At 39.6% G+C, this 227542-nt stretch overlaps 1 protein-coding gene and 1 pseudogene across 3 annotated transcripts; one reads left to right on the top strand and one right to left on the bottom strand.

Annotated features, from left to right (window-relative positions):
- Nucleotides 1-20405: 20405 nt before the first annotated feature.
- Nucleotides 20406-154265, top strand: IGSF11 (immunoglobulin superfamily member 11). 3 transcript variants are annotated; one of them, XM_045088411.1, is made up of 7 exons: nt 20411-20803; nt 129218-129381; nt 130796-131003; nt 133834-133989; nt 149030-149152; nt 150058-150124; nt 151899-154265. In XM_045088411.1, the coding sequence occupies exons 1-7, from the start codon at nt 20752-20754 to the stop codon at nt 152341-152343; spliced, it is 1215 nt and encodes a 404-aa protein (XP_044944346.1). In that variant the 5' UTR covers nt 20411-20751; the 3' UTR covers nt 152344-154265. The 3 variants fall into 3 exon arrangements, with proteins under 3 accessions (XP_044944347.1, XP_044944346.1, XP_004761447.1); XM_004761390.3 differs by having other exon boundaries at nt 149974-150124; XM_045088412.1 differs by lacking the exon at nt 150058-150124 and having other exon boundaries at nt 20406-20803; nt 149035-149152.
- On the bottom strand, nt 139754-141375 carry LOC123394531 (annotated as a pseudogene).
- Nucleotides 154266-227542: the final 73277 nt, after the last annotated feature.

Below are 227542 nucleotides of genomic sequence, written 5' to 3'. Positions count from 1 at the left end.
TAAATACCCAGTAGTGGAATTTCTGAATCGTGTGATCATTCTATTTTTAATTTTTTGAGGAATCTGTTTTCCATAGTGGCTCAACCAATTTACATTCCCGCCAACAGTATACAAAGTTTCACTTCTTTCCACATCCTTGCCAATATTTCCTGTCTTTTTGATTTTAGCCACTTTGACCATTATAAGATGATATTTCATTTTCGTTTTCATTTGTTTTTCCCTGATGATTAGTGGTATTGAGTATCATTTTATGGGATTGTTGGTCATCTGTATGTCTTTTTCGGAAAAATGTCTATTCAGAATTTCTTTTTTTTTTATATATATTTTATTTATTTATTTGATAGAGAGAGATCACAAGTAGGCAGAGAGGCAGGCAGAGAGAAAGGGAAGAAGCAGGCTCCCTGCCGAGCAGAGAGCCCTATGCGGGGCTCGATCCCAGGACCCTGAGATCATGACCTGAGCTGAAGGCAGAGGCTTTAACCCACTGAGCCACCCAGGCGCCCCTCTATTCAGAATTTCTGCTCATTTTTTAATTGGGTTGTTATTTGTTGTTAATGAGTTGTATGAGTTGTTTATATATTTTGGATATTAATGTCTTATCAGATATATGATTTTTTAAATATCTTCTCCCATTCAGTGTTGTCTTTTTGCTTTGGTGGTTTCCTTCACTGTGCAGAAGCTTTTTAGTTTAATATATTTCCATTTGTTTATTTTTACCTTTGTTCCTCTGCCTTCAGACTCAGATTCAAAAGAATGTCAAGGAGCTTACTGCTTATGTTTTCCTCTAGGAGTTTAATGGTTTCAGGTCTTATGTTCAAGACTTTAATCCATTTTTGTATATGGTGGGAGATAGTGGTATAATTTTATCTTTTGCATGTAGGTGTTGAGTTTTCCCAATACCATTTATCAAAGAGACTGTCCTTTCCCCATTGTACATTCTTGCCTCCTTTGTAGAAAATTAATTGGCTACATATGGGTTAATTTCTGGGCTCTCTTCTGTTCTTTATCTCTGTGTCTGTTTTTGTTCCAATACCATACTGTTTTTATTACTATTGCTTTGTAGTACATTTTGAAATTAAGGAGTGATACCTCTCGCTTTGGTCTTTCTCAAGATGGTTTTGGCTATTCGGGGTCTTTGGTTGTTTCATATACATGTTAGAATTATTTGCTCTAGTTCTGTGAAAAATGCCATTGGGATTTTATTAGGGATTTCATTGGATCTTTGGATTGATTTGGGTAATATGGACATTTAAAAATAATTCTTCTAATCCATGAACATGGAATATCTTTCCATTTATTTATATCATCTTTAATTTCTTTCATCAATTTCCTGGTTAAATTTATTTCTGGAATTTTAGTCTTTTTGATGTAATTGTGAATGGGATTGTTTTCTTCATTTGGAAATTAATTCTTAATTTGAAATTTTCTTATTTGAGAAAAGAACTGAATGACAAACATGTCAGTAAAATTATTCCTGTCTCATTGATAAAGGATTACAGCAGATATAGAAGTCATGCTTCTTCCATGCAAATTTCATGCAAATTTTCCATGCAAAATGGAAAAACTCTCTGGGCTCTTGATAAGGTATTTGGAGCAGAAAATAATTTTTCTCATGTGCAATTATAGAGAGGAATTAGATAAGAAAGAAGCTTAAAGTGCTTAGAATGGAAATGTAGCAGGAGAATTGTTAGCTGCTCACCTAATATCTATTCTCTTATTTTTCTTTAGTGAAGGAAGCCCGGTTTCCTTGGGGGTGGGGTGGGATACTGTATTCAGATTAACAAATACTACATTTTGTTGCCTTCTTATAAATAGAAGTGGGCAAGTGATACAGTTCAGTTCAATGATGTACAAATGGAAGTTTAAGGTTGGAACTCCTGGCAATACTTCTTTTTTTTTTTCACTTTTTTTTTAAATTTATTTTTTATTTTCAGCATAACAGTATTCATTATTTTTGCACCACACCCAGTGCTCCATGCAATCTGTGCCCCCCACCCCTTCAAAACCCTCAGGTTGTTTTTCAGAGTCCATAGTCTCTCATGGTTCACCTCCCCTTCCAATTTCCCCCAATTCCCTTCTCCTCTCTATCTCCCCATGTCCTCCATGCTATTTGTTATGGTCCACAAATAAGTGAAACCATATGATAATTGACTGACTCTGCTTGACTGATTTCACTCAGCATAATCTCTTCCAGTCCCGTCTATGTTGCTACAAAAGTTGGGTATTCGTCCTTTCTGATGGAGGCATAATACTCCATAGCGTATATGGACCACATCTTCCTTATCCATTCATCTGTTTTAAGAGTGAGTGACCCATGGTTTGTATGCCCTTGCTGCTCTATGGACTTTTTCCTTCTTTTCCCAATAAGACATGAAATGCATAATGGATGTGGGTTTATTCATCTCATAGAGGTAAGGGATTTCTCAATATACCTCAGAGATATCTCAACTCAGACCCTCAGTCTTGTAATACTTTTCTTGATGAAAAGTATTTCATTGTTGCTTTAGATTGGCTGCTTATTAGAATTGCCTGAGGATATTTTTTAAAAACTAGGTGTTGGGACTTCTACTAATAGGTATGATGTAGCAGACAGTGGCAGGCCAGTGTTTCTGTTGCAAAACCCATATAAATTAAAAATATATTTCTAAAAGTATCAGGGAGCTGTAAAAAGCAAGCTTATGATACTAAAATTCCAGAGAGGAAAGAACTGTTTTCAGGTGGGTGGATGAACAATAGCCACTTCTGCATATCTGTAGTGGCCTAGGCAGAAGACTCTGCTAATAGAAAATATATAAAGTTCTTAGTGGTCATGAAGGGCTGGAGTCAAAAAAGGAAATCTGAAACACATTAAACACATGTCTGCTTTCCCTCACAGGACATTAGCCAAGTTTTGGTTCTGTACAGGTAGCTGAAGAGCTAAGCTGAAAGCTTCTAAAAGGCAGAGTGAAATCCCTTGCAGTCTCATGATACTTAGGAAACAAAGACATACCATGGGAGGGGACATGCCTCAAATGCACAACTGGTCTCCACTTCAAGACCTGTGCTAGATTTTAAAATGTAGAGGCAGGAGACTGAAAAGCTTGGCTGAGAACTTTGGAAAGGTAGAGCTGGATCGTTCACAGTTTGTTAGAGCTGAAGAGATGGAAACTCACCAGGCTCTCAATAAACAGTTCAGGAAAACCTGAGGAAAAGAAGAGAACCAGAGGTAGGCCTGAATCTTACTAAAACTGAAACTTACTCCCAACCCAGTCAGTACTTGATTGGATTGCAGCAATCAGCTCCTTCTCCTGTATGCTAGTAGAGGACAAGAAGAAACCCTTTTCGGTGAAGGATAGCAGCACACAGAGCTTGGCATTACCATGAAAAACTAGTAGGCATACAATGAGGCAAGACAAATAAGGCCTATAAAAAGGGCAAAGGAGACAGTTGAGTAGAGCCACAGATAGTCTTGATATTGAAGTTTGCAAACAAAGAATTTATAATAGCTGTGATTAATATCTTTAGGAAAATAAAGAAAAACATGGCCAAAGAGATGAAATGATGGAAAATCTCACCAGATATTTGTAATCTATAAAAAATTGAAATGGACATACACAACTAAAAAATGCAGTATCTGAAGTTAAGAAGTCAATAAATAGGTTTTCTGAGATTAGACATAGCTGAACACAGAATTAATAAACTGAAAGGCAATTAAAGAGAAAATCTCCAAGTTGAAGCATAAAGAGACACAAGAACGGAAAGAACAAAACAGTGTAACACATGTGTATTGTAATCCAGCTCTCTGGAAAAGAGAAAGTCTTGATTTGTAATGAAACACCTTACTGCCATCATATAAATACTGTCACCATGGCTGATTTCAAGCAACCAATGATTTAAAGCCATGTGACAAAATAACCTGAATATTTAATAATTGACTTTGGCTAGCTGGTACAAGCTAGTTGTACTGCACTCCTGCAGAAACTCTGAAATGTGTTAGAAACTCAGAAAGAGAGAATAGAATGGCATGGAAACAACCTTTGAAGAAATCATAGCTGAGAATATTCAAAACTTTTAAAATAAATCAAGCCATGGATTAAGGAACTCAGTTCACTACAAGCATGTTAAATACAAAGAATGCTACAAAAAGAATCCTGCACCTCATTGTAACACTGTTATAGACCAAGGTGTAATGGGCTGGATGGTGATGCCCAAATTGACATATCCGTGTCATTATCCTTGAAACCTGTGAGTGTTACCTTGTTTGGAAAAAGGGTTTTCCCAGGTGTAATTGAATTAATTTGAAATGAGTATATCATCCTGGATTATTTAATCCTGGTGGATCCCACTACCCTATTATTTTCCACCATTGTAACAAAAAGGTAAATACAAATTACCTGTATCAGTTATTAAAATGGTGATATTATGATGGATTTTTCAGACATCACATATACACTGAAGACTATTATGAATTTGGAGCCAATCAATTTGGATAAAATGGATAGATTTTTGAAAAATGACAACCAACCAAAGCTGCTAGAGAATAAATAGAAAACCTCAATAGTGTAATATTTATTAAAAAGATTGTCCATGAAGAAACAACTTTACATAATGAAAACCCAGGTTTGATGGGTGCACAAGTAAATTCTCACAAACATTTGTGGAAGAAACAAAGCAAGTCTTTCACAGATTCTTTTTTAAAATGGAGACAGAAGAGGGATACCTGGGTGGCTCAGATGGTTAAGCATCTGCCTTCGGCTCAGGTCATGCGTCCCGCATTGGGCTCCTTACTCAGTGGGGAGCCTGCTTCTCACTCTGTCTGATGTTTCCCCTGCTTGTGTTCCCAATTTTTCTCTCTCTCTCCAACAAATAAATAAATAAAATCTTTAAAAAAAATAGAGACATAAGAATACCTTACTTTATATGAGGTCAATATAACCTTGATTCTTAAACTCGACAAGGAAATTACAAGAAAAGAAAATTATTGGTCAACCTTTTTCATCAACATAGATGCAGACATTCTTAATAAAACACTTTAAAAAAGGATAATACTACATGACCAGTGGGATTTATTTCACAGACACAATGGTAGCTTAATATTCACAACTTAATTAAGGTAACTTACACATTATCAAGAAAAAAAAAGTTTATGCTCTTGCAACAAATACAGAGAAAGCATTTCAGAAAATTTAAGAGCCATTAATGATCTTTAAAAATTTGGTAAACATGAAATAAAATGGAATTTTCTCAATTTGGTAAATATATTTGTTAAAAAAAATAACCTATAGAAGACATCATATTAAATGATGAAATGTTCACAACTCCTCTTCTGATATTGGATGTGAGATGAGGAGGTCTACTATCAACACTTCCATTCAACATTTTCTAGAGGTCTTAGTGCAGTAATTATGGTGAGAGAAAGAAGGATTGAAAAGGAAGATATAAGCTTATTATTTTCAGATGGCATGGTTGTGCATGTAAACCATTTAAAAGACTACAAACTATTAGAATCAATAAGTGAATTTAGTAAGATTGTTGGAAGTAAGATGTACAAGAGTTATTTTTTCTATATACCAGGAAAAAACAAATAGAAAATGAAATATGAAAGATGATACCATTGACAATAGCATCAAACGGTTAAAGTCAGCTGAATTTAGGGATAAATTTAACTAGGAATATAACTAAAAGTGGACAAGTAAGTACTAAATATTATTGTGAGGAATGAAAGAACCTTAACTGCCTTGCTTGATCTGACATGTTCTTGGATTGGAGGAATGAATATCATAAGGATATCATATTCCTAAATGAACCTACAGTTTCAACCCAATCCCAATAAAAATCCCAGGATATTTTATTTTATTATTTTATTTCATTTAATGTATTTTTATTGTGCTATGTTAGTCACCATATATCATTAGTTTTTGATGCAGTGTTCCAAGATTCATTGTTTATGTACAACACCCAGTGCTCTATGCAATAGTGTTCTTCTTAATACCTACTGCCGGGCTCACCCGTCCCCCCTGCCCCCTCCACTCTAAAACCCTCAGATTGTTTCTTAGAGTCCACAGTCTCTCATGGTTCATCTCCCACTTCGATTTCCCCCAATTCACTTTTCCTTTCCTCCTCCTAATGTCCTCCATGTTATTCCTTATGTTTCACAAGTAAGTGAAACCATATGATAATTGACTTTCTCTGCTTGACTTATTTCATTAAGCATAATCTCCTCCAGTCCCAGCCATGTTGATCCAAAAGTTGGGTATTCATCCTTTCTGATGGCTGAGTAATATTCCATTGTATATATGGACCAGAACTTCTTTCTCCATTCATTTGTTAAAGGGCATCTCAGCTCTTTCCATAGTTCGGCTATTGTGGACATCGCTGCTATGAACATTGGGGTACATATGGCCCTTCTTTTCACTACTTCTGTATCTTGACCATCAGGGAAATTCAAATCAAAACCACATTGAGATACAAACTTACACCAGTCAGAATAAGGTAGGAAACCAAAAGTGTTGGGAAGGATGTGGAGAAAGGGGAACCCTCTTACACTGTTGGTAGGAATGCAAATTGGTGCAGTCACTTTGGAAAACAGTGTGGAGATTCCTCAGAAAATTAAAAATAGAGGAGATTTTATTGTAGAAATGTAGGTGCTATTTCTAAAATCTACCGGAAATGCAAAGAAGCAAGAATAGAAAAGGCAGTCTTAAGAAAAACAAAACTTAATAAAAAAGAAAAAAACTGGAGGATTATACTCCCAAATATCATGACTATTATATACCTATAGTATATAATAGTATAGTATAGTATAGTATAGTATACTATACCTATAGTATAATATTATATACCTATAGTAATTAAGATAGTGTAACACTGATGCAAGAAGAGAGAAATTGACCAATGAAATCGAACCCCACATATATTCAATTGTCTCATTTATGACAAAGACTACAATGTGTAGTTCAGTAAGGAAAGGTTAGCCTTTTCAATAAATTGTGCTGGGTTAACTGGCTATCTCCACCTCCCACCATGTACAAAAATCAAATCTGTATGGATTTCAGATATGAAAGTGAAAGGTAAAACAATAATGTGTTTAGAAGAAGATGTAGGAGAACATATTTCTGACTTTGTAGTCCTTTGTCTGTGGGCATTTCATTCCAATGTGAGGGCTCACCAGTGTTCTCAGTGACTCAGAGTGCATTCCTTTCCTCACTCAACCAAGAACATGATAACTCTAATCTGTTCTTTCTTCATCACTGTCATGGAGTGGGTGCAGTTCTGTGCGACCATCTTCTGGCCTCTACCCATGAATACTTTTTCCCCAGCCATCCCTCTCCCACCACTCATTTTCTAAATTGCAGTAACTGAAACTATCAGGAAAAGTGAGGGCACTCCAATAGGACTTTCTTACCTTCTCTCTTTCTTCCTGGGTTCTTCTTTGAAGAGCTTCCCTAGCCTTCTTGATAGGGTTGGAACCTCATTTATGAAAACCTGACCTGTCTGGAAGGATGACTTAACAATAGAATCCTTTTGTTTGACTCCATCTGACTTGTCTCTTGATACTTAAAAAGGAGGCATTTGAATTAAAAACAAATAAAACTACAAACATTAATGATGACAACAACAAAAGTAGGTAGAACTTTTCCCTTTCTTGAAGACTGTCTACTAGAAAGTGAGACTTTGCCATGGGCTCAAAGAAGTAACCATCATTCTCAAAGCAGAACGACACTTTCCCTCCCCAGGTGCCTGTTCTGCCTTCTGCGGAACAAAACTCATGGCTTTATGTAAAAGGGGGAAGACTGAAGGAAAATATTATTTACAAAGGGAAGTTAAAAATGCATAATTTTAATTGTTTCAAAATATCTGTTACACATTCTTTTCTTGAGTCAGAAATTATCTACCTTTCCATTGCTAGTCAACCTTCTGTCTTTTTAGAAGAATCATTTTTTCAGAGAATTCTTTTGAGATCTCTTTAATTATTTTAAATTGTTACAGTCCTGCTTTAGCACGTAAACTCTCCTTCATACCACTGTTGCATTTGTTTGTAGGATCATGTGATACATTTCTGCATTTCCACTAAACTGGATGCTTCATAAGAGAAAAGATCTTTAGATTTTTTTGCTACTTAATATATCACCAGAACCTTGGACAGGGCCTGGGATATGTAAATACTGTAAAACCACATTATACTCTGCCTCATAAATAATGAGAATTAACATATAATGGAATTGGCTATTACTTCCTGTCCCATGTTCAGCCCTTTTGCATATTGGAGGTATGGGGATGGGCTGGAGGCTAAAGTGCTCACTTTCTAAGGAAGGATGTGGTGGAGTGAGGTTAGAGGGTTAAATGGCAGGCAGTTTTGTCTTAGGAAGACTAGGGCATGTCCCAGTATGTTATGGCCAAGTATTCTTTTTTTTTTTTTTTAAAGATTTTTATTTATTTATTTGACAGAGAGAGATCACAAGTAGACAGAGAGGCAGGCAGAGAGAGAGAAAGGAAGGGAAGCAGGCTCCCTGCCAAGCAGAGAGGCCGATGCGGGACTCGATCCCAGGACCCTGAGATCATGACCTGAGCTGAAGGCAGCGGCTTAACCCACTGAGCCACCCAGGCGCCCCTCTTTTTTTTTTTTTTTTAAATTTGTTTTTTATTTATTTTCAGCATAACAGTATTCATTATTTTTTCACCACATCCAGTGCTCCATGCAATCTGTGCCCTCTATAATACCCACCACCAGGTACCCCAACCTCCGATCCCCCCGCCCATTCAAACCCCTCAGAGTCCATACACTCTCATGGTTGACCTCCCCTTCCAATTTCCCCCAACTCCCTTCTCCTCTCTAACTCCCCTTGTCCTCCATGCTATTTGTTATGTTCCACACATAAGTGAAACCATATGATAATTGACTCTCTCTGCTTGACTTATTTCACTCAGCACAATCTCTTCCAGTCCCGTCCATGTTGCTACAAAAGTTGGGTATTCATCCTTTCTGATGGATGGCCAAGTATTCTTAAATCAAGGCAATCAGTAGCCAAGCTTTATTTTGGTCTGCCACCAGGTGGCGCTAAACCACAGCTAGCCCAAGAATATATCTGGATCCAGCAATAGGACCTCTGGAATTCCTGAGGAGCTAGACAATTTAGTAACCCAGCCATTTATTAACCTTATAATAATGCAAACATGCATTTTATATGATCTAATTGCTTCATTTCCACTTAACACGTCATATGGGGATTTCTCTGTACTTACTGAATTGATGAAGGACTACATGAAACCTATGTATATTCATTAAGGGTGGAAGGACAGGGTAGGGTTGATTGCGAGGCAAACGTATTTGTTAAAGCAATGATGCCTTAAAGTGTCTCATTTTAAAGATCTGTTCAGAGGTCTTTTCAGTTTATCCTGTGAAGTTATCTCTATTCTGAGAATTAAATAAATTCAAATATTTGCTTAATGGCTACAGAATACAATGCAATGAAAAATTTTTGGTGGAATATTAAGTCCATGAAATGGATGTTTTATGCCCATGAGGGTGGACTTTCAAACATAAAATCAATAGTAAAATCAATAATCTATGATTAATAAAATCAATAATCTAATAATGGTAATAACAGCAGCTAACATTACTTGCTAGGTTGATTATCTGTCAGAGGTTGTAATGGGCATTTTGACATATATTACTTTATTGGATTCTTATAACAACCTGTAAGGTAAGAATTATATTCCTTTTTTTTTTTAAAAAAGATTTTATTTATTTATTTGAGAGACAGAGAGAGCGCAGGCGCATGCCCTTGTGTGAGCAGGGAATGGGCACAGGGAGAGGGAGAAGCAACCACCCCATGGAGCAGGGAGCCCTAAGCAGATCTCAGGCTCCAACAGGGGCTCAATCTCAGGACCCTGGCATCATGGCCCAGGCTGAGGGCAGATGATTAACTGACTGATCCACCCTGGTGTCCCTATATTCCATTTTTATAAAGGTTATATAGTCAAGGACTAGATAGGTTAAATGACTTCCCAAAAGTTATTTAAAAACATATGTAACAGAGTTGACATTAAGCAAACCTTTTATCATTTAGAATTTCAAATGCCAAACCTGTGTTTTATATTTGCCTTATTTGATTCTAGATTTCAAGAAAGATACATTACAGAGAGCTGCCAAAATTTCCAGGACAAGAAAAAGTGTACTGGGCACCTGGGTGGCTCAGTGGGTTAAGCTGCTGCCTTCGGGTCAGGTCATGATCTCAGGGTCCTGGGATTGAGTCTCGCATCGGGCTCTCTGCTCAGTAGGGAGCCTGCTTCCTCCTCTCTCTCTCTACCTGCCTCTCTGCCACTTGTGATCTCTCTCTGTCAAATAAATAAATAAAATCTTAAAAAAAAAAAAAAAGAGGACGCCTGGGTGGCTCAGTTGGTTGGGCAGCTGCCTTCGGCTCAGGTCATGATCCCAGCGTCCTGGGATCGAGTCCCACATCGGGCTCCTTGCTCAGCAGGGAGCCTGCTTCTCCCTCTGCCTCTGCCTGCCATTCTGTCTGCCTGTGCTCGCTCTCTCCCCCTCTCTCTCTCTGATAAAGAAATAAAAAATCTTAAAAAAAAAAAGTGTACTATTCCATAGTTTTCACATGTACTTTGGAAAGAGCTGGCTATTTAAAAAACTATAATAGAATCATAGTAAGAACCATATATGTAGGCATATAAAATCTACCTAAGGGTAGGTCTCTTAGTCTAGGTTCCCCTGGAGGTTTATCCTGAGACAAAGGTTTATGTAGGGTTAGTTTAGTTAGGAAGTAATTTCAGGGAGCAGGGCTAACTGGTGAAGGAATGAAAAAAGAGAAGGAGGAAAAGCCATTCAAGGATGTAGTCATTGTCTTTTGGCCACTGCTGATCATGCCAGGGCCTTCTGAGGAACCTGAGGGACTAAGTACTGGCCCCCTTGGAGAATGCAAGGCAGTAGGCTTATCCATTGGCTCCCATCCTGCATGGGTCAAGAGTGGGCCCTAAGTGTGGACATCCCTGTGCTTCCAGGTTACACACATCAGTCCCACCAGATTTCTGCCCATGTCCCAGGCAGCAGTGTCCTGAGTAGGGAGAGGTACTTGGTGTAGGCCATAGTGAAGGAACTTTCTGTCAGGTTCTATCTGTGAGAAGCTGATCTGAGCCTGAGGCAGAGGCTGGAATAGAGGTGGGGATGAGAAGGTCTGAAATGTTGCACTAAGAAGGGTCTAATACTTTTCCATTAGGATTCCATGGTAGTAATATGTGGATTTGGGTAATAAAGATTAGATATATATGGATTTTCTAAAATGATATTAAAGCTATGAACCAACTTACTGGAATTAAATATCTTTCAGGCCATCTAATATTTTCTTCATTGTGTTACCATAGAAACACAGCATGGATCACTGTTTTTAATTTGAGTCCCAATTTTTATGGGTTATTACTAATTTTATTATTAATAGCACATAAAATCCAGGTATTATTTAATCTTTCAAGTGCACTAACTATAAAATTTAATATTAATTTTTAAGGGGTGGTGGTCTTCACTCAGTTGTGTAAGTATCTTTTAGGGAAGAGTGTTCATTAACAGATTCAGAAGACAGGCTAAAATCTGAACAAACAATTCTTTAGTACTAAAAAGTAGCAAAAATAGGACCAGTTCCAAACTGCCAATGGGGTTGCTCATTCAAATAGAGGTATTAGGGTATAGTGGAAAGAATACTGCCCTTATAGTCAGAAAGGTTGGGTTTTGTCATTTGGGTTTTATTACTTAAGAACTGTATGTTTTTGGCCAAGAAGTTTAAAGGTTCTCTAAATCTTAGTTTTATTCATCTGGATAAATGAGGGGAAAACTATCTATTTCACAGGGTTGTTGACAGGATTTAAATGAAACTCTGCATGTTAAAGCAGATAGCAAGGTCCCAGCACATAACAAATATGCATAAACATGGAATGAACTTAAATATGAAATGTACATGTGACACTGGCTCTGATCCACATGCTGATCAGGTATGTTACCATACTGGAGGCCATCTTTTTACAATTTCTGGTTCTTTTCATGGCTCGTTTCTTCATACTTTTTTGACTATTAGCCAAGATGTTACCTCTTTAGAAGGATAATCTCTGCTGGCTCTGCTCAAGAAAGACCTCACCTTTTTCGAAGTAGAAATTCATGAATTTCTCTAACCTCCTTCTAGAAAGGCAAGAACCTTAGAACACTTTAACTCTGAAGACAATGTTGGCAAGCAACAGAAATTGATGGTGGTTAATTAAAGCAAGAAATGTCCAGGATGTTGGGTAGCTTATGGAAAAGACAGGAAGTCTAAAGAGTCAGAAAACAAGCAGCAACTAAAGGAGGCCAAGTCACCAGAATGATATCGTATGAGCAGCCCAGAGACAACCACTGCTGGTACCAAGTACTGGATGCCACACCTGGCCTCTGTTCAGTGGACAGTAGAATGAATTCTTCTTTATCCTTTCCTTATTCTTATCCTTTTCTTATCCCTGAATTTTTGCAACATCTGCTCAAGATTTAAAATCCAGAGGTGAGCCTCTCCAGTTGGCTGAACTTTGTGTTATGTGAGTACACTGTAGTTGCTAGGAGTTCAGGAAGCATTTTTGGCTTCTATGCTGGAAGGTAGACTTTGGTTCCCAGTGAGAATAAAACTGGGGGATTCTCAAACACCGAGAGAGAGTCTTGAGGCTTAGCAGTAAAAAAATACTTAGCAATCCTCCCCAGAGTCTGCTCCTTCAAATGCCCAACATCTAATAATATCTTTCTCCCTTATATTTACAGTTTTAGAATATATAATGTGTGTATCTTCTCATGACTGTAAAATCACTCAATTCTACTTCAGGAGATAATCCAAAGTCTTATTACTATTATTTAATATTATTGTTTAAAGGTTTTATTTGAGAGAGAGAGAGAGAGAGCGCACATGAATTGGGGGAGGGACAGAAGGAGAGGAAAAAGCAGACTTTCCACTGAGCAGGGAGCCGGATGTGGGGCTCAATCTCAGGACTCTGGGATCATGACCTAAGCAAAGGGAGATGCCCAAACAACTGAGCCACCCAGGTGCCTCCAAAGTCTTATTATTATTATTATTTATGGTTCCCAGATTTAAGTCCAGTGGTGATGTCCATTCTTCTTTCTGGTTGTTCTTAAAAGAACAATCTTGTCTTGAGATTCTCGTCTTGAGATTCCTCAGTCTGTGGACTGACTATAAAATTACCTGCTACCATCACACCCTAAATAAAACAAGAAGAGGAAAAAAACAGGAAGTTAGTTGAAAGTGTAAATATGTAAATGACACAGCAAGAAAAGAGACAGAGATAGAGGATACAGACATTATTTCTGAAACTATTTATTAGGCCATAGTTATGTCAACTCTGCATCTTTAAGAGGTAACATTCTTTTAGCACATTCTTAGAAAGTACTTGAGTTTCAGTCCAGGCCTTGAGTCCAGAATTTTGGGATTTAGGTATCTTATCTTCTTTCTTTAAGGAATGTAGTACCCTTAAAATTATTTGACTACCCCAATCTTCTTCATACTGCTTTTACCGTTCTCTGAGAGTGGCATCCAGGTTTCTCAAAGCTTTGCCTTCAGTGCGCACTTAATGAAATGATCATCTGATTTTTTTTCTTAATCTTTCAATGTAGTGAATAACATTAATTTTCACATGTTAAACCAATCTTCCTGAAATAAATCCAATTGGTGTGATGAATTGATTACCCTTTTTATATATCACTGAACTTGATTTGCTAATATTCATTTGCATGATATTAATTTTCATCTCTACGTGATGAAAATTGGCCTAGCTTCCTTTCTTCCATTATCTTTGTCAGTATTTGGTAATAAATATAATTCTAGCACCACAAAATGAATTGAAGAGAGATTCCTTCTTTTCTGTATTGTCAAGTAATTTGCAAAAGATGGATTTTTTTTGTTTCCTGAACATTTGGTGAAACTTCCTTATAAAATTGTCTTGATCTGTAGTTTTATCTATAAGAAGATTTTAAATTATTGCTTTAATTACCTTAATTATATGGGAATATTCTGTTTATTTTTGAGCAAGTATTTATAAGTTATGTTTCTTTAGGCATTTGTCCTTTTATTCTAAGTTTTCAAATTTATCAGCTTAAAATTGTTCATTTTCCTCCCTATCTTTTTAATCTCTATAACATCTGTAGTGATGTATCCTTTTAAATTATGATTTTATTTGAGATCTCACTCTTTCCATCTCTCATTTTAAATTTTAGAAAAGATGGTCGGCAAAGGACTCACTTCAGGTGACATGTGAGAAAAAACCCACAGGAAGTGAATGGAGAGCTAAGCAAGACCTAGGGAAAGAATAATTTTGTTTTGTTTCCAAGGCAAACATGTTCCTGTTTGTTCAAGGAACATTGAGGTCATTGTAGTGAGACCTGATTAAATGAGGGGAAAGGAGAAGAAGCAATTAGACAACGAAGGGACTAGATCAAGTTGGGCCTTGTGGTAAGCAGAATAATGGCCCCCACCCTGCAAAGATGCCCACTTCTTAATTCCTAGAACCTGAAAATATGTTCCCTTACTTGGCAAAAGGGATTTAAGGTTGCAAATAAAATTAAGGTTGCCCTTCAACTGACCTAGAGATAAAGAGATTGTCCCAGATTATCCAGATGGGCGCTGTGATCACAAGGCTCCTTAAATGTGGAAGAAAAGGTAGGGGAGAGAGTCAGAGAAACAGCAATGCGAGAAGGATGTGGCCTGATATTGGTGACTTTGAAGATGGAGGAAGGGGGCCATAAGCCCAGGAGAGTAGGTGGATTCTAGAAGTTGGAGAGGGTAAGGAAAAGGATTCTCCAGAAAGAAACAGCACTGCAGCCATCTTAATCTTATCCCAGTGAGACCCATTTTGGACTTCTGACCTCAGAAAGATAAGATAAAAAGTTTTTGTTGTTTTACACCACTAGATTTGCAGTGATTTGTTATAGCAGCAATAGAAATCTAACACAAGTGCTGTAGTTTATAGTAAAGACTTCTACTTTCACTGTGAATGAGGCAGGAAGTCATTAGGCAGAAGAGTGATCTGATCTGATTCAATAGATGCTATGTTGAGAATAGACTGTGGAAGAATTCCTTCCTCCATGTATCTTTTGGATTGAATTTCTATTTTATTGAAGTCTCATCAATTTTTTTAGGATTAAACAAATATAATTTCACATTTCTCTTTTAAGTCAAGGTCTCCACTCTGTTTTCCTGCCAGAAATAAAAGTTTGAACTGTACTTCAACTTCTATGGAAAACTTCTATGGAAAACTCAGAGTTTGAACCAACCAAAATAAGTGATTACCAGTACCAATATTGAAACTCAAGTGAGAGGTGCAAAGAGATTAGATTAGATTACTGGTAAGGAGACTTTGAAGAATATTTGAAAATTATTTTCCTTGCATTATAAGAAAGAGAATACAAAGAATTGAGGTGACATAAAATGCTTCTTATGCTATTTCCCTTTTCAAGTCCTAAACATCATAGTGGCAATATTTTAGATTTGCCATTAGAATGAATTCCGAGCATTTTGTCCCGATGGGTCCTGCTCAGAAAGTAACTTTGTCTGAAAATAAATGTGTTCATAATAAAAGAATTTCAAGGAAAAGAACCAATTTTTCCTCGAATGGATGGAGATGTGAAATTTTGCTTCAGCAATATTCACAGTGGTGATAGGGATTAGACTATGGTGACCAGGATGGAAATGCTCCTTACCTTTGTGTAAATCCTATCTTGCCCGCTCTACCAGAGGAGGGGGCAGAAACCGCCCAAACAATCAGGTTTGGTCAGAAAGTCTAAACTGTCAGTATATCTAGGTTATAAACTGATCCAACATTTGAGAAGGTGGTTTTAAAATATTAAATGGTTTGGGGCGCCTGGGTGGCTCAGTGGGTTAAAGCCTCTGCCTTCAGCTCAGGTCATGATCTCAGGGTCCTGGGATCAAGCCCCACGTCGGGCTCTCTGCTCAGCAGGAGCCTGCTTCCTCCTCTCTCTCTGCTTGCTTCTCTGCCTACTTGTGACTCTCTGTCAAATAAATAAACAAAATCTTAAAAAAAAAATTAAATGGTTTCTTTATATCTTAACAGAATAAACAGTTATTGACTTGTTAATTATTCTAATAATTCCATTATCATCTTCCCCATTCCTTTATTGTTATTTATTTATTATTGGAGAGAGAAAATGACCATGTGCGAGTTGGGGGCGGTGGTGCAGAAGGAGAGAGTCTCAAGCAGACGCCATGCTGAGCATGAAACCCTAGGCAGGGCACGCTCTCAGGACTCTGAAATCATGACCTGAGCTGAAACTAAGAGTCTGATGCTAAACCCATGAGACAGAGCCACCCTGGATCCTCTATTGTTATTATAGAGTTTTAATTGCTTTTTTACAAAGGAAAAAGGGGAATTCCTTTCAAGTTTCACTTCTGTAAAGGCCAAGCTCTACTCTAGGTTATATATAATCCTAAGCAGCTTGGTTATAATGGTTACAGAATGAGTTACTGACTCAAACAAGGACCAAGAAGTATTTTCTTTTTCTTTCTTTCTTCCTTCCTTTCTTTCTTTTTTTAGGATTTTATTTATTCATTTGACAGAGTGAGCGAGCATAGGATGGGGGGAGTGGCAGGCAGAGGGAGAAGCGGGCTTCCGGCTGAGCAGGGATCCTAATGTGGGGCTCCATCCCAGTACTGAGCTGAAGGCAGACGCTTATCCTACTGAGCCACCCAGGCGCCCCCTCAAAAGTATTTTCTAACTCTAAGATTCTTATTCTTATATTCTAATAAAATATTGAATAGACAAACATCCTCAAAAACTTAAGTTCAATTAACTTTTAATTATGTATGTAAAGGAGAGAGATAGGTACTATTAATAATTTAAAAGTTGCTAATTAAAAATAATTTATAATTGGCTTTGGAAAGCCTTATAATTCCCTCTGTTTTTCTTTCTTAATTGTTTTTCTCCTAAGCTAATATTAAAATTAATTTTCCATTCTTGAATGCAGAATAGCTGACTGTAGAGAGATGATCCAGCATTTTGATGGGTGGAGAATAGAAGCTGGTCTAGGATTAACATTTGGATTGGGATAATCCATATTTAGAGATTTAGAAATTGACCATATTCTCATTTCACTAATGTTTTCAAGCCAAGATTATTATTACACCATATCAGAGCATTTCACCCTGTGGTTCCTGATCCCAGATATTTCCCCCTCCATTTCTTCCTTGGTCAGAGAGACCAACTATAACATGCTTAGAAGTGGGGGTGGCACCAACATGGCCAAAATTGTATGGGCTACTTATGTGGGGGTAGGGAGGATGTGGTGGTGGTGGGATGGAGGGGGGATACATTTTGGGGTGACAATGGTAGTATTTCCCCCAGACAGCTTTAAGACACTATGGTTTATATAAATTCCTTCAGATGTTGGTCTGTAAAGAGATAAAAGGGAAAGACTTCATGGTGTGGTAGGAAACAACTATAGGATGAATGTCAGAAGAACCTGGTTTTAGTTTTGCCTTGGTATTTGCAATCCCTTGATCTTTTAGAGACTCAGTGTCTTAATATGCGAAGAGGGGGTAATAATACCTGCCTGACCTACCCCCTGGATTGCTGTGAAGATCAGAAGAAATAATATATGTGAAAACATTTTGAAGTTTATAAAGTATTATGCAAATGTAAGATGTTGTCTGTTGCTTTAGAACTTAGAATACTTAAGAGATTTAAAGAAATCCTACTGTGGTCATAAAGCAGATTAGGATGAAAGAACTGGCGGAACTCATCATTACTAATAACGAATTTATTTGAAATAATGCTAGTGGTATTATCTGTGTAAATTAAAAAGCAATGTTTTTCTCTGTTTCCTGTGAGAGTGTCCTTTTGGAATGCTCTGTGAACTGCACTTTGAGTTTTCAGTACTCCCAACTGGCTTCCTGTGAGTCCACCGTCTACCATCTGCCCTGAGCTTCTGGGCCGCCAGATTGCTGCCTGAAATCGGATTATTCCCACTCTTCCTTCAGAAGCTACATTTCTTTTTCTATGAAAAGGGCTACTCCTCCTATAACTCACCAGCTCCTGCTGGTAGAATGTAGAAGTAACTTATGGTGACACAGAGGCAGGAGAGCGAGCTCACTTTCTCTCATTCATGACCTTGAGGATATATCCCATGTACAACTGTAAGTTTTTTAAAGTGTGGGCGTCATATTTTATACTTTATGTTTAACCTTCAAGTTAACCATGTCTTACACAGTTAGATACTTAGTAAATACTTGAATAGATGTGCTAAGAAATATATCAGGCAACTTGCTTTATCAGAGTTTTTCATCCTAGGTTATTAGGTTATTTATTTAATTAAAGAATGAATATTCTATCTCAATATTTAAACTTGGGGGGGGGCGCCTGGGTGGCTCAGTGGGTTAAGCTGCTGCCTTCGGCTCAGGTCATGATCTCAGGGTGCTGGGATCGAGTCCCGCATCAGGCTCTCTGCTCAGCAGGGAGTCTGCTTCCTCCTCTCTCTCTCTGCCTGCCTCTCTGCCTACTTGTGATCTCTCTCTGTCAAATAAATAAATAAAAATCTTAAAAAAAATATTTAAACCTGGGGTTATAGTGAAGTGAAGACCTGTTCTGAGTAGCACCTGCCATCTGACAGCTTCCTTACTTTTCTCTTTATATTACTCTTAAGCAAGTGCCTGGGTGGCTCAGTCAGTTAATGACTGCCTTTGGCTCAGGTCATGATCCCAGGGTCCTGTGATTGAGCCCTGTATTGGGCTCCCTGATCAGCAGGGGGTCTGCTTCTCCCTCTGCCCCTCCCCCCTACTTGTGACCTCTCTCTCTCAAATAAATAAAACCTTTAAAAAACATATTTTATCTTACTCCTGCCCTATTTGGGACCGGGCTTGAATGTGGTAAAATGTACAGGACAAAACAAGGAATTTAACTGGATGGAGAAAGAAAATCTAGTTCTTGCTGTGGAATTTAAAAGAATGAGAAGGAGCCCAGTGATGAAATCACAGCTGAAATGTAAAATTTCTGTTATTAATGTCAATCTCTCTCTCTCTCTCTATATATAAATGTCAATGTATATGTCATACACACACACACACACACACATATATATATTTTGGCCATTAGAGGTCTGGCAAGGGATTCTAACAAATTGGAAGTTGTGAACAAAGTTGAAGCATCTTCAATTCATAGTCAAACTATATCTTTTCAGGATATTGATATTAAAGGTGATTGGCATTTCTTAATGTGTTCTCTCTCTTACATAAAATTATAACATCACCAATTTCCATAAAAGGGTGCATCTATAATTCCACCATCTTGACACTGTTTATTTTTAAACTTATCTTCCAGTTTTTGTCCAACGTATGGATGTTTTACATATTTGCCTTTCTCCTGTGCATACTATTTTAATTCTTAATTTCCCTGGGAGTATTATATTTGCCAGATGGGGGTTCAAAATTTCCGAGTGGCCCCAAGAATCTTAATCTCTGCTGTGTAGAAATTGACCAGAATGGCTTGACATTCCCCATGGAAGGTACCTCCAAAAATTTTAGAAGGTTCCCATCGGAGGCTGAAGCAGAAAGTGACCATGGGCTGTTAAGACACCAGCGATCCAATGGAAAAGGAATGAAGTTTAGTTTTTATAAAAGAGAAGGTAGATATTTAAGTAAAATAGTTTCAAATGCCAAGAAGGTCTCCCTTTCCATCCAACCAGAACAAACAGGAAACCAAAAATAAAAACCCAAAGTAACAATGACCATAATAAAATCAACCCCTCACTAGTTAACGAAGCGTTTAAATTAGTTTAAGAAAGCCAAAACGTTTAAAGTGGAGTATTTTAAATATTAGAAGTTGAGATAAGTTTTACTAAAGGGGCAAGAGACGATGGTAGGGTCTTTGACAGAAACGGGAAATGAGAAGCACGGTACAGCCCTTAGGCTCTTTTAAGGAAAAAAGGGTAGTGGGTGTGGGGAGAAAAGAAAAGAAAACAAAACAAAACTAAACACTATGGAATAGAACAAACCTCATCAATTCTTAATTTTGCCAGAATCAGATTTTTGCCAGATTATGTAGGTGACAGAAGAGAGGAAATGGACACATAGAAATCATCTGAAAACAGAAAAAAGTCTTGCTCAACGAAGGTTGTGGCAAGTCCTTCCTAGCGGACTCTGGGGATCAAGACTGACACCCCTGTCTGCGGAGTAGTTCACCGCAGGGGTGGGACTTGCCTGCAAGCCAGGAGGGCGTCCTCTGGACGGTCCCCAGCGGCGCTCCCAGCGGCGTGCGGGGGAGTGGGCGGCACCGCGCACAGGTGGCCGCGGCAGCGCCAGCTGCGCGCCGCGCTCGCTCCGCGGGTGGGCCGCCAGGCGTCGCGCTGGAGCCGCGGTTGCCCGGGAGACCGAGCGGGGAGAGTGGGCGGCGCGGAGCCGAGTGGAGCCGGGCTGCTGCCGGACTAGCTGGGCGAGAGTTGGGGGGGGGGGAGTGGCTCCCCCGGCGGCGCGACGGGCCGTCGGGTCCTGGGGCAGCGCTAGGTGGCCGCGGCGCTGCGGGACGAGGCCCGCGAGCCCGGGACGCGCCTGGTCGCAGCTCCGCGTCTGCGGAGCGGGGCAAGGCGCGGGAGCTGCACTTGTCTCGGCTGCGCGTCCCACGGTGCCGGCCCGGCCGGTCGGACCCGGCTGCCCCAAGAGCGCCGAGAGCCCGGCCCGCGTCTCCGCCTTCGCGACGAGGACCCGGGCGGGCGCTGAGCGCGCTTCCCGCGGCCCCGGAATGACTTCTCCGGGCTCTCCGCTGGCGCCTCTGCTGCTCCTCTCTCTGCACGGTGAGTAGCCTGAGCCCTCTGCTCCCGCTGGGGCCGGGCTGGGCCGGCGGGCCCTGGGTGACCTGTGCCAGGTCCTGCGAACCCAACTTTGCCAGGGGCCATATTCGTTGCTGTCGGCCGGGGCTCACGCGCCCACCCTCACCGCTGCTGTCCCGCCTGCGCCCCCGTCCCCCCTCCCCCTCCGAGCTTCTCAGGTGTCCCAGATCCTAGAGGTAACTGCGCCCGCTTCTCGGTTTCCGCGGATCCCGGACCTGCTTCTGACCCCGCTGTGCTTTTCAGATTACCACTCCCGCACTTACTGGGTCCGGGAAGAAATACTCTTTGGAATCAGTTTCCGTTATCCGGCGTCTCCGGGAAAAACAGAGGTGCCTTTAAAATAAATGAGAAAACTTTAAATTGTAGCTTTATCCTAACCTTTAACAAGCATATGCAGGTTTGACTGAAAATGTGATCTTTACTTTAAAAATAACTGTACAGTGTGCTACACTGTGTTCGAAAACAATATAGTTTTTGTACTCTAGCTTCTTCCCCAAAGCATTTAAATTGGTTTACAGAAATACAGAGTGTAACAGTATTAGAACAAAAAGACTAAATGTGTGCTTAATTTTTCAATGTTTTTTTTTAAAACTATTTCATTTTCTATTCTCTATTTAATCTTTTTTACATTTTATTGTCTATGAATAGTCATCATATTGAACTCTGATTTTTCATCTTATACTGTGCTTTTTTCTTTTGTGAGTGCACTGTCCTTGCAATGTTTTCTGTCCCATTTAATTAATGAGATTTATTGAGATTTATTCTGAAGGTTTTATTTAAAGAGCAGGTTCAGTGATTTATGAAATATTGTGGTTAAACTTGTTTGTTTCTGGAGGTACCAACATTTTTCCCATAGTTTTGCGGCCTTATTTGAACTGATAATATACCCATGGATCTTGAAATAACTTCATTTTAGTCGACTTAAATTGTTCAAATTTATTTAGTAGGGGAGAAAGGAATACAAAATTTTGTATACTTTTTCCATAAATGCCAGTGAAGGAAATCATCAGAATTGCAGGTAACTTTATTGGAGTTCAGTAGGTATATTTTTGGTGATGATGTGTAGACAATAATTCAGTGACATGAATATGTGCTTCCAAATTAATTTTGTCTGGTTGCCCATTTGAAGTGGCTGGCATTTTTCTCTGTCCTACTTCTTTCAAGTGTGAAATAATTAGCGTAAATGAGCTTTTTGTACAATTTCTTGGATATAACTGAAAAATGGTATAAATATTATTATAAGAGATGCTGCAATTTTGGTAAAAATAATTTGTTCTTAACCTTCATCTATTATAATAAATGCTGCTCTTTTTGTAAATAGCATTTGTATATAGTCTGTTTTTGAATTATTAGGCAGTACTTTTCAAGAGTTGATGTAATTTGCAGAAGCAGCCTTACAAGGTCATCTGATTTGTTTCCTTTCCTTCAGCAGAACTATTCCTCAGCTTTCCTAGGGTGTTTTTAAAGACGTCCAAGGACAACTCAGCCTTCATGATAATCTGTTTTGTAGAAGTACTTTTCACCCTCAGAAATGAACAATAATGTTCATTTGTTCAACATACATTTACTGAGCTGCCTTCTGAATTTGGCTGTCTGGTGGGGAGGGATGGTGGGGGACAAAGATGCATAAGAGATTGCAGCCTGTAAGGAGTCTGCGGTTTTAAAACAGGCTGTAAGCATATAAAATGATTAATGATACAAGGAATGTATGATGAGTGCCATTTATTAATGGTGATATCAAGGAAGACTTGATAGAAAAGTTTACTTTTGATCCGAACTTTGAGTAGGATTTGAATTGGCTGACATGGGAGTGGTTGGGCCTTCTTTCCAAGTCAAAGGGACAGCCTGGATGAAGGCTATGAAGTGGAAAGTGCAGGGGCATATTCTTGAAAGGCCAAGTGTCTAGCTGCTAGAGCAGGAGATGTGTTGAAAGGAGAAAGGGCTAAAAAATCAGTAAAACAATAGTAGAGAGCCTTGAATGTTGAATTTGGGATTTATTCAGGAGGCCATGGGAAGGCCACTGTTACTCAGTTTCCTTAAGATGGGGAGGGGTGGTGGGTGAATAATTATTGTGTGCATCCTTGTGCCTAGTGTAACAGTCTCCAGGAGAATACCATGTCCTCACTGCCATTAAGTTGAAGTCAAAGGCAAAGTTGTTTTGAATGAATTAGGGCCCATCCCTAGGACTTAGAATGGTGGGAAGGGGTGGAAACCTGAACTAGTGGCTTCGTTATGAAGGAGGAAAAGAAATGGAATGCTGAGTAGGTAATCATTGTAGCCTTGGCTACTACCAAGTCTTGATGCATGAAAGGTAGACATAGAGAGTCTCTTACATTTTTGAAAGAAAGTGGTTGTCAAGAGATTTCTGTTTTTATTTTTGTTTGACTTTCTGTGGAGTAATTTCAAAGGGAACTTGAACTGAAAAGTTGACTTCTGTATAGTTCTATCAATAGGTTAGATATATCTGAAGTGTTTTTTGTGCTACTTGTGATTCCTTGAAATAGCAGATAACTTTCCAGCATCTGAGAAAATCTATAAAAAGAAAAGATCACATAAAAATGAAATGAAAACGAAAAGAATTATGAGCCTAAACGTTAGCATTCTGAAAAAAGTCTTGCGAACTTTGGTTTCTCAGCTCTAACTTGAATTATGTAACTGCTTTGGCAGGATTCACTTTTTAGTAAAAAACCTGTAGTTTGACCTACATGAAAGGTGGCAGCCACTGGATGAAAACTTTAGAGAAATTAAGCTTAATCCACTGTATTTTCAATGTGGACTATTCAGGAAGGAATTTAAACATTAAATCACCAAGCGCTTCTAAAATGTTATGCTTAGGACTGTTGTCAGACTCAAGGTAATGGTGCAATAGGTAAAGACTTTTCCCCCCAGTAACAGTATGTGGCACATTTTCAAATGTGTTTTCGCACTTTGATAGTGGAAGCATTTATAATGAAAAGTCTCATTTGGATCTTCATACTTAAACCATGTGATTTAGTGCCAAACAAGGTGATGTGCTGGGACACAAAATTATTTAATTGCAATGAGTTCTACAGAACAAGGGACTAGAAATACTAGCTGGTTTGGGGGAAATCGTGGTACTCCCACTGAAATTCTCATCTACATTAGTTCATTTAGAATAGGGATTCTGAATTTATGTTATCTACAGTAGTGATGTTTGAGGCAATTGGAGGTAGGATTGCTGCATTTCTGGTAGTCCCCTCACTTCAAGTCCCCCCCTCTTTTGTTTGGTAAGGACTGTCTGGCACACATAAATCTCACCCTTGCATTTTGAGAAGGTCCCTTAGACCATCTGGAGGCTCTGATATCCTTCTTCAATTATAATTGAGAGTTACTGGTTTCAGAGGGGTTGTCAGTTCTTGGGTGGTGTTCAAAACACCATCTGATTTGAGCTGAATTTGGTCTTAAATGTGGAAAGTTAATTAATTACTTATTAGTTAAGCCGATTTACCTAAACTGTGGGAGGATTTTTTTTTTCTTTCTATTAAAGTTTGGGTAATTGATTCCCTCTGTATCTGGTTTCCTACCACCTAAGAAAGGGTAGTTTACATTTGTGAGGATTTAAAAAAAAAAAAAAAGACATGAAGTCAGCAAAGAAAATCTGTTTCCTAATTTCACAAATGATAGACTCAGCTGTTGATCTGATACCAGTTCATTCTTTACCATCGCCGGATAGATACCACAGAGGTCCTCTATGGTGGGACTCTGCCTCACATATGGATTATAGGAAGAGCATATTTTAGCAAATATCATCACAATTTTTATGTTTATAAAAAGGGATTAAAAATACAAATTTGCTGATGTGAAAAAAAAAAGGTCTGTCCAATAAAAAAAAAAATTCTTAGAGGATGTCTACTTACTGGTTTCCTTTCATTTAGCATTTTGATCTTGAGAGAGTTAACAAACTGACAGTATTAGACACATACTTTTACTTTAGAACAGCCTTGCCAGTAAAGAAGTTGAGACCCCAGAAGCAGTGAATTCAGGAAATTCTTGTCCTCCGTAGAATTTTTCGGAAGAATCTTCAGAGAATTAGTTGAAAATCAGCAGCCATGAATGGTAGTGGTTGGAAATTCAATGCTGTTATTTCATCAAGTGTCACAACTGTGTAATAACACAGTGTGACATTGTGAGTATAGCTCAAGTAGAGTGGGACCACTCCTTAGACCAGTCTTAAGAGACTAATTAATCCAATATTTTTAAAAACTGGAAAGAGGTTTAAATTTTTTTCTGAAGTCTGTTGAAGGTCACATCCATGGAAATTTTAAAAAATGTCCTAGTTTAGAGAGCCCCTCACCCACTTTTGTCTAAAGTCTCTCCCTGTTGACAGCAGTTGCTCATGTGAAAACATCCCCGCCACCCCAGAGTTTCTTCCAGCTAGGATTCATTCCCTGTGGACCATCCTCTCAGTCTGCAGTGATGTTTGTATCTTCCAAAATGTCAGAAGTCTTCTACTAATCATAGCTCCATCCTTCATCATATACTCAGAGATGCCTTAAGTAACATCAGACATCTTTTATAATACTTCATCTTTGGTTCCTTGTACCAGGTTCATCACTACCTGTTATGCAACTTCTGTCAGCTCCACAGGTCAGGATCATTTGCCAGAATACAAAATACCTGGCAAAAAGTGAGGGTGAAGTATAGTAAACATCACTTGTTGCAGAACACATTTCAGTCAGGCTAACATTTTAGGCTTTCATTGGTTAAGAAAGCTTGTAGTACATTTCACTTACGCATATTGCCTCTGTGTAGGTGCAGACTGCCATAGACTTAAGACAGTCTGCTTGTTAGCCAAGACTCTAGACAGTATGCAGACTCTTAATCATAGAAAACAAATTGAGGTTGGCTGGAAGGGAGGGGGTTGGAGGGATGGGGTACTGGGTGATGGACATTTGGAAGCATACGTGTTTTAATGAGCACTGGGCATTATATAAGACTGATGAATCACAGCCCTGTACCCCTGAAACAAACAATACATTATATGTTAATGAATTAAATTAAAAAAAATCTATTCTCTTAAGTACATTTTAGAATGATCCAGGATTTCTTGCTTAAAGGATTTCAGTGTTTCCATGTTGCTTATTGAATTAAATAAAAACTCTTCATCATGGGGGGAAAAATGAAGATATAGTAGCTACATCATCTGGCTATCATGAGACTCATGTAAGGTAAAGTTTCAATAAATATTATTTCATTACTCCCATTTTATTAAAGAAGAAAAAAAGTATGCAGAACATGTAAAAATGTGTTAACAGTGTATGACAAAGATTCTCAAACTTTTGGCCTTAAGATTATTGAGGACCGTAAAGAGTTTTTCTTTATGTGGATTATATCTACCAATATTTACCATATTAAAAACTAAAAGTAAGAATGTTTAAAAATATTTATTAATCAATTTAAAAACAACAATAAGTCCATTGTATATTGACATAAGTAATATATTTTTGCAAAAAGTGAGAATTTTTGCCCAAACCAAAAAATATTAGCAAGAAGAGGGGCATGTTGTTCATGTTTGGAAATCTCTGTAATGTCTGACTTATTTAGATGACAGTGGGATTCCCCTATCTGCCTCTGTGTTCAATTTAGTATGATGTATTTCTCTGGTTAAAATATATGAAGAATATCAGGCTTGACACAGATATGTAGTTAGAGGAGGAAGGGGGTATTTTGATAGCATTTTCAAATAATTTTGGATATTCTTTGATATTTACCAAAACTAAATAGGTAGTAGTTTCTTAAAGATTGGCTACCATGCAAAATTAGAAACCATTATCAATAAACATTTCTTGCTCTGTTATTTTAAAATCCATTGGTGGGTGCCTGAGTGGCTCAGTGGGTTAAGCCTCTGCCTTCGGCTCAGGTCATGATCTCAGGGTCCTGGAATAGAACCCCACATCGGGATCTCTGCTCAGCAGGGAGTCTGCTTCCCCTCTTTCTCTGCCTGCCTCTCTGCCTACTTGTGATCTCCCTCTGTCAAAATAAATAAATAAAACTCTTAAAAAAATCCATTGATATATATTGCAACTTGAGTGTATGATTTTTTGGTACACTGCATGATTTTTTGGTACACTGTGCATTGATAATTTAGAAAATATTGGTCCCTCAATACAGATTTTTACAAATGTTGACATACATTAAACTGTATAATATAAACACATCACATTTGTTAATATCACCACTGATCTTATCAAAAGTGTGTTTAGTCTTGGAAAACTGCTAAGCTGCAGTGGCAGATACAGGTTTTGTAAAATTTTAATATTTCCCCAAATTTTATTATTGGGAACAGATAACTGTCAGTTATTTCCCTGGAAGAGATAGTCTTATTTTGTTCAATTTGGAGAAAATGCCTGCCACATACCCAAGTCTGAATAATTGTAGTCTGTGGGTTGTTTTTTCAAGTAAAAATGCTGATCCACAAAACCAGCAACTAGTTCATTCAGCTTTGTACTCACGGAGTCACACCAGTGCTCTTCCCGGTACAGCCATTGTGCTTCGGTCTGCAGCATACGTGACCGATGGTTCATGCTGCCCATTTTGTCACACAGGATATTATAAGAGGTCAAGATTTAATAAAATTACTGTTACTGCTTCATCAAAGGCATTCTTCAGTGAAACTGGATTGTCTGTTTTCATGGGAGCCTGTGATGTGGAGGCCTGTGAGGAGAGTTCAGTGCCTGCACCCAGAGGGCCGTAAGGCCCGTGGTTCACCCACTGCTGTGTCTGCACCGTCAGCACAAGTGTCAACACAGGCACAAGCACATTGCAGTTTACCATCATTAAAAAAATAGCTTTTGGGGGTGCCTGGGTGGCTCAGTGGTTTAAGCCTCTGCCTTCAACTCAGGTCGTGATCTCAGGGTCATGGGATCGAGCCCCGCATCGGGCTCTCTGCTTGGCATGAAGCTTGCTTCCTTCTCTCTCTCTGCCTGCCTCTCTGCCTACTTGTGATCTCTGTCTGTCAAATAAATAAATAAAATCTTTAAAAAAAAATAGCTTTTACCCCACCGATTTTCTGGAAGGATCTTGGAGCCCTGTTGGGTTCACATACTGTGTGAAATTCTGGTGTTACTATAGTGGAATGTTAGTTTCCTCCTTCCTTCCTTCCTTTCTTTCTTTGTTTTTGAGAATTATTTCTGAGACAGCCCATAATTATTGCATGCTATGTAAGATGGTATTAAGTAAAGTATGCATATATTATTTAAGCATATAAGCTCACTTAAAATTCTTTATTTGTATATTTTATATATGTTTTTAATTACAGAAGTAACATATCTTAGGCATAAAAAATCAAACAATGCAGAAGTGTTTAAGAATTGACTCACCCTGCCTCCACCCACCAAATCTTCTGGTTTTGCTGTGCATTGTTCCAGACATTTTTGTAATGACAAAGTCTGCATGTACATGTACTTTTTTTTCCTTTAGTGAGGATCTTTATGGATCACATAGAGGACCAGTCATTTACATTTTTTGGAGCTTTTGTTTACCCTCTATCTAGAATCTAGGTTCAAAATTCAATTATGTTTGAATATATTTAGAAGGAAAATTATCATAGCCACTAGGTAGAAAGTGTGTGTGTAGGTGTGTGTGTGTGTGTGTATTTTGTATGTGACTAACAACCACCATGCCACCAGAAAATTTTTCATGAATTACTCATTTTGTGTTTTAAGTCAATTTTGTTGAAATATAATTAACTATTTAATTAACTATATAACTAACTCTAAGATCCTCCTGTTTTCAGTATAATATTATATAATTTTGATAGATTTACACACTTGTGTAAGCAGAGTCAAATATAGAAATTTCCATCACTGAAAATTTCCCTCATCTGCCTTTGCAGTTAAGTCCTCTGCTCTTGGGTCTGTCAAATGTCAGTTTGTTTCTGTAAGTATACATTAATTTTGACTTTTTAAAATTGTGTTACATTAGTACCATACATCATTAGTTTTTGATGTAGTGTTCCAAGATTCATTTTTTACATATTCATTTTTACCTATAACACCCAGTGCTCCATGCAATACGTGCCCTCCTTAATACCACCACCAGGCTCACCCATCCCCCCTGTAAAGTCACTCACCCTCCCCTCTAAAATCCTCAGTTTGTTCCTTGGAATTCACAGTCTCTCATGGTTCATCTCCCCCTCTGATTTCCCCCCTTCACTTTTCCTTTCCTTCTCCTAATGTCCTCCGTGTTATTCCTTATGCTCCACAAGTAAGTGAAACCATATGATAATTGACTTTCTCTGCTTGATTTATTTCACTCAGCATAATTTCCTCCAGTCCCAGCCATGTTGATGCAAAAGTTGGGTATTTATCCTTTTTGATGGCTGAGTAATATTCCATTGTATATATGGACCTCATCTTTATCCATTCGTCTGTTGAAGGGCATCTTGGCTCTTTCTACAGTTTGACTATTGTGGACATTGCTGCTATGAATATTGGGGTACATATGGCCCTTCTTTTCATTCCCTTTGTATCTTTGGGGTAGATAACCCAGTAATGCAATTGCTGGGTCATAAGGTAGCTCTATCATTACTTTTTTGAGCAATCTCCACACTGTTTTCCAAATCAAAACCACAATGAGATGCCACCTTACACCATAGAATGCCAAAAATTAGCCAGGCAAGAAACAACAAATGTTGGCGAGGATGTGGGGAAAGGGGAACCCTCTTACACTATTGGTGGGAATGTAAGTTGGTGCAGCCACTTTGGAAAACAGTGGGAGATTCCTCAGAAAACTAATTTTGACTGTTTTAACTTACCTAAATGAAATCATATTATTTGTGCTTGAACAGTACAGACTTCAAGTATTTATGTTCATTTTAAGTTTAACAGAACAAAGCAGGAGAAAGGAATATTTCAACATATCATTCAAACCACGCCACCCAGAATGTCCATTTTAACATTTGATGATTATGATTTATTTCTTGATAAATCTAGATAATTACTATCATTTAGAATTGTTTAAGTGCTTACTTTGTTCTCTGAATTACTTCTTGTTTTCCCTGCCTATTTCTATCCAAATTAAAGGTTAATTTGTATATATACGTATGTTACTGATCAAAATGTCTTTCCTAGAATTTGTTAGGAATTACTCCATATTTTCTGGCATGACTGTTGCTGTGCTGAAGTCTGAAATCAGTCTAGATTTAATTTTTCTTTCTTGAGAGTGATTTGTATCTGGATGTCAAAAGCCTTCCTTTATCTTTATAGTTCTATAGGTTAGCCATAATATATAGTGGTGTGCTTGTTTTTATGAGGTTTTTTTTCTCTGTGAGATATTGTATCTTTTCAATCTGCCTACTCGCTTCTTCCTGAATTTCAGATCTATTGTCCTGTATTATATTTCTGGATATTTCCATATCTGATCTGATCTTATACTACCTATATATTATTTTTACCTCTTCTACATAATTTTATTTTTAAAATTTTTAATTCAGCTTTAACTAAACCCAGTTCACTCATTTTTCTCATATTTTAAAAAAAGGAAATAATGTCATAAGTATCATTCTATAACTTATTTGTATAACATACCAATTTAACAAGAGTATTTTTCCATCTGTTACATGGAGCTACCTCATTCTTTTTGATGATCATTCAGTATATCATAGCACATATATGCTGTATATTTAACTATTTCCCCATTGTTGGACATTTATGTTGTTCTGGATATTTTTTTTAAGTAAGCACATGCCCAGTGTGGAGCCCAATTTGGAGCGTGAACTCATGACCCCTGAGATCAAGACCCGAGCTGGTATCAAGAGTTGGACATATAGCTGCCTGAAAACCCCAGGCACCCCTATTTCTGATTTTTTTATATTAATGATGTTGTACTGAACATCTTTGTACATATAAATTTAATAAAATGACACATTTCTCAAGAGTCTGACATAAAGTCTGGCGTTAAAAAAAAAATGCTTGGTTAGTGGCAGTTACTGTTATAAGGATTGGTCATCTCCAACTTGAGTCAGAAGGTAAGAGTTCTGTATAGGGAGTACCATCGGGAGATGTGGCCTGGGACACATCCTACAATTCTCCAGGCTTGCTTTCATTTATAAAATGAAGAAGTTGGATGAGGTAATCTCTTGTTCTTTTCCAGCTCTGTAATCTCATGATTCTTTGACTTGGCATCCAAGTATTAAGAATATTGACATAAAATAAGTTGGAGACACTATATTGCTAGTTTTAACATATTTACAAGACATAAGATTTCCAAAGATTTTACAACACTTGCCCTAGTTTAAGACAAGTTACTTGATTTTCCTCTCATCAATACAATGAGACTTTCTTTAATTCTAGGAATTAAAACCATCCTTATCTATTGTGGAAAGATAAAAAGTGGTTTCAAATATAAAGACTCTTATTTTTAAATTGTTTTTTTACTATGTACATAATTATTCTCTTAAATCCTTTATATCATAGATCTTATATGTGTCAGGAGGGAGAGGGTCAGTGATAAGCAGACTATAAATATGACAAATCTTTTTACCACAATCACTATATTCTGGTCTTTTGTCTTGATTTCTGTGACTTTTTTCTTCCTCTTTCTCATAAATTCTTTTGTCTAAATTTTATCTGTATGAGGTTACATGACAAATACAGATATTTTCCTAGTGCTGCTGTTGATTGAAAGTGAAAAGCCTGCGAACTTTTTTACAAAGATTTGATTGATTGATTGATTTAGCGTGCTCCAGCGGTGGGAGGGGGTGGGGGGTGGGGGGTGGGGGGGAGGGGTTAGAGGGCAGGGGAAGAGGGAGAGAGAAGGGCTTGATCTCATGACCCTGACAACATGACCTGAACTGAAACTAAGAATTGAAAGCTCAACTGACTGAGCCACCCAGGCACCCCAAGTCTGTGAACTTTAAAAGACAAAAACAAAAACAAAAACCAGGGAGTTTTAGTCAGGAAGATAGTGGTATTAAATGGAAAGCTTTGGGAGGTGTGGTTAGGGGATGTCTGGATTCTGACTCAAGGTCTTATGTCATTGATGGTGTTTCCCAGCTCTTTTCTTTGCATTTTTATGAAAGAAGATGTTTTTATACAAAGCCAGGTGGACTCCAAAATTGACAAAAGTTAGTCACATTGGCAGAATTTTAAAAATAATCCAGAGATTCATAAACTCAATGCCTACTATGTTGTCTTAGTAAGTATACTTTGTTTTCAGATCGTTAAACTATTCCAAAATAGTTACAGCAACTTAAACATGATTCATTTTCGTGAATGTATTTTCTGAAATTGTGATTTTTAATGCTTCTTAATTCATGATTTCAGTGTCCTCAGAGCAAAGCACGTTTTTAATTGGCCTTTGATCAATCTGTATTTCTGGTTTGCATCTCAACATTTATACTTCTTTGGACAAATTAATTGCTCTCCCCCACCCCACCCCTTCTTCCCTGGTTCCTTCCAGTTTAAGGGGTTGAGTTTCCTTTCTCATTAATAAGAACGTGTAAGGTTGTGAGCCACGGGGACCTGGACCAGGACGGTCTCTTAGAAGCTTTAATTCCATAATGTCCTTGATCTGAGGAAGCAGCTCAGTAATCTCTTCACAATTTCCATGACCAAGCCATCTGCCTGCATTAAAATAAATCAAATCTGCTTACTCCTTCAGTGTCTAACAAATATTCTATAAACTGATGATGAAGACCATGAACACAAAAATAATTTGCAGTCTTGAGCACTTCCTCTGAATTCTCAGATTCTCTTGACATAGTGGAAGTTGGCACTTCTCTTAGACTTGAGTAAGGGTAGTGGAAACGTTTCCCCTCCTCCTTTGGTTACTGTTATCCCAAGCATGGCAGGGAAACTAATTCAGCTTTTCCACATCGAGATTAACCTTCACAAGCCTTTCCTTGCCCTTCTGCTTCATATGTAATCGCTAATTAGGTAAACATGTGTGTGTGGGCGTGGGGCACACGCTGCTGCTTTTGGGCAGACTCTGGAATCTGTGTGGACTGTGGCGGCACAGTGCTGTACACATGTATGATCCCATGACCCGTTCTTATGCAAAATAGTTTATTTTTTCATATCTGGAAACTCCCAAATCTTGAGAATATTTCTTCTTAGTTTTCTTAACTTCACTTGCCTTTCTCTTCTCTCCACCTTCGAGATTTTTTACCCTTATCATTTTAAGTTCACGTTGTTCTGCCAGTTCTCTGGCTGATGTTTCCTTCACCTCTCTTCGCTTTGATCCACCTTTGCTTTTCTGCAAGGTTGCTTTTCTGTCAAACACTGCTTTCATCATATTCCTCTCCTCCTCCAACAACCAAAACAACACAAAGTCAAAACACCTTAAAGGAGAAATTCTGAAGTTTTCCTAATATCCCCTGTGCCCTCTGGCTTTCTGCTCTTCCCCACCTAGCATGTCCCCAGTGCCCTTTGCCACTCTGGTCCTGTCTGCCTCTTCGGTTTTGTTGCCCACATTTCCCAACCTTTGCTGGTGCATCTTTATTTCATTTTTTTTTAATTAACACATAATGTATTATTTGCTTCAGGGGTACAGGTCTGTGAATCATCAGTCTTAGACAGTTCACAGCACTCACCATAGCACACACCCTCCCCAAAGTCCATCCCTCAGCCACCCTATCCCTTCCCCGCCCCCCTCCCCCAGCATTCCTCAGTTTGTTTCCTGAGATTAAGAGTTTCTTAGGGTTTGTCTCCCTCCCTGGCTCCATCTTGTTTCATTTTCCCTCCCTACCCCCCACTACTCCCTGCCCTGCCTCTCAGATTCCTCATATCAGAGCGATCATATATGATAATTGTCTCTCTCCGATTGACTTATTTCGTGTTTTGCTGGTGGATCTGAAACCCGTCACCTCCTTCTCTTGAAAGCCATATTCCTGCCCTTCCAGGCCCAGCTCCAGCCTGGTCCCTCACACTGTGGCCTGACCCCTCTGTAGGGGATCCTTTCCTCTCATGATCTGTGAAGGCAGAACAGTCTGCCCTGCTCCCCTGATAGGTAGCGCCTCCAGACAGCCGTGCCTCGTTCTCTCACACTTGTTGCAAGCTCCAAAGGATGAGCGCTCTGTGCCTGCACATGGCAGGTGATTGCTTTGTCGAGTGAATGGGTAAATGTGAAATCTCTGCTTTCAGTGCCCTTTATCTTGTATTACATAACGGACAATCCAGTTCTCTCATTTCACAGGCAAAGAATTGAAATTCCATATATGAAATTGAGATATGCCTGTAAATTTAAATTTTTTTCCCTAGAGTATAGGCATTTCTCATTTTCAAAGAATGAAAAAAAAAAGACAGATTCTTTAATGTTGTGGATTGAATTTGCATTTCATGTGTGCTCTCGTTTCGAAAAGGTTAATAGTTTCTCACCCCTTTCCTTTACAGGAGCTAAGTTTACAGTAGCTTCCCACTATCTTGTAACATGTTCCTGCAGTAACATGTTCCTGCTGCCTTTCTTTAATTCATACTTTGTTCATCCCACTGAAGAGCAGAGACTTATATTCAGTCAGTTTTTTCTTTGGTTATGATATATTTCAAAGTTGCTATATTTACGAGAAAAGGCAATAGTGACAGGGACTAAATTTTTTTAAAAGTGTAATATACACAAAAAATAGTGTAAAAATCTTAAGAGTACTACTTAATGAGTTATTGTGAGTGGATGTACTTGTGTAACCAATGACAGCATTGCCCTCTCCCTGTAGACTCCCAGTGCCCCCTCAATCACCCTAGCATCCCTTGCTCCCCAAAGGTAGTCAGTTTTTGACTTCTAACACTGAAAATTAGTTGGCTTGTTTAGGAAATTTATGTAAATGCAATCATCCATATTCATTATGCATTCTTTTGCATCTGGCTCTTAAAATGCAACATTGTTTATGAGGTTTTTGCATATCATGTGTAGCTGTGGTTTCTTCACCTTCATTATGGTATAGACCTTCTTCCTGTGAATGTACCATGGTATCCACCTAGCCATCCCACTGCTGATAGACATTTGGGTTTTTTTCACTTTGGGCCTATAATGAATAAGGCTGAAGTGAATGTGCTTGGACATGTGTGGCTTTGATGCAAATCAGAGTGCCTTTCTGTCAGGTGTATACCTAGGAAACAAACTGTGTATTCATCTTCAATAGATACTGCCATTTCCCCTAAAGTGTTGTGTTGATCTTTATGCCTGCTAGCAGTGTTTGAAAGTTGTTTCCTCCACATCCTTGTGAACACAAGCTATTAGATCTATTTAACTTGAGCCATTATGATGGATGAATAAGGGTATCTCATTGTGTGTGCGTATGTGTGTGTGTTTGTAATTGATTACTGATTACTGATGAGGTTGCCCACCATTTCCCCTTTTTGGCCATTTAGGTATCCTCCTATGTAAATTGTCTGCTCAAGTCTTGCTTCTTTTTTTTTTTTTTTCTTTATAGCTTTATTGAGATATTATTCACATGTTGTATAATTTACCCATTTAAAGTGTACAATTTGGTGGTTTTTGGTATATTACATTATTTATTTTATAAGTCAATGGTTTGGATATAATATGTCATTAATTTTTAATAATCATGGTAAAACATAATATAAAATTAGCTATTTTAACCATTTTTAAGTGTACAAATCAGTGGCATTAAGCATCACAATGTTGTACAAATATCATCACCATTTCCAGAACTTTTTCATCACTTCAAACAGAAACCTTATAAACATTAAGCAGTAACTCCCTGTTTTCCTCTTCCCCCAGCCGCTGGTAAGGTCTAGTCTACTTATATTTCTATGAATTTTTCTATTCTGGGTACCTCACATAGGTGGAATCATACAGTATTTATTCTTTTGTGACTGGCTAATTTCACTTAGCATAATGTTTTCAAGAATCATTCATGTGATAGCATGTATCAGAACTTCGTAAAATCTTATGACTGAATATTTCATTGTTATGTGTGTGTGTATATATATATATATATATATATATATATATATAACATTTTGTTTATCCATTTATCTGTTGATGAACCTTTGGTTTTTGTCAGTTTTTATTTATTTTAAAAGATTTATTTATTACAGAGAGAGACGTGGGTGGAGAGGCAGAGGGAGAGAATCTCAAGCAGACCCCTTGCTCAGCTCAGAGCCCCTCTCGGGGCTTGCTTCCAGAACCCTGAAATCAAGACCTGAGCGAAATCAAAAGTCTGATGCTTAACTGACTGAGCTACCCAGGTTCACTTGCCAGTTTTTAAAATTGGAGGGTCTGTGTGTCTTTTTTTCTCCCAGATTTGTACAGGTTTTAAAATGTTTGTCATATTAGTGGCACTCTGTTGGTTACATGTGTTGCAAAAATCTTTTACCCTGTGACTTGTCTTTTCAGTCTTCTTACTTTGGTGTCTTTTAAAGAACAGTTCTTGATTTTAATTAGTGCAGTGTTAACAATTTTTCCTTTTTGACTAGCACTTTCTGTGTCTTGGCTAAGAATTTGTTGCCTGTCCCAATGTTGTTAGGATATTCTCTGTTTTCTTCTAGAAGCTATGCTGTTTGCCTTTTATATTTTGAACTACAGTCCACCCAGAATGATCTTTTGGCTGTGTGTTGAGGTTTGGGAGCTAGGGGTTAAAACTTGTGGTGGTGGTTTACCCATTTATGTTTATGTCCAGTCTTTTTGTTTATATAAGCTCTTTGATATGGTCTTATGTTTCATATTACCTTCAGGGTCTAGTACAATGCCTTGCACATGGTAGGTGTTGAATAAATGCTTACTAATAACAGTCAATCCAGAAACACTCACTTCCCAAAATACTGAAGGGATCCAACCAGAAGGCTATGAGATCTGACTTTGTTTGTAAATAGTATTCATTTCTTTTTTTTTTTTTTAAGATTTTATTTATTTATTTGACAGGAGAGATATCACAAGTAGGCAGAAAGGTAGGCAGAGAGAGAGGGGGAAGCAGGCCTCCCTGCTGAGCAGAGAGCCAGATGCGGGGCTTGATCCCAGGACCCTGAGATCATGACCTGAGCCGAAGACAGAGGCTTAACCCAGGCGCCCTTCATTTCCTTTTTATAGCATTATTTTCTTCTCTCCTTTTGTTTTATTTTGTTTTTGGTCTCCTATCTCCCTCATCTTCCCCTGTTGCCTCTGCCCTGTTTATCATCATCATCTCCTGCTTCATTAATACAGTCTTCATCATCTGGAGCTGAGGTTGCATTCTGAATCTCATCATCTTCACTTTATCATTATATAGTAATTTCTTTTAAAAATAATAATTTTAGTGGTATAATAGCCTTTCCTGTTGTTGGGTACCTTGCATGATAATTGCACCACCTTACATTTGTTTTCTATAAGGAATTTGAGCTTAGGGTCCAAAATGGTTTCCACAGAAATTTTATGCAAAATTTAGTGTTGTATGCATTTGATTTTTTTCTTTTTCCTAGGGGAGAATATCTCAACTTCTTAAAAGTATGTCTTTTCATTTTCCAATGAACTATTGAGAAGCCCACTGTTTGTGTACCACTGTAGTAAACACTGGGGGTATGTGGAGTATTTAGTATGGTAACCGGTCTTGAGGAGCTTAAAACATACGTAACTATAATTAGAGTGGTAAGTTCACTTATAATTTGGAGATTTAAGTGAATCAGAAGGAGTGATTAGGGAGCACTTGTCAGATCGTGTGAGGAAATTGAGGTACAGCTATGTAGTAGTTAAAATGTCAGGTAGAAGAAGATATAGCCAGATAGTTAATGGTCCTGTACACTGTCTGTCTCATCTTTACCCCAACCAATTAGATCATCTTTGTTTCTTTGGTATTAAGCAGTTTTTAAGGAAAAACAAAACAGCAAAAAAACTGAAGTGTCCTTTATGCTCCAGAAATTGGGTAGAAAGATGAAAAAGGGTTAGGTCCTGTCCTCAGCAAGACTCCCATCATTTAGTCTAAAAGCCAAACATGACTCAGCTCATTATGATATAGTGTGTTTCTTTAGTGGTATGAGTGAAGTGTTGTCTCCTATTTGATTCTCATTCTTGTTTTGACCAATCCATGCCATTTGCCTGGGTGCTCTGGTTCTTGGGGTCTGCAGGTTCTGCAGTTAACCACTCTGAACATGTGCTAGAGTGATGACACAGAGGCAGTGGCAACAGCAGGTGGAGTGTGAGGCAGTGCTCCTGGTTCCTCAGGGCCTGGCATGAAGTGGTTAAGAGACTAGGAGTGTATGTGTACTCTGCTGAGGGGAGTTATAGAGGTCTGAGGAGAAGGAAGAAGTCTGTGTGTTGTACATGAATTTCAAGATCAGAGACAAATGGCCAGGATCATTGTATAAAGATGGGGACTGGAACATATTCAGCTCTGTTCCCCATTCAACATCACCACTACAACCACACCACTACAACTACCCCCTACTGGACCAGTTGTAACTTACCAGACAGGGAGTACTCCGTCAGGATACTCTAGAGCTGAATCCAGTAAAGACCCAAGCAACTTTGTGTAGATGTGATGGCTACCTCTCCTCTTCTCTGCCTTGGGATAGTTTGAGGATTCTCTCCTTCAGGCAGTCAGACACCATCTGGAAGAAAAGTAGGACATGGAGAAAGAAATCGAAAAGACTGCATTTATCTGAGCTATCTAAAAGAGACATGTATAAGATTACTTAAAAAGTCTGTTCAGATCATTGCATCAGTCTTAGCTGACCAGGTTGGACTAAATTCAGTTATGCCCTGACTTCTGCCACCCATCTAGATTTGGGGTGAGTTGCAGAGGTAGGAAGTAGTAAGAAGATCATATCAGTTTGAAAGATAATAGACCATGCTTTTATGCATATGCACCTTTATCAATGAAGAAATGTAAATTTACTTATTGGCCTCTTCTTGATAACATTATGTTTAGATGCATGGCCAATTCTACAGAATCTATGGGTCTCTTCTGGTCAGATGTCCTAGTTTTCAACTTAAGCTGATGTACCAACATGGCAGCAAATGTGTAAGAAGTTGCAAGAACTATACTACAGTGGTTTATTGAATCTCGATAAATGATCTTTTCTTTTAAGAAAAGCCTCTTTATTTGCTTGATCACTTGGAGTGCTTTTTTTAAATACTTGGATTTTGGCAGGCATTTTGGTCCTGAGGTGCCCACAGTGAACTGAATGTGGTTAAACAGCTTGGAACACTGGAGTTGAATAGGCTCTGGGCACATGTGCCAAGGGGTGGCAAGCCAAGTCATCCTTCCCCTAGTGCCAGCTCTGATGAGCTTCAGTCTTGCTGTTGCCACCGCTTCTGGATCCCTCCGTAAGTCACATGCATTTCTTCTGATTTTAGAGTGTCCTGAGTTTCTAGTCTGGCTGTCAAATTTCTATGAAAACTGTAGCTACAATTATTGGGTATTCCCCATGTGCCATGTATTACCTAGGCATTTTATGTATGTTTATTCATCAATTCCAAGACAAGTCTGTGAGACAGATGACTATTATCCCTGTTTCCAAGTGAGGAAATTGTGCAGTTATACAGTAGAATGAATTTCAGTACCTGGAGTTAAGTGCCTGGAAGGGTAAGACAATAGGTAAAGTACCCAATACTGTGCCAGGTTCAGGCAGTCAGTAAATGGGTTCTGTTTTTTCTTTTAAGCTCCATTTGACTTTGTGGTGGTTTTGTCTCCATTCTAGGCCCCGATTGAGAAGAACTTGGGGAACATTTATATGAGCTGTGAGCAGGGCTTGTAGAGATCTTTGGAATCCTTAGCATGAAAAGATCATGGTACCGCACCCCCCCGCTGTGAAACTCAGAATGGGACACTAAACTAAAGAGAAAGCTGGACTTCAAGAGGACTGCCTTGATCTTTTTTCTGAAATATCAGATATCAATTAGCCTTAAAAATGTTTCCCCCTCTGTCTTCCTCCCACCACCCTGTTCCTGTCTTACTGGTGCCTTAAGTGTTTGTCTCTTTGGGGTAATACAGCTCTGGATATAAGAGTTAAAATTTTATTTTTATTTATGTTGAATAAGTAGGCATGATAGGAGATTTGTAAGTCATAAAATTCAAATGGGAATGATTGAAAAGTTATGTCAACAAGAAATCATGCTTTAAAGTTCTGTTCATGCAGGTGACAGGAAAGAAGTATAAATCTCTATCCCTGCCTTCACTGAGTTTATGGTTTTTGAGGAGGAAAGAGAAGAAGCATTTTTTTACTTCTTCCTACCTAAAATGTTTCATAGGGAAGCATCTGGGTGGTGCAGTCAGTTAAGTGTCCAACATTTGGTTACTGCTCAGGTTGTGATCTTAGGGTCATGGGATCAAACCCTACAATGGGCTCCTAGCTCAGATTAGAGTCTACTTAAGATTCTTTCTCTGCCCCCTACTCCCTGTCTCTCTGAAATAAATAAATAAATAAATACTCCATTTATCTTTAAAAAATTAAAAAAAAATGTGTCCAAGTACTTGTCCTTCAGTATACATTATATGATTAATCTTTACCACCGCCTTGCGTTGTTTCCATTTTATAAACAAAGAAGAAAACAACTGATGTTTAGAAAAGTTAAATAAAGTCAGAACTCATGCCTTTTGGTTTCTCAAATGTACTTCTTCCTGCTTCAGGGAAAGGGGAACAAGAAAATACTATAGTTTCAACTTGATATCCCCCTTCCTCCTCTTTTTTTCTGGGCCTGGAAAATAATGCTTATGGTTCTGGGGGCAGATTGGACCATGTCCCACGTGGTCTCCCCCTGAGTTGGCTTCTTCCTCCCCCTTCTCTATAGAACATTGTTCAGAGTTTAGTCCATACCTGTTGGCTGTGACCTTCACACTCACCTGTGTGCTTAATCCCATTCTTCCTTCCTTCTCCTTGGCACTGCGCCTGGGATACAGCCAGTGCCCAATCCATGTTTGTTTCGTACGTAGTTGGTGATGATTGTACAGTTCGGGCTACAAGGTCATCTGGAGTTGAGAGAGACTTTACGGAGTAGGTGGAAAGTCACAGAGTCTCCTGGCATCTGAATAGGATCCGGACTGGCCTAGTGGAGGCCTGGCACATGGGAGTGGGGAGGGGGTGGGGAACCACAGCAGAAGTGGGCACGTGGAAAGTTGCATTGCTAGCTCCTATTGGGGAGTAATGTGAGTTAAATTTGGATGCCACATTTATTATTTCAGCTCTTTGAAACTGTCCCTAATGATATCTCTTTTCTTTTGTTTCCTCAAAATTAATTATCTTTTTGTAGCTATGGTAACTCATTTGAAGCTCTATTATGCATGTAATCTGTACACATTGAACTATGTGCTTCGGCATTCTAAACATTTTCCTGCATAGTCAATAATTCTATATTTGCAGTGTTCTCTTCCTTCTGCTAAGAACTGGCTTTTCCCTTTAGATTTCTGAAGAGATTTTAAAAAAGATTAGGAATGACAGCCCGACTAATAAATTACCATAAATGACCATCATCTTCGTTACTAATGTACATGCCATTATTTGCTTGTACTGACGTATTTCTAAGCAGTTTTTACTTTGAGAAGCTTTGAACACATGACCCATACCACCCTGGTTCCCCCAATTTCTCCAGCCCAAGGGCCCATACACCTTCACTCCGGAGAGTCCCTGCACCTCCCGCCTTCCCTGTGGGACTCCTGCAGCCCCACAAGATACCCTTTGTGCCTGCCATCTGGCTCTGGTCCAGGCACTGACTCCTCTGTGTCTGTGCCTGCTCTTGTCCCTGCTGCTGCTCAGCCTGTTGCTAACCTCCCCAGCCCAGCTTTCTTTCTGGTCTCAGACTGCTGTCTTTTATGCTTCTCTCTCTCTCTCTCTCTCTCTCTCTCTCAGAGCTCAGCACCTTCATCCCAGCTCACCTAGGTACTCTACACAGTTCCATGCTTTCCTCTCTTCTTTGGTCAGAGTGTTGTTTAACCTTTGACTCTTGCTCTTTATCTGGAAAGAGAGGCCTGCGAGCCTCTCCACAGAGTGGCTGCTCCGACAGGGAAAGTGCCCTAACGCCTGGTGTGAACAGCTAAAGCCCGTCTCTTTCTTCCCCTCAGCCCTGATGCAGCCGCACTACCTTGAACATTTGTTGTTTATTCATTCAGCATTTCTCAACGGCCTGCTTGGTGGTAGACACTGTTCTAGGTACTGGGCATGCAGCAGAGGCAAGAAGAGCCTACAACATGGGAGGCGGTACAAGATGACCTCACCGGTTTCTCTTTCAGGTCCCCACTGCTTCTTAAAATGTTTGTTCTCCTCTAAGGTACTGGTAGGCTGAGAATAATGGAACTGTCAGGGAGGAATTCTGTTAAGAACCTAGGTCTCCCGAAGTCCTTTTAAACAAGCTTTTTAAAGCTTTTGCAGCCTTATGATTTCTGGTGTGTTGTCCAGGTACGTGACAGTTTGCTAAGTGAAGTCACAGGGTCGCGGTGTTGCGGCCTGTGCTGGGTCTCTGGCTTGAAACGCTTGGTGATTTGTTGGTTCTGTCGGGCCTGGTAGGTCTCACCTACGAAATCGGAACTGGCCGCCCAACCTGTAGGGGTTTTGGTTCCTGCTGACCTGCTGTTGCTTAGACCACAGTACCTTGCATGTTGAAGGTATTCGGGAAAGGTTTATGGACACGGGACACCTTTATTTCTCTAGATGAGCTTTTTGGGGTTTTATTAACAGCTGCATTTAACATTTATCACCTGTAATAAATATCGTCCTAGATAATGTTTGCTTCTCTTTTAATGTATTTTTGTCCTTTAGAAATGTAGAATTGTTTGAATCTGTTTATTTTAAAAACATTTCTAAGTTGCTGTAGTATATACTAAATATTTACTTAGCTTCCAATATATATATGACTCATACACTTTAAAGATAAATAAAAAGGCATATAAATTGATGTTTATTGATTTGCTTCTGGATTTAATGTTGATAATTTCAAACCAGAACGGGGAAGCTGCTTCTACTTAACAGAGGCTTCTCTTTGAAAATTCATGCAGCTGTCATAAAGTCCTGGGATTACAGATCTGGAAAGCACCTTCATTCTTTTGGCTTCTCTTCTTTGCTTATCTCTCTCTTCCTTCCCCTCCTCCCTGTATTCTTTCATGTTATATAATGAGAAAGCCAGAGAGGTAAAGTCATCTTTTCAAAACTACACAGCTTTTAAGTGGCAAAGTTTGGACCAGGATCCAGGCTAAAACTCTAATAACATAAGGGGAATAATAGGGTCAAGCACTATTTCAGTTACTTTTTCTGGCTTGTACAAATTAAATTTAACCCCATTAGGGTCAAACATGGTCTCTTCTGAGGGTCTTTCTCTCTCTGCCTTACCTACCACCCCCCAAAAATATTATACAAGGAAATGTATACATACCATGAGTGTACACAGATGTGTATAAATAGTGGATGTGCTTGTGTAATTGTGGTAGGGCTAGTTAAACACAATGGGGGGTGTAGTGTATGCTAAAAAAAAACAAACAAAAAACAAAACAAAACAAAAAAAACTATTGCATCCTCTGCCCTGAGCTACTTTTATTCTACTATAATGTCCTCAAATTCCAGACTGGATAAGACGAAACAGACAAGAAAATACTCAAATTTCATTTCAGAATCTGCAGCAGCTGGAGTGAACGTCAAACAGATGGGCTTTTCCACCCTGATTATCCTAACTTCCTAAATTTAGAAATACATGCTTTAAAAAAAAATGTAAATTACCCGAGGGGGTGGTGTAGCACATGCCAGGCAGTGCTAACGAGTGCAAATAGATGTCATCTGCTGACTTAGATGAATCTCAGCTCCCACTTCTGGGTCTCTGTTATTTCATTCTCTTTAGATTTGTTGTTTGTTACTGCATTCAAGCCTCTTTTCACATATAGATTAATATTATTTTAAAATACTGAGATTTTATATAATATCTTAATCCAAAATAGTGTTTAATCTGTTTTATTACTCAAAATTCCTTCAACCTGGTGGAAAAAGATAAGAAAGAGAGATTAGATGAGAAATCTCTTATATATTGCCTTCGTGACTAACTACCTGGATAAATTTGGGCAAGACACTTCCTCTACCATAAAGTGGGTAGACTAGACTCAGTGGTCTCTAATGTCTCTATTAGTTATAAATTACAGTTTTTTGTTTCTAAAAATTGTCTAGAATTTATTTTGTACTGTGTTGAGTTCCTAGAATCTAGCACAGTGCCTGTCACATGGTAGATGTTTAGTAAACATTGACAAAAAAATCAGTACCATCTCATATTTTCAATTTACAAAATTCATTAGGCAAATTGTTTAAGAACTAAGTGTTTTATGGCCACCCTGCCCCTAGTAGAATATACTATTTCTCTCTGATATCTTATAGTTAAGTTGAAGAGATCAACAACAATCCAAGGACATAAAAAAGCAAAATCCAGGGGCGCCTGGGTGGCTCAGTGGGTTAAAGCCTCTGCCTTTGGCTCAGGTCATGATCCCAGGGTTCTGGAATCGAGCCCCTTATCGGGCTCTCTGCTCTGCGGGGAACCTGCTTCCTCCTCTCTCTCTCTCTGCCTGCCACTCTGCCTACTTGTGATCTCTGTCTGTCAAATAAGTAAATAAAATCTTAAAAAAAAAAAAGCAAAATCCAGATAAGTGAGGAGGTTAGAATATACATATCACCTCTCATTGGAATGTGAGTTGTATGGGGAATCACGTTTTATATAAATAAATATGTTGGTAGAACCTTTATTCCCAAGTCACAAAGGGAAGGCATAAATTGATCTGGAAGTCCATAGATCCAAGAAGAATGATCGAATTTGCAGAAGAAGCGAATCCAGAAGCTCCATCTTCGGGGATCTCGCCTCAGGAGGCGAGAGGGCAGTGTGGAAGAGAGAGGGTTTGTGAGACCTAGCCTTTGTGGGCAAAAAGAGTAGACAAGCAGAGTTACAGAAACATAAAATAGTCTGGGAGCTACACATAGCTCTGCAGGGCTAGAGGTAAAGAAAGGTTCAAGGGCAGAAGAGGTTAGAGATGGGGCAACAAGGATAGGTATGCACCAAAGATCTGGACTTTTATCTGGTGAGCAGTGGGAAGTCTTCTAAGGGTTTTACAGGGAAATAACTTGCTCACCTTGGCTCTTTTAAGTAATTTGGCTTTCGTAGCAGAAAGAGGGTAGATTGGAAGTGGACCAAGAGGGAAACAGGGAGATTACCTGTTGTGCTGTTGTGCTCTTTCAAGGTTATGTGAAATTCTTCCTAAATGTTGATGAAGTAAGTTTAAGTCCAAGAAGAGAGACATATTCTCAATGAGTCTTTTAAAGGCTTGGCACAATTGGTTTTGCAAAAACCTCTATTGCAAAAGGTAAAGACTTATAAAGAGTATTTTCTTTTCAAAATGGGTCAAATGTAAAAAGGAAAAACACATTAAATTTGTGGTTGTTTCATTAACATATGGATAAATGTGGATTACTGAAAGGTGATTGTATTGAGATTAAAATCTAACCATTTGTGTCTGTTTTGTAGTTCTGGTGTTGGTGAACAGGCTGGACCTTAGAAATCTAGATAACATGGTAAAAGAAGAAATTTCTATTTCACTTAAATTGTACTCATTTGAGTGCAGACTAAACCAGGACACCTTTTGGGGAAGGATATAAATTATGAATATGTGGGGTGCCTGGGTGGCTCAGTGGTTAAGCCTCTGCCTTCGGCTCAGCTCATGATCTCTGGGTCATGGGATCGAGTTCCGCATCGGGCTCTCCTCTCAGCAGGGAGCCTACTTCTCCCTCTCTCTCTGCCTCTCTGTGTACTTGTGATCTCTCTCTGTGTGTCAAATAAATAAATAAAATCTTTTAAAAAAATTATGAATACATTGAATAAAGCATGTAAAATCATAGTATAGCACTTACTTGGGAATTTCATAAAGGCTTGAGAAATGTTAGAATTAATAACTCTAAGAATGGCAGACCTTTGCAATTCCCCTTTTCTTGAATTTTCCTCGAGAGAATAACTGCTGATAGTTTGCCAGTTTCTCTGTATTTCTCAGAGGTCTCCAAGATTCTCTGACAATCTCTTGGCCTCAAGGATCTTTGTAGAGATTGTAATTAAGTTGTGTCTGACACTTCCTGGTATTGGGATCCTCTCCCACCTGTCCTGGAGTGGGGGGGCTGCACTACCCCCCTCTTGTCTCTCCTGCTTCCCTAGACTTCCTCCCCAATAAAGCACATTGTGCTAAGTTAGCCATGTTAAATATAGCTCCCCACTCACTCTCTTCCCCTTCCCTGACGCCAGGCAAATTCAAAATATTCAAAAATTTGTTTTTCAAAATTAATGTTTCATTTATTTAGGGTAGCTTTTGTATGGAAATAAAACATGATTCATTTTTTTAGCTGAGCTGATGTAAAAACAGCTTTGGCTGACACCATGATTTTGTGCTAGGTGGTAAGATGGTGGGGTGGGGTTGCTTATGGTGAATCTGCTCATCAGACCACAGGAAAAAGTGTCCTCCAGTGGGCATTGGTAATTTTTAAAAAAAAATCCACTTGGATAAGATGCAGTTTAAGTACAAAAATCTGCATCCACTTAAAGTATATAGTTTGATAACAGTTGTACCATATCCATGAGTCCACCAGGTCAAACAAGATGCAGAACATTGCCGCTATTGCCTAAAGATCCCCTGTCACATTTTGCATCCTTCCCTCCCACTTCCCCCAGTTGCAGGTAACCACTGATCTACTTGCTGTTACTGTGTGTTAGTGTGCAATTTTATAGAAATTTTGTACATGGAATCCCACAGTATGTTCTCTTTTGTGTCTGGTTCTTTCACTCAGCATAACGATTTTGAGATTCATCTGTGTTGCTGCATGTGTCAGTAGCTTGTTGATTTTTATTGTTGAGTAAACCCTATTGTATAGGTGTGCTATAGCTTGTTTTTCCCTTCTCCTATTAAGGAGAATTTGAGTTATTTCTGGTTTGGGGACTACAATTGTATGAGTCGTTGTGTGAACACATTTGAATTTTTTTGGTGAATAATTTTAAGTGGAATGGTTGGTGTTGAATGTTTTTAAGAAATTGTCAAACTGTTTTCCAAAGTAGTTGTACTATTTTTTACCCCCATTATCAGTGTGTAAGAGTTTTATTCTTTTCACATTTTTACCAAGAGTTGGTCTGGTAAATCTGTTTAAATTTGAGTCATTCTAATGGGTGTGTAATGATTTCTGGTGGATTTTGGTTGGATTTCCTTGATGTTTAGTGATGATGAGCATCTCTTTGTGCGCTTAGTGGTTATTCATGTAATTTGATGAAGTGTTTGTTCGAACTCCATTGCCCATTTGCAAAAATGGGTTGTCTTCTTACTGAGTTATAAGACTTATTTTTGTTTTCTGGATGCCATCACATTGTCAGGTATGTATTGTGAATATTTTCAGCCATTCTGTGGGTTGTGTTTTCAATGTATTAGTTGCGTCTTTTGAAGAGCAGATGTTTTTAATTTTGAAAAGTCCACTATAATATTTTTCTTTTATGCTTTGTGGCTTTTGTGTTCTAAGAAAATCCTATCCAGAAATTGCAGTATTTTCTGTTTTCATCTAGAAGTTTTATAGTTTCAGCTTGTACATTTAGGTCTGTGATCCATTCTGAATTAATTTTTTATGTATTGTGATGTAAGGGATTTACCCTTTTTTCTAAATGAAAATATCCAGTTGTTCCAATAGTTTTTGTTTAAAAGCTGTTCTTTTCCCCCATTGAATTACCTCTTATCTTTATTTCTTCCCTTCTATTTAATTTGTGTTGATCTTCTTTTTCTAACTTCTTTCAGTAGAAACTACATTACTGATTGTACAGCTATACCTTTCCTTGTAAACCCTGTTTTCCTGCATCCCACATATTTTTACATGTTGCCTTTTTCATTTGAATTTAGTGCAAAGTGTTTTATCATTTCCATTGTGATTTCTTCTTTGATCCAATAGGTTTCTTGAAAGTGTCTTATTAATTTCCAATCACTTGGGAGTTTTCCTAGGTATATTTTTGTTATTGATTTCCAACTTAATTCCTTTTTGATCAGAGAACATAGTTTGTATGTTGTCATTCTTTTAAAATTGATTGGAACTCATTGGAAAACACATGTTCGCTGGGTGAAGGTACCATGAGCACTTAAATATAATGTGTATTCTTCAGGTATTAGAGGTCAACGTGGTTGATAGTGTTGCTCTGATCCTCTTTAGTTCATTATTAATTTTTTGTCCAGTGTTTCTATTAATTGCTCGGAGTGGGTGTTAATATTTTGTATGATTGTGGAATTACTTGTTTCTCTTTGGTTCTGTCAGTTTTTGGTTCATGTGCTTTGAAGGTCCGTGATTAGTTTCATACACATATATGACTATTATGACTTTTTGATGAATTAACTCTTCCATCATTATGAATTGTTCCTCTTTATCTCTGGGTCTACTCTGTGAGTCCATTAATATGATATTAATATAAGTCTTTCGGACATTTTATACTTAATGTTGGTATGGGATAGATTTCCCATTCATTTCTTTTCAATCCGTTTCTATTTAACACACATAGGTAGTGTATAGGTGAGTCTTGATTTTTAATATATTCTGTTAATTATCTGTTGACTTGTAAGCTGTTCATCTTTTTATTATTACTATTTTTTTGGTGATTGCTGTAGAGATTATAATTTGCCTCCTTAACTTGTCATGGTATACCTTATATTTAACATACCAATACAAACTCTACATTGAAGTACCTTTATTATAACTTCTGCTGTTCCTTGTATGATTATTGTTATATGTCTTATATATTTGCATGCATTATAAACCCCAAAGGCAGTTTATGTTTTAAATGGTCATTTATTTTAAATTAAGAGAAAGATATTTTATATTTACTTAGATAGTAACTATTTATGATGCTGTTCATTCATTCATGAAGATTCACGTTTTTCTTTGGCATTATTTGCCTTCAACCTGAAGAAATTTCTTTAGCAATTTTTATTATTCAGGTCTACTCATGACAAATTTTCTTATGTTTCTTTGTTTGAAAATATCTTTGTTTCTCTTTTGTTTTACAAGGAAATTTTTGCTTGCTGTAGTATTTCTAGGGTGGCAGTTTTTTCCTTTTGTTACTTTAAAGATATTATTCAACTGGTTTCTGTGGCTTTGGATAAGGAGTCTGCAGTCATTGGAATCATTCCTCCTGTGTATGTAATGTTTATTTTCATTGAGTTTATGATTTTCTTTAGGTTTAAAAAACTTTGGCTGTGACATTTCTTAGGTGTAGTTTTCTTTGAAGGTATCCTGTTTGCATTTCACTGAGTTTCTTAAATCTGTCAATTTGTGTCATTCGCCAGGTTTGGGGGGTTTGTGGTCATTTATCTTCAGTATTTTCTTTGCTCCATTTGTTTTCTCTTTCCTTCTTTGAACTACAACTACTGTATGTTAACACTTTGAAATTTGCATGCATATCCCTTAGATTCTATTCATATTTATTAGATCTTTTATTTCTCTCCTCAGTTTGGATGATTTCTATTACTCTGGCCTCAGGTTCATTGATTTTTTTTTTTCTCTCCCACCTTTTTCTGCTTTTAGGCTTACCTGATGAATTTTTAAATTTCAGATTTTTTTTCTAGTACTGAAATTTTTATTTTTTTCTATTTTATAATTATTATTTTATTTTATTTTTTTAGAGGGGAAGGGAGAGGGGCAGAGGGAGCAAGGAAGAGAAAATCTCAAGTAGGCTCCACACCCAGCATTGAGCCCATCTTGGGATGGATCTTAGAACCCTCAGATCATGACCTGAGCTGAAAGCAAGAGTCACATGCTAACTGACTAAGCCATACAGGTGCCCCGGGTTTGTTTGTTTGCTTTTTTCTGTTTTTTTAAAACAGATTTCTTATATTTTCATTCATTATAAGTATATGTTCTTTGTTGAGCATAGTTATTTTAGCTAGTTTAAAATTCTTGTCTGATAATTCTAGGAACTGTTTTATATAGAGATTAACATCTGTTGATTGTCTTTTCATTTGAGAATGAATCAAATTTTCTTAGCCTTTTTATGGGGATAAATTGTAGATTATATTCCTGGCATTTGAATGTTATGTTGTACAGACACTTTTTCTGTTTCTTTGCTCTGAAGCATGGAAGCAGGCATTTAAGATGGTTAGGATCAGGGTGCACACTGTCGAGCTGGTGGTGGTGGTGGCTCAGATCTTAGTTCAGGTGGTCTCAGGTCTGTCTTATGCATATGTGGCTTAGGGGTCAGCCAGAGACTTGTGCAGGATTTATGTAAAACTCTGGCTTCTCTGCTTCTCATTTTTGCAGGGATTCTCTCTCACTCCCTGGTAGCCTTTGTGCTTTGGACTCTGATTTCTTTTGCCAAAAAGATGGCAGATTTTTCTACTGGAGTTTTAGCTTCCGCACATGGTGGCTTGTATCACAGTTGAGGTTAATTTTGGTCTGCCCCATGTGTAGATGTTTTAAGTATCTGGCAGAGGCTTGGGCAGAGTTTTTTTCATGAATTTGATGTTCACCTTCTCTGGCTCTGTTCTTTCTAGGGTTTTCCCTCACTCTCTGGTGGCTCTGGTTTCCCTGAGGTACTTTGCCAGGTTCTTTTAGTCATGAAGAGTATAGGTTTTGTTTTGTTTTGTTTTTTGCTTTGTTTTGTTTTGAAATAGGCTCTTCGCCCATTACACCTAGCATGGAGCCTAACGTGGGGCTTGAACTCAAGAACCTGAGATTAAGCAAGACCTGAGCTGAGGTCAGGAGCCAGATGCTTAACTGACTGAGTCACTCAACCCATCACTGAGGATGGGTTTCTTAAAATAGGAGTTTAGCACCACCACCATGATTGTGGCTGTTCTCAGAGCAGAGCTGAGGACTTGCAACTTATCCCATGCTGGTCACATCTTCCAAGTTTAGATTTCCCTTCCCACCGTGTTGGCTTTTGTTCACTTGCTACAGCCTTCAGGTAGTTGGTTTTTCTTTTATATGAGTTTCAGTTGTTATTTGTGGGAATTTTAATTCACTAGAAGCTTAGTCTTCCATAGCAGAAGTAGATTTTGCAATGATCTTATCCAAGAGTCTTTATCTCAGTAACCTCTAAGAAGGGAGGTTGGATTGAATCACTTCTTCATTTACTTTTGACTAATACAATTCCTTGAGTTTAAAATTATTTTTAAGGTGAAGAGATGGTCTGCTTTTGGCTACTATGCTTGAGTATTGAATTATTAACAGAAGTGAGTTGGAGTTTGCCAACCTAGGAATGGCTTCCATCTTTCTTGCCTTCCCTCTTGTATTATGTTCTTTATTCCCTTTAAACAAGGCTTCTGGGGAATCTCCAGTTGAATCTCTGTGACTGCATGCCAGAGGAAGCCCTCCCTATCCTTGGGTATACTTTGCATACCATGCAAGGATGTCCTGTGGCTCTAAGCCTAATCCTAGAATAGGAGTCTGAAGGAAAGGAGAACAAGTGGACACCACACAGAGCCCCAGAGGGTGGCCTTTAGGATGACTCTTCTTTCCATAGCCTCTTCTACTTGCCCTTCATATCTCATCCCTCCCTCTTATCCTTCCCCTGGCTTGCCCATTACTCTTGTCCCTCCTCTCCTCATTCTGCTGATTAATTTTATTGAAGTAATATTCAAAATCATGACAAAATTGTGTTTTCATGTTTCCTTACCAGTAACACATTACTTTAATTTTTAAATTACTAAATTTGAAATCTAGGTATTGTATATTACTAAGTGGCTGTCTCTTGTAGTACCTTGCCTGCTTCAGTTTTGGGGGTAGCTGAAAATTTGGGGGGTAGTGTGATAAAACAGTAAAAAGTGAAGCAAGAATGTCTATGAAGCCTCCCAGGTATTTGGAATGGAAATACCTGGAAAGGCTGAGTATAAGCAAAATAATTTTTATTTTTTATTTTTTTAAAGATTTTTAAAATTTATTTGACAGAGAGAGAGAGGGATGACAAGTAGGCAGAGAGGCAGGCAGAGAGACAGAGGGGAAAGCAGGCTCCTGCTTCCGAGCAGAGAGCCTGATGCGGGACTTGATCCCAGGACCCTGAGATCATGACCTGATCTGAAGGCAGAGGCTTAACCCACTGAGCCACTCAGACGTCCCAAAATAATTTTTTTTAATCTGTTAATTCCTATTGATTCTTTGTCTAAGGTCCTCATATATATATATATATATATATATATATATATATTTACACATATATATATTTTGTAATTATATAGATGTTTATAGATGTTTCAAAGAGTAGTCTGGAAGTAGGTATTGGATGGGGAGAAAGCTTGGGTAATAGAATTTCAAGTATTTTATTCTCAGACTGTAGGTCGGCCTCTAGAATGTAAAGTCTGGGAGACTGAACACAAGTAGATTACAAGTAGATTAAGGAGTCTATACTCTTCACGCTCAGCTGGGCATGTTTATTTGTAAAAGAGGTTAAGCCCCAAATCAGTAAAACCTCTGATTTATTTAGGATGACTAAGAATCCACAAAAAGAGGTTTGTAGGGAGAAGAATGTGAACTATTAGCATTTGGTACTCTGCACCGCCTGCTTCCACTTTCTGGAAACCTGTTGCTTCTTATTTCCCTGTGTCTCTTTCTTCTTCTCTGATTTCTTGTTCAGTTTCTATGCAGGGTCTTTCAGCACCCAGATTTAGATTGAGTACTGTAGGCAAGTTCATGGCAGAGGGAGGAGTGGAGAAAAGGAGGAGGAATTGGCTTTTTCCCCAAGAAGATTCCAGAATGTAACTTTGTTGTTTGGTTTTGGTGCTTAGGAATTCATGAAGTGCAAGGCCATATTTTAAAGATAACTGCAATGGATTTTGCATTATCTTTTGTTCTATTTGCATGGACCTTCATTTCAGATTATAATTATGGTTCTTTCTTTTTCTTTGTGGAGATACCTAAAATAATCTTGAGGAAGATTCATCTTGCTTTTTTTAACCCACTGAGCCACCCAGGCGCCCCTGCTCATCTTGGTTTTTTTAGTGTTTTTTGTTTGATTTTTTTTTTTTTTTTTTACCAAAGAATGTGTATTCTGGATGGAAGGTCATCAGGTTGACAGCCCAACAGGTTCACTGTATAATGTTGGTCAAATTAATCTTCCATGATTCTCAGCTATGTTACCCATATAATAAGCTAAATGGATAGCTAAGCTTGAAGGTTCCTTTCACTTTGATTCAGTGATCAGGAGGACATTGGGGAACTTTGATAAGGCTATTTTAGTAGAGGGTTTGAAACTGAAGTATACCTTTTCTGAAGAAAGAGGGAGGAGGTAATGGATGTGGATTATGTATTTCAGCAGCTTGACTAGAAGGAGGAGAGAAATAGGACAATAGTTAGAGGATGGAGCAGGATCAAGAGAAATTTTTCAAAATAATACAAGGTTTTTCTGTTTTGAGGGCACGTAGAAAGGCACCAATGAAAAGGGAGCAGTTGAAATATAAAGTGGTAGGATAATGGCCCAAAGGAGATCCTGATGGAGGTTGACAGATGCTCTAAGGCAGGGCAGGAGTTACCTTGCCTCCTGTGGTGGGAGAGAAAGCTGAAAGCGTAGGTAAAAAGATGGACATTCTGGTGTGGCAGGAAGAGAATTCCTTCCATTTCTCTCTTCATTTTCTCCTTCCCTCCCTCCCCCTCCCTCCTTCCCTCCATCCCTCTTCCTTCCTTCCTTCCTCTCTCCCTTTCTTTCTTTCTTTCTTTAAAGACTTATTTATTTGAGAGAGAGAAAGAGCATGTGCCTATGTGTGAGCAGGTGGGGGGATGGGCAGAGGGAAAGGGAGAGAGAGAGAGAATCCCAAGCAGACCTCCCACTGAGCATGGTGCCTGACAAAGGGCTTGACCTCACAACCCTGAGATCATGACTTGAGCTGAAATCAAGAGTCAAGAGTCAAAAGCTCATGGACTGAGCCCCTAGGTGCCCTCTTCCATTTCTTCTAGTAGAGGTGAAGAGTGAGGTGTTTGCCAAGAGTTAGAAGGTAAGGATAGGAGAAGGAGCTCAAGAAAGGTGAACCTTTGGAAGAACGTCAAAGTCAATCGGCCCAGTGAGATTGAGCCCAGTGAGAGAGGAGTAACGAGAATACCCTTCTGAAGTTGGATGGTTAAGAAAAAAGTCAGCCTTCTTTGTTCATTTTGTTTTATATCTTTAGAGTTAGGATTTTTGTTCCCCAACAACTCTGGGTGTCAGTTGGTCATTGGTGTACTATAGACAGCTTGCTTTGTTTTCACCTTTTTTTGACCTGAGACCCTATTTCAGAAAAACCTCCTTTTGAATTAAGTTTTTAAAAGCATTTTGTCATTTGGAGTCTGTAAAAGATAATGTGATTAAGATAAAGTTGATCTCAAATGAATATTCTATTATTAAGTATTATGTTATAAATTTTATATTTAGTGTATGATTTAGTGTAGCATTATAAATGAAAAGACATTTTGACTTTTCCATTTAATAAGTGATGTATAGTGTGATGAGAAAAAATGAGTATTTTCAAAAATTTTGTTCTCAGTCACTTGTTAGAGGGATTTGTCAAGAAGCTCATATTTGCACTGCTTTTTCCTTGTAGCTCTGAGAAAATGAAGGAACCCATTGTAGTTGCTCTTCCACCCATTGATGGAACAGGGAAAGTGTTTGAGATAGAATTAACTCTAGATTGCTGTGTTGCATGTGATTCAAGAGTGCATGTACTGAGCAGTTTGAGGATTACAGACATAATTATGATTGTTCTTTTACAAAATGGCTTTATCTGTGTGATTATATATAAACTAGTTATTGAGTATTACATTTTTAAAAATAATTTTTTATTTTTTAATTAACATATAATGTATTATTATTTTTTTAAAAGGTTTTATTTATTTATTTGACAGAGAGAGATCACAAGAAGGCAGAGAGGCAGGTAGAGAGAGAGAGGAGGAAGCAGGTTCCCTGCTGAGCAGAGAGCCCAATGCGGGACTCGATCCCAGGACCCTGAGATCATGACCTGAGCCGAAGGCAGCGGCTTAACCCACTGAGCCACCCAGGCGCCCCATATAATGTATTATTAGCCCCAGGGGTACAGGTCTGTGAATCGCCAGGTTCAAACACTCCATAGCACTCACCACAGTACATACCTTCCCCAATGTACATAACTCCACCACCCTCTCCCTAACCCCCTCCCCCTGGCAATCCTCAGTTTGTTTTGTGAGATTAAGAGTCTCTTATGGTTTGTCTCCTTCCTGATCCCATCTTGGTTCATTTATTCTTTTCCTACCCCACAAACCCAAGTATTATCATTTTTTTTTAAAGATTTTATTTATTTGACAGAGAGAGATCTCAAGTAGGCAGAGAGGCAAGCAGAGAGAGAGAGAGAGAGAGGGGAAGCAGTCTCCCTGCTGAGCAGAAAGCCTGATGGAGGACTCGATCCCAGAACCCTGAGATCATGACCTGAGCCTAAGGCAGAGGCTTAACCCACTGAGCAACCCAGGCGCCCCCCAAGTATTACATTTTTGAAAGTGTTCGTTTTTTTTAAAATACTCTTACATGGTTTACTTTTAAAAAATATTTATTTTAAACATGTCTTTCTTAGAATAGGTTATATATTCACATGGCTCAAATTTAAAAAAAATATAAAAGAATACTTCTTGAAAAGTTTTTCTTGGCTTATTTCCTCCAATTTGTCTCTTCCACAGGCAACCTGTTAGTTTTTTTTTTTTTAAGTATCACTGAGTTATTTTTTTTTGTTGTTTGTTTTGTTTTTTTTATTTATTTATTTCGGCGCTCTCTCACTGAGTTATTTTAAGAATATACAATCAAATGCATTTTTAACTCACCCCCATTTTCCTACACAAGCAGTAGCACATTACACTGTATGCTTTCTTATTCTTTTTTTTATGTCTGTATAACATTTCATCATATTGATGTACCATAACTTGTCCCCCCACTGATGGATACTTAGTTTCCAATATTTTACTGTTTTAAACAATGCTAAAATGAATAACTTTATATATATATTATTTTGCATGTATAACAAGATTGCTTAATTTAGTTTGAATTAATCACATAAAGCCCCACTTGTCAAATTTTAAGATGACATACTTTTTGGAATGAATCTAGATTAAAGTGCAGGTTGAAATTTAAGGTTGTGTCAAGGCATCAAAAATAAAGAATAACCTTAGTTTATCACTCAGTGGTTGAAAGTCTAGTATTTTGTCTTATTTAAAAAATATTTGGGGGGGGGTGCACCTGGGTGGCTCAGTGGGTTAAAGCCTCTGCCTTCAGCTCAGGTCATGATCTCAGGGTCCTGGGATCGAGCCCCGCATCAGGCTCTCTGCTCAGCAGGGAGCCTGCTTCCTCCTGTCTCTCTGCCTGCTTCTCTGCCTGCTTGTGATGTCTGTTTGTCATATAAATAAGTAAAATCTTTAAAAAAAATATTTTGGGGCTTTCTTTTAAAGTATTATAATAAAAAAAATTTAAACTGCTATTCATTAAGTACTTTTCTGGTAAATAACACATTATGGAGACAATCTTAATCCCTGTAAATGAAAAGCCAGTATTGATATTTTATTTTCTATATTTCTGCTTTTTTTCCCTGTTGTATTTTAAAGTATTGGAGACTTTTTGTAAGATGTAAGAAATGTGATCAGATAATGCAATATACAACATTGGTAGAAATCATCATAAGTTAAATTTGTAGGATTTAATGTCTGTGTTCTTTATTCACTTATATTTCAGTAATTCCTATGTTTTCTGTTTTTATCCAATGGTCCTTTCAGATATAAAGTAAATGACATATGACTAAACATGGATGTGTTAAAACCCTTAGGACTATCAGATTCACCAGACTGTTGCCCGTGATCACCTGAATAAGACGCCAGCTGACTAGGTCCTAACCTGACCAGTCTTACATGACTAACTGTTGTACATGCTCTGTGGATAGGTAGGCAGAAGTTCTCAAAGTGTTCTCTTTTAAAGGTTAAGGCAGCTGAATGATTATTTTACATATTGAGTTAAAAAAAGTAGTACAGAGATAGATGCCATCACCATCTTATTGAACTTGAAGAGTTTATATGTAGTGCTTAAGAAATACTGATACTGGGGAAAGTTAAGGAGGAAAAAGGATATTGGAGGTTGTAATCTCCCATATCTGCATTTGGAAAAGTAACTGTTACTTACTAGAAGTAACTAGAAGTGCTTTGCATTTATTTGTCACGTACAGTACTTCATGTTAAATGCTTTACGCAGTACCATGGGAAGCCCATGATAAATTATAATTTAATTCTTGTCTGAAAATCCTTACAGCACCCACATCCCAAGGTAGCTCTCTAGAGTCAGTAGGAGAGAGAAGGAAGATAACCTTTGTGTCTGGCCCCTAAGCTGTAAACTTAGTGGCATCCTCAGACTGAGAAATTGCCTGGTGTAGTTGTCAGAATATGTACTTGCGGGTGACATCCCAGATGCAGTGTCTGAGAGTCAGGAGCCATTTATGATGAGCTAATAGACAAGTCATTTGAAAATTGGTGAGGACATCAGGGATCAGAGGGGCAGAAGTACTGTGAAAATAGTTTGAAGGAAGTGGCCACATCATAGGGTTTGCTACCAAATTGCTGCTTGTGAAGATCCCACCACAAATCTAGTGCTAGATCCATGGTTTCTGTTGTCCTTGAAATGCTAACCTAGACCTGACCCAGAACTGCAGAATTTCAGATTAGAGAGACACTTTAATCTTTTCTAAGAAGCTGAGCTTGCTTCAAGCTTTATTAACTTTAGTTCATGATTATCTAAAATAGTCTTAGTCCTGTTTACCATAGGTAATTCTGCTTATGTGAGTCTTGAAAGAGGGAAGCAAATGTCATTTGGGATCCAGGCCCATAGTGTCAGTTGCCAGCAGGGCAACTACTTGAATATTCCTTAGACAGCTCAAACCCAACAGGCTCGTACTCATCATCTTGTCCCGGACCCGATCTCTTGCTTTTATTCTTTTAATAGACAAGGCATTGAGTATCCCAAGGCATGTTCCCTGTCTTTAGGCTTTAGTGCAGTGGGAATTTATTGAAGGAGTTGACACTTTAAAAAGACCGCTGTGTGTAGAATGAGTTGGAATGAGACAAGGCTTGTGGCAGGGAGACTGATGCAAGAGGCTGTTGGGAAATCAGGTGCAATGTTGGTGGCATGAGCTAGAGTGATGGCGGTGGCAATAGGAAGACGTGGTGGCTGGATGGAACACATTTTGGAATTAGAATCAGTGGCGTTGGTGATGGACTGAATGTGGGGGCTGGAGGCAGCATTTTTCAAAGGTGAGTCCCAGGTTTCTGGCTCAAGAACCAGCATCAGCCTGGTGCCATATACTGAGATGATGGAACCTGACACTGGGGGACAGGTCTGGGGTGGAGGGGCAAGAGTTTAGTTTGGGGGATTATTAGGTTTGGAATATCTTTAGATCTTTAGGAAAGTCAGGTATCCCTTGTACATTTCCTTTTGTCAGTGAAGCCATTTCTCTTCACCCTGACCATCATCTAACATTCTTGTCTACTCTTTTTTTCTTTTTTTTTCCAAATTTCTTTCAGTCCTCCAAGCTGCTTACACCTTTTTATTGCCTTCAGTGAGTTTGCTTTCCTTCCTCTGTCCGCTTTCCCACACCATTCTTTGCCTGTTTACTCAGGCCTCTGAAGCCCTGCTCGGGTGTCATCATTCCTGTGAAATATTTGTGCAGCATCTCCAGATGAAATCCCTCCCTTTTCTGCTCTGTTTCTCTGTCCCATGTTCATCCCGGTAATTTGCACACAGGGCACTAAACCTGAATTGCATGCATACGTGTTGGCCTCAGCCTCAGCAGGGTATGAACTCCTTGGGTGTTGGGCCTACTATATCTTTTGTCTTTGTATTCCTTTTTTCATAAAAATATTTTATTTATTTATTTATTTATTTATTTGAAAAAAAAATTTTTTTTCTTCAATCCCAAGGTGGTCATGAAACCATTGTGACTTATTTGGGAACATCTGGACTCATTATACTCCCAGATCAGACTCACAGTGCCGGATCCATAGGTTAGATAGGCCAAAGTTGCATGTGTGCTTGGAAATGGGGCGAGAATGTTGATTATTTGCTCTGCTGATCTCGGAAAGATATTTGCTAGAATCTGTTAATCTGGTGAATAAAGGCTTTCCAAATGTACAGACAGGCTTTGCACTTTTTTACTTAATGTTCAGGGAACCACCATTTAAATTAACTATGTCCTGGAATCTTAGACGAGGGTTTAAACTTGAATGTAAAAGTGGTTTACAAGAGGGAAGTATTTTGTTGAAGCTTACCAGTGGGTTGATAATCAGGAGACCCATAACATTCAGATGTAGGTCTGCTGTGTGCTTTTTTCAAAATACTAACTATGGTAATCTTTCTTATTTATCTCACATTTGGGAATATACGTTGTTTGTGATCGTTTTTGGTACATTTCCCTGCTCTTCCTCTTAGTGCCAGTTTAAGGAATTGCTAATTGTCCATTCTTGCTGGAAAGTACTGATTTCCATTTGAATATAACAGTCTTTTTGCTAAAACTTTCCTATGGTTGATTTGAGCAAATACAAGAAGGCTTCTGTTTGTGGACTGAATGTTCAGCCAGCCGTGACGTCGTCACTATTATCAATGAAGCTTATTCATCACTTTCCATGCTGGTGCATTGTATGGGGCTTGCGGAGGATCCTGGAGACTTTGAATGGAGAGCTTCTCCTCTGCTTACCTCCATACACTGCTGGTATTAAGCGATTCTGTTCTCTATCTTTTCTAGACCTTGTGGGTAATTAGATCTTTTTGTTTTCCGTTGATTCCCAATAGTGTCTTGCAGATGGGTAGGCACTGATTGAAAATTTGTTCATTTCTGATAACAAAATGGCAATTAATGCTCTTTGGAGATAGTTTTATGTTTTCTTGCATGTAAACATTTGTCTTATATCCAATGTCATTTTACAAAGACATGAGCAACATTATGTCTTATAAAAGAAAATGAAGTGGCAATTGATGATTTTAGATTAAAAGCTTATTGCTCTTTAGGTAAATTAAACTGTTTAATATTTAATACTTGTTGAATAATTAGATTAAATTCACAGGTTAATTGTTGAAATCGACTTGTATAGATATAGCTGTAAAAATGCACAAGGCATTAATTGTCCCTATTCATGACTAGAATGAAGCAGAAGTTGTTACAAAAACTAAGTCCATTATATCATTTGGGAAGGTCATGTGCCCTGAAATATAGCAGTCACTTTTAAGGAGAGCCTGATAAAACACAATCAGACCACCAGAACATGGATACTGGGCCTGTCCCACGGCCACAGTGAATGTTAAGTGGTATTCTGTGTGTGTTGGTTGTGGCTCACAGGGATATACATATCCATGACTGAACAATATTTGTTTCTGACTACATCTAACAACAGGTTTACTTCTTCCCAAATATTCCATGAAAAATGGTATATGCTTGCCCTGTGTTTGCCATCACTGTTGCTTCATCTCAGGAGTCACTGAGTTTCAGGGAGAAGCAGCTATTCTAAGGAGAAGCTTATCTCTGGATCTCTGCAGAGTTTACCGTGGGTTTGGGAGGGCTACATCTTGCCTGAAGGTTGGGAGCTCCAGAGGAGCTGGTTGACTCACCAGTTTTCATTTGAGGGACTCACATTGTCCCTAGGGTTATTTCAGGGCATAGTTTCTTCTAGCCAAGAAACCCTCCTACCCTGCCCACATACACATGCACTTATGCCCCTCGCCTACCTCCTTTTAGAGATTCTCTGAACCCATAGAATTTTCTGGATTGAAAATGAGTCTTAGTTTGATACTTACTGGATTATCTCAGGTCTGCTGTGGTTCAGAACGAACTAGGGGGTTTCAAGAGACCCTAGAATTGCCCTGGGGCTAGTAGTGAAAGGTTTATTCTTATTTCCCTTTTTATCTCTCATGGTATCTAAAAAACTGCTTTATACACAGAATGTGCAAAATAAATGCATTGGCTATAACTCTTTTCTTCTTCTCCCTCTATATGTATAATGTGTGTGTGTGTATGTGTGTGTGTGCATGTGCACGTGTGTTATCAAGGCCCATTGTCATTCTAGAATCTCACATTTCAGTCTACATACCTTCTGTGTCTCTCAGCAGCACACTCATCATATTTGTGTTTATTAAACTTTAACATTTTAATTTTAAAATTTACCATTTCATCCCAATCTCTCTCTTCTCAGTGACCTGCTCATCATCCTTGTGCTTGCTGATCTCCCCCTTATAAAATCAGACCATCTATTGAATTGAGCGAACAGCTATCCAACTACAGATTCTGAGACATACTGGAGGGTAAAGAATATTATACATTCCTGCCTTTGAAACATTTCTGTAAGCCATTCTGTCTTGCCGTTCCCCTTGACATAAATGCAGATTCTCTTCACTTCATTATTCCAGTATGTTTGTAACTGGTCTCTGCCCTTCCTTCTGTTGTCTCTTGTTTCACATCTGAGGCCAGAATAACTTGAATGAAAATATAAACACATCCTTCTCTGGATAATGAAGGTGTTCAGTGGTTCCCTCTTTTGTTTTATGTAAACAGCCCAAAGCCTAACCTCTAAAGTCATAGAAGTGTCCTATAGTCTCTTTGTGGCTTAACTTGCTGCACTTTTACTGTTTATTACTATGCCTCAGAGTTGATTTGCCAAACATGCCACCCACTTTTATGACCCCCAAGCTTTTGCAGATACTCTTCCTTTGCCTAGGATGCATTTTGCTTCTCACTATCTCTGGTTAACCCCCACGTATCCTTTGCATTCTCTGGAGCCACTCCTAAATTTCTTGGGCCATTTCTCTTCATCTGACTCATAGAATAAGTGTAGTATAATACGTAGTACTTGTGTTACATCACTTTATTGCATTGCTTCTCAAACTATTTGTGGACTGATATTTTGTAAAAAAAAAATACAAATGAAATAATAGAAAAATGAAATGTAAAAATGACATATAAAACAGAAGTCTTGTTCTTAAACTAATATACCTAAAATTACTGTTAAATGGCTATAAATGTTTCTAAATGTTTACTCTCAATTTCTGAACTTGCTGTCTTCTTATAGACCCACAACAAACAACTCATGGGTTGGCACTGGTCTGTTGGCCTCATTGTGAGTAGCACTGCTTTCTAACATTCATCAGTTTTATAGTTTTTGCATATATAGTATTTGCTTTTCTCACAAGGCAGAGACTAGGTCCTATTTATCTTAGTTATCTTGTGTTTTCCTTTGTGCGACTTTTCTTCCTTTGTCTCCTACCCTCCTTCCAACAGGTCTTAAAGTAGTGCAGGACACAGAGTTACTAGGTAGATTTTGGTGAATGAATTAAGTGTAGCATGGTGTGGTGTTGATCTCCTTACCTTATAGTCCCATCTGGTTTGCATTTCACAACTTGGGGAGAGCTCTATATTAGTTTATGTGGACATTACTTGGAGCTTCATGATGCCACGAAGTTCTGCTGCAGAAGGGGCTCACACACTCTGAAGTAGATGCAGTTGTGTTGTAATCTGCCTTAATTTCAGAAGTCTCTAAGGAATCTTGCACAGAGAACATCTCTTTAGTGTTAGCAGAAGTGATGAAAGAGCTCTCTGCACAAGGGGAGGAGTAAACTAGTAACACCACTGAAGCAACCTCTTAGCAAATAGGTGCTTTGAGGAGAACGTTTGCTGCCGGCTATGAATGCAATGCTTTTTTTTTTTTTTAATTTATTTTTTGTTTTCAACATAACAGTATTCATTATTTTTGCACCACACCCAGTGCTCCATGCAATCCGTGCCCTCTATAATACCCACCACCTGGTACCCTGACCTCCCACCCCTGCCCCTTCAAAACCCTCAGATTGTTTTTCAGAGTCCATAGTCTCTCATGGTTCACCTCCCCTTCCAATTTCCCCCAACTCCCCTCTCCTCTCTATCTCCCCATGTCCTCCATGCTATTTGTTATGCTCCACAAATAAGTGAAACCATATGATGATTGACTGTTTCTGCTTGACTGATTTCACTCAGCATAATCTCTTCCAGTCCCATCCATGTTGCTACAAAAGTTGGGTATTCATCCTTTCTGATGGAGGCATAATACTCCATAGTGTATATGGAACACATCTTCCTTATCCATTCATCTGTTGAAGGGCATCTTGGTTCTTTCCACAGTTTGGTGACCGTGGCCATTGCTGCTATAAACCTTGGGGTACAGATGGCCCTTCTTTTCACGACATCTTATCTTTGGGGTAAATACCCAGTAGTGCAATGGCAGGGTCATAGGGAATTTCTATTTTTAATTTCTTGAGGAATCTCCACACTGTTCTCCAAAGAGGCTGCACAACTTGCATTCCCACCAACAGTGTAAGAGGGTTCTCCTTTCTCCACATCCCTTCCAACACATGTTGTTTCCTGTCTTGCTAATTTTGGCCATTCTAACTGGTGTAAGGTGATATCTCAATATAGTTTTAATTTGAATCTCCCTGATGGCTAGTGATGATGAACATTTTTTCATGTGTCTGATAGCCATTTGTATGTCTTCATTGGAGAAGTGTCTGTCCATATCCAGCATCCGTTCCTGATTAAAACGCTTCAAAGTATAGGGATAGAGGGAACATTCCTGAACTTCATCAAATCTATCTATGAAAGACCCACAGCAAATATCATCCTCAATGGGAAAAAGCTTGCAGCCTTCCCATTGAGATCAGGAACACGACAAGGATGCCCACTCTCACCACTCTTGTTCAACATAATATTAGAAGTCCTAGCAACAGCAATCAGACAACAAAGAGAAATAAAAGGTATCCAAATTGGTAATGAAGAAGTCAAACTCTCTCTCTTTGCAGATGACATGATTCTTTATATGGAAAACCCAAAAGACTCCACCCCCAAACTACTAGAACTCATACAATTCCGCAACGTGGCAGGATACAAAGTCAACGTACAGAAATCAGTGGCTTTCTTATACACTAACAATGAAAATACAGAAAGGGAAATTAGAGAATCGATTCCATTTACTATTAGCACCAAGAACCATAAGATACCTGGGAATAAACCTAACCAAGGAGGTAAAGGATCTGTACTCGAGGAACTACAGAACACTCATGAAAGAAATTGAAGAAGACACAAAAAGATGGAAGACCATTCCATGCTCTTGGGTCGGAAGAATAAACATTGTTAAAATGTCTATACTGCCGAGAACAATCTATACTTTTAATGCTATTCCGATCAAAATTCCACTGGTATTCTTCAAAGAGCTGGAGCAAATAATCCAAAAATTTGTATGGAATCAGAGGAGACCCCGAATCACTAAGGAAATGTTGAAAAACAAAAATAAAATGGGGGGCATCACGTTACCTGATATCAAGCTTTACTACAAAGCTGTGATCACCAAGACAGCATGGTACTGGCATAAAAACAGACACATAGACCAGTGGAACAGAGTAGAGAGCCCAGATATGGACCCTCAACTCTATGGTCAAATAATCTTTGACAAAACAGGAAAAAATATACAGTGGAAAAAAGACAGTCTCACATGAAAAAGTGCTCCATATCACTCGGCATCAGGGAAATACAAATCAAAACCACAATGAGATATCACCTCACACCAGTCAGAATGGCTAAAATCAACAAGTCAGGAAATGACAGATGCTGGCGAGGATGCGGAGAAAGGGGAACCCTCCTACACTGTTGGTGGGAATGCAAGCTGGTGCAGCCACTCTGGAAAACAGCATGGAGGTTCCTCAAAATGTTGAAAATAGAACTGCCCTATGACCCAGCAATTGCACTATTGGGTATTTACCCTAAAGATACAAATGTAGTGATCCAAAGGGACACATGCACCCGAATGTTTATAGCAGCAATGTCCACAATAGCCAAACTATGGAAAGAACCTAGATGTCCATCAACAGATGAATGGATCAAGAAGATGTGGTATATATACACAATGGAATACTATGCAGCCATCAAAAGAAATGAAATCTTGCCATTTGCAACAACATGGATGGAACTAGAGCGTATCATGCTTAGCGAAATAAGTCAAGCAGAGAAAGACAACTATCATATGATCTCCCTGATATGAGGAAGTGGTGATGCAACATGGAGGATTAAGTGGGTAGGAGAAGAATAAATGAAACAAGATGGGATTGGGAGGGAGACAAACCATAAGTGACTCTTAATCTCACAAAACAAACTGAGGGTTGCCGGGGGGAGGGGGTTTGGGAGAAGGGGGTGGGATTATGGACATTGGGGAGGGTATGTGATTTGGTGAGTGCTGTGAAGTGTGTAAACCTGGTGATTCACAGACCTGTACCCCTGGGGATAAAAATATATGTTTATAAAAAATAAAAAATTAAAAAAAAAAAAAAAAAGACAGTCTCTTCAATAAATGGTGCTGGGAAAACTGGGCAGCTATATGTAGAAGAATGAAACTCGACCATTCTCTTACACCATCACAAAGATAAACTCAGAATGGATAAAAGACCTCAGCGCGAGACAGGAATCCATCAGAATCCTAGAGGAGAACATAGGCAGTAATCTCTTCGATATCAGCCACAGCAACTTCTTTCAAGATATGTCTCCAAAGGCAAAGGAAACAAAAGCGAAGATGAACTTTTGGGACTTCATCAAGATCAAAAGCTTCTGCACAGCAAAGGAAACAGTCAAGAAAACAAAGAGGCAACCCACGGAATGGGAGAAGATATTTGCAAATGACAGTACAGACAAAAGGTTGATATCCAGGATTATAATGAACTCCTCAAACACAACACACACAAAACAGACAATCATATCAAAAAATGGGCAGAAGAATGCAATGCTTTTAATTTTCCTGGTCTTACTGACATAGCACGTGTCAGCCTTTCTGTCCTCCGGGTCTCCCCTCCTTGAGGAGATCCAGTCCTCATGTCTCCCCCTCATTCTGACTCACAGTTTATTCGTCAGGCTGTCTTTAGAATCTGCTCTTTTGAAGTTGTGTTCATCCAGTTTCAGAAGCCTGGAGCCTACCCTCTTGCCCTGCCCCCTAGTTTTCTGCTGTGATAGAAAGAACTGGAAACCTGAATTCCAGCCCAGGCTTTGCTGCTGACCACATGACTCCGGACAAGACATACTCCTTTTAAAACTTGGGTCCGCCTTTGAAAACCCAGATTAGATTATTTCTAGGGTTTTCTTTTTTTTACTCTTCCCTTTGGTCATGGGGGTCGATGTTTGCTTGTCTTGCTTTTAGTCTTTTAACTCTGACTAGTGACCCTTATATATTATATATACACAGTGCCAGCAGTTGCCTTATTATATTGATGTTCTCTTTGCTTCCCCTCTCCCACCAGGATACTGTAGCCTCCTCCAAGACATCTTACTCATCTTTGTTTTAGCTGCTCTTGGCCCAGGGTCTCAATTCCTGCCCTGTTAATGTTGGGTGACATGTTAAGGTGAACTCTGGCTTTTGTTTTTGCTTCTGAGCTTTGTTTAGCAATCTGCCTACCAGGTGAGAAACCTTGCATTGGTTGCATATTTGATACCTAATTAATATATTACAGAGCCGTTTGAAGTTGTTAATGTCATAAAGCCATTAGAGTAATGGAGATCAGTCACATGGATGTGTGAAACAGATGACAGTTGTGGTTATTCATTCATCGTGCTCCTCAGAAGTTCTCATTGATTATTAGCTTGATGAGGGGTCTGACTTGGTATTCCTGTGTCTGGCAATGTTGGCCTCTGGCAGTGGGGAGAAAGATGTGAATTCTCCGCCCACATTCTGTCCCAGCCTAGCAGGGCAACCTGCCAAGAGTCTCAAGTCACATGCCCATTTGAGTTGCTGTTACATTTTTTCTTCCTTGTCTTTTTCAAGGCTCTTGTTGTTGGGATCTCTGCCTGGTGTCCCTGGATTGTAGCTTTTTTCCTTCTCCCTGTGGTGAGCTACAAACATTGTTTAGTAGCAGTTGCCATCTTTCCTGGGGCTGCGTTACCTCTGCTCAAGCATATTTTGTGACACCAGACTATCAGGCAGGTCTTACAGAAGTGGGGGCATTAGATTTGTTCTAGCCTCGGCTTGGAGTCGGAACTTACACATTGAGCCCACACTCCTCAGTACCCACAGACTGCCTCAGAATGTCCCCAACCTGCGGTGTGTGGTGTGTGTGTGGGTGGGTACAGTGTGAGAGGCAGCTCCTCCTCACCCATCTGCTGAAGGAATGATCTATGAAATAATACTCACATTTAGCTTTTCTTGTCAGGCGTTCCATTGGGCATTTTGTTTGTGGAGTTGAGCCTCTAGCCTCTGTAATAACTTCCAGATACCAATGTACAGGCATCATGAGGAAGATTAGTGCTTTGAGTTGTATTTGTAATGGTGGCAATGGATTAGAGCTGAGCCTCTACACATTTTCCTAGTCTGTGTGTTTGTGAGGTTCACAAGAATTAGAAGTTTAGTAGATGGATATCTAGTAGAACGAAACTAATTAATACTTAAGTTTATTGAACCACTGACCTTAATGTTCCTTAACACAGTGTTCTAAGTAACAACCACGGTCTGAGAATGACTCCATTACCCAGAGTCACCTGCTCTGCTGGGAAAGGTGCAAGAAAGAGAAAACTGTGTGAGAGAGAAGGAGGTGGAGGAGAACTTAGGAAATTTCCTCTTTTTTTCACTTTTTGTATTTTCTTTCCATTGAATTCATCTGTACTCTCTCTTATGGGAGGAGCACTACTGAGTGGACACAAAACCTGTATTTCAGTATTGAACCCTCTGTTTTTGAGCTGTTCAACTTGGGAGACTTGATTATCTTCTCTTCTCGTACAAACAGGATACTTCCTCTACTCAACTTACATGGCAGTTTTAAACATTTAATATCCTGTGGAAGTGTACGTGGCGTGGTGCACTCTTGACCTGGGGGAGACTTTAGTAGAGGCTCCTTTCCATTCCTGGTAAATTGAGCATACAAAATATTCCTTACTATGAATCTCTCACTTGCACTCTATTGAAAACTGGGATAAAATGTTACAGGAGCGTCAAGTAGAAATCAAGTCATTTAGTGAAAAAAATTTAGCTCAGAGAGCATTTCTTGTGTATTTCTTCTCCACTGTGTGTGGAGGTGTATCCAGCTTCCTGGAACTCCTGGTAGTCTGATGGGTCACACAGGTATGCAGGCCTGCACTCAGTGGGGTGTGTTGGGGTGTGGAGTGGTGGCTGCTTTGCTGTGCAAACACAGAGGGGGAAGCAAGAGGAGGAGGAGGGATGGGAGAGAGGGAAGAGCTCCTAAGGGAATGGATTTTTGAACTGTGGCTTCTTGAAGAAGGAAAGGGCATTCTGGGCAGAGAGGACTGCATGAAGAAAGGCAAGAACGTGTCAGGTGGCACGGGGAGTGCTCCTGGGTTTTCAGGTTTGCTGAGTCCTAGCAGCTGGGCGACATGCTGGTGGTGGAAGGGGCAGCTCATGGGAGGACTGTGTCCTGCTGAGAAACTTGTTTATCCCTTAGCGGAGAGTGAGGTCTATTCACCCCAAGGCTCTATTCTCGGGTGGAGCATAAGCACATTTGCATTTTCCAAGTGTCCTCTGGTGGTTCTGCACAAAATGTATCCCAGCAGACAAGATGAGTCAGGGGTAGATATGCTGAGAGGCTGGTGCAGGGATTTCAGAGGACAGATGATGAAGGCCAGAACAGAAAGAGCAAATGGCAGGAAGGATAAAGAGGAGGCCACCAACTGAGAGCAGTTTAGGAGGTAAAATTCCTTTAGTCCTCTAGGATGACAAAAATAATCCTGGGTGAATCTCTAGGTTCTTGTTTTGGATGCACTGGAATGGAGAATAAAAGAAGGAGATCCAGTTTGGGACAAATTGAATTTGTTCTGCTGGAGGAATGTGACCAAGGGGAAGAAAACGAGCAAGCAAGTCAGCGTATGAGTCTATGGTTTAAAGGAGGTCAGAGCCAGAGATGTAGGTTTTCACATTAATCTTAATTGATAATAGTAATACAGGGTTAGGGTCAGGGTAAAAAAAAAAAAAAGTAAAATAGTCCCTTTGTCCTTGCATTGTGACTGAGGGACAGACATAATATAACACAAATGAAGCTGTCATTAAAAATGTCTGGTAGATCTCCCACCCGCTTCAATCTCAATTCTCTCCTAAATAGAGATAGAATATTGTTATCTCCCTTTTCTCTCTCAATTACCCTAGTGCATTTTGGTTTGAAATGCTGCTTTGAAATTAAATAAGATTGGATTTTGAAGGGTCTTACATTTTAATGTGATACTTTAATAACTCTGAGCTGCATTTTAATGTAGCTCAGCATCTCTTCTGATGCCTCTGGGAGGGCTTCAAAGTAATTTATTATTGTTGTTGGTGGTGGCATTGTTATTTTATCATTAGCTCTCAGACAAAAGAGTAGAGAAAATTATTAGAAAAATCTGGATGTATTCCCTGGGCTATAAGAGGGATAACTGTAAATATCTCAGCCACAGTGACGTTTTGTCTTTTCACTTGGTGCACCTGCCTTCTCTCTCCCAGAGGTTCTGCAGTTTTAGATCAGAATCAAGGTGTTACTGAGTGACACTATTCAGATAAAGTTGTTGAAACTCAGATTTTTTTAGATAATCTGCCACACCATCACCTTTCCCTGTTCCCATTCCCTTACCTTTTCTCAGCAAGGAGGGCAGACTTCATCTTATTTCAGAGGATCTTAGGAAACCACATTCTTGGATATTCTCATTCTGTTCCTTTGTAGTCTGTGCACATTTTCCTTAAACATTCTCATGTCAATATTGAGCTTTATGGTTATCTGTCCCTTCCTATCCTCTTCCATTTGAATATACATAGAAAATCAGTGATTCTTTTCTGGCTTCCTTGAAATTGTAAGTTTGTCTGTTTTTTGTTTGTTTGTTTGTTTTCCCTCCTATCCATTAAGGTAAAAAATATTCTAGGTCCAATCACTATGCTCCCCAAAATATACCTGCTAGACCCCTATATTGCTCTAGCCACGTGACCAATCACCTTTTCCATAAATAATTTTTGTACTGGGAAGTTTGCTGTCTTATACTAGGGCTCATTTAATTACCAAAAGTTCTCCTTTATGTAACAGGATGATACTGTGATACATTAACGAATGTGTTTTCTGTTCCTGGTATTTCCTGCTGCCCTCTGATAGTCTTATTTTTTCTGGTTATCAGGGGAAGAAAGAGACACCTCATCAGAATGCAGAGAAGAGGCAAGTGCGTAGTTTTCAAATTTCAGGAATTACAAAGTCTTGGTATATTTACAGAACTAAATTTGGAAAAGTTAAGAAAAAAGACTTTGTAGATTAGTTGAGGAAGGAGAGTCATCAGGGGGGTTGAGGGAGCGTAGGTGTTGGCATTATGCTTGAAAGAAAGCTTTAGGAGGGTTTGAGGAGTCCTAGAGCAAAGCAGACTGCTTCCTCAGACTTCAGCGCAGAAATGCAAGGTTCAGGTTTCTGCCTTTCTTTTAAACAGTGGTCAACAAGCGCATGAAGTTTAGTCACAGAAAAAAAGAAAAAGAACAAAGTTAAGTGTGCCTGGGTGGCTCAGCTCATTAAGTGTCCAACTCTTGGTTTCCGCTCAGGTCATAATCTCAGGGTCCTGAGACTGAGCCCCACATCAGACGCTGCATTCAGTACAGAGTCCGCTTGTTCCTTTGCTCCTCCCCTGCCTGTGCCTTCTTTCTGTCTTTAAAATAAGTAAAAAAAAAAAAAAAAAAGTGATTTGTAGAATGAAGTCATATTCACTTTCTCTGTACAGTATTGGATGCAGTAGAGGATTGCTTGGTCTGGAAGCCAGCTTGATGTGGGTTTTAGTCCCAGCACTGCCTAACAGCCTAGCCAGGCTTCTTAATCTCTCGGGGTCTGTTTCTCTCATGTTAGTAATACCCGCCCATAGGAGTGCTTCCATACTTAGATGGGGATGCTCATAAGCTCTCAGAAACAACCCCCTTCACTCAGTCCTACCTTTTGTTTGGCTTTCTCAAGACTTATAGAATATATCTGAATACTTCTTTCATGTGATAGCCCTACAGGTATTGAAGGCCAATATCCTAAACAGGGCCAAGCTCTGTGTCTTCCGTATCTGAAAAGCAGTATCTCCTAGTATATTCTGGAGCACGTGGCTGAATCCCAGCTAGGTCCCTTACTAGCCTGGGTAGCTTACTTAACTTGTTTGGACCTAGATTTCCTCCTTTGTGAAGTGGGGCACTAATAACTACCTTAGTGGTTGACTGTAGATGCAAATGAAGTTAGTGTATGTAAAGACTTGCAGCTGTGTAGTAGTTCCTTAAGTATGGAGTAAGCACCTAGTCAGACAGAGACAATGCTGCTTGTTCACCTAGTTCTGTTTTATTTTCCTCTTGGAGCCAGACCAAAGCTGCATTTTCCTGCATTTGTTGCAGTTAGTCTGGGACATGCATGTGTTCTAACCGGTAGATTTCAGTGAGGGTGACAGATTGTGGGTACTGGAGACCCACATATTGAGATGAGGGAATCACAAGGTGGTACGAGACTCGGTTCCTGAGTCACCGTTTGGAAGATAGCTACTGGATCCATCAAGGAGGCTGTGTGAGCACAAAAGAGATGTATACAGCTGCTGAGGTTTCAGAGTCGATGTGCTACGGAGGTGTAATCTAGCCTGAGTGGATTAGTACAGTATGGCTATTGTTATCATTATTATTTATTAGATGAACACCAATGGGAAGACACTGTTGAATAGTCAGTTTTAGTAGAGGCCCTTTTAATGAAGATATTAAGAAGGAGAGAAGAGGGGATTTTATTAAGGAAACAAACAGGGTTAGGATTAACTTTTCTTTTTGAAAGAGGGTTCATGTAAATTCATGTCTAGGTGATACAATTCTTAACCTTTCTTTTTCTTGCCCTGTATCCTAAAAAAGAAATTTATTTGTTTTAAATCTTCTCAAATCTTGTTGAACTTCAAGCAGGTGTGTATTCTGGAATGGTAATTAATAATTTTATTAGTGACTGAATTACATGGAGGCAGAGGATAAAACCTGGGCCATCTGTAAACAGGGTGAAGTGATCCTTGAGGTGAAGCCTGCAGAATGACAAAGAGTGCTAGCCATTCTCTGCTTCCTGGGCACACCACACAAAATGGTAAATGGATTTGGTTTTTGGAACAAGTTTTCAGGTATCTTTAAACACTTAACTCAAGAAAATAGTGCTTCTGAAAATGTTTTCCTTACTGTTTCCCTCTTTTCAGTTATTAATTTTTCAGGTATTTCTCAGATTGTGATTATGAGGAAGGGCAAAGAAATTCTAAAGTGTAAGAAAATTAGTATAAGTATAGTCAAGTATTAAGGTGACTTCGAGATCTAAGCAGAACAGCTTTATTTATTAATGGGAATTGATAAGTGAAAAAAAAATTGATCCATGGCATTATTGGATGAGTGGTCACATATCACACATGTTCACTTCATGTTACACTAATGCCTACTTTTGAGAAAATAAGACCATGCAAACAAATGTTTTTTTAAACAACAACAAAAAAATTGTATAGTGCTGCATTGGAGTGGCAGATAAAATTCAGTGCCTATTTTTTTCTACAAGGAGTAGTATTTTCTAATCCTGACATTGGAGTGTTACATTATGTGGGAAGAAAGCATAGACCCTCCTACAATTTGCAGTTTTCAGAGATCTCCTGGCCCACTGTGGAGTGCCATGGCAGTAGGAGCGTTCATACACACCAATAATCTGGATGGAGCTGATCTTAGAAATGAAGTGACAGGTTTATCTCTTTGGGGAGCGGGGGTGGCCTAGATCCAGTTTTCAGAATATCCTCTAGCTTCAGGCAGAAAGGAAAAGTTTGATTTTATCTCTTGTTTTATTAGAGTTAGGACTTGTGTTCTTTCTTCTTGTACACAGTTTCTGTCATGGCACAGAGGCTTTCTTGTAGCCCCCCAACCAGAGCAACTATGGTAGATGCGCCTCCCAGAGTCCTAGCAGTCCAGTGATGCTGGTGATTTCTGGGGTGACTTAGGGATTTTGTGTATACAAGATCCTGACAGTACCAGTAATAGCATGAGGGGTTTGAAAGGATAACCAGATCGGAACCAATTGTTACCATTAGCCACAAGACAGAAGTTGAGAAAACAAACTTACTTTGAAGGGTAAGACATTGACTTTTTGTTGCTAGGCCCAAACTACAGACACTCCCGCCCCATCTCTATTTGGAAGAATCCATCTTTGATTTGAGATTATGGAGCAGGTTCATGAAAGTGAACCCTCCTGGCATTAACAAGCATTCCACATCCTGAAAGGGGCTTGTATTACATAAACTGTGACAAAAACTTTCTATTTGTTCAGCAGGGGTACAAATTTATCTCTGTTATATATAGTAACAGAAACCAACATGAAGTGAACAAATTCTGTTCTTAAGGAAAGCTACTATTGGAGAAAATAGAAAAGTGGGATAACGTTCTTTAAAACATAGATTTGGCTTTGTGAACAAAATAATTTTTTTTTTCATGGCAAACTTCCTTCAATAAGAGGAGAGAGAGGAGCATTTCTTCTCTGTCACATTTAATCTGTAACCATCTGCTGCTGTATCTCATTATGTTCTTCATGTAATTAGAGCAATTAGGATGAAGCTTGCACTATATATTGGTCTTGGAATGAGGGTTGAGCTATTTGCAGGCTTATTTTGAAAGGCTGGAGATTAATGGCCTAATCTTTTAGGTAAACTGATGGAAACTGAAAAGTGTTTAAGCTGGTAAAAGAATAAGGGCAATTTTTTCTCTTATCTGTGATGTTGCCTTCTAATCACCATGGTAACTAGTATCTCGACAAGTAAATTTTTAATAAGGTTAACTCAAAAGATGATAGAAAAGAAAGATTGTAGAAGAAAGAGAAGAGATGGACCATGTGGTGTGGAAGTCGTGGTGAAAAGCTCTCTGCAGGATTTCGACCCTGAGCTGGATGGAAGGAGGGGGTGGAGAGAAGGAGCAAGGAGAATGGAGAGAGACAGCCTTAATCGGAGATGTGCAAAACTCTCTTAGGGAAAGCCAGTCACATGAATGTGGTCTGAACACTGAAGAAGGGCAAAGGGAGTAGGTGCCATAACCATAATGGGAAGGGATCCTTCGGGTAGGACGCCGGTGCCACTCCACACACCCACCTGGCATTAACGAGCACTCCACATCCTGAAAGGGGCTTCTTGTAAGGGCTGACCGTGCTTCCTTCCTGCTCTGCCTCCTTCTCTGCCTTCTTTGTCTTCATTACAATTGCCAATGCATTAGTAATCATTAATAATAATTAATAATAATATTGTTAACGTGTTGCCAGTAACTCAATTATTGCATTATTTTTCCCACTGATCTTTCTTGTCATTATTTACTCCCTTTCAACCTTCCTTTGGCCACCAAATACATTTTTATGAAGTATCATTTCATCTTTGTTTCTTTTTTATTCACGTGCTTTTAGTAAAGGCTCTGTATTGCCCACAATGCCAGACTTCTTATCCTGCCATTCAGGGTCCCCCAAAGGGAGCCTGACCCATGTTACCACTCTTAGCTCTTCTGTTTGCACCTGTTCCCGGCTAGTCTCCTGTCTTCCCTCAATCAAAGTATTTCATGTTCTGTCTCTTCTGTTGCTTCTCTGCACATGCCGTTGCTATTGTCTGAAAACCCCCTTGTTTCTCTAAGTCCTTTAAGGTCTAACTCAGTCCCTCACTATCCTAATGATTTTCTACCACTGTTGTCTCTTACATTTACAGTCACTAGTCCTCACAGTGCTCAGAATGGTTGTGAGTAGTGCAGTGGATGCAGAAAAGCTGGTAGTGATTGAACCACAGGCCTGGAGGAGTGGAAGAGATTTTAGAGATCAAGATGACCCATCTTGTTTTGAATTTCAAATAGTTGTAGCACTGGGTCTTGGGGCGCTCACACAGGCAAGTCAGCTTAAAGAAATGAGTTGAGTCTTTATTTTGTTTCTTTTTGAAATCTGCGTTCAGAGTCCTGGTATTACTGAATTCTACCATGCTCAGGCAATTGATAGAGAAAGCCATTTTCTCTACTTTTGAAGGGATTTATCCTGGATGCATTGAATGTGTTTAGCTTCTGGGTCTGTGCCCAGTGCTGTATGCATGGAACAGTTAATTCTAGGGGCTGTCCATGCTCTACTCTATTTAGACTTGGACTCATTTATGTGTGCCAGGCCACTGCTGAGCTTGGCACATGCTGGTGGCCAGGAGAGGCCCACTTGCCTCTGTGCATATGACAAGTGCAGCTCCTGCTGGGTAGGGCATATGCTTGGGTGAGAGATCCTGCCTGAGAAAGTATCAGAGAGAACAAAACCCTGGGAATGAGGGACTGAAAGGGAGGGTAAGAACAGAAAGAAAAGGAGGTATTGACAATAGAGGGAATAGGCATGCACCTTCTTGAAGGAGACAGCCAGAGAGAGCAGGGTTGTGATGTCTTTCACAGTGTAATGCATCTTTACCTAGTTCTTAGCATCACCTGGAGGCTGCTGACTTCAATCTTTAATTAATTAATTTATGGCATGACTTATGCCTTATCCCAACTCTGCTTGAAGAAGGTGTTAATTCTTTATTAAAGGTGTCCATATTTTAGTTCTCCAGGGGTTACTGAACTCCTTAATTTGCTTGTAGTTTATGACACTGAGACCCTGGTCTACGTAACTGCAACTGTTCCATTTGTCCTTGAATTATAGCCCCCCAAGCATTCAGTGATAGCTTTTATAAATTCAATAATGCCATCTTCCTGGAATGAGTAAGATATAACCGTCCAGCCTGACATCCATATTTAATGTTTTAGGCACACGGATTCTGTTGCCTCAAAACCCCAGGTTTACAAGGTGTCAGGATTTGCACAGACTATGCAATCTACCCATTCAGCACTATCTGGTCTAAAAAATGTAAACTTTCTTGCCTTCATGGAGCTTCTGTTTTATAGCAGGGAGAGACAGACAATCAACACTGAGCATGATAAATACAATGTGTAGTATGTTAGGAGGTGATAAGTACACTGGGAACGAGAAAACCTGACAATAGTGAGAGAGTGACTTACAAATATGTGAATGGGACTATAGTTTAATATTTTCCATTTGAATACATATAAGCCTCATATTTAAACTAATGTAATTTGAAGAGATTGTGCCTTTTCATAGATTTAGATTATAGGACCATGAGGAGTCAGGCATTCAGATTTTGGTTTCTAGATCTTAGAGGAGTGATTGGCCATTTAGTCCTGGCCATTAATCCTGGCCATTTGGGGCTGGAGACAAGGATAGGAATGAACTGAAAAATCTCCGGTCTAAATCAAAATTTAGTGAGAAGAAGCTCCAAAGGAGAGAAAACACTGAATTCCCTCTTTCTGTTCTCATGGACTTGGGATTTCTCCTTAAAGACAGAAATGCGATGTGGTCCATATACACTATGGAGTATTATGCCTCCATCAGAAAGGATGAATACCCAACTTTTGTATCAACATGAACAGGACTGGAAGAGATTATGCTGAGTGAAATAAGTCAAGCAGAGAGAGTCAATTATCATATGGTTTCACTTATTTGTGGAGCATAACAAATATCATGGAGGACAAGGGGAGTTAGAGAGGAGAAGGGAAATTGGAAGGGGAGGTGAACCATGAGAGACTATGGACTCTGAAAAACAATCTGAGGGGTTTGAAGCGGTGGGAGGTGGGAGGTCAGGGTACCAGCTGGTGGGTATTCTAGAGAGCACGGATTGCGTGGAGCACTGGGTGTGGTGCAAAAACAAGGAATACTGTTATGATGAAAATAAAGTATTTTGTTATTTGAAAAAAAAGATAGAAATGCATCTTGTTCTAGTATTTGTCTTCAGTGTACAACAAGCATAATTTGAGTTTTAGGTGGCTTTGACAAAATATCTTATTGAAGAGATTTAAATGTTATTTGGGGAACACGTTATTTTATACAAGCCATTCTTCACGCATTTTATTTATACACTAAATGCTCACTTGCCAGGGACAGCCTAAAAGAGTGGTGAGTGGAGAAAGGGTAGGTTTCCTTCATCTACTCACTATCCTTTCACATCTTTTATTTCACTTTATTTATTTATTTCTTCTAGTCGCTCCTTTTTAGGATAATCAGTGTTACTGATATGAAGAAATGTATCTCAGAATTAAGATCAAACAACAGGGCCTGACATAATTCTGGATTTTTGATGTTCTGTTTTTCATGTGCACACATAAACCTTAAATGTTTTCCTTTGGGTATTTATTACTGAATTTTCACTCCCTGTTAATCTGTCTGTTAATCTGACTGACACCGACCTAATAATTTATAATGCGAGTATCTCTCTCTGCTCGCCACTCTCTGCTCCTATCGACACAGCATGCCCTAAGTGCCCGTAGTATCCTTCAGTCTTTCTAGTGCTTTTTGCCCTTTAGCACAGTGAGTGACTCCTCCTCACATGTCTTCCGGTTATCACTGGGGCACAAAGTTAGTTAGTGAGGGAGCAGGAGGTGCCCGCCGAGCAGCCTTGGGCTTTGGACGCCTGTGTACAGCTGGGCCCAGCACTTGCTGGTGTCAGCATTACCGCTGCTGTTCTGCTTCCACAGCCTGAGTGCTGCGGAGACACCGTGGCATTGTGCTCTGTCTGTTTCTCAAAGAATACGCAGCCTAGGTACCTGTTTGTACAAAAGACGGGACCATTTAGTAGAGAAGTGTGAACGGAAGGGTGTATTTTGGTCTTTGAAAATTTTAAATACTCTCTTTTAAAAGTCCAGTTGTGCTTTCCCTTTCATAAACTATTTGAAATCCAGTAGTATTTGAAAACCATAGTAGTTGAGTGTGTTACTGAGAAACATCTCAGTCCCTGCAGTACCAGCTCCTAGAATACATCTTGAGTCCTTTTTGCTAGTATTTAAAATACTAGCCCTTTTTGCTAGTATTTAAAATATCAGAGTACTTTCGATGATTTAAAGTCATCACCTTGAACCAGAAAAACCTATGTGAATGTAATTCAAACCAAATTTAGAACCTTTCCACTCTAAATTGGCTTCTGTTTTGATAATGCCACTATTTTTCTTATTGCAAAGACTGGAGATGCTGGATTGCTTTTATTTTTTATGTTTTGCTTTTTTATTCAGTATCCTCTACTTCTGTCAAGCATTCCTGACAGTTTATTATTTTCGTATCTCCAAGCTTACCCATTTTATTCTCTATTCCCAAAGATCCCCTGGTTCAGGTCCTCTTTACCTCCTACCTAATTTGATGTGAGAATGTTTGAGATATTAACCAGTTTTTTCTTATATTCCCTTTGTCTAATTTGGTGGTCTGAATGATTTTTCAAGGAAAAGACAAACATTCTAATCCCCTACCATGAAGGAATCCAAAAATTCTTGTGAATTTTAGAAGTCAAGTCCCAGGCATAAAGGGAATTGGTCTGGAGGATTCAAAGTCAGTCTTCCTATCCTCAGAAGTCTCGGGTTTCGAATGGTGGCTCTGTTAAGAGAACAGGACAGATGGCCATGGGAACTCTCTGTCTGGTTGGTCCTGAGAGAGCTTTGCTAGTTTCAACTGCAAGGATTACTTAGGGCAGCAAGGAGATGCCTGCATGGTGGAAGGGCATGGATGTCACCCAGAGAGAGCCAGACTTGCAGGAGGCTTGTGGAGGAAGAGGCAAATGAGGGAAGGATCTGGAGGGACCAGCTCAGGGAAGAGCTTCAGATGTTTGCAGGGATAAATGACCTCAACCCCTCCTGAACCTACACCCTCTAAATCTAGCATTTTGTAATCTTCTGTTATTTAGATGTAACCCTTGAGAAAGAGGAAGCCAGAAATTGGTTGAGATTGCCTTGAATTGACTATAATTTAGTTTTTACTGTTAGTAGAATGGGAGCCTTAAAATGGAAATTAAGCACAATTATACAGAACTAAACTGTGCTTTCTTCTACATATAAGTTTGTGCTTTGCAGGGGTACCCTTTGCACTTGTTCCTTTCCAGGGCTGCCTTTCCAGTCTTGCTGCTCTTGGTGGAGGAATCTACCATGGCAATTCGTGGTACATGACCTGGATATCCAGATTCTTTGTAGTCAGACTCTGCCTTGTTGTTTCCCACTGGTCTCCCAGACTCGAACCTCTCACTTAGAAAGTCCACTTGCTCACCAGCCCATCAGCCTCCTGTCTGCCAGATGACTTCCCAGCTTCCCACCCAGCCGTTCTCTCTTTGCTTGTATTTTTCCTCCTTACTTATATTCAGGCAGGGATGGCCCCCTTCTCTTTCTTTGCTGGTCTAAATCCTACACTTCTTCAAGGTTCAGCCCAGATTATGCTACTTTTTTTTTTTTTTTTTAAAGATTTTATTTATTTATTTGACAGACAGAGATCATAAGTAGGCAGTGAGGCAGGCGGAGAGAGGAAGGGAAGCAGGCTCCCCGCAGAGCAGAAAGCCAGATGTTGGGCTTGATCCCAGGACACTGGGATCATGACCCGAGCCAAAGGCAGAGGCTTTAACCCACTGAGCCAGCCAGGTGTCCCCGATTATGCTACTTTTAAAAAACTCTATTTTCAGAATCATAATGGTGTTGGTTTAAAAAAAAAATTACAATGCCACTCAGCACTTAGTTACGTAGAGTTATTTGTTTCTTGGTTTTTGTTCTGCAGCCATTAGTTTTAGGGTTTTTTAAATCCAACTAGATGATAAGCTTCTTAGGAATATGGGCCATGCACCCATATTTTTCTTACATTCTCTGGAATGCTAGCACATGGTGGGCATAGAGTAGATAATGAAAGATTATTCATTAATGAATAAGCTAGAAACCATTGTTATTTACATTATGTAGGAGATGAATTTTATCTTTATCTGTTTTATTCTTTATATATTTCTGTATCCCTTCCACTCTGGTAGTTAAAGAAACAAGCAGTGGGTGGATGTACTGTGCATGTCTCTGAAAAGTAAAACAAAGCTGATTTCCTCTATTTTTGGAAAGCTTGATGGTGCTCATTTTTCAAGAGTCACTTAAAAATGGGTAGCTCAATAAGTACTCTGTGTATTTCTAATGCAGTGGTGTACTTTGGAAGACAGGCCTTTGGAATAGAGGCCTCGCAGGTTTAGCATCTTTAGTTAACACTTACTTCAAGTTATTGAGGGGATAAAGAAAGCTAATGATCTGTCTTATTTAATTTTTTTAGTTATGAAACATTATCTGATATTAGAGTCCCCATTTGACACAACTTCAATAAACAATTTTGTCACAGATTTTAGTTCTGTGTTCCACGCATTTGCTTGAAAGGAACTCAGCTGTTTTCCTGCTCTGTTCTGTAGTTTCTTTCTTATTTGATACTAGGAGGCTTGTCATAGAAGGTCCTCCTTCGTTAGGTTTTAGAGAGGCTGGATCTTCTTTTCCCATGTTATTTCCCTGGCTATAATGATCCCTTGAAGGCCCAGGGCAGGCAGAGAACCTGGGGAAGGAAGGAGCTGAAACCTGAGAGGCTTCAGGTGCCCAGGGATGCTATCCTGTTCCTCTCTCCTCCCCTCCCCCAACAATACGTTGGTTTTCCACTGTGCCACTGCAGAACATAGAACCCATTTTGCAGAAGGAGGTCCTATGTCTCTTTTTGGGAATGACTGTAAAACATGTATCCTTTTTCATATATAAAAATATATAGTACATCTAATATTTTTAAATCCTGAAATGGTCCCTTACAAGTAATTTGAACTTTGTAATATTCTGCTTTTAAGGCAATCTTATCAGAGGTGCTTTTTTATTAAGCTCTCAAAAAATTACACAACACACACACACACACACACACACTTTCCTACTGGAAAGTCTGTCACAGGTTATTAGAGAGTGTGTCCTTATTGTGGGAATAATAAGAAAGAACAGGCATTGGGGCGCCTGGGTGGCTCAGATGGTTAAGCGTCTGCCTTCAACTCGGGTCATGATCCCAGGGTTGTGGGATCGAGCCCCGTGTCGGGCTTTCTGCTCAGCGGGAAGCCTGCTTCTCCCTCTCCCTCTCCTGATGCTTGTGTTCCCTCTCTCTCTCTCTCTCTCTGTCATATAAGTAAATAAAACCTTTAAAAAAAAAAAGAACAGGCATTAGCTTTGGGGGGAATCCTTTCCTCATTCAGTGGTGCTGCTCGCCAATGCATAATCAAAAAATAAATAGAAAAACTTCTACGAAGAAAAAGCAGTACAAGTCTATTTGTTCACTTGCTTGCTCGTTCATTTATTTATTTCACGTGTTTCAGTAAATGCCGATGAGAAAAAGGCACCTGGTGCTTGAGATAAAATGCCTAGGGGGCCTTTCTGGAAGGGTCATTAAGGCTGGGCTGTCTTAGTGGAGACCTGGAAAGTTAGGAGGAATTAGAGAGTGAATGAGGTAAGAAGGTGGATACTGCTGGGCACATTGGAGGCCCTGAGGGCTGGACCCGCAGCACAGCAACTGAGGGTAAGAATAGCAGGAGAAGGAGGCAGCTGCCCTTAGAAATGCTCATATTTAATTTTTAAAAGATGATTTGGGGGTTCATATTTGACAAATAGCTGTGGCAAGTGAAGTGGTTTGTTGGGCACAATTTGCTGAAGCAGTAGATTCCTATGTAGTCATACCGAACTCCTCACAGAGTCTGTGAAGGAAGACCACAGGAGAAATGTAACACAGATCCTACTGTGATCGGTGCCTTTTAGAAATTTTTTCTCTTTTACTGACAAATAATGAGTGGAATACCTCGGTATTCACTTGACAGATTTCATTCTTATGTATAGTTGTCTTTTTGATTTGGCATTCCCCTGTGTTTAGGAACCTTTAAAACTCATCTTACCTCACTAAGAATATAAGAGTATACTGAGTTAGAGACCTCCTTCAGTCCTGAGTTAACTTCGGAGCATGCATCTTTTTCTTTGTTTTCCTTCCCTGCCTTGACTTCTCTGTTAGGTGGGATCACCGAGGGTGGTGGGCACAGCTGTCTCTTCCACATGTGGTGCCCTCTTAGCGCCTCCCGTGTGGGTACAACCCTGTGCACCCAGGGATGTCTGGGAATGCAAGTCAGACAAAGGGACAGGAATCCTGGGCTGGCTTGGGTAAGCTGAGGGATGTCCAGTTTATGAAGGGATAAATTGGATAGAAAGGGCAGGAGGTGGCATGTTATTTTTCAGTTGACTATCTTAAATCTGAATCTGGTCCTTATTCATGTAATCTGGCTGCTTTTGATTTAAGCAAATATATAATCTTTGATATACTGTCTTAATGCTCCCTCTGTACGGACCTGAGTCTGGAAATCCTTACATACGTCATGGGAGATAACATGATACAGAGGTGAAAGGTGCCTTTTTAATTCTGTTCCTCTAGGAAGCACATTGCCAGATGCTTGATAAAGAAAGGGGAAGGAAGGTCAGATGTCTTTTGATAGACTTACCCAATCATTTCTGATTTTTTAACTTGTATAGAATATAATTAAGATAAATCAAATAACTCAGTCTGAAGGTGCTGTGGTATAGGGAAAGCAGCGTGCAGTCAGGGGCTTTTTAATACCTTTGCTCTTCCACAAAGTAGCTTCATGATTTTGGACTGAATACTTAGCTTTTCTGAGCTGTTTCCTCACGTGTGCAATGGAGATGGCAATACCTGCTTCATTAAAGTCCTTCGTGAGCATATTAGGATAACATGCCTGGCATGGGGTGCATGGTCCCTAACCTTCAAATGAATTTATGACTTAATTGCTCAGCACATATGTGTGCAAGGTTAAGTATGTTGGTGAGCTATCCCTGGCCCCTGCTTTCCAGCCCTTTATAGTTCACTAGTTTTAAGACCAGCCCTCTTCGAGTTGCTCCATTTGTTGTTGGAAAAGCCCCAATGGTGCCATTTCTGCTCCATTCTTTGAATCAGTGACCAGACTGGTGGTGGTTCTCAGGGTCCTGCATCAGATGGTGGACCACGTGACAGGAAGCTCACTGTATCGCCGCCCTGCTGGACCACCCGTGATCAGGGAGTGCGAGAATTGTCCTGGTTTGGCTGCTACCCAGGCTGGTGATGCGGGGGTGTGTCCACCAGAATCAGGAAGGGTGGAAGACAGCCCGCACAACCACATAGCAGTCCCTCAGCTTGTGGATGTTGTTTGGGGAAGACCACGATGAGCTTGAACATGGGGCTTGGAGAGGTAAAATTTACCAAGAGGGGAGGCTTCTGATACTGCTTTTGTATTACTCATGCTGCATTTTGTGTAAAAAAGGAGATAGTGTTTTGGTGCGCTGAAATGGGTTCAGGTTATATTTGTATCATACTTGTTTCTTGGATTGGCTACTACTGCAGTTCTGTCCATGAAATTCCTCTTACTTTTCTATTTTATTATCCTTTCTGTGACCTTCTTCTTCCCCTTCCTTAATCTTCTGTTGCAAACTTTTCTACACCCACAGCTCCTCCCCTCAGCGGCTGAGGATAAAGTGAGTTGGCCTTTCCTCATCTTTCTTCCATCTCTCTAAAATGACGCTTCTGTTGCTATGCAGTAACATGTTCCTGGGTGCTTTCATTCTAAACAACATCTATACTTTTTTCAGGAATCTTAGCGGATATAGGAAAGTATAAAGAAGAAAATAAAAATTATTCACAATGCTTTAGCACTTAGAGGTCCTAGCTGTTAAAGTTTTGGCATATCCTTTCTGTCTCTTAAAAAATTATTTAGTAAACATTTGGATTTTCAGTGCAACTCATATAGATTTGCTACTTTTAAAACGTAACACTGACATATTTATGTATGATCTCTAATAGTCTGGGACTATTTTTCCTCAAGAATTATAATTACTTCGGGCGCCTGGGTGGCTCAGTGGGTTAAGCCTCTGCCTTCGGCTCAGGTCATGGTCTCAGGGTCCTGGGATCGAGCCCTGCATCGGGCTCTCTGCTCAGCAGGGAGCCTGCTTCCCTTCCTTTCTCTCTCTCTGCCTGCTTCTCTGTCTACCTGTGATCTCTGTCTCTCAAATAAATAAATAAAATCTTTAAAAAAAGGAATTACAATTAGTTCAATAGGAAAGTGCTTTATTTATTTATTTATTTTTAAAGATTTAAAAAATTTAGAGAGAGAGAAAGAGAAAATGCATGCATGGGGGTGAGAGGCAGAAGGAGAGAATCTTCAGGCAGACTTTCTGATTGCAGAGCTCAATTTGGAGTTGGTCTCATGACCCATGAGATCATGACCTGAGCAGATACCAAGAGTCCTGTACTTAACCAACTGAGCCACCCAGGCGCCCCTGTTGTTGTTGTTGTGTGGTTTTAAAGCTCATTTGTGTAAGATTGCTGTGAACATGAGCCTTGAGTCATTTTTGAGCCCCCCCCCCCAAAAAAAAAGAAAAGAAAAAAGAGTAGGAATGAGAAGAGAGAGGGGTTCTTTCATTTGGTAATTTATGGCACATATTAGATGTTCAACATTTCTTTTCTTTCTCTTTTCTCTTACTTTCCCCTCTTTTATTTTCTTACTCTCCTTTTCAGTTTTTGAATTTAGCTAAGGAATGGGGTCCCATTAGACTCTGGGTTGCCTTGGCTTCTTAGAAGAAGTACTGATTCATCAAAATGGGAGACTCCTTTCCTGAGGATATCTTCGTCCTTGAAAATTATATACCAAAATGTGTTTATATGTGGGCCTTTCTGGGAAGAGAATTGGTCCATGAATTTTATCAGATTTTCAAATGATTCTGTTGCCAGAAAAAAGGTTCAAGATTTGAATCTAAGATCTGTTGTGGCTTAGTCTTGAAATTATTGACCACTCTGGACAAGGCACATAACCTCTCTGAAAAGTGGAGGAATTACTTGTGCACAGTGGACATGGGAATTGTTTAAAAAAAAAGAAATTAAGTTTATGACAAATTGATATTACTGGTCAGAAAATATCAGGGGATGACTTACTGCCAATCTGAACCATGTAAACTATTGTTACTATATTCTGAGGTTAGCTGTAAACTGTGGGATTTGGGTAACAAATAGATACAGACTGAATTCACTAGTGGTATAGATTTGGGTAGACTGTAAGGAAACATTTTTAAAATTTTTTATTTATTTATTTGACAGAGAGAGGGAGAGAGAGCGAGAGAGACATTGAGAGAGGGAACACAAGCAGGGAGAGTGGGATAGGGAGAAGCAGGCTTCCTGCCGAGCAGGGAGCCCAATTTGGGACTCAGTCCCAGGACCCCAGAATCATGACCTGAGCCAAAGGCAGACACTTAACAACTGAGCCACCCAGGCGCCCCTAAGGAAACGTTTTTTTTTTTATGAAGAATTTCAAACACAAGAATGAGTTTGTGTAATCTCTTCTATAAACCCTCATAAAGTGGATTATATTTTTATTTGACATGATTTAAAGTGATCTTGTTTGCAGTTAAAATAGGTTAGATTACTATGAAAGAGCCCATATGCTCAGAGGCTTAAAAAAAAAAAAAACCAAAACAAACAAACAAAAAACCACAATACCCTACTAGCTACTTAAAAGTTTAAAATGTCTTTCTTTGCATTTGCACCTCCTCCCCTTGCCCTGCTTTTCTTCCTGCCAGTAATTTGTGTATCTGCTCTAATATGTGTATGTACCTTAAGCTAGTGTTTTCAAGGCCTCTCTACAGCCTGTGACATACTGGTGGGACACCTTCTACCTTGACCTCCTTCCTTTCCTCCTTAGTTCTGTCTATTCTTCAGCCTTCTGACTTGTACTCATTATCTGTGTGTGTGTGCGCGCGCGCGAGCGCGCGCACACACACGTGCAGTAACTGTTTATGGAACACTGTGGTTAATACACAATCATAGATACAACACATCTAGCTTTTTAACTTCTCCTCCACTTTCTTGCTGTTTTATTTAAAAATACCAGAGCAAACATGCTAACCCAGAATGTTACCCCATTTAATGATACCCCATGACCATCTTTCCCAAGATAATCCCATGTTTAGGATGCTACAGATGACTCAAGAGGAAATAACCAGAGGAACTCAAGTGAAATGAGCAGACCATTTAGGCTCTGGGTGGGGGCTGGGGAGGTGTTAGTGTGATTTTAGTAAATGGTATATGGAAGGCTGAAGTACATGGTTTCTCAAGGATCTTTCTGACTCCAGTATTCTGAGACCTAAAAAGTGTTGCCCTCGTCAGCACTGAAAACAAAAGGTTTCTGTGCATAATGGAGTTCAGCATACTCCTGACCCGGGAAGCTTGGCGGGAGGCCCATCATAAGACTGTCACCAGTCAATTAAAGTCAATATCAATTAGGGAATATTAATTAAAATTGTAGACTCCCTAAGGGGAAAAACATTGATTCTCTCTCTCTGTTTATGATGAAACCGTTGACTCTTTATTTCTATCTATAGATGAACAAAAATACAGCTTTTTCCCCCCTCCACCCAAATGAAAGATGGTAATGTGGAATATTTGGAAGGTATCTAGTAATAGTAATGTAGCGCTTTTAGCATGCATGACTTTTTTAGCACCTCAATACCACCAAGCAGAACTGTTTCTTTTTCGATCTCATTTTACGTAGCTTCCCTTCCCCCAGTCCCCATCTCTAGGGGTGTCCTAGCTACTACGTTCAGACATAGTCCTCCTACACGGCTGGAGCACTTCCTCCACAGAGTGATTGTTGTCAGAATGATGGGACCACATAACCACAATGGATTCATGTCAATGAAAAGCAAAAATCTTATCTGTGCGCTGAGTACTTCTGGTTAGTGTATGTTTATCAGGTAATGTCTGACTTCTGGGTGGATTTTAACAATCTTTGCTTAAGCATCCTGTTTTCAGATAGAGAGAAACTATTGTACTATAGAATGGCAGAGGTAGACTGAGTAATGAAGAGCATGTAGACCAGGGGTCCTCAAATGTAAGCCTGTATTAGAACGATCTGGGGAGCTCATTCAAGACACCTCGCCTTGTTTTTTTACCTCCTGAGATTCTGATTTGAATGTCTGAAGTAGGGTCTTTGAATCAGCAATTTTAAACAGATGCCTCAGATAATCCTGGTGTGTGATAGCCAGGGGCCTCCTTGTATAGGTCCCCGAAACCCTGGGGGTCCCACACTGGCTCACCTAGAGTTGGGTATGTGGCATGGTAATTATGCCGATTTAAGTTTCAGCAAAGAGGCCAGAGTGGGAACTGCTTTTATAAAGATCACTGAACACCTCCTTATTGCCAAATGCAGGCACATTGGCTTCCAGGTTTCATAATAAATTGACTTAAACTTGCAAATTGACTTCATAGTTTTTTCTACCTATGCTTATTTATTCTTCGCCCTCACTCTTGGTACTTGTCTTCTCTCAGCAGTCACTCCTTCTCGCTCTCTTTCCCTAGTGCCCTTTCTTCTGTCTACCCCTAAATGTGGCAGTACCATGATGTTCTGGCTTTTTTTTTTAATTTTTAATTTTTAAATTAACATATAATATATTATTAGCCCCAGGGGTACAGGCCTGTGAATCACCAGGTTTACATACTTCACAGCACTCACCATAGCACACACCCTCTTCAATGTCCACAACCCCACCGCCTCTCCCTACCCCCTTTCCCCTGGCCACCCTCAGTTTGTTTTGTGAGATTAGGAGTCTCTTATGGTTTGTCTCCCTCCCGATCCCATCTTGTTTCATTTATTCTTCTCCTACCCCCGAAAGCCCCCCCATATTGCATCACCACTTCCTCATATCAGGAAGATCATATGATAGTTGTTTTTCTCTGGTTGACTCATTTCACTAAACAGGATACCTCTAGTTCCATCCATGTCATCGCAAATGGCAAGATTTCATTTCTTTTGATGGCTGCATAGTATTCCATTGTGTATATACACCACATCTTCTTTATCCATTCCTCTGCTGATGGACATCTAGGATTTTTCCATAGTTTGGCTATTGTGGACATTGCTGCTATAAACATTCGGGTGTATGTGCCGCTTCGGATCACTACGTTTGTATCTTTAGGGTAAATACCCAGTAGTGCAATTGCTGGGTCATAGGGTAGCTCTATTTTCAACTTTTTGAGGAACCTCCATGCTGCTTTCCAGAGTGGTTGCACCAGCTTGCATTCCCACCAACAGTGTAGGAGGGTTCCCCTTTCTCCGCATCCTCGCCAGCATCTGTCATTTCCTGACTTGTTAATTTTAGCTATTCTGACTGGTGTGAGGTAGAAGTTCTGGCTTTTAATTTTTGTGTTGTACTTGACTGATCTTCTGTTCAGTTTCATGATTTCACTGGCCCACTTTTCTGTGTCTTGTAGAGCTTGCTCTTTTCCTGCATTTCCGGCTGCCTACTGGGCATTTTTATCTACTTGTCCTTCGGAACCTTCAAACTCATTGTTTATAATTGAGTCCAAATCATTTTTTCCCAGACATTTCCTCCACCTGTATTTCCTATTTTAGTAAATGGTCCCACCAATGGCTTACCCAGAGTACTAGACAACTGGAGAAACACCCCCCTTTCCTATTTGAGAAAACTGTTGTCAGTAATAATCATGAAATGAAAGAAATAGTAGTCATGACCAGAAGATAAATTTTTCTTACTGAAATTGTGTACATATAATCAAAACAGTAACAAAATAAATCAATGTTACAATACAAAAAGGAAAAACTTGTAACTTAGAGTGATGTAATTGAGTGGATGTAATAAGTGAGTGGATGTAATGAGAGTGGATGTAATGAGAAGAGGAGGGGAAAACATGTGAAGAAGCACTTCCAAAAGAGTGAACCTCACAAGGGCTGAAATGAGAGCTGAAATGATTCAGGCATGTTTCTTCTGTTGCAACCACTATGCTCATTCAGTTTATGGAGAATCTACTCTTCAAACCCAGGACTGTGTAGTTGGAGACAGAAGTTCACGGGAAGTGAGCCCCAGTCCTTGCAGACAAACACGAATTGGAGGCCAGATCCTAGATTCCATAAATGTGAATCACTTGTAATTTATGATTTCTGTGAAATAACTTCCAAGTAGAATACCCATGCTTCTTAAAGGTTAAGAAATTAAAAAAAAAATGCGCCAAGTCTAAGTTTACGTATCTATTACTAAACCTTAATAGTCACTGTTGCACTTGTTTAGAATTTAGACCAACACATTTTTTTTTTTTTTTTCGGGGAATAATTTATCAGTGACATTGTTTAGAATTGCTGGTTCATGGTAACAAGAAGCCAGCTGGATTTTAGTCTGCTTTACTCTTATTTTTAAGTTGATGATGTAAACAGCACACCCCATTTTGTCAGATTCAGCCCTATGCCCTTACCATACCACTGGGTCCTGCCATTCACACATTTACCTCAAGCTAGGAGCCTAAGAATAATTTTTAAAATTTCTTTTTTGTTTATGGAGGTTTTTTGTTTTTTTTTTTCTTTTTGATTTTTGTTTTTTGTTTTTGTTTTTCCTCTGACTTCTTCATGATATGGTTAATTCACTATTTTGGAGACTTCTCCTTTTAGTATTTTGGGCAAATCTGCCTTTATCACTTTATCATTTTAAATATATAGCTTTTTTTTTTGAGGTATCATTTATATATAGTAATCTTGACTCTTTTTTTAGTGGACAGTACAGTGAGTTTTGAGAATCGAGGATGGTGTGGAAGCGTGAAGGAGCCTGTGACCCTGCAGAAGCTCTGTATGGGAGCCCAGAGGTCTGTGTGTGGAGGACTTCATGGGCAGAGGCAGCTGTCTGGGACTACAGGCCGGGAGGGGTGCCAGCAAGCAGGCCCCACGAAGCCTAGGACCAGCCACAGCTCAACAGGAACCAGTCCAAGGAAGAGAGCCACTGTAGCTGACAAGAGCAGGGATGTCCAGGAAACGTTGTCTGGGTCAGAGGGATCTCGTGAGCCCCATCCTGTATCATCTCCTTACTCTTCCTGGATAAAGGTGGGAATGGGATGGCAGAGAGCTCCCAGAGACTGTCCTAAAGACACTCAGTCTTCTGGAGCGATCATGTCATAAGCCGGCAGTTCTGGCAGGTCAGATTTTGAATAGGTAAATGTTTAAGCTGAAGCCTTGTGTAAACTAGAAGAGATTGAAATATTGCTGATGGGGCTCCTGAGGGTGATTAAATCAGCTATAGAAATGAAAGAGGCTGCATTTTCTTTGCCCAACTGAATGTTTCGAAAATAAATCTGTGTTATTTACCACAGAAAATAACCCTTGCCAAAAATAGATTTGTAATGTCACCCTGTGACAATAGGAGTAATATGATAAATGCATGGGAAAAAAATTCAGAAATAATGTACACCAACAGTATTTATTTCTGAGTGGTAACTTTACATGTGATTTTTATTTTCTTTTTCTATTTTTATGTTTTTTCCCCTTAAATTGTCTGAGATAAATTATATGCTTTGTAGCTAGGAGGAAGAAATGCTATTAAAAATAGAAATTAATCAGTGAGCAAAAACTAATAATTTCTTTATTAGATGTACATGCATATGACACAGCCTTATGGTATACATTTTACATGTAAATATTTGGAATTTTATATTTTGCTTTTTGTCACCTAATATCACAAAGGATCATCTCCCCTTTTCCCTAAAGATGTTTTTTTAAAAATTTTTAAAAATGGATTTTATTTATTTATTTGAGAGAGAGCAAGAGCACGAGCAGGGGGAGGAACAGAGGGAGAAACAGACTGCACACTTAGTGTGGAGCCTGATGTGGGTCTGTTTCCCAGCATCCTGAGATCGTGACCTGAGCCAAAATCAAGAGTCAGATGCTTAACCTACTGAGCCACGCAGGTGCCCCCTAAATGTGTTTTTAATTAAAAAAAAAAAAAAAAAAAGCTGTGAAGAGTTTGTTGATGAATCATTTCTCTGTTGTTGGACATCTAGGTTGTTTTAAAAATATCACCATTTTAGGGACTCCTGGGTGGCTCAGTTGTTAAGCATCTGCCTTCAGCTCAGGTTATGATCACAGGGTTCTGGGATCGAGTGCCACATCTGGATCCCTGCTCAACAGGGGGCCTGCTTCTCCCTCTCCCACTCCTACTCGCCCTGCTTGTGTTCTCTCTCTCACTGTGCCTCTCTCTGTCAAATAAATTTTTAAAAAATCACCATTTTAAGTAATCCCGTAATATACATAATTCTTTGTAAATCTTTGCACGTTTTTTCAAAAATGTAAATTTATTTTGTGACTTTTATTCCAATTCCTGTTAACAGTTTAAAGTCTTACCATGAAAAATTGTGGGTTTTTGTATGTGTGTGTGGTTTTTTTTAAAGGTTTTTAAAATTTATTTTTATTTAAACTCCGTTAACCAACATTTAGTACATCGTTAGTTTCAGATGTAGTGTTTAATAATTCATCAGTTGTGTATAACACCCAGTGCTCATCACATTGCATGCCTTCCTTGATGCCCATCACCCAATTACCCTATCCTGCCACCCACCACCCCTCCAGCAACCCTTGTTTATTTCCTATAGTTAAGAGTCTCTCCTGGTTTTTCTCCCTCTTTGATGACTTGCTATTCAGTTTTCCCTACATCCCCCTATGGTTCTCTGCACTGTTCCTTATATTCCACATTATGAGCGAAACCATGTGTTAATAGTCTTTCTCTCACTGATTTATTCACTCAACATACTACCCTCCAGTTCCATCCATATCAATATAAATGGTAAGTATTCATCCTTTCTGATGGCCGAGTAATATTCCATTGTATATATATACCACATCTTCTTTATCCATTCATCTGTTGATGGACATCTGTGCTCTTTTCACAGTGTGGCTATTGTGGATATTGTTCCTGTGAACTTTGGGATGCAGGAGCCCCTTCAGATCACTAAATCTTTGTGGTAAATATCTAGTAGTGTAATTTCTGGGTTGTAAGGGTATCTCTACTTATAATTTGAGGAAATTTCATACTGTTTTCCAGAGTGGCTATACCAGTTTGCATTTTAATTCTTTAATTTCCTGGTTGACCCATTCATTCTTTAGTAGGATGTTCTTTGACCTACAAATGTTTAAGTTCCTTCCAAATTTTCCTCTTGTGATTGAGTTCAAGTTTCAAAGCATTGTGGTGTGAAAATAGGCAGGGAATAATCCCAATCTTTTGGTACCTAGGTAGACCTGATTTATGACCCAGTATGTGATCTCTTCTGGAGAATGTTCAATGTGCACTTGAGAAAAATGTGTATTTTATTGCTTTAGGATGGAATGCTCTATATATATATCTGTGATGTCCATCTGATCCTATATGTCATTCAAAGCCTTTGTTTCCTTGTTGATCTTTGGCTTATATGATCTGTCCATTGCTGTGAGTGGGCTGTTGAAGCCCCCTACTATTACCAATGTATTTGTAGTATTATCAGTGTATTTCTTTAATTTGGTTATTAATTCATTTACATAATTGAGTGCTCCCAAATTAGGAGTATAAATATTTATAATTGTTAGATATTCTTGCTGGATGGGCCCTTTAAGTATGTTACAGTGTCCCTCTTTATCTCTTACTGCAGTCTTTGCTTTAAAATCTAATTTGTCTGATGTGAGGTTTGCTACCCCAGCTTTCTTCTGATGCCCATTAACATGATAAATTGTTACCCACATCCTCACTTTCAAGCTGGAGGTATCTTCAGGTCTCAAATGAGTCTCTTATAGATGGCATATGGATGGGTCTTGCCTTTTAATCCAATCTGATACCTGGTATCTTTTGACTGGGGGCATTTAGCCCATTTACAATCAGGGTAACTATTGAAAGTTAAGAATTTAGTGCCATTGTAGTACCTCTAAAATCACTGTTTCTGTGTATTGTCTCTATTCCTTTCTGGTCTGTATTACTTTTGGATTCTCTCTTCATTTATTATTAGCCCTTTAATATTTCTAGCAGGGCTGGTTTTGTTATCATAAATTCTTTTAGTCTCTGTTTGTCCTGGAAGCTCTTTATCTCTCCTTCTATTCTCAAGCAGACTCCCCACTAAGCATGGAGCCCTACATGGGGCTCTATCTCACAACCTTGAGATCATGACCTGAGCTGAAACCAAGAGTCCGATGCATAACTGACTGAGCCACACTGGTATCTTTTTTGGTGTGTTTTCAAAATGGGCGTGAAAAATTAAACTTTTTTTCCTTTTAAAGCACCTTTCTTGGATATGAAGTTAATAGCTGTAAACATTCATATACCAAGTATTTTAAGTTGAAGGCAAACAGCAGGAGATCACTGTCAAGTAATATTTTCTTTTTCTTTTTCTTTTTTTTTTTTTTAAAGATTTTATTTATTTATTTGACAGACAGAGATGGTAAGTAGGCAGAGAGGCAGGCAGAGAGAGAGGAGGAAGCAGGCTCCCTGCCGAGAGCAGAGAGCCCAATGCGGGGCTCGATCCCAGGACCCTGGGATCATGACCCGAGCGGAAGGCAGCGGCTCAACCACTGAGCCACCCAGGCGCCCCTCAAGTAATATTTTCTTAAATTCCCCCAGCGACTTTTCCATTGTTTTCCATTTACTGTAACTAGTAAGATCATAGATACATTTACTTTAATGACATTAGTGATGAGTATATTTAACAGTTTACAATAGTCCAAGGTTTCCTTTATTTTTTTTCAGTTCAAGTAAGAAACTAGATTGATTTTATTTTTTCTTGTAGTTGAAACATAACATGCACCCAAGATTTCCTTTAAACAAAAACGATTCTCTTCCATTATTATAACTTTAACAAAAATGGTTTTTAAAATCCACTCACTAAATGCCAACCATGATTGTTGCATTTGAAAGTACATGTTTAAATCAGTTTAAATCAGTCGGGAGATGTCATACATGGTTAAGTAAGAATTTGGCCATCCCTGAAGATTGCTGTATTCCTTTTAACAGTGCCATATTCTGTAACTTAAAATACCAATAACACCCACCTTGAAAAGCCAGAAGAGGAATCCAGCTATGAATCTTAGGAGTATCACCAACAACCAGCTAAAGAGTATGGTGATAGTTAGGCCATTGAGAATCCAATACCAACTTGTTGCTTCATCTTCATTTATTTTCATTCCAATTGCTTTTGCATCTAGGATTTTATCAATACGATTTGTAGCTGCCCTGAGTTCTACAGCATTTCTCGTCCTTCCACTTCCATCTTCAAGTGTCTTATTTCCTACTGTCAAAATGCCATTTTTATTAAAGAAGTCAGGGAGACATCTTTGGAGAAATGGTTTGCTTGGAAAAATCACAGTTGGACAATCATCATTCAGTAAAAACTTGTGTGAGAGTCTTTGCAGGCTTAACAAAAGTAGACCTGCGGAACTTGCTGTGGTATATCCAGTAGTTCTTGTTTGTTCTATATGTAACTATATGTAAATTGTGTTTCCACGTATATTAAATTTTTTCTGGGCACTTGGAGACACAGATCTGTGTGGTAGGGCACTATAGTTCTGCCACCGCAGAGGGACTGGTGCAGTTAGATAAGTTAAAGTGAAACAAAATGGCTTTGTTTTCATTTGGTGAGAACTTTTGGCCATAAAAGTGGTCTTTGCTATCTGTAGGCTAGGCCATTCTCCTGGATTGCCATGTATCCAGGCAACAAGTCCTCAAAGACTATAGCCAGTAATGAATGGTGTGGAGATTATGCAGCACAGAACACCTGTATGACTTCTTTTGGGAACAGGCCCCATGAAATTCAGATTAAATGTCTTTGGATCAACATGGGTCTCATCCTCCAAATAAGTGTCTGGTGGTTCTTTGTCACTCATTAAGAGGCTCCTCTCTTCAGAAGAAGGCCTAAATCACTGCAAAGTTGAGTTTCTTAGAAAGGAATCTCCAAGTGTAGAGGCAGGTCCTATCCTCCACATTTTGTAGGTAAGAAAATGTGGTTTGTGGAGGTTCGAGAACTTGTACACAGCTTCCAGGACTTACATGCAGCACTTGTGACTCAGTAGCAGGCCGTTCCCTGAGTTTGAATCCTGGTGTAGCTCATGCACTGGGCTGCTAAGAACACCCGCTCTCAGGGTCCCACACAGATCAGGTTCAGCTACTTGCTGTTGGCAAGATCCAAAGGCAGAGAGAGGAGTGGTAGTGAAACAAGAAATGGGTTTATTTCAGTGAGGCCAGCCCTGGGAAGACAGTGGACTAGCACCTCCGAGACTGTCTCCTGTAAACCTTTGCTTCCTTGTTTGTTTCCTTGGAATAGGTAGATTCCTTGAAATGGTATGACTAGGCCATACCTTTCTAGTACATTTTCAAAGTACTAGATATCAGACAGTTTTAATTTCAGTGATCCTTTGGGAGACTTGACAAAGGATTGGGCTACATTACCTGAATATCACATTTTCATTTCACACATTTGTTATTAATAACAGCAGCAACAATTAAAACACACACACGCATACCTCCTCACCCCCCAGCTATTTTATCTACCCATCAGGGCTTCCTCAACCTTACTCTCCTAAAAATTTAGGACACCTATTCTCTGTTCTCTTTGAGGAGACACTTTTCACTCTTCATGGGACTTGCTTTCCTGTGAATTCAACAAAGACAACCATCTAGGAATGACGGTGCTAGTAACTTTGCATGGCCATGTTATCCCAGGATGTTACTTCTTACCTATCGTTCCATCAGGATTAATTCTTGACATGTTTCTCAGAGGGAATTAGTGCTCTTTCCTCTATCTGGAGTATGGTCCTGCCTCCTTGCTGTTTGATTATCCTCCTTCCTGTCCAGGTCTCACTCAGGATTCAGACTAGTCATACATAGTCTTTCCCTTTGAGTTAAGCCATAGCAGGTTCATCCTTCTCTCACATCCAATCTAAATCAGGAATCTTTCTTGTTGGCTTAGGTCTTCTATAAGCAAAGACCTGTGGCCTGCGGTTCTTGGCAGAGAACATCAAAAGTGGATCCCTGTTTAGAGAACAATCTATGTATGCTGAAGGTCTGGGAGGCTGTCTGAACTTCAGGCCTGATCCAGGCAGCTCCTCCAGAGTGCATTCTTTAACATCTGGTGAAATTTGGTGTGTCCAACTTTATTTATTGGTAAAACAATTTGTCTCCTGCACACATAATCTGCAGGTGCCTCTGTAGTCCATAGCATCCAGCAGAAGTAAAATTGCTGGGAGCCAAGAGGGCATTAGCTTTAAGAATGTATGAAATAGGATGACAACTTCTGTTAATGCAGTCTCATTTGCTTTTTTTGTGTTCCTCGTAACACTTAACTCAATGCTAAGGACAAAATTTGCCCTTAATAAAATATCTCTTCCTCGTTCATCTACATTTCTATTTTATTTTATTATAATAATAATGCCTTTCATGATAATTATGTGTTGAAGAACATCTGTTATAAAATATACTCATTAATCCTTCAGGTCACTGGCTGAACTTGTCATTATCTGAGCTTTTTACTCCCTGCAATTAAATATAGTGTTCTTCATTTTTAATTCATTCCAGTGGCAGAAGCAGTCATAATGACCAGATGTTTGTATTTCTTGATGTTACTGTAGTGAATTTGCATGTATCCCCTTGTAATGGTTTTCTTTATCTTGCTGCTTCTAAATTCATCTTTGTTTTTTCCCAATGACTAAGGAAAGTTGGAGACAAATGAAATGCATGACCAGAAGATTCCTGGCCACAGTCCTCATATAAGTCATCTCTGAGTACATCATGATAAAGTAGGGAAAGGGAGAGCTGAAACTACTAAATTTATTCACGAAACAGGCCCACATTCTGCCTTGTGTCTCCCTCTAAAGCATGAATGGTGGCCACAGTCATGGTAATTATGATGGTTTCTGGGTTCTGGTTCCCTGCCACATTTGCCAACTTTGATTTATTTCTCTTTCTCCTTTATAAAGGAACAACAGTGGCATTCATTATTGGCAATGTTAACTGTGAACTTTAACCCTTCCTTGAGTGTGACTTTGAGTTTTTTAAAGGTCTTCTGTGAATTATTATAGAGACCATGGCAGCAATGTCTGTGATTCTAAGAAATACAAGAAAATATATGATTTAAAGAATAAGTAGTGTTAAGTTTAGGTTTTCCTTTTTCTTCTGAATTTCTCGTTTTGGATTTCAGCACCTTTGAATTTGGAGGAGGGGGTGTGCAGCTTGTTCTGTTAATGTCTTCCTAGTCAAAGTGGAAATATGTAACAGGCTCAGTAGCTCCAAGGGAATAGGAAAGATAAGAAAATTAGAGATTGATGTTTTTTCTTGGAGATAAAGAGAGGAATGCTGGTTCTTTGACCCTTGCTCACAACAGTAAAAAAAAAAAAAAAAAAAAAAAAAAAAAACCTGTCTCTTTATTTTAGCCTGTAACCTTTGCTAGTAATTGGCTGTTGTTTAGAAGTAGTAGCTCATTTCACCCCTTAAAACAAGGGTGAGCAGGAGACTAGTAATTACTTTGAAGAACTTATGTTTGAAATATGTTGCTTGTGAGGGTAGTGATGATTAGAAGATGAAAGTTAGCCTGCAAGCAGTGGAGATCCTGGTGATGAAGTACATGCGTGGGTTCTGGAACCAGGCTTTTTGTATTCAAAATTTGGCTCCAGCATTTATTAGCAGTAAGTCGGCAAATTATTTCATCCTCTGTGTCTCACTTTCCTTAGTTGTTAGAGAAAATAGTGTGTAATCATAGAACTTATATAAAGGTCGTAAAGAATGAGCTGATACATATGAAGAATTTAGAACAAGAAATGTTAGATGTGATGGTCAACTGGTGAATACCCTGTCTAGAAGCATGTAATTTACATTAAAAGTAAAAATGCTGTGATCACCAAACTCAACATATTTGTCAGCCAGGTTTGGTCCATGCATCACCAGTTTGCAGCCCCTGGTGTGAGGAATCCATACATGAGAAGTAGTTTAGCTCTATGAAAAGACTAAGAATCTAAAACTGTGCTACCCCGTATGTTGGCCATTAGCCTTATGTGGATATTTAAATTTGTTAATTAAGATTAAGGTCCTGTTCCTTGGTTACACAAACTACAGGTCAGCTGCTTCTTAATAGTCACATGTGGCTAGTGGCTACCATAATGGATAGTGCAAATATGGAACATTTCCATCATTACAGAAAGCTACATCATACAGAGCTGATCTAGTGGTCTATAAAAATACTCACTCATAGCTGTCTACCAACTTATGTATATCTTCGTGTGGGATTGGGCAGAGCTATTTCCCTACTTGACCTACAGCTGTTAATCTATTCTCTAGCAGCAGCTTACACAGTTGTTTTTTGTCTTTAAAAAAGATAAAGAAAAGAAAAGAAACTCTTTGGTGACTCTAGGGTCCTGGTACTAGGTGAATCTGCAGTTTGAGGAGAAAATTCCAGAAGGGAATAATAAGGATGGTTTCCCCCACTAAGCTTTAAGGGCTATGTTATTAGTGCCTTTCTAGGGATGATGGAGAAAATTGACTTGGAGTGTATATGTGTTTGCATGTGTGTATTTTCCCCACTAAAAAAATACATCAATGTGAAACTTGAACTTTACATATTCTTTACTGAATATATAAACTGTGTATTGCGTTAAAATTTTTTTTATGATAATGCTGTATCTCATGGTGGCAGTCAATATCTTCTATTGCTAGAATAATGCTTTATCATGTATAATGCGAAATAGCATATTTTTGATCATAGAATGGTGATTTGAAGAATTTTCACTGTTATGACTTAACTGGAGGAAGCTTAGGATGGTGATGGGATGATGTAACAGATCAAATCCCTTAGCACTGTTTATGTTAGTGGATGGCATTGTATCTCTCTTTCCATTCATGGGAGAGCCCATGTGTTTCTCCTTAAACAGAGAAAGAATAGAGCATAGTGGGAGTGTGTGTATGTGCTGGTGACATCAGATATTATATGCGTCATGGGGAATTAACCCATTTTCTCTGAACAAATCTGTATTTCCATTTCTGACTTAATAAATGTAGGGCGAATTCTTTATATTTTCTCTCTTTCTTAAGCTTTTGCATTGGTAACTGTTCTCCTCACCTCCCTAACATAATGAATGTAATTTATTCCAAGTCTTGAGTTTGAGGACTCTGATCAACTTTTAGTGGTAAATTAATTTCAGATTACTTAGTGAAATAAAAAAATGAATGCATTCCTTCTCCCAGAGGTGAAGTACGAAAAGGTGTGTACTTGAGATGTGAACTTTTCTATATGTGTGTTATATTTCAAAAATTTCATATTAAAACATGAAGTTATAGCTAATTTTATCTCATTTATAAGAGGTAGGTGTATTTACTTCTGGCACATAGTCTTTCTTGCTCACACATCAATTTAAAGAACATTTATTGTTCTTTAATTTTGTCTCTGAGTATAGCAGTAATAACTTATAAATTTTATTTGCTTTATTACATAAATTTCTCATATAAGCAGTTAGAGCTATAAATGTCCCTTTAAGTACTAGTTTAACTGCATCCCAAATATTTCAAGATTATAGAGAAAAACACCAATGGCACTTTGTGGCAAAGCCAGGGGTTCATTCAGAGCTGACCCAGTTAAGCCATCATTGCCATGGGGGAGGCCCCTAGCCCTAATGATACTTATTTGAGGCCCCCTGGAGAAAGAAATTTATAAATATAAGCAGGATAGAGAGATATACTTCTCCCTGAAGTATAGGTAGTAACCTCCAAAAAACTCCCAACAAACAAATGCTTTGATATGTCCATAGGGAGAGGTAACAAAGTACTGAATTAGAGGTCTACAGTTTGACTCAATTGGAAAGCCAAAGTGTCCTAGAAGAATTGATGTAACAAAAAGATAAAAAGGCACTTACTGACTTTTGCACTTCTACTACATGGGTTCTGACTTTAACATCAGCTGAACTGTATCTCTGTGGCCTTTCTTAATTGACACTAGGGCTCAGATTATAGTTATACCTGAGTATCCGAATAAATTTAAACAAGGTTATCCTGTACATGGGGATCCTACTATATTTTAATAAGTTAGAGCTATTTTTATAGCTCTAACTGCTTATATGAGAAATTAATAAATTAATTTCAGATTACTTAGTGACCCTTTTAGCACCCACAGATGTTAAAATGGGCTCAGTCTTTCAGGTCTTTTTAGCTTTGAGAGACAGCATATTTTACGTTGATGAATTTTACTTACCCTGGTTTATGCTATGACTTGCAAACCAGCCTCTCTCTAATGGGACTCTATACAACACAAGGCTCTAACATCTATCCAAATTGTAATACAGTAGCACTTCCATAGGTGTCCCTCTTCCCTCCCTAAGATTTTTTTTTTTTTTTTTTTAAACTAAGGCTTTAGCAACTTCCTCTCATGCCTCCTATCATCTTTGGATCACCCATAATGACCACAGTTTGTTGTAAACCTTTGATGTAATCTGCCTTTGTGGGCACCACTCTGTTTGCCATTAGATACTGAGATCTCCTGGACATAGAGACTCTCATGGGCCCCAAGCCTATGGTCCTGTGCTGTATCTCAGCCTGTAGTGTCTCCAGCACCTCAACAGCTCTGCTCTCCTGAGCTGAATAGAACTGTGCCCTTTGTATGCCACCAAGTCTTCTGCTAAAGAGTTGAGGGAACTCCTAACCTCTTTGGTTAGGTTTATTCCTAGGTATCTTAGGGGTTTTGGTGCAATTGTAAGAAGGATTGAGTCCTTGATTTTTCTTTCTGCTGCTTCATTACTAGTATATGGAAATAGAGCAGATTTCTTTTTTCTGAGGATTATATATTTTTTTAATTAATCTCTACACCCAGTGTGGAGCTCAAACTCACACCAGGATCAAGAGTCCCATGCTCCACTGACTAAGCCATCAGGCATCCCTGGAAATGCAACAGATTTCTGTATATTGATTTTGTATCCTGTGACTTTACTGAAGTCATGTATCAGTTCTAGCAATTTTGGGGGGGGATGTTTCTATATAGAGTATCGTGTCAACTGCAAATAGTGGAAGTTTGACTTCTGCCTTGCTGGTTTGGATGACTTTTATTTCTTTTTGTTTCCTGATTGCTGAGGCTAGGACTTCCAGAACTGTGCTAAATAACAGGGGGGAGAGAGGACATGTCTGTTTTGTTCCTGACCATAGGGGAAAAGTTCTCAGTTTTCCCCCATTGAGTGTGATGTTAGCTGTGGGTTTTTTATATGTGGCCATTATAATGTTGAGATATGGTCCCTCTAATCCTGCTGTGTTCAGGATTTTTTTTTTTAAAGATTTTTATTTATTTATTTGACAGAGATCACAAGTAGGCAGAGAGATAGGCAGGGGGGTGGGGGAAACGGGCTCCCTGCTGAGCAGAGAGCCCGATGTGGGGTTCGATCCCGGGACCCTGGGATCATAACCTGAGCCAAAGACAGAGGCTTTAACCTACTGAGCCACCCAGGCGCCCCTGTGTTCAGGATTTTGGTCTTGAATGGATGCACCTTGTCAAATGGTTTTTCTGCATCTATGTAAAGGACCATATAGTTATTCATCTTTCTTTTATTAATGTGATGTATTACGTTGATTGGTTTGGGAACATTGGGCAACTTTCTTATCCTATTTCAGTAATGCCATCAAACTCATTCAGTGGTATATGCTTTAACAGTGTGTTATGCTTCATTTATATAATTATCAGATGATGTTTTCACTATAATCATACTTTTACTTCTAATTCTTAAACAGCTTATAAATTACTTGTAGGTTTTCTGCAGAACTTATACTTCAGATTACCACCTTCAGTTGTATAAGCTATTGTACATAATTTGGATATTTTATGCTTTACATATTTTTATCTAATTTAAATCACAATATTTCACTGGCTTAAAAATATATTTGCTTTTTTTTATACAGTGGGTCAAATTTATCACAAATAGGATATCCTGGCAATAATTGTAACCAAGTATCTTTTAGGTATTTTTCCTATGGCAGAGTAAATTTTTAAAGCTCTTGAATTTATTAAATTTGTTAAAGCTCATGCAGAAACATTACCACCAATGTTTGATTTTCTAATATAGAGAATATTAATTGAATTTTCATTTGGATTGTGACATAAAGTATTAGAAGGTAAGGATAAAAAACATAGATAATTGAAATTATTTAAATCACCAGTTGCAATTTCACTTATATGATTTCAACTTCTTTTCATCCAGAAAATTTAAAGTAGCCAAGTCTTCTAGAAATTATTAGAATGAATTGATTTCACAGTCATTTTCTTTTTCTCCATCCTCCACCATTTGGTAAGTGTTTAAATGAGTAGAAGAATGAATAACAATGGAAAAGATAAGCAGATATTTCAGGCTTCCTATTCATAAATATTTGAGGTTTATTCCTGGGTGTTTGAGTTTCTATGCTTTGTACAACAGATCTGATATGGTGAAAATAACACTCAGCTGGGAATTAAGGACTGACAGTGTTTTCAGACCACTGATTTCCCTGTTGTGGGGGAAAGTTTTTTCATTTATGAAATAAAGGTATTGGATTAGGTCAATACCAAATAAAAAAGGTCCAAATAAAAAAGCAAGCAAACTTTAAAATGATATCTCGGGGTGCCTGGGTGGCTCAGTCGATTCAGCCTCTGATTCTTGATTGTGGCTCAGGTCATGATCTCGGGGTCTGGAGATTGAGCCCTGTCTCAAGCCCCATGCTGAGCCTGGAGCCTGCTTAAGATTCCCTCTCTCTCTCTCTCTCTGCCTGCCCCCTCGCGCGCCCCCCCGCCCCGTTCTCTCGTATGCTCTTTCTTCCTTAAAAAATAAACTAAAATAAATTTAAAAATAAAAATAAAACAAAATGATCTCTTGTATCTAGGATTTACCTTAAACCTTTATTTTTATAGGGAAGTGAAAGGTTCCCTAAGCTCTGTTAAGTACTGTTTTCTTTTCTTCTTTCTTTCTTTCTTTTTTGTGATTGGTTTTATAAGTTTTTCTTCAAAATCTTCACCTTTTTATGGTTATGGGACTATAACCTATTTTTTTACCTGGCTATTATGAGAATCTTCAGAGCAGCACATAAAACCATCCAAAGTAAATACTTTTAAAGAGATGTTTAATGAAAGCAGAATAAGAGAAATAGTGGCAAAAGCCATCTGGTCACTGACTTTATTTCTAAATGAAGTTTAGGTAATGGATACACTTAGGAATAGAAAGCTTACTATAGGTAGAAATACTGATTGTAGGGTACCCTAAGCCAAATACAACTTGTAAATGAAAGCTTGTAAATAAGGTAAGATCTATACAGTTTAAATGCCTCCCCTCCCCCCCTTAAAGCTTTGGTTTATAAAACAGAAACTTGTTGTAGATCACTATTTTATTTGGAAGCTAAGTCACTAAATGCACCACCTGACTACTGGATTGGATCGAGGGTATCACTTTACTTCATGTCAAAACTCATAGATATTTACTGAATTGGATGTGTGTGTGCTCACGCACGCATGTATTTTCAGACCATAGTCGCATCTCCATTACAGAGCCAGCAGAGATAGAGCTTTGTCTAATAGTGCTTGCCATTAGATACTGGTATGTGAGCATCTGGAGAGACTATTCCTGCCAGCTCCTAATCAAAAGTAGGAAATGTTTATTTTAAGTAGAACAACTAGTGAATTTTAAATTGAGCTGCTTATCTGATTCAATCTCATTTTCAGTCATTTCTGTGTGTTTTACATGCATATATATACCTTGAGATGTAGTGTTAGAATGGTCATTAATAGTGTGGGAGAGTCCTCGTAACTGAGGAGTGCATTACTCCCATTTCTGGATAGTTTAAACCTCTGTCTTCAATGTCATCTTCCTCTTTATTGATCACTTCTGTAGAAGATGAGGTGGTGGTCCCCACTGGAATCTGGCCTTAACAGAGAAGGGGAGGTGAGGGAAGCAGATTGTTACTTTGAGGATATTTTCATTAGGAAACTGGGATAAAGAGAGCAGACCTGTGACCTCTCACTTCTTCTTTTGGGGGAAAAAATGGAAATATATATATAAAAAAAAACTTAACCCTTTTAAAATCATGGGTAATGTGGTTATCTTACTGTTCTCATAGTCCTCAGCTCAACAGCTGCTTTCTTCATTAAGACTTTATTAATGCTGTTTTCTCATTGATGTCCAGTATGGGTAGCTGATTTTGTTGCCAAAGTCTCAGATTGTATGTAGATATAGATATAGATAATATTTGTTGGATGCCTCTGAAGTTGGTAGTTTATTCTTTGGAAGCCATTTTGCACCTAGTAGTCTCTTTTCATGTGGCTGAGTCTGAAAACTACAGACAGCTTTGAAGAGCCATGGAATTAATTGTCTGAAGAGAATAAATCAGAATGTTATGAGATTTTCTCTCTCTAGTCCACAGGGTGCTGAGAGAGTGGCCTTCTGGGGATCAGGACATGGGATGGCCTGCATTGTACAAAGAACAGTAGTCAGAGTCTATGGTTCCTGCTGCTTCTGGTCTCCAGTTGGAAGATATTTGGGGAGAGGAGAAAAGGATTGAACTTTAAAAGTCATTTGGAAGGAACACATTATTGATACTGTACAAGTTGTTATACCTTAAATCTGATAGTGCTTTACACTTTTCAAAGCCCTTTAACTCAGAAATTACTGGAAACACATATTTTATCATTCACAGCTTTTGTTTTCATTGTGGCTAGAGTGGGGCTGGGTAAGTTTCATTTTGGGACCATCAGTTAGACTCTTGTGGGAAGCTGCTAATATTTTGCACAAAAGTTGCTGCTATGTGGAAAGTTCTATCTGTCCTGCCTGTTGTCTCCAGTTCATTACCATTTTTTCTTGTGCCAAAGAAAACATCCCTCTACCAGTCGTCTGGGCTTCTTCTGAACATCAGTTTGATCAAAACTCAACTGATATACTCTCTGAACCTGAGACCATTTTGGAAAAACTCATAGGCAAATGGGAGAAACAGACCCTCCACCCCTTCAGATAACAGAGCCCTGGGGCTCTAGATCAGACTTGCCTCGTCCATTCGCCCCCTGAGCCCAGTCGCTCAGTCACAGACTGCTAGCTAGCGTGAACTCCATGTTATTTTCCCTGAGACTTGAGGAAGACTCACCTGTCTGTTGACAGGTCAGCGGTATCAGAAGTAACCAAATGTATTAGAGAAATCCTCTCAAATTAAAGGCAAACTTCACAGTCTAGACTTCACCCTGAGAGAAGTAGAAGTGGGTATCTCTTGCATAACATTTATCACCATTGTGTTTAATTGATTAAAAGCTCTATTTCCATTAGATTATTGGTTCCGTGAGGGTAGAAACTATGTCACTTATGTTTGTCCCTCTTACCCTGGCCTGGCCTTTGTTAAGCTGCCTGGATTAAAGAATGTAAAATCCAGTAGACCTGAGCACATATAAGCCTGTGGACTGAGGCAGAAGCAAACAGTGAGAGTCTCAGTGCTCCCCAGCCCCTGCCCCCAGCCATTGCCTCTTCCTTCTGTCTTCCCACCTGTCCTCCACTGCCCACTACACACACACACACCAGTACTCTGGCCTTACTTCCCTTCCCATTTCTGAAAAGAAGTATAGTCTTTTTCATTAAGTTATTAACAATATACTTGTTATCAAAATGTTTTTCCCCATTTCTCCTCCGCTTAAAAACCCATTGTACCCATATTCCTTATTGCCTGTTGTTTCCGTGTTTTAATAAAGGGAGCCATAAAAACGTATCTTCATGTGACTTCAAATTACTAGATGTAAATAAACAAATTCAGGCCATAACAACATTTCACCATTTATTTATTTATTTATTTTTTAAAAGATTTTATTTATTTATTTGACAGACAGAGATCATAGGTAGACAGAGAGGCAGGCAGAGAGAGGAGGAAGCAGGCTCCCCGCTGAGCAGAGAGCCCGATGCGGGGCTCGATCCCAGGACCCTGGGATCATGACCTGAGCTGAAGGCAGAGGCTTTAACCCATTGAGCCACCCAGGCGCCCCACATTTCACCATTTAATAAGAGAACTGAGGCCACCATAATATGTAATAAATAATTCAGCAGTGAACATCGCAAAATTGCCCACTGGGGAGGCCTTCTGACTTCTGGTGTAAGCTTCCAACAGGTGTTTAGCGCCTTCTGAGGTAATGACTAGGCACCCAGATGTTAGGAAGAGAAACAGTGGTATCTGTAATACTTGTTCCCTCACAAGAGCGAGTCTTGGCGGGGAATACTCATTCATCTGATGTCATGGCCATCTGAAACCTAAGAGCCACCTTTCCTTTCTGTAAAGCAGTGCTGTGGGGTACTGTGCTTTCCTCATGAAACTGTGCTCCCTCATGCCTGCCTGGTTGCTGAAACTCTTCATTTGGAAATGTACGTTTTATGCATATTTGTTGATCCTGTAGTTACACATCAAAGTTAAGCAAAAACAGGGGAACAGTGACCAAAAACTAGGGTAAGTAGCATCTGAAAAGAGACTGTTGTCCTTTCTTGCTGCTTTTACCTGGTAGAAGGTTCCTTGTGTGTGGAATGGCCCTTTCTAGTTGTAAACTTTTCCCCAGAAGTATAACATACAATGGGCACAAGGTTGTAATCTTGTAACATTACCATTGTAAAGAGTTCTTCTGCAGCAAACACTGTGAAATCTGGTAGGCTTCAAAAGGTACATTGAATCTATTGTAAAGTGCTATATAATTGTTAACAAATGTTAGTGTTATAGAAAAATAACAAGTGTACTATGCTTGTTTCATTCTGGTTTTTAGTGAGTTAGTCTTCAACAGCAATATCAGATTTCAGAGGAGTATGTGATTAAAAAAACATTACTGAGTTCAATTTTGCAGGATTTATATTTAAGTGAGTATATGTATGACATGTATATTTTTTTAATCTTCCCTTCTGTTTCTTGCCACTGCAGTTCGATGGTTGCTATGGAGAAGGTTATGGTAGGGACAAGCATCAGAAGGTTAAAAGTCATCCTGCGTCTGGGATGGAAATAATAGTCCTCCCCCCTGCCCCCTGCCCCCCGCCCCAACCAGCATCTCTTTACTCGCTCCCCCCTCATGTGACAGTCTCCCTACAGCAGTGGCGCGCTGAAGGAAGGGCGGCTTGATGCGCTATTTAAAACATACGGGAGGAGCTGATTCTCCTTTTTTGATTTTCAGCTTTGTCACTTTATCATCTTAGTATGGGCACAGAACGGAAGGAAAGATGTAGACGTACTCAGGTGATCGTCAACTCAGAACATTTCTGGTTTGTGGGAGTGGGTTTTTTCCTTTTGTTTTCTTTGTGTGTTTAAAATTTGTCTTCTTTATTTGCTGCTAGGAGGGAGGAAAAGCTTAGAGAAAGGACCTGCTGTAGAACAGTTGGGATTTGGTTAATCTGCTTAGAGATAACGTTAATCGGTGGATCAGATGCTGTCAACAATACAGGGCCTTCTATCCCCATTATGGTCCCCATTCTTCTCTTGCTTATTCTTCCTGTACTATCTTTGGTGTCATTTAGATTTATATTTTCACTTCTTATCAGTTATTTGTTTTCTAATGTTTCTTTTATATTTTTCTGTCACATTTCATTTTGAATTTCGCTTCTGCTTTGTCTTTTGGCCTTTTACATGGTGGGGGCGTGGAGAGTATAGACATGTACTCACCCACATACCTAAAGCTTTCTCTTAACTTAACCATATGCTGAACTCCATAGAGGTCTCAATAATTTTTTAAAAACTCAGAGCTGTGGGTATGCATCAAAATAAGTGTATGACCATAATTTTCCTGAGAAGTTTCCTGCCACTGGCACAATTATAGGAATGTAGGTGAATACATACTAATTGCTTTCTTCTCTTCTCTGTTTCTTATTTAGTACTGTTTGGGGTTATTTTCCTGAGATCAGATTTAATTACTCTTCTTTAAAAACTTCCTTTTTGCCAGGCATTGGATGTATACATGTATAGTTCTTTATTTGCTTTCATTCAGTAAAAATTTTTCTATTATTATTTTTATTATGTTATGTTAGTTACCATACAGTACATCATTAGTTTTTGATGTAGCGTTCTGGGATTCCTTATTTACGTATAACACCCAGTGCTCCATGCAATATGAATGTATACATCTTCAACAATCTTGGGAGGTAGATGTTTTTATTATTTCTATAAAAATGCCAAAATACAAAAGATCCAAGGGTTTAGGTAGTGTGCACAAGTTTACACAAGATTACACAAGTAGTAAGTAGTGGCCTCTGGATTCCAAGTCCTGAGCCCTTTCCACTATAATTAGGAAGCTGTATAGGGTAAATGTTCGCAAGGCCCTGGGTCAGGCTGGACATTGGTTTGAATCCCAGTTTTATGTAGGAACATTTTTTTTTTTAACACCTGGGCCTTGGTGTCCTCATATATAAAATATGACTAATGATCATATCACTTTCCAGTCGTGTTTGTTACTAAACTAAAAGAGAGTGCTTAGAAGTACATTTGGTACATAAATTCTTGATGAATATTATCCAGTACATACTGGACATTTACTGCATTATGGTCATTGTGTGCAGGGGCCTGGGCATACTTAGAATCTGGTGAAAAAGACCTATGCCAAGAGACTATAAAGTCTTATCACAGTTTAAAGGAAGTATGTGGAGGCATGTAAAGGAGAAATGTAACCTGTTTTGGATCAGGGAAATTTTGAAATCTAAAGGATAGGTAGGAATTAGAAGGGCATGTGGGTCTAACAGGGGAGAGAGCTTTAAGCTGGAGAAACAGCTATCAATCCAGGAGAGCCCAGTGTATTCTCAGACCTGGGAAAGTCCACTATGGAAGGAAGTCATGTAAGATTGACTAGAGAGACAGGCAGAGACCAGGTTAAGCAGAGTTTGGAAGGTCATGGAACGTACTCCAGAGCATTGGGTCAGTGTATAATTATGAGGCCCTATTATCTCTCTGCTCTCTCAGATTAGTAAGAGCTTCTAACAGAATAGCTAACAAACTTCCTATTTCCACATTTTTAAAAATTGAAGTGTAATTGACATAACATTATATTAGTTTCAGGTGTACAATGTCATGGTTGGATATTTGTGTATTGCCAAATGATCACCAGAGTGAGTCCAGTTAATATCTCTTACCACATATAGTTGTGATTTTTTTTTCTAGAGATGAGAACTTCCAAAATTCACTCTCATTGTTTCAAATATGCAGTACAATATTATTAACTGTAGTCACCATGCTGTATATTACAACCCCATGACATTCATTTTATAACTGGAAATTTGTGCCTTCTGTCACCCTTTTCATCCATTCTGCTCATCTACTCCTCTCTTGTCCCCACCACCTCAGGTAATCACCAGTCTGTCCTCTACATCCATGAGCTCAATTTTTTGTTTGTTTTTAATTTCCACATATAGATGAGATCATATGGTATTTATCTTTTTCTTTCTGACTTATTTAACTTAGCATGGTGTTCTCAGGGTCCATGTATGTTGTCCAAATGGCAAGATTTCATTCTTTCTATCTGTCTGTATTTATCTATATCTGTGTATGTATGTGTGTATCTATCTACCTATGTATCTATCTACATACTTTAGAGAGAAAGAGAGCACAAATGGTGCAGAGGGAGAGGGAAAGAACTCCAAGCAGATTCTGTGCCCAGCACAGAGCCTGATGCAGGGCTCTATATCACTACCCCAAGATCATGACCTGAGCCAAAACCAAGAGTTGGATGGTCAACTGACGGAACCACACAGACACCCCAAGATATAATTCTTTTTTATGGCCAAATACTATTCCATTACACACACACACACACACACCACTTTTTCTTTATCCATTCATTGTTTGATGGACATTTGTTTCCATGTCTTGGCTCTTACAAGCAATGCTACTGTGAACATGGGGCTGCACATATCTTTTCAAATTAGTGTTTTCATTTTCCTTGGATAAATACATAGAAGTGAAATTGCTAGATCATTTCTAATTTCTTTTTAAGATTTTATTTATTTATTTGACAGAGAGAGATCACAAGTAGAAAGAGAGGCAGGCAGATAGAGAGAGAGGGAAGCAGGCTCCCTGCTGAGCAGAGAGCCAGATGCGGAACTCGATCCCAGGACCCTGAGATCATGACCTGAGCTGAAGGCAGCGGCCTAACCCACTGAGCCACCCAGGCACCCTATTTCTAATTTTTTTGAGGAAACTCCATACTATTTTCCACGTGGCTGCACCAATTTACATTCCCACCTGCAATGCACAAGTGTTTCCTTTCCACCCCCCAGCATCTTGGCCAACACTTATTATTTGTCTTCATGGTAATAGCCATTCTAACAGATGTGAGGTAATATCTCCTTGTTTTATTTTTTTTAATTTTATTTATTTATTTGACAGAGAGAGAGTATAAGTAGACAGAGAAGCAGGCAGAGCAAGAGGGAGAAACAGGCTCTCCACCAAGCAGGGAGCCTGAGGTAGGGCTTAATTCCAGGATTCTGGGATTGTGACTTGAGCTGAAGGCAGACGCTTAATGACTGAACCACCCAGGTGCCCCTCTCCTTATGGTTTTGACTTGCATTTCCCACTATCAGTGATGGTGAACATCTTTTCATGTACCTGTTGGTCTTCTTCTTTCTTTGGAAAAATGTCTATTAGATCCTCTGCCCATTTTTTAAAAAAATATTTATTTATTTTAGAGGGAGGGATGGTGGAGGGAGAGAACACAAGTGGAAGAAGAGGCAGAGGGAGAGAGAGTCTTGAGAAGATTCCATGCTGAGTGCAGAGCCTGATGTGGGGCTCCATCCCATAACCCTGAGACCACGACCTGAGCTGAAACCAGAAGTCGGACGCTTAACCAACTGACCCACCCAGTTGCTCCTGTCCATTTTTAAATTGAATTGCTTGTGTTTTTGCTCTTGAGTGGTATGAGTTCATTATATATTTTGGATGTTAGCTCCTTATCAGGTACGTGATTTACAAATATTTTCTCCCATTCAGGAGGTTGTCCTTTCATTTTGTTGATCCTCTTTCCCTATTCCAGATCTTTTCTTTTTCGTCCTGTAGATGCTGAAGAATGTATACACTGTAGAATGCTTTAAACTAGTTAAAAGTTAAACTAGTAATGACAAAGTCACAAGATCAAGACATTTTTAAAAAATAGTATTTAGTTTTGGAAGGAGGCAGTGTTATTGGTGAATGAGAATAAAATATTTCAGTAAAGCCATTTTTTTTTTTTTTAAAGAATGTAATTGGTTTCGGAATATAACATCCTTCCTGATGGCTTCAGATGGCTTTATTTATTCATAAATATCTCTACTTGTTGATTCAGCCTCTTTGATCACATGAATGCTTCATTAAACAACTGGCGCTTGCTCGTTAGTGCTGAGTGGGGCTGTGTGCAGCCAGGTGGTGAAGTGGAGAGTACATGGCTGTATTTAATAGTAGAGGCCATTTGTTTGGCCTTTTGCCATCTGGAAGCTCTAGTTAGTATTTCCCGGTGTGAATCTTCAGTCTGCTAACCATACTGATACTGGCATTCACCTATAGTGTCGTGATGCCAGAAAGGCCTACCAGAACATAAACTACTCTGTAATTTCTTTAGAAAACAAAGCCAAACTGAAGCTGGGGAAGACAGGTACATTCTTCCTACCTTAGTCATTGTCAGGTTAAAAACCTGGTATTCAGAAGTTCTTCAGAAAACTAAACAGCAAGGAATTTTTATTTTTTTCTCCCTAAAAATGGCTAGTCAATGAAGTTGAGATTTGGCCAGAGGGTTTCCCCTATAATAAATGGCAGTCCTGAAACACTGAAAACATAGCCCACGGAATGTCAGTTTTCTCTCCCCATGCCCTTGCCCTGTCTCTGAACAGGGGTTTCTGAATTTGAAAGTACAGAGATTTTTTTTTTAAAGTCCTTCATATTATCCTTAGGGCATTAGATTTATTTTAAAATTATACTTATCATTCCTAGGACCCACAGAGGTTTATAAGTTCTGTCCATCTATTTCCAGTTGAAACAGCGCCGCTGGTGTAGTGGTATCATGCAAGATTCCCATCTATTTCCAGTTGAATACAAATCTGAGATTCTTCTTACCATTGTGTCAAGAAATTTAATATCGGTTGTTATTGGGGCTCCCCCATCCACACACAGCAAGATCTCTTACAGAACCAAAACACTGGGGGAGCCCTCTGGTCTTCCATGGAGTAACTACTACATTCCCCATGTTGGAGCCTCCAGGATCCTTTGAAGTCTTGCCCTGCAGCTTCTGGGCCTCATAGAACAGAAGGAGTCTTAGAATCACAGAGCCCTGGTGTCCAGAGCAGCCATCCTCTTTGAAGCACTGCTGTTTCCTTTGGCCCTCTTCTCCAGGAACTTGGCCAGCTTCCATGCCCTTCCCAGGAGCCCTCTTTCTCCTTTCTGCAAGTGCAGAGGGGGGCCGTCTGAGCTCTTCTCCCCCAGCGTAGTTTCCTCCCTGAGCGCAGGCTTTCACTAGAGACAGGAAGCCTATTGTCTTTGGTAGTTTCAGCTTTCCACCTTGCAGAAGCCTGTGAGGGAAGGAATGAGAGAGGGCTTGACAAAGATAGGCTCAAAAGGGGAAGGGGAGATGAACGAAAGAAACAGCTTTTAATGTTTTCACTTGCTATTTGTCCTGTTAATGTCCGGCCATCATATTTTGAATAGTAGTCCTATATTTGGAGAAATTCTCACGTTACGAGTCCTCTTCCCACTATTTGAAGTGTAAACTCAAATTTCCAGCCTCTTGTGTAGCTTGGACTTTGGCTCTCCAGTCATCTGCATGTAGGTGTGACCATGCTTTGGAAGAGGACAGTGTGAGAAACAGGCTCTGTGCTAGGCCCCATGGATAGCTGCAGAAGAGTATATAGCTTTGGGGCATAATGTTGTTGCCATGTTGAATACCAGATAGAGAGCTGCCCTCATTAGAAACTGTGAAAATATCCCCAAAGATCTGTGCCACTTCACAGTCCCTCTAGAAAGCTATAGAAGTTTGAGTTGGTCTGCATTCTTGTTCACACTTGGTGGTGTCAGTCAGTTTAATTTAACTCATTGTAGTTACGTATCTCAAAGTGGTTTTAATTTCTCTATTGGCTAATGATGTTGCACATCTTTTCATGTTCTTATTACTCATTTTATGTTTTCTATGATGCCTATAAAAAACTGGGTTCTTGGAGTGCCTGGATAGCTCAGTTGGTTAAGCATCCCACTCTTGATTCTTGTTCAGGTCATGATCTCAGGTTCATGAGATTGAGTCCTATGTCAGGCTCTGTGCTGGGTGTGGAGACTGCTTGGGATTCTCTCTCTCCCTCTGCCTCTGCCCCTCACTGTTCACAAGCATGCTCCCCTTCTTTCTCTCCCTTTCTGTCCCACTTTCTCTCCTCCTCTCAAAAAGAAAAATTAGGTTCTTAGTGAATTGTAAGAGCTGTTTCTTTATTATAAATACAAGTCCTTGATGGTTTTGTGTGTGTTTTAAGATTTATTTATTTATTTATTTATTTATTTGAGAGAGATAGACCACACAGAAGGAGAGGAAGAAACAGACTCCCCACTGAGCACGGAGCCCAAAGCAGGGCTCAATTTCAGGACTCTGAGATCCTGACCTGAGCCAAAGGCTGACGCTTAACTGACTGACCCACTCAGGCCCCCATCTTTGATGTGTTTTCAAATTAATTTCTACCAAAATAAGGGTGATATTGGTTTTTTTTTTAATAGTGTCTTTTGAAAACAAGAAATTATTAATTTTGAATGCCCAATTTATTATTTTTAAAAATAATTCATGCATTTTGTATCCTAATAAGTATTTTCCTAATTCAGAGTCATAGAGACTTTTTCCTGTGTTTCCTTCTAGAAATTTTCTAGTTTTTACTCTTATACTTAACTGTTTGCTCCATTTCAGATTAACTTTTATATAAAGGTCTAAGGCAAAGGTAAATTAATATTTTTGTATTTGGAGGTCCATTGTTCTAGCACTGTATTTTGAAAAGAGTATCATTTCCTACTGAATATCTTTGCAGTCTTTGTTGGAAATAAATTGGCCATATACATGTAGATCTATTTCTGGACTCTCTAAGTTTGACCTTACACTAATCTCACACTATCTTGACTACCTTAGCATTATAGGACATTTTAAAATTGGGTATGACAAATCCTCAAACTTTTTTTTCCTTTTTATAATTTTGCTATTAAAAAATTTAAATTTATTTATTGTAGAGGGAGGGGCAGAGGAAGCCTATTCCCCACTGAGTGTGGGGGTCCATCTCATAACCCTGAGAGAATTTTTAAAATTAATATTCTATAATGAATACTCATTTTTTCAAAAAAGATTTTGTTTATTTGAGAGAGAGAGAGAGAATGCCCATGCATGCGTAGGTAGGGGCAGAGGGAGAGGAAGAAGCAGACTCCCCACTGAGCAGGGAGCTCCAGGTGGGGCTGGATCTTGGGACACTGGGATCACGACCTGAGCCAAAAGCAGATGCTTAGCTGCAGATAAAATTAATTTTCTTTAATGGTCAAAGGGTTCTTAGGCCATCTCTCTCTGTTAGAGTGAGCTTTGGTGTCTTTCAGGGCATTTTTTCATTTCATCTCTGTTACCAAATATGTTAGCATAAAGTTATTTACAATATCCTTTCCTTTTTCTTTCACTGTCTTTAGTATCTGTAGTTATGTCCCTTCTTTAATACTTGTATCTTCTCTTTTAATTCTTGAACAGTTTGGTTAGAGATATATCAATTTTATTGACCTTCTCAGAGAAGTAGCTTTTGGTTTCATTGATTTATCATTTTCATTGAATTGTACTCTTTTCTTCTTTTGACTTGCTTTTGATTTAATTTGTTCTACTTTCTTTTTTAAAAAGATCTTATTTATTTATTTGTCAGAGAAAGAGAGTATGAGTAGGGAGGTAGTGACAGAGGGAAAAGCAAGCTCCCAGCTGAGCAAGGATCCTGATGCAGGACTTGATCCCAGGACCCTGGAACCATGATCTGAGCCAAAGGCAGATGCTTAACCACCTGAGCCACCCAGGCTTCCCTTGTTCTGCTTTCTTAAAATGGATGTTTTTTAGCCTTCTTTTTATATGAGCATTTAGATGCTACTACTTTTTCTTTAAGTAGTTCTTGCTTCTCATAAATTTTGATATGTTCCATGTTCATTTTCATGTAATTCAAAGTATTTTCTGATTTTCCTTGTAATTTCACCTTTGAAGTGAAGTATTTAGAAGTGGATTTTCTTGACTATTTGATAATTTTCTAGGTTTCTTCCTATCATTGAACTTTAATTTGATTCATATTCTTTGTATTTTAACTCCTTTAAATTTGTTAAAGTTTATTTTGTAAGTCAGAATATGGTCTATCTTGGTGAATATTTCTTGTATCCTAGAAAATAATGTGCATTCCAAGATGTTGAGTAGAGTGTCCAAAAAATCTCAGTTATGGTAAATTATTTATTAGTAATGTTGTTTAGGTCTTTTGTAATTTACTGATTTTTTTTTACTGACTTTTATCTAGTCTATGAATTTGTTATATGTCATTGTTAATGACAGAAGAGTGTTCCAGTCTCCAGCTATGATTGGTATTTTTCTTTTTCTCCTTTCAATTCTGTCAGTTTTTGCTTTATGTACTCTGAGGCCCTGTTATTAGGTAGATACACAGGACCATTATGTCCTTGATGAATTGACCCCTTTATCATTATTTAATGTCCTTCTTTATTCCTACTTTAGTGACCTAGCTCTTCTCTCTTCACATGCTGCTGCTTTTTCAAACTCCCCCCCCCAAGAAGGAAGGTCCTATTGGATTTGCCAGGCACCATTGTATTTGGAAGTGTAGTATCTTTTGACAAAGATCTTCTGACAATTGTCGCAAACAACTGTCCAGTCTGTAGGTGACAGTTTGGGTCAGGTGCTCATTCCTGGTGCAAACACTTGTAGCCAGGATGTGAATGAGCTCCTTTGTCACAAACCATGGTAACCCATGTAAGGAACTGTCTCATTTGTTTTCTCTGAAGGGAATTGTGTGGTCTTGGTAGCTGTCATAATATCATGTTCCATCATAATTGCAAAACCTGGTTCTGATTTTGTGTCTTGCTTCTTTAAACAATTATAATCACATAACTCACTTAGTTATACAAAAGGGTTTTCAAAGACAGATGCCCACAAGAGTTGGGTGGATGTCCTAACTGAGTAAAGTGGGCCATATTGTAGAGTAATAGGGGTTTGGGGATTGTGGGGATTCTGGCAATATGGAGAGTTCATGCTTTGTCTAATAGGGGCAGCACTAATTGTCATGTGAAATGTAGGTCCAGTGTTAACTAACGTTTATAGTTTTTCAAGACAAGTGGTAATCTGTTAGAATTTTGTGTTATTTAATTGTAAGTTATTCAAAATATTTAAAGAGTTCGAGTGAGTCATATAATATGGGCCAAACAAAGTATGTACGTGAATGATCTGTCACCTTGTCAGGCTGTGGTCACCCCTGTAAGAGAGTTCTTAAATACCTATTGCTGAAGCCAGATATGTAATCAGGAGGGGTCAGTAAGTAAGCTGACTGACTTACAAGTAAGTAAGTCACTTACTTGTAAGTCAGTCAGCTGACTTATTTGTCAGCAAGTACAGACTTGCTGTAGAGGATTGTGATCAAGTTCACCTCAAGTGCTAGGAGCTATTGTTGAGTAAATCATTCACATAACAGTTATGACTTGGCATGAAAGGGGCCAAATATGCAGATGTATATACTTTTTGATTATTTGAAAAGTGACAAAGGGGAGTGATAATGTAGACCATGATCATTGGTTGGGTACAGGGCTTTGGGCTCCCTCTGTCTCATCTTGGGGTCTGCTCTGAGGAAATAATCTCAATACCTAGGTTTCCTGCCATGCTGTTTGCCCTTGGTATGGTCCCCAAGGAATGTTTGTGGTTGAAAAGGAGAAGTTAATGAGAAGGCACTGTAGTAAGACCTGAAGGGGAGAACCATAAAACTGTGGAAATGCAAGACTGCAATACCGTGAGTCATAGACTATGTGAGAGTATTCCCTGCTTTAGCCAGAAGATAAGGATATAATTTTACTGTAGCTTGCTTTTGTATACCAACAATCAAGTTTATCATTTAATATGGTATCAAATAAAGCAGAGATTTGGCACTGATCCTACAAATTGATTAATGTAGATGACCAGCATGTAATAAAACCATCTACATTGATCAAATTAACCAGATATTTACTCTTCATTTAGTTTAGTACTATTTTGATGGCCAAAATATAATTTAATGTCAACTAGCACAAACATTATTTTTTAGTTTAGATGGCAGTTTTTAAAAAAATCATATAATAAAATTATAATAGTAGGTTTTTTCATCTAATTAGAATTTGCTTACAGTATGAGAAGAAAGTGATTTGTTTGTTTTAAAAATCATTATAATATTTAAGATATGTGGTATTCCATAGTTACCTTTAGAAAACAAAGAGTGTACAATTTTTATTTTTTGAAATTTATTTTAGTCTCATGGAAATAAGGAACTGAATTTGCATAGGTTAAATGAATTTTACATTTTTTATATGTAGGAAACAGCACTTATGAAATCACAGGGGAATCATATAAGCCAATTAGCATTTTGTTAGTGCTGATATTAATATTTGGGGTGACAGGGCAACATAGTCCTCTCAAATTACCATCACGTCTTTTTGGTTCTTTGTTGACTATACTCCCAGAGGAAAGTAGTCTGGCAGTTGTGCTGATCCTGAAACAGGAGTACATGCTTCAGACATAAGTGAATACTCTGTTAAAAAATCTCAGTTGGATTGCTTGTGCCTGTCCTTCTTCTGAATTTCGGGTGGCTCTGATTTTGGCTCTGATGGATTTGCAAGGGACATTTTATGTTCCTTTAGTCTGCAGGTCACTGTAAAATGTCTTTTGTCTGCTCACTTGGCTACTGTGTACCGTGGATGGTCCCTCTGAAGACTTCTGAGGATTCTCTGCTGCCAGTTTCTTCTCCTCTGATGGGTAATTCTTGGTCTGAGAAAAGTGTGAATTTCTTTTGGCTTTAAATCTTGGGAAACAGGGGCCTAAAGAAAGAGTATAGACAACTGTTATTTATGATTTCGGCTCCTCAGAGGAAACAGGGCCATGTGCTTTATGTCTCTCTTATTTAATTGCTTAGCGTCATTCAGAATTCATGAGTTTACTTAATTTTTCTTGGGTGAAAGTGCTAAGAAAAGATTCAAGCTTGCAAAATGCTGCCAAACGAGCTCCTAAATTATGCATTTCTCATGTAAATATTGTAAATTCTAAGGTATTTTAAGTGAATTTTTAATCTAATATTTAGCATTAAAGTTTAAATTCCTGCTTAGAATTTCAAACATGGAAATACACTCTAAAAGGAAATAGGGTTTTTAGTTGTTTCTTTAATAAGATAGAAAAAATTTAATCATTTAAAATGTGAAAAATACCCATTTCCCTCCTTCTTACTCTTTCTAAGAAATTTTCAATTGTACTCAGTTTAGTCAGTATGTTAAATAGGAACTCTGAGACACAATCCCAAAGCAGCTTTGTCTTCCATATCTCAAGTTTATTTAAGATGCAGTTTTCCTTTTCCTACATGAAAACTTAAGCAGGTTACACAACTTTTCTGATCACTCTGCGTTTAGAAATAAAGCAAAACCAGAAAAGTCTCAACTAACAGATAGAAATATACGTGTGGTTTCCAGGATGCCAGCGATCCACCCTCTGTGAGTTCAGATGTTTACCCCCAGCTTCCTTCTAGTGAGGTCTCATCAGCGAGCCCTCCTAGGACAGAATCGAAGGTGGCCCTGCACTGGCTCTTCTTGTGCTCACTTCTCATCCTTGGGAGCGCTCAGATGTCCTTGTCCCTGACATATTCCAGGAATGTAGGCCCTGTTCTTGGGGTAGGAAAGGGCTGGGACTTGTAGCTCACCAAGTTCTACAAGGAAACTTCCTCAGAGTCTTTCTATAGATGTTTACTCTTGACCTATTTATTCCCCGTGTAGTTCTGAAAGTTAGGCAGCCAGTTTTCAATCATTTTCTTTACGTGAGTCCTTTAGGGCAGTTTATTGTACTATGTGCTTTGGCATCTTATATCTTAATAGATAATGTTGTAGGGTCTTGGATGACTATCTTTTAAAATTTTGTTCCATAGAGAATCCTAGTAGCTAAAGAATGTAACAGCCTTTTTATGTTAAATGTTTCTATCTAAAAGAGACTAAGAGTAGAAAAGAGAGAGAGATTTATAGGTAAATTGAGTTTCTGTTGCTCAGTATCAGTTTTATTGGTAAGGAAGTAACCTCTCACTCTAATCTTAATAGATGTGATAACATAATTTATTTTTCAAGATAAGATCTGTGGAAGAATTTGACATAGTAGAAAACCTACTGTATTAGAATTCAGAAGACACAGGTCCTGATCTTAAGACCTTTGGCAGTCTAGACAGATACAGTATGTAGGCTTTTATGTGGAAACTAAAGGAATTGAATTATATCAATTCAGTAACTTGTATTTATTGGGTTCTTAATTCAGTGCTTAAAGTAATGGAGTTCTCAGAGGAAGCAAGATGGTGGAGAAGTAGGGGACCCTGTTTCAACTGGTCCCCTGAGTTTAGCTGGATATCAAACCATTTTGAACACCCACGAAAACAGCCTGAGATGTAAGAATATACATCTGGATCTCTATGAGCAGAAAAGCAGCTGCTTTTTGCAAGGTAGGATGTGTGGAGTCATGAATCTGCGGGGAGATATCAGAAGATAAACAGAAGGGGGAGGGAGCCTCCATAAGCTGGCTCCTGGAAAGTGATTTAACACCAGAGCTTAAATTGGAACTCTTTGAAATCTGCTCTAGTGAGAGATATCTCTCTCCAAAAGAGACTCTGGAAATGAAAATGCAGAATTCTAGGTAGGGCATTGTGGTATTGATATAAGCAACCACAGAACCAAAGGGGGTTCCTGACCTGGTAGAATGCCTGAGCAGTGGAGACAGAAGCAGGTTATGGTCAGCGTGCCCAGGAAGGGATTTACCTCCATAAACCACAAGCTGGCTGGTTGAGAATCGTTCTCTTGAGCAACCTGAAAAAATCTGAAACCTGTGCCTGTAACCAGGCAAAAGAGCACAGAGTGGTAGTGCCCCAGAATGGGCTTTAAATTGGCACCCAGGGGCACCTGGGTGAGTGGGTTAAGCCTCTGCCTTCGGCTCAGGTCATGTCCCAGGGTCTTGGGATCAAGCCCCCCATCAGGCTCTCTGCTCAGCAGGGAGCCTGTTTCCCCCCACCCCCCACCTGCCTCTCTGCCTGCTTGTGATCTCTCTCTCTCTTTCTCTCTCTCTCTCTCGGTGTCAAATAAAAAAAAAATCTTTAAAAAAAAAAATAAAGTGGCACCCAGACATGATCCAGGAGCTTCGGGGATGTGCAGGAGCCGGTGAGTCATAAAGGGCAGTGGTACTTGGGGGGCCCTAGGACAACTCTGAGAGGGTTGCTGTAGGCATGGTCCACTGGTGGCTGTGGTTTTTAGCGGAGCATATAGAGGTGGAGACTGTTTGTCTCAGAAGGTTTATTAAAAAGGGAAGAATTTTCTGCTCTGGGCCAGAGGGTTGGCTGTGGCCATTTTTGCTCTGATTCTCTGAAGAGGCATGGGAAGCACCCCAGGGAACAAAAGCCACAAGAGAGGACTGGTTTCCACTGAGCCCATCCCCCTGACAGGGGGTGGGGCAATTCTATACAGGCGGAGTTACCTGAGAAACAGTGCTCAGGCCCCTCCTGCAGAAGACAGGCTGGAAGAAAAGGTGGATGACAGTCCTATGAATCCCATAAGCCTGTAAAATCCCAACACCAAGGGAAATTGTATATTGAGCCCTAGGTGTGGCTTCACGACTTGTTTATTTTCAGATGAAATTCTTTTTTTCTTTTTCTTACACTTTTTCTGTTTTTCTTTCTACCTTCTCATTTCAATTAGATGTTTTATTATGTCAATTTATATTTCATAGTTGCTTTTTAACTTCTGTTTTTTTCACACATATATACTTTTATAGATAGATGATTTATTTTAGTCCTTTTTTCCACTCTATTCAATTTTACCTTTATATATACAAGCTTTATTTTCATTGTAATTTTGGGACATAGTGTCCTCTAACACACAGACCAAAATACACCCAAGAACAACTGAAGACTGCTTTGTCAACACTGAGAGAGATTGTAGCCCCGTCTCTCCCTTCCTTTATAAAAATTGTTTTAATTTTTAAATTTTATTCCCGTGTTTCATTTTGGCTTTGTTTTATGGCGGTGGCTTCTGAACACTTTGGATTTTGCTGGGATGCATCTTGCTTGGGTGTTGGTTGATATTTTGGACTCTGTTCATTCACTCAATCATCCCTCAAAAGAATGACTAGGAGGAGGAACTCTCAACAAAGAAAAGAACCAGAGACAATGTCCTCTGCTACACAACTAATGGATATGGATATGAGAAGCTATCAGAGGTAGAATTCAGGCTAGCAATTATAAAGTCAATAGCAAGGCTTGAAAAAAGCATTAGTGACAATACAGAATCTCTAAGAGCAGAAATGAGATCTAATCAGGTCCAATAAAAAAATGCTATGAATGAAATGCAGTCTAAACTGGATACTCTAACAGCCAGGGTAAATGAGGCAGAAGAATTAGTGTTCTAGAAGATAAGCTGATGGACAGGAAGGAAATTGAGGAAAATAGAGACAGGCTGCTAGTAGCACATGAGAAAAGGATTGGAGCAATTAATGATGCATGAAACGTTCCAGTGTCAGAATTATTGGGATCCCGGAGGGGGTGGAGAAAGCGAGGGCTAGAAGGTATATTTCAGCAAATCATAGTTGAGAACTTCCCTAATCTGGTGATGGAAACAAGAATTTGAGTCCAAGCACCCCTCCCAAAATCAATAAAATAGATCAATACCCTGACATATAATAGTGAAGCTTGCAAATTTTACAGCCAAAGAAACTATTCTGAGAATATCCAGAAGAGGTTCCTTACATATGGAAGGGGAACATCAGAATAACAAGAGACCTGTCCACAGAAACCTTGCAAGCCAGAAAGGGCTGGCAAGACATATGCAGAGTACTAAATGAAAACAACATGCAGCCAAGAATACTCTTTCAAGCAAGGCTGTTGTTCAGTATAGATGGGGAGATAAAGAGCTTTCAGGACAGACAGAGGTTAAAAGAATGTGTAACCAGCCAGCAAGACAGCCCTGCAAGAACTATTAAGGGGGAGTCAGTAAATGAAGAAAGATGCCAGGAGTCACATAGATCAGAAAGCGACAGAGAAAATCTATAGAAACAGGCACTTTACAGGCAATATAATGGTACTAAATTCATATCTTTCAATAGTTACCCTGAATGTAAATGGGCTGAATGATCCCATGAAAAGACACAGGGTTTCAGATTGGATGAAAAACCAGGAGCGTCCATATGCTATCTACAAGACTCATTTTGGACCTAAAGACATCTCCATATTGAAAGTGAGGGGATGGAGATCAAGTTACTACTTTAATGGACCTCAGAAGAAAGCTGGGGTAGCAATTCTCATATCAGAAAAGTTAGATTTTAAATCAAAGAACATAGTGAGAGATGTAGAGGGACACTATATCATACTTAAAGAAAGAATCAATCTAACAAAATCTAACAATTGTAGATATCTATGCCCACAACATGGGAACAGCCAATTATATAAACCAATTAACAACCAAAATAAAGAAACATATTGATAATAATACATTAATAGTAGGAGATCTCAACACTTCACTCACAGCAATGAACAAATCATCTAAGCAGAAGATCAACAAAGGAACAAGAGCTTTGAAGCATACATTGAACCAGATGAAATTCATAGATATATACAGAACATTACCCCCTAAAGCAACAAAATACTCTTTCTTCTCCAGTACACATTGAATTTCCTCCAGAATAGACCACATACTGTGTCACAAATCAAGTCTCAACTAATACCAAAAGATTGAGATTATTCTCTGCATGTTTTCAGACCACAATGCTTTGAACCTGGAACTCAACCACAAGAAGAAATTTGGAAGGAACTCAAACCCTTGGAAGTTAAAGCACATCCTGCTACAGAATGATTGGGTCAACCAGGAAATTAAAGAAGAACTTAAGCCATTCGTTGAAACTAATGAGAATGAAAATACATCTGTTCCAAACCTATGGGATACTGCAAAGGCTGTCCTAAGAGTGAAGTACGTAGCCATCCAAGCCTCTCTCAAAAACTTAGAAAAATCACAAAAGTACAAGCTACCTTTACACCTGAAGGACTTGGAGAAAGAATAGCAAATAAAGCCTAAGCCAAGTGGAAGAGACAAATAATAAAGATTAGAGCAGAAATCAATGAAATAAAAACCAGAAAAACAGAAGAATAGATCAGTGAAACTAGAAGCTGGTTCTTTTAAAGAATTCAGATCAATAAACCTCTTGCCAGACTTATCCAAAAGAAAAGGGAAATGACCCAAATCAATGAGATCATGCATGAAAGGGGAGAGATCATGACTAACACCAAGGAAATAGACACAACTATTAAAAATTATTACCAACAACTATATGCAAACAAATTAAGCAATCTGGAAGAAATGGATGCATTCCTGGAAACTTAGAAACTACCAAGACTGAAACAGGAAGAAACAAACAATCTGAATAGACCAATAACCAGTAAAGAAATTGAATCAATAATCACAAACCTCCAAAAAATAAAGAATTCAGGGCTAAGTGGCTTCCCAGGGGAATTCTATCAAACATTAAAGAAGTTATAATACCTATGCTACTGAAGCTGTTTCAAAAAGTAGAAATGAAAGGAAAACTTCCAAACTTAGTCCTATGAGGCTAGTATTACCCTGATCCCAAAAGGCAAAGACCCCATCAGAAAGGAGATTTACAGAACAATATCCCTGATGAACATGAATGCCAAAATACTCAACAAGATCCTAGGCAATAGGAACCAACCAAGGATACCGTAAAAGGATTATTCATCACGATCAGGTGGGATCTATTCCTGGGATGCAAGGGTGGTTCAACATTTGGAAATCGATCAACCTGATAGAGCACATTAATAAAGAAAAAGATAAGAACCATATGATCCTCTTAATTGATGCAGAAAAAGCATTTGACAAAATACAGCATGCTTTCCTGATTAAAATTCTTTGAAGTATAGGGATAGGAGAATATATCTCAATATCATAAAAAGCCATCCATGAAAAGCCCACCAGAGATATCATTATCAATGGAGAAAAACTGAGGACTTTTACTTTAAGGTCAGGAACATGACAGGGATGCCCATCTCACCATTATTTTTCAACATAGTACTAAAAGTCCTAGCCTCCACAATCAGACAACGAAAAGAAATAAAAGCCATTCAAATGGGCAAAGAGGAAGTTAAACTCTCTCTCTTCACAGATGATGTGATACTTTATGTGGAAAATCCAGAAGACTTCACCCCCAAATTACTAGAACTCATATGGCAGTTCAGCAACGTGGCAGGATACAAAATCAATGTGCAGAAATCAGTTGCATTTTTATACACTAACAGTGTAACTGAAGAAATAGAAATTAAGGAATTGACTCCAATTACACTAGCACCAAAAACTGTAAGATACCTGGGAATAAATCTAACCAAAGAGGTTAAGGATCTATACTCTAGAAACTATGGAACACTTCTGAAAGAAATTGAGGAAGACACAAAGAGATGGAAAAACATTCCATGCTCATGGACAGGAAGAATAAACATTATGAAAATGTCTATGTTGCCTAGAGCAATCGACACTTTCAGTGCAATCCCTATCAAAATACCATCAACATTTTTCACAGAGCTGGAACAAAAAGTCCTAAAATTTGTGTGGAACCAGAAAAGACCCTGAATCACCAGGGGAGTGTTGAAAAAAAAGAAACCAAAACTGGAGACATCATGATGCTTGACTTCAAGCTAGATTACAAAGTTGTGATCATCAAGACAACATGGTGTTGGCACAAAAACAGACACAGATCAATGGAACAGAGTAGAGACCTCAGAAATAGACCCTCAACTCTATGGTAAACTAATCTTCACAAAGCAGGAAAGAATATCCAATGGAAAAAAGACAGTCTCTTCAATATGGTGCTGGGAAAATTGGGACAGCCAATGCAGAAGAATGAAACTGGATCATTCTCTTATACTATACACAGAAATAAGCTCAAAATGGATAAAAGATCTCAATGTGAGGCAGGAGTCCATCAAAATCCTAGAGGAGAATATAGGCAGTAACCTCCTCAGCCTCAGCTACAGCAAGTTCTTTTAAGACATGTCTCCAAAGGCAAGGTTAGCAGTAGGAAAAATGAACTTTTGAGAATTTGTAAGGATACAAAGCTTCTGCACAGCAAAAGAAATAATTAACAAAACTAAGAGGCAACCCATGAAATGGGAGAAGATATTTGCAAATGATATTACAGATAAAGGGCTTGTATCTATAAAGATTTATTAAGAACTTACCAAACTCAACACCCAAAAACCAAATAATCCAGTCAAGAATTGGGCAAAATACCTGAGCGGACATTTCTCCAAAGAAGGCATACAAATGGCTAAGACACATGAAAAAATGTTCAACATCCCTAGACATCAGGGAAATACAAATCAAAACCACAACAAGATACCACCTTACACCAGTTAGAATAACAAAAATTAACAAGGCAGGAAACAACAAATATTAGTGAGGATGTGGAGAAAGGTGAACCCTCTTGAACTGTTGGTGGGAATGCAAGCTGGTACAGCCACTCTGGAAAACAGTATGGAGGTTCCTCAAGATGTTAAAAATAGAGCTACTCTACAACCCAGCAATTGCACTACTAGGTATTTACACCACAGATAGAAGGGGCACATGTGCCCCAGTGTTCATAGTAGCAGTGTCCACAATAGCTAAACTGTGGAAGGAGTTGAGAAGTCCTTCAATAGATGAATGGAGAAAAATGTGGTTCACATATACAATGGAATATTACTCAGCCATCAGAAGGGATGAATACTTACCATTTGCATGGACAAGGATGGAACTGGAGGGGATTATTATAAGTGAAATAAGTCAAGCAGAGAAAGACAATAATACAGTTTCACTCTAATGTGGACATAAGGAATAGTGTGGAGGACCACAGGGAAGGGAGGGAATACTGAACGGGAAGAAATCAGAGAGGGAGACAAAGCATGAGAGACTCTGGATTCCAGGAAACAAACTGAGGGTTACAGAAGGGATGGGGCGGGGGGATGGGTTAACCAGATGATGGGTACTAAGGAGGGCACGTGTTGTGATGAGCACTAGGCATAATATGTTATACACAACTAATGAATCATTGAACACTACATTTGAAACTAATGATGTACTATATGCTTGTTAACTGAACATAATATTAGTTTAAAAAGTAATGGAGTTCTCAGTAGACCTTACAGTATACTGGTAAAGATATGTTAAATAATGAAATGAAATGAATATAAAAACTAAGGAAAGTATGGTTGCAAGTTTGGATGGTGCTCAGAATGGAAGGAACATTGCCTTATGAGACCCTGACCTAGGCTGGCGGGCCAGGAAAGGCTCTTTTGTGAAAAGTAACCCTTGGGCTGATTGGAAGGATGAGTAGGAGGTTACTAAGGGAAGGAATTGGGGCATGGCCTGAATGAGTGTGTGCGTCATGCTCGTATGTTTGTAAGTAGTGCTTACCGTGGGGCTTGGCGTCTGTGTGCTAGTAGCTGTGGTTGCAGCGCTAGCTGTCATCAGCTGTAGGCATCTGGTACTGCCCTTATCATACCCTCTGGGTGACATGGTGGGCGCAGTTAGCCCTGTACATTTCTCTCATCTCGACTATTTCTTCTATACCCTTCTCAGTACTTGAGATTTCAGAGTTAATCTTCTGTGAAACGTGAAGTAGATGAAGTCAGTGTTGGCTAGCTTCTTTCACCTCCCGGGGCTGCTCTCTGCCGGCAGACCTGCTCCCCTCCCCTCAGCTCCCACCCTGGCCTAGGAAATTACTCTTCCCTTACTTACTCCTGTCTCATTTTGGTAGTTTTCCCATAAGCATCTTTCTCTTTCATTCTCAGTTTATATTAGCCATTTTTTTATCTTTAAAGTTTGTATGAAAGATTGCATGCATTGAGCTTGAAATTAGTGAATTGAGGGTACACAGTATCCTGTCTGGTTTAAAGGGGACATATTCCCTTCACTTCGTAGAGTATTAGCTGGAGAAGATTGCCAGTTTGGCTTCTATACTTATTCTTAAAAACATCTCCAGTGGCATTTATTTAATCATAGTAACAGACAGACTCCCCTAACCCTCTTCTACCCTTTAAGATGCCTTATTCCCTGGTTCCTTGCCCCTTCCATGATAAACCTCCCCTGTCTGCCTCTTAATGCTTCTTTTAGTTTTCCTTTTGGAAACTTAGAGACTTTACCTAATATTATTTTCCTTAGGGAATTTTCCTGATGTTATCAACTGCTTTATATCCTATCACAGATGGCTTATTTTATGAAATGTTTTATCCTGTTAATTTAACTCCTGAGAAATCACCAGACTATATGTGAAGAACATGAGGTTCTATAGAAGGAAGGTGTTATGTAGATATATTTTTTTAAACTAATTGTAATTATACCTGTATGTTATTGTGTTACTTTTTTTGGAGAATTAAGATAATATCACTTCAAAGTAAAACAGTTTGAGATACCACCATGGGCTTAATGTATTTTTCATGATTAGAGTAGCTTCTCTGTTGGATATCCCTGACCTATTTTAATCTGCTGTTAGTCCCATACTGTTCTATAGTCCCAGGGGCACAGGCATTCTTTTTAGAAGAGATAGCGGTTGGTTTTCATTTCCCAGGATTTGGCTCTGGTAGATCACTATTTTCTTTTTTGAATTTTAACAGTGTTATTGAGGTATAATCTACATTACACAAAATTCACACATTTAAAACTCAGTTATTTTTTGGAAATGTATAGAGTTGTACAACTATCTAACAATCCAGTTTTGGAAGTTTTCCATCACCCTAGAAAAGTTCCATGCAATGTATTTGCATCAATCCCTCATCCCTCCTCTCTAGCCCCCAGCAACCACTGATTTGCTTCCTGTCTTTCTAGATGTGCTTTTCCTGGACATTTCATGTAAATAGAGTCATACAGTATATAGTCTTTTGCATCTGGCTTCTTAATATTTAGCAAAACAGTTTTGAGAAACTCATCCATGTTGTATCAGTAGCTTGTGGTTTTCTTTTCCCCCAAGTGATGTTTCATTTATGGGTATACCTCACTTTGTCCACTAAACAATTGATGGATATTTGTATTATTTCTGTTCAGTAATGCTACCATGAAAGTTAATGATCTTAGTGTGACATGTATTTTCACTGTACATGGTAGATCCCTAGGGGTGAAATTTCTGGGTTGTTATGTTACAATCTCACCAGCAGAGAATGAGGATTCTAGTTACTCTACCTCCTTGTAACAACTTGGTTTTGTCTTGATGACAGCCATTCATGTGCTGTGTAACGACATCTTATTGTGGTTTAATATGCAGTTTCCTAATGTGAGTAATACTGTTGAGCATCTTTCCATGTGCTTATTACTTTTTTGAAACGTTTACTCCAATATTTTACTCATTTTAATATTGGGTTGTCTTTTCATTATTGAGCTGTAATAGTTCTCTGTATTTTCTGTATTTGAGTCCTTTACCAGATGTGTGAATTATAGATACCTTTTCCCAGCCTGTACCCTGGCTTTTTATTTTCTTAATTGAATCTTTTGAAGCACAGAAGTTTTTAAAATTTTAATGAAATCCAGGTTTTTAATTGTTGTCTTTCATGATTTGTGGTCCTGGTGACTTATCTGAGACTTCTTTGACTAAACCAAAGTCACAAAGATTTTCTCCCTTGTTTATTTCTAGAAGTTTTATGGCTTTAGCTGTTACCTTTAGGTCTGTGATAACATTTTGAGTTGATTTTTATGTATGCTTCAGGTAAGGGTCTGAGTTATTTTGTTGCATATTAGTATTGAATTGTTCCAACACCATTTATTGAAGACTACTTCCCCCCATTTGATTGTCTTACACCTTTGTTGAAAAGCATTTTACTAAAAATATAACGGTTTACTTCAGAACTCTCAATCTTGTGGTATTTTCCTGGTGATCTATCCTTAATCCTAGCTCCACACTGTCTTGATGACTTATAGCTCTGTAGCAAGTTTTGAAATCAGATAGTGTGAATTCTCCAAATTTTTTCTGATTTTTCAATATTATTTTGGCTATTCTAGTTCTTTGCCTTTCCATATGTTTTAGAATTTGTTCATCAATAGCTACAAAAAGTAGCTGCTGGGATTTTAGATGGGATTGCTCTGACTCTGTAGATCAGTTTAGACAGAATGGAATTTGTTAATCCATGAACATTGCATATCTGTCCATTTTTTGGTCTTATTTGATTGCTTTTATTAGCATTTTATGATTTTTAATATATAAATCTTACATAGAATTTGTTAGATTTATGTGTAAACCTTTAATTTCAAGTGCACTATTATAATGATGCTCTTAAAAAATAATTGGTTTCTCATCCCTCCTCAGCATTGCTAGTTTTGCTCAAACCCTATCAGCCTTCTTTTCCCATCTTGTATTTGAATCTGGCCAAAGAGCAGCTACTTACTTTCTTCTGAAATAAAGTAAATAGCTGCTGAAATTTTTCATTTGTGGTTTCTAAGAGATAAAGGGGTGAACAGTTTTTATTATTTTGAATCGGTGATTGGTCAGTAGTTGTTCAGTAAGACTGAACAACTGAACAAGTCATGTTAGTCTGCTTATGTTCCGAATAGTGTAACACACCAAACTTTCCTCAAGAGGTTTGGTCTGTTGGCAAAGTGTGAGAACATAACCTTTCTTCTTTCCCTGCAGGTGTCGCAGCTTCCCTGGAAGTCTCCGAGAGTCCTGGGAGTATCCAGGTGGCCCGGGGCCAGACGGCAGTCCTGCCCTGTACCTTCACTACCAGCGCTGCCCTTATTAACCTCAATGTCATTTGGATGGTCATTCCTCTCTCCAATGCGAACCAACCTGAGCAGGTACTTCTGTTCCATTCCATGCTACCTCTCAACTATTCATCTTTTCAGAAGACATGGGTCAAAAAGCATCCTGAGTACATATCTGATTTCTAGAATAAGGTAGTACTTTCAATGAGCCTGTGCTGTTTTAAATCCTACTTCTGTGTTATTAGTCAACTATCAGAAGAGGTTATCCTCTTTTTTAAGAGACTGTTTTTTTTTTTTTTTTTAACAGATGTCAAGGGACTCCTCTGAGAATTTTATGTAGGAACATGGAATTTTTCCAAAAGGCATTGCTGATAGGAAATACCAAGACAGAAAAAGCAAAGTATACTTTGACAGGAAGGGACTGACACTGACACAGGTGCATGAGAGTATGTTTGAGAGACAGTGATAATGTTAAGAAAGTAAAATTAGATAGTTAGTACTTGATTTATTTGGTTTATTTCACAAGTGTTTTAAAATAAACACAGCCAGGCATACTAGCCAGCCTCAGAGAGTCTCAAATAAATTAGGGTACATGAAAAAAGAAGCTGCTACCCACTTACAGGTAAAAGATCCATAATTTGTATTAACCATTGCAGAAAATGATGTTCAGAAAATTAATGATTAGTAATCATGATTATACCTTTATTCCCAAAGATAATTTATTACTGTTATGAAGCTTTTCTGCTTCAGTAGTAAGCTTATTACTGCCTAAAAATATCTGATAAGGTAAGTTTTCTGATATGAATTCAAATATGTATATTTCATAGAAGCTTTTTTTGTTTCTTCAAACCATGGAACTTAGTATAATTAGACTGGGTCTTTAAGATCATTTTATTCAACCTTTTCACTTTAGGAGGCAAAGAAAGACTTGTCTGTAGTTACCCAAACATTTACGAATGGAGCTGAAATAGAACCAAGTTTCCCATTCTCAGCCCACAGGGCTTTTTGTAACATCATTCTGAGTCCTGTCTCATGAATAGTTAACTTTGATAATAGGAATTGATGAAAGAAGAGTAATCACCAGTCCTGCAACTCTTCTTCCTTTTAGGATATTCATTTATGTTCAGGCTATAACTATAACCTATCATTTTGTCACCTAGTAAGCATGAGAATGGCAGTGCTGATTTTTTAAACTTTTTATTCTGGAATTATTGGAATAAAAATATTTATGGGCTGATAGTAAGATTGCATTCACGTTATTTTCTATATTGTGATGAGTTCGACAAGGAAACAGTGTTATTCCAACTTGAGATATGAAAATTTAGAATCCCAGAATATACCTATGCATTGGTGCTACAGTAAAAAGTGGGTGACAACAGTTAAGATGAGAAATAAAGTTTTCCAATGTTTGGTGCAGTCTGTTGTCTAGCAGATAGTTACTGTTATGTACCATGTGTCTAGAAGGGGTTGTAGTGTCCTGTTTATTTGTTTTGCTTTCTTTTTTCAGGTCATCCTGTATCAGGGTGGACAGATGTTTGATGGTGCCCCCCGGTTCCATGGTAGGGTAGGATTTACAGGCACCATGCCAGCCACCAACGTCTCTATCTTCATTAATAACACTCAGCTCTCAGATACAGGCACCTACCAGTGTTTGGTCAACAACCTTCCAGATAGAGGGGGCAGAAACATTGGGGTCACCGGTCTCACAGTTTTAGGTGAGTGACAGGATGTTCCAGGCACCTTGGCTTTGCTTACGGTATGTCTCTCTTCTTGAGAATATTTATTTCTGCCCATCCTTCTACACTTTCTCTCTGCTCATGTCCTTTTCCTGTCTCCTCTCCTGTCTGCCCTGTCTGGACTCTGCTTCTCTCTGGTTTTTTACACATGATCTTCCCATCCCTTTCTCCCTCTGATGGTTCTCTGAAGCTTCTTAAATGATTTGCTGTGAAGGTGGAGAAAGGTGGTGTAAAATACCATCACGAGTGGCCTCTCACTTGTGCTACAATAGGTAAATGATAGCACTTACCATTTAGAGCCACTTAAATCAAGAATCATTTATTTTGAGTACAAAGCAGAAGTTTCAGCTCATGTGAGAAAACAATTACTTCATGTCTACATAACACTGAGTAGACTCCCCACAGTTCTCGGCTTATATCTCATGTCCTGGTATATAATTTCAGTAATACCTCCTTTTACTCTCAAAAGTCAGAGAATGATAAGTTATATGATCAATTTGGTCTTAATACTGAGACCATACAGATCTAGGGCCTTTTCGAGGTGGCGTAGATAATGTACGATAAAGCTTAGATTAAAATGTAGATGTCTTGTTTCAAATGAGTGCTTCACCCATTTTACCAGAGAGTTAGACTATTTCATACTAAATTAAGTCCGTTCTAAACATGTTGTATTTCTCACTTCTGCTGCCTCTGAAATAAAACCCTGCTTCCTAAATGCATGCTTGTGGGAGAAGCAGCTCAGTTCAGTTCTTTTGGGCTGATGCTCGTGATTCTTCTCCATCCTAGCCATGTCTCAGAATCTACTCCCTTATTCCTTGGCAAATTCTTGCCCTTCCTTTTCCCTCCTGTTGTTGAGTTACTTGAGAATATCAGTAATGGGGCTTTTTGCCATTTTCCCTCTGTGGGTGACAATATGCTATAGCCTTGATGTCTTGTTTTCCTAGCCTTCAAATGAAATAAGAAAGCTAAGGACCAGGTTGGAGATTTCTATCCTAGAAATACAGTAATCTGTTTAAAATTGTAGAGTTTTAATTATATTGTTTTTATATTTTATATAAAAATATGTATTATATATAAATATAATAATATTTATGTATAAAATACATATTTTTATATATTTTATATTTATATTAAATAGAATTTTTAATTATACAGAAATTTTTATGAAATATGGAGATTTAAAAATGCTTGAGTACTAAATACAGAGTACTAATAGAATTTCAGTGTTTTTCTGATGTTTATACCTCTAAGCTAGATAACTGTCTTCCCACATTATCTAAGTTTATTTTTTCAATTTTTAAAGGAAGAAAAAAAACCTTAATTTATCTTACAGTTAATGCTACCTCCAGAGAATTGTTTTGGGTTTCCTTTATAGTCACACGGTGGCAACGTCAAAGGTAGTAATGGAGGACATTGGTTTACCACATCACAGCAGCTAGGATTCTCTGAGATTGTTTACTTTTCCTACCTTACACCCTCTTGTTCTCTCTCCCACACCCGCTGTCTTTCCTGGTTCCTCTGTCTACTGCACTTATCTTTTATGTATTCTTACATTCATTTTTTAAAAGGTTGAACACAATTTATTGAATAGTCATTAGCATTTTAAGTACATCATCACTTGGATTTCAACTTTAATTCCTAGGTACCCCAGTATGAGACTCCAGGCCATTGGCTTAGTGTATATTTTTATTTGTTTGCATTCTTACTGCAAAGCACCACATTTTTTCCTTTAGTGCTCTTTTTGGGTAATTTTTTATTTTGTGTCCTTCGTGTCCTTATCTGCCTTAAAATGTCCACTGCGTTACCACCAAGTAGTAGACATACTTGAACTTTCCTCTAACTTCCACTGCATAAAGGAGAATTTAGGCCTGTCTGGTTTTTGTTAGTAAATTAACAAAGAGCCCTGTGCGGAGAGTAGTTGCCAGGGCCAGTGGTTGCTCTTTCTTGAAATATCTTTTCTAAAAGTGGCTTCTTGCAGTAATTAAAAATATTTTTTGATTGTGGTAAAAGACACATACCGTGAAATTTGCCATCTTGGCCAGTTTTCAAGTCTATAGTTCTGTGGTGTTTTGTGTTCATGTAGTGGGGAGGCCCATCTGAGCACTCTTTGCATCTTGCAAAACTAAAACTCTGCACTCATTAAACAATGTTTCATTCTCCTACCAGCTGTGGGTAACCGTTTTTCTATTTTCTGTTTCTATGGATTTGACTACTCTAAGTGCCTCGTAGAAGTAGAATCATTTTCTTTTTATGACTGCCTTATTTCACTTAGCGCAATATTCTCCAGGTTCATCCATGACCGTAGCATGTGTCAGAATTCCCTTCCTATTCAGAGCTGAATAATATTTCGTAGTAGGTATGTACCACGTTTTGTTTATCCATTCATCCATCCATGGACACTTGGGCTGTTTCCAGCCTTGAGCTACTGGGAATCACGCTGCTGCTGGCATGGGTGCTCTCACTCACATCTCTAAAGGCAGTCTGTGGGCACCAAGGACCTTCAACATTCTTCTTTAGAGGAAGGAGAGTGAAACCAAGACCATCAGATTCCTTGGAAATATAATGAAGGTGTGAAGCCTCTTGTACACGCTCGCCCCCTGCCAGCTGAAGCTGTGGGCCCTGCACCTGTACCCAAGCCCCTAAATAGTACCTAGGACTAACCACAGGCTTCACTCACAAGATAGTCTTCTGATGTGTGTCCTACAAACATTGCCATCTGGGGTTCCAGTGCACTGAATGTTGATGTCTCCTATATCATCAGTCGGCTTACAGTAAATGCATACTTTATTCCTTATTCTTCCTATTGTAGTTCCCCCTTCTGCCCCACACTGCCAAATCCAAGGATCCCAGGATATCGGCAGCGATGTCATCCTGCTCTGTAGCTCAGAGGAAGGCATCCCTCGGCCAACTTACCTTTGGGAGAAGTTAGACAATACCCTCAAACTACCTCCAACCGCCACTCAGGGTATGTACAGTGTTGCTTTACCCATTTAATCAGTTACCACGCAAAATTCAAATTCTAAGACTCATGAAGTAATTAACTTTAATAGATTTTGAAAAATAACACACTGTCTGCTGAAAAAACTACCTGAATCATTTTGCGTTTCCAACTTTAAAGAGAATAAAACATTTTCTTTCTTGTGTGCTGCCTTTATATATCTCATCTAGTGGTAACTATACATGGAAATTCCATTCTATTACAGTGAAGACTTAAAATGGCTAAATGGTAGCTTCTTTATATTGTTAACTATAAGATACCCCTTGAAGTTGATAACTGAGAAGCCACTTCCTCCTTGAGGCACAGTTGCCTGTTTTAGTGTGAGAAGCATCAGCATGATCATGAGGGGGTCAATCATCCTGTTTTCAGCCTCAAGTCTAATTAGAGGAAGAAGATGGGAAAGAGAACAGGAAAAAGCCTCAGATCATGGGAGAACCAGGAGTTGATCACACCAAACAGGTAAAGATGGAGGAGACATGAGTGTTATCGATTATTTCCTACATGTAAATCCAGTGATTTAATTGGATAATAAAGGAAACACTCTAGAAGATTTGAGGAAAGCTGATCAAATAGAACGAGGGGAAAATTATAGAATTATATACAAAATCTTCTATTTCAAGAAAATAAAATTTGGTGGCCTTGTGATACGGGGTATGTTTCTTGTAGTGTTCTCAGGGCAGTATACACATCCTAAGTTAAAGAGTTGACAGTTAGTGAAGGGGCCCCAAACAAACTGAATTATGCCTGAGAAGCTTTGAATTGTATAGATAGTCTATGGCTGTCATCAAAACACAAAGTCCTAAGTCATATGGTAAAGGTAGCATGTGAAAGAACCAGGGCCATCAGCTCTGTAAGAGCCTGTAAGTTTTCTACAAGAATATCAGAAATATTAATGGGCCTTTCCATCATTTTTTAATTTACTCAGCCCTAAATTAATTATTTTTTAAAAAAAAACTTCTCAGTGATGGGGGATAATAACTTCTGGCTTACTCTGATAATGATTACTGCAGTACCATTGTTCCCCATGGATTGCTAAATTGCTAAATGTTTCAGCTGCGCTGTGGGGTAAATAGATTTTTTTTGTGAACTAACTTGTTAATCTCACTATTTACATGTAAGTGGCATGTTTAATCTAGCTCTTGTGTTGAAATCCTGAAAAACATATTTAAATTCCAAATTTTTCCAGTATCTATTTCAGTGACCGTTCACCTCTCTGGGCCTCTGTTGCCTTTTTTTAATAAAGGGATTAGATAATCATTTCCAAGGTTCTTTGTATCGGCACTAAGATTCTATGATTTATATTAAAAACATTTCTGTGAAATATTGGGCTGAGTTTGGAATTGCAAATGAATGCTTGAAAGTGGTGGTTTGTATGTAAGTTGAGAAATACAGTGTAGAAGGAGCCTATCATACCTCTTTGTCTCTGAATATATGTGTCAGTCAAGTTTTTAGGTATCTTCTTAGCAACTTAAATATTTTTTAGTACTTTAGTTATGAAAGTGAGCTTGAATGCTAAAGAAGAAAATGTTGGCTTTTGTAATTCAATTATCAGAATTACTTCGAATAACTTCATTTATCATAATAATGCACATTAAGTGAATCAGATTTTTTATTTAAATTTATCTCTTGGTACTGATAATAGTAAAATAGATCTCAAAATAGTTTATAATCCCAAAATAACGTAGATTTTAAAAGCACTTCACTAATATGTTTGCAGTTGTTTAATTAATTTATTTATTCTTAAAGATTTTATTTATTTATTTGACAGACATCACAAGTAGGCAGAGAGGCAGGCAAAGAGAGAGGAGGAAGCAGGCTCCCCGCAGAGCAGAGAGCCCGATGTGGGACTCCATCCCAGGACCCTGGGATCATGGCCTGAGCCTAAAGCAGTGGCTTTAACCCACCGAGCCACCCAGGCGCCCCAATGTTGTTTAATTTAAATTCAAGATGTATTCTCTGAGAAAAAAATATTTTGACACCAGGGAAGGGCACTCTAGAAGTCAGATTAGTGACAGGGACATAATATTTAGGGGATTAGAATTGTCCTTGTGTGTAGGGTCTAGCATGAAGGAGCTCCTTCTGGACAAATCTGGGACAGTTTGAAAATTAAAATCAATACATAATCTGTTGAATAAAATAAAAATCCCCCAATCCTTGCTAATATGCATAAATAAATGGGAGAGAAGGAAAAGCATTTTCTCAGAGTAGAATGTTCCTTCCCCACTGCAGAAGGAATAGTAGAGTTTGAAAATTACCGTTGATGTCAAAATAGTGGGCAAAAGTTTGATGAGGAACAAAATATTTACATAGTACTGAAGTGTGCCTCTACGTATTTTTTATTAATTTTAAAGATAACTTTATAGTGGAGAGACCTGCGTGATACCATGTAACTGAGTGATCAAAGTGAACATTACCAATACTGTTACAAACTGAGAACTTTTTTATGTATGCTTTGAGGAGGACACAACATGATTTCTGTGGTATTCTTGTTGCAAACACAAAATCTGTATCCGGTGATGAAGAAACATCAAACAGAGATGAAGGCAAAACTATTCCAGATTTAGAGAGACTCAGGGGTTAAGAAAATAGAATGCAGAATTCTGGATTAGAAACTAGATAGGGGAAGAAAGAGCCATAAAGGACATTACTGTACAGTTGTTGGAATCTGAGTATAAACTGTAGAATGGATAGTAGTATTGTATTGACATTCAATTCCTTCACTTTGGAACTTGTAGTGTGATATATAAAGAATGTCTTCATTCTTAGGAAATATGAAGTACCGTTTGGCCGGTGCTTCTAAGGTCTGCACAACTGGCCCAGATTTCTTTAAGTGTCTGGACCTGTGTCACAGTTCACCAGTCCCTGCTTCAGTGGTTCTCAACTGGGACAATTTCATTTGGCAATATTTGGAGACATTTTTTATTATCACAGCTGACATAAGAGGGTGCTACCAGTAGCTAGTGGGTAGGGGCTCGGGATACCCCCACAATAAAGAATTATATGGCCTGTGGGGCACCTGAGTGACTCAGTTAGTTGAGATCCAACTCTTGATTTCAGCTCAGGTCATGATCTCATGGGTTGTGAGATTGAATCCTATTTCAGGCTGAGCACTCAGCACAGAGTCTGCTTATCCCTCTCTCTGCTTCCCCCCCCCCCAACTCATTCTCTTTCTCTCAAATAAATAAAATTTTTAAAAAGATAAAAAAGAATTATCTGGCCCAAAATGCTAATGAGTGAATGACATTAATATATTTTCTAATGTCAAATATCCATGCATTTCTGGAATAAAGTCTATATGATCGTGATTACTTTTTAATAAACTGTCCCATTCGGTATGCTAACATTTTAATAGAATTTTTACATTTGTGATCTTAAGTGAGAATAGTCTGTGATTTTTTTTTTCTGTTTTCCATTGCCCTCATTCAGTTTTAGTATCAGAATACATAAGGGTATTATAAAATGAGTTAGGTACTTGTCCTTCTTTTTCTATACTCTGAAATAGTATGAATAAGATGGAGATTATTTGATGATTTTGTAAATTTGCCTATAAAAGCTTTACCTTGCTACCTTGTTGGTAGATTTTTGACTCCTGACTATTTTTCTAGTGATATAAGTTTACTTAGATTTTCTGTATCTTCTCTATTTTTCTTTCTTTTTTAAATTAAGATTTTATTTATTTATTTGAGAGAGAAAAAAGGGGTGCATGCAAGACTGGGGTCAGGGTGGTGCTGGGCAGAGGGAAAGGGAGAAACGAAGCCTACACTGAGCAGGGAACACTATCTGGGGCTCAATCCCAGGACCCTGAGATCATGACCCGAGCTGAACACAGATGTTTAACCACCTGAGCCACCCAGGCATCCCTCTTCTCTATTTTTATAGAAAACATCTTTTTTTTTCATAATAGCATCAAGTTGTTCATATATTCTATGAAGTCAGGAGAATGTATTTAAGAGTGCAGGTTCTGGAGTCAGAGGACATGATTTGGAATCCTGGCTCCAGGAGTGACTGGTTATATGACTTTGTACCTTAGTTTTCTTACATGTAAAATGGACACAATAACAGTAATTGCCTCACAGGTGTGGAATAAAGATTAAATGAAAACACTTGTAAAACTTTTAGAACAGCATCTGACATGAATAAGCACTTAATACTTATGTTTTTTATTATCCTTCGTATTATTTTCTTGCACATTTTAAAACTCTATTATATTTCCTTTTTCGTTATTAATTTTGTTTATGCTTTTTCATCTTTATTTTTTGGATCAATCTTGTTAATTCAAGCTTTTGATTTTATCCTTTTGTATACTGATGTGAACTCTGTTTTTCTTTTATTCATTCAACAAATATATGTTAGGCACCTACTGGGTTCCAGACACTATTCTAGCTACTGGAGATACGGTGGAGAACAGAACAGAAATGCTTCTTTCCTTGATAGAACTTACTTTCTAGTGGGTGAAGATTGAATATAACAAATCAGTAGATTGCAGTTTGCTACCATGTGATACCTTCTGTGGGGAAAAATATGGAGGAAGATAAAATGGAACTGTTGGGGCATGAGTTGCTGCAGTGTTGAATAAAGTGCTTAGGGTGAATCTCACCAAGAGGATGATCCTCTGAAAATGATGTAAGCATGTTGAACAAATGAACTTTGTGAATATGGGAGCTGGAGAGTATACCAGGCAGAAGGAACAGCCATCTGAAGGCCCTGAGGCCGGAATGTGCCTGGTGTTTGGGACGAACAGCAAAGAGGCCAGTGTGTTTGGAGTGGAGCAAGCGAGGCAGAGGAGAGAAAGGGAAAGTAAGAACTACCTAAAACTGGTCTTTAAAAAGCTGTCAAAAACAAACCGTTTTAACCCTGACGAGCCTCCCGGAATAATGCTGATGGCAAGCTTTAAGCAGCTTTAAGTGTTGAATGTTAATTGGGGAAAGGGGAGAAGAAGAAATTATTGGGTGGACCTACATTTAAATGAGTCTGTAAGTAAAACCTCTAGTTGAATGAATTTCCAGTTTAATGAATTTCAACAAAATAGACAAATCCTTTGCCTTGGTCTTAGTGTCTTAACTTTTATTTTAAAACTTGTGGCATCTGGGGCGCCTGGGTGGCTCAGTGGGTTAAGCCGCTGCCTTCGGCTCAGGTCATGATCTCAGGGTCCTGGGATCGAGTCCCACATCAGGCTCTCTGCTCAGCAGGGAGCCTGCTTCCTTCTCTCTCTCTCTCTCTGCCTGCCTCTCAGTGTACTTGTGATTTCTCTCTGTCAAATAAATAAATAAAATCTTAAAAAAAAATAAAAAATAAAAATAAAATATAAAAAAAAAACTTGTGGCATCTTGACTAAAGGAATTGAATTCTGGAATCAGAATATTGAATCAGGAATTGAATCCTGGAATCAGATGTCCAGTTACAGGTGCTCGGGTGGAGATACGGGCACCTGACGGATTCTGTGGGTGTAGGTGCAGACCACCATAATGAAGCAAATATCACAGTAAAGCAAGTCAAGTGAATTCTCTGGTTTCCCAGTGCCTGTAAAAGTTATGTTTGCACTAGACAGTAGTCTGTCAAGGGTGCAATAGCATCATGTCTGAAAAAACAGTGTATTTACCTTAATTTCAAAGTACTTTATTTCTAAAACATACCAACCATCATCTGCGCTTTCCATGAGTTACAGTCATTTTGCCTTGTGGAAGGTCCTGGCTCTCTCTCAATGGTGGTTGCAGGTTAGTGTGACTGGCCATTACTCACAATAAGACAGCAATGAACTTAGCCACATTGATTGACTCTTCCTTTCATGAATGTCTCTGTAACATGGGGTGCTTTTTGATAGGATTTTCCCACAGTAGAACTTCCTTCAAAATTGGAATCAGTCCTCTCAAACCCTGCCACTGTTTTATCATGTAAGTTTATGTCATATTCTGAATCCTTTGTCATTTTTTCAACAGTCTTCACAGCATCTTCACCAGGAGTAGATTCTATCTCAAGAAATCATTTTCTTTGCTGATCCATAGGAAGCAGCTGCTCATCCTTTAAGCATTCTATCATGAGATTGCCCCAATTCAGTCACCTCTACAGGCTCCATTTCTAATTCTAGTTCTCTTACTGTTTCTACCACATCTGCACTTACTTCCTCCACTGAGGTCTTGAACCCCTCAAGGTCGTCCTTGAGGGTTGGACCCAACTTCTTCTAAACTCCTCTTAAGCTATTTGACTTCTTCCTATGAATCATGAATGTTTTTAGTGGCATCTAGAATGGTAAGCCCTTTCCAGACTCAGGTCCATCAGAGGAATCACTACCTATGGCAATGGTAGCCTTAGGAAATGTGTTTCTTAAATAGTAAGACTTGAACATCAAAATTGCTCCTTAATCCATGGGAGGCAGGATAGATGTTGTATTAGCAGGCACAGAAACATTAACCATGTTGATCATCTCCTTCAGAGCTCTTGGATGACCAGATACATTGTCACTGAGCAGTGATATTTTGAAAGAAATCGTCCTTTATTCTGAGCAGTAGGTCCCAACAGTGAGCTTAAAAGACTCAGTAAACCATGTTGTAAACAGACATACTATCATCCAGGCTTTCTTCTTCCCTTTATAGGGCACAGGCATGGTAGAATGAGCATAATTCCTAAAGGTCCTAAGGTTTTCAGAATGGTAAATGAGTTTTGGTTTCAACTTAAAGTCATCAGCTGCCCTAGCCCCTAATGAAAGAGTCAGCTTGTCCTTTGAAGCTTTGAAGCTAGGCATTAACTTCTCTCTCATTATGAAAGTCCTAGATGGGCATCTGCTTCCAGGAGAAGACTATTTCGGTTACATTGAAAATCTGTTGTTTCGTGTGGTCACATGGGTTATCTGAGCTGGGTCTTCTGCAGAACCTCTGAAGCTTCTCCATGGGGACCTGCTGTTTCCTCTTCCACTTTCACTTTATGGAGACGGCTTCTTTCCTTAACCCTCATGAACCCATCTCTGCTGGCTTCCAAATTTTCTTCTGCAGCTTCCTCACCTCTCTCAGCCTTCCTAGAAATGAAGAGTTAGGGCTATGCTTTGGATTAGGCTTTGGCTTAAGGGGTTGTTGTTGCTTGTTTAATCTTCTCTCCAGAACACTGAAACTTTCTCAGTATCAGCAATAAAGCTGTTTCACTTTCTTGTCACTCCTGTGTTTGCTGGAGTAGCATTTATAATTTCCCCCAAGAGTTTTCCCTTTGTATTAACAACTTGGCCAACTATTTGGTGCAAGAGGCCTAACTTTTAACCAATCTCAGCTTTCAACATGCCTTTTTTGCTAAGTTCAATCATTTCTAGATTTTGATTTAAAGTAGAGATGTATGACTCTTGCTTTTACTTGAACACTTAGAAGTCATTGTAGGGTTATTAATTAGCCTGTCTCAGAGAAGAGGGAGACCTGGGGTGAGGGAGAGAGATGGGAGAATGGCCAGTCACTGGCGCAGTCAGCACACGCAAAACTTTTGTCCATTAAGTTTGCTGTCTTACAGGAGTACATTTTGTGGCACTCCCAAACAATTACAATAATAACATCAAAGATCACCATAACCTATATAACAATAATGGAAAAGTTTGAAATACCGTGAGAATTACCACAAGGTGACACAGAGATACAAAGTGAGCAGATGCTCTTGGAGAATGGTGCCAATAGACTTGTTCAAGGTTGCCACAAAATATTAATTTGTAAAAAGTGCAGTTATCTGTGAGGTACAATAAAACAAGGTATGGCTATATAGATGATGAGAAAATTGTTAATTGTATTGTTTAAATATTCTTTATCCTTACCAATATTTTATGTTTCAGTTATTATTTTATGAGAGAGATGTGTTTTAAAGTCACACAGTAGGATTGTGGATTTGTCACTTTGTCCCTGCAGTTATGCCAATTTTTTTTTTTATGTACTCTCAGTATGTGTCATTATCTGCTTATAAAGTGTTATATGATTTTCTATGCTTAATATGCATTTTTGCCTTATTTTAATTATTAAAATTCTTCAGCAGGTTTCTTTGGTTAGTTCTTGCTGGTATGTTTCTATTTTATGGTTCATTTACTTTCAGGTTTCCATGTCTTAAGTTTTAGTTTTGTTTTGCTTATAAGCAGCATGTGTTTGGACTTAATTTGGATTTCAGTCTACAGTCTGAGAGCCTTGTTCTTTGATTGGCTCCATTTACATTAATTGTGATACTAGATATAGCTCGAATAATTCCTACACTTGATCTTAGCCAAAAGGTTGAGAAGCGATTAGTTTGATTCATTTCTAGTATTTTATGTTTTTCATCTACCAGGCTTTTTCTTTTACCCATTCTCCATACTGTCTACTGATTATTTCAGTGTGGTTTTAAAAAATCATGCATTTTTCCCTCATTGTTCCTAACAAATCCTCTGTTGTCCTTATCCTTTCATAATTTAATATAATAAAGAGCGGAGATTAACTCTTTTGCTTGCTGCTTGCTTGAGAACTCTGCAGAACTTAGTATGGAAACTAGGATGGAGCAGGAGAGTGTCTCAAACATTACTGTAGTCCGACTCTGTCACGTTACCAGGGTGAAGCCTGAGGCCCAGAGAGGATACCAGGTTTGTCCAGGGTCTACATAGAAAGCACTCCCGTTCTTTTGCCACATTCTGACATAAAGAAGCAGGTCCCATGCAATGTTCAGTCCTCCCTCTTTAAAAATTAAATACCAGCAATTGTCAAACTATATAGATTTGTTGTCCATTCTTTGAATATATGTGTGCCTGTGTATACATAGGTACACACACAGACACAACCCTTATTTGTAACTACTTCAGGGTAGGGTGTTTGAGAGAGTAGAGAAATAGAAACATAGAGATGTTTCTTTATTCTAGAGCTCACAGTCTAATGGGGGAAACAGAGATAGATAATTTTAGTACTACTGAATATTGAATGCTATAAACATGTTTACTATTAACCTTTATTTTCCCCCAAAGAGTCTAGGAAGAACATTATAGGGAAAGAGTTTCCTGAACAGAAAAGGATCTTAAAGGATGAGTAGAAGTTTTACCAGGTAAAGGGGGCTATTATTAGTAGAGGGAGTCATGCGTGCAAAATCTTGCAAATGTAAAAGTTTGATGCTTTAAATAAGTGAGAAAATCTATGAAGCTGACAAAAAGATTCATGAGGGTTTGGTGAGGGAGGAATTTGGAAGGTTCAGGTCCAGATTGTGAAAGGCATTGTATAGCCTTCAGGGAGTTTGGACGTTGTCTTTGAGACTGTGGGTGTTCCCAGGCTATTTATAAAGCAAGAAAAGATATCCAGATCTGCATTTTAGAAACAGCTGAAGCAGTCAGGGTGTAAGATTGATAGCCTGGTCGTAGATGTGAGACTTGGATAATAGCTCCATCATGAAAGGAAGAGGGCTGGAACCAAGACCCTTGTGATGGGGATGGAGAAGGGGTGGGGAGTGGTGGGAGGTGGGATTCAGGAGAGACGGAAGACAAAAATCAACCAAAAAATCAGTCAAAAATTCTGACTCAGAAAAGAGTCAGAATTAACTCAGATTTCTGTCTTAGTTAGGCCCATTGAAGGAATACCAGCTGTATTAGCTCAGAGAAGGAATGCTTAGAGATTTGCTTAAGGAAGGTAGCGAGTGAGTGAGTGGTCCTCTGAGGGCCAGAGTAATGTTAACAGGTAACATTTCTTGAGCATTAAGTACTATTCTTCTTTGAGAATTAAAGCTTAACAGTCCACACAGAGACAGACTGAGTCAAAAGAATCCACTGATGACAAATTCAGAGCAAGAACACTCAGAGTCAACATTTCTGGGAACCTGGACAGAAGTGAGTAGGAGAGAAGCAGTCACGAGCTAATCAGTCTTGCTTGTAGCTGTTGCCATGTTGTGAGTGTGTAGTTGTGCCCCAGTCTGTTGCTAATGGTGAGTCACTCTTGCAAATAAATATTAATAAGTTTATATACCTAATATATTTCATACACATGCTGTGTGAGTGGTATTCTGGGAAATAACAAGTTTTAAAAGCAAGAGTCCTTAGCTTGGTAATTTTGATGTGTGATTCTATGTAATGTTGTTAGTACTGGGGTTCCAAATTTTTCGTTATTCAAATACTGCCCAGTAATGTTCATCATTTTTTTCCAGTGTTTGAATACTTGTTGTGGATTCCAATGCTTTGTAAATACTCAAATAGGAGAAATGCAAAGAGAAGGAGATGGGAATGTTGGTTTGGAAATACACTTGACATGAAATCAGAAATGAATTTAAAATCTGAATTGGCAATAGGAATATCTGTTTCAATGGTGAAGCCGAAGCTGAGCAAACAGACAAAATATTTTCATCATGAAATTAAAAAACAAAAAGCTAATAGGAATCAGTGTGTATCTTAATATGTGTCTCAAAGATACTTTAGATAGTTTCTTAATGGGAACAGATTCTTTCCCTGTGCGTTCTTCATCTATATCTTAATTCAACAAATATCAACACAAAAATGAAATAAAATTTTCAGTGTCTAGAAAATTTGGCATGAAAAAGATCAAGATTATTGGATAGTATACTTTGCTACATAGTGTTTTAAAATTTTCTTTTAGAACGACTATTTAAATATTAAGTATTTGTGATGTTATCTTTGAATTTTTAAATAGATTTTAATTTGACATGTATTTTGTGATATTGCTCTCCTTTTGACTAATTATCAAATGTATCGGGTTAAGATCATTTTTTATGCAGAATTGAAATATATAGTTTTGTAATAATAATTGGTTCAAATAAAAATAAACCATGTTTGCATTATTATTTTTTTCTTACAGGATACTTCTGGAACTTTTATTTGAGAAATGACTGACTGTTTATTATTATGGCCACTAATTATTCTGAAGTACATAAATCATATGAAAGTATAGAATAATTAATGACTGAGGAATTCCTGTCTTTCAACCTCAGATACTAAGTATTAATATCTGTTGGGGATTTGGAGACTTCCAACATTTTCCGAATTTCTTGACTGATTTTTCCTATGAGTCAGAAAATTATGGAAGTTTCCCAAGTGATGCTGGGATGGAATTCCTACAGGGAAGCTTTACCAGGCACTATACTGTGCCTGTTGCATGCATTACCTCATTTCATCCTCACAGCAACCTGCAATATGGAGGTTAGGTTGGTAGCTCTGTGTCACACGGAGGAAACCAGCTGGTCGGTGGTAGGGAAGATCCCTGTGTTTTCCAAACTGTGGTTCCACACAGTTGAACTTCACATATTCTTAAAAGAAAGAGGACCATAAGAACATTTGTTTTCTAACTTCAGTTCAACAAACTACTTCTGTACAAGAGCAGGCCAAGTGAAGTGACAGACTGAGTTGAAGAATTAGTCCTTTTTACTTGAGAAAGAGCCCTGTGCTTATGGCTGGAAGCAGCCCCCTACTTGCTGAGGGGCTCCTGTCTGCTTTTTGCTATGTCTACACAAACAGCACAGTTCTGCTTCTGGCTAATCCTCTTATCAATGTGCCTCCTTCCCCGCTTACATTCTGAGTTAGCTCTAGCATGCCCTGTCAGCCTGTCAGCCTCCGTTAGGAAGCACTGGTTCTATCAGTCTGCATGCTCTATCCCTGTTGATGGAGATAAGAGGAAGAACAGTGACTTCACCTTCTAAAAATAACCTTTTAAAGCAAGAGTCTTTATTTTACCTCTTTCTACATGCCGTAATGCTGCTTCATTCAGCTGTTAAAAGTCTCCCCGAAGATCTCTATGAAAATGTCCACAACATTACTGGTTTGGTATGAGCTGATCAAATTCCTAGAACTTCAGGGCTTAGGAAAACGGCAGCACAGTGTTTGGAATTGCAGAGCTAGTTGCCCAGAGATTATGGTTTTCTTGCCTGGTGACATCTGGTAATGTATCAAAGACGGAGTAGGACAGATGGCTTAGTTTAACAGCAGCAGTGTAACATTGCATGGTGAGGAAATACCCTGCAGATGCACCCTATAGAATATTGTGGTTTAAAAAACCAAGCATATGTATGGTGCCTATAAGCTTTGGATATGGAGAGACCTGATTTTACAGATTGTTACTGCCTCTGTACTTGTGTGATCCTGAACAAATTGTGTAGCTTCTCTGAACTTTTTCATCTTTGAAAAGTAAGGAATATAAAACCTAGGATTTTTTTTTTTATTTGAATTCCAGTATAGTTAACATCCAGTGTTATATTCATTTCAGGTGTACAAGACAGTGATTCCACAATTCCATGCATTACCCAGTGCTCACCATGTTAAGTGTGCTCTTTAATTCCCTTCACCTGTTTCACCCATCCCCCACCCACTTCCTGTCTGGTGACCCTCTGTTTGTTCTCCGTATAAAACCTAGGATTTTGACGATTAGATGATACAGATGTAAAACTCTTAGTACAGCACATATGCTACACAGCAGACACTGAAGAGTTTCCGAGGATGATGATGCAGTGATGAACAAGACAAACCCAGCCACCCTCCGCCCTTTGTTAGAGAGAGCAAGCAGGGGAAAGGCAGAGGGAAAGAATCTCAAGCAGACTCCTTGCTGAGCACAGAGCCTAACGTGGGGCTTGATCCCACCCTGAGCCAAAATCAAGAGTTGAAGGCTCAACTGACTGAGCCACCTAGGCACACCACCCCCACCCCCACTTCTTTTAGTGAGACAAGTAGGCAGGAAATGACATCAAATGGGGTTAAGTGCCTGCACAAGAGAACACATGGTGCTGAAGAGCACACAGGAGGGGCACTTCATGAAGGCCCGGGAGAGCAAGATGCAAACACAGGAGAAAGTGGTTTCCTCCCAGACTGGCCCGGCTCCTGAGTGCATTCACTGAAAGGCTCGCACACATTAGTAGCCCTCGGAGTTGTTTGTCAAGGAAAAGGAAATAATATAAAAGTGCAAACAAAGTAACTACCAAATATATTGACTTTGTCCAGTACAATTCAAATGTCTAAATTCTTTGAGCATCATGTTCTGAATAAGTAAGCTACCCTTCTAATATGGATTTGACCCTTTAAATGTTCCCACTGTGGGCACCTGGGTGACTCAGCCTGTTAAGCCCCTGCCTTAGGCTCAGGTCATGATCCCGGGGTCCTGGGATTGAGACCCACGTTGGGCTCCCTGCTCCATGGGAAGCCTGCTTCTCCTTCTTTCTCTGCCTCTCTTCCTTTCTCTGTCTCTCATGAATAAATCAGTAAAATCTTTAAAAAGAAAAAAAATGTTCAGATTAAAAAAACAAAAGCAAGGAAAAAAAATGTCCTTTCTTTAGCTTGTTTATTGAAGCTATTTCCAAAAGGTGCTCACTCTGTATTTCTTTCTTTCTTTCTTTCTTTTTTTTTTTTAAAGATTTTATTTGTTTATTTGACAGAGATCACAAGTAGACAGAAAGGCAGGCAGAGAGAGAGGGAAGCAGGCTCCCTGCAGAGCAGAGAGCCCGATGCGGGACCTGATCCCAGGACCCCGAGATCATGACCCAAGCCGAAGGCAGCGGCTTAACCCACTGAGCCACACAGGCACCCTGTGTTTATTTCTTAAATGACTTAACCAATAAATGCATGCAGTGCTGTGGTTAGGTTTGCTTTTGCTGACCCGTGTTCTCTGCTTCTGCCTTTGCTCTAGATAGAAATGAAGATTGCCAGCAGAAACAAGATAATGTTAGTTTCATGTAAAAATAGCCCAGGGTAGGGGGAGCTCCAGGTGTTGCCCTAGGAACACATGGACTTGGTGCCAGAAATGTGCCATCAGGACGTTTTCTACTTCTAAATTTGCAGCTATTCTGAGTGGTTGAAATGATTGGATGTGTTAAATTCTGCCTAAGGGAGGCAGGGAAGCCTAGAGCTTAGATGTAAGACATCCCCCCATCTAATTTCAATTTTGTGTGTCTAGTTGTATAACCATATTACTCAGAGCCGCAGTCTCCTTACCTGTTCAGTGAGATGAGTAATAATACCTCATAGTGTCATCGAAAGATTAAGATAATACTATAAAAGCTTAACCAATGCTTGGCACATAGTAATAGCAACTACTAATCTTAGTTTTTTTTATTATTACTGTAATCTGCATTTTATTTACAAGGAATACATAATCTATGCTAATGTTGATGAATTAATAAAATCTGAACAACTGAAACATTTCTGGATAATGTCAATGTGGGGGACTTGAACATGGCACTGCTCATCTCCTGCTGTGGGGAGTACCGTCGACAGCCAGCCCCAACTGCTCCCTCTAGACTCTGCCAACTGCTTTGCACCCAGACCAGGTTTCTCTGAGGCTGCCCTCAACCAGGGAATGGGCACAGTGGGCCTGCGAATGCAGTCTTCCAGGGGGTGGGACTCCTTTAACAGGTGACTTTAGCGCAGGGCCTTCCCTGCAGCCTGATGGAGACTTCCCTAACCTGAGGCCTCAATCAGAGATGCCCCCTGCCTGGCCCTCTTTCCTTGTCTCTCCCCTATACAGGGTCCAGACCTGCACTGCCCTTGGAGGCTCTCCCACCCTCGCCACCTTCCTCTCCATTTCCTGACCTGGTAGCTCTTCCACTGAACTTTTGGCTTATCTTGGTGTCAGCCTCATGGAGCATCTGGACTTACAGTTACAATAGTTGTTGGAAGTAACAACCAACAACCTTGAGCACAGCGTGGACGTTTTCTCCATCAAGTATAAAGTGAACATTAATGAGTTTAGTTTCATCTTGATGGCATCGCATTTCCTCAGAACTGAAGTGTGATGTTACTGATCATAACTTCTCTAGCACAGGCCTTAGCCACTGCTTCCTCAGGGGAGGGCTACTCACATATAGGACTTCAGACTAACGGCAGATTAGGTTGTAAGATTGCATGTAGGACAGCCCTCCCTCCATGTCTCTGGATCTTTAATGTGATGTGATTTTAGTGTTTTCATGAACCAAGAAAATCTCTTTGGCAAAGGCTATGGAGGGCTCTTCAGTGTTTATTTTTGTAGCTTCCTACTGATTTCTTCTTTTTTCTTTTTTCTTTTTTTTTTTTTTTTTCCCTTAACTCCTTACTTGATTATGATTTTTGTGACAGACCAGGTCCAGGGGACAGTCACCATTCGGAACATCAGTGCCCTGTCTTCAGGCCTGTACCAGTGCGTGGCTTCAAATGCCATCGGAACCAGCACCTGTCTGTTAGATCTCCAGGTTATTTCACGTAAGTATATAAAATTCTGACATTGACTCTGAGTCTGGAACACCAAAATCTTTGTTAAACCAGGGAATGAAGAGTTTCTCTTAATTTTTTTTAGGTTGTTTGAAGATTAAGTATAACATTTTCTTCGGTTTATTAGTTATTGAAATGTTTATAAATGTCTTAGTATATTTTTCAGCCTCAGCAATACGACATGTTTTTTATGACAGAATGTCTTTCTCCTCAGGATTAATAGAATCAAGTCAGTCGCTTGTCTTCAAGTGCTTGCCTAATCCTATTGACATTACAAAAACTTGTGATGATCTTATGGCCACGGCAAGACCTTCTATTATTTTCTCCTAATCCATTTATATCTGCTTAATTGCTAGGTGGCCAGGTCATAAATAAGCAGTGCAGAAATTTTCCCTTTATTTGAGAGTTCTGGGTTATTTGAATTCCGCTTACAAAAAGTAGTGACCCTTTTGGGTTGAGGTGGTTGTTATCGCACTGATCGCCAGGGTTCCTCTGGGCTGATCAGGCAGGTAAGCATCTTTGGCCTGTTCTGCTCTAAGTGTTGTTCTACTGACATGGTGAGTCCTGTAATGTTCATTCATTCAGCGAGTGCCTGTGAGCCTCCTGTGTGTGAGTCCCAGCCACTGAGGACACAGAAACTAACCGTGGTTTAATTTTATAAGGATGCAACACTTTGGGCAATTCTGTGCATTTTAAGAAGATTCTGTGGTAAACTTACATATTTATGAAGTTGCATGAGTGTATGCTATTTCTCTCTCTCTCTCTCTCTCTCTCTTTTTGTTCTTTAAATCTACCTTAAATATATTTTGCAGCCCAGCCCAGGAGCATTGGACTAATAGCTGGAGCCATTGGCACTGGTGCAGTTATTATCATTTTTTGCATTGCACTAATTTTAGGGGCATTCTTTTACTGGAGAAGCAAAAATAAAGAGGAGGAGGAAGAAGAAATTCCTAATGAAATAAGGTTTGTGTGTCAGAAAATTCATCCTATATGGCCAGTGTCTGTATTTCTATTAATTTTGGCAGCTAAGACTTCTTTGCTAATCCAATGGCTGTGATGGCCTAGACAGTTAAAGTGCCAAGTCATATTTTCTTGTATTTTATATCACTTTTACTCATTTACTGGATCATGAAAGAGGAAGAGGGTCCCATATGTGCCCAACTAGGAGGACACATGTGAAGAATTCCTTCACCTTCCATACTTCCAAGGTAGGTGGAGTTAAGATGGTTGCCACAGAAGAAAAGTTAGTTTAAGAAATGTGTTTGACATTGGCATTTATACCAGAAGCTAGAAGAAACACCCCAAGAGCATACCAGTTCCTGTGCACACAGGCCAAAGCCATATGGCTTGGTGTGAGAGACAGTTCAGTCAAGGATATGAACATCTTCAGACAACAATGTGAAAATCATCTTTATTTTATTTTTTTTTATTTTTTCATTATGTTCAGTTAGCTACTGTATAGTACATCGTTAGTTTTTGATGACGTGTTCAATTTCTAATTAGTTATACCTTTAACACCCAGTGCTTATCACAGCATGAAAATCATCTTTAAAGAAAAGTGACTCTTGGCATGTTATAAGGATAGGGGAGTTCATGCTCCCTCTCTATCCCTATCACATTGTACCACATAGTATCCTTGTTGAAAATGCTTTAATGAATCTAGTCTAGTTAGCGTGATCCACACAGCCCTTCAGGACTGACCTTCTCCTGCTTCCCTAGTCCTCTGTCACTACTTCCATGGTCACTGGTGTTCCATTCTGTTCTGTAGCCTCTCGTGCTTCAGGGTCTTTGCTCAAGCCTCCACCCTCTTCTGGCACCAAACTCCTTTCCTTTTTATCCATCTCTTTCATAAATTCCTTGATCTGATTCAAGACCAGTCCAGGTGTCACCTCCTCACAGAAGTTGACTCTAGTCCCTGTCCAGCCTTTCAGACTTGGAAATGTTCTTGCATTGATTGGCACTCTCATTTGGCCATAGGCTTCTGGATTATAGGAACTGTGTCTTTTTTTTACATGAAACATCTAGTATAGTAGAGTGCCTGGTACTCAATAACTGTTGAATGAATTAACATCTTAAGCTAAATTAGTGACTTATCTTAGCCTCTTGTAATTCTTTACACAACAAGCTCAGTGGCTCTCTTCAAGGTCTACTTTCCTATTTAAAGCAAAAAAAAATTATAAACGTGCATATATACATACCACACATATATATTCACACACCTTTTTTTTTTTTCAGGTATATTGGAAAGTATAGTCAGAGATTTGACATTACTTTTTGTATTCTTGGCTATTGAGAAGCTGAGGGAACATTTTTCTTGAGCATTGTCTCAATGAGAATGAGTGCCAGAGCTGAGGACACCAGGACACAAGGGCTGATGCGTTTGCTTTTTTTTTTTTTTTTTTTTTAAGATTTTTGTTTATTTATTTGACTGACAGAGATCACAAGCAGGCAGAGAGGCAGGCAGAGAGAGAGGAGGAAGCAGGCTCCCCACCAAGCAGAGAGCCCGATGCAGGGCTCGATTCCGGAACCCGGGATCATGACCTGAGCCATAGGCAGAGGCTTAACCCACTGAGCCACCCAGATGCCCCGTGTTTGCTTTTTTGATAGTATGTTCTGTCCTGAGGATTTGTATCTCACAGACACATGGCCTTAGCAGAAGATGAAAGATTCCTGGGCTGGAGGGTAGGGTGACATTCAAGTTAATCCTGACAACAATTTTATTTCTATTCCTTTTCAGAGAGGATGATCTTCCACCTAAATGTTCTTCTTCTGCCAAAGCATTTCACACCGAGATATCCTCCTCAGAGAACAACACATTGACCTCTTCCAATACGTACAACAGTCGATACTGGAGCAACAATCCAAAAGTTCCCAGGAACACGGAGTCATTCAACCACTTCAGTGACTTGCGCCAGTCTTTCTCTCTCCACTCAGGCAATGCCAACATCCCTTCCATCTACGCTAATGGGACCCACCTGGGCTCAGCTCCGCATAAGACTCTGGTAGTGACAGCCAACAGAGGGTCATCCCCGCAGGTCATGCCCAGGAGCAATGGCTCAGTCAGCAGGAAGCCTCGGCCTCAACACACACACTCGTACACTGTCAGCCAAGCAACACTAGAGCGAATTGGTGCTATCCCTGTCATGGTGCCAGCCCAGAGTCGGGCCGGCTCCCTGGTATAGTACCTGAGTGGATAGAGTGTTCAGAAAAGAATCAGTGGAGTACCCCATGCAGGGGGAGGGCGGGGTGAGCAAGTACTGGGAAAGAAGTGCTTTCCTTATAAGGATACTAGTAAAAAAGCACAAAGGAAAAGGCAATGCTGTCTGTTACGTGGCCAGTGAAATTTGTGAAATGAACTGGAATTTCTTCATCTTGAAGACTTGTTTCCCCACCACAGATGTCCCAGCATTCTATTCAAAAAACTGGTTCTCAGAGATGTGCCAAGCCAAGGAAAATGATACAAGAGCAGACTAGCACTTAAAACCCAAACTTCAGTCCAGATGGGCTTATTCTTTAATTCATGCCTAACTTAATAATTTTTCAAGAGACTCAAGTGCCAGGTGAAGCTTAAATAATGAAATTATTTAAAAATATAGGTATCTTTCAAAAAAATAATGAGCAACCCTGGGATCATCACGGTTCCCTCTGTATCTAGAGGGCTTAGTGGTATGAATGGTTCATATTGGTCCCAAGAGGGCTGGCTCTTGTATCCTAGAATCAAAACTTTTTTACGCAAACAAAATTTGGTAAGAAATGGGGGAAAACAAAAGAAACTTCTCTGAGAAGCCCCTTCCTATTTATTTATTTATGTCTTCCTAAACCATGAATTTCATATTTGGAATATTGCTATATGACAGATTCTTGCCTGTCTGCTTTTTTCTAGGGTCTGTTCTGGGTCCGTGACAATTACTGTTCATTACTTCCTGGAAAAATATTTTTTTAAAAGAAAACTCTTGTGGGGTTTTTTGTTTTTTGTTTTTTTAAAAAATACATGAGTGGCATAGGGCTAGGAAAGAAAAGACTGTTACTAACAGCGCATTCAGTGATTGTGTTTGTGGAGCCCTGTGGGAGGCCGGTGCCCAGATAGAAAGAGCTGGGGTGTGTGGGCCGAAGGGGAGCAGGAAGGCAGGTGTGAGGGACTGGAGCCTTCCTGGCAGCCTCCAGGCACGGCTGGGCTGGCCGGGGCTCCCTGCCTATCACACTAGGTTACCCTTAATGAGGGCAGCACCTGATGCCTTTTGCACTGAGAGAGATAACTTCCTCTTTGTTTGACATGTCCAGGTTAGTAGGTTTTTACAGGGAGGGCAGGAGTAGTTCTGTTGTTGTTTCCAAAATAATTCGTTTTGCAAAACAGATAAGAATAAGACAAAAGGGATGCCTTCAGGTATGCTCCTGGGAGGGTCTGCCCTATGTTTGTCACAGCTCAGGGTTGCAGTTTTGCCCAAATGCATTTTACACCACTGTAAAGAGACTCCTTCTGTGATTAATTACCTGGCTTGGCTGGCCTTGGAGTTCACCAGATAATTTACAAACTCCCCACTCTCGTGCTGTGTGGATCTGGGCATACTTGTATCGGGGACTATCTCGCCTTAATCACACTTTAAGCAGCACAGAAATGATTTCACCCCAGAATCGTTCTCTGAATTATTTATGAGGCCGACCTCGTGGTTCGATAAGAGCATCATTTTTTTTTTTTCCCAATGTTGTCTCTCACTCCCTCTTCGCACCATGCCTTTTGCCCTCTTTTCCTGCAAGCATAGTCGTCACAGGGAGTGGCTTCCTGATTCTCAGACCGTTTGAATATGTGGAAACCAGCAGCTGCTGCTTTTACTGTGTTCGGGGAGGGCTAAGCTCAGAACCTAACCATTGCAGCCATTTCGATATTGATGAAATGCTGAATTTATGTTAGCATTACTTATTTTTTCCATGTGATTGTTCTTGACTTTGTAAAAATTTAAATAAATGAATGTCTATACTTTTTATAAAGAGTGAAAATACCATGACAGAAAAGATACTATCAGATGTTGTTTAGAAAGCATTTATCTTGCATTTCTTTATTCTTTCTAATTATCTAAAATTCAATAAAAGTTTATTCATATAAAAACAAGTTGTCATTACTTATCATATATTAATGAATTTATGAGTTTATATTTTGTCTTCTTTTTAATGTTATAAGAGTTTTCCATTCTGTTAAATAGTATACATAATAATTTTAATGAGCAAATAGTACTCTGGAAATAACTTTATCTTCTTAGTAGAAATTTGAGTCCAGTTCTTATGTGTATGACTGAAGTTGTAATGACCCTTTCACACATTGAATGATTTTCCTCTTGCCGTGTCTGAAGTTCATGAGACCAGGTCCATGACTGCTTTTTTCCCACTTTGAATCCCTTACCTAGCACAGTGCCTAATACAGGTATTGAGTAGGTGAATGACTGATGACTTTTAAACTGAAGTTGCCAAGTTCCGGCAGGGGAAGTTATGATCACGATTGTAGCTCTTGGTATATACTGGATCATTCCTTTGTTTTAACTTTTCTTTTCTTTCTTTCTTTCTTTCTTTCTTTTTTTTTTTTTTTTTTTTTTTTTTTTTTTTTTTTTTTTTTTTTTTTTTTTTTTTTTGAGAGAGTGTGTGCGCACATAAGTGGGAGGGGTAGGGGTAGGAGAGGGAGAGAGAGAATCCCCACTCAGGGCTCAATTCCACAACCCTGAGATCATGACCTGAGCTGAAATCAAGTCAGACCCCTCATCAACTGAGCCATCCAGGTGTCCTGTTTTAACTTTTTTTTTTTTTTTTAAGATTTGTATTTATTTATTTGACAGACAGAGATCACAAGCAGGCAGAGAGAGAAGGAGGGGAAGCAGGCTCCCCGCCAAGCAGACAGCCCCATGTGAGGTCATGATCCCATCTGCAACTTGGCTGAAATAATTGTGTCAGGATGCTGGGATCATGACCTGAGCCAAAGGCAGAGGCCCCAACCCATGAGCCATCCAGGCGCCTCCAATTTTAACTTTTTATTTTGAGAACATGTATATATTTATATTCCATTATAAGAAATAATAGACTCCCATATACTCTTCATCTAGTTTTTCCAAATGGAAAATTTCCAAACATCTTGCAAAACTGTTATACAGTATCACCAATTGACATGGATACAGTCCATTAACCTTATTCATATTTCTACAGTTGTACATGTACTTGCTATGTGCAGGGCATGCATTTAGTTACATGCAACTTCGTCATGTTTGTAGATCAGTGTGACTACCACTATAGTCAGATACAGGATCCCTTGTCTTACCCTTTTAGAGTTACAGCTGCTTCCCTGCTCCCCAAGGTCCTAATCTCTAATTTGCTATCCATCTTTATAATTTTGTCCAAGAGTGGTACTTAAATGGAATCATGTAACATTTGTAGGTTGGCTTCTCGGAATATCTTTTTTGAGATCCATCCAAATTGTGGCATGTATCAATAGTTCATTCCTTTTTATTGCTGAATAGTCATCCGTGGTGCAGATGGACCAGTTTGTTTAAGCACTTACCCGTTGAAGGCTATGAGATTTGAGTTGTTTCCATTTTTGGCTATTAGAAATAAAACTGAGCATTTTTTTGTTTTGCAGGCTTTTATGTGAATGTAAGTTTTATTTCTCTGAGATAAATGCCCGAGGGACCATTTGCTCCATCCCTATTTGTTGAAAAGTCTATCCTTCCAGTGAACTTTTGTTGCATCTTTGAAAAAAAAACCATTTAGGCATATTTGTGTGGGTCTGAGTTCCTTAGCTGTTCCTCTGATCTTGGTATCTGTTCTTCCATCAATAATGTGGTGACCACTGTCCCTATTTAATAAGCTTTTTTTTTTTTAAATTAAAGATTTTATTTATTTGTTTGACAGAGAGAGAGGGAAAGAACAAGTAGATAGAGTGACAGACAGAAGCAGGATTCCTGTGGAGCAGGGAGCCTGATGTGGGACTCGATCCCAGGACCCTGGGATTATGACCTGAGTGGAAAATAGACCCTTAACTGACTGAGCCAGCCAGGCGTCCCCTTATTTAATAAGCTTTAACTGATCAAGTGGTTTCTTCCACTTTCTTCTTCTGTTTTGAAATAGTTTTAACTATTCCAGGTCTTAGTGGCTTTCCATATACATTTTAGAATAAAGTGGTTTGTGTCTGCGAAATACTGGGCTGCTTTAATAGAGATTGTGTTAAACCTATGGCCACCTTGGGAAGACCCGGCATCTTTACTATTTGAGTCTTCAGATCTATGAACATGGTATGTTTCTCCACTTCTTTAGACCTTTTTTGATTTATTTCCCGAGCATTTTGTAATTCTCAGGATACAGATCCTGTACATGTTTTGTTGGATTTATCACTAAGTATTTAATTTTCTTTGAAGCAATTATAAATGTAACTGTGCTTTAAATTTTATTTTCTATATATTTGTTTTCAGCAAACAGAAATGTGGTTGGATTTTTTTGTGTTGATTTTGTATTCTGCAACTTGGCTGAAATAATTTTTTCAGAGTCTGGTTATTTGTTTTGTGTTTTGTTTTCTTGATGATCCTTGGGATTTTCTCTGTACAGAATCACATCATCTGCAAATAGGGACAGTTTTATTTCTTTCTCTTCAATATGTGTGCCTTTTCTTTTTCATAAAGCTATGTTAAATACAAATGGTTAGTGTGATATGCTTTCCTTATTCCTAGTTGTAGGGGGAAAGCATTTGTTCTTTTACCATTAAGTATGGTGTTAGCTGTAAGTTTTTGTAGGTGCTTTTTATAAAATGAAGTTTTACACTAGTATTAGTTTGCTGGGAAGATATATCATTTATGGGTGTTAGATTTTGTCAAATGTTTCTCCATCAGTTGGTATAGTCATACTTTTTTTTTTGTTTTGTTTTTGCTTTAGTCTGTTGATAATATTGGGTTACACTGACTGATTTTCAAATGCTGAATCAATCTTGCATACATGGAATAAAATTGCATTTGGTCATGGTATATAATTTTTAAAAAACACTGCCAGATTTGATTTGCTAATATTTTGTTGAGGATTTTTGTATCTAATAGCCTAGAATTCTCTAGTAAAGTCATCTGTGGCTAGAGAATTCATTTTCAGCTTTTAAATTAACAATTTAATTTCTTTAATGGTTATAGGATTATTCAGGTTTTCTATTTCATCTTGATTGAGTTTTAATAGTTTCTGGGTTTGAGGAATTGATCCATCTGCTCCAGTGTGTCAGTATTTATGGACTAAAGTTATTTGTAATTTTTCCCTTATTATCTTTCTAATGGAAGCTGGACCTACACTGGTATCTGTTTCATTCTTGGTGTTGGTGATCTGTGTCTTACTTATTTTTATCAATCTTGCCTGAAGTTTGTCAATTGTAGAGATTTTTTTTGAAGAAATATTTTTTTGTTGTTGTTTTGTTTTTCTATTTTTCTGTTTTCAGTTTTATTAATTTCATCCTTCAGTTTGCTACGGATTTATCTTTCATTTTTCTAGTTTTTTTGAGGTGGGAGCAGATTTCAAATTGTTCCTCTTTTTTGATGTAAGGATTTAGGGCTGTAATTTCTCCCTCAGTTCTTTAGCTGCATCCACGTATTTTGAGCTTTTGCATTTTCATTGAGTGCTATGTGTTTTTATATTTCCTGTGAGAATTCCTCTTTACCCACAGGTTATTCAGAAATGTGTTAATTTCCAAGTTATTGGAAGTTTTCTAGTCATTTTTCTGTTAGTGATTTTTTAGGTTGAAGCTAGAAAAAATCTGTATTATTTAAGTTAAAAATATGTATTATTTTAATCCTTTTACATTTTTTGAAGTTTGCTTTATGGCCTATGACATGGTCTCTGTTGGTACATGTTCTATGGGCTCTTAAAAAATGTTTATTCTGCTTTTGTTGGATAGAATGTTCTGTATATAATTAGATCCTGTTGGATGATTGCGTTGGTCAGTTTTATATCGTTACTGATTTTCTATCTAGCAATCAGTTTCTGAAACTGAAGTGTTATAATCCCCAAGTGTAATTGTAGATTTATCTTTTTCTTCTTTCAGTTTATCGATTTTTGCTTTATGTATTTTGAGTGTCTCTTTTTGGTGCAGATGTATTTAGAATCATCATGCCTTCCTGATGGGATTGATTCTTTTATCATTATGTAATGTCCTTCTTTGTCTCTAGGAATTTTCTTTTCTGGGAAGTCTCTTTTATTGGCATTAATTTACCACCCTGCATTTCTAAGTTACTGTTTGCATAGGATATGTTTTTTCATCCTTTACAACAATGCCATCATATTTAAGCTTGTTGATGGGATATTGTTGGATCATATTTTTTTATCCAGTGTGCAGACATCCATCTTTTAATTATATTTAGACCATTTACATTTAAGGCAATTATTAATATGTTTAAGGCTAAAATTTATTTCATTTTTTGTTTTCTGTTTTTCCCCCCTTTTAAATGATTTGTTTCTCTTACCTTCTTATGGGTTACCTGAATAGTTTTTAGGATTCCTTCTTAATTTATTTAGAATGTTTTTTAATATATCACTTTGTATGTTTTTTAGTGTTCATTCTAAGTATTACAATAAGCATACAGAACATATAACAGTCTACTTATATTAACATTTTACCACTTTAAGTGAAGTGTGAAAACTTACTTCCATATATATCCCTTTTCTTTCACCCCCTTTAGATATCTTTTTCTTGATCACAATATGGTATATAATTTTTTTAATCAAAAAGATTTATAAAACTTATGATAAGGAGTGCATTATATGTACTCATATTTCTGCTTCTTTGTTCTTTCTTAGTTTCTGATGGTCCAGGATTCCTTCTTTGATCATTTTTTTCTCTGTTTGAAGAACTCCCTTTCGCCAATTTATCAGGGTAGGTCTGCTAGGAGTGAACTCTATTAGTTTTCTTCTGTCTGAGAATGTCTTTATTTCCCCTTCATTCCTCACTGGATGTAGTATTCATGGTTGACAGTTCCTTTCTTTCAGCACTTGACAAGTTTGGGAAGTGTTCCACCATTACTTCTTAAAACACCCTTTCAGCTTCCCTCTCTTTCTCATATCTTTCTGAGAGTCTGATGATGGATCTTTTTTATTGTCGTACAGGTTCCAGAGGCTCTCTTCATTTTTTCAGTCTATTTTCTCTCTGTTGTTCAGGGTAAATCGACTGATCTTTCCTCAGACTTACTAATTTCTATTCTCTGTTGTTTCCACTCTGCTTAGTGAGATCAACAAGATTTTTATTTCAGTTACTATATTTTTTAGTTTGGCAAGTTACATTTGATTCTTCTTAAAATTTAATCATTAATGATAATTTCACATCAAATCACATTAAAATATAATTTATAACCATAAAATTCAGCCATATGAAGTGTATAATTCAGTAGTTTTCAGTTTGTTTATAGAGTTGTTGCACAAACATCACTATAATTTTATTTTGTTTTATTTCTTAAAGATTTATTTATTTATTTATTTGTTTCTTTGACAGACAGGATCACAAGTAGGCAGAGAAGCAGCAGAGAGAGAGAAGGAAGCAGGCTCCCTGCTGAGCAGATAGCCTGATGTAGAGTTTGATCCCAGGATCCTAGGATCATGACCTGAGCCAAAGGTAGAGGCTTTAACCCATTGAGCCACCCAGGCGCCCCTATAATCTAATTTTAGAACATTTTCATCAGTCCCAAAGAAACCTGTACCCACTAACAGTCATTCCTTATTCTACGCCACCTTCAACTTCAGGCAACAACTGATTTACTTTCTATAGATTTGTCTACTCTGGAATTTCATGTAAATAGTATCATACAGTATAGGGGTGTGTGTGTGTGTGAGTGTGTGTGTGTGAGTGTGTGTTTTGTGACTGCCTTATTTTGCCTAGCATAATGTTTTCTTAGATTCATCCATGTTTTAGCTGTGCTATTGCTTTATTCCTGTTTCTTCACTGAGGTTTTCTAGCTTTCAGTTTCAAAAGGATTCATAATTGCTTATTGAAACATTTTTATTATAATTATCTTGTGAGATATTTTCAACATCCTATTCATATTAATACTGGCATCTATTGGTGGTCTTTTCTTATTCATGTGATTTTTTTTTTTTTAAGATTTTATTTCACAGACAAAAATCACAAGTAGGCAGAGAGGCAGGCAGAGAGAGGGGGGGGAAGTAGGCTCCTTGCTGAGCGAAGAGCTTGATGCGGGACTTGATCCCAGGACCCTGAAATCATGACCTCAGCCAAAGGCAGAGGCTTTAACACACTGAGCCACCCAGACGCCCCTGGAACCTCTTTTTTTTTTTTTTTTTTTTAAGATTTTATTTATTTATTTGACAGACAGAGATCACAAGTAGGCAGAGAGGCAGACAGAGAGAGAGAGGGAAGCAGGCTCCCTGCCGAGTAGAGAGCCTGATGTGGGGCTCGATCCCAGGACTCTGGGATCATGACCTGAGCTGAAGGCAGAGGCTTTAACCCACTGAGCCACCCAGGTGCTCCTGGAACCTCTTTTTAATGTTCATTTATTTTAGCCCTTATTCCCCTTGTTGAGGTGTAGCACATGATCCAGATGTGTATAAAAGTTTACTTTTCTGAGGGACACTATAGATAGCAAAAAGTGAAGTGTTTATGGTGTCTCTTTGCAGGTGGCTGGGGTAGAAGTATAGCTCCCTTTTGGCTCTGCTTACACCTTCTTGGTGAAAGTTGGGCACCAATCTGTACCATCTTCTTGCCTTCAAGTAGGAGGTATAAACTCAGCTGTTGGCTGGACCCTGCTGAGACCCAGAAGGGAAGAAAGAGGGTGTTTACTCACACCACTTGCTATGGGACAAGAGTAGAAACTCACCTCTATGCTGCCATCTGACGTAGATGGGAAGAAGGAAGGAAGATTTAGTGCCACATTATCCTGCGTCCCTGATGGGAGGGAGGATGGAGGCTTACCTCCCCACTGGACTTGTTGAGACCAGGGTAGGAGGAAAGTAGAGTGTCAGCTACCCTGCCTTGCACCACTTCTTTCCACCTTGTTGATATTGGATGTGAGTACAGGTTCAGCTCCCTGCACTGGGAGGGTACCACGGTCTCTTAAAATCCATCTTCTATTCCACTGTTCAGAGTGTCTGTGATTGTTGTGTTATGTCCAGGTTTTTAAAAAATAATTGCAAGAGGGAAAGCTATCTTATAATGGGACTACCCAATCTTTATTGGAACTAGAAATTCTGGAACATTATTTTAAAAAATAATCAGTTATATCTTATAGTACTCTACTATTCTGAGGATTCTTAGTTGTGTATTAAATAAAATTCTTATTCCTTCACTTAATTCACTCATTTCCTTCCACAAATGGTGTATTCTTTTTATCCTCAACTTACACAGCTTCTCTACATGAAAACTCTGCTCTAGGTCTGTTCACTTCCCTCAAACTAACTCTTTTTCTCTTTTTTTCTATACCTTCCACCTATCACTACCCAAATCTTTCTGTACCACAAGTCTAACCCAAATACTCTGTCCTAAATCCTCTTTTTCCATCTGGTGAGAAGTGGCTGCAGCTTCTCACAAGTGAGAGCATTTACTATATGTAAGGGAATTGTCACAGTCTGTATTATAGTCCTGTATTTGTGTACCTGATTGATCTCCTCCACTGGATCAAGTTATTCCACAATCATTTTTTTATCCTACACTATGTGCTAAGTATTGCTCTAGGTTTGGAGATAAAAACAGGAGAAAGCCACAATAGCTATTCTTAAGGAGCTCATATGACAGGAGTACAGACTTAAAAGTCAATTACTGCAATTAATGTCCTAAGTATACACAAGAATATTTGTATAAGTTTAGGTGGGACAATGTCTTCTATACCTTAGATGTGGTTACAACATCTCTGTGCCTCGTGCAGAGAAAGTGCTTGAGGGATGTGCTAAACTGATGAAATTGAAAATGGACAATTGTTCTCTTGATCTCAGTTATTAAAAGTAGCTATCAGTTATCAGAAAATTCCCAAAGCTATGATGGATCAGAGTTATTCATCCAAGGGGCAAATAACTGTACCAACTCCTTGGGATGGGTCCTTTGGAAAAGGTAGAGATCGTATAAGAAACGCAGGGATTTGGAAGAATCCCATGGTGAGTAGCTCCGAAGTGTTTTACATAAAAATAATAATTGTTACTTTTTGTGCTTACTAAATGTCAGCATTTTAAAAAACGCACTTAGCATTCATTCATTTTACCTTATCACAACCTTGTGTGGAAGAAACTACTTGTATTTTACATGTGCAGAAACTGAGGCTAGGTGTTGATAAGCAATTGGCCAAACTAGTATGTATTGGCCAATTGCTTTTCTCAGTAGGTATTCCTGTCAGAGTATCTGAATGTCTGAATCAGAGATCTGGGGTCTGGGTTGCTTGCTTTCTAAAACCCTCTTTTGGACAAGTTGTATAGCTTATGTTTAGCAAAATAAGTTTACAGAAAAATGTTGAGAAGATAAAGGCAATCTAGAGAAAAGATGACTCGTAAATTCTGTGCATATGTAGTTATTTATAGCTTTTCCTCACAGCTTCCTTGTGAATAAGGTATTATTTCCCTATTTTAGGTAAAGGCAGGGCACAAAATTCTGTCTGAATCATAAGACATTGACAATAGGGACAAAATTATTAGACAAAGCAATACATGGAAGTACCAGCTGTGTATGTAGCACTGTGGACTTGGATGATAGTTGATTACTTTTGGCAGGCTGGGTAACTACATTAGATAGTTGAGCCTAAAATATTTTACACTGAAGGCACATTTCCACAACATCCATCAGTTGCCTTCTTTCCCCCAAGTTCATCAGATTTACAGCAGTTTTGCATGTGGGGCTTTAAGTAAATTATAGGACCACGTGTATGTATTTGGATGAGCTGCAATTGCCATTATATTGGACAAGTCACAGAATTCCCAAAGGCTCAAATTCATCTACAAAATGGAGACAATGGTAGCTCTCTTTGAGGACTAAATGAACTAAGGCATATAGGGTGAGGAGCACAGGGTCTGGCCATAGTAAACACTCAATGTTAGCCATTATTAGTAGTTCAAAACTTAAATTTTTTGTTGACCAAGTCATTTATACGGACTCAGTATTCCAATTCTTTTTGCCAGAGGTAGTATTGGAGTGCTGCCCATGTCACATAGCACACTGAGACTCTTTTTCTTTAAGAGAAAGAAGAGTACCCTTATAATAATTGTAATAATTGTCTGCCCAAATAGTTCCTTGTTTCCTGCTTTCCCACACTTATTCCAAAATAGCATATCTATGTTCTGATTGCCATCAATTTAAATCACTTGAGGAAATTAAAACACTTACAGAGTGCCTGCTGTGTGTCAGACAGCATGCCAATCACTGTGTGTATCCTGTCTACCCTCACAACACACTTCCAAGTTAGTATTATGCTGATTTTATAGATGAGGAAACCAAGGCTTACAAAGTTTCAGTAATTAGCTCAAGGTCAAAGCTGGTGAGTTATAGAGAGAGCCAAGAGTATTGTCGTAGACTGCTCCTCCATTACGATAGCTAATATGAAAAGTCTTGGCACTGCCTCCAATTTGTTATGGCATAGAATTATTAATTCCTTCTAGTCATTCTTTGTCCAAGTGTGACTTTTTTTTTTTTTAAAGATTTTATTTATTTATTTGACAGAGAGAAATTACAAGTACACTGAGAGGCAGGCAGAGAGAGAGAGAGAAGGAAGCAGGCTCCCTGCTGAGCAGAGAGCCCGACGTGGGACTCGATCCCAGGACCCTGAGATCATGACCTGAGCCGAAGGCAGCGGCTTAACCCACTGAGCCACCCAGGCGCCCCAAGTGTGACTTTTTAAAAAAATTTTTTTAAAGATTTATTTATTTGACAGAGAACACAAGTAGGCAGAGAGGCAGGCAGAGAGAGAGAGAGAGAGAGAGAGAAGCAGGCTCTGCACTGAACAGAGAGCCCGATGCGGGGCTCGATCCCAAGACCCTGGGATCATGACCTGGGCCGAAGGCAGAGGCTTTAACCCGCGGAGCCACCCAGGTGCCCCCAAGTGTGATTTTTTAATTGATTGAAGAAAATTTCTATCTCTGACTTTGTAGACAATTAGGATAATTTTCTTCACACAGTCAAAGCTTTTAAGTCTCCCTTTTCTAATTCCTATACTTTAGGGAGTCTCACAGCCTTGTATTTTTTTCTCGTCAGTTTCCTAGGGCATTAGCAGTTTGCAGGAAGTCCAGTTTCCTCCCTACCCTTAGCCTGAGGCAGTCAGAGAGGTCTTGTGAGAGGAGGGTGAGGTGGGGGAAATTCTCTGAGGTGAGAAGCTCTGGCAGGAGCCAGCAATCCCCCAAGGCATGCAGGGACTGGAGGAAGCTGCTCACAGGCAGGACGCCTCGCATGACCCAGACACGGGTGTCGGTCCAGCTCCGCCCGCGGCTCCCTGATGACTGTAGGCAACTCATCCAGCCTCTCAGAGCCTCATTTTCTTCTCCTTTAAATGAAGATCCTAATTCCTACATCACAGCTCTGAGGATTCAGTGAGTGAATATGTGCACAATGGCACAGTTCCAGATAATTGATAGCTGCTGTTGTTTGACTTGATAAGCCTTTTATTTAAATTTTAAAAGGAGGGGAAACATTCCATTGGAGTCAACAGAAGGTCTGAGTCTCCTACCTACACAACCAGCTCATCCTCCTCCCTTTTCTTCACCCTTTTTCCCAGTCATCAAGAAGTAGGGGCTGTGTTGACCCCTCCAACATCACAGAGCCCCTCCTTTATGATGAGGTAAGAATAAGAGGTGATTTTCTGAGCCCCAGTCCTTTCAGTGCCACGCCCAGAGTTTAGCAGCTACTCAAGGACCACCACAAGTTTCCACCGGGGCTCTGAGCCCTGGATGGCCAGGTCTTTTGAACACTCAAGAGAAGCCAGAAATGCTGATTCACCTGTCTCCTTAATTGTGGATGTTGGTAACGAATTTTTTTTTTTAAGATTTTATTTATTTATTTGACAGAGATCACAAGTAGGCAGAGAGGCAGGCAGAGAGAGAGAGGAGGAAGCAGGCTCCCCGCTGAGCAGAGAGCCCGAGGCGGGGCTCGGTCCCAGGACCCTGAGATCATGACCCGAGCCGAAGGCAGAGGTTTAAGCCACTGAGCCACCCAGGTGCCCCGGTAATGAATTTTTTTTAAAAAGTTGAACCCTGTTCAAGTTAACTGTGGGCCTTTGTTGGCCAGTGGTCCAGAGCCTACGATCTCTGTTACAGGAGACCTATTTCTAGCAGCCCCGCGGGTTGATCAGTCTGGGGCTATCCTCTGCTGAAGTCTGAAAACGACATGCCAGCCACTCTTCTGTGCACTTTACCTCTATTAATTCATTTTCAGCCTCACAGCAATGTGGTGAGGCAGGTGTATTACTCTCTTATTTTACGGATGAGGAAACGAGGCACAAACAGCGAAGTAGTCCAAGGTTACATAGCAGCAGAGCTGGGACTGGGGTTCAAAATGGAGGCCACCTGGATCTTCACGGACATACAGTATTTTCCGATATTTGGGCTTCCACAAGAAGAACAGAAGCTGCATTACTGATCATTTTTAAAGGAAGAGGAAGAGTTGGCAGATTTGGATTAGTATACCCCTCTCCCCAATTTTTAGAAGGATCTGTGCTTAACATTTGGAAAGGAAGGGAGGAGGCTGGTCTGGCTTATGACTTCTTGGGCTAGGTTCTTCTGGAACAAATGGAGCTGAAAGCCCCCATTGTATCAACTCCCAGCCCATTCCTCCCCCTGCGGAAGAAGTCCTCAGCAAGTCTTAAACCCATGTAACTCCAGAAGCCTATTGAGGAAACTTCTGCATTAACAATGCATGGATTTGTAGCTGCACTTTATAAAAAGAACAACTTTAACAGAGACTTCTGCAGCACCCCCTTCCTTTTTTTTAAAGTGTAGTGTTTCTGGTTACTTGCAAAGCACTGAAGACAAATTAACTTGTCTATGGGTACAAGGAATCATCAGATGTGTTGCTGCTAGCACTTTTTTTTTTTCCATTGAGTATAAGGGTGAAAAGAATGTTATTTTTTGGGGAGCATTATCAAGAAAGAGAATTTCTTCTCAGTTGTTGAAACACAGCCGAAAGGGGGAAAATCTTTCACCTTGCTCTGACTTTAATTATTCCATATGATGAAAAAAATTCCCCTGCCTTTTCTAAAAAAAAGAAAGTGAAAACTTGTCATTTTAGTCTTGCACTAGAAAACTTATAAATATGTTTGATAGAGGAAAACAGAGTTGGGTAGACATTTTTGGTCAGACAGGGAGAGGACTCAGGTCTTAATCACTCCCATGTGGGAAAAGGAAATGATTTATCCAAAACCCACCATGTGCCAGACACAGCCCATACATTATCTTATTTGTTCTCACTTCAAATTCATGAGGTAAGTATTATTTTCCTTGATGTGTTGAAAAAAAAAAAAAAAAAAAAGCAGCCATTCTTCATTCCCTTCCACCTCCATGTCCCCTTTTCCGCCCCCAGATGCTAGCTGGGGCTTCAGAAAGAGGAGCTACTTAGGGGTGCCCATTTCCTGGAACGTGGGCAAGGAGGAGGAAGGGAAGGTGGAGGGTTTTTCCTGTAATTCTGTTAGCACAGCAAATGTTTTTACTTTACCTGTTTATTGAGGGGGGCTGCAGGAGATCATGGGAGAGCTAGACCTCCCAGCTAGTGGCATCCCAACCAGATGCCACTACTTCCACATGACTACAAGCTGGAGATACTTCCACATGACTACAAGCTGGAGAACTGACATTTCATTACCCTTTCCCCACTCCTTCCCAACCACTCTTCCTTTACCCTGTGTTCCCCGCCCCCCCCCCCGCCCCATTCACTTGGACTATCACGATGGTCTCTTTCGCAGAGCTCCCGGCTTTTGGTCTGTCCACTAGCTGTCCAGTCTCCACACTGTTGCGGATGGAAATGTGATATCACACTTACGTTTACTGCATGCCTCAAATAGGCCCTCATTGCCTACAGAAAGAGGGCGAGTAAAAAATTCAGAAATGGTAGCTCTCATTAGGGGCCAAGTAATCAGTGTTACTGGGAGTGAGCTGGGCATCTGTAGTTTTTTTACAGCTGTGTGGGTGATGGTAATGTACATTCTTGTTAACAGTCAGTGGCCTGGAGCCTCCAGGCTCTTCAGCTCTGCACAGCAGGCCCTCCATGATCCCGCTGTGCTCAGCACTCCAGCCTTACTTCCCACCCCATTCCTACCTGGCTTCATGCTCCAGTCATGCATGAGATTTGACCTAATATGCCTGACACCTCCCATTTATTCTGAAGTTTCACCTTTCCCTGTCCCTGCACCCCACTGTTCCATCCTTCAACTTGAAATGCTCTTCTTTTCCTCCTTGACTTCTTGGGGTGAACTCCTCTTAAATCTCAGATCAGGAATTACCTCCCGAGAGAAATGAGGACACTCTCTCTTTTGGGCCCTCACGGTATGTACATCTGGTGTTCATTTGCAACATCAGTCCATTCATTTGTTTAAATGTCTGCCTTCCCATGACAGAGTTGGAGCACTATGCATTTTGAGTCCCGAGTACATAAAGATTATGGCTAATAAATGTTTATTGAATAAAATGAATGTACTTCATAGGTAACCCAAATTTACACAAAACTGCAGAACTGTCTAAATTCCATGCTCTTCTGCCCATTGTAAGAAATGAGTGCATGGAAATATTAAGCAAGTTATAAACACAGTGGAGTGTCCAATCTCTTCACTGTAGCCCTAGAGAGTTATCTCAAAGCATACAAACTTAAAAAATATTAAAATCAGGCTCTTTAGAGAATTGGTCTCTTGCTTTTGTCACTTAATGTTATTTTAATATATTCTTATTAGGTGTTATTTTAAGAAGTATTTATGTAGCTAAATAATATTCTATTATATGATTGCCATATTTTTGATCTCATGTTTCTCCAACTGTCGCTCATCACCTATTAATATGTAGGTTTAGTGAGTTGCAATGACAGTTTATAATGGATGCATTGTATGTAGTAAGAATACAGCAAGAATATTGTCTCATGAAACTTGTTTCACACTGTGTATGTATATGCAAAAGTGCGTTTGATATGTGAATATATATATATATATATATATATATATATATATACACTAGTCAAAAAAGTTCAAAAGCTCCTGTTTTAAGCATCCTCCAACAGCAGGGCATTTAGGTTACTTAACATTTTTTACTATTGTAAGTGATACTATAATGGATTTCTCCATGGATAATTTCTTGAGTTTGTTTCCCAAGCAAAGATGGTGATGGCAAACAATAGGGTCAAAGAATATGAACCATTAGCCTCTTGATATCTTTTGCCAAGTTAGTATTTAGAAAGATTATAGAAATCTGTAATACCAGCAGCAACATATGGAATTTTTAGGTGATGTTTTAGAACTAGCCCCAGAGTAATGAACATTCCCAGCTAGTCAATGAAGAAGGAAAGCACATTCCTGGTAGAGAAAACAGAATAATCAAAGGAATTGGGCGGGGGATGCTGTAAGTGCCTATTACTACAGGGGAATAGCAGGTAGCATTGTGCAGGGGTGGTTATTGAAGAAGAGCAAGAATTTAGTCAAATAGCTTGGGGCCAGAGTTCAAGGGTTTTATATGCCTTACTATGTTTTTGGTCTTTATTCTTTGGGAACTGGAGTACCATGAGGTGTTTTTTTGTTTTTGTTTTTGTTTTTTTTACCATGAGGTTTGAAAGCAGAAAAGTGAAGTGATGAGATGAGACCTATATTCAGAAAGAAGCATACTTTTTTTTTTTTTTTTAAACCATACTACATCCTTCTTAAAAACTCAGGAAGCCATTTGTGATGAATAAAACTTATAAATCAATACCATTGAAGGGTGGGATCTTTGATCTGGGATACAAGATTCTGCTTTAGAGAAATATCATGAACAACTTTAATATTTGCATATGGCATTTATGAGTGCTGGGGATGAGATACCTAAATTATAACCATAACCGCTATTTCTGCTTCTGTACCTTCACTTGCTAACCCATGAGGAGATGGAAAATTACCAGCAACCTTTCTATAGGCACTCTGTAACCACACAACCCCCGCCCAGAATTGAACCTAGCAGAGTGGCCACTCCCGGACCCCTACCCGGCTCTGGGCCAAGAGATAACAGCCATCTGGTGCCAGAAAAACCCCCACCCAGAATTGGACGTGACAAAGTGACTGCCCCCAGACCCCACACCCAGTTTTGGGTACGGGAGATAATAACCATCTGGCACCCCGCGGCTTGACAGGGAGACTCTGGCCAATCCTGAGGGGGCACATACCCTAGCAGCGCCAACTAAGCAGTTTGAAGAATGACAGCCCTTTGATCTAACCAATAATCTGTTCCCAGGCTTTTCCCGCTCTGTAGCGCTCCAGTCATATTATAGAGTTGCTGTTTGATTTTCCCGCGGTATGTAGTGATTTGTTACAAGATACTATGATATATGCTAAGTCCCTGCCTCTTCAAAATAGAGTATAAAAAGTGCTGTGATCCTGAGCTCAGGACCTCTTAGCATCACCGGCAACGAGTGCGCGGAGGTCCGGGTTCGAACTTGCAATAAACGACCCTTGCTGTTTGGCTTTGACTCTGGACTCGGTTGGTCGTCTTTGAGGGGTCTTGGAATTTGGGCACAACAGGGACATGACTAAGTCTCAGAGAAAAGGCAGGATTTCCTACTGCTAAAAGCCTAAGTTTCTTGTTCTGTAATTTTGTTTATTAAATAGACTAAGACATAAAATGGAAGACATTTACCTCCATATGCTAAATAACTGAGACAAGCCTAAAAAAAAAGCTGACTGATGTAATGGCATAGGGTACACATTTTCACTTGTGTTCCTTCCACCTTTGCTTTTGGAAGATTTCATTATCATTTTTTACCACCATATATTTATTAGGTACTTATTATGTGCCATGGATTTTTCTAGGTGCTCTTGATGCTTCAGTAAATAAAATGAAGTTTCTCCCTGAAAGAAATTTACATTCTAGAAATTGTAGCATAAATAAGTATTAAAAAAGCCATCCTGGCAGTACAAACCATAGATATGTGTGGCCCTCCGAACTGACCAGAAAGTTCTATCCTTTATTATTTTAGATTCTTGATTAACTGGAGGTTATGGTTTTATGGCTACTGACACCACTGAAGCTGATTATTCTCTTTCATTTAAAATCTACCTAGGCTAGGGGTGCCTGGGTGGCCCAGTGGGTTAAAGCCTCTGCCTTCAGCTCAGGTCATGATCTCGGAGTCCTGGGATGGAGCCCTGCATCAGGCTCTCTGCTCAGTGGGGAGCCTGCTTCCCCCCCTCTCTCTGCCTGCCTCTCTGCCTACTTGTGATCTCTGTCTGTCAAATAAATTAATAAAATCTTAAAAAAAATCTACCTAGGATAGAACATGCGTAAATTATACTAATTTGTACACATAAGGCTCTAGTTCCTCTTCAATAATAACAGCATAGTGTGTTCTGGACTTAGATTCAGGATACACAGTACTCGGCTGATCAGCTGTGGAACTTTGACCAGTTGCCTTAAACTCTTCAGCCTAGTTCCACTTTTCTAAAATATGTACAATAATCACTGCCCTACTCATTGTACAAGGTGGTTATACATTTCAATGAGATTATAGTTGTGAAAATATTTAGAAAAGTACAAGGGTTAAAAGTAATATAATGTTTTTATTATCTCCCATGATATTATAAGGGCCTAAAAGGGCTTGTTCAGACCTAAGGACAGCTGAGTTCATCATGACTGTTGGTTCTGCAAAAGAGCAATGGAGGCAGGGAGAGAGAACTGTGTGTTCCTAGGGATAGCATTGCAGAGAGGAACCTGTCAGTGATAATCACAAGGACTTGGGGACATCACAATATAACAGAACAAGAACTGGGTTTGAAAATCGACTTCAAATTCTGCCACCCCCTAGCATTTAGCACATAGCTGTTGTTCTATAGACACTTCCTGATTGATAGTCAAGTGAAGAAGGGTGCAGAGAAATCCTCTAGTAAAAAGTTGTTATATGCAAAGTAACATGAAATGGTGCAATGGTTTTTCTTTTTCTTTTTTTTTTCTCTTTGTTTTCTATTGTTTTGTCTAGGTTAAAATGTAGGCAGTGTCTTACATTACGTGATGTGCATTACGCGGTTTGTCCTTGATGCTTTCAGACCATCAGGAATTGATTGTTCAGTAGCTCTACGGTGACGCCTGCTGCAAATTCTAGGAAGTGTATCTCCCCAAAATTCAGCATTTGAATTTCCTCCGGCGTCTGAGGCATGGCGGGCTAGTAAGGACACTGACCCCGAAAACCTCCCATGAAAACCAGGTTCACTGTGGCGCGGAATACCGCGTTTTCGTTGGACTGATGTACACGTGTAAATTACAAGCGAGTTAATAAATATGGTTGAGTGCCCACACTGTGCGCTGTGCTGCCACCGTGTGGCCTAACAGGCAACCGGGCCTAGGGGGTGCCTTGGACTTGCAATCAATCAAGTGACCACAGTCGGTTGTCCCCTGCCACCTTTCAGCTCTGCAACCTTTCTGTGTGTCATAAAACGTAAGGTGCTGAGCAAGTGAGTTGTCTTGTGGGTTAAGTAACAGGTGACAATGCTTGCTAACTGTGTAAGAGGTCATGCTCAGATAGCCTCGCGGACCTTACACTCGGCCGAGTGTAGCAGGCGAGAACTGACAATGACACAAGACCCAGGCCCAATATTGGCAGCGGTAGTAACAATCCCAGCTAACACTCGGGGCTTTCCTACGCCCACGCTTCCGCTCAAGTGGGAGGGTATCCCCCAGAATCCTTCCGGGCGTGGTTCTGCGCTGCGGTTGGCCGTGGGAGATTCACGCGAGACTTGCAGGGCGCACGTGACCGTGACCCAGCGGCTGGTGCGTGGGCTGCCGCGTGCTGCCGTCGCTCTTCCGCTTCCACGTTGTTTGAGCAGCGCCTGGGCCTGAGGCTCCTCAGGCTCCCGCGAGATCTCCGAGTTCCTGTAAGGCACGTGGGCACCCGGGAGGAGAGCACCCCCTTTTCCGGGTCAGCCGCCAAGAGTGAGTTTAACGTGCTGGAGAGAGTCGTGGGTTCCAGTCTCCCTTGCTTTCCTCTGCTGTGGTCCAGCGGCTTGCTCTTCCCACCTGGCGCTTCAGGCCACCAGCAGGTGCAGGGGCCGTGTCCTCTGCAATAGCCTTCACCAGCAACCCTCTGTGGCTGCTGATTAGATAACACTGCCCTATCCTTCAGTTTTCCCCATGCTCACCTTTACTTACCCATTTCTCCCCACAGTCGTGTAGGCTTTAATCCCTATAATAAAACCCTTTTCCACGTCAGTTGCAATGGTTCTGGTTCCCGGATGGAACCTCCATGATACACTCTTAGACTCTTCCGGGCGAGTCTTGTGTATTTACGTATCTAATTTGTAACACAAGCCTGCTGAGTAGGTCCTGTTCTTTCTGCATTTTGGAGATGAGGAAATTGAGGCATAGAAAGGTTAACTAACTTGCTGAGCATCCCAGAGCCACTAAGGCACAGAGCTGGGATTTGAATCTATTATTCTCCATATCGCACAGTCTCTCCTGATTATTCTTCTAATTGCTGCTGTTGTTGGAGTTCAGTGGTCAGGAGAGAGCCAGGAGGACCCAAGTTGCCCCTCAAGGGCAGCGAGACTTGCATGAAAAAAGCCGAACCAGAGAATACTGGTCTGGAGCATCGGAACAAATGTAAGCTCCAGACTTGGGCACTGGTCGGCAAGGAAAGACGGACAGGCAATCCGTCAAAATAAAATCCAGGGTCCAGGGCTGAATGGAGGCACAGCGTTGGTTGGGTTCTCAGAGGAACCCCACCCAGGTTGACAAGGAGGGATCCAGCCACAGGCAAGGAGAAGCTGGTTAAAGGTGCTGCAAATCAGGAGTGGGAACTGAGTGAGGATTGAGCTCGCTGGTGCAGTGATTAAGGCACGAGCAGATGGAGAGGAATGGGTGGTCAAAACATCTTTTAATATTCACCTTCCTGATTCCCCTTGCCACTGAGTGCAGAGTCTGGGGCAGTTTAAGCCCACAAATAGATATGTGTGTTAAATGGATATATGTGATTTGTCTCACATCCCTTTCTTTGGAGGCCCATCTTCCTTAATTCTGTGTGGTTCATCTGGGACTCACCAGCCCCCTCATTGTACCCCCAAGTCCAGAACGGAGCATATCACTAGGCTTGTGCCACCACGGCTTTGTTTGCTAGAACTGTTGGGGACAGTTTAGGTTGGAGTTGGCTCCATTCCCCTGGCATCAGTGACTCGTTCATGGATGAATTGAAATCAGCAGGACTGATCAAAGCTTTTAAAATATCTTTTTCTCTGTGACTTTGACCTATAAGTACAATACAAATTGAACTGACTTGTGTGGGCCAGCTTGCCCAGCCAAATGAAGGTATCCATCTTGGAGAGAGGATGATCTCGATATGCAGAGAGAAGCAAAACAGAGAGAGAGGCCAAACCACACTATTTGAATTCCTGGATACAGTCAAACTTGAAGGTCTAGCTCTAGCCTTGTGCTGTCTAATATAGTAGCCACTAGCTTGGGTGGTTCTTGTGCAGTTGAAATATGTCTAGTCCAAATTGAGATGTCCTGGAAATGTAAATATACAGTGGAGTTTGAACACTTAATGTGTGTAAAAAAAAAGAAAAGAAAAATGACTCATTGATAGTTTTAGCATTCTGATTACATGCTGAAAGTAAAGTTTTGGATATATTGAGCTAATAAAGTATGCTATTGAGGTTAATTCCACTAGGATCTTTTAACTTGTTAAATATGTCCACTAAAAACTTTTAAATATATCTGTCTCATGTTATATTGCTATTGGTTAGCACTTTTCTAGACTCTTCGGGTACAGTGTCCAGTAACTTTCCTTTTATTTTATTTATTTATTCATTTTTAGATTTTATTTATTTATTTGACAGACAGAGATCACAAGTAGGCAGAGAGGTAGGCAGAGAGAGAAGGCCGGGTTGGGGGGGGGCAGTGTGGGGTGGGTGGGAAGAAGGCTTCCTGCCCAGGACCCCAGGATCATGACCTGACCTGAGCCGAAGGCAGAGGCTTTAACCCACTGAGCCACCCAGGTGCCCCGTAGTAACTTCTTTTTTAAAATGAGCCTAATCTGAATTGCATTTTTGTCACTTGGAAATGAGAGTTAGGACAGGTACATGGTAGATCCCAACTAGTGTGTGTGGGGGGTGAGAAGACACAGGAGTACCAAGTGGAGCGTTATATAAATCATCAGGATGAACACCACAAGACATTAAGCTCTCCATGTTTGTGGCTTCTGTGACCTCCCAAATCCCATCGTTTTCACTTCCTTTCTGAGCAGTGGGTGCAAATTTACAAATGTCAGGTATTTCTTTTTTGCCTCTTTGCATGTTTGTAACAAAATTGCTGGGTCCTTTTGGTCACCATGTCACAGATTTGAAGTCATTCATAATCTCACCCACCTCCCCTACCTCTTGATTTTCAACAGAATGCAAGAACTGGGATGAATTTTTATGGTTCTCTTTTGGATGTAAACTCATTTCATAAATATGAAAACTGATTAGTTAGGAAGCCTGTTGAGTCTCCTGGCTCTTGGCCTGTTATGGCTCTACCCAGATTACAGAAGCAAACAGTTGCTGCACTCTGGCACTGCCTCTCTTGAGGATAAAGCTGATCGCCACCTCCTCTGACTTCCAGTCTTGTAATTGCTTGGGCTAAATGATCTGCTTGATTGACTGACACTTTGTGGTACCAACAATTGTTGGTTAGTGGGGCACCCAATAAAAAAGAATAGTTAAGAATTAGAGAAGTTATACTGATTTTGTTTCATTTGCTTATTTGTTTTCATTCAAGAAAAGGCTTATGGCATTTCACTCATTAATTTACCAGACTAATACTAGAGAGCACATCTTATTCATGAAGTTAAAAATAGTTAAAAAGTATGCTTCAATATTAAAGGTGCAGGAAAGGAAAGGAGCAAAAAAGGGAATGATTAGGAATAAGAGACAATAACAGACCTAAAAAATGAGGCAAGGAGAGAATAAAAAAGGATATTTTACAAATAAAAAGACAAGGAAAGTTAGAGTGAGAAACATGGAGAAATATAGGGAAAGGGACCTTTATTTTTTTATTTTTTAAGTATTTTATTTATTTATTTGACAGACAGAGATCGCAAGCAGGTAGAGAAGCAGGCAGAGAGAGAGGAGGAAGCAGGCTCTCTGCTGAGCAGGGAGCCCGATGCAGGGTGTGATCCTAGGACCCTGGGATCATGACCCGAGCTGAAGGCAGAGGCTTTAACCCACTGAGCCACCAAGGCCCCCTGGGAAAGAGACCTTTTAAATTAGAAAAGTAATCACTATGGAGTGAGAGTTCTGCAGAGTCCAATGCTGTCTTCCCAAGAAGGATTCCTAGCAAGTCAAGACCAGGATGGGGACTGTTTGGGGTAGTGACTACATGGGTCTTCTGAGGAGAATAAGGAAGAGGCATGATGAAGCTGCTGGCAAGGCTAGGTGGGTGGGTGGTGTGGATGGTTGCAGGTAGTCCATAATGCCTCAGACTGAAACTCAGGTGGGGCATCTCTGACTTCCTGTGGAAGGGGCTGTAACACACTGAGGTTAGAGACCCACAAACATAACAGTGTGTTAGAAGTGACAAGGCAAGTCTGTCCTTGTTTGGGACTGTGTTAATCATCGTGAGCTTCTGCGTCAAAATATCACAGTCTGGGTGTCTGAAACAACAGAAATTTATCTTCTCACACTTTTGAAGACCAGAGGTCCAAGATCAAAGTGCCGTCATGGTTGGTGTCTGCCAGGACATTGCTGCCTTCTTACTGTCCTCACATAGCAGAGGGAGAGAGACTTCTGATGTCATTTCCTCTTTTTATAGGGATACCAGTCTTAACAGGTTAGGATCTTGTTCTTATGACCTCACTTAACTGAAATTACCTCCTAGAAGCCCTGTTTCAAATACAGTCACATTGGAGTTAGGACTTCAGCATATAGATTTGGAGGGGACACAGTTAGGTCCATAGCAAGGACCAAGTTGGAATGCTGGGACATTCACGGTGAGAAAACTCTCCCACCTAAGCAGTGCGGTAGGTGTGGGAAAGGGGAGTGAGGCACCAGGAGATAGAGGGTATTTGCAGTGTGACCGGGGAGGGTGGGGAGAAGTGGCCAGGGGGAGAAGGCCGGCCTGCATCTGTGCTGAGCGGTTCCTCTCGCCATCTGCCATCTGCTGTGTGACAGAGATAGGAAGAATAGAACTCCAGCTGTGAGGGCATCAGAGATGAAGTTAGCTCTGTGACCGTAAAAATAAACTGATCGTGACCCACTCAAGAACTCTGTCAGGAAAAGAGGGAGCTCTGGCAGAACTGGATTCTAGTGTTTTCACTGGCACTTTGTTTCAGTTTTTAAACTGCCTGCACCTTTCTCAGGCTTGTGACACCTAGCAGATATAAAGATGGTGCAGAGGGAGACAGCAGGTGATGTGGACGGGTGGACATGGAAGGATTGATTGAGGGGCATGGGAGAGAGAGTGAAAATTCCACACACAGGTGAGCTCTGGATATACTAATAAACCCATAGGTCCTTTCTGTAGTGGAGAGCCTTTATTATCTGGACTTCTGGTTTATTACTGTTAAAGACTTTAATGCTAGGTAGTGTGTTCCCAGTCACAGGTGTGGAGGGAAAGGTGACTTCTGGTTCCTGCCCCTGAGATGGACAGCTTTGAACCAAGGGCTGGGATCTGGTCACTTCCCATCGCCATTGAGCTGGGAGTCCAGCTGGAGTCCCCCTTCTGGGTCCTCAGTCACAGACACACTTGGAGAAGTGTAGTCCCAAGTGCACCCAGCAACCAGCTTCTCCTTAAGCCAATGAAGAATGTAATGGAACAGAATCATAATCTGCATGTTCATACATCAGTTAGGGTTATTAGAAGAGAAGCAGGAGATCACTAGGAGCTCATGTGCAGAAGAGCTGGGCCTTTTTACGGTTAGTAAAGGAGAAAAAACAAAGGGGCTGAGGACTGATGAAAATCAAATTGGCGTTTAAGTTTAAATACCTTGAAGGTCTTGGTTAGGCCATTTAGGAAGCCGGGCACACCTGGGCCAATTTCACAGCGCTCTGTATCTTCAGGCCTATACACTCCTCCTGGTGTACATAGCCACTTTATCAAGGCAAGGATAGGTGAAGAGGCAGCAGGAAATCTTCAGGGGGTAGGGGGGTGGCAGGCAGCACATCCATGGGCACCAAACCCCATGCTGTGCCTGGCAAAGTAACTCGTAGTATCTTCCCTCCCTTGGGTGCGGACTCATGAGCTAGAATGCAAGTCAAGCATGTTTAGCAGCAGAATAACCAAAGTGGAACCTGTCTTCTATGGAGGCTTTGTGTCTAGGAGACTGAAAACCACTGGAGAGCTAGGCTAGTTGGCAGAAGAGACCGGCATTGAGAGATTTATGTGATAAACAGTGGAGGGAATCACTGGTGCCTGGGGTGGAGGGAGGGCAGTTGTATGTGTGTCAGAGGAAGGATCCAGCCTGAGTGTGTGTGTGGGGGGGTGACATGGAGAAAATGAGTAAATAAGACATTCCTGCCTCAGTCGGTGAGCTCAGAAAAGAAAGTTGCAGCTCTCCTGTCCTGGTTCACTCAGTTCTCATATTCCCCGAAGCCCATTTTATCTTGTTCTTGTTGTGATAGAGTTGGAAGCCCAATACTTTAGACAGAAGGGTGATTCTCTGCAGGGTTTATTTTAATTAATTACAGCCATCAGTGAGGTAACTGTCCCTGGGTTCGGAGATCCAAGAATGAAATTACCCAGGATCACACTCCACGTGCCACAACTTGTTAAAGCAGGTGGGGGCCAGTGCTGGGTTTCTGAATTGTGGCTGGTGATTCTGAAGACAGTTGCTTTCTGGGACACTGGAGGCCACTTGGCTCTTCCTTTAGCTCCTGACCACAGCAACCTCAGAGATCCAGCTGACCTTTTGTTGCTTTGGTATCGTGGAGACAGTGTATCTGATGCCTGTTCACAAAACTAAACTGTTCCAGAATTTCGCCAAGTTCAAACCCTTTTTTACTTTAAGGCAGGGATTGGCACACTTTTTCTGTAAAGGGCAAGTAAGTAAATATTTCAGGCTTTGGGGGTCAATTTTCTTTGCAGCCACTCAACTCTGCCATTGTAGCATAAAAGCAGCCACAAACAATATGTAGACAAATGAGCATGGCTATATTTTAATAAAACTCTTTTTACAAAAACAGGGTGCTTGCTGTGGGCTGGATTAGGTCCACAGACCATAGTTTGCTGCCCCTCATATAAAATTTATTTTATAGGGACATTTGGGTGGCTCAGTTGGTTAAGTGTCTCCTTTCAGCTCGGGTCATGATTCGGGGTCCTGGGATCGAGCCCCACATCAGGCTCTCTACTCAGTGGGGAGCCTGCTTCCCCGCCCTCTCTGCCTACTGCTCCACCTACTTGTGTGCACACTCTCTCTCTTTTTCTCTTTCTGTCAAATAAATACATAAAATCTTTAAAAAAGTGTATAATATTTCAAATTGAACCAACACTTGGTCCCAACCCACTTAAAAAAATATTTTTTAACAGTCTTCTCCCATTTAAAACTCTTGCCACCACCAGAACAATATATATAGTTATTAGGAGTGATGGGAGGGCTTAAAAATTCATGGTGTTTGTTTTGGTGCCTTTCATTGGGATCTTGGCCCTTGATAAGATCAGATATGTGTCCTTGATCAGTCAGCATTTGAAAACCCTTTTAGATGGAAAAATGTTCCATGCTCCTGGATTGGAAGAATAAATATTGTGAAAATGTCTATGCTACCTAAAGCAATCTATACATTTAATGCAATTCCTATCAAAGTACCATCCATCTTTTTCAAAGAAATGGAACAAATAATTATAAAATTTATATGGAACCAGAAAAGACCTCGAATAGCCAAAGGGATATTGAAAAAGAAAGCCAACGTTGGTGGCATCACAATTCCGGACTTCAAGCTCTATTACAAAGCTGTCATCATCAAGACAGCATGGTACTGGCACAAAAACAGACACATAGATCAATGGAACAGAATAGAGAGCCCAGAAATAGACCCTCAAATCTATGGTCAACTAATCTTCGACAAAGCAGGAAAGAATGTCCAATGGAAAAAAGACAACCTTTTCAATAAATGGTGCTGGGAAAATTGGACAGCCACATGCAGAAAAATGAAATTGGACCATTTCCTTACACCACACACAAAAATAGACTCAAAATGGATGAAGGACCTCAATGTACGAAAGGAATCCATCAAAATCCTTGAGGAGAACACAGACAGTAACCTCTTCGACCTCAGCCGCAGCAACATCTTCCTAGGAACAACGCCAAAGGCAAGGGAAACAAGGGCAAAAATGAACTATTGGGATTTCATCAAGATCAAAAGCTTTTGCACAGCAAAGGAAACAGTTAACAAAACCAAAAGACAACTGACAGAATGGGAGAAGATATTTGCAAACGACATATCAGATAAAGGACTAGTGTCCAGAATCTATAAAGAACTTAACAAACTCAACACCCAAAGTACAAATAATCCAATCAAGAAATGGGCAGAGGACATGAACAGACATTTCTGCAAAGAAGACATCCAGATGGCCAACAGACACGTGAAAAAGTGCTCCATATCACTCGGCATCAGGGAAATATAAATCAAAACCACAAGGAGATATCACCTCACACCAGTTAGAATGGCTAAAATAAACAAGTCAGGAAATGACAGATGCTGGCGAGGATGCAGAGAAAGGGGAACCCTCCTACACTGTTGGTGGGAATGCAAGCTGGTGCAGCCACTCTGGAAAACAGCATGGAGGTTCCTCAAAATGTTGAAAATAGAACTGCCCTATGACCCAGCAATTGCACTATTGGGTATTTACCCTAAAGATACAAACGTAGTGATCCAAAGGGGCACGTGCACCCAAATGTTTATAGCAGCAATGTCCACAATAGCCAAACTATGGAAAGAACCTAGATGTCCATCAACAGATGAATGGATCAAGAAGATGTGGTATATATACACAATGGAATACTATGCAGCCGTCAAAAGAAATGAAATCTTGCCATTTGCGACAACATGGATGGAACTAGAGCGTATCATGCTTAGTGAAATAAGTCAAGCAGAGAAAGACAATCATATGATCTCCCTGATATGAGGAAGTGGTGATGCAACATGGGGGCTTAAGGGGGTAGGAGAAGAATAAATGAAACAAGATGGGATTGGGAGGGAGACAAACCATAAGTGACTCTTAATCTCACAAAACAAACAGGGTTGCTGGGGGAGGGGGTTTGGGAGAAGGGGGTGGGATTATGGACATTGGGGAGGGTATGTGCTTTGGTGAGTGCTGTGAAGTGTGTAAACCTGATGATTCATAGACCTGTACCCCTGGGGATAAAAATATATGTTTATAAAAAATAAAAAATTAAAAAAAAATGAAAACCCTTTTAGGGGATGTGTTTCTGAACAAATTTCTTTTTTTTTTTTTAAGATTTTATTGAACAGAGTTCTTAAATTTTTTTTTTTAAATTTGAGTATAGTTGACATACAGTGTTACATTAGCTTCAGGTGTGCAACATAGTGATTCGACTTCTCTGTATGTTATGCTGTCTGTCACCATGCAAGGCTATTACAGTATCATTGACTATATTCCCTGTTTGTACATTTCATCCCTTTGACTTATTCATTCCATAACTGGAAGCCTGTATCTTTCACACCCCCTCATCCATTTTGCTCATTCCCATATCCCTCTGTCAGTTATCAGTTTGTTTTCTGTATTTATGAGTTTGATTCTTCTTTTTGTTGGATTGCTTATACTGAACAGTTATAAATATCCTCTGCACTGTCCTGTATCAATAGACAAATCAAATACTAAGATCGTATCACCACTCCATAGCAAATATGGAGATAATGGAAACATCCAACTCTTTAACAGTACCCTAATTATAAAAGGAGCCTCTAAAATGTTTTCAGGTAAAAATAGGTTTCAGGATATCGCTAACTAAAGTTGAATAAATGTAGGATGGTTAAATGCAAATGCAATTTTACTAGAAGTTGTCATTTTACCTACCTGCTAGCTAAGATGAAGAAAAATGTTTTCCTATAGCCTCACCAAAGGGTACATGATTAGACTCATGGGTTTTGCTGGCAAATAAGTGCGAAATAGTATATCAGTGTTGTTTTAATTTGAGTTTCTCCTATTAGGGGTGAGATAAGCATCTTTTCATATGATTATGAAACATTTCTTATCTGTTAATTTATTAATCGGTAGTTGTTCTATTTTGTGGGGGTTATTGATCTTTTGTGCTTTTGTTTTTTTTTAAAAAGGAGCCTTTATATACTTATGGAGACTAGACGTTTTTTGGTTATAAGTTGCATTTTCCAAGTGTGTTCATTTGTATTTCAGTTTTTATTATTTTTTTCAATATAATTTTTTTCTTTTTTCTTTATATTTTATGTAATCAAAGCAGTCTTTCTTGCTTCTGAAACTTATGTAGGAAGATTTTCTGTCTTTTTAATTTAAAAAGAGTATGCCTATTTGTCTTATAGATTTCATTTTTTATATTTAAATCTCTAATCAGTTTGGAAATTATCTTGGTGAGTAGTCCGAGAAGGATTCATTTTGTTTTGTTTTCCAAAATGTAATCTAGTTATCTTAGCATTGTTTATTAAAAAATCATTTTTTCCTGTGATTTGAGAAACTGCTTTTTTCATATATCAAATTATCATATACACTTGGCTATATTTCTTGAGCTCGTATTCTGTTTACTCATATGTTGATATTAAACCATTTTAATTTTAAAGGATTATAACTTAATATGTGTTAGCCTCTCCCCCCTTTGCTCTTCTTTTATAAAGATTTTTCTGGCTGTTTTTTCTTGTTTTTTTTTTGTTTTTTTTATTCCAAATTGACTTTATAATTAAGATGTCTGCCTCTAGAAAATGATTCTATTGACATTTTTATTAGGGTTACATTAAATTTATGAATCAACTAGAATTAAGATTTTTATGATACTGTGTCATCTTATTTAAGTATATGCTTTATCTTTCCATTTGTTCATATGTACTTTAGTATCTTTCATGAATGTTTATAATTTTGATCATTTTCCTTCAGTTCAAAGAACTTTCTTATCAAATGTTTGTTGGGCAGGTCTGCTGTGATGAAGTATCTTACTTATTTGTCTGAAAATGTCTCTATTTTTTCTTAGTGTATGAAGAATACACTATGTGTAGAATTCTAGATTAGCAATGTTTATTTTTACATTCAGCATTTTAAATATGTCATTTCATTAGCTTCTGGCTTGCATTGTTTCTAAGGAAAAGTCCGTGATAATTCTTGGCATTTTGGAGTCTTTTTTATGGTTGCATTTCTTTTCATCTTCTTTGATTTTTAGAAATTTGAGTATGATGAACTTATTATATGTTGTTTTCTTTGGCTTATTTGGATTATGGTATGTTGAACTTTTCTAATCTGTGGGTTGATATTTTTCATTAACTTGGGTAAGTTTTCAGCCATTTTTTCTTCAAATATTTTTTGTTTGCTTTTGCTGAAATTTGTCTTTCCTCTACCTACTATAAATCCAGTCACATCTTTATATTAGACTGTTTGCTATTACCATATAGTCACTGAGATTCTGTTAATTTTCTAGCCCTCTCACCCACACTCTCTGTCCTTCAGTCTGGATAGTGTTCATTGTCCTGTCCTCATATTCACTGACTTTTTTTCTTCATTATCTAGTCTGCTGTTTTGTTCATCTAGAATATTTTTCATTTTAGTTCAGTTATCAATTTTAAGTTACATAATTTCTATTTGGTTCTTTTATATAAGGGTCCACTTGTATCTTCATCCATTATATCTATCTTTTTCAATCCCTAAACATACTTACATTAGCTATTTAAAGTAGTTTTTTATTAATTATAACATCTCTGGCATCTCTGGATCTGTTACTTTTGACTTTTTTTTTTTTTTTTTTGGATTATGGATCACATTCTCTTCTTGTATCTGGTAATTTTTGATAATGTGCAAGACATTTAAGATGCTGCATTAAAAACAAAACAAAAACAAACAAACAAAAGCACCTGGCTTTTGTTGTCTTTTTCTTAAGGGTGTTGGGTTTTGTCTTGTCGGGCAATTAATTTAATGGAGGATCAGTTTGATGGTTTCAAGGCATATTTTTAAGCTGTGTTAGGGAAGATGTATAGTAAGCTTTATTATATAGCTAGAATTAGGCAACTCATTTTTGAATTTTCTGAGGTCTCAGTTGAATTCTTGAAATGTGCAGTGAGGTTTTTTTCACATTGCCTGGTTGGAACACCCACGTATCTTTGTGCACTTATGACCTCTGCATTTTCCACTCAATGCATAAATCTTCTTCTTCTTCTTCTTCTTTTCTTTTTTAATATTTATTTACGTATTTGAGAGGGAGAGAGCAAGAGTGAGTAAGATCATGTGCACAAGTGGGGGAGGCAGAGGGTGAGGGAGACTCAGCAGACTCTCTGCTGAGCATGCAGCCCAATACACAGCTTGATCTCATGGCCCTTTGTTTATGACCCAAGCCAGAATCAAGAGTCAGCCCCTCAACTGACTGAGCCATGCATGCTGCCCTCAAAGCACAGATCTTAACACAGATCTTATCTGTTATTCCTCATCTCCTCACTCTGTGCATGTGCAAACTTAATATTTGTTGAAAATGCTAAGATCCTTTTGCAAATTTCTTGCTCTACCTTTGTGCGAAGCTTCCTTCTTCTTAGTACAAGGCTTCACAAATCCATCTCCTTTGAGGCCCTGATCTATAATCCCTGTATCTGTAGGTAATAAACCCATTATGCTCTGCATGAACTTATCTCCCTGAATTATGGCCCAGAAATTGCTTTTCATACAGAAAGCCAGGGAAATCATAGGGTTTATTGCCCAACATATGAAAACATTCGCCTCATAGATTTATCCAATTTTACCATTGATTACTATGAGAATATTGGTTTGGTATGAATTACTGTCATGGTCAGAAGCAAAAGTATGGTTTGTATGTTTTGTTTTGTTTTGCTTTGCATTTCTTGTCCTTGTTACTTGGTGTGATGTTCAGGAGGAAGTTTTGTAGATTAAATAAACAACAAACCTATGCTGCTTCCATTATCTTGTAGGATTCTGAAATTTTCATCCATGGAGTTGATTATAAATATGTCCTTATCTCTATAGCAACTCTCTAAATCATTTTAGCTACCACATTTTGCCTTTGAGTTTTGGCAGTCTGTCACATTTGCCTCTGAGCTTGTCACTATGGTGATCCTTAACTCTTGGGGGACACTCTCCTGGCCTGAGCTCCCTTTGTATGTTTAGGTCCTAACCTTAAATCTCATGCCACAGCTGTGCCCTTGCCTAGTCCTTGTGTCTTGGGTCTACTGTCAGCTGAAGCAGAATTCAGTTCTTCATAGAATAGGATGAGAGAAATAAGCATCACCAGTCTCTAGAGTCACTGTAGAGTACAAAGACACTCCAGTTCATGTGGGCATGGCCTGAGAATTCAAGCCAGCAGCCCCTGGAGTTGTTTGCTACTGACAGCACACCCTTTGCTGCAAACCTCAGAGGGATTAATAGTGACTCTGCCTCTAAACTGTATACCCTTTGTGGCTATGAGGCTGTCACTTCCCTGGAATTATAGATTCATACAGTGCAGCTGTTTAATTCCCATAGAGAACCAACATGGTTTCTCACTGTCATGCTGAGATGCTCTTTCCAAAGGTTTTTCAGAAAGGCAGGATCCCCATTCTCTGCCTTTCCTTCTCCTCTACCAGGCAACATGGTGGGGGGCGGGGAACCCCCAACTGTTCTAGCAAAGGTGGGAAGAGATGCTCACTCCTTTTATTGCTTTATTCTGGGCTGAAACTGTGGGCTTATATGATACCCAGTCACATTTTATTTTGTCTTCTTTGGCTTACAAAAGGTTTAGCTTCTCCCATTTTATTTATAGAAACCCGCATATCAAAGGAGAGAATTAAGGAGATTTTTATGTAATATGGCTCTTAGTAAGAATCTGCAGATGGACGTGCTTTCCTCCCTCATTGTGCACCTGGTAAGGGCACATAGAAGCCCTGCCACACCTTTTTTGACAATTAATGATTACACTCTGTTAGTTCTGTTTAGTCCTGTGAGGTGGAAAATCCTTCAGTGTTGGTGGCTGGAAATCTAGGCCTCATGTAAGGTATTTTCTGGAGATGTCCAGAACATCATTTAATATGAATGTGTTGTGACTTGATTCAGCACTTTTTTACAAAAAATTCTCAGAAAATTTACTTCACCGACTATGGATGTTGCTTTCTTTATTTTTTCTCTTTCAGCATTCTAGGGAATTAAGGAGAGTTCTTGTCAAAGAATGAGTTAATCAGAAATTTAATTTGGAAACAACACACAGTAAATATTAATTTCACATGGAAGCTAAAATATCTCATGTTGCCAGCTCTGATGTTCTTTACCTCATCTTTGCGGCTGAAGTCTTGGGGCGTATTTCCTGGGCCTCAGTGAGGGGCATCATCCAAGTGCTTGTGAAACCCCCTCTTTCCCCCATGTCTACTGCCAAAAGCACATCTTTAGCTGTTGTTTGGTGCCTGGGTAGTACAGAAGCCTACTGCATACATCACATGGCCTTCTGCAAGGGACTTAAAAGAGAAAGGAACTGCGGTTCCTTTTCTCTGTGTGACACTCTCTTTGATTCTCCTTGTCTTCCTCGGGCTATTTTCTTCCACTCTCCTACTACAGTGTTTCCTTTACTGGCTAGCGTGCTCCTGCTGGGCTTTAGCTGAGAGGCTTTTCCCAGTCAATTATTCAGCCTCTGCCCCTCTCTATGGTGCACTCCAATATTGCAGCCACATTGCATTATTAAACATTTTCATGATAAACAATTCAGAGCAGCATTCAAAATTAAAAACATTCATCCTGAAGCAAATAGGAACTCTACTTTATTGCAATGTGCTTTAACAATAATCTGATATTTTTCAGAAGTAGGCTATCTAAATTACAATCTGAGTCACTGGGTGGTAGAGATCTTTTCAGGGTCCCAAGGCCCAGTGACCCTCTCTGAATTTGCCCTTGGTTCTCAGCAATGTGGTTTACTCTGTAGCTGTGAGCTTTTCTCACAAGAGCTGATTTTCTATTAGAAAGTTTCCACCTACTCTTTCGTACCACACCTCTGAGAACGAGGAGCCGGCTTGCTTCCTCCATCATCCATTAGTTCTTGGTGAACCACATTGGACTATTGTATTAATTAAGGTGTGCAGTTTGAATAATGCATCAAGCCCAACATCCTGTTAATGAACAGACCTTTAAAATTCTCACCATTTCTGAAAGAATTTTCTTTATTAACCCTTGAGGTGCTCTTTAGAGTAATCTCAAATTCTTTCTTGCATGCTTCTTATGTATGCAACATTGCATTTAAAGAATGGCACAAATCTACCTTCAAAGAGGCAGGACTGGAAAGATGCTGCACTGCTTCCTGTGTCCTCTCGGACTTCACAGTTCCTATCTCAGTACCTCAGATTCTCAGGTACATAATGAAGATGTATCATTGCATCCAGCATTTAAAGTAATTGTAAAAATACAGTGAGTTAACAGATATAAAGGGCTTAGAATAGTGCCTGAAATATCATTCAATAAGTGTTTTAATGATCTATTTGTTTTAGAGAGAGAGAAGGAGCGGGTAGGGGGAGGGGCAGAGGGGGAGAGAGAATCTCAAGCTGACTTCTTGCTGTTGCATGGAGCCGGACACAGGGCTCCATCTCATGACCCTGAGCTGAGATCATGACCTGAGCTGAAATCAAGAGTTGGTCATTCATTGCAATATATGCCCTCCTTAATACCATTACTGGGCTAACACCTCCCCTCACCCCCCCCTTCCCTCTGAAACCCTCAGTTTGTTTCCTGGAGTCCTGGATGTTATACGCAAACAACAAATCATGGAACACAGCATCAAAAACTAGTGAAGTACTGTATGGTGACTAACATAATGTAATAAAAAAAATAAATAATGAAAAGAAAAAAAGAAAAAAATACCATTTTGTGCACACACACACACACACACACAAGTCGCTCAATAGACTGAGCCCCCCAGGTGCCCTTACAATTACTATCATTTGAAAAGACTCATTATAAAGCTCATATTTAAAAATGTGTATCAAATCAACATCGTATTTGACACTATTCTGTCTTCCCAGGGCTCAGTACCACCAATTGGATTTTTGGTTTAGGTCTTTCCAGTCAGAACCAGAATGAACTCATCGCTGCAGCTGGGCTTTACCACCTTTCAGCAGACTGTGGAGGTAGTGCATTCCTGCCCTGACTTGTTGAGTGTCACTGTTCTTTCAGTTGTCTCTGCCATCAGTTGAGATGACCTCTAACTTTACTTTTGCTCCTCCTTCTCTTGCTCTCTCCCTGGCCGCTGGTGAGGATTACATAGGCTGGGATCAGAGAATGCTATAGACCAGGAACCCCTATTTGGGCTGAGTCTGTCTCCTCAGCGTCTGTTCCCTGCAGCTGGGTCAAGTGTGTTCCTGACTTTTTTTCTATCACATATTATTTTGAGTAATGGTCCATTCAGATGGGATTCTACTCTCACCATTAAAAAGTGGTCTCAAGGCCAAAAATCTCAGTTTCAGGAGGAAACGTGGGAAGACCAGTGGTGATAGCAGTATGTGTTGTTAGCAGCATTTACCGTTTACCAGGCTGAATGTGTCTGTTCCTCCAAATCCAGACGTTGAAACCTAGTTGGAGGTAGAACCTTTGGGAAGTGATTAGGTACTTTGTGAAGGTACATTTAAGGTATTAGTTCCCTTATGGAAGAGACCCCAGAGAGCTCTTTTGCACCTTCTATCTCATGAAGTTACCATGAGAAGATGGCTCTCTGTGAACCAGAAAGTGGTTCTTCACCAGACATTAAATTTGTCGGCACCTTCACCTTAGACTTCCCAGACTGTAGAACTGTGAGGAATAAATTCCTAATATTTTAAGTCACCCAGTCTATGGTATTTTATCATAGCAGCCTGAATAGACTAAAATACAGAATGACTGGAAATGTGCCCTTGCATTAAGGTGACCCTGATACTGGTTCATCCAGCTTAGTCTCAGTTTCTGTGTGTGATACTAGACATTATTATTTGTATTGGGGTATAATTGACATGTAACATTAATTAGGTTTAGGTATGCAACGTAATGATTTGATCTGTGTGTGTAAGTCTTTTTAACATTCCTCAGCACACATACTTAAAAATTCCTTTCTTATAATGAGAACTTTTAAGATATCTCTTGGCAACTTTGAAATACAAAAAACTATTTTTAAACTTGAATCACGGGATGCCTGGGTGGCTCAGTGGGTTAAAGCCTCTGCCTTCAGCTTAGATCATGATCCCAGGGTCCTGGGATTGAGCCCCGCATCAGGTTCTCTGCTCGGCAGGGAGCCTGCTTCCTCCTCTCTCTCTGGTTGCCTCTCTGCCTATGTGTGGTCTCTGTCTGTCAAATAAATAAATAAAATCTTTAAAACAACAACAACAACAACAACTAGAATCACCATGCTGTATATTACATTTTCAGGAACTTAAAGAATAACTGCAAATTTGTACCTTTTGATCACTTTCATGCACTACCGCCCACTAATCTATTCTCTGTATTTAAGGGGATTTTTTAATTTTTTATTTTTGGATTCCATGTGTAAGTGACATCACACAATATTTTTCTTTCTCTGACTTATTTCACGTAACATAATGCCTTCAAGTCCATCCATGTTGTTGCAAATGGCAGAATTCCCTTCTTTTTTTATGGCTGAATAATGTTCTGTTGTATATATTTATCACTATGCCTCTATCTATCTATCTATCTGTGAAAAGTTTATTTCTACGTCTCAGATATTGTAAATACTGCTGCAGTGAACATGAGGCTGCATTTATCTTTTCAAGTTAAGGTTTGATTTTTTTAGATAAATACCCAGAAGTGGAATTGATAGCTTGCACAGTAGTTCTATTTTTAAATTTTTGAGTAGCTTCCATACTGTTTTCCCCAGTGGCTGTACCAGTTTATATTCCTGCCAACAGTGCACAAGGGTTCTCTTGTCTCCACATCCTCGCCAACACTTGTTTCTTGTTGTTTCGATAATAGCCATTCTGACGGTTGTGTGGTGATATGTCATTTGGTTTTGATATTTATTTCCCTGATCACTAGTGATGCTAATCACCTTTCACATACCTGTTGGCCATCTCTTTGTCCTCCTTGAAAAAATGTTCATCTTCTCTGCCTATTTTTTAATCAGGTCATTTTATTCTTTTTCACTATTGAGTTGTAGGAGCTCTTTATATGTTTTTGAGTATTAATCTCTTATCTGATATATGATTTGCAAATATTTTCTCCCACTCCAAAGGCTGTCTTTGCATTTCATTAATGGTTTCCTTTGCTGTGCAAAAGCTTTTTGGTTTAATGTACTTGCCACTTACTTACTTTTGCTTTTGTTGCCTTTGCTCTTGGTGTCAAATCCAAAAAATCATCACCAAGACCAATGTCAAGATGCCTACTACCTGTGTTTTCTTTCAAGAGTTTTATGGTTTCAGATCTTACAGTCTCTAGAAATTATTCCTAGTGTCTCTCCTTCACTCCTGGAAGTAAATTATAGGACAGTAAATTATAAGGGCCACTCTACCTTGAACTGCTGTCTTAATATCACTGTCCAAATTGTTTTATGACAGAAATTATCTACTGTCAATTTTCCATAGATCTCCAACTCTGCATTGCAGCCTAGTTGTTTTTTTTTTTTAAACGATTCTATTATAAAACTTCCAGGAGAGTTATATAGATAATTGTTTTTAAAAGCCTAAGATAAGCATATTTGTGGTAAAAGGTATGATGAAATAGGACATCAATCTCTACCACAGTAGAATAGAAAAATCTCTTCTCAGGTGACCCCTCCTGAAGCCTATCTTGATTGCCGATGACAGGAGAAGAAATCTTCTGTGCTTACATAAGACTTCCTGTAGTAATATCTCTTTTAGGATTTACCACATTATATTCAAATTAACTTTGGAATATGACTGTACTCTTTGAAGGCAGGGACTATTTTGCAATGATTTGTGCTTTCTCAGGGCCTCACACAGTGCCTGGAACTAGCAGATGCTAAAAAAAATGTTGTCTGTTGTGCTCAATTGAACTGTAGGCTATTTTTATCACCTCTTTTATTGATTGAATTTGGCCACCACATTATAAAACAAATGAATCTGATGTTTTATTGATCATGCAGGCCACCTCTCCAGCCTGTGATTTCAGCCTTCCATGCCTGAGATATTCTATTGCTTCCACCTCACGTGGAGGCAAGTTAATCTCTTTCCCTTCTCCCTCTTTTCAGTAAGTCTGATGACACCCCATGTCATAAGACACCCAAAATAAAGATTGTAAGGCAGAGGCAAGAATTTCTTAGCAAAACCCTGTTAGAGACCATAGCCAACCCCAGAGAGAGATGGCTACAAGGCCCGCAAGTGAAGCTGGTGTCCGAGGCAAGGTAGATGCTACTAGGTTGCTCTGGCCAAAGTCATTTCTGGAGTCTGAAATAGGAGCTGATTTTGACCGAAGAGATCAAATAAAGAGAAGCCAATTAGAACTTAGAATAATTTTCATTCTTTGCCTGTAATTCTGATAAAACATTTGAAAGTAGTGGCTCACATATGGTGTTTACACTCTGTGGATTTGAATGACCTGAGCTATTCTTATCTTGCTTTACAATGAATAATTGAGATTTGAGCATTGCAGGATGAAAAGAAGTGTTTCAAAATCCAAAGTGACTAGAGCAATTTCTGTCTTTTAAGTGGGGGTAGGGGGACATATTTCATATCAGAAGAAAATTGTACATCTGTACTACTTCCTTATACTCATAGAGGCCTGAAGCAGAGAAGGAAAGAAAAGCATGAAACTTCAAAGTCTCTGTAAGATTTTTGGGGGTGCCGGTGGTGGAGATAACCCATAGTTTTGTCAAAGGACATTAATGAATTTTAAAAAATATATGCAAATGTGAGCACAGAGCTAGATTGGATTAGTCAATTACTTAATCCAATTAAATAATAAATTAATAAATCAAATTAATTAAATTAATTAATAGAATTAAATTAGTCTGCATAATAAAATGAGGGGAATTGAGATGTGAAATCGAGGGGAAGAGGTAGTCAAACAACAGGTCAAGGTGGTGTGAAGACAAGTATGGGATGACTAATAATCAAATGTATGCTATAGGCATTGCTTCCGTGCTCCAGAATGCCCCAAATCACAATTGTCCCAAATCTGTAATAAAGTCTGTTACATTCACCATGCTTTTGGTGGAGCAATTCTAAATTGAATAAACAGAGCTTCTGGAACTTTAATATACATGCAGGTCACTGGGGATCTTGTTCAACTTGCAGATTTTGATCCAGTAGCCAATCTAAGATTCTGCCTTACTAAAAAGTATCCAGATCTTACCAATACCTCTGGTTTCAAGACAACATTGTTTATGTTGGGGAGAGGCAAGGAAACCATAGGCAAGAGATGAAGGTGAACTGTCACATTCAGTGGATTGAGGAACTGAGACTCACAAAAACCTTGAGAATGTAAATCCTAGAGACTCGGATGTCTTATGACAGAGTATCAGACTGCCCTCCAAACACTGGAAAAAAGGTTGGAGTCAGTTTTATTAACTCTCAAATGGGCAAAGAGAGAGGAGCTAACACTGGAGTTACAGACACTTGAATTATTTTTGAGTTTTTGGGTTTTAGACTTGAAACTTTCATGATTTGCTTTTCATGGTCTCTTTTCCTTCTTTATTTTTTTATTTTTTATTTTTTAAAATTATCCATTGTTTCTTCTCCTAATCTGCATTTTGCACACATCCAGTGCATGGTCTCAACTGGAATCCCAGGAAGAAAAGTCAAGCTTGCCCTGGAAGTGTCACCCCTAATTAATATCCTAGAAAGCCACCTTTCATTAGTATTCAGACCTGGTTTCAGCCCAGATCATTAAAGGACTCTTTTCTCTGAGGATGACAATTAGGTGTGACGCTGATGTTCCCTGCCGGTCTGGGGATACGAAGAACTCGATCATTGTGGTGGGCTCATCAGAGGCTTAGATGGCATGGCTGGAAGCTGTTCCACCACCAAAACCTCTGCTGACACTGTAAGCAGAATTTCAGCCATCAACAGACCCAGTGTTGCTGCCCAGCCTCATGGGAGGTCCATGTAATCACTCATGGATGAGAGCAACAATGCTGCTCTTCACTCATGGAGTGTCTGATGTCAGTAAGCCCTCGGCAGTGTTCTTACCTCTTTGCTGGAGTTACTCACAGGTAGGTTAAATGACCAAAACAAAATTTCCTCCTCTGAAATGAGTTTTAATTTAGGATAACTCCCCATTCTGTCTTGGTTAGTATGAATTCTGAAATATGTTTCCCAAATCTCATTTTTTCTCAGCCTTTTACTTGTTGGCCATTCTCCAATCTCGTCTTTCATAACTTTGTGTATATCAAAGCTATACATGCATTTGTTTCCTCACCTTCCGAGTGGAAATTTTCTTTCCACTTTCCCTGGTTTTATTTACAGGGCAGTATGTTCCAAAATATGAAGCAAGCATTTCCTTCTCTCTCCTTTCCAATTCTCAGAGCTCTGGCTAAGTCTGACAGGTTGGGGTGTGGACAGAAGCTTTTCTTGTTTGACAAGTGAGTGATTAAGGTGGGATGTGGAGGCTCATGCCATGTGTAAGAACCAGGCCAAAAGGCAGGTAAGGAGACATGCCAGCAAACCAGACCGAGGACCACAGTTTCCTGGAGAGTGAAGCAGGGCAGGTGGTCTACCTTCCAGGAAAAGGGATAGGACTTGTAGTTTTATAGAGCTGAGAAGTGGAGAAGAGCTGACAAGAAAACTTAGGATTCTAATAATAGCTTCTAAATCAGGCTGCTTACTGAAGCCATCATCAGTCCCTGATCTTTATAGACAGACACTTCTTGCTGAGGTCACACCTGTTCCCCAGGTGGCTGCTTCTGGACCTGTGGGTCGAAGTGAATGAAGTAACTTGCTAAAGTGGAAGATGGAGTTGGTCCAGAGAGTGCAGCGAAAGTCACTTTCTGATAAAGACACTATGGATTATAGGATGTCTCCAAAATTATAGGATGACCCAGGAGGAGGACTGCTATTTGAGAGGGACAGAACCAAACATATTTCGAGCTGGTATTTGTCTGGAGCTGGTATGAACTTCACTCCTGGCACAAAGACTAGCGGCCACCACACAGTAGATACAGCTCAGGTTTCTTGCACTGAGCTGTGCTAAGCGTGAGCGGGCTGGGGTTTGTCCAAGTGGAGAACTTGGGTGTATGAATTGGGTGTCAGGGAAAATATACGATTTTAAAAGGGCAGAGATATTGAGAAAATTGAACACAGCAATAAAAGGAAGGCCACAATTTGGGAGAAGGGCTGTCACAAAAAGGACACAGTGTGAGAAATCCAGAGGTGGGACATCTCAAGAGTAGATTAATTCAGTCACCCACTAATGTCTTCAGTTGGCCAGCTGCTTTCATTCTTTCTGATCTCCAACCTCACTGGGATGCTTTTTCCTCGGGCTTGCCCTTCCATGGTGATGAGATGGCTGTTGCTGTCTCATCGTCGTGCACAGACATAACAAGAAAGAGGGTTATGAGAAGTGTCTCTTTCAGGTTCTCCTCCTCCATAGAGAGGTCTCAGTAGACCTCTCCTCATCACTCTTCGGCAAGAACTAGGTTTCTGTTTATTCCTCAGTCAATCACTGACAAGCAGAATGGGATTTCCTTGACGAGGATATATTGTGCTGAGCATAATGTACTCCTTGAGGCTGGGGGCCTGGCGGAGGAGCTGGACTCTCTTGAAACTAGTGAGAGGGTGGTGGATAGGTAAGGGAGTTTGGGTAGGCTACCCTGAATGTCTGTTGGAATAGAGAGGCTGTTGGAGGGGCTCTTGGAATCAGTCCTGGTGAAGGCCAGAGTTTAGCATCTCGTGTGCACTTACTTCTGATAGAACACGCTGCTCTCTGAGTCACTGAACCTGGGTTGTGCTCAATGAAGACTGTGCATGCAGGAAGGGTAATGAAGGGTTGGAAGGGAAGAGGCTGCATCCCCAAGTCATGATCTTTAGGAACCCACCTTTTCCCTTCAGTGTTGTAGGTGCACACTGGGGAACTTTCTTTTAGAGGTTTGGCCTTCTCCTGGTTCACTGTAGCTCTGCTGATGATCCACAAGAGAAGTTTCTCTTGGTCTGCTGACTCTTCTGTACTAGCAGTGTGGATGTTCATTCCCCATATCGCTTTTTCCTTATTAACTAGATGTCTCCCCTCAGCTCTCTCTGCCTTCCCAGCCCCTGTGTTCCTTACTTTAAGCCCAGACTCATGTACTTTCCAAGGTCAGCTTTGAGCCAGTGGGGAAATGCATTTCCGTCTGAAACTTCCAGACAGTCTTGTGTGGATGTTGGGAACAGGACACTTCTTTTATGGTACCCCTAGTCTTACTAGATAACTGTTCTTTCCAGTCTTCCCCCTCCTTTATGCTCATTCTTCCAGATGTATTTCAAGTTCAAAGAGGACAAAGTGAATGGTATTTTCTTCCTAACTGACTTTTAATCATGTTTTCCTCTTGCTGTTGAGGTGGTTGCAAATATAACTGTAGTTTTAGATTCAGTTGAGTGCTTCATTCCTATTTCATTTTCCTAGTAACACTTAGCTATAAATTCTTTGGCCAAATTCAACTGGAAAATGAAATTATCCTTATTTAATTTCAATTTCTTTATGTGAGAAAGTCACAAAAGGTACTTTTTATGTTCTGTCTCTTGAGATTTAAATGTCAGTCTAACCCCTTGTACCCTTGACACATTGTCCCAAGATGGTTTGACAATGGAGACATTTTGGATGCCATAGGATATTTCATAACTCTAAATATTTTATAACAAATTAAATGTTAATTATATGCTGGTCAGGGAAGAAAATTGCTGAAGTATTTAATTAACATTTAATTTATTAGTCATCAAATATTTAAGTAGCTCCTATCTCATTGACTTTTCCTCCTCATTAGTTGTTAAGTTAGTAACATGTTATCATTGTTAGTTGCTATAACTTCTACTCCTGCAAGTATATATGGCCTCTCTACATTTCTTTAAAAAGATCTTTGCATACCATACGATGTAGACCCCAATATGGAGAGACCTGTTTCTTTTTTTTTTTTTTAAAGATTTTATTTATTTATTTATTTGACAGAGAGAAATCACAAGTAGATGGAGAGGCAGGCAGAGAGGGAGGAGGAAGCAGACTCCCTGCTGAGCAGAGAGCCCGATATGGGACTCGATCCCAGGACCCTGAGATCATGACCTGAGCCGAAGGCAGCGGCTTAACCCACTGAGCCACCCAGGCGCCCGAGAGACCTGTTTCTAATTCCTTTCTCTCCCAAGGTTGATTGCTACTTAGACAAATTTTCCCATGGAAAACTGACATTTGTATGGTAATTTACAATTTGAAAAATGCTTTCATTTCTATGATGTCAGTTGGTCTTTTCACTAGCAACACTTCAGAAATTTGTAGGGTGGGTAGAATCGCTGCTATTTGTAGGAGTTGGAATCTCAGTGGGGTTGGGTAACCTTCCAGTGTCACAGAGTGGTGGAGGGGGCATTGGACCCCAGAGTTTATTTAGCCTCTTTCATGGTCAGTGTCAGGTGGTATTTCAGCCTCAGAAATGTCCTGACCACTCCTTCAGTAAGCAACTTTAATGTTTGCTTGTAATTTATTATGAGTGGAAACTGTGACCTGTAAATGATTTCCTTGAATATGTTTTTATTTAAGCCAAATATAGGACTAATTTTTTTGGAAATGTATCATGGACACAAGCCAAAGATGTGTATTTTCTATTTGGGGCCATGTTGTTCTCCATATATTTAAAACATTTGTTATTTGCATTATTCAATCGATTGCTTGCATCAGTTCCTCTAAGTATTTGCTTATTTTTTGTTTACTAGGTCTACCCATTTTTGAAAGAAGTATATTGAATCTTCCTCATGTATTTGTTAAGTTTATTTATTTATTAAGTTCTGTTTGCATTTCCAATACTTTTTGCTTTACATATTTATCTGCTGTGTTTTTTGGTGACTGTGGCATCTTCTTCATAAATAGTGCATTCTTACTGCAAAATATTTCTAAGACATCTCTGATGTTTTTATAACCTTGTCTGATTTTTAAATGCTCCATTCAACTTTCCTTTTATTTATATTTTCCCCATATCTCTTTGTCTTTTTTTTTATTTTCAAAACCCTTCCATTATCACTTTAAGTATTTCTTCTAAGCTTAAGAGGCTTTTTTTTTTCTTTTTTGTTAAACAGAACTGATTGTCTTTTGTCTTTCCATGAGAGAATTCAGTCATGCTCAGTGCAAAGACAGGTGTACTTCATGTTAGTCCATCTCTCCTGCTTTGTTGTGTATTCATTTATGTAATTGAGTCTTCTTTTTATTTATATGGCTTATTGAGATATAATTAAAGCACATTAAATGAACATATTGAAAGTGTACTGTTGGTCAATTTTTGATGTATTGGATATATATGTGTACATTTATGAAATCATTTCTTTAACCGAGATAGCAAACATTCCTGTCACCTGCAAAATTTTCTTATGTTTGTTTGTAATCTGTTTCTCTCTTCACCCCTAGCTTTAGGCAAACACTTTTGCTTTTTGTTAATAGAGATTAGTTTGGATCTTTTAAAATTTTATAGGAATGAAATCATAGAGTATATATGCTCCTGCTTTGCTATTCTTCCAAATGACAGAATGATTTTGAGATTAATCTACTTTGTGTGTTATAGCAATAGTCATTTCTTTTATATTCCATGGCATGGATATGCTACAATTTGCTTATCTAATCACCTTTTGATAGATATTTGGATTGTCTCCAGTATTTTTGGACTTTATGAGCAAAGCTGCTATGAACATCTGTGTAGAAGTTTTTATATTGACATAAATGCTTTCATTCCTTTTGGGTCAATATGTAGGATTAAAATGGCAGGGTATGGTAGGTGTATAATTAAATTAAATTTAATTAATTTAAATATTTAATTTTTTTTTAAAAAAGATTTTTTAAATTTGTTTGACACAGAGAGATAGAACACAAGTAGGCAGAGCAGCAGGCAGAGGGAGAGGGAGAAGCAGGCTCTCCACTGAACAGGGGGCCTGATGCAGGGCTTGATCCCAGGACCCTAGGATCATGACCTGAGCAGAAGGTAGCTGCTTAATGGACTGAGCCACCCAGGTGCCCCATATTTAACTTTATGACACTACAAACATTTTCCAAAGTGGTTATCATTTTACATTCTGACTAGCAGTATATGAGGATTTCATTTGTTCCACATTCTCAGCAATACAGAGATTATAATAGGACCCAGAATGTACATGACATAATAATCTCAATGTCTAGTTACTTGATATGGAAAGAACAAGGAAAATGTGACCAATTCTCAAGGGAAAAGACAATACATAGATGCTAACTCTGAGTTGGTCCAGATGTTGGAATTATCAGACAAAATCTTTAAACATGTATTGTTAACTGTGCTTCATGAGGTCAAGGCATACACACTTGAAATGAATGGAAGAATAGGAGTTCCCTGCAGAGAAATAAAAACTATGAGCCAAATAGGAATTTTAGAACTAAAAAATACAATATCCTAGGTAGAAAAGCTCACTGTATGGACTCAGTAGCATAATGGAGAGGATGGAGAAACAATGTCAGAGAATTTGAAGATGATCTCATCTGAGAAACAAAGAAATAAAAGATGGAAAATGTTAACAGAGTCTCAGACACCTGTGAAACAATAGCAAAAGGTCTAACACACATGTTGTGGTGGTCCTAGAACAAGAGGAGAAAGATACTGAGGCAGGAAACACATTTTAAGAAATAATGGCCAAACTTCCCAGTTTTCCCCAGGGAAAATAAACGTGTAAGTTTATAGATTTAGGAAGCTCAGTGAATCTTAAACAGGACAAATTCAAAGAAAGGTGTAACTAGGTACATCAGAGTCAAACTGAAGAAACTAAAGATAAAATCTGGAAGACAGTGAAAAAAGTGACACGTCACAGACAAGAAAGCAATGGTTATCTCATCAAAAACCATGGAGGCCAGAAGAGAGTAAAACAACTTTAAGTGCCAGAAAAAATGAACCACCAACCCAAAATTCTATGTCCAGTGAAAATATCCATCAGGAATGACAGCAAAATAAAGGTATTTTTTTTTCGCCTCAGGCAAAGGAAATCTAAGAGAATTCATTAGCAGGAATACAAAATGCTTTAAGAAATGCCAGAGAGAATGTTCAGGATGAAAGGGTCTTCAGGAATAAAGGGAGAACACCAGGAATTGGTGAACAGAAAAGATTTTTTTTTTTCCTTTTAAGGTTTCAAAAATATTTATGACTGAAAAAAGGCTTATGGGATTTTCAGTGTATGAAGAAGTAATACGCGACAATTGTAAAGGTCAGTGAAAGGACCTATGTGGTTGCAACTCTTCTACATTTTATATGAAGTGGAACAAAATTGGCTATAATTACACTGAGAAGGTAAGGTTAGATATTTATACTGTAATTTCTAGAGCAGCCGCTAACAACAGGACAGAGCAAAAGATACATAGCCAAAAAGCCAACAGATAAATTAAAACGGAATACTAAGAATATTTAAATAATTCAAATGAGTATTCTTTTCACTTTCATTGTTTTTACTGGTTTGTTAGAATTCATATTCATTTCAGTTGTTTTCTCCTTATTAACTTGGAAGTTTTGTATTTTCCTATTCCCTTTTCTGTTTCTCAAACTCGTATACCTATTTCTCTACTATTTATTTCCCCCATTAAGACCCTGTAACTTCCCTCTATTTTCCTGATGATTACTCCCAATAAAATAGGACTTTAAGAATACTTTCACTTTCCCCATCTCTTAAACTCCCAGCCTCAACCCAAAAGAGACTTTTGGAAGACCTCTTTCTTATCTCTATCCCTAACCTCAAAGTTTTACTGAGAGAGTTTAGTATTTAGTATTTAGTATTGTTAAAATTTAGTATTTAGTTTAGTATTTAGTATTGTTAAAATTTTTACTGGCACTTATCCCTTCTATTTTAATAATCCTTATTTAGTGAACAGATAATTCATTCTCACAACTTATAGTTCTCTTTCTCTCTCTCTCTCTCTACCTCTTACACACACACACACACACACACACACACGCACTCTCTGCAAAGCCTGATGATACCACTGTTTCCTCTCCTTTTCACTACTTACGTATTGAGTTCTTCCTTCTGATTCATTAGTTGTTTGGGTAGAGTCCTTTCTTGAGCATTTTCTTCTGATGAGATATGGGTGACATATATATGCAAATAACTTTTAAGTATCAGGGTTGAATATAGAGTTCTTACATTGCATTCCTTTCCTCTAAGAACGATGTCCTCCAAAAAAAAATTTTTTTTAAAGATTTTATTTATTTATTTGACAGACAGAGATTACAAGTAGGCAAGAGAGGCAGGCAGGGAGAGAGAGGAGGAAGCAGGCTCTCCACAGAGCAGAGAGCCCAATGTGGGGCTCGATCCCAGGACCCTGGGATCATGACCTGAGCTGAAAGCAGAGATTTTAACCCACTGAGCCACCCAGGCGCCCCTCCAATATCTTCTTTTAATGTGATGAATAAAAATTTCTACACCACCTCTTAGTAGAAACTCATAATTATTTTGTTATTCTTAGACTTCAGAAATTTTAAGGTGGTATGCTCAGGAGTATATCTTTTTCAGTCAAATTTGCCTAGTGTTCATTTTGTGCACACTTTTAATCTGAAAAGTAAGACTTGCCTATATCTCAGGGAAGTTTTCATATTGTTTATTTTACTTATTTCCTCTTGTCACTATATCCCTTTGATGATTTCTAGAACTCCTATTATTGACATTGTAGTTCTCCTCAGTCTGTCTTCCATGACTTTGATCCTTTCCCTCACCATTTACTTTTCTATCCTTTGTGATTGTTCATCTAATTACGGTTCCAGCACACTAACTTTGGTCTCAGCATTTACCACTTATCTGTCATTTAATTTACTGGGATATCTAGTTTGAAAATCAAGGTTTTCAGTTCTAGAAGATTTTTGGTGTGTGCTTGTGAGCTGTGCTTGAATTTCATGAAGTGCATTGGTATGCTTTTGATTAGTTGTCCTCTTTTGCCATGGAAGCACCACTTTGCTAGGCTCTCATTTTGTTTGGTCTCTTCTGGAACCGTTTAATGTGTTACTTTTGTCTTTTATGCATCACCAAGACTCAGATCTGGTTCTTGGGGTATCCCAAGTGGCAGGAGTCCTGATGCCAGTCAGAGTTCATGTGATCTCTATTTTATGGGGTGGTGAAGTGGAAACAGCAGTCTGGGGTCTCTGGAGAAAGTTGCCTTTTCCTTAGACCCCTCACATTATTCTCTCCTGAAGGGCAGGAAACTTTGGCTCCATAGTTCAGCACATCTCAGCTTCCTGGGGATCTGTGAGACCTCACATAAGGGTCCAATGTTGACCTTACCTTTAGGGGGTAAAAATCTGTGGAGATGGAGCTCCTTCAAGGTGTCCAGTCATGGCCCATCTCTTTGACTGTGGTCCTCAGGCTCCCATGTACTCTCCCCATTAGATATGAATTGGAGCCCGACATCTCTCTGGCAATTAATTACCTGCTTATCAGCTCCAGCAGCTAACTGGGGCAGGAACAATGGATCATGTGGATTTAGGAACAGAGGGAACACTTTTACCAATTGCCATTATCCTAGACTTCCCCTTCTTGTGGAAGTTTAAAAAACCTAAGCTCCTTCTGTGTAAAAATGTAAGGGAAATGGGAATAGGATTTAAGCAAAATAAATGGAAAGAAAATGTATGTATACCTATGTGTACAGATGTCAATTTACCTATGAGAGCAAAGGGAAGACATTCATCTTATTGGATGGTGGAGCATTTGGGACATTTCATATTGCTAGGGTCATATTAAATGGACTGTTACCTAGTGCCTGGGGATTAATGAATTCTAGTGATGTAGGCTGGAAAATGTGGTCATTAAATAAGGAGTGACCCTAGCTGTATCCTTGGGGTCAACTTAATGTCCTTGTTTGATCCATCTGGGATAGATCTGATGTGGGAGTTTTAGGAGTTCCTCTCAGCTTTTCATATCCTTGGAAATCCCTGCCTTCCTCAGGGACTGTTGGCGCTGAGGGTCTGGGGGTCCTTTGGGTGGAAGAGGGTAGAGTGGATGTCTCTGAAGGCTCCAGTGATTTCCTAGTGTGAGAAATCTCTGGTCAAAGGGGAAGATGGGAGCCTTGTGCTAGTCATTAAGCTGTCATCTCTCACCTCCACGGATAACCTTCTGCACTCTACTTTGCGATAGTTTGCCTGTCACATTTATGCTTTAATGTGTTAGGACTTGCCAGGAGGGAGCACTAAGAGGGAGACAGCAAGAGGAGGAAGATGCAATTTATTCCTTTCTGTTTGCTTTTCCTTCTTTTGAGTGTCACACAGTAAAGCTTCTTCACTCTGGCTGCAGCCTGTCTTCCTGTAGGAGCCGCTGAATTCGTTTGCAGTTTTTTCCCGCACTTTGAGAATCAGTCTCATTGTACCAGTCCCTAACATTCCCTTCTCTGAAGACTGTAACCCTCCTGTAAGTTTTTTTCCTCATCTCTTAGTTTGAATAATTGCACATGCTTGCATTTGTTCCTCTGGTTCTAGGGCTGATAGCTGTTTCTCATACTTGGCTTCAACCGTGATACCTTATACTTCTTTTATACTTTCAGCTTTCTGATCAGTAACTTCGTGTATTTCTTTATATTAAATTTTTTCTATTCAAATTTCTTCTGTGTTTTCTGTCTCCTGACTGATTTGACTGATGCAAGACCTCACCTGAGTTTGTACCTGGAACTGTAGTATGGATTTTCAGTCAATACCACATGGGAGCCCTTGAGACTTAAAGTCTTTGCAGAAAATAGGAAGAGGCATGAACGTTCTTACTTTCTCAGTTCTTCCATACCCTCCGTGAAAATGGATTACATGGATCCTGCCTTACATGGTTGTTCTAATCAAGAACCACCCCTTACCCCCAGTGCTGATTTGGGTCATCAGGAGTTACATACTTCCAGGCGAGACTAAGCTAAGAGTGCCTAGACACCCAGGAAACGGGGCAGTGATACAGAGGCTTGAACCTTGGGCCTACAGAGAGTTTGCAAAGCCACCTAAGGATTTTTGGAAGAGGAAGAGTTAATGCTGTAGAACTCTTTGAAGTCTGTGGCCAGAGTATTTAGGAGAATCTTAACAGTAATGGCTGCTCTAGTAGCTGGCATAAGTCAAATTATCAGGGTTTATGGGAAGCCAGGGAAGGCTGGTCAACGATTAGGAATCTGCGCAAAATTTTGAAAGATGATTGGCATATGGCTAATAATAGTATCTTCACTTTATTGAGCACTGTATCTTAAACACTTGACATCTATAATCTTAATCCTCACAATCACCCATTTTGTACATGAGAAAATAGTTTTATATAGGTTCAGTAATTTAGTCACTCATACAGTCACATAGTTAGTAAATATTGGGAATGGGCTTTGGCTTCAGGTCTGTCTTGAAACCAGAACTCTTAAGCACTACTCTTGACCCTCTCATTATGCAGAAATTTTGATAGGTGAGAAATCAATATTTCAAGTGGGAAGAAGAGCATAAGCCTCTCTTTGACTATAACTGCTTAGTTCCTACTCCTCCCTTACAGTCTGAAATTAGTTTTAGTAAAAATAATGTTAATTTGAAATAAGAATTTATGTCTATTTTATTTCTAGTCAGTTTGACTTTTTTTCTTTTTTAGTTCATTTGTGTTTACTTTTTTTCGGTAACCCAAGATATCCCTTAAGAGAACAAATCACTTTTCTTTGTTTTGTGCTGTCTCTGTCCCTCCTGCCTGAACCGCTTTCATATAATTGATTGATCTTTAAGGTAAGCTGGGTACATTTTTCTCTATAGCAAGATTCTCAACACACCCACACTTACTTAGCACATACATGAATAGAATTAATCTCACATCATGGCAGTGGGAGAGGAGTATGGTTGGGGGAAGAAGTAACAGAGGGAGGAAGAGTCACCATTCTCTCTTCTATTAGCTAACACATTCCTGGAAGGCAGAAACTCTGTTTATGATTCCATACTACCTAACCAATGTTGTTAATTGGTGTTAAATAACTCACCTAGGGCTTCTGTTTTAATGTATTTTATAGCCTATCCCATAAGAACTGCATACCTAGCCATCTACATATACTTTTGCCAGCCTGTCCTTACACCCGATATTACTGGTGGAGCTATCAATGAAGCCATTTGTTGGATTTACTGCCACGTCCACGGGTGGGGGGTGGTGGCTCTTTGCTATTATAAAAAAACCAGGAAAAATCTTTTGAACCAACACTACAATTTTTATTTTAATTGTATGATGTCGGATATTTGCACTCACACTTAGTGGAAGTTATAAATCTGGAGAAGAGGCTCGCTAGGACCACCCTCTGGAGACGGCACATGACGATGCACTGCACTTGGAGTCGGAGAACTTGAAACTTGGTCTCATCGCTTATTAGCTGTGGGCTTTGTGTCACAAAGATCTCAGAATGTCAGCCTTCTTATCTCTAACAGCTGACTAAATCACCTCACATGGTACCAATCTGAGTTAGGGTGAGATCAGCTTTAAGTAACAGAAAATTCAAATCAAATCAGCTTACGTAATAGAGAGACTATATTAGCTTATGTGATCGGAAGTCTAGAATTAGATAGGCTTCAGGATTGGTGTGATTCAGCAGATGATGTCATCAGGAATCATGTCTCTTTTCATCTTTGTCCTTTTTTTGCCTTTCCTGGTGCTAGCTTCATCCTGAGAATAAATACCCATTTCTGTCACAACTTGAGACCCATATGCTTCTTGTCCACATTTAGATTGTGTATATATGGGAATACTCTGGAAATCTTTTAGAAGAGAGATGATGCTTTTTTTCTTGCAGACTCCTAGAAAATTCCAATGTACAGGGTTCATTCAGTGTTCAAACTGTGTCCATTCCTACCCTTCAGGTAGCAGCTGAGGCCTAGAGTTGGGATAATACTTCTTTTTCAATGTGTCCCACATCTAGAACCAGGTGTGGCATGACATTCTGCCAAAGCAGGTGGGCTGTGGCAGATAGAGTGTGGATTCCAGAACGGAAATCTTGACAGCTACCAAGAGAAGGGGAATGGAGGTTAGGGTAGCAACCACAATATCCATGATAGGAAAGTTGAAGATAAAACCAGACAATTTATGGCTATGCTTATTCAAATTATGTGTCCCATTGAGCCTGCAGAGCCACCTCTGAGGGTGTGAGGGAATGGAGGGACAAGATACTCAGCCCTCTACCTGCCTCTAACACACACCTTCAACAAAAGCAGCCCTGACCACTTACTAATTGGAAAATATTAGAAATCAATAAAACACTGTGTAATGGTATCCTTATTAGTAGTAATGACAACAATAACAAAACTACCACAGTCTTAATTGGCTTAGTTTTGTGTTCTATGGACTTTCCTATCCATTTTCTATTCAGCCAAGAGAAGAAACTGATAGTTTTGTATCTTGCGTAGGTCCAAAGAATATTGAATAATGCTGATTCCAATAAGCTTATGTCATTGTCTGCTTATAATATATTTGAAAGCACCTTTTCTGCACCTGCAAATGCAGATTGGTTTCTGTTTACTGTTGCAAGAGACACCTTTTATTAAGATGTAAGCTGAGTAGAAATAAAATTATAGAAGAAGTCTTCAGTTTTGACCTTCTTGACTTTGTTGCTAATAAACTGTCAAGATAACACATTACCTTATAAAGAACACCTTAAAATATTCAAGACTCCACTGGTCAAATTCCTTAGCCAAAGGAAAGATAAATCTATGTATAAATAGGTAGATTACCAATTTATATTGTCTGTTTTTTGTTTATCAGTCATTGAAGTTCAAGGCCACAGTTACTTGGATTTTTCCTGTCTGAAAGGTTAACTTGGTGTTTTGGACAAGTACTCTTAGCTCTTCAGTCTTTTGACCTTGGAATGCCATTCAAACTACAGTCCTTCCCTCTAATGTGGCCTCAATTATTCACCATGCCTTTAATCTTACAAATTAACCAAATCCCTTCCACTGACCTTGCCCAGGGCGCAGGGTAGACCTTTATCAGTTAATGAAATTTGACTTGAAAATTTTGAGGTTTTTATCATTTACATTTAATTTTTAAACTCTTTTTTTCCCCCTTAATTACAAAAGTTAAAATTACAATGAAGAGCATACTTGCCCAAAAGTCTGACAGCATTGTTTTAAAACAATAGATTTTATTCAAATCCTAAGCAATAGTATAAATGGTCCTATCTATGGGCTCGCCTTGGATGTAAGATTTCTTCATTTAGTATTTGACCTTAATTTAGGAGATCCTGTCTCTTCCCTCCCTCTTCCTAGGACTGTCTCCTTTCCTCCCTTCTTTCCCATTGTCTTTTCCCCTCCTCCCCTTCCTTCCTCTCCTCTCCTCTGCCTTCCTCCCTCTTCAAGGGCTGTAAGATTTTGTCCTTCTTAGCCTGCTTGGTTTTTAAAAACTACTTGGTTTTAAAAGGGCCTGTTCTTTAGGATACTGGCTAACTTGTAATTTCACTCATGGAATAAACTATTAAATCCTATATTTTCCAGTCCTGGTGAGAATGGGGGCTGAGCTCCCCCATCCCATTCCCTGCACCGTCCCCTCAAATCCACTTAAAGCCCCCAGCCCACCCCTTTGGCTTCACCAAGGACTGTGTAATTCATCTCCGGGGTTCATGTTAAGCCCTTCTGGAACTTCTCTCCAAGCCATCCTGGCACAGAATACGGCTGTGTTTAGGACTGGCTGTTCTTTCCTGGAGCATGGTTTCAATAAAACTTTGAGGACAGCCTGCTGTGACCAGGTGCAGACAGGTGATGTGAAGGTTGCTTCCACCCTATTCCCCCGGTGTTCCCGGAAGCCCTCCCTTCTTAACCCCTCACTTCCTCGCTTTGTTCAAAGATCACTCTGGGCTGGGCAGGTTTGTCTATCATCTTCCAGCTGGGTGAATCTCTTCCTGGTGAGTTAATGTTCATGGAGGAGCTTTTGCCTGTGGATCACCAACAGCTGTGGTGTCACACAGGCTGGAGGGGCTTCCTTGAGGGTGCCAGTGACCAGTCATCACCTCTCCCTTTGCTGGCCTTGTCTACACTGTGCTCTCTGTTTCCAGAGGTAGAGCAGGCCTGAGGGCCTGGAGGGAGGCTCCAGTCCTGGAAGTCAGCTGAGAAACGCTCTTCCCATTCCTGGTGCTGGCCCCCAGCCCACCAGTCCCTGTCACCCAGCTGGGCTCTTCTCCCATCCACCGTGAGGACTGGATGGATCCCTCCCAGGATTTCTAGGTATTACTCTAGCTCAGCCAGAGTCTGCAAATGGAGATCAAAGGCTGATGCTTATTAAAGGGACCCCTGGTGGAGCCGTTGGCTGTCACAGCATTTATAGCCCCTTCCCGCACCCCCCTCGCGAGTTTTGTTGGCTCACTATTGGCAGCATGCCTGCCTCTCTGTCCTTTTTTCTGGCTGTGTTTATAGACTGGGAAAGATTTTCTGTATTCATACTCTGTGTTCAGATGCTGGCTTTACTGCCTTCTGTCTCTGTGTCTCTGGGCAAGTAAATTTTTCTGGGCTTCAGTTTCTTCAGCTGTAAAATTGAGGCTATGCTGTGATCTACCTCAGAGAGCTCCTCGAAGGCATTGATAACCTTATGTCTTTGAACCACTTAACCTAGTGCCTGGCACATTGTAAATGCTCAGTAAACACCTGTGATAACTGTCATAATCATACCTATATTTGGTTGCACTTCTGTTATCTGGCAGTGTTTTCACTCTATCTGATTTAAATAACCCAGCATTTCTGGGAGGCAGGCATCACTGTGTCTCTTTTATATATGCAGAAGCCCAGACTCAGGAGAGTGACGTCCTGCATCTAACGTCATGCAGCTAAAACATGAGAAGGTTATTCATTCAGACTTTGGTGTATATGAATTCCAGAGCATTGGCTCTCTTCCCTTGCCCATAGCTGGGTGGCACAGCTACCTCAGGTAGGCTCCCCAGGTTGGGTCCATGCCCTTCCCCATTAAGAAGGTTTTCTGCCTGTGCACTCCTCCTGATTTGGAATCCTGCACTGCTGAGAGAACTCCTTTCCAGATTCCTGAATATAGCCTCAAACCTGCCAACGCCCCCCCCCCCATCATCCCTAAGTAAGGGGCTCCCAAGCCCTGGCCCCCTCCCCCTTCTCTATTCTTCCATGCTTGGTCATCCCTAAACCTGACCGCCCCTGTTCCCTGTTCTCTTGGCCACATGTGGGGGGTTTTTCCTTCCAGAGCATCAAGGTGCCCTTATGTGCACGCTCTGGCCTCATGGTAGAAGAGGGCAGCTGGGCAGTGCAGGGCTTCTGAGAGCAGGGATGGGCCTGGGCAGCTCCATGTCTGAAGCACGCGCGGGAATACCTAAAGTGAGGCTCACCCAGCAGGGCATCTGTTGTGGTTTTCCCTTGGGGAGGGCTAAAGGCCTTCAGAGCGAGCTCTGTTAGTTGCTTAAACAGCCATTTAAAGGTTCTGGAATGTGGAACGTGGATAAACATAACAAAGGCATCAAGACTTCTATGCTATATGAAAAATTCACATGCAACCTTTAGACTGGGATTAATCTATCCCTGTCTCTCCCATAGCTCATGCCTAGGATGTGCGGTTTGGGGTGCTAACAGGTGTTATAGAAGTGCATGGGAAGAGGACTCTGTGGTCAGCTGTGTTTGAGACATTCGGGGTCCAACAGCTTTCTCCAGTGGAAGACTTTTCATAGCCCGGAACAGGGGAACTGCAACTCTCTAGAGAGAATGTCGCTTGCCACACTTTCAGTCATGTTGGAACCTGGAGTTTCCCCTTTTATCCCACCGAGCACCCAGTGAAGCAGCTATCTGAGTGGGCTAGGAGGTGAGGGACTGGGGCTCGATCCCCATGGCCACCCGCAGCTGCGTGACCTGAATAAACCACTTTCCTGAAGGGCTGTGGCATTATCAGCCATATAATAAGGATGTGGGGCCGCTAAGTGATTTCTTTCAAATATGCCATTCTCACTGTGGGTTACACTAGAATATCTACTTCTTACATGTGTTTTTGGGGAGGTGGAGGGTTGGAAAGGGGTTAAAGAGAGAAAGGAAGGGGCCCAGTGTAACCATTCCTGTGCAAAGGCAGTCTGCTTACTATCTTTTATTATCCTATTTTTTCTTACTTGTGAACCCCCCATTTTATCTCCCGCCCCTCTTTATCCTGGCTTCTCATTTTCCCTCATACCCTTCCACCTATGATCAGTCATGAAGTCCTGTTGGCTTAGCCTCTGAGATTTGTCCTCAGCTTACCACCTCCTCTCCCTTTCCCCTGCCGTCATTCTGGTTCCTGCCACCATCATCTCTCAGCTGGACATTGCAACAGTCTCCTAGTGGGTGTCCCACCTTCTGTTTTGCTCCCTAAAATCCATCTGCTACTCTGAAGCCAGCTTAGAACTCCTTCACTGGAAACAAAATTTATGAGATTTCTCTTTCAAATGGCTCTTTCGCAAGTGTACCAATGGCTCAAGAAGGGATTACTGGCTGGGGCATGGATATTGGCCTTACAGGATTTCTTTATTCATTTTAAAAACTTTACCAAATGTCTGGTATATTCACCATTCCAGGTGCTTGGCATACACACAAGAGAGATTGAGTCCTTACCCCTCTGGTGGTTAGAGCAGTGGTTCCCAGACTTCAGCATATAACCATTCACAAGAACGGCTTGCTAAACAGAGCCTGAGCCCAACCTTCAGAGAGTCTCTGGTAATGTTGGTGTGGTCTCTCCAGAGACCACACTGTGAGAACCAGTGGTATAATGGAAAAGAAAAGTCCATGAGTAAATAAGTGAACTAATTGCCAGTCATAGTGCATGCTCTAAAGGAAGGATAAGGGGCCAGAGAGGGATTTACTTATGGTGAGGTGGACAAGGATGTTCACTCAGGGAAGGTGGTATTTGTGGCTCTCCTATAGGAAGAGCAGGGTCTAGCTATGTCTGGCAGAGAATGTTCACAAAAAGTGAGCACATGCATGACTGAGATGGAAGGTTGCTTGGTAAATTTTAAGAAACACAGAGGTGGCCAATACAGCTGGAGCACGGAGAGAGAATGAGAAGGTTCAAGAGAGGTGGAGGAATAAGACTGTGTGGGACATTTAAGGCTTCAGTGAAGAGTTTATCCTGAATGCGTGAGATGCTTCTGAAGGAGTTCTAGGCTAGCCGTGGAATAGAGAAGGAATGCTAGGTGCAAGGCATTCGTTGGGACAGTCACTAGGAGACTGTAGCTCTGGTCCAGAGGGGAGAAGACAATGGCTTGGACTAGGATGTAGCCGTGGATATGGGGAGGAGGAGAGGGAGGACAGAATGGATCCCAGAGGCTCAGCCAATGGCACTGGTCACAATGTGTGCAGGTGACTGTGAGAGAAATTACAGAGCTCAGGACGGCTCCTGAAGATTCCATTCAGTAGGGCACTGTAATGGGGTTTGTTTAAGAAACATCTGCTTGGTGATGTATAGAGTTTTCAAATCACTGTGTCATACACCTGGAACAAACGCAGTATTGTCTGTCAACTCTACTTCAGTCAAAACATAAAAGTGCTCAGCAACGTGGAGCCCATTAAGTAGGTATGCCTGCCCAAAAGCAAGCATGCCCTGGAGGCCCAGAGAGGGCTCCCAGCATGGTCTTGTCTTCACAGAGCCATTGCTCAGCTCTTCCATGAGAGCCACTCCCAACCTCTTCACATCCCCTGCAGTTCTGCCCTAGAGCTTGGAGTTCCCTTTCCCGTCGTACGATCATTTGTGTAGCCAGCTCTGTGTTATAAATGATCAGGAGTTTGTCATGTGGAAGAATAGGCATAAAACCTCATCAGGGCAGCCTGGTACACCTGCAGAAGACGAGTTGCTCCGCACCACTAAGAGCTGCAGTTCCAGGTGGGGTCCTGGGGGCTGTGCTATAGCTTCCAACTGTGATGCCGAAGCAGATGAGAAAAGCACTGCTTTACCTCCGCTACTGTAAGTGTGGTCCCCGGAGCAAAACGTCAGCATCCTTGCGAGCGTGTTAGAAATGTGGATTCTTGGGCTCACCCCGGGACCTTCTAAATCATAATCTGCATTTTAATAAGATCCCCTGTGGCTCAGTTGCATGGAAAGGTTCAGAGAAGCCCTGTTCTTGATGGCCTAGTAAAACTGACCTCCTTTGTCTCTCAGGATGGACTTCGGAGAAGTCACGGGTCTGCCTCAGGTTCTTGAGAGCTCTGGTTCTCTCCGCTTTTTATAACTCTCTTCAGTTATCCATGTGAAGCAGATTGGACTCTGTTTCTCCTTTCTGTTGCGCCCTGGGCAGGACCAAGCACATCCCAAGGTAAAGGGGGCCCTCCTTGGCCTGGGGTGGAACTTACTGGGTTCTCTTTCTCTGGATAGTGAGTGTGTTCCTGCTTGTCCCCGCTCCTCCCTGCTCCCGAGGAGACCCCTCTGCCTGCTGCAGTTTTATTGCTTCTAAAATCTATTTTATATTCCATTATGTGATTCTGCTGTCCTCCCTCTCATTCAGCTGTAGTACGTGCTCCATTCTAATCCAGGTTCAGAACATTTCATCAGATGGTCTTCGATTAAAATCCAATAAAATTTAAAAGAGGGGAAAGCCCAGAATAAAGGAGATGTCATATAACACAGGAGGTCTGAATCAAATTCTGCTTTAAGCCTTCTGAACACATCTTGGAGACCACCTCTGAGGCCTGTATTAGAAGAAAACAAAACCAACAACAGCTCTGTCCCTCACCTCCTACCACACACGCTGTTTTGTGTCTTTAGCCTTAGGAAGCAGTATTGTGTATGAGGACTGCCAGGATGTATAGTACATTGATTAGGTTCCTCTATGATAGGTGTGGGTACCAAATATTACCCTCTCTTTCTGTATTTGTCCGTGTGTCCTCCTGTGTATGTATGTGTGTATGTATGTACGGACGTACCTATCCATCTCTGTCATCAACCTGTCATGTGTTTTGTATCGCAACTGCAGCTGTCAAGCCCTTGGAGCCAATCTCTCCCAGCCATCTGCGCTCTGACCACCTTCTTCCTTCCCCCATCTGCTCCTGGCTGTCCCCTCTGCAGGACTCCTGCGTCCCGTCCCGCCATTTTGCTCCTCCCATACTCTGCTCTCACAGTAGGTCAAAAACTGGCCTTAGAGAGTTAGGAGAACTCTACTCAGTTTGTCCCCAACAAAGTAACTCTTATAGAAAGTGGGTTGTCAGCTGGTTTCCAATAGATAGTTTCTTGTCACATTTCTCACTTTATGTCATTAGATGCATCCAACTTATATTTACTCTCTGCCCCTTCATAAATAGGCTCCCTCCCCTTCTGTGAAGAAAAGTTTCCTCCATGTAATTCCCCTTATTTTAAAATAGCAAACAAAGCTGCAGCCAGTTACACTGTCGTGCACACCCTGACACCTTCACTCAGAATCTCCATTATAATTTTTCGTGTAAAGTTTTTGCTTTGTGCAGCACTTTTCTCCCTTAGGAACTTAAGGAATTGTTATAATCACCAGGGACAAAGCATGGGCTGTGTGGCTGGAGAGACAGAGTGCAATTAATTTTGCCATTGATTTGTAGATGGTCCCTCTTCCCTGGGAAAGGAGGCTCCCTTATCCTTCCAGTTTTGCCCTAACACACATTAAAATGAGAGTACTGTGAGGTGGGGGAGGGGAGGAGGGGACATATGCGTGTGAATCCAATCCTACTGTTTATGTGCAATGATTCTCTGTTCAGGCTATCAGAGTGGGAGTCAGAGAAGGGAGCCAAGCTAAAACTAAAGTGAGTTGTTTTTGTTGTTTGTTAAACTGGAGGAGGAGAGGAACTGCAGGGAGATTGTGTATTCTCTCTTACTCAGTTTTAAATATTTCAATTATGCTTCTCCATTGGTATGGAAAATTGAGAGCTGGCTATAAAATGCTTGTAAAAATAACCGTACTTGAAGCAGTTTAATTACTTTAATGAAATGGAGACAAATATTTGTAAGTGAAGAGCATGTTCATAGATAATGCAAGTAGAGTACATGTATTATTCAGCAAATGACTTAATTAGTTTTTAATTACTAGAAATTGCAATAATTTTTCAGCATATCTTTTATTGGAATGGTTTTTAATAATAAAATAGCATGTGGGTATCCTTTGTAGAAAGCCATTTACTGTAAAGCAGGATAACAGATTTGTTGTTTCAACTAGAAAAATTCCAGTTCTATTATAAGCTAATTATAGCTCAACTTGTCTTACAGTGTTCAGTGTAGTGCCTTCCGTGTGTTATCTGAAGGATGTGTGCATCCAAATATGTGAAGCAACTTGAAGATGACTTAGCTTCTAGATTCTTTCACCCTTACAGAAGTTCCGCATTTGCCTCCATCCATCCATGTATCCTTCCATTTATCGTTCATTCTTCCACATATTTAATGTTTACAGCAGGCCAGGAATGGTACCAGGTATTAGAAATTTAAAGGTTTCTAAGGCATAGGGCCTTTGAAGAGTTCAAAGTTCAAGTGCGTGTGTGTGGGGGAGGGGGCATACAGACACATAAACGAATAATTGGAATTAATTTAGTAAATGGCATCCTACAGATGTGGATAACAAAAACAAAAGAAAAAATTAAATTCCCTTTCAACTTACGGCTCATTGACAAGTCTCTGAAACAGTCAGAGTGGACTTCCTCTAGGAACTCCAGGGCCTTGAGGTTAATGTTTTAGCTTAGCATTTGCTCAACTTCCAGGATCTGGTAAGTCTTCAAAATTCCTTTGGAAACTTCCTTTATCTCTGTCTCCCAAGATCCATGTTGGCAGTCGTCATCCAAGCATATAACTCACTGATACACATCTGAAGGGTGTTCTGACTAAGGGTTTACTAGACTGTAGTAAATGACCTTTTCCTAACAACAGCTGGCCTCTCAAGGTCCTAGAGCTTTGCTTTCCAAATTCCTTAAAGACTTACGATATCCCTAACCCCCTTCACCTTGAAAGTGTATCGTCAGTCACTCCTCGGGACCCCAGTGCAGCTCTTTCTGCCCATGGATCCTATCCCTGTGCTTTAATAAAACCACCATTTTGCACTGAATTTGTCTCAAAACTTCTTTCTTGACCATCGGCTCTGAAGCCCAAGATTTTCACGTCACTACCACCAGAAATCAAGTGGTTCTAAAACAAAAAGGAGGGAACAGCCGATTCTTACTGGGGTCTTCAGAGAGTATCACCCAGAAAAACTGACTTTTGGGTTCTTGGAAAGACTTCGAAGCAGTAAGGACTTAAAGAAGAAAAGCAGGGAGTTGTGGATGTTCTTGATGTGTTTAGGAAACAATCAGGGATAGAAGGAGTAGATAGAGTGGATTCTTTCCAGGCCTAAAGTATGCTGCTGTGGAATGTTCTTTCAACGAATATGTTCTCTAATTGTTAAGATAATATATGCTCACTATAAAAAAATTGGGAAAAAAAAACAAAGAAGTATTATAAAGAATATGATAAAAATCATATGTAATCTTACACATTTTTAGTGTTTTGGTGTTTTCTCTCTGTGCACAAACTCCACTTAAAAAATTCAGGTTTTGCTGTATGAATAGTTTAATATCTATTTTTTTTTCACTTCATGCATCGTAAGCGTTTTCCCATGTCATTCAAAATTCCCTGTAAATGTAATTTTTAATGGTCGTGTAACAGTCCACAGTATGCATGTTTGGATGGCCTGTAATTTATTTAAGCAGCTCTCTCTTGTTGGGCATGTTTATTGATTCCATTTATTACTGTAATAAATAATGCTATTATAAACATATTTGCACATAAATTTGCCTGCACTTCTGATGATTTCCTTAGGGTAGTTATCTAGAGTTGAAATTACTAGGTCAAAAGCTATAAAAACTTTAAGACTTTTGATGCATATTATCTTAGCATTTTCACAATGGAAGAAGATAGGAGTTTCTATAATTTTTTAAAGGATTATTTATTTATTTATTTATTTGACCGAGGGAGAAAGAGAGAGAGAGAGAGAGAACAAGCAGAGGAAACAGCAGAGGGAGAGGGAGAAGCAGGCCCCCTGCCAAGCAGGGAGCCTGATGCAGGGCTTGATTCCAGGACCCTGGGATCATGACCTGAGCTGAAGGCAGCCACCTAACTGACTGAGCCACCCGGGTGCCTCTATAATGTTTTTAATCTTTGCCAACTCCAAGAAAATAGTTTCTTGTTGGTGAGGTGATTTACATTTCCTCAATTATTTTTATTTAATGCCTATTTCAAGCAGCTGCTAGTGATGGGCTCTGCTGTTTTCTCAGCCATTAGTATTTTTTTCTTGAATTGTCTAATTCATGTCTATTTTTCTATAATGCTTTAATGTTTTCATTATCAGTGTATTATTCTATTGTTGGGTAAAACAGTCAAATCTGTCAAAACTGTCCTTCCAGATTTCTTCCACTTCTTAAGGTTTATCATATCACTGGACCTGGCATTCTCAAGGATCCTTCGGCAAGCCTGTCAGCATGTGCCGGCAGGTTTCTCAGTCCCCGCAGTGGACATGCAGCCTGTATCTGTGAACAGCGGGGTCTAGGTGATTCCCATGAAATGTGTGTGTGTGTGTGTGTGTGTGTGTGTGTGTGTATAAATGATAAAAATTATGTATAAATATTATGTTATTTGTATTACATCATTTAAAGATATATATGATAAATATATGAGTTTTGACAGTGGAAAAGAGAATGAGCACTTAAGATGTTCATTAGCTTTATATTGTACTATGTCACCAAAATGTTTGCATGTTTGCTATCTTGTAATATCTTTTTTAGAGAATGGTAAGCCTGCCTCTTGGAACCCTCATGAAAAAGGAGAATTATGATTGGAAGTCGTTACCATTGATCATGTTCGGATTATAACAGAGGAAGCTGTGATCACTCAAGGGAAAGAGAGAGGAACCAGGTCATGTTCTGGAAGCTAGACTGTGGTTGTACCTAAGCGGGGGAATGTGGTGTGTGTGTGTGTGTGTGTGTGTGTGTGTGTGTGTATGTATGTATGTTTCTCTAGCTTGGCTCAGGCCTTTGATATGGTTCAAGGAGAAGTGAAATCTGATGATTTCTTAATGTTATCTTGATTAGAAAACAAAGAGATTTTTGTTGAAAAAAATATCTGATTGATAACTTGGCCTTTCACTCACTGCCATTAGAAAAGAATCATTTAATTTGGGGCCAACCAAGGAGAAAAGAGTTCTGATCTGTGGCCAAAAATTCTTCTAAATGCCTCAATTCTTGTAATCTACATCAGATACCCTCACCATTAAATTAAAATGCAAACAACAAACAAGGAAAAATATTAAAAATAACTATGGAACACCCTAAAGGGGGAGTTCCACATTCTTTCAAGGTGTAGTTCTCCAATTTAGAATAACTTTGTTAAATTCTACATCTCTCCTTTCAGAAAATATTCAATAAGAAATAATTAGAAATGCAGATACAGATTAATGTACACACATTTTGTAGTGCATTTATTAACTTTTTAAATTTTTTTTAAAGATTTATTTATTTGAAAGAGAGACAGTGAGAGAGAGCCTGAGCGAGGAGAAGGTCAGACGGAGAAGCAGACTCCCCATGGAGCTGGGAGCCCTATGTGGGACTTGATCCCAGAACTCCGGGATCATGACCTGAGCTGAAGGCAGTCGTCCAACCAACTGAGCCACCCAGGCTTCCCTTTATTAACATTTTTGATGAATTGACTCTTGAGATGAAAAGATTAGTGCTGCATGAACATATAACCCTCCAAATGTCTCATAGCATCACATCAAAAGAAGAAGTTCAGTAAGTTTGCTCCGAGATGGGGGAGACGGGGCAGATGGGCATTCCGCCCCCAGCACAGGTTCCTCTAAAAGCCGAGTCCAAAAAAACTGACAAATGCATGCCATCCTACTATGAACAGAGCACAGTCCTAGTAGGAAGATTACACGTAGACTCTTCTCTGTTAAATGAAGTTCTTTGGCTCAGATCCTTGACTCAGACAGAAGGATGAAAATAATTTCTCTGATGTTCTACAGACAAGAAAGAACAAGCAGATTTTGGACGAGTGGGGGATGGGATGCTGTGGTCTGGTTAAAATGATGTGTTTATTTCAGCTTGGTGGAAATGTCCTTTTCTGTGGGCGTGTTGGCCCTGGAGGACTTCAGCCATGGACCAGCACACGGGCATGGCAGAGGGCATCCCAGTGGTCCAGCCAGTTGTGGCTGCCTCTCTGAGGCTGCATCTGTTGCTAGGGTTCCATTCATTTTTGAACTTGTGGAAGGTACAGCTTTGCTGAGAAGTCAGCTCTTGAGAAGTCATTTGAAAGTGAGTGGGACATTTACTTGACTGACGATTGATTCTCATACTTTGGCCTTTTCAGTGTGCTCCTCTTTATAAGACCCTCGGTTCCTGTGAAGGCCTATTAACTTCTTAGCTTGCTCTGCAAGCGGCACAAATAACTTTATAACTAACTTGGCCAATAACATGAATGAACCGGTTTCCTCATCTGTAAAATGGGATAAATATATTGTCTGCCTAACTCGTGATGTTGTGTTGATAATAAAATCACGTATGTGACAGTGCTACAGAAATGTGAAATACAGTCTCAACATTGTATTTTAGCATTCATTCATAAAGATAAGCACTGAAGATGCCAGGACTAGCCTCATTTTGCATTTTGTCCTCTATGGATAAAACAGGATTTCCCCAAAGCGGGATATTTGGTAAAAATAGCAGTCATCTCTTAGTGAGTAAAATTCTGGAGGCTTGTGATGTCTATCCAAAATTGTTTTACCCCCATAGAAAAGGCATTTTTCCTTGGTACAGAGAAGATAGAACCTTAGAAGTTCCCTTTCTTCACCACAAGGTGGTGCTAGTGTATCCAGTAAAGCAGTTTACCCAGTGACTGAATCAAAAATCCTGTTTTCAGCCTTAATTTATGAGAAGGATTTACAACTCATTGCCATAACTTTACCTTTCCTGAATCATCAATTCTCTGTTTCTCTTTTAAAAATTCACTTATGAAATTACTACTTTATTTTAAAATTTTTTTAAAAGATTTTATTTATTTATTTGAGAGACAGTGAGAGAGAGCATGAGCGAGGAGAAGGTCAGAGAGAAGCAGACTCCCCATGGAGCTGGGAGCCCAATGTGGGACGCGATCCCGGGACTCCAGGATCATGACCTGAGCCGAAGGCAGTCGTCCAACCAACTGAGCCACCCAGGCGTCCCACTACTTTTGTTTTTTGAAGGATTGTTTGTTTTTGTGACAAATCCATGCCTACATTTTGAATTACTGACTCTTACTTTCCTCAGGGGCCAGTGCTGGCCTTTCTCCAGTGGGATACTGAGGCCCAGTCTTGGGCCTCTTTGCACATGTTGTCAACCTCAGGTTCTGATTTTAAATTTTGGTGCTGGAGGGCCAGTTGGGAGGAGGAGGTGAAGGTATTTTCTATATTGCTGAGATACTGCTCTGTAGAAGGAGCTTTGGGCTATATACTGGGAGACCTCCGTGACCCATGGGCAAGTTACTTGACCTTTCTGTGCCTCAGTTTATCATCTTTAACATGGTAATAGTGGTAATAGCAATCTCTTTAGGATTGTTGTGAAGACCGAAGACGGATGATAAGGTAGTTTTTTCTCATCTGTGAAATGGGATGATGATAATACTTATCTCTTAGGGTTGTAGACTAAGTAAATGAGAGAAAATATGCAAAAATTCATAAACACAATGCTTGGGACTTAGAGAGTGCTCAGTGAACCTTAGTGATTATCGTTGTCATCATCATCAAGGATGTCACAGTCTGTGTATGGGCGGGGAGGGGAGGGGTTAGGCTGGAGGAACCCTGAGGCACTGCTCTTTGATTCCTTGGCTCTGTGTGATTATACATAACTATTTTTCTGTCTGTGATTAAGCTGTTCATGACTACATTTGAAGTGTTTGTCCCTTTTCTTTTCCTATTCCTTTCTTTCCCCTTTTCACTTAAAGGGAGAGTAAATTACTTCCATTTAAACTGCCCCCACCCCTCTTAGGATATGAATTTGCATTTCGCAAAAAGAGCCAAATAAGACAGGAGACCTAGTTTTCTTCCTCGCAATGCTGTCAGGGAGCCCTGTGAGATTAGAGAGAGCTGGTCTGGAAGCCAGGGGACTTCTTGGAATTATAATTTCTTATAAATGTAATGACTGACATTCTCTGATTTGAGGATGCTTTAAAATGGGAATGGTAACATTTTTTTCTTCCTACCAGACTGGTTTGTTATGAAGATAAAAATGCACGTGTACTATATTAATGATAATACTGGGGTTCCAAATGTCAGTATTAAAAATAGAAGGTTGTTAGGTATCCGATGGTGCATGTGTGTGTTGGGCGAAAGAGGTCATGGTTTTAAAATGCTGACTGGACAAAATATGATTGACCTAGAAGTTTTCAGCTATAAAGTCAGGAAGCTAGGGTATTGCATATTCTCTACCCTCCCTTCTCCTCACTCACACACATGTACACAACCCCCACACCCTAGTTCCAGCTTAAAATAGGACAGTTATTTGTCCCAAAGGAGTTGAAAATGGAACAAACAGTAAAATATGGGTCACTCCCAACTGTGTTTGGGATATCTAGTAGTTTTGCCTTTGGGAGATCATGAACATCATTTTCTAGAGCAGAGATCAGCTCCTGGCCTCTCCTTAAGAACCTTAGGGGAACAAAACCTACCTAGATGTGAATAGACATAAAACACAGGCAGGGAAGAAGATAAAGAGCAGATCATGGTGCGGGGGGCTTTGGGTGGCTCAGTTGGGTAAGTGTTTGCTTTTGGGTCAGGTCATGATCCTGGGGCCCTGGGATCAAGCCCCGTGTCAGGCTCCCTGCTCAGCAGGGAACCTGCTCCTTCTCCCTCTGCTGCTTCCCTTACTTGTATTTGCTCTCTCTCTCTCTCTGTCTATCAAATAAATAAATGAAATCTATAAAACAAAAAAGAGCAAGATCATGGAAAAGGAAGGTGGTGGGAGGAGAGGAAGGAGAGGGGGCAGAGAAAGGGTTAAAGAGGGGGTTGTACTTCGTCGGGAGTCCAGACAGTTACCCCCTACATGTTCAGACATGGGACAGAGGGAAGACTGGAAGCTTGGGAGTTAGCCAGCTGTACTTCTGGCTGGCTCTTCTGCCCTGACTGAGGATGTAACCACTCTGATGCTCCTTAATTTCCTTAATTCTAAACCTGGGTTAATAATCTGTCTTTGTACGGTTGTAGCCAGTTTAGCAAAACCACATCTGGTAATGTGTACGTGTGCATTCTTGCCCAGAGTTGAACTTGCCTGCCCACCACACCCTTCTGGAGAGTAGCCCTTCAGAGCCTTCTCTGTGGGAGCCTAGGTGAACTGTGCAGTGTTGTTGTCATGTGCAGGGACTCCCCCAAGGGCATCCAGCATTGTCAAAAACGTGCAGCAGAATGGCTCCAAGGATGGTGTTCTCTACAGGCCAACTTTGAACACAAAACCAACACTATTCGGGGGTGTTTTTTGAACAGACACAAATATATTGAATCATACTGCCTATTAGTCCCCATTTTACCCTCCTGATCACAGGGACATATTGGGGAATGTTAAGTATTTTGCTGAAATCAAGTCAGACTATGTTTGTAGTATCCCTAAAGTTATTTGACTTGGTAAGCAATTCTAACAAATATATTTTGTTATGACTGTTTCACAGTCTTTTGTTATAAAGTGTGCTCTAAATTTTCGAAGAACTGGTAAGCAATGTATTGATCTGTACTTTCCCGGAACTATTCTTTTTCCTTCTTTCAGAAACTCAAGAATTCTTCCATCTGCAGCCTTCTACTCCACTGTCTATACTTCAGATTTCATCACACTAACAGGGAGTAGGTAACCCTGAGATACTGATGTAAATTCCTTTATCACCTGTGATAAAATTAGTCTGGAGTTCTGCTGTGTGTGTGTGTGTGTGTGTGTGTGTGTGTGTGTTTCTTTTAACAATAAAATAATGATTTGTCTTAGTCAATTTGGGCTGCTGTAACAGAATACTATAGATGGAGTGGCTTAAGTAACAGAAGTTTATTTCTCATAGTTCTGGATGCTAGGAAGTCAAAGTGCCTTTAGATTCAGTCTGTTTCCAGCTTCGTAGATGACTGCCTTCTTGCTGTGTCTTTACATGGCAGAAAAGGGTTTTATTGGGTCTCTTTTCTAAGAGCACCACTCCCATTTGGGAGGGCTCCACTGTCATGATCTAATAACCTCCCAAAGGCCTCACCTTCTAATATCACTACTTCAGAGGTTAGATTTCAATATATGAATTTTGGTGGGACACACACATTCAGTCTGTAGTGTGTTTTTATTTAGAACAGGAGTAGCAATGGCTCGATTTGAGTATTGTTTTAAAAATTTGAAAGTACTTCCACATGCATTATCTCATGACTGTTAGCGTCACTTGAGAAAATTGATAGGACTAGTGTTATTGTCCCCATTTTGAAAACAAGGAATCCTGGGTTTTATCAGGATGTTAAATGAATTGTTTGAGATCTCACTGCCACCTGTTGGCAGAACTTGGTTCTACAAGGCATGGAGCTTTGTCTTGAATTTGATTGTCTTGTTATATGTGTATGTTATTTTATGTACATTACATTTGGAAGAAAATAAGACAAGTAAACAAGAGTGTGTGTGTGTGTGTGTGTGTGTGTGTGTGTGTGTGTAGTGCTGTCCAGTAGACTATTCTGTGATGGAAATGATCTATGTCTGTACTATCCAGTTACAATAGCCATTAGCCACATGTGGCTATAGAGTACTTGAAATGTGGCTAATGTGTCTGAGGAACTGAATTTTTTTTTTTTTAAGTAAGCTCCATGCATGGAGTCCAGTGTGGGACTTGAACTCACAACCCTGAGATCAAGACCTGTACTGAAGAGTCAGATGCTTAACCTACTGAGCCACCCAGGTGCCCCTGAGGAACTGAAAAAAAAATTGGGGGGGGGGGGGCAAGATTTATTTATTTATTTATTTCAGAGAGAGAGAGAAAGCACAAGCACAAGGGAGAGGGAGATAGGATCTCAAGCAGACTCCCGGTTGAGTGCAGAGCCCGATATGGTGCTCGATACTACACCCCTGAGATCATGACCTGAGCCAAAACCAAGAGTCAAATGCTTAACCCACTGAGCTACCCAGGTGCCCTGAGGAACTGAATTTCTAACTTTATTTAATTCTAAGTGAAATAGCCACATGTTAAAGAGGCATACCCTGAAGTAAGTGGAGCAGGAGTCCTCAGCCAGCAGTCCCTTTTTCAGAGCTAGGGGAGTTGGTAAGTCCACCCTGGGGGTAGATGATAAAGGGGTGAATTGTGAATACACTGAATATTCACCCTAAAGAGACTGCATTAACCACAAGAGATTGCTTGGAAGCCCTGCAGGGGCAGGCAAACAGAAACAGGGGCTCAGGAGCATGGGGGATTAAACTCCGTTTCTGCACAGGTGAGTCATACTGTGTAGTTTTTAATTCACTGCATGAGCAAGCCTCGGGCCCTTTGGGGCTTTTGCCCTGCTGAATTATTCTTCTAGGTCTTGCCATCCTGTGTATGAGTCTTTGGTTATGTGCTCTGCTTTCTAATTCTGCACATTGCAAAGTGTGGATCTCCACATGCGTAACTGGTGTTGTTTTGGCTCAGAAAGAACATGGAGCTCCCTGACCACCTCCCTCAGCGTCTCACAGCTGGCAGTACATGTGGAGAGCATGGATTTTGGTGCCAGGCTGCCCAGGTTGGGATCTCTGCTGTGCCACTTACTAGCTGCATGAGCTTGAACAAGCACTGAAAGTGCTGTGTGCCTCAGTCGCCTCATCTCCAAGGTAGAGATGATTACAGGACCACCGGCTTCCTAAGGCTGGAGAGGGTATTAAATGAGTGACTATGTTAACAGTGCCCAGCAGAGTGAGCACCATACTGATGTTTGTTGTTGATATTGTTGTGGGCCCAGCCCCTCTCTCGTTTTAAGCACCCCTGACACCAAGAGATGTTTAAGGGACATCAGGCTTTCTCTCAGCAGCTGTGTAATGAGAGCTGCTGCTCCTGTGGAAGCAATGGGATATTTAGTTCCTGGAATTGTATCTGTGAAACCAGACCCTATGCATGGGGCCATCTCCAGCCATGGCTGGACTTTTCCAGGGCTGACCCTTATTTGTCCGCTGATTGCCCATGTCAGACATTTACTGATGATGCTCAGACCACCTGCCTTTACCTCTGTGGTCAAATTCTGGAAGCTTGAGGGACCACCTGGCCCACTCTGGGGGTTTGGCCCATTTTCCTGGTTCCGCTCAGTTGTCTGGCCCCTTCTGCTTTTTATTCCCCATCAGGGATTGTTTTCTGTGTCATAAGAGATTTATTTTTCTTTTGTAATTTTTTGTTCTCATGAACTGTATTTCTTTGGGCCATAGCATTAAAACCTGTCTTTTCCCCTACATTTTGAAATTGCATTGATGTAAATTCTAGCATTAGCTTCTATTTTACTATCTAGGTCTAATACTTATTCATTCATTCATTCAACAAACTTCATCTACTTAGTGTCCCCTATGCAGGAGGCACTGTGCTAGATGCTGAAGATTCAGGGTTTTGCATATTCTAAGTCTATAGGAGGGTCTCCAAAAATGGTTGCCTAGTTGCACGGTATAGAATTAAATATACAGTCACGCTTTCCTGGGTGGCTGCTGTACCTTTAGAAAGACATACCTCAATTCCCATAGGTAGGAAGGAAAAGGGAAGTCAAAATTCAAAGAGCTGAAAAAGGCAATGAAATATCACCTGATCTTCTCTTTTGGTTCATGGTCATCTTGCTCCCTGGCTCTATCACCTGCCCATTGCCAAGGATGGCATAGGGTCAGGAGGAGACTAATCACTGACTTTGTCTACAGAACTCCCAATATTCTGCAAAATGGAAATAGCAAGCTATATCAGAACTCCCCAGGTTTGAAGATGCATTTAGAACTGCGAATTTGAATTCACACGTCTCCTCTTGTTTCACATCTAAGACACTGCTTGTCCCTGGTCTAATCAGTAATTCAGGAGGAATTTACAGAGCAAAGCACTGGGACACACACCCACAAACATGCCTTTTTGGTTTATTTGCTTTTTCAAAGACAAGCAGTTTAACCTGGGCACTATTTACTAGGTACTGTCTTAGAGAAAAGAGATGTAAGTACTTATGTCAAATTTATTGGCTCAGGAAGTTCACTCCCTGCTGGAGGAACCCACGAGGGCTTCTGTGGCTGGGGCCGAGGCCTCAAGGTTGGGGGTGGTGGCGGGTGCAAGGAAATGAACACTCTAGTTGATAGTGTGCTACCAAGACATGGCCGATGTGTGGAACTGAGCAGAGAAATGGAGAGAAGGAATAGAAATAAGAAAAACCCTGCTTGTTAATATGTATATTTTACATGGCATCTTTGAAGATGAAACCGCTGCTTACACTACTTTACTCCAATTCAGTGAGTTTTACAAGACCACAGGGGGACGTGTTCCAGTTTGAGCAAGCTGAAAATGTCTTAAAGCTGACAGAATAATGAGTATTTTTTCTTTGTTTAATATTTTTGATCCACATCGGGTAACTGGGGTTTCTGTCATTCCTACCCACTGTACATTTTGCTGTTTTCCAGATAGTTTCATGCACTTACTAGAGGATTTAATTTCTTGTATGTATAAAAAGGAAGCCAAATAAAGGCAAGCATTTCCAGTTATTATTAAGAATTTTCCAAAATTATGTAAAATATTTGATTCTCTCTTTAGCTAGTTAATTTAAAAATGGATGGCTTTGGCAGGGTATTTCTTCTCTTCATTTTGTTCTAATTGTTATATTTTTATTCTGGATTGGAAACTTAAACTATGGCTGGAGTTTGGCTTTCTGCTCCTGGACAGTCAGGGACTGAGGGAGAATTTTTCAGAACAAAGGGGTATCCAGCTGGGATTAGATTCACAATTGGTGAGAGGATGAGCATTTAGAAGAAAAGATTTTGTCCTGGCCCTGAGATGGCCTCCTTTTTATGGAGAGCTTTATGAACATGTGTATTATTGCTATTATTATTAAATTCTACAGTTTACTAATTTCCTGATACAGGTTAGGAAACAGGATTGTATGCCGACTGCTATGGAAATCTATCTCTGTTTCCAAAGCTCTTTCTCATTTCACAACATATCTCGTCCATCTTTAAACTTCAGGACTGTATGTCAGAAATTCCCCAAAAGCCAGGTGTTTTTGCCCTTGAGATGGTAGCTGTTGTGCTGACAGAAGTAATGTACCATCTCACCTTCTATAATTCACATACATGGTCATGGGATTCACTTCACTTTTTACAAGGCAGGGGTAAGGACCCAAATGTTAGAATCCATATTCTAGATTATCTGTCGCATTTTCTGTCTCCCTGGGTGCAAGACTTTGTACCTTGTATGGGTCCACGAACATCCAACCAGGAGAGAAACGAAAAAGGTCTCTGCCCTGGCGAGACTCTGAGACATTGTCTGGAGCTTCTGGAGTGCTCTCGCTCGGCCCTTTCCATGGATCTCCACTGCTTCCCCCATGTGCCAGTGACCTGCTGCACATCCACTTGCTGCCTCCTGTGTGTGCATCCGTTTTTTTTTTTTTTTTTTTTTTTTTTTTTTTTTTTTGCCCCTGTCTAGTGTCAAGGCTTTATTTGCATCCCATCAGGTTTCATTCTGCTTCCTTCACTGTCACTGGCATTCAGGGGTGTGGCAAGGTAGATTGGGAGGAAACTGGAACTCAGCTAGGAGATTGGGACTCTCGTCTCATTGGCTTTGTGGTTGGAGAGAGATCATCATCTTGGTGTCCTGAGTCCTTCACTGGTAGAACAGGGGTCTGGACTTAGATGGTTGCTGATACGGTTTGGAGATGCTGTGGCTCCAAATGTGGGGCTTGTGCAATGTGAGAGTCTTCTGTCCCCAACTTTCTGAGAAATGGAGAGGCTTATTTTGCCACTTAGAACAGTAAGTGCTAAGGATAGTCAGGTTTTAGATTTTAGTTTTTCTTCCAACAAAAAAGGAGAGAAAACTGCATTTCTCCAAACTATTGACAGGCCCCAGGGACCCTGCACTGACGTGTGCTGCCATCTGGGCTGTAGGGAGCCGAGTGGAAGTGAGAAGCCACGAAGATGTGGTGAGGCGCGCTGCTGCCTGAAGCCACAGCATTGTCAGAGACACCCCAAAGTGCCGGTTCTGAAAGCTCCAACTTGGTTAGAACGAAGGAAAAGCTGGGAGACAGGGCAAACTCTAGGGGGAATTTTATTGCCATTTTCTATAAAAGCTCTGAGGAGCAGAGTTCTGTTTTTCACCCAGAGGACAGCAGAAAGACTGAGCAATAAATCCTTTGGGTGAAATAAATGCATAAATATGGCCCAAGAATTCTATATAAAATGCTGACAATTTCTCCTTCAGGTTGTAGTCTTGATTTGGACTTTTGTCATTCATTCTCCTCTCTCTTCTGATTCTTCTGGGAGATGGTGAGAATGCCCTTTTTTCTAAGCCTTTTGCCTTATAAGTTTTTACAGGTCTCTGCCTTGAATCCCAATTTCAATAACTTATCTCCTTTTTGCTTCCTGCCCAGTTCTCTTGTTTTCTCCACCACTAAGTCCTGATTTTTCTCCCACCTCAGCCCTAGTGGAGATGGTAGTCCTCACCTAGAATGCTATTCTCAGAGTCTAGTCTCATTAACATAAGTTAAGGGATTAACTTTATTATCATTTCAAAGGTATTCTTAATGTCTGCCATAATGGATCTCATGTATCAGTCACACCAAATGGGAATAGCTTGTTTCTCTTTATTGAATATTGGTGTCTGATGGAATCCAAAGAATAAACAGTGTTTGGAGGTAATAGTAATGCTTTATATACAGGGGTACCTGGGTGGCTCAGTGGGTTAAAGCCTCTGCCTTCCACTCAGGTCATGATCCCAGGGTCCTGGAATCGAGTCCCGTGTTGGGCTCTCTGCTCAGCGGGGAGCCTGCTTCCCTTCCTCTCTCTGCTTGTCTCTCTGCCTACTTGTGATCTCTGTCTGTCAAATGAATAAATAAAATCTTTAAAAAAATAATGCTTTACATACATAGAAAAGATCTCAAGGGGGCAGTTTTATCATTTATTTGTTTATATTATGCCTTCTTCCAAAATAATTTCAGGTGGTTTTCAGTAAGGCTCATATGTGTGTGTGTGTGTGTGTGTGCGCGCGCGCGCACCTACACACACACACACACACACACACACACACAAATGTTAGTGCTTTTTGGACTTCCCCAGTGAAGTGGTCCTAAGGGCAGGGGAGAGTAAATGGGCAGTATCCTTAGGAGGCTTGGGGAAGAACCCAGAATGACCAAATTGGGCCTTCAATTCAGAATATATTTGTGTTTATATTAATATTAAGACATTTAAAATAGCCTAACTTTGATTAAACTGGGGTCTCCAGACATACGAGCCACATTTGGGGATACTTATGTTACAGTGTGAGAAGCATAGCAACAAGACTTTCAGTATGTGTAAAAGAATAGGAGTCAGTTACTTAAAAGGAAATAGACAGGGGCATCTGGCTGGCTTAGTCTGTGGAGTAGGTGATTCTTAATCCTGGGGTTGTAAGTTTGAGCCCCAAATTGGCTGAAGAGATTACTTAAAAGCAAAATCTTAAAAAAAAAAAAAGTATAGATAAAATTTCTAAGAACAAAACTAGCTTCTGAGTTCTGTAGCAGCAAGAGCAAAAGGGGAAATCTCAAATACACATTTAAATAAATCAGGCGTAGGGATGCCTGTGTGTCTCATTCAGTTTTGGTTAAGAGTCTGCCTTTGGCTCAGGTCATGATCCTGGGTCTTGGGATCAAGCCACACGTCAGGCTCTCTGCTCAGTGGGGAATCCCTCTCCCGCTGCCCTCTCTCTTGCATGCGTTCTCTCTCTCTCCCTTTTCAAATAAATAACATCTTTAAAAAAGAATATATCAAGACTAGGACTTTTGGGGGAAAATTTATTTTCTTTTTTATTGAAATAAAATCAAGGGAAAACATTGTCCAGCCCGTCAGTGTAGATTTGTTATTATTCTTTATAATCGATGACTCTGCATACCTGATGACTACATATGTATGCTTTTTGCCCCAAGTATGAAAAGTTGTCTATGTTCATTTTC

This window comes from Mustela putorius, unplaced genomic scaffold (assembly GCF_011764305.1).
Source record: "Mustela putorius furo isolate JIRA1106 unplaced genomic scaffold, ASM1176430v1.1 tig00003834_pilon_pilon_pilon, whole genome shotgun sequence".
Lineage (NCBI taxonomy): Eukaryota > Metazoa > Chordata > Mammalia > Carnivora > Mustelidae > Mustela > Mustela putorius.
Note: the sequence above shows the minus strand (reverse complement) of the source record. Positions and strands in the feature narration are given on the sequence as shown.

What these genes read in the sequence shown, in the direction of transcription:
- IGSF11 (XM_004761390.3), top strand. Translation starts at nt 20,752, where the DNA reads ATGACTTCTCCGGGCTCTCCGCTGGCGCCTCTGCTGCTCCTCTCTCTG. An exon ending in ATGCGAACCAACCTGAGCAG is followed by an intron (nt 129,382 to 130,795) that starts GTACTTCTGTTC and finishes TTCTTTTTTCAG; the next exon opens with GTCATCCTGTATCAGGGTGG. An exon ending in GAAATTCCTAATGAAATAAG is followed by an intron (nt 150,125 to 151,898) that starts GTTTGTGTGTCA and finishes ATTCCTTTTCAG; the next exon opens with AGAGGATGATCTTCCACCTA.